Source organism: Onychostoma macrolepis, chromosome 08, assembly GCF_012432095.1.
Source record: "Onychostoma macrolepis isolate SWU-2019 chromosome 08, ASM1243209v1, whole genome shotgun sequence".
NCBI classification, from domain to species: domain Eukaryota; kingdom Metazoa; phylum Chordata; class Actinopteri; order Cypriniformes; family Cyprinidae; genus Onychostoma; species Onychostoma macrolepis.
Genome location: NC_081162.1, coordinates 16,418,563 through 16,662,355, shown reverse-complemented (window position 1 = coordinate 16,662,355; position 243,793 = coordinate 16,418,563). Strand labels below are relative to the sequence as shown.

The following is a 243,793-nucleotide window of genomic DNA, read 5'->3' as shown; positions in this document are numbered from 1 at the left end:
AAAATAGAGGGAGGAAGGATGAGGCACAGCAGCCTCTGTTCGCCCTCCCGTTTCATAGTTAACATGGTGTAGGGCATAGCGTATAATTAGTGAGAGCAATTAGAATAGAGAGAGAAGCCTTCTACTGTTATTCCCACAGGCCTGCTCATACTCTGAAGTGAAAAGTGTGATAATCAGTTTCAAATGTATTTTGATGAATGCTAGTATGTGCTTTTGGAGCAAGACTCAGGAGAGAGAAGAAAAATAACAATTTTCTTCCACTGAGTAATAAGCATGAAGGACTGATCTTTAATCACCTAAATTTATATTTGAATTAATAAACATTATATTTGAATTTTTTTTTTCAAAAACCTGGTGTGGTACCTATGTTTAGCATTTTACGACAACATAAGTATAAGACAAATATCCAAGATGGTGGACGACAGAAATGCTGGATATAAATACATAAGTATATTTTACTTAACATTATTATACACATATATATATATATATATATATATATATATATAGTTCCAACTAATAAAATGCATTATTTTTGTGATGTATGACGTTTTTTGCGCTTATTGAGTGATGTTAGCTTAGCAAGATGTGCTAATATCAAACTCTATTTGTGAAAGAAAAAAAAAATGTTGTTAAAAGTTGCTGTCTGTGTAATGTGTTCCAAATCAGAGTTTAATAGGATGTTATCAGAGGGGTCGTTTACACAAAACAAAACCATTGCGTTTAAAATTTGCAGCATCTTAGACACAGCGTTCTAAAAACATGCCACTCAAGTTAAAATCATTTAAACTAAAAAACTGCATTTGTTTTTTCATTCAACTGCCCGTCATCTTGCATTTTTAAATGCAAAAAATGTTTTTACATAACGTTTTTTGGCATTCCAAAAACATGGCGCTCTAGTTAAAATTTGTAAAAAAGGTATCTCGACCCTGAATTATTATTTTTTTTAATTCCACTACCCTGCATCATGTGTTTCATGGATTTAAATGAAAAAACGCATTCTGTGAACAGCTCCTTATAATGTACTATATTTGACTATGTAGAGTAAACACACAGTAGGCTATGTAGGTTTTGGAACAGAGCTTAGGCCTATGTTTGTGTATTGTAGGACCAAGTGTTGTGTGATATTGAGAGAATAGTTTGGTATTTTTCTTCTGCAGTAGATAGTGAATATGTAGGATGCTGGATATTGTATGTGTAGGAGTTTATTCCCAGGCTGTTCAGTGATGTGTGCGAGTACTCGCCTGTTGAAATGCAGAGCCTTGAAATTCTGAGGGCACACGCTTCCTAGATGATTAGCGTGGTTCACTAGCAATCTCCAACAAAAAGCTTGACAGCTTTTTTCAGAGAGAGGCACTTTCCATAGCAATTTAAAAGAAAAATGTACTGTAGATTAATGAGTAAAACCAACATGTTGGAACACTGCTGAGAATCTAAAAGATAATTATTGGGCACATAGCATTAAAATCAAATTAGTAGCCATACCTAATAATACTAATATTATATATATATATATATATATATATATAAATAACACTCATCTGCTTTGTTCTAAAACCTAATGAGCTGCTTAGAGAAGGAGATTTCTGAATTTTTCTGTGAAAAAAAAAAATCTAATCTGTGTTTTTATAGCTACTTATTATGAGCATCACTATTAGCTTAGCAACATGCTAACACAACAAAAATAAACTGTGGCCTATGTAGCTCACTAGGCTTTGGAACCAGGCTACTGAGAGTGGAAATGAGTGAACACAACATCTTTTTTCAGTTTTATTCAGTTTATTTCTGTAACTGCATGTCATTATTCATAATTCAAAACTCCCTGTTGATGCATTCAAAAACAATACAGTATCTTCATACATATCAAGAGCAACAATTAAAAACCTGTACATCTGTGTTCAAGGTGTCCCCTCACGGACTGCTATTTACACACTCAGCATCTTCCCTGCAGAGGACGCCACTAAAATAACGGCTACTCGAGGTCTCGCTTCAGACCCGGCAGGTAAAAATCTGCAACACACTGCTGCCTGCTTCCTCATTCTCTATACTTGAGAGTCTGGTCTATGCTAAGTCAAAATGAAGGAGAGGACGCTTATGCTATAAAGGAAGTACAACCTTTACACAGGAGCTGACAGAATGATTCTTTTAGCCCCATCTGAACACTTGAAACAGTTTTAACTGCTTTCCGCTGGCTTGTAAGTGGTGACCTCCGTATGCACTGAATGGGGGAAAGCGAAACAGTGACTGCAGCCAGCCAGTTAGAGGATCAGCACCAATAGAGAAAAAGAGATTGCAAGAATTCAGACCGGGCGGCTGCCTAAGAGAGGTTCTCTACTTCCTTTATACGACAGAATGTCCTCTGCTTTCATTATCGTGGGCCGAGCTGTCTAGCACACAGGGGTGTGAAAAGCATTGAGAAATTATACTGAAGTATGGGTACGGTGTCAAAGGTTTACCGTATCTAGTCAAAAACTTTCTCAAGTTAAAGTACAAAAGTTTGCACATTGTACTTAGTATTTAAAAGTAAACGTCTTAGTTTTAGAAATAGACGAGACATGAAAGCGAGATGAAATCACAAGACTGGAGATTTTCTCATTTAAGTTGTACGTGTTGTACGAACTACAAACAATCTAGAATTGAAAACTTGTTAGGAAAAAACAACAACTTTAAAACCAGTCTGAAATTGTGTCATTAAATTAATCGTTAAAATAAGCCTAATCTGATGATATAGTTGTTTGACACATGAGTATATTTGTTTATATCAGAGTTGTTTTGGAATTATTAATTATTATTTATATTTGTTTTAGTTTTAGTAAACTTATTATATTTTGGTTAGTTGCCAAGGCAACATTTCATCTAATTTTCATATTTTATTTTATCTCAGTTTTATTTCAATTAATAAAAACATTTTTAATAGTTTTAGTTAGTAATAACAACACTGGTTTATAAACTGATCACCAACTTCAGTCATATTAGTCTTCAACAATGCATAAAATACATTTTATATGACATATTTCAACTTTCAGGTTTTCGTCATGGTGGCCAGGGAAATATGCACTTTTTTTAAAAGATATAAATTAAATTTTACAAAGTAATAAAAAATAGATTTAGTACATTTTCAGTTTCAAATAATTCTAGTAATGAAGTACAATCGCTCAAGCACTTTACACCCCTGCTGCCTTCTATCCTATATTTCTAGAATATAGATATAAAAACATCTCCTTTTCTTTCCTCTTTACAAATAAAAGTGTTCTTGTTCTGTACAATGGCTGACTCCTTACAAGGCCAATATAGCAAATTCAAGTTGAAAATTCAAAGCTGAAACACTCCGTTTGTGATTTGAAAAGCGTCAAACTCAGAGGGCCAAACGCCCATCTGGATTTCTCTCGGGAGAGGGAAAGAGTATGACATCATTGATTAGCATTTAAATTGCACATTTGCACTGATAGGAACCTTGCAGACATTATTATAAAAAAAACATTGCATCACTGTATTCATATATCGGTTGGCTCAGAGTATGGCTCGTCCTTGAGACTACATCTCTGACTACTGAACACCTAAGGGTCTAAACTGTCTCCAGTACAAGGAAACCTATGGGGCTGGAAAATGTTGGGTGGGCATGCTAATTGTTATCTTTGTGGACTACATACTTGAGGTCTTTGTGTCTCTAAATCTTGCTTTTAATATGCTGTTGAAGACGTCATGAAGAGGCATATAAAAGAGGGCCACAGTGTGCAAAAACCACAGTGGGCACTAGGGGGCAATCAAGCTGTCAGATCAGATTCCACAATTTGAATAATTTGAAACTGGCAACAGATGTTCTATAAAACATTGCAATTGGCCTCCTGGGCTGTGGAATACAGTATCATGCCATGGGGACATTTAATTTCATTGTAAGGGCCAGTGCTATTAAAACTAGTATACTCACTACAGACATGCAAGATTGAATTCTAAGAATCATTTTATATATCAAGCTTCTCGACAAGCCAGTGGGCACCTCGGTTTAAAATGCTGCACGTCTCAGGATAACTCGACAGTGCTGTATATTTCTGATATGTGAGACATTTGGGGATTCGAGAATACAAAAAAAAAAAAAAAAAAAGATATTTCCAGGGTCTATAATTATGTACAATAAGCTTGTTTTCTCATAAGATCTGCTACAGTAAGGGAAATGCTACAGTTTTAATGTTTTGGGAAAAAAACTAAATCTTCCCCCTCACAAAAATAAACCCAAACTAAACATTTACAAGGCTCATCCCAGTTTCTGTACAGTACGTGCTGATGCCAATGGGATAATCAGGTACAAAGTGAACATCAATACCCAGGCTGGTTGAGGATTCTGAGAGCAGTGAACTTCAGATGACACCTCAGATGTACAGCTGAACGCTGTGTAATACTCATGTATAAGCCCTGATTTAAAGTGTTAACACTTAAGATCGATCAAACTGCAAATTGCTAAATGCTTACAGGCTGAGTATGGCAACGGAACTCGCATGTGATCTTCTATGTAAGCATTTATTGATATGTTACAGCACAGTAAAGAACTCCAGTGATAAATTAAAACACATTGGATTCTATTTTTAAAATCTTAAAAAAAAAAAAAATTCAAATGTACTTAAAATATTATATTATTTTTAGAAATCAAATGTATGTATATAGGGATGCATTTTATCCTAATTAATTTATCACAGATGATTTTACTGTGCATATTTCTATTACTCAGCTTTCCGATGAGCTTGCCTAGAGCTTTGCTTGGTATGACACAGAACAGAAAGAGATAGCACTTATTGCTCAGACAGTTCTGAGGTAAAGATCAATGCATAAGCTGGTGGTACAGCATGTCTGATTATCACCGGATCTCCTTGAAATTTTCGGTTTCGATTCTCCAACCTGCCTGTGTATTTTAACAGTACACAAAATTACGAATCTCATATCTTAGGTAGAAAAATCCTACCGCAATTTTTGATCAGTAAGTCTTACAAAATGCATAGAAGACCTGTATCAAAATGCCCTTTTTTCTTCTTCTTGTTTTTTTGTTTTTTTTTGTATCCTGAAATGAAGATTCCGCATGATGCTCGATGCTGATTGGTGGAGGGCTTGGGATGAGGACCAATCAGGCCTTCGTTTTCTCCTTTTTGCGATTTTTCAGAAATGTCGAGGGCAATGAAATGGGTCTGAAATATTGAATCGGAAAGCATACAAACGCAAAAAAGTATCACAATGGAAAAAAAATCAAAACTTTGGGTCCTGATTTTGAGCTTGAGGGAAGTCTATGTCTCGTATAAAGGAATATCGCATGAGGCACTTGTAATGGCTCTCTTTCACTTTGACTCACTTAGCTGAAGTTTCGCAGAGCGTGTGCAGTATATTTTCCCCAACTTGTGAACCAAGTCTTGCAAAGATATAGATGTTAAAGAGGCAGAACAGTATTGTGTTGCACACTTTCTACTATGCTACGTCTTATGTTCTTTTACTTGTATTTGTTTCTTTTTTTTTGGTAAACACTGGCTAAAGAAGCAGAAGGCACCTGGAGAGGTTTGATACGGCTCACTGGCCTTATAATAAAACTTTAGTTCTGTTATCGTCCTTCCCCCCTCTTTCAACAGCAAGACCACCGCGCACACAGCAGGGGAGGGGTTACAGTCCAGTCACAAACAGCAAGCAGCTAATAAAATCTCTTTAATCGCTTAGTCCTTCTCCTGAAGATGTTTTCGATCTAGTTTACTTTTAGAAATGTAGCTCTTCAGGGGCACGACTGAGCGACCGTGTCTTAAATAAATCTTCCTTTTTATAATAGAATTTTTGTTGCATTCTTATGAAAATAAATGGAAAATATGCTAAATAAAAATGTCAATGATATGAAAAAGACACATGCTATGAAGGACATCATGAAGCATAGACGCATATTAACTGACCTTGCAGTTACTATCATGCTAGCCACATCATAATGGCAGCATTTGCTCATTTTCTCTCCTTGGCCACTGGATGGCAATAAAATCAAGGATTGATTGGCCTGGATGGGAGACTTATGTGGTATCTGGATGATACCAATACCACAACTCTAGTACTATATAGATATGGATTTGAGACGGAAGAGATGCAGATGGGATGGTGGTGGTGTACTGAAAACCACACATATAGAGACAGAGCTGGAGAGGCTGGATGAGAGAGACCGTGTGTGTATGTGTGTGTGTGTGTGTGTGTGTGTGTGTGTATGTGTGTGTGTGTGTGTGTATACTTGTTTTTCTATTCAGGTGGGGATTTAAACCTGAATACACACAGACTCATGGGGACTCGTGTCACGGTGGGGACCTAAATTGAGGTCCTCATGGGCAAAAAAGCTAATAAATCACACAGAATTAAGTTTTTTGAAAATCTAAAAATGCAGAAAGTCTCCTGTAAGGGGTAGGTTTAGGTGTAGGGTTGGTGTAGGGCAATAGCACATACAGTAAGTACAGTATAAAAACCATTACGCCTATGAATGTCCCCACAAGGATAGCGAAACAAGTGTGTGTGTGTGTGTGTGTGTGTGTGTGTGAGTGAGTGAGTGAGTGAAAGAGACAAGAGAAGAGAAAGTTAAAGGGATAGTTAACCCCCAAAAAAAGAAAAAAAATTGTCATCATTTAGAAACACTCAAGTCGTTCCAAACCTGTATGACTATTTTCTTCCATGAAGCACAAAAGGAGAAATTTTGAAGACAAGCTTCAAAAAGGACGCAAAAGCAGGATCATCGAAGTGATTGTGAATCATAAAAGTGGTTAATTTGAATTGAGAGCTAAATTACATTAAATGTTACATTAAAAAGTCAATATGACACGTGATAGAACAGACCGAGATCTAAGTTGTTAGGGATAATCCACTCAAAAATGAAAATTGTCATCATTTACTCACCCTTGAGTCATTCCAAACCTTTCTTTCTTCGGCTTGTAACCCAAACATTTCAGGTCCTATTCCCTTTTGTAGTCATTTTTGTTTATACAATGGAAGTAAAGAAAGTCAGATTTGGAATGACATGGGGGGTGGGCTAACCTATGGACTATCCTTTTAAGGTGCATTCACATAATAACATTAGTGAAAATTTTGCATGCAAAAAAAGGTCTATTGTATATTTCAATAGTGTAGCTTTGTATAAACCACAGCTCACAAAATTCACGTTCAAACCAAGCAGATTTCTGTTGGTCAACGCTGCAAATTTGCCTGACCAACTGAAGTCGATGCAAAATACACATAGGGAAATCTTTCAGCCTCCCATTAAATTCCAGATAGTGTGGATTTCTATTAAAATAACAATTTCAACAGTGAAAATTTGCTGAAAAGTGGCGAATAGGACAGCACCTTTATTCACTGAAATCTGCTCTAGCTCTCTTTGCAGTGTTCATGATAAAAGTAGCAAAGATCCATAAATCATTATTTTTTTAATCAATTGATTGGATTCACAAAAATTGAATAGGCCTGAACCAGTTTGTGTGTTTCTCACACACAGCTATAATATGACTTCACAAGACTTGGAATATAATATAAACCATTTTTGGTGCGTTTGCATCTTGTTTGAATCTTAAAAGCTTCAGTAACCATTCACACAAGTGAAAAAGTGCAACTAGCACAATTAAGTAAATTCCTAAAAAAATAGTCATACTGAATTGGAACGTCATGAGGTTGAGTTTTTAGGTGAACTATCCCTTTAAGGAAATAGCATTAGGACCACAGTCCTCCCTTGTTCTGGCTCAGCCTTTTCCCCTCTAAAACCTGAGAGAGTTTGTGAGGGCTGGGGACTAGCCAGGGTCCCGGGGGTGTTGTCGGAGATCCAGGAGCCTGTAGAGGGCTGATGGCATCCAGGGGCCACTGAGTCCCCGAGAATGCGATGCTGGCTGCAGACACACTGACTTCGGAGAAGCTGTGAGCCGATTCTGCATCATCGTCATTGTCCAAAGGCATGAGGAAGGAGAAAGGTGTGCGCTGTGTGACCTCCGTTGTGCTGGTTCTGTTGTGATCCCTCTTTTCTCTTCTGACACTCCCTCTCTCATTCTCTCGGTCTGTTAGGAGACCGTTCTCTCTCTCTGAACTAGCATCCTTCACTTTTCGTCTTCTCTCTCCAATGCTATTACTTTTTTGCCTTCCTCGTTGTCGTTCCTCTTCTCCCTTTCTTTCTCCCCATGTGTCGTCCACTTTCTTTTCTCTCCGTGGCCCCTCTCGGCTCCTCAGCGTGCCGGGTAAACTCTGTGAACGCATCTGTTGCTCTCTCCTTCTTCCTGCCGACCGGGAGCTGCCTTCCTCCGCTCCTTTTCCTCTGCTCCTTCCCGCTGATTCCCCCCTCCTCTCCCTCTTCTCTCGTCCACTGTCATCCACCCATCTGCTGCTCCTTGAAGGGGAGCGATCCACTGTAGCCATACGCGGCTCCTCGGAAAAGAGGGAGGAGGGGGAAATGGCTCCAGCTTCATGGTCTGAGAAGGAGAGAGAGAGCTGAATGATAAAACATTATCTACAAAAAAAATGACAAAAGAAGGTGTCGGATAAGGGTTGGATGATGGAGAAGTGGGGGGATGAATGACAGCACAACCATGTGATGTACCAATGACTGTTCTGAGATCAGTATGGGGTTATTCCCTGCAATCTCAGCCTGAGTGAAGGTTTGTGATGGAGGCGGTGGGCTAGAAATGTGTCTGAATGCTTGAGTACACTACACTGTCAGTAAAACAATGGCATTAGCGTTTGTTGCATTAAGAAAAACCCTTATTATTATGGTAGGTAATTCCTGGTACCTGTTCTTTATGGTTATTTTGGACCTAAAGTACATCTCAAATCAATATTTGGATGACTTTGGGAATCTCTGCAATGATAGTTCTTTATGAAAGGCTATAATTATATAAAAATGGGCAGCAGTTACAACAAAAGCATCATGCCCTTTCAAAGTGAAATGAAAACAGCAGATTCAGTTAAGAGAATATTACACAAAATCTGTTGTGAATTTTGTCACTTTATTTTAAAGGTCCAATTCTCGCCATTAACTATGACTTTTGCCTCAATAAACTCCTAATTTGCTGCTTATTAATAGTTAGTATTAGGTAAGTTTAGGTATTGGGTAGGGTTAGCGATGTAGAATATGATCATGCAGAGTATGTGCTTTATAAGTACTAATAAACAGCCAATATGTTAATAATAGACATGTTAATAAGCAACTAGTTAATAGTGAGAATTGGTCCTATACTCAAGTGTTGCCGTGAATTTTTTATAAACTTAAAAAATAAATAAATAATTATTATTTTTATTATGATTATTATTATTATTATTATTATTATTATATACACTACTGTAAGTGTGGGGTCAGTAAGATTTTTTCTTATTCAGCAAAAAGAATGCATTAAATTCTTCAAGTGAAAAAAAAAAATAATAATTTTCAGGATTCATCACAGAATCCTGAAAATATGCATCACCGTTTCAAAAAAATATTAAGTATTAAATTAAATTAAATTAAATAATTCCACAAACAACCTGCCATTATAAGAATAAATTACATTAAAATAGAAAAGCTATTTTAAAACTATAAAAATATTTCGCAACATTATTGTTATACTGTATTATTGATTACATAAATGCAAAATTGGTGAGCATAAAATACTTTAACATTTAAAAAATTTTGACCATAAGATTTTAAATGGTATATACATAAAATAACATGACACCCTTAGTTACAGGAAACAGAAAAAGCAGGATGTAGAAGGGAGTATGAGGACTGTGAGATCACAAAGTGAACATTAAGAAAGACAAAATGACAACCAACAGGAACGAGGAACGGTTACCAACCGCGTGTTTTCTGTCCGGCCGATGACATAGAAGCAAGGCTCGCCCTGCTTCGAGTTAGTCATACAAAGAGATAAGCTGGAAAGCTCCACTGGAGGAGAGTTCAAGAGAGCGAAAGTATGAAGTTGTGAAAGACAGGAAGAGAAAGAAGTAAATCAAGGAGAAAAATCCAATGCAGAGTTGCAAAAAGTACAGGTAAGAAGCTAGAGGATTGAATTTATATCCTGAATGCTTTTGAAAAAGTCCTGAATGTCTGTCATCACCTTGTTTTTCTACCAAGTTTTTATGGACAAACGTATCATTTCAACATATGAGCTCCAAATCTTACCTCTTACCTGCCTATGGCCCTCACTACACTGCAAAAAATGCTTTTCTCACTTAGATTTTTTGTCTTGTTTCCAGACAAAATATCTAAAAATTCTTACATCAAGAAGGATTTTCTAGACAAGCAAAAATTATTGTCTTGTTTTCAGAAAAAAACAAGTCAAAATTAAGTGTGCTTTTGCTTAGAACAAGCAAAATAATATGTCACTGGGGTAAGCAAAATAATCTTATTTCAAACAGAAAACAAGGATTATTTTGCTTAGCCCATTAGCAGATTATTTTGCTTGTTTCAAGCAATAACTCACTTAATTTTGACTTGTTTTTTTCTGAAAACAAGACAATCATTTTTACTTGTCTAGAAAATCCTTCTTGATTTAAGAATTGTTTGATATTTTGGCTGGAAACAAGACAAACAAATTAAGTAAGAAAAGCATTTTTTGCAATGTAGAGGAATCTGATCTACAGATGTAAATCTGGTAACTCTCAGAGGGAAGCAAAACTTTTGTAAAATATTTTGGCTATCGGTCGATCATTACTCTTGCATGAACCTAAATTTCTCAAACCCTCTATTCCTATACATTACTCTTTCTCCCCTCACCATAATCTGGTACGTATCCATTGCCTTTCTTCAGTATGAGATGTATCCAGGCTCCTCCCTTTCGGATCTGCTCCACGGCCTGGCTGTGTGTCATCCCAGCTGTGCTGTCTCCGTTAATCTCCACGAGCTGATCACTCACCTGCAATATGAGTCAGCAAAACCCTCTGTGACTCAGCGTAATGTCAACAACAGAACCTAATCCCAGCATGCCTCAGCATAATCTTCACAACATGACTCAGTGCTGCTCCAAGTGCTTGAGTCACACTTTCAAACATCCCTGACAGAATCAAGTGAAAGGTTAATTTATTGGTGTCCCAATAAAATTTGCTGCGTGTAAACTAACCTGCATTTTCTGACTGCGTGAGGCCGGTCCACCCTCCATTAGACCGAGCACATACAGACCCATGTTATACTCGCTTCCACCTCGCAAACTAAAACCAAACCCTGTTGGCCCCCTTTCAAGATCAACGTTGTAATACTGGGAATCCTGGAGAGAGAGGGAGGGAGAGAGAGAGAGAGAGAGAGACACATTTTCATAAGCAGATTTATGTGGTGTAGGGTATGAAATAATGGAAAGTTGCAGATAACATGCTAACTAGTTTAAAGAGCATGCTAATTCTTCTATGATTACTATACATTACTATCACACTGTAGAAGCGTCTAAAATAAATAAGGCATTCAGAAATGGTGGCCAGTTATAGAGATGCACTTTCCCTACACATTCATATGAATTTTAACTAAAAGTTTTGAAGATTATATTAAAAAAAAAAAAAGTATACGGAAAAAATTCCTCTACAACCCATATGTGTATGCGTGTATGTAGTCTAACCTTTTGCTTAGCCCGATGCCCTTTTCTTAACCGACTCTCAGCATCAAAGTCAGGGTACTCAGGTAGATTATTGTCTGATGAAAAAATAGACACTTATGAGTCTAGACACGCAGCTTATTAACACTTATTTACAGTCTTTACACTAGTACCCTCTTGTGGAAATTGTTGAAAATACGGGTCTAAATAAAATAAGGTCTAGCAGAAACAACATTATTTCAGAATAATAAATAAAACATAACATAAAAAATATTTAATTTAACTATTTAATAATTACTATATAAATATGCATGAATAAATTGTTAATTAATAAATAATATTATTATTAACAAACTTTTTTTGTTTTTATCTAAACAGCAAGTTTCTCAAGGCACTTTACTAAACAAATACCAAAATGTAAGCTATAAACAATAGATGTTTATGCATATTTGAATCATATTAAGCAGCACAACTGTTTTCAACATTGATTTTCAACAATGATTTCTGAAAGGGTCATGTGACACTGAAGACTGGAGTAATGGCTGCTGAAAAATCCAGCTTTACCATCACAGGAATTAATTGCATTTAAAAATGTAAAAATTTAAAATGTTAAAATTAAAATAAAAAAACATCAGTTATTTTAAATTGTAATACTGCACAATGTTATCGCTTTTACTGTATTTTTGATCAAATGATTTCAGCCTTGATGAGCAGAAGAGATTTCTTTCAAAGAAATCTTACTAACCCCAAACTTTTGAACAGCAGTGTATGAACAAACATCACAATATATTTTTGAAAAAGTGAAATTAGGAACATTATACGAATGTGGTGTGCTTACTAGTGTGAGAGCGTGGTATAATGGTGAGTCTGAGTGTGTTGCCCGCTCTGCGCAGTATCTGTGCGAGGTCTCTGTGAGGCAGCGTGACCACTGATCTGCCCTCCACCGCCTCCAGCTGATCCCCCGGCTGGATCTGACCACTGCGTGCTGCTGGGCTCCCCCGTCGCACCGTCACAAACCTGTGAGACACTAGAGACGAGGCTAGAGACAGAAAAAAAGACAGAAAGAAAGATATTCATCCTCTCTTCCATGTAAATGAAACTAAATTCTTTCCATTTTATAATGGGCCACTAGGTTTTTTTGTTTCCATTTGGTAAAGCATGATGTGACGATACACATTTCTAAATGAACTGCATGAATCACTGAATCAAAAGAAGATTATACAGCCGACAGAACACTGAACAAATTCCGCTCTTAAACTTTCACGGTTACGTAACCATGGGACATTCTGGACCACAGAAGTTCTGTGACCTTACTGCCAATCCTAGAGACAGCCACATGATGATTCATTTCATTATTTAATAAATTATGTGCGAAGATACGCAAATCTCAAAGCTTCAGGAGTTACATTACAGCACAACTCATAGTTCACGCTCACAGTTCACCCAAAAATCTCAGTTAATCAGTTTTAAAAGTTAAAAGGATGAGTAATTTTTTACTTTTCTTTGTTTGTTTGTTTCTTGATTTAACTATTTCTTTCAACTATGATCCCACTCAAAAATGAACATTTTGACTACTTAGTTTCATCTGTTCCTTAAAGCTACCACATTCCTAAAAAAAAAAAAAATAAATAAAAAATAAAAAAGTTCCAGAGAAAATAAATATTTAAAATGACATAAGAACAAGTGACATTAGTTTTAATTATTTTGGTGAACTCTCTCTTTAAACACAAATATATTTATATATATTTTTTTTAAAACAAAATTTGTTTTGTAACTAAAATCCATAGGAAAGAATGTTAGATTCCAACAGGGATTGGAATCCACATCTAACTAGGACTCACCCCTCTGCATAAAAATAATAAACATTGTGTGTGCCAGCATTGTTCATCTAAAAGTGTGTATTTTGACATGTTCTCCATCACACTAAAGGAAAAAAGCATTGTTCCACAGGTTCACATTCTACAAAGGAGTTTCCAAAACAAAAATCATCTCAGAAAGAACAAACCTGCTATAACTCACTAGAATAAACTGTTCCACCTGCTAGTTACAAGGTGGAGCCGTCTTGACATTGAAACTGTGCATCAATCATGTTTATTGTACACCTGTGTTTGTTTAATTATTGCCTTCTCTTCAGTGTGTCCCAAGTTTCACTGTTGTTGTCCTTTGAAGGGTCTGTACTCACCCTGTGTAGCCTATTGTTTTCAAAGACGCTTTGAGTATGATGTGTTTTGTTCCACTCCAACCTCGTCTGTCCACATTATTCAGCCTTTCACTCTTGGCCAAACAAGAGGTTGGTTGCCAAGATTGTAATCTCAAAGACCTGCGTACAATTACCCTGAGCGCTCGCCATCATGTTACACAGAGACAGTCAATTAAAGAAAGAAGTGCGAGACATAAAACATCAGACAGCAGACTGAAATACTGCTCTGTTGCCTTAAGCATTCTGCTCCATATACATCTTTGTTGAGAGACGTTTCTGCAAGTGATGTGCGAATGAAAGGCACACAAATACACCAAATTTAGACTGGCATGCAAGTTTTCATGAAAGAGAAAAGCAACCACCCCAAAAAAGAGAAAGACAGAAAGAGGCTAAAAGGATAGAATTAAGAATAGAAGAACAGGAGCATGTTTTTCCACAGACAAGGGCCGTTAGTTATCAAACATGAGCAAACAAATATTCCTTAAATTATCCTATCAAATTATGATTCGTACTGAATGTGACCATTTATGTAAGATTTAAACAAAATGTTTTGCTAGTGTTTCACGAATAAGGCCCAAGATTATTAAATAAATAAGTGAAAGTAACAGACAAGTACTAATATTAAATTGAGAGAACTGTGATGAACTTACGATGTACAAAAGATTAATACTACAAACAAATGCTGTTCTTATGAACTTTCTATTCAGCAAAGAGCCCTGAAAAATGTATCATGGCTTCCACAAAAATATTAAGCGGCAAAAATATTAAACAGCAGTTTTCAACATTGATAGAAGTAAGAAGAAATTTTTCTTGAGTAGCAAACGTAGGCTACAAATTACAATTATTTCTGAAGGATTATGTGACACTGAAGACTGGAGTAATAGCTCTTGAAAATTCGGTTTTGCCATTTAGGAATATATTACATTTAAAACTGTTTTTAGTGTTTTTACTATATTTTTGATCAAATAAACATAGCCATTGCGTACCTGGCTCACAGTTTTATTTGTCAGCATTTCCTAATCTAATGGCTCCTCAGCTCCTGTGGCATACAGTTTAGCAAGGAAGTTGGCATCTTTAGATACAGAGACATTCCCAAACACGCTCTTAGCACTGCCACTGGGCAGTATTGGCCAGTAAATCGACCTGTTTGTATTGATCGTGCACTTGTGTGGGGAAACAGCCAACAGCGCAGAACATGTAAAAAACAACAACAGGCCTGAAACAGTTTCTGTTAGCCCTTTAAATGCTCCCATAAGCAATCTAGGTCAAAGGTGTCAGCAACCTTGTAGAGCAACATTTTAAGTGTACACAAGCTTGAAACTATGTACAAACATTTTGTACTTCGACATATGTGAATTGTTTCAGCCTCCGTTGAGGGAACTGCAGATCCACAAAAGTGTTCAAACTCTGACTGTATATTAATAGGAAATGAATGATACAAACAAAGGAAACCGGGTTGCACTGACACAGTGGGCAGCAGATCTGAATAAACATGTCATAAAAGAACAAACATATGTTAGAATTGCTCTCCTAATTTACACTCTGCTGCGTCTTTTGAGCAAGAGCCAAGAAACATTTCCTTACAACATGAAAGTAGCTTTTAGATCTGTACAAGGAGTCCTGAAGCTTCCTCAGCTGTGAATCTGAGAACACCTGTATGATCTTATGGAACTCTTTGATAAAGATAATAGGACTGCAAAACTTACAAACTAGTGTAATCAGCACTTTAGTTCAACTACTAACAGAGTTTCTGATCTGTATGCACTTTCCCCAGAGAGAAATCACCACACGACAAGATCAAACATACAGAGAGAGATGAAATATAAAAAAAGCTACTCGGAAACCTTTTCATGTACAATATGTGTGATGTGGTGTTTAACAGTCGACATGAAATGGAAATGTACCCCATTTTTAAAATGGAAATCCACACATTATAAACAGTACATTCATACATATGCACTGTAAAAAGTGATAAGCTGACTTAACTTAAAAAAATTGAGGAAACCCGTTGCCTTAAAATTTTTAAGTAAATGATCATTAAAAAAATAAGTTATTTGAATTGTCAAGTTCACTTAACTTTAAAAAAATAAATTATGTACTTAATTTTAAGGCAACAGGTTTCCTCAATTTTTTTTTAAGTTAAGTCAACTTACACTTTTTACAGTGCGTTTTCATTTTTTTAATGCATATTATTTTTCTTTTTTGCACCCTTTAATTTTTAAATCAAAATGCAATTACTCTGTCTTCCAGTGAAACAACAGATTTGGAGAAATGTAGATCTTTTCCATGCAATAACAATAAATGGGGACTAGAGCTTTCAAGCTTCAAAAAGGACACAACACCATAAAATATCATGAAAGCATAGTAAAAAATAGTATTAAGTAATAAGTATGAAAGTATAGTCTATATGGCTCAAGTGCTTTGTTTGATGAACAGACAAAATTTTAAGTTACTGCAGTGATTTTCAATGAATAACTGAAATGTTGGCCTTTCCTTTCACAAAGCTATTTTATGACTTTGAATTTAGTGCATGAGTCACTTTTATGGGGCTTTTTAGAATGGGTCATTTTAGAATTTTATTATATTGAAAAGATTCATATTGTACATTCTCCAAAAACTCCCCTTTTGTGTTTCACAGAAGAAAGTCACTCATATGTACACATGGCTGAACTATTCATTTAAGGCAAGTCAGTTCACTTGAAAACGTCCTTGGGCAGCTACAGTATTTTCAATGTTAAAATTTCTCCTTTATTTTTCTACAAGTGGTCTGTCTCTGGCCACGATCACAGTAACAGATCCACAAAGTGGAAAATGAGAATATTCTTTGCTGAATAAATTGTGATCTTTTGTCTAATGAGATAAACCTATGTGTGTAGAGCCCAGGTGAGAGTGTGTTCAGTGTCATGTGAAGCGTGTTGTGCTGGACGAGAATGTTCTCCCACGTACCACATCGTTAAGTGCTGCCAATTATTACCAAACCTACATTATTCATGAGTCTGTCTATTATTCATAACACATTCATGCATTATTCATAGCATGTAAAACATCTTTGTTAATGAGCATATTGTTCTCTGGGTTATTTATAGAAGTGGACATACAGAGCCAAAACATTAAAACGGTTATTGTGTTTATAGGGGGGGTGCATTTAATAAACACGGCACGAGGGGTTTATGTAATTTCATAAAAGTCTCCCTCATGATAAAGAGAAAAATAAAAGGGATGAATAGAGGGGTACAGCTGTTTCTGACCCAGCTGTCTGAAAGAAAGAGAAATGCTCTTTGGGATTTGTAGTTACTGAACATCATAGTATTATGGCTTCATGAAGGTATATGGTGTTTGTTACATAAGTGTTATCAAACACTTTCCATAATCCTATAATTCCACACTGTTATGAATGACACAGAGAAAGACATGCATGCCTTCTAAAGCTTATAACACAGTATAGTACTGAAAGAGGCATTTTGTATATAAATGCCTCTTATATACACACACACGCATACATATATAGTGGGCAAACGTACACACACATATATATATATATATACACACACACATACACATACACACACAGTGGGAAAAAAATTCTTTGATCCCCTGCTGATTTTGTACGTTTGCCCACTACTGACAAACAAATGATCAGTCTATAATTTGAATGGAAGGTTTATTTGAACAGTGAGAGACAGAATAACAACAACAAAAAAATCCATAAAAATGCATTTCAAGAAAATTGATTTGCATTTTAATGAGTGAAAAAAGTATTTGATCTCCTATCAATCAGCAAGATTTCTGGATCCCAGGTGTCTTTTATACAGGTAAGGAGCTGAGATTAGGAGCACTTTCTCAGTTTGTTACCTGTATAAAAGACACCTGTCCACAGAAGCAATCAATCAGTCAGATTCCAAACTCTCCACCATGCCCAAGACCAAAGAGCTGTCCAAGGATGTCAGGGACAAGATCGTAGACCTACACAAGGCTGGAATGGGCTACAAAACCATTGCCAAGCAGCTTGGTGAGAAGGTGACAACAGTTAGTGTGATTATTCGCAAATGGAAGAAACACAAAATACCTGTCAATACCTAGGTCTGGGGCTCCATGCAAAATCTCACCTCGTGGAGTTTCAATGATCATGAGAACGGTGAGGAATCAGCCCAGAACTACCCGGGAGGATCTTGTCAATGATCTCAAGGCAGCAGGGACCATAGTCACCAAGAAAACAATTAGTAACACACTACACCGTGAAGGACTGAAATCCTGCAGTGCCCGCAAGGTCCCCCTGCTCAAGAAAGCACATGTACAGGCCCGTCTGAATGATTCAGAGGAGAACTGGGTGAAAGTGTTGTGGTCAGATGAGACCAAATTCCAGCTCTTTGGCATCAACTCAACTCGCCGTGTTTGGAGGAGGAGGAATGCTGCCTATGACCCCCAAGAACACCATCCCCACTGTCAAACATGGAGGTGGAAACATTATGCTTTGGGGTGTTTTTCTGCTAAGGGGACAGGACAACTGCACCGCATCATGTACCGTCAGGGCCAGGGCATTGAAAATGAGTCGTGGATGGGTATTCCAGCATGACAATGACCCAAAACACATGGCCAAGGCAACAAAGGAGCGGCTCAAGAAGAAGCACATTAAGGTCCTGGAGTGGCCTAGCGAGTCTCCAGACCTTAATCCCATAGAAAATCTGTGGAGGGAGCTGAAGGTTCGAGTTGCCAAATGTCAGCCTCGAAACCTTAATGACTCGGAGAGGATCTGCAAAGAGGAGTGGGACAAAATCCCTCCTGAGATGTGTGCAAACCTGGTGGCCAACTACAACAAATGTCTGACCTCTGTGATTGCCAACAAGGGTTTCTGCACCAAGTACTAAGTCATGTTTTGCGAAGGGGTCAAATACTTTTTTCACTCATTAAAATGCAAATCAATTTATAACTTTTTTGAAATTCGTTTTTCTGGATTTTTTTTTGTTGTTATTCTGTCTCTCACTGTTAAAATAAACCTACCATTAAAATTATAGACTGATCATTTATTTTCAGCAGGGGATCAAATAACTTTTTCCCCACTGTATGTGTATGTATATGTATATGGTATATAAGACTTTCAGTAATTCTAATACATCAGCAATTCAACTCTGACAAACAGGAACACAACAAAAGCACGGGTGAAACTTTAACTACTCTTTAAATGTGTGGAATAACTGGGTCACGCTTCAGAACTTTTACACAACACCTTGTTTCTGTTCAGCTCCACTATTCATGAGCCTCTGTTATTTCACGTCTGGGCAGATTTCCCCTAAACTGCGAGCCAATGAGCCGTATGAGAGCCTAGTTTTTGCACACACCACAGGGTTCAGCGGGAAGAACAGAGGTTTTGCGTGTTGTGGAAGCTGAGTTCAATCAGGGGTCGAGAGTGGATGGCTGCAGCGCTCTAACAAAACTCCTCATGCAGAGTAGAGAACAGAAGGACTCATGCTGAGATTATGACCTTTTGTCACATGTCAGGAAAACACACGCACTCATGTATACCTGAACTCCTATGGGCTTCTATTGTTATTGTTATTATTAAAGCTGAAGAGTGTTTATGTTAATATACTTTCTCCTATTCCAGTTTCTTATGCAGATGCATATACAGAAGAATCCTTTCAAAACATTGTTTTGCTTATGTAGACGAAATACTTCAAAGGCACTCACGTGGTAGGATAAAAAGCCATGTAGTTAATATACTGGGCTTAAATCGTTACAAATAGTTAAAAGTAGATCTACGCGTTTCGGCAAAACAACCTTCTTCAGGACACTGTTTTGCTTGTTTGAACATTCCAACCAGCCTGACAACAGTTCAACCAATAGCGTAGGTTTGGCGTGAGCCTATCTAATGAGCCAGCCAGTGCCAGAGAGGGGAAGTATTTGAGGAAATCAAAAACGGTATTTTTGCAATTCCATTTGAAATGACACACTTCAGCTTCAAGTAAATTTACTACAGAATAACTACAAGCAATTATTAGGTTGATTTCCCAAAATGTATTTCAAAACAATGTTCCAACCAGTCTGACCTTTCGACCAATAATGTAAGTTGGGGGCATGGCTATCTGATCAGCCAGCCAATGGCAAAGAGGGGGAGTATATGAGGAAATGTTTAAAAAGAGTGTACTTTTTTTGTCATTCCATTTGAAATGACACACTTCAGCTTTAGTTATAATTGTAACAAAATATCCCCGACATTAAGCAGTTCAGAAATGAAAAATGTATGAATCTTTGTCCAGTTTATGGAACCACTGTTTAACAAACCAAGGTCCTTAACTTCAAAACTACGATTACTCCCTCGTTTTCTAACATTTGTACTTAATGCACTAACAACGCCCTTCAGCGATCAGCGAGTAAATTATTCAGTGATCTGATTCTGCAGTGAAACTTTGTTGCAGACACAGACTTAGAGTGTCCAGCATTGAACAAATTGATTTCACACATTTTGTCTAAAGAGATCCACAACATGTCCAACAAAACAAAATGCATCATAAACATTCAAACATACATATACAAGCATGCTTGCATCCCTTTGGGGATAAAGATGCAAATCCAACCATCTGTTTAATATTTAATCTTATCCAGTTTATTAGTCCTTGCATTTAAATATGCGCTAAAATGAACAATGCAAAACCTCACACGACATTGAGAAAATATGCTCAACCAATAATCCAGAACTTGCAATGTCTGTTAACACGGCTAAGCTTCACGAAACAGCATCAGCTGACCCTAGAACAACTCGTTCCTCTGAAAAATGGAAACGGGCAAAAGACAACACCTTAAGATTATTGCACATAGAGAGGATACAGATAAGACACAGACAATCTTATATTGAGCACAACTGGAACGAGCATGCAGTGTTTCTCACTTTCTCTGTTCCACACACACACACACACACACACACACACACACACACACACTGCACATTCCCTACAAATGACCTCATGTAGATGATCTCACACACTCGATAAGATATTCAGGGTGAGCAGCTCATAATAATTTAACTGAGACACAGAAAATACAAGAAAATATAGAGATACCATATTCATGTGGTCTGGTATGATACTCCAACAGATTTCAAAGAATACCATGGTAGACGAAAACAAAAAATATGGTACCATGGCCAAACAATACTAAAAACTAGTAATACCATGGTGCAATGGGCTTTTTTTTTTGGATTTGTGCCATGGCAGTACCATGTAAATACTATGGTAAATGAATTGGGTAACACTTTATTTTAAGGTCTCCTTGTTACAGTGTAATTATGAATTTAAGTACCGAGTAATATTAATTAATTACATTACTTACTACATGGTTAGGTTTAGGATTAGGGTTTGGTTTAGGGTTACTTGCATGTAATTATGCATAATTTATTGTTATTATAATAGTAAGTACATGTAACGTGTTACAAGGATACCTTAAAGTGTCACCATGAATTGTAGTACCTTGGTAAATTTCAGAATACTATAGTTTTACCATATGATATCATCACTGTACCATAGTACTACTACAGTGCTTTTTTGTAATGAATAAACCATGCACAAAAATATGGTAATACCATATCCAAGGAATATCAAGGCACCATATCTAAAACTTTAAAAACAGTCCCAAAAAGTACCATGGCACTACCACAGTATTTTGAACATACCATGAACTGTAGGGACTTGTTTGACTTTGTAGTTTCATATAAATATTATAGAGTACATTATGCTTCAAGGTTTTTTTTCTGTTCATTGCTATTGAAGTCTGTAAGCAGAAATTTGGACCCTTCTACAGTGTGGATGATTCTTTGTTCACTGGTCCAACAAATCACAGAAGAATTAAGCCTTTCATTGGCACTGCCAGTGGAAATATTTCAGGCATGTGAGAGTCCAGGTGAACCCCATCTCCAGGACGCTCTGAAGTATGAAAAGTACCGAGATGTAATCAGAAGGGGAGCACTTCAGAAGAACTATCCTGGAGAGCTCAAAGACTATGGATACAATGCAACACACGCATCCTGTTCTCTCTCACATGAACAAACTGTTACCTGAATACACCCCATCTCAGTTCAAACAAACAAATCACAAAGCTTTAGGAAACACACGGAAATGGTTTAAAATCCACTAAACTTGATACAGCTGCGGATAATTCATTTGTTTGTAAAGTAAACAGTACCAATGTCAATAATTAAGCAGAATACAGATATTATAAGAGTCCATAAGAGGTAAGATAGTATTTACGTTTCGCGTCCTTCACCGTTTTCAGGGCAGACTGAAGCCTTTCCAGCATGTTGTCCTGATAGAGTTTCTAAATCCAGCTTCAAATCCAGAGAATTCCTGACACTGACACTTTAATCTACATATAATATTACAAAACAGCGAGGAAACTGAGAAAAGAAGGACTGTTCAGGTGTTTTTTCCCTTAGAGCAGAGACACTGAGGACGCATGCACTGACAAAACTGAACTGAGGAAAATAGAGAGGGGGAGAGGGTGAAAAAGTGCAGACAGAGAGAGAGAGAGGGGGGATGGAGGGAGGGAGGGATGGCGAGTGAAAGCAAATAAGAGTGATTTAATACTACACTGAATCCTCTCTCAAAAGAAGCATCATGAGAAGGGAAGTGTGTGATATTTAAAACCCTATATTGTGATGTCTAACAATGCACACGCACGCACACACACACGCACACGCGCACACACACGCACACACACACACACAACAATACTGTTAAAAAGTTTGGGCTAATATTTTTTTCATATAGAAATTAATACTTGTATTCAGCAAGAATGCATTTAATTGATTTAAAGTGACAGTAAAGTCAAAACAAAATATAATGTTACAAACGATTTCTGTTTCAAATAAATGCCCAAACCTTTTACCATTATTTATTATGGGTGTACATATTTGATTAAATTCCAGATCTTTAATAAATTATATCATCCCTCATAGAAATTTGTCTGATACTACTTTGGTCTATTGCAAAATTATAAAAAAATATATATCATTGCACTGAACGCACAAATGTTTCCACAACTCAAGTACATTGGACATTTGGATGTTACAACTGAAAATATGAAGGGTATTTAAGTAATAAAGTAATAAAGTAATATAACAGGATTATACTAAATATCATCAATTACAAAATTACATATTCAGTGTATTGAATTATGTCAGATGCACTGTCTAGTTACCAGAAACTTTTATGTAAACATTTGGCTCTATGAAGTACTGTAGCTACATAAACTTTTAGAAAATGTAACAAAACCATAAACGTCCAAAACAGACATATGTCAATGGTTATTTCTTGCAAATCTCTGTGTTACAGAAGAAACAATATAAGATGCGATTAACAGTGAACAAGTACTGAACTACTGAACAACTGTACAAAGGACAATGCACAAGAAAAAAACAAAGAAAACAGGAAAAACTGTGCACTCAGGAAACGGTTCCATTTTTGTCGACTGCTGGACACAAACCTTGACCTCATTTGGACTTTAACTAAACCTACATTTATATTTAACTTTCACCTTCAACATTTAGAGCATTGAGGTACAAATCATAAATGTACATTTATGACTAATTAAAAACAACTGTAAAGAGCAAAAGCTTCAAATCAGCAAAGCCTCAAATCAAGTGAAAGAAATCATAATTAGTCTGCTAATTAGGGATTTTTGTGCACATGCTTATTGCATAATGGAATGACTTAGATGACCAACATGTTTAGAGGGGTAAAATGCCCTTTTTCTTGAAAATATTTTTTTTTTCACAATTTACCTGGCCTCCAAACATGGAGCAAAGCAGGATTGTGATAATTACTTTATGGAGACAGAAAGTAGGATATATTTCCAGAACCCTAGTTTTGATTTAACATTGTATTAATGTATTAAATGTTCTCTTATTGCTTTCAAATACCTCAATAACCAGAGATCAAACAAAGGTCACAAGGTCACATAAATGCAGATCCTGCTGCAACCCAGCTTGTACTTACTTCCATTCATTACGTCCTGGGATGCGATGACAAACCCGAATCCTTCTCCTGGTCTCCGTCTCAACTCCACCTCCATCGCTCTGGAAGAGATCGCTCCCCTCGTGTCTACATGGCCTTTGGATACTGCGCCGAGATTAGAGGGAGCAGTACGGCTCCACTGAGCAGGTCCGTCCTCGACTCCTATCCAGTCCCGGGGCTCTAGGGTCAGGGTCACGGGCACTGAGTCCAGGAAGCTGGTGCTTTGGACCAAGTTGGGGAGGTCACCGCAAGGTGAGGAGGGAGAGAGGGTGCTCTGGCTGGGCACAGCACCATCGGAGGAGGGCGAGGTCAGATCAGGGGTGCCCAGGGAGGGAGGAGGTCTCTTATAGGCATTTGGGGAGCCTGGGGAACAAAGAGAACCTGAGAGAGAACAGGATACTGATGGGTGATAGAGGCAGGATGTATGGTGTTCTGTGTAATGGTATGAAAATGTCATAAAGATTTTTCTTGATATGATGTTTTTCTATTATATTATATTGGTTATCGGACAATATTATTATTTTTTTTTAATTTAATATTATTTTTTAATTTAATGGTATCAGCCAGTATTTGATATTTAAATGCTAATTTCTCTTTTTTTTTTACATTTAGATTACCTTTGATATAAAGCTAAATTAAATTAAATCTTTTAAAACAATAATTTTACACACCCTACTTTTGACTATATGTATTAGTTATATAATTTATATTAGACAGTTGTTTGTACTTCATTGTTTTCCTCCATAGTGTTATAGTTAACATATTGCACAGCCAATAAATAAATAAACAAAAACAAATCTGTTTTTTTAAACTACGGTTTGTATTCCGTTGCACAATTATTCTTAATTGACATTGTTAAAATAACAATGAAACATTAATAAATAATAACAAATGTTAAACAAATTTATCTTTCACATCTCCCACTGAATATTTATTTTTCATACTAAACAAAAAGTTTTCAGTAATTTATTTGTAATTTATTTAGATTAAATAATATAACATTTTAAAGTGATCATGAAATCAAAATGGACAGTTCTTATGTTTTTTTATGGAATATTATAAGCGATATATTCATAGACGATGTGGAGGACACTCACCTCCTCTGTAAACCAGTAAGACCACCTCACCCTGTTTGGTATGTTCTTGCAGCACTCGCTGCACCTATTCATATGAAAAAATTATCATTTGCGAGGATTCAAAGTATGTAAGGTTGATGAGCGAAAGGGCTTCAGAAACAGACCCGAAGAGTTAATGAATTACCTGTGCGAAGCTGAGGCTCTGCACATCAGCGCCGTTGATTTTAATAATGGCGTCCCCTGGCTGTAGGGAGTGGCATTGTCGTCTGTCCCAAACTCTCTTCACCACCGCCAGCTGCCCTCCCTGCCCCCCAGCAGTCACACTGAAACCCATACCCCCTCCCTCACTCCTGCCCAAGGCCACAGGTACCAGCTCACCCCCTCCCCCGCAGCCTACCCCACCTGGGGCTCCGGGGGACCCTAGGCCACCCGGAAGAGGTCGCGGGGGATTGTTGGCTGGACACCCGTTGAAACCACAGGGTGGGTGCTCGGTCGGGGGTGCAACAGCAAGAGATGTTTGGGGCATTGGAGCCCGCTGGGTGCTGGGTGCTCCTGGCGGGGCGGTAGGACCCACCTCAGGCTGGGGTAGTGGGAGCGCAGCAGAGGAGAGATCACTCTTGGAAGACTTAGAACTGTGATGGACGTGAGAAAGAGCTGGAAGAGTGTTGTTGTTGTAGCTTCGGACGAGGGAAGCTCTAGATGGAGAGTGGAAGAAATAAATGCTTGTGCAAAAAGAACAGCATCAATAACAATAAAATAATTATAATAGTATTGTAATAATAATCATTAACGAACATGGTCATGATATTATTATTATTATTATTATTATTACAATGTTTATTAATTTTATTTTGAAATAACTATTTATTATTACTAATATTAACCATGTTCATTAATAATAATAATCATGAATAAACACGGTTATAATAATAATAATAATAATAATAATAATAATAATAATATCACAAACAGGTTCATTAATGATAATTATTAATAAATCATTAACAAACAGTTATATATTAATGTTATTATTATTCAATATTATTACCACCATGTTCATTAATGATAATTATTATCATGAACAAAACAACAACAATAATAATAATAATAATAATAATAATAATAATTATTATTATTATTATTATTATTATTATAATAATATCAAGATCACAACCATGACCATAATCATGAATTAACATGGTTATTTATTAATAATAATGATAATAACTGAACTAGTCTGAAATGTCATTCTGGTTACCTGCGCGTGACAACAGAGCAGACCTCCGTATCGCTATGGCTGGAGCTCATCCGCTCTGATGGAGGAGGGGCATTTGAAGAAGTCACCGCCCCCATCCCTATAGTCCCTCCCACTCCATTTCCATTGGCCATTGCGTATGAAAGCTGGGGTGCTGTGTTTCCATTAGCATCCAATGACTCTTTCTGCATGCGGGGGTAGAAGTTGTTGTGGTGAGACATGGAGCGGTTGAGGTTCACCAAGCCAGGCTGGTGTCCATCGGGATGTTGGACCTGGGATTGAGCAGACCCAGGGGCTGTAGGGTTGGCGCTGGTTGGGTCAGAAGGGGAGGAAAGGCTGGTTTTGGGGCAGCCATCAGGGTTGTAAAGCATTGGGTAACCTCGACGGAGAACCACGTCCACGCTGTGACCCATGGGGACAGATTTCAGCATCTCTACAACCTCTTTATGGGACAGACCCAGCACACATGAGTCATTGATGAACACTAGGATGTCCGCTGAGAGAGAGACAGAGCGAGAAACATTTTGCATTTACACATGTGGGAAATCAAAACCAATCAGATTCTCAAGTATTAAAGTGGTCATATAATAAGGCATCAAAATGTCCTTAATTTTGTAAGTTTAAGAAATTCAGTGTACAATATAAACACGCTGTAACTTTCAAAATTTTATACCAGTCGAAAACGACAATTTACTGAAACTAATGTTTGAACGGGGAGGATGAAGGCTGTTTTAACAAGGTCCCTGATCTTTACAGTCTGACCTTTGTCTCAGTTTTGTGAACTAAGGGTCAAAGATGGTTGAAAATGGTCATGATAAATTCTTTTTTATTGATTTTTAGTTATTCCTTATTTTATCAACTAAACTAAAATAAAAAAAAATGTTTTGGAACAAAAAAAAAGAGACAAATCTCAAAGGATTTTTAAGGTACCATGTGACCCCTTTAAGGATAAGTGAGTGAGAGTGTGTGTGTGTGTTTGGTTTTGTTAGTACACGTGAGTGGACAGTGTTGTGTGTAAGAGACAAGCAGATTAAAACCTACAGGCCCATCTGGATTAAGAACAGATGAGCAGATTCAAACCATGAGACCCTCCAAATCACCAAATACACACACACATGCACACACACACACACACACTAATCTAATCCAGAGAGAGAAAGAATGTCAAGGGATTTCCTGCCTAAAATAAAAGTGAGGATTGAAGGGGTAGATTAAAGGATAGGGAGAGCAGAAAAGCAAACAGCTCATACTCTCGTGGTAAAATCTATCTTTTATCCATCCGATCCTTTTCTTTCCCCTGGTTTTTCTGCCATCTATAAATGATCTGACTTAAATCCTGATCTATAGGCTTTTTGTCTTCTAAGCATAAAAAGAGGATGTTAAAAGTCAGCAGTACCATTACGTCACATATGATTCACAATGTCCTTAAGAGCCCCCTGCACAAATCTGTGTGTGTTATTAAATTATTATATCTGTCATAAATCTATAAATATTTAAAAGAACTGACCGTTGAAGTGCCATCTCCTCTACTGCAGATTTACACAGAAGCAGCAAAAAGCAGAAGCCATAGCAGCTTCCAAAAGAGAATACTCGTGTTGCCAAGGTAATATGAATGATGCAGGAAAATCCTTGATTCTTTTTTTTTTATTATTTGACCAAATTTATATTTAAAATTTTAATTATTCTCATTGTGAAATTAGAATAAAAGTAGCCAGATGAAACCATTAAACATTACAGCTGATGCCTCCACGAATATGTTTGTGCAAAGTGTCATATTGAGGAAAAACAAGTAACTTAACATTAAAAAAAGACTGCTTCATGCCATTTTTTCCTATTAAGTAAAAAAACATCTAAACTGAAAAATAATAAATCATCATCATCATAATTATTCCTGAATATGCTTGTGCAAAGCGTCATAGGAAAGACGTGAGCAATTTAACATAAAATGACTGCTTTGTCCTTTTTGTTTTAAATAACAAAAACAGCTTTACTGAATAATAATAATAATAATAATAATAATAATAATAAAAACACAGTAGTAATTTTACATGACTATTAAGAAATATTTATGCCTCAGTTCACCCACCGTTGGAACATCGTGCCATTTATATTTTAGGTCCCTATAATTTGTTTTTAGTTTCTTGTGTGGTATTGCTTGCAATACAGTGCCAGCTGCATCAGTGTTATTTTTTATTTTTTTAAAGGACACGACACAGGGTTAAAACTCACCTGTTTTGAGTGCAGACGGGCCTCCAGGGGTGACGCTGTACACCTGCAGGAACTCTCGAGGTCTACTGCCACCCACAATGTTAAAGCCAAACCCACGAGGCCCTTTCGACAGGCGGGTGTGTATGGAATAGCCCTTCAGTTCAGATGGTTGGTCTGTGAATGCAGGTACTAATTCACACACACATACACAACAAACAAACATAAGTAAGTAAGTAAGTAAGTATCTATACATGGGATGCAAAGTCCACAGAGTTTTAACAATGTCTTTAAGCCAAACCGCCTAAACACTACAGTGTTTCAAAATGGAGTTGACTGCTAAACAACAGTGCCATCTGCTGGGATATGGGCTGTACTGGTTATCCTCTGTATAAAATGTTCAGTCGCACACTTTTTCTATTCTACAGTAAAATGTGCAGTAGTGGCAAAATGTGCAGCATACAACAGTGCCCTTTAACCTTTTTCTTTCATTTTGTTTCATTCATTATTTGAACAGACTACATTATTAACATTACTACATTTGCAACAGACATTAGATTATTTTTACTCAAAATTGCATCTAAAAATTCAAAGTAACCACATTTGTTTCCAGCATGATAACTGTACTCCAACCGCTGAATTAATCATGCAATCTGAAACCTGCGAAATGTATATTGTTTCACAACAGTAGGCAGTATACCATATATACTATTACACTATTTATTATACACACCATTTGTTTTTCAAACTTCTAAAACTTTTTCCTCATGGTTAAATTAGATTTTACATATGTATGCACATAAATGTATTTGCACACATGGGCTTCTTACACATATGTGCATAGTAACAGACATGATGACTTCTGAAGATCACTCAGCTCAGAAGTGATAGTAGACATGACCTTCTCAAATGTAAGAGAGCATACTTTGAGTGATAGATAACTTTAAAGGAAAAAGAGAGATGAGAGGAGAAAGGGAGTGGGGAGAGACGAGGGGCTCGTGGATAAGGTTTGAAAGGCAAAGGAAACAAGGGATAAGATGAAGGCGTGAGAGAAAGACTAAATGGCTCCAGGAAGGTTTGTCATTAATCTTTGTGTGAAGACTGCAGAGAGAGTGAGAGTATGTTTGGGGCAAAAGTGGAGCCAAGCTCACACACACATGCACACATATACACTCACACTCTGTCTTGCTGAAAATCTCTTTGCCCTGAGTCCTTGGGTCCAGCCAGCTTGTGGTCTTTGAGTTATGGCTGAAAAATTAGAGAAATGAGAGAGACTTTGTTTCATCAGCAACTTTAAGATGAAATACAACTTCCGTTCTGAGAGCAATAAACATTAAGAGGACTTAATTTTCATAGATAAAGGCAAAGATTATGCATTTTTCACTGATGTGCATCTTAAAGTTCAAATGTCGCCCTTATTTTACACAAAATTGCATCAAAAATCCAGAATAACCACATTAAGCTGACTTAATTTTCATAGATGAAGGCAAAGATTATGCATTTTTTGACGTGCATTTTGAAGTTCAAATGTCACCCTTTTTTTTTTTTTTTACACAAAATTGCATCAAAAATACAAAATAACCCCATTAAGTGAACATAATTTTCATAGGGTAAGGCAAAGATTCTGCGTTTTTCATTGACGTGCATTTTAGAGTTCAAATGTCACCCTTTTTTGCATAAAAAATACAAAATAATCACATTTACTTCCAACATGATAACTGTACGCCATCCACTGAATTAAACATTTCTCATTGACGCACATCTTAAAGTTCAAGTGTCGCCCTCACATGTCAAAAATCCAATGTGACATACAAAGGCATCATGTCAACTTTGAATATAATCTTTGATTACTGGAGGAAGCAAATGACCTTCTGTCTCTATTCTTGCCCACTCTATTTCTCACTATACCATCTTATATTTTCCTTCTCCCCCTGCTGACTCACTTGATGTAATAGGGTTCGCCCGTGTCACTGAATGCCAGCTCCCAGTTTTCAGGCAATGCCCCTCCACGTGCTCCATTCTCCATGGCAACCCCTCCATCCCGCCCACCGCCTAAATCCCAAGTCTGATTAGGTGAGACAATGGTGGTGGGAGGGGCACTGCTGGCTCCTGCAGACCCCGCTGGGAAACAAAGTACAGTGAACATGACATGAGATGCAGCCGTCTTGTATAATCTTAGGCAAACTCAGGCCAGCGAGAGGTTACGCTGTTCATGTTACTCTCCTCTTGCCAGCTCTAATATGAGAAAGGCATCAATCCTTAATACAATTCCATAGTTTTTAATGTCAAAAACATAAAAATGTAAGCATGTCCTGGTTGAGTGTTCAAAAACTGTGAAGTTTTTAACCATTTTGCATTTGAAACCCAGTCAAATCCAGAGATGCTGGAAGATTCAGCATGCCACACAAAACTCAACATACTGTATATTACACACAATATTTAAGCAACTTCTCATTGGCTTTTGCTTTATGTTAGGCTTTAACTTTTATGTTAGTTTTAACAATGGATTTTGGAAGATAAATGTATTGTCTGTGCAACAGTGGAAGGAGATACTAAGTTTTGGAAAAAAATTTACCTAAAGGGAGCACATATAGAGGAAAAATTAAAAGGACCCAAATTTGTGCCTTGGGGTACACCATAAGTTATAGATCCTGATAAAAAAAATAATAATAATAAAAAAAGAGAAGTTCCCAGTCTCAACAGAAAATGTTTCCTAAATATATTACTGTACCATGAGATAGGAAGTTGCTTGCATTTAAAAATACTTGTTCAAGAAATAAAAACAACTAATTTCAAAATAAAGGTGGACCCAACAGCTGAATACCTGAAAGACCAGAGTCTTCCTCGCTGTTGTCCCCTTCCTCCACTGCCTTTTCCAGGTTGCTGAGCGATTTGCTACGGGTACGGAAGTTCCTCAGGAGATTTCGATGTTCCTGGTATGTAATGGGGGGGCTGTCAGGACCGATGTGGACTGGCCGAGGTGTGCCATAATAGTTCCCTGTGATGATGGAGATTTTTTAGAAATGGCCTCTATGAAGCCACAATCGAAAAAAATTTCCGATCAGCAAAATTCAAAAACAATGGCCTTTAGACACATGCGCTAACTGAAACAGTCCTTGACAAGATCATCCATTTTCAACCTAAATACTATTGTTCCTTGAGTTTTCTTGAGGCAGCCAAAGAGCCATTTCTAGAATTGTGGAACAGAATAGGAGACTCAAAACAGCTTGAGACAGAAGGCTTTGGATCTCAATTTTCAAAAACAAAAAGGTATTAATCCAGCAAAATACAAACCCTATGAGCACACCATTAACATTGAAAAGAAAAATAAATCCGAAAAAAACATTCAAATTTACATTTAGGCTACCTGACATACAAACAAACATCTAAAACCACTAGTAAATTTATGTCTAATATAATACAACATTCTTCATTACATATTTCCAGCATAACAATTGTGAAATATTCAAATTAACATGAACCCCTTATTCCTGTAGTAACAACATGTACTCAAACAGGCATGAACTCCACAAATCTGGCAAGAGCTCCACAAAATCTGATGATCCATGTTATCCTGCATGATTTGAGTGGATGTTCCAAAAGATCACCTTGTGCTTCAATGGAAGCAAGAAAATCTGACCTTTTGTAACAAGGACTTCATATGATCAGTGTCATAAATTTGCTTACTTGATTAGTGAAATTTTATATCATAATATTTCTTCATTTCAAAGTGTAAAAAATCCTAAACTTTCCTCCTTTAAAATAATCTTAAATTTAAAAGCCATTTCCAATGGTTCATGTGACCCCAATGTATCTTTCAAAACACCAGTTTTAATTATATAGTTCTAGTTGTACATTTTATCAAAAGAGGATTTTTTCCTGCTCCTGGCTGCCACTGCCCTAGATCACACTCTCTTTAAAACCCTTAATCACTGCAGCTGTTATGAAACTAATAAACTGACAGGATGTTCCAGAGCTCTTTTAGCATCCAGATCAATGGCAAAAACATGAGATTAATCCACCTCTGAATATCTACCTCTAAAAAACGCTAAAGTAAAAGCATACAACATATAAATGGTCAGGTGAAAAAAACCCCACAATTTACACTATAGGACCACTAGGGGCGCACAATCCTTCGCAGCTAAGAGTTTACATGTTTGGCACTTTCAGTGATACTTAACCGCAGCATAACTCCCTCACTGCAGCTTATTTACAACTGGAGAAAAAAATAAACAGAGAGAGAGAAAGAGAGAGAGGGAATGGGGGTGGAGGGGTGATCGGAGACAGAGAAACTGAAATAGGGATTACAGAGAAAAGCTTCTTTTCTCCTGTACAGAGTGATAGAAAAGTAGGAGTGTGGTGTGGTTTCTGGCTGGAGAGATGACTCATGAGCTGCAGGGCATCACTGCTCAGGTGTTAAAAACACTTTTGTTATTAATTATAGACATATTAAAACATACCTAATCTCACCTTTCTAGAGTTCCTAGGGTCATTAAGGTTTTATTAAGAAATTAGTACTTTTATTCAGCAAGGATGAATTAAATTTACCAGAAGTGACAGTAAAGGCAATTATATTGTTAGAAGTAATATTTCCATTTCTATTTCAAATGCTGTTCTTTTGAAGTTTTTATTCGTCAAAGAATCCTGGGAAAAATGCATCACGTTTTCAACAAAAATATTAAGTAGCACAACTGATTTCAATATTGATAATAACGAGAAATCTTTCTTGATCACTAAATCAGCATATTAGAATGAAGGATCATGTGACACTGGAGTAACAACTGCTAATTCAGCTTTGCCATCACAAGAATAAATTACATTTTATAATATATCCAAATAGAGAAAAGTTATTTAAAATTTCACAATATTCTTGTTTTTGTATTGTATCTTTGATCAAATAAAGCCTTGGTGAGCATAAAAGACTTTCAAAAGCCCCATTCGTTTGAACAGTCGTGTATATAGAGTGAAGATTTCGGCAGGATAAGTAAAAATCTAAAAGGTCTAAATCTAAAAAAAAAAACTAAATTAAACAAAAAGAAGTCCCTATCATTGATATTGACATTGACATGGTCAGTGATTGGACCACGAGTCATCAGTCCATTTTTATGTGGGATTGAGATGGACCTAATAAGTGAACAATATCTTTCTTACTTTTCAAAGACAAAGGAAAGTGGCGCAGCGGCATCAAAAACACGAGTCAGCGGAAACATATTCATAAATCCAAGAGCTGCAACTTTAAAGGATGTCATAGTGTGAATCTGCAGCTGTGTGTGAGACCCTTAACAAAGACATCAGCAGGCTCAGACATCAGTCTGCGTTACACGCTTGTTCTCTCTCCATTATGGCTCTTTTTCAGCTCTTTCTGCTGATAATGTTGGAGGACAGAACTGAGCCTGCACGGCACTTTTCTCCGCAGTCTGGAGGGTGCTTCTCTTGATTCTGATTGGCTTGAGCATTTGAAGCTCTGGCGTGACGCCCTGACCCTCACCATGTGTTGACGAGCACACACAAACTCAAATGCATGAGAGCACAAACTCAGTAGAACAGTAAATAACTCTTATATCTAAAACAAGGCATGTCTGTTCCATACGTTTACATATGAATTTGTCTGAATATGAATTTGAGTTAAATCTGTGGAATAGAATGGATTTTAACAAGGTAAAATGTGTAAAACACACATACTGGTAGCTGAAAAATACGATCAAATCAGCCTAAATATTTAATAAACAAATATGAAAAACTTAGTGAATGGTGGTCTGAGTTCTGCAGTTGCAGTTTTTGTGTAAGTTTGCTCATAAGCATTTTTTTATTTTTTAGCATTTGATATTTTAATTTGTTATTTGAGAGAAAATATAATTGCTTGATAAGCAATGAAATAACTGTCTAGATCAGTGCTTCTCAATAATTTTGACTCAAAAGCCCTCCACTGTCCACAACAATTTTAAAGGCTGTCCACAACAATTTTAAAGGCCCCCCAAACCTTAGTTTTGCTTTAAAAACGTATTTTATTTCATGGGCACACATAGTTTTTGAAAAGAAAAAAACAATAACAAAACAAAAATAAGTATAAATCGCAAATAAATAAATAAATTGCTCGGCATAACTAGACAAATTTATATTTATTACACAAATGCCCATGGCACTTTATTTTATTCATTTATTTTATTATATAATTTCCAGGTCTAGAAATCTTACTTGTTTTTATAGAGGTTTTACAAGACCATGGGAATCCTGAAATTAAAATAAGAAATATCTTGCTGTTAATTTGTTTTAGCTCATTTTTGTCTTATTTTGAATCATTTTAAGTCATGCTGAGCCCCCCATGGAACCCCCTAGTTAAGAAACAACGGTTTGGCAATACTGACACTGACCTTTAAACTTCCCACTTTCCAGCAGGGCTCCAGACTCTTCCAGTGAGAAGAATTCCTCAATGGACACAAAGTTATAATCCACCCCTGAGATCTCTCCATCCCGTGGTTGCCTGGTCGTACCTGGGTCAAAGCAGGGGGAGCAAACATAAGAATGTAATTAGTAAAAAATACAATGTTTTTGCTTTTTGCTTAACTTAGCAAAAAAGACGTATGAATTTGTTATAAGCAGACAACAAGCCATTTAAATGGAAAATGTAAAAATAGAAAGGCCAGTAGTGCTACAAACACACAGGACATTTTAAAAGATCATTATTTTTTCATAAAGTTGCATCTTCCCTTTGCTAAAAATCTGATGCATTTAAAAAAAAACATCCTGATGACATCACCAGGAGGCAAGTCTGCTTTGATGCATTTGATGTTTGGATCTACAGAACCTCAGAAAACAGAGACGCAGCTGTCTCACTCACACACATACTTGTAGCAAGTTGATTGGCATTGATATGGAAAACAGGCAGAGTTTAATATCTGATGTGAGTGTCAAATGAAGTTAAAATCAGTTACATAACAGCGTTTACATTCTAACTATATATTAAACAAACTGTCTGTGTGTCTGTTTGCATATGACTTTGGCGGTGTGAGGCGACACCTGATTATGATTTCAAACACTTCAGCCTTGCTCTATAATCCCACAGTGATGAGATTATACAACTCCCTCTCAGTTTTCCATCTCAAATGAAAGTTGAGAAAAGTGGATTTTCCTGAGGTAGATTAGCAGTGCATCCCGATTTAGGCTAAATTGATCACTGCAACTCTCCAGTGTTGCGGAAGAGATACAGTAGGGAACCTGCACACTTTGATCAATCGACCTTGCCAACATAACAAATGGCTCTGAAGCAAAAGTCTTCAGGTAGAGAAAAGGTACGTGGTTTATGAGGTAGCGCACATATTGCATGGATACAACGCATAGTTACTCAACATCAAGCAGGACTGTAATGACTTAAAAGCCTTCAGCCACTATATACAATAAATCATCCATTAATAACAAAACACTGCATTGTCCCAAGCCTATATGAGACATCACAGTGCCTGTATTGCATTAATCCTACTGACAGCCCATGCAAAAAGCATATGAGAGTGTTTTTTTCTTTTGAAATAATGACATTTTAATGCAACAAACTTGAACCTATACATTCACTCTGAAATGAATGCCTAATGAATGTGTAGAATGAGACATTAAGGATTTTGGCATTGAAGGTTTTTTACATTCGTAACATGACATTTCTGAGTCTGGATATTTAACAGGGAAAAAACGTATCCATCAGAAACTGATTGGATTGTGAAAAGCAAGCGTAAATTTTCAGAACGGAGCCAGGTGGTTGGGGTTGAAATATAGCGATCTGTGATGTCCGCTGGAAAGGACAGTTGAGCAAGTTATTACATCTTGATGAAAGATTACGAGGAAAATTTTTTTTTTTTCTTTGGGAATAACATGTACTGATGAATTACACAAAATAAGACCAGGAACGAGTTTTAGAAAAATAAATAATGCTAACTTCATGTTGATTCTAAAAGCCCCAATGCAACCCCATGTTAACTATTTAGCATGACAATCAGCACCTGGTTAAACATAGCTATGTACATTTATACTGACACACCTGTGCTATTTCATTCTAAAAGAACAGATAAGAGGAGCATCTTACAGTCTTCTAATTGCCTGCAATCTATTCAGAGAAGTGACAGTAAAATGAGCTGCTTTATGGTGTCAAAATAATGATGTGATGAATAAATGTGTTATTTGGGAAAGCCTTTTTTTTTCAAGTAGACAGGCTATTTAACTGAACCGACAGATAAAACGTTATGTGAATGGATGCACAAATATGAGTGTGCTTATGTGTACATTCGCAAGCATGCGTGAATGGGTCTGTGTTTGGGTGCTGACGCGTTTATGCGTATATGCATGCACAGGAGCGCTGAAAGGCACAGCAGGGTACCTCAGGCTGGAGACAAAGACAAATGTGCAGCTTTGGGATTCAAGAGCAGGAAATAGGTGAAATTTGAATAATGTGGGACAGATTAAATACATCAGCTGTTATGGTGAATGGGTGCCTAATGTTTTAAAGGAGCAGGCAGGAGCTATACATTAATAAATGCATGCAATCATTTCTGAAAATAGTTGCAGTTTTGTTGCCAAGGCCAAATATGGAACAGTTCCATTCAAAATGAGCACACTGCTGTGACATTTGATGACAGTTGCCATGGCAATGGTTAAAGTGCATTGCCTCAAAGTGACTGAACCTTTGACTCCGCATGAGGTTTGACATGATTGTAAACTGGATTTGTTTACAGTCTCTGAGAGCATCAAAGCATGAGATTGCATGCATGCTTTTGCTGGCTGATGTATTTCAGTATCTTTCTCGTTTGTGTTTTCAATGTGGTTGTTTTACTGCAGGGTCTTCAACCTTTTTCAGGCCAAGAAGCCCTTGGTGGACAGAGAGAAGCAGCAAGGAGTCATTTTACATATTGTATAATCTTCTCGTGTAGCCAGACCTATGACTAAAAAGCATGAGGTCTGGTCCATATGCATTTTGTTAAAGGGTTAGTTCAGTGTTTCCCAACCTTTTTTCTGCCACGGCACAGTTTTGATATGTAAAAAAATCCAACAGCACACCACAAAGCATTAAAAAAAAAGAAAAAGAAAAGATAGAAAGGGTAAATGTATTTTTATTTATTTATTTTTTTTCCCAATAATTAAACATTGTGTCATCAGAGTTGGTATTTTGGCTTTATATATAATCAGACACTTGCATTTAATTTCTGAAAATCATACTCAAATGGAGTTAATGAGGTTTTTAACGAGCGAGTGACAGATCTGTGTTTCGTCCATCATTAGAACGGCCGCCTCTGACGCAGTAAATTAATAGCATCACGTTTTCACCAGTTTGCAGGTTATAAAGTTTATTGTAGCTATATGGGCACTCAGTTTCTCTTGCTGTTAATATATTTGGCCAAAATCTCACAATATAAAAGACGAACAGCTAAGATATTTAAAATGTACAAAAGTGTATTGGCTACAACTAGACAGCAAATGCTAAGACTCTTCTCTTGAGTAAAGAAAACGCTGTACTTATTCAAACATCAGTTCTTTATTTACCCTTGCATTGCAAAGAAGTAGACTGCACGTCGGCGGCACTTCATTCTGAATGGAGGTGACTGACAATTTGAGGATCCAATGCCGTTACAAGGTTTAGTCACAAGCTCTTTTGAATGCTTTTCATTGGTTAAATATTTGTAAAACCCACAAACCGACATAATAATGACCAATAGCACCGATTTAAAATAATAACAAAATATAATAGAGATAAGAAAGTTTTTGATCATTTCAGCAATAATGTGCAATAATCATGCTGTCTAATCAGCATCTTGATATGCCACACCTGTGAGGTGGATGGATTATCTTGGCAAAGGAGAAGTGCTCACTAACACAGATTTAGACAGATTTGTGAACAATATTTGAGAGAAATAGGCCTTTTGTGTACATAGAAAAAGTTTTAGATCTTTGAGTTCAGCTCATGAAAAATGGGGGCAAAAACAAAACTGTTGCGTTTATAATTTTGTTCAGTGTATGTGAATGCTGGCAAATGACCATGGCATAAAAGGGATAATCAACGGCTAGCTGTGCATTTAACAATTTGAATGCACTGCTGCGCGTCGGGTGGTTCTTCGCCTCCACATCGTTCAACGATTCAAATCGTTTAATGCACAGCTAGCCGCTGATTATCCCTTACATATATGCCGCCACAAATAGAGTAACTATGTGGGACTATGGTATTAATAAATTCAGCTGTATAACAGTTTCACTGCAATTCATGTTAGAATTAAAGAACAATAAACATAATACATATTACCGTTGCACTTATCTGTACATAGTAAATGCAGTTATTTTTAAGCTGTAGTTGACATCCTATCTAAAACATGATTTAGCAAAAAACAACAACAACAATAACGTTGCCACTTTAATATGTCTTTAAGTAAAGTAAAGTAAAGTAATATGTCTTGCAATATTTGTGTATGCAAAGGTTCTGCGCGATCCTCTTGTTCAATATTCTCGGGGTCTGAATTGATAGGCTAATATTGACGAACTTGCTGTTTTGGCAAGGAGCGGGGCAGTACTGAAACGCCGTCTAAGCTGTTCGCCAATCACAACACACTGGGACAGCTAACCAATCACAACACATTTCGTTTTTTGGAAGGCGGGCCTTCATCAAACCCGGAACTAATCGAGCCGTTTGTGTTAGGCTGGGGAGAAAGATATTGTAATAACGTAAATTATGTGAAAAATAATGCGATTTTCATGAGAGCATGTTCTAGTACACCCCCAAAACAAAATCAAGACTTTGTAAAAGAGCATAATAGGACCCCTTTAAAACAAATCTCGCCCATTCATTTCACTTTTTTATTTCCTGAACTGGAAGACGAAACACAAAAAACTCAAATGAAATTTGTATAAACCTAATCCAAACCACTTATGTAGTCAGATTCAATTTATTTATTTTTATGCAGTTGTCTGTGACAAATATGTCCAGATTTGAATAGTGCTAAACTTAATATATATCTACTGTTTCTCTAAAGTCTCATGCATGGTGAACCGACAGTACTTAAGTCAGCAAAATCTGGCTACATGTAACTTACAGTTTAAAAAGACAGTATAAAACAGATTTAACAAAAGAAAAAGAATCAGATTTTCCCTGAAGCCTGAATAAAGCCATTGTGCACCTATAAATGACAAACATGGACAAATCCAGCAATAATATTATCCTCAAAAGCACTTGTTGTGCCAATCTGGTATCTTGTAAGCATGACTTTGTTTTTAGACACACTGATTAAAAAAAATGTTTGCCTTTATTCCCAAAAGTTGTGTAAACTCAGTCAGATTAGAGTTTACCAGATGAAGGGAGTACTTTTGTCTTGACAGTCAGCAAATGAGCATAATACATTTTACTACTGGACATTTAATGCACATTTTCATCTTTTTTCTCCAAAATTAGTTTGACATCCTGCGTTAAAGGCCCCTGTATTACTGAATAACGTAGGTGTGTGTCACTCACAGGGCACGGCGCGCAGGTAGAGGTTCTCTCGTATGACCTGTTGGAGTTGGCTGTCCATGGATCCGGGTGTAAAACACTTGCTCAGGTAAAGTCTCAGATCCTTACAGAGAGTCGAGCCTATAGATTACAAACAGAACACATGAGCAAGAATGAGATGGAGAGATCTGAAACCACTTTTTAATAACAGCACTGTTGCCAAACTCACAAATAGAACACTGCTGTCACCATGGAAATATGAGAAAAAAGGTGAACTGGCAAAGTGAAATTGTCAAAGACGCTGTTCTGAAAATAAACAAACTGAAATACACCTTAAAAAGTGATAAGGGTAAAACGGTCTCTCACCCTGATTTCAATCCTAATACCACACACCCCGGGTTACCACAGTAGCACCTCAGACCTCACATGCACACTGAGACTGCACTGCAACTGCAGGAGTCTCTAAGGTCAGTGTGCTGTTGTCACAAACAAGCACTGCGGAGCACCTAACGAGGACCTATCCTCCCCACTTGGCTTCTCTGTATTGATTTTTGCACTTAATATAATCCGGTGGTCCTTTCCGCACACAATCTCAACACATGGACTCCTCAAGGACTCATAGGAAAGGTAGGATGAGTCATTTCCCGCTGATCTATTCATTTTTCAAAGTGCGTTATGACCTTAGATGACAGCCAGCTTCCTTTCACGCTGGATATTGATGGTCTTTATACATTGTGGACGGGGATTGCCCGCCCCGTCACTTGCCGAAACCAGGCTCCACCCCCCCTCCACGCTGACAGCGATCAATCGGGCTGACCAGGGCAGAGTTCCGGAGAGGTTAAGTAATAGAGTGCAGGATATCAAATCCACTTAATGTCTGACACTGAACTGTGGGAAGGTGGAGACCTGGCCTAGATATTGCATATCAGGATCTTTTACATGATGTTATTAAGAAAAATACTGTGTAATTCAAGAGAGTAAGAGTAATCGGAGTTTCTGTCTGAACTAATCACAACAGCGACAAGCAATACTACATTTTGTCAGTAATTTTTATGTCATCAAAGACTCACTGGATCAAAAGCCAATGAGTTAAACATTTTACAGGTTCCGAAACATTGGATAGATCCCTGAAGTTCTATGAGGAAAGATAAAAGGATGCCAACTGAAGTAACAAAACAGATGTTATAAAAATACATTATGTGGTATGCGTTTTATGCTTCTTATTCATAAACATTTCTGATTGGCTGAGATATGTTACATCACACAGCATTTCCGCTTCTAAGTGGTGGACAGATAATAAATAAATAAATAATTGCTTAGTTGGAAATTTGTTGCATTGCACCTGGTTGTAATGTGTAAATGTGTGTGTAAACATGGTGTAAATGTAAAATTTTTTCCAAAGCTTGGGGTCAGAAAAACATTTCATGTCTCTATGCTCTCCAAGGCTGCAATTATTTGATCAAAATCAGTAATATTGTAAAAACAGTAATATTGTGAATTATTACAATTTAAAATAATAGTTTTAATGTATATTAAAATTTAGTTTTTTATGTGATGCAAAGCTGAATTAGCAGCCATTACTACAGTCTTCAGTGTCACATGATCCCTTAGAATTAATGTCTAATATGCTGCACTGGTGCACTTATCAATAATAAAAACAAGATTTTGATTAATATAAGGCTCAAAAGAACATTTATTAGAAATCCTTTGTAACCTTATAAATTTATTTACTATAAAATAAATTCTTACTGACCTCAAACCGTTGAACAGTAGTGTATCATTAATTCAGCAGGATTTAAAAAGGTGTATTTTATTTAAAAAAAGAAAAGAAAAAAGTATTCTTTTTCAGTCAGTTTCTACTTTTGTTATTTCCATAAATAACTATTCTGCTTCCAAAAATTCTAGTTACTAAACCAAGCAGCAAGGTTGCTATGCTCAACCATTCGGTCCTTAAAACATCTAAAACCGTCAGTGATACAGTATTTTTTGTTGTGTAATTTAATTAAAACAAAAGCTTTTAGCTTTTTTCCTCACATAAGAAAGCATTATTTGACATTCTTGTTACAGTAGTTCACAACAGTGTTGACAAATCTGAGAGACTGAAATGCTTAAGCATTCATTTATGGTGTCAAGAGCAACTAAAAATTCTTAACATTTCCTTGTGTAGAAGCTAGACATGAATATAGTAAATCAAATCCCCATGGAGCATCTTGAACTGACGTATTCAGGCAGGTTAGATTAGGATAATACAATCCTCAGGCAGAATGACACTAGCTGGTGACATGTCAACACTGTGACCTACTCAGGGCTATATATTGTCAGTAGGTATAAAGCTCTCACACAACCCATGTATTTAATTTAATAAGTGCAACAAAATGCAGATAAAACCTCCCAAAATAACATGATAGGATGTGCAGCAGCTTTGTCAGGAAAAACCTGGGCTAGAAACTAAAAGGTCACAGGTTTAAACCCAGACAGAGGTGACCCTTGAACCGGAAAATTACTGATATCCCCCATCTTCAGAATGCTCACAGTGGGTCACAGGGTCTCCAAGGACATAGCATATTTCACCTAAAAAGAACATACTGTCAATATTTACTCGCGTTCAAACTTTGTTTTCTTTCTTCCGTGGACAACAAAAAATGAACTTCTGAAGAATATCCTGACCACTCTTTCCAGTATAATGAATGGAAATAGAGACTGAGGCCAAAATTGTTGTCCAAAATGACAAAAATGCACCATAAAAATAGCATAAAAGTAGTCCATACTAATTTTGTAAGTGTTCTGGACCAATAAAAAAGCTTTATGATAGAAATTAAAATCAATATTGAATGATACCTTGACGCCAGTCCTAGCACTCCTTGTTCAATAGAGAAATACCAAAGTTCGATTAATGAATTAATTGTTCTTTTCATTGAATGGATGATGAGGAAATGATGACAATTTCCATTTAAAATTTAGTCAATCTAATTCTACTCTGCAAACTGTATCTTGTTCAAAAGAATATTCAGGAATTCTTCTCTTTGCATGGACCTTCTCTTATCTAATGCAAAGTAGGAGTTGGATCAGTGCACAAGGCTGTTATTCTCCAACTTACAGTGCCTAATCATACACCAGTCAATTTGTTCTAATTGATAAATACAGTACCTGGTGATACGGTTTTGATCCGAATTGGATGTGGACATGAGTTCAGAACCCCTCTCACATCTCCTAAGGTCAATCCCAGGACAGGTGTACCGCCGATCTCTAGGATGATGTCACCAACAGTGGCTCCACCCCCAGGTGCTGCTGTAACAAATGGGAACTCTCCATAATCTGCACCACCTCCAATGGCCACACCAAGCTCTCCCGAGGCTCCGCCCAGCGGGACGAAGCTCTCCTGCACTTTCGAGCGCCAGTGCAGCTTCTTTACAGTGGCCTTAGACATGTTGACCGCGCTGAAAGAAAAAGAAAGAGGAAAACATGTTCAGTTTGTGTCTGCAAAAATTAAAAGGACATTTCCCTGCTGAATAAAAAAAACACCTTAAACAAGCCTAAGATGGTTTATTGGACTTCGCTGATTTCCCAGCTTGGTCAGGATGGTCAGTTGATTTGAGACACTTTTCAGCTGACCACCCAGTTTAACCAACTGAAGACCACCCTGGACAGGTCAGAAGACTACCTTAAACTAGGGATTTTTTTCTACAGGGTTGCCTACAAATCAGGGTCTTTGCACAAAAAACATTCAGGGTAACCAACCTATTTTGGTTTTCAAAATAGGTTAATTGAATATGAATAATTTCGGATCATTTTGAAGCCTTAAACACTTTTACTGTGTGTCATAATATTGGTTTATTGGTTATAGTGACAGACAGTCTTGAGTAACAGAAAATTTACAAAATATGCAATTAAACTACACTACTGACGGTATGTATCCATTTCAAATAAATACTGTTCTTTTGAACATTCTATTCATTAAAGAATGCTGAAAAATGTTTCCATGAATTTCTAAAGGATCATGTGACACTGAAGACTAGAGTAATGGCTGCTAAAAATTCAGCTTTGCTATCACAGTAATAAAAAAATACATTTTAAAATATTGAAAACTTCAATTGCAATAATGTTTTACAATATTTCTGTTTTTACTGTATTTTTGATCAAATAAATGCAGACTTGATGGGCATAAGAGACTTCTTTTAAAAATCAAACCAACCCCAAACATTTCAACAGTAGTGTACTGTACATTAACTGAATGTGTAAATTTGAAGACATATTCTACTTTAACCAAAACAAAAACGATAAAACATAGCACAAAGTCGAATACATACAGAATGAGAATATATGTCCCATAACTCTTCTAACAGGCACAAAATGAGTGGCAAGGGCCTTCACAAACACATTTATGTGAGTCCCAGTGGTATTCCACAAGCTAAACACATGATACGAGTCCCCAAATTGAAACAAAACAAGCAAACAGATGGTCAAAACGCAGTGGGGGGTGATTCCATCCACAAACACAATTTACACAGGCTCATTAAAAATGCATAGATCTATTTCAGGTGTCAACGATTCTGCTACCGCAAATTTACACGTTTTCACCAGCAAAATCATCTGGGGCTTTCCACTAAAGATGGTAAAGTAGAAAAATACATAACGAATCAGTATCTCCGAGGATCTGCCAAATTACGCATCAGGGTTGGCTGCAGAAGGCCTTCTCTCTCTTTCTCCGCATGTGTGTCCCTGTAGCTTAGCCATATAGCGACTCATATAGTCTCTATAGACGTGAATCAGAAGCTAAGGACACAAAAATACAAGCAATAATAAAACAAAAATCATCTGAAAATTACATAACACTTCAGAGTTTCTGATTACAAGCCTCCAGTGCAAAGATCACACATTAGTTAATGCATCATCTGATATACATCAGTGAGGGTGGGGGGTGGCTGAGTCTTTAAATGGACAATACTAACAGAGTTACATAGTTACAGCAACACCATTGCAGTAAACTCAGGGAGGGGAAGAGAGGAGACCGTGCATTCCGCCGCTGCGGGTCTTTTCCATTACCTCACAAAGAGAGAGAAAGTTATAACTCCAGGTTGTACAGACTCTGCCTGGAGCTGTGGAGAAATAGCAAAGCGAGTCACCTTAAAAACTAAAAGCAAACAGTGGCGTGAGCACTTCAAATGCCCGGTATCAAAGTCCATCCAACCTGCCGCAGTGTGATCGCACCTCACTTGAGCACACACACAGTACAGTGTGAATGTGATATGAGAGAGTGTACAGTTCGCTGGAAAACCACTCATGCAGGTAAAATAAGACTCAGCACTAAGGATACAAGATTAATATATAACTTAGCTTTAAATATGCATCTGAATCTTGTCTACCACTTTGTTCGCTATGTTTCTGGCATCCCTCTGGGATGATGTTTTACGTTTCACAGACATACACTCCCATACAAGGCAAGTTTCTTCAAGTATATCGCTGTTGTGTGACATCTGTGAATTTTATCACGATCTAAAGCCCTTTCCCTCTCTGATTAAATCCCGCTTGCATCCTCCGCATTACATATGCATGCTGAGTCTTCATGGGCTGCTGAGATGTTGAGAATAATGGATTAAGTACTTTGGAAAGGTGCCCAAAACTGCCACCCCATGCTACTTAAGAATAAAAACTCATAACCCCAAACAAAAATACTCTTGAACGGTATGAAAAGTACAAACAGTTCTTAAGACAGAATTGCATAGAAATAATTCTTCTAATGCAACGGATGCATTTTAAAGTCATTCGAATGGCCAGCTACATTTGCATGAACAGTATCAGGAAATATTTACATTTTACAACTCTGCAACATGACTATTTTACATTTCTTCATTTAGCAGATACTTTAATCCAAAGCAACTTAACTGCCAGTTAAAAGTCTCTTACATTCGCAGAGACTGCACTTATTTGATCAAAAGATGTTTCAAAAACAAAAGTATTAAGCAGCATAAACATTTTTCAACATTTTAAACAATAAGAAATGTTTTTTGAGCACTAAATCAGCATATTAGAATGATTTCTGAGTGATTATGTGATGCTGAAGTTTCCATCACAGGAATGAAATATATTCAAATAGAAAAGTTTTACTGATTTTTAAATAAATGCAGTCTTGGTGAGCATAAGAGACTTCTTTAGAAAACACACAAAATTGTAGTCATTGCAAACTTTTGACTAGTAGTGTAAGTGAACAACAGTATACAGCAGGTAAAAATAAGTATTGAACACGTCACCATTTTTCTCAGTAAATATATTTCTAAAGGTGCTGTTGAGATGAAATTTTCACCAGATGCTGGTAACAATCCAAGTAATCCATACATACAAAGAAAGCAAAACAAATAAGTTCAGAAATTAAGTTCTGTGTAATAAAATGGACTGACCCAGGGAAAACGTATTGAACACGTTGGTAATGACAGCTTCAAGACGCCTCCTGTATGGAGTCATATGCATTGCTCAGGTGTGATTTTGGCCCATTCTTCCACACAAACATTCTTCAAATGTTCAAGGTTCTGTGGGCCTCTTCTATGAACTCTGATCTTTAGTTATTTCCATAGATTTTGTATTGGATTTAAGTCAGGTGATTGGCTGACCATTCTAGCAGCTTTACTTTCTTTCTCTGAAACCAATTGAGAGTTTCCTTGGCTGTGTGTTTGGGATCATTGTCTCGCTGAAATGTCCACCCTCATTTCATCTTCATCATCCTGGTAGATGGCAGCAGATTTTTATCAAGAATTTCTTGGTACATTTTTCCTTCCTTTTCATCCTTCCTTCAATATAGAAACCCTTCTATAACCAATGCCATCAGTATATTTTGCAACAATAAGGTTGCATGTCTTGAGAAAGCTCTTTGCTTTTACCCATCATGAAATCTTTCTTGTGACACGTTGGTCACGAGACACCTTTTTATAGGCCATCAATTGGGACTGAACTAGCTAATATTAATTTCCACTGACAAGGGGCAGGATTGCCTTCTAATTACTGATAGATTTCAGCTGGTGTCTTGGCTTTCCATGCCTTTTTGCACCTCCCTTTCTTCATGTGTTAAATACTCTTTCCCTGTGTCATTCCACAGAACTTAATTTTTGAACTTATTTGTTTTGCTTTCTTTGCATGTATGGATTACTTGGATTGTTACCGGTGTCTGGTGAAAATTTAATGTCAACAGCACCTTTACAAATATATTTACTGAGAAAAATGGTGACGTGTTCAATACTTATTTTACCCGCTGTATGTAGTACATAATGCCAAGTTTTAAGTAAAAGCTGGATTAATGCACAAGTGGAGCAAAATGTAGAAAACTTCTCACTTACAGTTTTCAAAATGTGACTTCAAACCTAAGGTCAAGGCTCGAACCCTGCCTGAACACATTGGATTTTCTCATTAACTCTGAGGGAGTCTGTGCCTCCAAAGATGAAGTGCAGAGAGAAGATAAATCCTGCTGGATCTTCAGGTGAGTCGAAGAACATGCTCAAATCGAGAACAGGTTTCATTGAAAACTAAAGGTCCAGACGTCACTGGGCCAAGGAGAGAGATGTAGATCAAAGATTTGTGGAAGGCGCACGGATCCGCTGCTGTTTGAGATTTTGTCGACATCTAATGCAGCAACTCTTAATGTCAATTATTGTTCATGCTGTGGAACAAGGCTGAAGATCAGAGAAGAATGAACCCTGTCAGGGAACCCTGTGTTCCCTCTCTGAAGCAAATGATTATGGGATGTCTTGATCTCATTGTACTGTAGAAATGAACATTAACTTGAGCTCCCAAATTAGAGAAACACAAGACTACACATCATCACCCACTTCTACTCTGGAAAAAAGCCTTACTTGGTTTGCTCATCTTATTTAGTCTTCTAGGCTGCTCTGTTGCCTGGTTTCATATGGGTTTGCAGCACTTTACATCTGGTCGGGCCATCTTAAGCTAAAACCAGCAAATCAGTTTAGGCTGGTTTAAGCAGGATTCCTATAGAAAGACCTTCTACAGAAGTTCTTTTAGATGGAAAATGCAGCTAAATAAAACTCTAACTTCTGCGAATCAGACCCAACTAATATCAAATCACTCAGAGACATGTTTAAAATCTCTCTGCGGCATCACACTGCGGCTCGCTCCTGTGTAAAGGGCCTCCGGTACATCAGTCTGCTGTTATGTGCTGATCCATTAAAGCGTCCTGGGCGATGAAGAGCCATGGGGTTTGTTATTTCTCCACATCAGCAGTCAAGGTTTCTCCTCAATAAAAACAAACAATCTGGAACTCAGAACAAACCTCTTCAGTTAAAAGAGGTCACACTAGACATAATTCCAACATGATTCGAGTCACATTAGTTTAGGACTACAAATCCCAAGATCAATTGGAACAATTTCAGCTCGTCACTTTTACGCCACTGAAAATGTCTTTTCACTGCAAATTGAAATGTTACAAGGCAACTATGTATTCTAGAGATGAAACTTTACAGCACTTGCACACATGCTCATACATATGAATTCCCACAATGCACACCTGCACAGGCTCATTTGCATAACGACACTATTGGCTGTTGATTTAAGTCCATAACCTTCATGCTAGCAGCTTTTACGAGAGTAACAAGAAAATGTAACAGGGAGAGCAGAGGACAGGAGAGGAGAGGTATGAAACTGTGTAGCCTGGGGGAAAGATAGAGTGAGATACAGAAGAGTGACAGAGGGAGGCAGTTCTGCAGCAGTAGCATGGCAAAGTGATCAGTGATTGTCATTTTTAGCTTAATGTGTGTGATAATTTAAATATAATGTGTACTAACTCTTTTATCAATGTAAACCTTGGGCTGTCATGCCATTCCCCTTTAAGTATAAGCATATGATGACTAGCCTATGATCCGTGGACCAAGTTATTTTCTGCAACATTTACTAACATACACTCTTAAAAATAAAGGTGCTTAAAAGGTTCTTCACAGCGATTTTTGGTCTTGGTTTTAATTTTTTTGGTTCCACAAAGAACCATTCAGTCAAAGGTTCTTTAAAGAACCATCTTTTTATAATCAGAAGAACCTTCTTTTGCCACAAAGAACCTTTTGTGAAACAGAAAGTTTCTTCAGATGTTAAAGGTTCTTAATGGAACCATTTAGATAAAAAGGTTCTTCTATGGCATCATGAAGCACCTTTATTTTTAAGAGTGTATAGTTACTATTATAGTTTGACAGTAGTTTTTAAACACATTTGCCATTTTCATTGTAATTTCTGTTTTGTGTGTTTGTCATTTTAATGTCTATATAGTTTTTATTCATTTTATTTTTAGTTATTTTAGTACATCAAATATTTAGTACATACTAAATAAAAAAATATTACTCTTTTTTTTCAGTTAATGTTTATTTTATTTCAAGTAAAAAATATTTTTACGGTTTTAATCATCAAGACACCGATGTGCAATCCTTTTAAATAATTATATTCTGTTCCTTTCTTATTCACATTCTCTTGCATAATTGTATCTCAATATACAGTACTATTGTCAACATAGCCTAAGTTATTTGACTCCTCGTATTTTATTTTATTTTTTCTGTGTACTGGAAGCTTCAAGACCATTTTTGTGTGTGTGTGTGCCTGTGTGTAAACATACTTGGCAATAATTCTCCTTCTAATTCTGTTTAACATTGGATTGTTTACTGAATGACACATGCCCTGCCAAATTCCCTCACAGATGCTCAGCGGACAAACACATGTAACCACCATTCCTCCTCATAACACGCCTGAGCTCTCACAACCCTAATAAAACACACTGATATGCTTATGAGTGTGGCCATAAACGCCGTGGAGGGTTATGATGGTGCCGAGAGGGGCTGCATGCTGCTAGCCAATGACTGCAATGGTCATTATTTACCAGCAGAGTGGACTATGAATCCCACATCTCATCTCACATCACTGCAAACCCACAGCACGGCGAGTCGCAACTGGTCTGACACATTTTCTCAGCACCTGCTCGCTCTCGCATTACACACTCAACACTTTCCGTGTCTCTCACACACATAGAGAAAAACACCCATATTCATTTAGACCTGACAGGGTTACGTTGCCTCCAAACAGGAGTGCGTGAGGCCGCTGTTCTACTACGTGGACCAACAGTTCACTCACGCGTTCGCGCTAATGTACTGCTATTGTTGTCTGAGAGGCGCTTTCACGCGAACATCTTTTGCTAAAGACAGGAACGAGTAGCACATGCAGACTTAAAATGAATCGCGGTGGAAGATGTGATGGAGATAGTTGACACAAACAAAGCTGCTGACAAGGAGAGCGCGCACGGCGGTAAATGCTGCAAAGGCAAAGTGGCTCCCTTGGCACCAGTCGCCACGCAAGGACATAATGGAATTCGCGCGGTACACCTACAGAAATGAATGGACAAAAGCATATGGCAGTAGTATCGGATGGTCAGCCAAGCAATAATGCGGCGGTCTGTGACATACCTTCATAATTCCAGCCTTCCCCCCCGCGACGTATTGCCTTATGGCTGTAATCCTTAACAATACTCTATCAATATTGATTGCCTATTGGAGTCGCAGGTGACTGCAGATACGCTGTGTTGGAAGAGCACTACGGTTTCAGGTCCATAGCTCTGCGCTGCTGAGGATGAACTGGCCGGAGAGGGAGGACAGTGTAGCATTACAGTCCCGCGCGGAAGCCTCGTGCCCTCAGGGCCGCTCAGCTAATGGAACATGGGTCAAAATTACGCTGCATTCAGTACAGCCCTGTCTTTGCAGGTTTGGCAATAAGGAAGCGATGATAAGGCAGCCAAGCGGAGGGGAGGAGAGGAGGAGGAGGCAGGGACTGGGAGGGAACGCTGTGTGAAACAGGGACGGATCGGACCGCCTATGGATGGAGGTGATTGGACAGCGCCGCGCTAGACTGGGAATACATGAACGCGCCGTGACTCCTTACCCAAATACTTCAATCAAGAAGATGTATTTGAATTGATAATGAATAGGACTGCGTGCCTCTCATTACGCATGCGAACGTTCTGATCAAAGACACAAGGCGAGTATGGGATATAAAATGTATTTATTTTGGTGACACTTTGAAAATCTCTGAACGCTCATCTACTGTCAACAAGTGCAAAGGAAATTCACGGACGAAGTAAGTGTTAAATAATAAACACTATAATTGTGCATTTTCATTCTTGGTCACAGGGTCATTCTCGAAACAAGAAAACGTTTACTTGACTTTATTTTATTTTTTAACCTTTGGCCAGTTAAAGGCAAAAAAATTCATTTCTGTTTTTTTATTTTATTTTTTTTGTATTAGTTTTTTGTTTATTCATTTATTTATTGTTTAAAACGTAGCAACGTAAATGCATGCTATAAACATGAACTAAATATCATAACTCATTTTTTAAAATAAGAATCTGTGGTTCCCACAGGGAATTCTGGGAATGCCCTAAAAGTAGCTGCGCCGAATGAATATTAGCTACATTGATAAACAGCCTATAGGCTAATATAGCCTACACTATCCATAAAGATATTTACAACTTTTTAATAAAAAAAATATATATATATATATATATATATATATTATATATATATATATATACACACAATGTACTATTCAGTTTATCAATTATTTGGCATATTTACTTCATTTTTACAGTTAAGAATATGTTCTGATTAAAAAGAAATTGTAGTGCAGAAAGCCTTCAAACAATGTAAACGGAATTTTACTGCCGGAAAATGACTGCCGTTTGTGTAGCTGCATTTATAAAAGTGCCGTATTTGTAGCTATTCTATTCTATAGCCTGTAGGTGGGTGACACTCTCGGTGGTCTGCGTGCTGCAGCAGCGTCTCGTTGATCTAATGGTTCCGTTTCAGCTGACATCAGCGGAATACGTTCACAGTTTACGGTTCGCTGTATGACGTCGGCGCAAACTCTTACTAAAGAAGCAACTCTCTGGTCCATGACGTTACATATGTGTGACGTGCGTGTTGTAAAACCCTGCATAAACACTACTGTAATCTCAAAAATCCGTCCGCTATTATTACACCACTGTTTTGGATAAAAAAAGAAAAAAGTGTCGTAAGCGTCATTAACTAATGCGCACACTTTATCCACGTGCTCTCTCCGGTTACCAAGGAAACTGTGTGGGTATCTTGGATACAGTGCCAGTAGCGCATGCAACCTGCAAGCACCACCCACCCCAAGCAAGCAAGACATCATCTTTGGCTAGATCATTTTCCAATACGTACAATTGCCTCATAAAAAAACATTATAAGATATTAACGAGAGTTAACGGACGATTGCATCGAGCTGCTTGCGAAGAAACAACCGAGTATTTCCTCAATAATGCATACAGCCTTTCGGTATCATAAATAACAAGGGGCAATTAATAAGACATTCTCTTCATTACAGAGGGGATGATGGAATGCCTGTTGCAGTGCCACAGTTGTGTGGAAGCGTGTATGTGTTAAAGTCAATGAAGCACCTAAGAAAGTGCTGACTATGACTCAGTTTTAGTACAGAAGCGCCTGCTTACTGCAATCCCAGTGCACCCCTTTGTATAGACTGTACATGGGAATAAACAAACAAACAAACAAAAAAAAAACACATTCATACACTCAGAAACACATCACTCAGATTTAAACAGTCAATTAAGTCACATATACTTTCTGTTAGCACTTGTATTAGGTTCAATATCTAGATATACAACCCAGTTATGTTCAGTGTCAAACTGACCCTTACTGGATTCAATAAAATCTACCAAAAAAATACACTTTAAAAGACCAAAATCTACCAAAATAAAAACACTTTAATGCTTCTCACACAATACACAGTAAACAAGAGAACGTATGATTTAACAATTGTTTATATATATAAACTGTGAATATTATAAAGAGTTTTGTAAGTAAAAAAATAAAATTACATTTTAAAAAGAAGTAGTTTGCATTTTTCTGAAGATTAAACAGTGTTTGCAGTGCCAAGACCATGGGCTCAAATTACCAGCGGACTGAGCATGAGCTGAAAAATTCAATGCACCTTCACCTTCAATGCAGTGTCAGTTTCTCTGGATACAAGTGTCTGCCAAAAGCATAAATGTAAATGTATAAATGAAGAGTTCAGATGCTAAAGCCTCTAAATGCCGTCTGAAATTTTCACCTAAAATGAGCATTTTTATCAGGCCCCTCTATTTACGTTCAGTTATTTCACTTTAATTGCATAGAAAAGGACCTATACATTGCCATTAGAGTAAAATTACTGAATCGAAACATAGAAGCCTGATAAAAATGCTGATTTTAGATGAAAATTTCAGATGGCACTTAGAGGCTTTTGCATCTGAACTCTTCAAATACTCTTATAGCGTAGTTAAGAAACAAAATATGACATAACAAAATATATTTTAAAAAGTTTAAACATCAGGTCAAATTGACCTGCAAACATCATAATTTTGAATGCACTTTCCACAGCATCGCAAAGGCATGTTCATGACCCTAAATGAAAAAGGATCACATTTCAAGAAAAGTACCATAGGTTAACCAGTATTTAAAAAACAAAAAAACAAAAATGAAATAAAAAATTAAGTAGTGAATCTAACATGTTAAAATTAGCAGGTGAAATCACTGACATTAAAATGCAAAAACTTGCTTTTATACCGTGTTACGCACATTCATCTCCACTAAGCTCTAATCTAACAGAGCACACCATGGCACTCACTGAAGAGAGAAAAAGAAACCGAGGGAGAAATAAAAAAAGAGAAAGCAAGAGAGAGGGAGGCTGAGTGAAGACAGTGAGATAAATCAAAGTAATTCATCTCTTCAGAACACGATAGCAGATAAATAGGCGAGAGCATGTGAAGGAGGGTTTCAAATGAGAGAGATGAGGAAAATAAAGATTTATCATTTTCTTCAGTGTTATCATGTGTTATATGATATCACATGAGAATAAAAATCAGGAAAGATCTAAACATTATTAAAACAAGGTGATTTAAGGGAATGTTTTGTGAAAGCTGAAACCATATTAGTTAAGAAAGCTGAACACATGTGAGTTTAAACCGTGTAAGACAATTATTTATTTATGTAAAATGGCATTTGACATATTATCAGATTATGAGGTAATCTTTCAAATGCCACATGCACTTTGTTTCATTAACAGATTTTATGATGTCATCCTGCTGAGAGCTGAGAGTGTAACCACTAGAGGGCAATAACTGTCCATTTTTATGTGTCCATTTTAACAAGAATTTGTTTAATTAATTCACCACAGCAGTGTATAGCAGTCTATAGTAGCCTGGTCTATATCTCTGTTTGTTTCTGTAAAGAAAGTATACATTTAGTAGGATCATTAAAAAAATTATGAATAAATAAATAAATAAACAAAGCACTTTCTCTCCCCTAATCAAACGCAGATAAAGTCCTCTGTTTGTTTTGCTTTCACTGTTCAGATGTATAGTATGTTGTTAGTGTTTTTGAAAGAGTGACCTTAACTTGAGGAATAAGATAATTTGCACTTGGACATCAATAGTAGTGAAGCAAAAAGGACATCATGGTGTGTTCAAACGGGGGCATTGCCCTTGAGCAGTGCACTTAACCCGCTGTTACTCCAGGGAGACTGTCTCTGCAATTAGTGTACTGTCTGAGAGACCATCATAAGATGGAACATATTAAAAACCATTGTAATTTTAAACTGCATTATGGTTGTTTGTATGTTACATATATTAAGATCCACCATTAAAAAGGAGAGTTAGATGACACAACTGTGTTGGGAGTGATGCAAAATTAGGTAAGAGTTACCCCAGCATTTTGAGTTCATTTTAACATGCAAATAATGTGTTTTGACAAATAAGGTGCCTGAACTTGCACTGAAACAAACATGTTTGCAGCAGTATGTGTGCAGGGATTACAGCGACTTAGACTTTGAGTGTGTCATGGGAATGTCAGGAGGAATTCATTTGCAGACAGAAGCTTCAAGCTGATTTTAATGTACGACAAGTGCAGGTTAACCTCTTCCCCAGGGATAGGCTTGATAAACTGACCTCTGTTTCCACTTGTCTTTGAAAGACATACAGAAAGGTCTAGGTTTTTTCACAGGTCCAGTTTAGCCAGGTTTAGGGAATGCATGTCATTCGAGAATTCAGATTTGTTTGAATTTTAGTAATTTTCTTTTTTTTTCTCTCTCATTTAAGTTATCAGTAATGTACATTGCAGTGTCTATTTTAATAGCTTACAAAGGTTGGTACATAAGCACATGTCATTTCATGACATATATTGCACAATCAGGAACAGTATTTTTTTCCAATGTGGCAACAGCTCATTTCTCTCCTTTTATGATCAAGGTTCTTGTTTTCTGTGAACCTTTAAATTAAAATAAAGATAAAACTAGTAGGCTACGTCCTACATGCAACCGCGCGCAAGAGCGCGCGAAGACGCGTAGACACAGCGCGAGTGCGCTCACGCGCTCGTCTGTGTATGTGTGTGAGTGTACACTGATCCGTTGCGTTAGAAAATGAGCAAAGACTCGCCCACATTTTCTGTCGACGCTCCATAAAATCGTTTGCCCAATATCCTTCCCTTTAATAAGTTTCTAGGCTGCCTGTCCCTTTAAACGAGTCATTTTTTCTTTAATCCTGAATTGATGGCTTAAATGCGGAGATAGATAGAGAACAGAGGGTGCGCTTTATTTATCAACGTCTAGAATTTTTTTATTTTTGTCTCCAACACCCTCAAAGTTATTTTTTAGATGACGGGAAATAAATGAACGCTTCTGTGTTTTTTTGTGTTTTTTTTTGTTTTTTTAAACCAACTGAATACAACTCATTTGATTCAGAATGAAAAGCCTTTAGGAGGTGACTGACAGCATTTGGATACAGGTCCAGGACTGCACAACTGGAAAACTTAACGCTTTCATAGAAAAAGCTCATTTTGGAAATATGCCTCAAAAATGTGAGTGAAGAAATTGTCGTGAGGATCATGCATTCTGCTCCAATGAGGTCAAAGTGACAATCTCCGACATGTATGAGGAGAACCGAAAAAGTAAGTTTTATTTGATCATTTAATTCAAATTTTTAGGTTTAGTTTTTATAAATACACATAGCCTAGGCTACGTTGTGTAGGCTATCCGCCGTTAAGTTGTCAAATACAAGCGTAAACTTGTGTCCGTGTCTACATAGTAATTTTATTTCAGTTTAATTTTGTTGTTGAACTACTCTTCAACATCTTTCAAATCTTTGGTGTATGAAGATTGTGTGTTTTAATCGCACAAAAATAAAACACCTGACATGACGCAACAACAATGTACTAAACGTTAACTAAATAACAGAAAATAATATAAAACACCCAATGAACATAACTAAACAAAAATTTTTTAAAAATAAAACGCAACACTGATATCATGGTTTATGCAGGAATTTTGGGAATACCTCTTCTTAATTCATTTTAAACAGTATGTTAACTTTTGGAAAGATTATTTAAAAACTGAATTTTAATAGCAGTTTGCTGTAAAATTGTATAAATGTGCATATTGCTTTGATGTATATTATATTTTTTTATTATTTCACTTAACGTATTTCACATTTATATATAAAGGCAACTTATGGTTTACCTATCCTATTAACAGGTTTTTTACTGAAGCATTTTTTGTTATAATAAACATTTAAACCATGTGAAATAGTAGTTGAAACTGCACCTCATCTGTCAAAATAATTGACAGTTGTACTAATTACAGGAACACAAAATGTTACACATGTTAATTATAATAAGAGATGAAGGTTTCGAGCCTTGAGCTCTGTTGAGATCAAATTATGAATTTATTTTTCCAATTTATTTTTTCTTGTTCACAGCACCAGATGTTTTGCCGCCACAGGGTCATTTTCAGAGTGCAACCTGCACATGCGCTTTAATGATGACTTTCTGATTGCAGGCAACCTGCAATTACAGATATCATTTGACTTCCATCATAGCCAAGTAACCCCAGCACTGCAGGTTAATGCACATAGTAGAGTGTAATGCAGGGCCTCTGGAGATGGCAAATGAATATTCTGCTGGTAGTAAGTTTGATTAAATGGGCCTCTAATCTTTGATCCCTAACTAGCTCAAGAACCAAATCCTTCTGCTTTAGAAACAAGTCTGCACATGAGAGTTGCTGTATGTGTCTCTTTGCACATGTTTCTACACCATTTAGGTCACTCCATTAAGATAAATAAAATATAGATAACGTACAAAAGCAAATGTAGCAATACGCAGAGCACTTAAATTGGTGTTGTTGCCTTCAACTGAAAAATAATGGCACGCTGCAATGTAATAATTATTTATTTATTTATCATTTTTTGGGTTAAGTCCATACAAACGGTCTCGCCAAAGAAACAAAGCTTCATGCTTGTTTAATCTTCAATGAGAATCATAAAATTGCCTCAGTATCCACAGCCACACAACTACAGGAGTTGCAACTCACTGTCGTGATATTAAATTACGGATGAAAATTAAGTGACAGGTTCATGTTTTTGAGGTCAGTTTTGTTTATTCATTATGTTCAGAAATAGACATAGATAAAAACTTATGTAAATTTCATAACTTCAAATTTCAAACTCACCCCTGTGTGAAATTATGGACACACAGCAAATATAATACCATGATTGAAGAAGAGAAGAGAGCCTGTTGGTTTATGTTAGCCGTCATAGTAAGGGTTACACAGAGCTGCCGCCAAAACAAAAACTCATTTTTCATAATACCTTCTTTTAATGATGTGCTAAATTGGCCCCTCAATTTCCGTTTGGTTCGTGTCTTTATCAGCGTAGCGCAGCAGTCACGATAGCTCACTTTACAGACCTCACACAGGAGTTTATTTCTCTCTCCTGCCTGCCCATTTTAAATGTTCAATGAAAGTACTGACTGCTGTTATCTCTGGCTGATAGGATTCCCTTCGGTCTCACTGAGGTCTTATGCATATAATGAAGTTATAATTCGCTATCTGCACAGTGTCCTCACGATTTCTCTCTTGCACCTCCCCCTACCCATGACTCTCTCTGTTAGCTGTCAGATAGCTGTGCTAGAGGCTAACATCATGAATCCACAGGTACTCACATATGAAACCGCTGGCCCAGAATCCTGCTCTGCACCCCCTCTCACAGTGGGAAGTAGGTCACAGCTGTTACTGTGTGGTTCTCCTCACCTAGTGCAGAGGCCTCCTGTTCATCAGAGACTGTGGCAGATTAGAAAGCTTTGTCTTCTTTATCTCGCTCACCCTCTTTAATATGACCAGAGTCATTCGAGTTTTATAGTTTTTAGTTACTTCGCTCTCTATCACTCCTTTCCTGTGTCCAGATGATGAGGAACACTTGTTGTAGCAACTTTTGATAAGATTGTAGCAACTATTGATTAGACAATGCCATGGAAAATATAGTAAAACTGAGTGACTCTTTCTAACCAATACTTGTTACTGTTTACGTTGCATCCTAAACAGGTGTGATGTAGACCCATGGCTCAACAATAAGTTTTGGTGAGAGTTTCAGGGCAGTTGAACTGACAATTGAACTGTCACCTCCCCTGTTGAGCCAGTTCTATATCTCAAGCTTGATTAAAAATTTCATAAATGAGTCGATGCTCCCACCCCCTCTATCCCTCCCACTTCACCTCCTCATAATAAAGGCAAAAAAAAAAAAAAAAAAAGTAAAAAAGAAAATTACATGAATGAAAAAAATATATTTTTTAAATTGTAAAAAAATTATTAAAATGTAAATATTATACATTTAAGATGATACATTTCAAATTATACATGTAAATATAAAATTATATAAATTCATAACATTTTAAATATAGTTTGTAGAAATTACTTTTTTGTTGTTATTTTAGGGCAAATAAGCAAAAAGGAATCTAATTACTGTTTGACCAAGTGAGCAGAAAAAAATCCTTATTGTTAAGCTCTGGTGATAACTAAGTAATTTCTGTCGACACTCAAAGAAGAATTCACACAATACCAGCCAATCTGGATTGATGTAATGTGAAGCAGTATTTTGTACGAATGAGATTTTATTTAAAGTAAGATTAAGCTTGCTATCTTGGGGGGAAAACGATTAATATAGGAGAGAAGTTTTTTTTTTTTTATGCTTTATCACATCTCAGGACAAGGCAGGCAACAGGACATTTTTTGGAGGGTTTCACTTTTATAGGAAACTCTACTGACAGTACTAAAATAGCACATTTTTGCTATATGTATGTTCTTATTGGTGCTTTAAAGTGAACTTTAAAGTTCAAAAGTTTGGGGTTGGTAAGAATTTGTAGTGTTTCTGAAGTCTCTAATGCTCGCCAAGTTGTATATATTTGATCAAAACTACAGTAAAAACAGTAATATAATACAATTTAATATAACTGTTTCTATTTTAATGTATTTTAAATGTAATTCCTGTGATAGCGAAGCTAAATTTCCTCCAGGGTTCACTATCACATGATCCTTCAGAACTCATTCTAATATGCTGATTTCTTATCATTATCAACGTTGAAAACAATTGTGCTGCTTAATATTTTGTGAAAACCATGATTTTTATGGCAAACCTGATTTTTTTTTAGGGTTCTTTAATGAGTACAAAGTTCAAAAGTTCAGCATTTGATTGAAACAAATCTTTTGTAACATTGCAAATGTTTTTACTGTTACGTTTGATCAGTTTAATGCATCCTTGTCACACATTGACAATGTGTTAGTTAATTTTAGTTTAGAGACTGTTGTTTCCTGTGTCATCCAGACATATGACCCTTCATTAAGTGACTAAACCTCTGTCTTTAGGGAATGGGTACTCCAATGAGGAAGAGGAGGGTGGTGACGAAGCGGAAGAGGAGGAGGAGGAGGAGGAGGAGGGAGGTGGAGGAGGAGAGGGCAATGAGGGCGACGAGGAAGAAAAAGACGAGTGGGAGGAAAATGAACGGCCGAAGATGAACCGTACGGAAACGCTCAACTCCACCACGAGCTCCACTGGAACACAGAAGAAGAAGAGTCAGCATGTGAAGAAGCAGGTCCAGGGCTCCAACCAAGTCCAACGTGCGCCCAGAGCTCTTTTCTGCCTTAAATTAAATAACCCCATCCGCAGGGCCGCCCTTCACCTTGTGGAGTGGAAGTATCCATTACAACTCAGTCAATGACAGAGAACAAAGCTTAAATACTTCTTTCAAGCTTTCAAACAGTTTACCTCTGTCTGTTGTAAAAAACCTGTTGTAAGTAACTAGCTAAATAATGCCTGTTGAATGTAATGGCACTCTAATAAGATCACGTTTGCCTTAACATGTGACTCCAGACCATTTGATATCTTTATTCTTCTGGCCATTTTCGCTAACTGTGTTGCTCTGGGGGTCTCCAAGCCTTTTCCCGAAGACGACTCGAATGCCACCAACCATGACCTGGTAAGTATTGCTCTCTCTATCTCTCACAGAGACTGTGAAATTGGGTCTAGGTTTTTGTGCAAAGTTCCTTCTATATAGTTCCTTTAGTGTATTTTATTGAACCTTGTGGAAACGCTCAGCTTCAACCCCGGCTCCACCATGAGATATGGTTTGTAAAATTGTATGTTCAAAGTTCACAACGCAGGTTCGGGAGGAGCCTAAACATCCAGTGCTGTCAATCATCGTTACGACCGTATAAGCAAAAGTCATTGTTCCCTCCACCGGCATCCCTCCACCACCACAAATCCCTTCTCTTTCATCCACACCATATCATCATAAGGGGGGTTTCTTACTCGGAGCTCAAGCCAAGCCTCGGGTTTCGAGCCTCCTTCACGGACAGCAAGCCAAGTTTGTTTTTCCATTACCTGGCAGGGCTGAATGGGCAGGTGAACTCATGAAATATAAGGTAAAAGTGTGCAATAGCCACCAGAGAGAGCGAAAAGGTGTTTCCCTTCCCAGGTGTTGTTTCATAATCAGATATATTGGGATGGTGCCCGGAACAGAGCGCTGACCGAATTCCTGCTGACCCATTTGGGAGGTGTGTTATGGATCTCAGGTGCAGTCAGAAGCATGTGCGTTTATGTATTATGTAATATACATATCTTTTCTAATGGTTTGTCTTATCTGGTCTTTTCTGGTCTTATTCTGCTGTGTCTTTTGGTAGCTCTCTGGGTGGTTGTTTCCTGTTTCAGATGTGTTGGATTTGAGCTTTGCTCTTTTTCTCAAAAACTTTTGTTAATTTCTTAGCAAGGTCTATTCTGACTGTAGTTTTACAGTATGTCTGAACGGAAGAACAGTGTCTTTAATTTTGTGTAATATTGCAACTACATGTTCAGAATGGACACAATATTTGTATTTTTTACAAATGCTGGTGTGATTGCAATATTTATTTATTTAAAAAAGGTATTAAAACAGAGAAGATAACAGTGGAGTCATTTCAAAGAAAGACATTTGTTGGTGCTTGGACAGAAAGACATGAGAACTCAAATTAAGAATGTATGGAACTTTACATTTTATGTAGAATGTAAGCTACTATTGTATACTATTAGTAATAATGTATACTTTTTGGGGGTCAGTAGTTTTTTTGTTTTGTTTTGTTTTTGAAAGAAGTCGATTTTGCTCCCCAATGCATGCATTTAATGAAAAATACAATAAAAACATCAATATTGTGACAATTTAGTAATAAGTACTAAAGTTGGTAAAGTTTAGTGTGCATTTTGTTGTCCCTCTGAAAATACTAACAAATGCACAGAGAAAAACACACGTGTCACACACACACATAGGGGCATTGGCCTCAAGCAAGAGCGTTTTGTCATGTGACTCACTTTAGCCACACTATTTTGAGTCCTACTGCTGTCCCAGTGTCAGAAATTTCTAGAAGCTTTGTACTTTGAATATAACAATTTGAAAATCAGGTGCCATTTTGAGGTAAAAATCCTTATTTTTTTGCCGTTTGATGATGTGGTATTACTCTGTAATCCCCCTCATCTCACAACCTCTCATTGTATCCCATCAGAGACCGTCACATTTGATCCACTCAGCAGCCATTCTTAAAGGGACAGTTCACCCAAAAATTGAAAATTCAGTCATTGTTTACTCACCCTCATGTTCTTCCAAACCTGCATGACTTTATTTCTTCTGTGAAACACAAAAGACATTTTGAACATTTGTCTCCACCGACTTTCATTGTATGGGCAAAAAAAGAGACATTTTTGACATGAGGATGAGTAAGTGGTGACATAATTTTCATTTTTTTGGCTTAAATCTCCCTTTGCTACTGTGATGTTGGCACCTGTATCTGAGACTGCAAGGCTTTAATTTGCTTGCACGTTTGTGGCATCGAGGAAACAAAGTGCCTTTTTTTTCTCCACGGCTGCAGTGAGGCATGCAACAATGCGAGGCTGCATGAGCTTGTGCACACTACAGCTTCACTTCGGCATGCAAAGGTCACTGAGATGAGAGAGAAATCGTAAACGAAAGAGAAGCGCCCCTAGCTATTGTTTCTCAGTAGGGGTCGGACCAAATGAAACACCTTTCGCTTAAGTCCAGAAATCCTTTCTCCACATCTCGGCACACTAGCACTTTCACTGGACTTTGCCAAATCAGCCATGTGAGCCTCAGAGTTTGTCCCGCTGTCATCTCGAGTGTACAGGCGCGTGTGACTGCGCCCCATTCGTACTGAAATGCTCGACGTGTTGTGAAGTTCTGTAGTGGAGGGGATCTTCCCTAAGGCTTGTGTGAGAGAAACAGGAAGAGAAAGAGAGGAAATAAGAGAGAGGAGACCAATCGAGTTGCATGCGATCAGGACCCTGAACACGACCCCCCTCTGGCATTGCCTCATGCCTGTCCCATCAGAGCACCACTTTCTTTTTATAGAAGAAGAATTTGCATTCAAATGTAAGAGAAGTGACACTGCAGTGACAAAAGAGCCACAACAGGGCATAATGTGCAACCCAGATGAAAGATCACAGTGTAGCATGAACTAATGAACGAATGAGTGTTTTCTTCCAGAGTCAGCTTTTTTTGTGGGGTTGTAATATTCACTCGCTGAATAGCATACAGACCACATTTACATTTCAAGAGAAAAACTCCAATGCTTTCTAGGAAGCAGAATAATAGCGTTGATGTTTAAAGTAAGCATATAGGATTTGGTTTTAATTAAATGCAGTTAGCCTTTGTGTCAGCCACTTTGGAACGATTTTTTTTTTTTTTTTAAATCATGAATTTTCTAAGAAGGGAACCTAAAGGTATCATACATTTTTATGATAAAACATAGCTAAAATATCTTTTAATTATAAAAGCAAAATTAAAAACATACTTACCAGTCCCCCTGCTTTGACCAAACAAACATAACAAAATTATTCAAGTGCAAGGGCTTATGGGTATTCCTGCAGTCACAGTGCTTTTCAGTAACTGTGACTAATGCTAATGCTCAGAAGCAGATGTTTATTGCAGTTTTTATATTTAATGTTTTCGTTTCATTATTACATTTCAGTATGTACACACACACAGGTCAAAGTCTGATTTAATTTTTTTAATCATTTTTTAAATACAACTTTTTTTCATGTTTTTGAAATAAATCTCTTATGCTTATCAAAGTTGCATTTATTTGATCAAATATAAAGTAAAAAATTGCAATATTGTGAAAAATTATTAAAATGTAAAATAACTAATTTATTTCTAATAATTTAAACTCATTCAAATAACTAATGTATCCCTGTGATGGCAAAGCTAAATTTTTAGCATCCATTACTCCAGTCTTCAGTGTCACACAATCCTTCTAAAATCATTCTTGATGGTTCAAGGAAAAAATTACAGATCTCTTTGTGATACAATATAAGTATGTTAACTGTTGGACATTGTTATTGGACTTCTTAAATTAATTATTGAGTTGAAAGGGGAAAAGTGTGTCCAAATTGAATTTAAAGGGATAGATCTCCCAAAAATGAATTTACTCATCTTCATTTTGTTCCAAACCTGTTTGATCTGCTTCTGTGGAACATGAAAGAAGATACTTTGAAGAACGACATTGAGGCCCTCTGATGAGACATTTCTCAAAATATCATCTTTTATGTTCCACAGTAGAAAGAAAGTCATATAGTTTTTAAATGACTCACGGAGGTGAGTAAATGATGACATTATTTTCATATTTGAATGGACTGTCCCTTCAGTTAAAGTCCACAGTAACAATAATACCCACAGAACAAACAAGTTTATATTGAAATCGGAAAACAGAATAATGCTTGATGTGAGTTAAATATTTAAAGATGTGCTCACAGTGCAAGCTCAGTCACATTCACCTGCACTGTCTTCCTCTGCGCTTTTGTGGGATAACAGGACACTCAAATGATGTAAAAGAGAAAGAGACAGGGAGGGTTATCAAGACAGTGAGAGCACAGAGAGTGGTGGTCAGGGGAGATTGTACGAACTGCCTGTTCGTTTGGCTGCTCTAAATGCTCTTGGTCCTGATAAGCAGCTTACTCTTCCTCCCCTGTCTCTCATCACCCTTCCCCCATCACCCCATCCCTCTCTCTCTCTCTCTCTCTCTCTCTCTCTCTCTCTCTCTCCATCTTTGTTCTGATGCTTAAAGCCACATCCTGGATTCCAGGTGCAAAGGAGGGGGCATGTATTTAATGAGTGTGTGTTTGCTGTCAGTCTCTCCTCTTACAGAGCCCTCTGCCATATTGTTTGTTATATTTTACTGTCCATCATTTTGGTTTCAGTTGTCTTCGGGTCATTACTCAAAGGCATTCAGCACTCTAAGCTTGTACGTCTAATTACTAGGGCTGTCAATCGACTGCAAGTTTTAATTGAAATAATTACATGATTTGCAGATTAATTAATTGAAATAATTGCGATTAATTGCATATATCAATATGTGCTGAGAAAAGCCCCCAAAATAAGATCATTCAAAGACATTTCACTGTTGTGGCAAACAAAAAAGCGCTGAATAGTGACTTTTAGAAGTCAAAATATTGCCTACTACCATTTAATTTCCCTAGCCTGCAGATATATAAAACCTATTAAAAATACATTATTATTATCATCATTATCATCATCACTGGCATACAGCGGTCCAAAAATGATTTCACTTGTTTTGAAAAATAAAATAAATATTCTTATTATTATTTAAATGTATATTATTTTTTATGCTGTCACGGTCTGTCTGCTGATCTAATGAAGGGAATATGCAGTTGAGAGCCTCAGAAATAGTTCATGGACGTTCTGTTCCTGTCGGTTTGCTTAAAGCTTCTGCATACTTTAGACAGAGACATACGGTCCAGCAAATGGAAGTTTATGCTGTATGCCACTTTACATTAAATCAAGGACAGCAGTGTGTGTGAGTATGGTCATTACTGTCCAGATGGTATTGTCCTCTGTCTTATACAGATGGTGTGGGTTTTTTTGTGGTTAATTTGCTGTTTCTGTCTATATGTTTGTTTATATGGAGGGAGTATGTGTGTGCACACAAGTGTGCCGTCACAGTGGACAGGCTGCCTTCGTACGCCAGCAGTGGCAAATGAGAGGGAGGGAGAGAAAGGAGAGGATGACAGATTAGTAATCCTTTGAAACGCTCACAGATTTCCCATTTTGAAGTCCAGCTCTGCTCGGGACCGGCCCTCTTTTGTCTCTCTAACTCACTGTGTTGTGAACAGGTCATGGGGTCATACCAGTGCAGACACTTACCTTAAATGTACAGCCTAATTTTTTTACTGTTAACAATTAATATGCTAAATATGCTATTTTATTTTTATTGCATCTGCTTTTGAATATTGATTTGATGGTATGATTTGTGTGCCTCAAGCCATATTAATTGAGCAACTACATGGAATATTGTACTTTTAAAACTTTATTTGTCATTTAATTAATTTAAAATGAACTAAAGAGGGCAAAACTTATTAAAACCTTTTATATAATTGGGTATAAGGTTGTATAATTATGAAGTTATCATTATTACAATTAATGGCAAAATTAATGTTTGGAGATATAAACTGATATTTCCTGCTGCTGACACACTATGGCAAAAGATAGAAATAACTGACTTAAAACCATTTTTAGCTGTTGAAAATACTAGTGTTCTAATCATTTTGGCCACCACTGTAACAACCTTTTACAATCATTTTTAAAATTTCAATCTGATGTGTGTATGTGTGTGTTTGACCTTTTCTTTTTTTCTTTGTGTCTCTCCAGGAACAAGTTGAATATGTGTTTTTGATCATCTTCACCATCGAGACGTTTATGAAGATCCTTGCGTACGGCCTCGTCATGCACCCGAGCTCCTACATCCGTAACGGCTGGAATTTACTGGACTTTGTCATCGTCATCGTAGGGTATGACACCATCTTCACCACTCTAGCCATCCATCCCCGCTTGTTTATTTACTGTCTTTTTCATTTGAAAATGAGTCATAATAACCCAGAGTGACATCACAGCCTTTCCTCCCATGATTCACTTGCATATAAATTATCGTAGATGATTTTTATTCAGGTTGCGTAATGGCCAGCAGCAGCTCTCTTATTCACAATTCTCCTCTTGTCCTGCTGTTCTCTTTACCCTCTTTTTTTCCTCATTTCTCCCTTTTCTCAACCTCTCCATCTCGGATTATCTGGTCAGATCTGGCAGTCAATCCTCGCTCTCTCACTCTCTCATTGTGTCTTAATCTGACCTACAGAGATAGGCGCTACCCTTAATTTTACACACCAGGCTTTACAGCCCTGTGGTAAATGTGTGTGTATGTGAGAAGTGTGCCAATACATGTTTCAGCCACTAAAAAAAGAATCAGTCTTTCATAGTATGTCGCTATTTAAACTCATTTTCTTCCTGCGCACACCATAGAGTGTATTTAAAGAGCGACAATCCCCAGAGCTCGGTCTGTCCTGCTAAAATGGGCCTAAACAGCTGTTCTGAGGTCATTAATGGCCAGTTGGTCAGAGTGATGGTTAATTATCTAAAGGAAGATGACTGTGCCAGGCATTTAGCGCCTTTTTGAGTATAATTTTGAGAGCTTTTTTTGGTATTGATTAGAGATTTCATTAAGCTCACAGACAGAACCGCTAATGGGCAGGTGGATCTGTTCCAAACACATGGTATTACACATCATATTACTGCTGCTTATAATACTGATGCCATCCTAAGAGTATTTGTGCATGCATGTGTATGCATGAAAGCACAAAGATAGCTGGGATAGGTGCCACAAATATTGTTGCCCAGCCAGCTTCCAAAACACTTCAGTACGTTCATTTGGGGATAGAATTTTGCTAGTCACGCTGTATGTTTTCAAACCACTGAAAAGAACCAGTTCATAAGAGTCATTTGTTTGGGAATCTGGCTACACTGGTCACGCTGTATGTTACTGGTGTCCTAAAAAGTATTGGCTCATAAGAGTCATTTGTTTGGGAATCAGGGGACACTGGTCAAGCTGTATGTTTTTGACTTCCTAAAAAGAACCGGCTCATGAGCACCATTTGTTCCGGAATCAGACTAGTCAAGTCAAGTCACCTTTATTTATATATCTCTTTTAACAATACAGATTGTGTCAAAGCAGCTTCACAGTATTAAATAGGACAATAGTGTGTCAGTAATGCAAAAGAGCAATAGTAAACACTCAATTTTCAGTTAAAGGCAGTTCATCATTGAATTCAGTTATCAGTCATCATCCAGCTTAGTTCATTTTAAATAGTATCTGTGCAATCAAGTCGACGATATCGCTGGAAACTACACCAGTTACGCTGTATTTTATGGATTCACTGAAAAGGATCTAGCTTGTATAAGAGTCATCCATATTGGATTGGACTGGTTTTTTGTTTTATATTCACCTTTGTCGTCTCATATTCATTAGTTTTAGTCAGTTTTTTTATATAAGAAAGTAAGTGTGAAATGAAACCAAATATTCAAACACTCTAAATATTATTAAATATTATTATAAGATTTAACATATGAAAACTTTGTTGTAAAACCTGATCTCCTGCATTCAAATGTTTTTAATCTTTCATTTGATGAATATTTGAAGTTCAGATTGTAATGTAAGAAGATCATAATTTTACCTTTAATATTACATTATACATTTTATTATTTAATACATATTTCTTGAACGATATTTATATATATTTGTTTTTGTTTTTTGTATTTTGCAGGTTGTTCAGTGTGGTATTAGAGACTGCTACTCATAAATCCGGTGAAACAACATCCCACATGCCGGGGAAACCGGGAGGTCTGGATGTCAAAGCTCTCCGAGCCTTCAGAGTCTTACGACCCCTCAGACTGGTTTCAGGAGTGCCCAGTGAGTTTGTGTTTGTAACCAAGCCCCCACCCCCACCCCCCCCGGTCCGCGATTGTAATGCCATTTCGCCCCTGCCCCTCCGGAGGTCAGTGCACGCCACTGCCTGATTTAATCTGGTTTACATTGCTATGAACTATTCAATGGTATTTTACCCCCACAAGATTGCTATTGTGCTCCTAAGAAGGTATTCTGAGATGTTTTGTATGGAGTGATGTGCTTGTGTGATGCACCATTGTTTTGAACAGTTATAATATTTGTGCAGTGATCAGAGAGGCTGGTGTAGCCTGACCTCTCTATCGTCATACTTAGGCCTATAGATTCCTTCAGCATCCTCACTAATGAGCTTGACTTATGGTTGCAGCCAGCGGCTGTGCTGTTTTGCAGTCATTTCAAAATCAGGCCCACTGACACACACTCCTGAATCATTAGCCCCTTTCACACAGTAATACCAGTAAATTGCCATAAAATTACCGGAACAACTTTACCAATAAATAAAAAAATGTGCTGTTCACACAGGCAACGACGTTTCCTGTTTTTACCAGTGAAGCACCGTTCACACATCGTTTTCAAATTACCGGTAAATTCTGTGACATCATTAACCAGAAATGACCTTTAAACGGTTGCGCCTCCTGGTGTTTGTAGACATGGAAGGGTATACACGGTCAGTGTTTTATTGATGTTTTCATTTTTGTGTCAAACTTTCACATTCATGCAGCTGCTTTTGGCCCAGAGCCATCATTAGGCGACTTCTAACTGAACTACACAGTGCGGAGTAAATGCGTCATCAGGGTCAGAATGTTATGATTGGCCCAGAGTAGATGTCTTACGTTCACGCGTTCTGAACTTGTACCTGCTCATACCGGTAATCTACATTCTGCGTTCACGCATAGCATCATTCCGGCAATTTACTGGTAATGTTACAACTTCTCATACCGGTAAATTGCCGGAACGAATTTACTGGTATTTTTACAAAGGTCTTGTTCACACCTGATCTCTTAACGGTAATTTACCGGTAATTTACCAGTAAAGTCTGTATGTGTAAAAGGGGCTATTGACCAACTAACCAAAAAGCCATTTGTTGCTTGTATCTTTACAATACTAAGGTGATGATTTCAAAGAGTGCTGTCCATGGTGCTGAAAACACAATTACATTAGCTACTGTACAATAGAGCTCTGGCGAAGCTGGTCAAGATGGCAGAAAACAGGATCATGTAAACCATTGACTTATTCCACCACAGTACATTTAGAAGCTGTGATGTGGATCTTTCCTGCCTACTGGCATGTATGATGGTATCTCTCCCTCATGTGCTCACCTGCACGTTAATCCTGGCACTTCTCCCAGTAAGGCAAGGTGACATTGAACGAGGACACTTTTTGTTCAAATACCCATTACTTTTGCCAAAAACACACATTAAAAAATCCTCACTATGTACATCTGTAGTGCTATTAATGTTCTGGCTGCCATTGTCTTGATTAAGGTAAATTGATGTTGGTGTCAGTCAATCAATCTATCAACCACTCAGTCAGTCAGTCAGTCAAGTCATTTATCTAAAATGTTTGAAAAAATACAGATTTTTAATTTTATTTTGACTATAGCAAAGATGAGACAAAAAAGATTCTTCATGGTGAATTAAGTGACAAGTCACACACATTTTGTCATGATAAAATTACACTTCCTTTCAAATGTTTGGAGTCAGTAAGATTTTTTCAAAAGAGAAATTAATACTTTTAAAATAATGCTGCATTAAATTTCTCAAAAGGGACAACAGCACATTATATTGTTACAAAAATGCCTGTGATTGCTGTCACAGGAATAATTTACATTTTAAAATATATTAAAATAGAAAACTGTCATTTTAAATTGTAATAATATTTCACAACATTACTGTATTTGTGATCAAATTCATGCACGTCTGGGTAAACTAAGGGACATAAAAATATCCTACTGACCCCAAACATTTGAACATTTGTGTACAGGTGCATCTCAATAAATTAGAATGTCGTGGAAAAGTTCATTTATTTCAGTAATTCAACTCAAATTGTGAAACTCGTGTATTAAATAAATTCAGTGCACACAGACTGAAGTAGTTTAAGTCTTTGGTTCTTTTAATTGTGATGATTTTGCCTCACTTTTAACAAAAACCCACCAATTCACTATCTCAACAAATTAGAATACTTCATAAGACCAATAAAAAAAACATTTTTAGTGAATTGTTGGCCTTCTGGAAAGTATGTTCATTCACTGTATATGCACTTGGTAGGGGCTACTTTTGCTTTAATTACTGCCTCAATTCGGCGTGGCATGGAAGTGATCAGTTTGTGGCACTGCTGAGGTGGTATGGAAGCCCAGGTTTCTTTGACAGTGGCCTTCAGCTCATCTGCATTTTTTGGTCTCTTGTTTCTCATTTTCCTCTTGACAATACCCCATAGATTTTCTATGGGGTTCAGGTCTGGTGAGTTTGCTGGCCAGTCAAGCACACCAACACCATGGTCATTTAGCCAACTTTTGGTGCTTTTGGCAGTGTGGGCAGGTGCCAAATCCTGCTGGAAAATGAAATCAGCATCTTTAAAAAGTTGGTCAGCAGAAGGAAGCATGAAGTGCTCCAAACATTTTTGGTAAACGGGTGCAGTGACTTTGGTTTTCGAAAAACACAATGGACCAACACCAGCAGATGACATTGCACCCCAAATCATCACAGACTGTGGAAACTTAACACTGGACTTCAAGCAACTTGGGCTATGAGCTTCTCCACCCTTCCTCCAGACTCTAGGACCGTGGTTTCCAAATAAAATACAAAACTTGCTCTCATCTGAAAAGAGGACTTTGGACCACTGGGCAACAGTCCAGTTCTTCTTCTCCTTAGCCCAGGTAACTGATGTTGTCTGTGGTTCAGGAGTGGCTTAACAAGAGGAATATGACAACTGTAGCCAAATTCCTTGACACGTTTGTGTGTGGTGGCTCTTGATGCCTTGACCCCAGCCTCAGTCCATTCCTTGTGAAGTTCACCCAAATTCTTGAATCGATTTTGCTTGACAATCCTCATAAGGCTGCGGTTCTCTCGGTTGGTTGTGCATCTTTTTCTTCCACACTTTTTCCTTCCACTCAACTTTCTGTTAACATGCTTGGATACAGCACTCTGTGAACAGCCAGCTTCTTTGGCAATGAATGTTTGTGGCTTACCCTCCTTGTGAAGGGTGTCAATGATTGTCTTCTGGACAACTGTCAGATCAGCAGTCTTCCCCATGATTGTGTAGCCTAGTGAACCAAACTGAGAGACCATTTTGAAGGCTCAGGAAACCTTTGCAGGTGTTTTGAGTTGATTAGCTGATTGGCATGTCACTATATTCTAATTTGTTGAGATAGTGAATTGGTGGGTTTTTGTTAAATGTGAGCCAAAATCATCACAATTAAAAGAACCATAGACTTAAACTACTTCAGTCTGTGTGCATTGAATTGATTTAATACACGAGTTTCACAATTTGAGTTGAATTACTGAAATAAATGACTTTTCCACGACATTCTGATTTATTGAGATGCACCTGTATATGCCATGTTAGTAATTGAAAAATTGGCCTAAAATAAATAAACATGTCTTAACGAAATGCTGACTATTTTAAAATACATTATTTGCAAAAATAATAAAATACTTAACTGATATAATGGACATAAACAGTCAGAATGGGAATGTTTTTTCTTATGCAAAAATACAGGTTTTGGTTTACAGGTTGTGCTCCATTATGATGATTTCTCTGCTCTGTGTGTGTGCAGGCCTGCAGATTGTGTTAAACTCCATCATGAAGGCAATGGTTCCCCTGCTGCACATCTCTCTGCTTGTCCTCTTTGTCATCATCATCTACGCCATCATCGGACTGGAGCTCTTCATCGGACGAATGCATCGCACCTGCTATTTTACAGGCACAGGTAACTACACACACTCACATAAAATATTTATGTGCATTTTCTGTCACTTTCTGTCTTACTCCATCTGTCTGTCTTTTATATTACCCAGATAATTATGCAGACGATGATCCAGTCCCGTGTGCGTTTGCGGGTCATGGTCGCCAGTGCTATGTCAATGGCTCTGAGTGCAGGGGAAAGTGGGATGGACCAAACGGCGGCATCACTAACTTTGATAACTTCTTCTTTGCCATGTTAACAGTGTTCCAGTGCATCACAATGGAAGGCTGGACAGACGTCTTGTACTGGGTAACTACGTAAACTGTGTCTTCAGATTGACTGTAATGGGGCATAATTATCTTTTAAGGAAGTGATTGTGTATGACACTGATACAGTTGCCTTTGCCTGTTGTATTCTTCTCTGTAGATGAATGATGCAATTGGTTTTGAGCTACCCTGGGTTTACTTTGTAAGCCTGGTCATCTTTGGATCCTTCTTTGTTCTCAACCTTGTGTTGGGTGTGTTGAGCGGGTGAGTTTATTGGATTGATGTGGTTATGGGCAAGTGTGTACGGTTGTCATCACTTTTTGTGGCTGACTTTGTCCCTAACACTTTTTTAAATATCCACAGTGTTGTATTCAGAATATACATTTTATCAGTTCAAGCATTTTCTGGGAATCGAACCCATGACCTTCTGGGAAAGTCTGGGATCGTTGATATGTTTTTGAAAGAAGTCTTTTATGCTCCCCAATGATCAAAAATACAGAGAAAAACAGTAATATTGTAAAATATTATTACAATTTAAATGTTTTTAATATTTTAATATATTTTAAATTATAATGTATTCTTTTTATGGCAAAGCTTATTTTTTCAGCAGCCATTATTCAATCTTAAATATTTTTGTTAAATGTTTTAAGCTTTTAAAAAAAATTTTTTTTGGTGAAAATTGTTTTCAGGATTGTGTGATGAATAGAAAGTTCAAAAGAACAGCATTTATTTTAATAATTTTTTAACATAAATATCTTTCCTGTCACTTTTGTTCAGTTTAATCCATCCTTGCTGAATAAAAGTACTCATTTCTTACTGACTCCAAACTTTTGAATGGTAGTGTACTTATTTATTAATACCTGTTTATGATCCACACATTTTTCTACTGACAAATGTAAAAATATGCAAAACAAATAGCAACTCAGTGTGCAGTTGATTTTGTTGATTTTTGCCTATTTCTAACCATAATGTTATCGTTTATGTTTCAGTTTTTACTTTGAAAGCATGAATACCAAGATAGATACAACACATGCGACAATTTATGTATTAAAACAGCTAGTCCATAATATTTATGAGCTAAGACTTCTGCATTTCATGACATCATGAACTGTGCGTTGTAACTTGTTTGCATGTCTGTGATCGTTTAACAGAGGACAGCAGTAGATGAGCAGATATCAGATGTTTTTACTCACCTGAATAAAACAATCCCCAGATGCTGAGAGTAGCAGATTTGCAGAGTTTGATTTCCTGCAGACAACAGAATTCCCCAAAGATTCTGCCTTGTGCTGCTTACCTCTCTGTTAAACAGAGTGTGAAAGTCCACAGTGTGTATTGTGCGTGTGTGCATTTGTTTTGCTTGTCTAACAGGCCATACTTGTGTGTAGAGAATTCTCTAAGGAGAGAGAGAAGGCAAAAGCTCGTGGAGATTTCCAGAAGCTTCGTGAGAAACAGCAGATGGAGGAGGATCTGTGTGGATATATGGACTGGATCACTCAGGCTGAGGACATTGATGAGTTTGATGAGGATGGGAACAGACGTGAGATCTCCTTCTCTCTTTAACCACCTATACCCCTTTGTCCTCGATATCACTTGTTCATTTTTGATCACCTGTTTCTCCTATACGAGTTTACCATACAGAGACATTTAAGTAAAACAGGGTTTTTGATCCCAAGAGCCCCAAATATACCTTCTTGAGGGCCACCTACCTAGAATGTAATGGCAGCTATATATAATTTAATGTATAAAGACTCATTCACATCATATAAGAAAAGTATTAAGCATCATATTATAAAGACTAAGACCAAAGGACGTAATTAAAATATTATCTGTAAAATATATTTTGTTAATAGAAATAATTTAAAATAAATATAAATATTAAATGAAAAAATAACTATTAAAAATGACAAAAGCATAAAATGAAACTTAAAGTAAAATTAAAATGAAAACTCAAATGATGTAAAATAAAATCTATTTAAAATAATTATAAATACTATACTATTATATAAATAACACCACAATAATTCTGCTCTGGAACCCAAAAGATGAATCATTATTTTTACATCTCAGTTTGTAGTGGCAGAAATGACACATTTTACCTTTAACTGAGTACCCAATATACCTCGCTACCGATGTTTGAAGTAAAGATTTCCCCACCCACCACACTTTTGTGTGATATAAGATGATATAAGATATAAGACATCTACAAACATCTTCAGGCAAAACCGTAGCCATTTTTCTCCCCCTAAACTGCTTTTCCATCTGTTCCATTTCTCATTTTGTTCTATTCCATGTCTCTCACTCTTTTTCTCTCTCTGGATCTTTCAATCTCCCCTCAGGTGTGACCTTGCGTGACCTAGCTGATAAGAAGAGGGGGAAATTCGGCTGGTTCAGCCACTCAAACGAAACCCACGGTACGGCCAATCAGAACGAGACGCATGACCCCTTCACTCCCCCGCTGTTCTATATATAGCCCCCCTCAACTTTGTCTGGTCTAATTGTGTAATTTACATCTGGGGCTAGAAATCACATCTCTCGGTTGGACCCATATTAAGTGCTTTGACCCTATTTCAGAGAGATTGCTTTTCTCCAAAACTGTGTCAATGTGTGGCCGACATTATTCTTTCTCTTTGTCTCTCATATACTTATCCTTTTCTGTGTATCTTTCACTCTCTTCCTGTTTTTCACATGCTATAGCAAGTCTTCCAGCCAGTGAAACGGCCTCTGAGAACACTGAAAACATAGATGAGGAGCACACAGATTGTTGTGCTGCTTGCTGGTAATAATATACGCACACATACATACCCACTATAATTAGAAACAGCATAACACACAACATTTGTCATTGCGTTGTCCTGCCGGCTTACTAATGGAAGTTGTTATCAGCCATAATGGAGTGTCATCCCTTAATTTCTCAGTTGCGGCTCATTATGTTCTCTTTTCTTTGTATTCTTTGTGCTCTTGCAAGTCAGTTCATTACTCTGGGTTTCTTTGGCTGTCTTTGTTTCAGTATCTGAACTGAATCTTTGTTAAGTGCAATGCATCAGAGTGCACATTTTGCCAATTGCTCTGTGTTGTGCTTGTCTTTGAGCTCATTGTCGTTTTGTTTTGTTTTGTTTTGTTTTGTTCACTGTCCTTTGACTTCAGCGCTCGCATTATGAAGATCCCGTGCTGGTGAGTCATTGTGAGGAAAAACTAGCAGTTCAGGGTTCGTCTACTGGATATATAAACTTTACTTTAGAAAATACACTGTGTTTTTTCTTGTTTAATGCATAAATCTAGCTACATTTAGTTTATGCTTAGAAGTTCATGCTCAAAACAATGCAAAAATGTTCAACTTAAAAGATTAGTTTACCTAAAAATGAAAATTTTGCTAATAAGTTACTTACCCTCAGGCCATCCGAGATGTAGATAAGTTTATTTCTTCATCAGAACAGATTTGGAGAAATTTAGCATTGCATCACTTGCTCACCAAGTGAGAATTCTCTGCAGTGAATGGGTGCCGTCGGAATGAGAGTTCAAACATATATATATATATATATAAGATACAGTATATCCATTGGTGAGCTTGTGACATTACATTAACCTTCTCAGAATCTGTTCTGATAAAGAAACAAAATCTACATCTTGGATGGCCTGAAGGTGAGTAACATTTCAGCAAATTTTAATTTTTGGGTGAACTATTCCTTTAATAAACTTAAAGGGATAGTTCACCCAAAAATTAAAATTTTGTCATCATTTACTTACCTTATTAAGTTATTCCAAAATTGTATGAGTTTCTTTTCCTGTTAAACTCAAAAGAAGACATTTTGGAGAATATGGTTAATCAAAAAGTTGATGGTCCCCATTGACTTCCATAGTAAGTCAATGGGGAGCATCAACTTTTTTTTAAACTTATACAAGAATGAATCAACTTGAGGGTGAGTAAATGATGACAGGATTTTCATTTTTGGGTGAACTCTCCCTTTGAGATATACCCTCTGAAAACTAGTCTTATGTTATGCACTTTTGTTTTTAAAGTGCATTTCTATTGTTTTAAAGATATTTAGATATTTTATTCTGGCAAAAAGGACAAAAATATAGATTATGTAAATTATTTTTTGCAATACATGCCCTCTAAATATATATTTTGTTTGTCTGTTTGTTTATATAATATTATATTACATTACATTATATATAATGTAATTTTTCATATGAATGTAAAAACAATCTATACAGTGATTCATATTTTTTTGTTTGTGTGTGTGTTTGCTTAGTCGTGCCCTGCGCCGCTGGAACCGTTGCGTTCGTAGAAATTGTCGTACAGCAGTGAAATCTGTGACGTTCTATTGGTTGGTGTTGATCTTAGTCTTCCTCAACACTGCTCTCAGTGCCTCCGAACATTATAACCAACCAGACTGGCTCACTGACGTTCAAGGTATGTGGGTGCTTCCAAACATCACCTTACTGACATGGCATGTGCACTGTCCCACAGCATCGGCCACACATTTATTTATAGAACGCTATTAGCTGTTATTTTCTTACTGATGTGTCTTTCATAAGATTTAAAGGAGTCCATCATGGTGTTACCAATAACCTACATGTTGACAAAAAAGTTGGACTGTAATTGCATCTGTTGGTCTGCCTCTCTTTCTTTTTCTGTCTCTCTCATAGACATTGCCAATAAGGTTCTCCTCTCACTGTTCACAGTGGAGATGTTGTTGAAAATGTACAGTCTGGGATTTCAGGCATATTTTGTGGCATTTTTCAACCGGTTTGACTGTTTTGTCGTGTGCGGTGGGATTCTGGAGACAGTTCTAGTGGAGATGGAGATCATGCCACCTCTTGGCATCTCAGTGTTGCGCTGCGTCCGCCTGCTTCGGATCTTCAAAGTCACGCGGTACTCAGGCCTCTTAAACGATTTTTAAACTCTTTAAAAGTCATTGTTTCTTAAGAAACTGAATATTATTTAGATTATTAATATTATTATTATTGTTTTATCTTCTCTTAATTTTTTTAGGTTTCTAATGTCTCCAACCCTGTCTAATTTAGAGCATGTCTAAAAACAATGTGTGATTTTCTTATTTTCTAGAAGAAAACATTTATTCCCTCTTTCCTCTGGTGCCTTTGTCTCGTTCCTGTTGTTTCTCTCTTTCCTCATCACTTTTCCGCCCTGCTAATTCTTGCCCCACTTGTCCTTCTCAGCCATTGGACGGCTTTGTCCAATCTGGTGGCCTCTCTACTGAATTCAATGAAGTCCATTGCCTCCCTGCTGCTGTTGCTCTTCCTCTTCCTCATCATCTTCGCTCTGCTTGGCATGCAGTTATTTGGAGGGAAGTTCAACTTTGATGAGACGCAGACCAAGAGAAGCACCTTTGATTCCTTCCCTCAGGCCCTGCTAACCTGCTTTCAGGTAAACTCCTCTACAACAGTGAAAACATTATATTCTGTTATTTAATAAGCAGAAATTCATATTATCATAATCATATTATTCTGTAATAAAGAAAAATAGAAATGATTATAATAGAAATAATCTTTTTCAAAGAATCGTAATGCTTTTAAAGTATTAAGTTCGTTAAGAAAGGTTAAGAAAGTTAAGAATCCTAAGAAAGTCAATGTTTGCTATTAGCTATTAATGTAGGTCTTTTTTTTCTCTACAGATCTTAACAGGTGAAGACTGGAATGTAGTAATGTATGATGGTATCATGGCATATGGAGGCCCAGTTTTCCCTGGAATGATCGTCTGTCTTTACTTTGTGATTTTGTTCATTTGTGGTAACTGTATCCTTTTCTGTCTGAAACCAATTTTGTATCTGATATCATCAACAAAACACCAACAGTTTTATGCATTTATATTTATTACATTTATTAACAAAGCAACACTCCATTCTAGGTATACATTTGATTGATTAATGCATTCCCCAGGCATCGAACCCACAGCTTTGCGTTGTTAGTGTTGTGCTTTACTGTTTGAGATACGTCAATGCAGTTGTATACTACTGTAGTTCGCAACTTAACACTATTTCAGCAACTGGAGTCATTGTTCACTGATTAAAGTACATACAATCATTTATACAATCCCTACTGCAAATCCTGATTTCTGGGTTGTCGTTGATATTTTTTGTGGTTTGTTATCTTTCTGTTTGTGTGTTTGTTGGGTCTTAACCTCTGCTCTCTAAGATATCCTGCTGAACGTCTTCTTGGCCATCGCTGTCGACAACTTAGCTGGAGGGGATGGAGACAATAAGAAGAATGAGTGTGTTTTTAAATAATTCCAGATCATATTAACAAATCTCAACTCTTCTTTTTTTCTAAATATGACAGCATACACATTTACTATTCTTACACAGTGGAGTCCGAAAGATCACACTGAAAATCTGAGATTCAAAATCCCACTTAAACCTAGAAAAAGAAAAAAGAAAAGATTTAAAAGAAAAAAAAATCTATAATAGACACCATATGAACTAATAAGAATTAAGATTCTTTCATTAAAGCAAAAGGGAGATCAACCAAATATTAAAACGTTCTGACATTCATGTTTATTTTTCATTTTAACATATTACTGAAACATTTACAAATGTTTACTGAACTTTTTGCTGAAAGTGATTTATTTTATAAAAATGAAAAATAGAAGCATTTTCACCCAATGGTCTGTATATTCAAAAACAACCAAAAATTCTGACATGTCGATCTGTTGATCCTGACAGAGAAAAAAAGAGGGAGAGGGAGAGGGAGAGGGAGAGGTGAAGGTGAAGGTGAAGGTGAAGGTGAAGGTGAAGGTGAAGTTGAAGGTGAAGGTGAAGGTGAAGATGAAGGAGAGAACGGAGAGGTGAAGGTATGGAAATCAAACTCCTCTGTCTTTGTTTTTGTTGAATAATTATCACATTGAGGTCTTTCATTTTGTTTTCAACAGGTGGACATGGATGATGAGTATGAGGAAGAGGAGGAGCCTGAAGAGGGAGATGATGAAGGTAAAGTGCACAAACATTAAGACAGCATATTGCTTTGGAACAGTTTGTTTATTGTGAAAAGTTTTGTAGTGATTTAGAAGACATTTGTGACCATAATTACTCATCTTACAGCACACACTCATTGCACTAACAGTCCCTCTTGCTAAGTGTCCTGAGGTTTAGTGGTGGCTACTCAAGGCCACAGTGGTGATAGAGCTAGATTGTGATCTCATTAACTCAGTTTCTCTCTGTCTATCTCTCCCTCTCTCTTTCTTTCTGTTCTTCTCTGCTGGAAGAAGGGAAAGCTCAGCTCAATGTTGCTGACTTCGCTCCTCCTAAAGAGAAAGTTCTACCAATCCCAGAGGGCAGTGCATTCTTCTGTCTCAGCAAGACCAACCCGTGAGTGTGCACTTTTAACCACTCACACACTATTACAAGACAGTGTTTGACCATTTAAAGAGATAGTTTACCCCCCCAAAATTAAATTCTTTTATAATTTACCTGTGTCATTCCAAACCTGTTTGACTTACTTTCTTCTCTGGAATACAAAAAAAATATTTGGAGAATTTTTTTCTCTGTGTTTTTTTAATCCATACAATAGAAGTCAATGGTCATCAAAACTGTTCTTCAAAATATCTTCTTTTGTGTAGAAGAAAGTAGGTCATACAGGTTCTTGAGGGTGAGTAAATGTTGACAAAATACAATTTTGGGTGAACTATTCGATTAAATCTTTGTTACTATGATTATATATATTTGTGTAAATATATATGTAGTTTTTTAAATAAAATTAGCATTTTATTTTAATGACTTAAGAACAGGAATGTGTCAGAACATGGTTCTGGAGTTATTCATTAATAAAATAAAACTTTTGGCTTCCTAAATAAACTCATTATGGTATATTTCCTCAGAGGTATCTGAAGAACATGTGAGTTCTCTTTATGTCTCCCTCCAGAATAAGAGTGGGCTGCCATACCCTGATCCACCACCATATCTTCACTAATCTCATCCTGGTCTTCATCATTCTCAGCAGCATTTCTCTGGCTGCAGAGGATCCTATCAGAGCTCACTCCTTCAGGAACAATGTGAGTTTCCTGCTCACACACAAGCAGCATCATAAATAGTTATTTACTGCAGCTGTCCTGATTGGCATGTTGGAGGAGCTCTTCAGTGCCAGCTGGGGAATGCCATCCTTCAATCAGCTGGCCGTCAAAAAACACACACACACACACACACACACACACACACACACACACACACACACACACACACACACACACACACACACATAAACATATAGCTTAACATGATTTACCTTTAAGTAGGACATGTTTTTGGAGCAGCATCCTTGTTAGTACTGGAACAACATTGGGATCAACCAATCAGAATTGAGATTTGGGGTCAGAACTGGGATCAGACCTGGGATCAAGGGCCTGAACAACATGGTTATCAATCTATTATTTCCCTGAAGGTTTAGGAAGACATAATAGTGAGGCTTCAGATATCAGTTTGGTACACATCTTAAATAACAATGGATGCTCCAGGAACGTGTCCTACTTGTCTAACTCATATATACACAAACAAATCTGTCACCAAACATCAATCATACCAGTGAAACATCATTTTTCATATCAGGGACATTGATTTTTTTCTCTCTACAGGTGTTGGGTTATGCTGATTATGCTTTCACCTCTATATTTACTGTGGAGATCTTACTGAAGGTACCAATCAATCAAAGGCTTTTGTGAACAGCTTAAATGTTGCTACACTGAAATGTCTTTACATTTATTCAAATTTCCCTTCCTTTTTCTCTGTAGATGACAGTGCATGGCGCATTCCTCCATGCGGGTTCCTTCTGTAGAAACTGGTTTAATTTGCTGGATCTTTTGGTGGTCAGTGTGTCTCTGGTCTCCTTCTTCTTACAGTAAGTCAACTACACTCAAATGGATATCAAAAGATCCCTGTTCATAATTTCTGTGAATCTGTGAGATATCTGATGTATGGATCAGTGTATGTAAGTGTATGCATCGCCCTCTGGTGGATAAATGGAGATTGTTCCCATATCCCGCTTTAAATGCAATGCAAATGTGAAAATCAGTAAATAAATAAAAATCTGATGCCCAAATGCTTTCAACTATTCATTTACATATTGATAGTATTTACTTTTGTGCATAATTGTATGAAAAAAGTGGAATACCTGCATTCACTCTGATGATGTGAAAGGGATAATATATGACTTGACTGCTTATGAAACCATATAAATCACACTGTTAAGAGACATTGAAGAAGAAATTAAGATCAGTCTATGCTTTTTGAGTCCACATATACAAAGTCAAACCTCTCTTGCTTTTTTTCTCTCTCTTAGTTCAAGTGCCATCTCTGTAGTGAAGATCCTAAGGGTGCTCAGAGTTCTGAGGCCTCTTCGAGCGATCAACAGAGCCAAAGGACTCAAGGTACAGCTTTTAGTGTGTTTGTGCCTGCGCTTTATTTTGTAAAAGTTTTAAAGGCATGTATATATGCAATTAGACAATTATGACAATATTTCTGTCAATTATAACTTACCTCTTTTCTTTTCTTTTCTTTGCCCGAAAAACCTCCTTTCTCTTCATATTTACATACTCTAATCTTCAGTAAATGCAAAAGTTTGGGCTCTGCAAGTTTTTTTTAATGTTTTTGAAAGAAGTCCCTTATGTTCACTAAGGCTGCATTTATTTGATTAAAAATACAGTGAAATGTAGTAGTATAAAATACAGTACTATTATAATATTATTACAGTTTAAAAAAAGGGTAACACTTTACAATAAGGTTTATTAGTTAACATTAGTTAACAACATTAGTAAACATGAACTAAGAATGAACAATACTTCTACAGCATTTATTAATCTTAGTTCATGTTAATTTTAGCATTTACTAATGCATTATTAAAATCACAAGTTGTGTTTGTTAACATTAGTTAATGCACTGTGAACTAACATGAACTATCAATGAACAACTGTATTTTCATTAACTAACATTAACAAAGATTAATAAATAGTGTAATAAATGCATTGTTCATTGTTTGTTCATGTTAGTTAATACATTAACTAATGTTAATAAATGACACCTTATTGTAAAGTGTTACCAAAAAAAGTAATTGCTCAGCACCCACTAATCTAGTATTTAGTGTCATATGATCCTCCAGAAGTCATTCTAAATTGCTGATTTGGTGCTCAAGAAGCTTTTGTACTGATTCATGATATTGTTGTGAAAACCATTATACATTTTTCAGGATTATTTGATAAATAGAAAATTCAAAAGAACAAAATGTATTTGAAATAGAAGTATTTTGTAATATATGTCTTTACTGTCACTTTTGATCAATTTAATGCATCCTTACTAAATTGAAATAAATAAATAAAACAACAGTCTTACTGAATGCATGCTTTTGAATGGTAGTGTAATTCATATTTGCAGAATTGAGTGCTTCTCTGTCATTGTTATTATGGAAACTCCATTAATCTCTCTCTCTGTGTGTGTAGCATGTGGTACAGTGTGTGTTTGTGGCTATAAGGACCATCGGGAACATCATGATCGTCACAACTCTACTTCAGTTCATGTTTGCCTGCATCGGTGTTCAGCTTTTCAAGGTTAAACACACACACACACACACACACACACAAAGTCTGTCTACATCTTGTGCTCTCACAAGTTTAACATTAGCATGTGTATACTAATGTGTACTAATGTACTTTTTATTGCATCATTACTGTTGTATTTTGTAGGGTAAATTTTATCGTTGCACAGATGAAGCTAAAAACACTCCAGAACAGTGCAAGTATGTCATATTTCTGTATCTGTCATTCCTGTTTAATTCTGTTCTTACATTAACCACATGCGTGTGCCTTTGGGCAACATGTGTGCTTATGTGTCATGAGTGTTCGTGGTTTATGTGTATATCCATTTGTGCCTACAAATTGTTTGTGTGTGTGTTTGTTTGTGTGACACAGGGGCACATTTGTGGTGTATAAAGACGGAGATGTGAGTCATCCAATGGTGAGAGAGAGGATCTGGATCAACAGCGACTTCAACTTTGATAATGTACTGATGGGAATGATGGCCCTGTTTACAGTCTCCACTTTTGAGGGCTGGCCAGCGTGAGTCTGCTCCTCTGACATCTTCCTCCATATGTCACTGAAGGTCACCATGACCATGTTTACACAATATGCTCCACATCCTGTTTTTCCTCATTCAGGCTGCTCTACAAAGCCATTGATGCCAATGCAGAGAATCATGGCCCCATTTACAACTACCGCGTGGAGATCTCTATATTCTTCATCGTCTACATCATCATCATCGCCTTCTTCATGATGAACATCTTTGTGGGTTTTGTCATCATCACTTTTCGTGAACAAGGAGAGGCTGAGTTCAAGAACTGTGAGCTGGACAAAAATCAGGTTGGTCGAAAGGCTATTTTAAGAATATTTTACATGTTTCAGTGTTTTATATTTTACATTTAAGTTCGCAACCAGTTTTAACTCTGTAATGTGACATGCTATCATTCAAACGTTTGGGGTCAGTATGATTTATTGATTTATTTAGCAAGGATGCATGAATTTGGTTAAATATGACAGTATAATGTTACAAAAGATTTCTATTTCAAATACATACTGTTCTTATGAACTTTCCATTTCTCAAAGCATCCAAAACATGTATCATAGTTTCCACAAAAATATCAAGCAGCATAACTGTTTTCAACATTAATAATAGTAAATGTTTTTTGAGTATCAAATTAGCACATTAGAAAGATTTCTGAAGGATTATGTGACACTGACACTTATATTCAATAAGAATTTTTTGATTGGATGGTGTAAAGTGGGTGTTTCAGACCAGAATGTAGTCAAAACAAATACATGTTTGAATTGCAGCTTAAGTGTAATCAGCAAAAAAAAAAAAAAAAAAAAAAAAAAAGGAGAAAGAACAAGTTAGATCTCAGTGTTGCCAAGATTTGGGCTACTTTACCACTGTTGCCGTGAGTTGTTTTTCATGTCCGCGTGTTGAAGCGACACCAATAATGTGATATTTAGCCCCTGAAATGCTAATTTTACCAGGGAACCCTGCCAAAAAAACATGTATTTTCCCCCCCGGAACGGATTAGTTTTGGGATAGTTTTGAGTAGCAATTGGGCACGTTTTGTTGTGAAAACCTGGCAACCCTGATCTTGATTGAAGATTACAAAGATACACATTTCCTCTTTTGAATAACATGCACAGATAAATCTTTCATAATAAGAACTGAAACGTGTATTAACAATACTTATATAAGATTTCATGTTAACTTTTCATTTTAAATAACACCCAAGTGTGCATTTTTTCACATTACGTCTCCTTCTTTTTGTTACTTACAGAGACAGTGTGTGGAATACGCCCTAAAGGCCCAGCCACTGAAGCTGTACATCCCCAAAAACCCAGTGCAGTACAAGTTCTGGTCTATAATCAACTCCACAGGGTTTGAGTACATCATGTTTGTGCTGATTCTCCTCAACACTGTTACTCTGGCTGTGCAGGTAAACAGCTGAGTCTGACAAGCCTTACAAAAGCTGTATAATCAGCATGTAGAACCACAGACAAAGACATTTTAGTCTATTTTTGGTATTGTGAATCTGAGCTTATATGAGCATACTTAAAAATCCAACATGAACCTTGAGGCCAGTGCAATAGTATTGAGTAGCACCATTTTAGAGAGAAGACAGTTGCACTGATACATTTGAAGAAGGCCTCTATAAATTGACATAAGACTAAACATATTTAAGTCTATGAAGTAGAAAGATCAAAACCAAATGATTTGAGGTTGATATTGAGTTAAATTCTGAATGTAGAATCACACTCTTTCTGGATTCTTCCACAGCACTATGACCAGTCAAAACTTTTCAGTTACGTGATGGACATCCTCAATATGGTTTTCACCGGCCTTTTCACTGTGGAGATGATCATTAAACTGATGGCTCTCAGACTCAGGGTCAGTCCTTTCACTTGATGTGATATGAGTTTGCTTGCTATGAAGTATCCTGTCGATAAAGTTACTGATATGTTGTTTTAAAATCATTTAAACCCTTCTCAAACCATTCATTCTGAAACTTTATTTCATCTTGAACTTTTCAAGTATGTTGTTCTTAATATCTGGTTGTTTTTTAATGATTTTTTCCATTCTGCAGCATTACTTTATTGATGCATGGAATTCCTTTGATGCTCTGATTGTGGTGGGAAGTGTGGTGGACATTGTGGTTACAGAGTTCAGTGTGAGTTCCTCTTTTACTTATGCAGCCAACACGATTGAAATAGATACGGTTCTATAAGATATGCTAAACTAGCACACATGTTTTTGGCATGTTGTGCGGTTCAAGTTAAATTCATTGGTAATTTGTTTAATATTATTTTTTTCTGTCACAAATATCCCTTTAGTCTTATTAGATTCTAGTAATGATTATATTAGTGTTTAATGCAGACATTAGCTCACTAATATTTCATGTACAAATCAGAATCGCATTGTATGTGCCCTTATGAAAGAAAAATTCTCCTTTATTTTCTTCTTAGAGCTCAGAGGACAGCTCTCGTGTATCCATAACTTTCTTCCGTCTGTTTCGTGTAATGCGATTGGTTAAGTTGCTCAGCAAAGGAGAGGGCATTCGTACCCTGCTCTGGACTTTTGTGAAATCACTCCAGGTCAGAAGACTACGATTACTAAAACATTTTTTATATTTTGAGCAAATGTTGTGGTCTAACCGTTCTTGTTGTCCCTCAGGCCCTGCCGTATGTTGCTCTTCTGATCGCTATGATCTTCTTCATCTATGCTGTAATTGGAATGCAGGTAACTGGAAGCTGGGGAATATATATATATTATCTGGAAGCTGGGAAAAATATATCTTTTATCTTTTGATCATTATTTTTTATATTTTATATTTTGGTTTTGCTATATTTTTAGTCTATACTACATCTATTATTTTTTTAAAGAAACAGACTGTTTTTATGAACACAACTGATCAGTAAAAAAAAATCATTAATGTTCTATTCATCAGACATTTGGAAAGATCGCCATGCAGGACCACACACAAATCAACAGGAACAACAATTTTCAGACTTTTCCGCAGGCTGTGCTGCTTCTTTTCAGGTGAGAGAGTGTGTTTTTCTGTTGCTCACAGAAGAGTGACAGCAACATCAAGTTCATGGATTTGATTCTCAGGAACTGCATACCTTGAATGCAATATAAGTTGTTTTGGATAAAAGCGTCTGCCAAATGCATAAATGTTATGTATGTGCTCTTCATGTGCAGGTGTGCAACGGGTGAAGCGTGGCAGGAGATCATGTTGGCCAGTCTTCCAGGAAAGCGCTGTGACCCAGAGTCGGACTATGAGCCCGGGGAAGAATTCACGTGCGGCAGCAACTTTGCCATTATCTACTTTATCAGTTTCTTTATGCTCTGCGCCTTCCTGGTAAATGTTGTTGTTTATTAAATTTGCTCTATTCTTCATAACATTTCCTTGATAGCTTTAGTCATGCAGTTAGATTGTGGCTGTATAATTTCCCAACTTTTATTAAGAATAAAAAACCTAATGATTTTTTGTTTTGTTTTTTTCTTAACTTGTGTATTTTTTTTTTTTAAGAAAACCTTTACATTTTAACATAAAAATGTTTCTTCTGACAAATGAAACTATAAATAAATATCTGTACAGTGATTATTATGCAGGGCATGCTAGTCTTATGTTGGCTGAAATGTTTTCAGTGATTTGCATAGTGAAAAGCAACTGTTGTGCTTTTTCAGATTATTAATCTGTTTGTTGCTGTCATTATGGACAATTTTGACTATCTGACCCGTGATTGGTCTATTCTTGGACCACATCACCTGGATGAGTTTAAAAGAATCTGGTCAGAGTATGACCCTGAAGCCAAGTAAGATTATCAGTCTCTCTAATGCTTTTTTTATTTAAACAAAAAATGCTTCAAGTCTAATTAAATGTGTGTTTGTTTTCCAGGGGTCGTATAAAGCATTTGGATGTAGTGGCGTTGCTTAGGAGAATCCAGCCACCACTTGGATTTGGGAAGCTCTGTCCCCATCGTGTGGCTTGCAAGGTACAGACTCACACAAAATCCATTTGGTCTGTTCTTCTTCCATTTCTTTCTCTCTTACTATATCTCTCTATTTTTTTTGTCAGAGGCTGGTTGCCATGAACATGCCCCTGAACAGTGATGGTACGGTGACCTTCAACGCCACCCTGTTCGCCCTGGTCAGAACTGCTCTGAAAATTAAAACTGAGGGTCAGTATGGGCGTCCACACAAACACATACACCCTCTGCATACTCATCTGCTTCACCTCTATATTTGAGCTACAGATGATTCATATGAAAGTGTGCTTTGCATACAAATACTTGAGCTCTTCTTTCATTGTCATTTTTTTTCTTTTTCAAATGAAACTTCACTGCATTCAACCACATACAACCATGCAGAAAAATAATATGCAGTTAAGCTTTTTGAGAATCAATAAGGCAATATGTGTGTAAAAGGACATGGTCTTAGGTAGCTGTGTAAGCTGATGTGGCTGCAATGTGTTGTTCTCAGGGAACCCTGATCAAGAGAACGAAGAGTTGAGAATCATCATTAAGAAGATCTGGAAGAGAATAAAACCCAAAATATTGGATGAGGTTATTCCACCCCCTGCTGGTGAGTTCTTTCTGGATCATATTTATATAGTTCTTTAAAGGTGCTGTATGTAGGATTTTGACTCTACTAAAGCATAAAAATACCATAATACGTTTGCAGATATTTAAGAAACATGCTAAATTAACATGCTTGTTTATCTGAAAAACAATGCTACAGTCAGTTATTCTCCTTTGAAAATGTGTATTCCGGCCCGGAATGTCTGTGTTTGTTATGGTTTGTGAAACCCGCCCACTGACAGTTTACCCAATTGTATTTCGGCACCGCGGGTTGCCAGTTCCTGGAAAACACAGTGTATTTAATTGTATTCATCGTCATGTGCGCTCCTTCCTGTTGATGTCGTTAATCTGGCAACCTGCGTGTGCTGAGGAGGAGGGGCCGGGTGAAAATAACCGTCTCCAATATTTTGAATTTGGACTGCAATACCTAGTTCAAACACTCGGTGTCAATCCTACATACAGCACCTTTAAATCTGTAAAATTACCACAATGCACCAGGGTTGGGCAAAATTTCAAAATTTATGAATTGGCTCCCTTTTAATTCACAAGTGTGAATTTGAACAGAACTGTGAATTTTAATCAGAATCACAGGAATATCAATTTACTGAATTGCAAAATGATCACATATCACCAAATTACACAAGAATAGATAGTTTAGGTAGTCTTTATAAGGTATCTGTCTTGTAAATCTTCCTTTTGAATGAAATGTTCTTCCGTCATGGTCTATAAAATGAAAATGTATTTATTATATATAATGACCTATATATATAGGTATATGAAATGTTCGGTTTTTTTGGCATTTCATACAGTGAATATTAATATCCAGTGTTTCTGTAAATGTAAATATGTTGTGCATGTGAAAACATTTGAATGAGTAACTTATACTGACAAATGAAATAAATAAGTAAATTTAAATTTAATTATAATTTAATATTTTTGTATTTAGTTCTGCCTCAATTCATATTTAACTGGCATTTAAAAAATCCTCAATTCAGTTCTGGGTGCTGCAAAACCCAAACAAATACAGTCACACAAATCAGAAACATCTTTCAACTTTTTGTGCTGTTTTATTTGCAACATTCTATGTTGGTTCTTTTACAGAGGAAGAAGTGACTGTGGGTAAATTCTATGCCACATTCTTGATCCAGGACTATTTTAGGAAGTTCCGGAGAAGGAAAGAGAAAGTGGGTCTGGGAGATTCAGAGAACGATAACCCTTCAGCTCTACAGGTAGATCTCTATCCCAGCTTCTGCATTTTATTTCTGTTGAGTCGTTTCCAATATATCTGGACAAAATAATAGCATTGAATTGGCTAAATCACACATTTTATGCAAAATGTCCCACACTTGTACTAAATTAAATCACAAAAACAGATGACTTGACAATCATCTAATGGATTCGTACAAATCCCACATTGATCCACTGAAGCAGAATAAACTAACAAAAGTCTTCACCATAGAGCTTCACCACTCGGCTGTCTTCATGCCGAGTATCACCTTACACAGTCTCTTTTTATCATTCTCTGTGGGTGTGCTGTCATTGGTAGGTTGAGGTTACATGTGTGGGTTTGTGTCCATGCTGCATGCATTTCATCATTCTCGCAGGTTGTTTTTTCACAAACTGTCAGAAAGTTTCACAATACATTTCATCCTAGACAAAGGAGCTATTTCTCATGACCCAGGTGGGACTTGAACCTACAATCCCCAGCTCCAGAGGCTGATACCTTATCCATTAGGCCACTAGGCCTAATTTTAGTCTTAGCCATATAGTCTCAGTCAATAATTCTAAGTATTTGTTGAGCTGCATATATACTGTGGTACCTGTCTCTTTCCGCGTGCATCTGTGTCAGGCGGGGCTGCGAACTCTGCAGGACCTGGGGCCAGAAATGAGACTGGCCTTGAACGAAGATCTGGAGGAGGAAGAGGAGGGTCTGGAGGAGGAGCAAGAGGAGGATGATGCTCGTTATAAGGTGCCTATCACTTGGACCATCAATATTATTTTGGAGGACAATTTAATTACTCTATTTTTCAATCAATTAACTGAATCACACTGAATTCATCTTATAAATTTGCTGAATAGAAAATAGTCCATTATATCCAAATAGTCAGAGACAGAAGGATTAAATGATTATTCAGAGTAATGAGGCCCTCGGTCTATTGAGACAAATGGTAATTTGAGTACCAGGCAGGAGCAGATATTAGGTAATGAATGGAAGTTTAGGCTGAGGGTTTTGTGGTGTAGGTGTAGATGTTGTGGTTTGGTTGGTTACATGAAATGAGTATATAAACTATCGCATTCCCTTCCCTTAGCATTCATCATATATCTAGGTGCATAATTTGTTCACACGTCAATCATAGTGTGCATGATTGCTAATAGTTGCTTTCCTTACTTAAAGTGCACCACCTGTAGTGCAAGTTGAGTAATTATTAGTAATTATTTTTGCATCACACTTTTAAAGTGTTGTGAGTACTTGCATTGTTAGCAACATGACCAAAAGGCTCACGACCCAGGTGGGACTTGAACCCACAATCCCCAGCTCCGGAGGCGCATGCCTTATCTATTATAGGCCATCGGGCCTCTTCTTGCTTTAGTTTTGGTATAGGTTTAGCCACAAGCAAATTCTTACATAGTCTTCAGTGTCACATGATCCATCATAAATCATTCTAATATGCTGATTTGGTGCCCAAGTAACATTTCTTATTATTATGTTGCAAATAGAATGTTTAAAAGAACAGCTTTTATTTGAAATAGAAATCTTTTGTAACATTATAAATGCCTTTGCTGTCACTTCTGACTAATTTAATGTGATTTTTTTCAAACTGTAATTGTAAATATATATATTTTTTAAATATATGAATAATTTAAAAAATGGCTATGATTTGTAATGATTTGTTGTTGCATTGCATATATTTTAATACAATATTCTGTTTTTTTTTTTTTCTCTCTCTCTCATATTGCTGTCCTCTTAGAACGAAAATGGCTATGCAGGTCACGCTGAGCCCTCAAGCAAAAGCCGGCGTTCCTCTTTGGCCACTACTCCCAGCGGTGCTCCTGTTCCTGTCTCAGGAGAAGGCATCTTGAACGGGGGACTGGGACGTAGGAGCTCCTTAGCAAAAACACAGACCGGGAACGGCGCTCTGGAACACGAGAATTTCAGAAGAAGAGACAGCATGCGTTCCTCCCTTCATTACCAACACAAGAATGGTGTGATTGACCAGCTGCCTAGGAGGTAAATCTACTTGTTTCCACTGCATTTATTTATATTATACCTCATATTAATTATGTAATTTATTGGTCATTTATTTTACATACTGTTTTTTTTTTTTTTTTGATAGATCATCATACTACAAATACCCAAGGTAAGCATTCAGCATAGTCTGCAGCACCACCCTTACCCTTCTCTGTAAATGTCTGCTGTTCTCTCAGTCTCCCACTGACTGCATGTTTCCTCTTTTCTCCCTCAGGAGGGACTCCAGGGACAGATTCTCCTCTCCACTATCTCGGAGAGAGGAAGGCGGTGAGTACCCTGGAGAACAGCGCTTCTATGGAAAAGATGAGGACAGCGAGAGCGTCATCTCTAGAGAAAGGTACTCATAAAGTTTACCTGTGCCTGAATAAATGAATTCTTATTTGGAAGCTGATTAACTTTATGGATTATAATACACAAAATCTTTTTTGTGCTTAGGCATGGTTATCCAGAGGACAGCACAATGTTCCTGGGACATAGAGACATGTATGATGGACACTCTATGAGACACCCTGTCTACGGTAATCATTATGGAAACAGTTATGGTGAAGGCAGGAGGACAGCACGGAGACGCCTGCTGCCTGCAACACCAACTGGTAAAATCATCAATTATGGTATATTTATTTAGTAATTATTATTTATAGTATTGTGTGTATGTAATAAAGGGTTGTACTTAACCTGTGTAAGTTAATCTGTATATTTCACTGCTTTGCATTATTTTTTGTCCGTTTCTCAGGGAGAAAGGCTTCATTTAACATACAGTGTTTAAGAAGGCAAGGTAGCAGCGATGATCTGCCCATCCCGGGAACGTACCATCAGAACTCCCCACCCTGCAGAGCGCGTTCACAGGTAATGTTACAATATATCATTTTTTGTCCATGACACACTATCAAATGTGTTGTTTTTGTCCATGACACACTATCAAATGGGTTAGTTACACTTTATTTTAAGGTGTCCTTGTTACAGTGTAATTATGAATTTAAGTAGTGAGTAATATTAATTAACTACATGTACTTACTATATGGTTAGGGTCAGAATTATGGTTTGGCTTAGGGTTACTTGCATGTAATTATGTGTAACAAGGACACCTTAAAATAAAGTGTTACCAATGTGTTTTTTTTTTTTTACATCTTCTTCAATGTTACAGTTACATCATTTTCATAAAATGCACATACTAGAGTATTTAAGTACACAGATTGTATTTATTATATTGTATTTATATTTTATTCACTGAATGAGGTGGCATGGATTATAAAATAAAACATTAAAAAAAAAATTGGTCGCACTTTATTTTACATAAAGATCACATTAAAACTTTTTCTGCTTTTGTAATGCATTTGATTTTATAGTTGTACCCTTTTCCTAGACCCAGGCTTTCAATTAAAATATTAATTAAATATTAATTATTTTAACAACTATGAAAACAAACAAATTGCAAAATAAACATATATATCTTAATATGCATTGTGTAAAAATTTGTTTTATATATTATGTCTTGCATATCAGTCTCAAGTATGTGCTTCGCTAGCATTGCTCAGTAAATACATTTTTGAAAAAGTTTATTCAGAGCTAAATTGTTGTAATATATGACCATATGTGAAATATGTTTGTGTGAAAATATTTTATTTCTATGAATTTAGGATGCATGAAATGTTAATTGTGAAATTAGTCTTAGCAGACAAATTAAACAAGCTTGAAAAGGATTTTATTTTCCAAAAGGCCTAAACTTGCAACTTGCCTGTAGTTGAAGAAACACCTTATCTTCACACAGTTCACAGTTCCTGATTGTCAACTGCTTTTTATAACTGAACTGACTCCCTTGAATATTAAGTCACAACATTATGAAAGTGAATTTGATTCTGTTTCTTTCTCTCCCTCTTAGGGATACGGCAGCTACGATTCACGTCGCAGCAGCGCTAGATCGTCCACGGGTTCAACAGCATCCTGGGCAAACACTGGCCCTCGACGGGGTCATCTTCTCTACGCTCCCCTTATCCTGGTAGAGGAGGAGGGAGCAGGAGGGGCTGGAAGTGTAGGCATCTGGGACAAAAAGGCTGGTGCCATTGGAGTGCCTGCGTCTGTTCGGCATCCCAGTTCGGGATGGTACTCGGGACCCTCTACGGGCGGAGGGGGGCAGCCGTATAGAGCCTACACCACCCTCAGAGTCCCCACCCAACTCAGTCCTCACTACAGCGAGAAGAGAGGCAGCGCTGACAGTCTGGTAGAAGCGGTATGAGCAGAGAAACACTAGAGCATGAGAGCAGCATTGCAATAATAACAAAATAACATTACGGACACATTACAGCCTGACTACATCAATATTACAGTAACATTATAACATGTTACAACTAAAACAACATTAAGGCAACATCAAGGGAACATTACAGAAACAGTAACTTAACAACATCTAAGACAGGGGTCTCCAACCTTATTTCATTCGGGAGCTACTTTTTGAAAATGAAATCAGCTGAGAGCTACCCATGTTATTTGAATAAAATGAAAACTAAAAGACTTTCAAATCACATGAGCAAATATTTTATTCACAATAGAACACAGGAACATAACAATTGTTTAAACTGAGAAATTTTACAATTTTATCCACTAAATGAGCTCATTTCAAATTTGATGCCTGCTACAGGTCTCAAAAAAGTTGGCACGGGGGCAACAAAGGGCTGAAAAAGCAAGACATTTTCAGATTCAGCTGGGAGAACATCTAGCAATTAATTAAGTTAATTGACATCAGGTCTGTAACATGATTAGCTATAAAATGGACATCTTAGAGAGGCAGAGTCTCTCAGAAGTAAAGATGGGCAGAGGCTCTCCAATCTGTGAAAGAGTGCGTAAAAAGATTGTGGAATACTTTAAAAACAACATTCCTCAACGTCAAATTGCAAAGGCTTTGCATATCTCATCATCTACAGTGCATAACATCATCAAAAGATTCAGAGAAACTGGAGAAATCTCTGTGCGTAAGGGACAAGGCTGAAGACCTTTGCTGGATGCCCGCTTGTCTTTGGGCCCTCAGACGACACTGCAGCACTCATCGGCATTACTAAATGGGCCCAGGAATACTTCCAGAAACCACTGTTGGTAAACACAATCTGCCATGCCATCTGCAGATGCCAACTAAAGCTCTATCATGCAAAAAGGAAGCCATATGTGAACATGGTCCAGAAGCGCCGTCGTGTCCTGTGGGCCAAGGCTCATTTAAAACGGACTGTTTCAAAATGGAAAAGTGTTCTATGGTCAGACGAGTCCAAATTTGACATTCTTGTTGGAAATCACGGACACCGTGTCCTCCGGGCTAAAGAGGAGGGAGACCTTCCAGCATGTCATCAGCGTTCAGTTCAAAAGCCAGCATCTCTGATGGTATGGGGGTGCATAAGTGCATACGGTATGGGCAGCTTGCATGTTTTGGAAGGCACTATGAATGCTGAAAGGTATATAAAGGTTTTAGAGCAACATATGCTCCCCTCCAGACAACGTCTATTTCAGGGAAGGCCTTGTGTATTTCAGCAGGACAATGCAAAACCACATACTGCAGCTATTACAACAGCATGGCCTCGCAGTAGAAGAGTCTAGGTGCTGAATTGGCCCGCCTGCAGTCCAGATCTTTTACCTATAGAAAACATTTGGCGCATCATTAAACGAAAAATATTTCAAAGATGACCACAAACTTTTCAGCAGCTGGAAACCTATATCAGGCAAGAATGGGACCAAATGCCAACACCAAAACTCCAGAAACTCATAACCTCGATGTCCAGAAGTCTTCAAACTGTTTTGAAAAGAAGAGGAGATGCTACATCATGGTAAACATGCCCCCGTCCCAACTATTTTGAGACCTGTAGCAGGCATCAAATTTGAAATGAGCTCATTTTGTGCATAAAATTGTAAAATTTCTCAGTTTAAACATTTGTTATCTTATCTATGTTCTATTGTGAGTAAAATATTGGCTCATGTGATTTGAAATTCTTTTAGTTTTAGTTTTATTCCAATTTTAAAAACGTCCCAACATTTTCAGAATTCGGGTTGTATATCTGAGTCTGACATGTATAATGCCATCAGTCACTCTAGATATCTCTCTTTTTGCCTTGCTCAGGTCTTGATCTCTGAGGGTTTGGGATTGTATGCCAAGGACCCAAAATTTGTAGCCTTTGCCAAGCGTGAGATTGCAGATGCCTGTCACATGACCATAGATGAGATGGAAAGTGCTGCAAGTGATCTCCTGAGTCGTGGGGGCTCTGGGGAGAGTCAAGGCTTCCTGAACCACACAGACATGGGACCCACATACAGTGACGAGGAGCCCATCAGGAGCCACGAGGAAGAGGAGCTGGCTGATGAGATGACTTGTGTTACATCTTTTTGAATAACAGAAAAAGAGCTGATCAGGATGTCAGTAGGTGGAGCAACAGAATCCTGACCAATCATATTGTTCATGCTTCTCTGCGTCACAGAAAGACTGAGAATTGAGGTTTAGTTCTGAAATACTGTGACCGGTTCTTACTCAATTTGTGAAAGAGACCAGCTCCAGTTTACCCTGTCAACATGGCAGTTTTAAATTCTTTAAATTCAGATCTCTGAAAGGACTCGTTTTATAAACAGCTTATCTTGTTGAACGTTTTATATATGTAAATGTGTTTTTACTCCATTCTTATGTTTGTGTTTATTTTGAAATGTCATTTACAGAGGGATTCTCCTACCTAAAATATATATAAAGTATTTTAAATTATTCAAATAAATCAATTAAGAACTTTATAAATAAATAATTGAAATATTAACACTTTTAATCATTTTACAGGTCTGTCTCACATTTTGTGTATATGTATGTATTTTAGTTTTCCATGATAGGCTTCAGTATTGCTTAATCGTCTTTGAACATGGGTTCAGTCTTTAAGTGGTCTTTACTCCAATTCCAGCTTCAAGTTCAATTTTAAAATAAAACATGATATTGGAACAAAAAGCACACTGTTAAGGAGAAACAAATGACTTGTGTTGAGTTGCACGGAGCCTGGCTGGAATTTCAAGGACACTTTTTTAGGACAATAAAATAAAAAAACAAGTCTCTTTTTGGAAAAGTTGTTTAATTTTGTATTTTGTTATTATTATTTAATTGTTTGTTTTCATTTTTTATTCCAGTTTTATACATGTGGTTGATTTTGAAATGTTGTTGATATGCCTAGCCACTTTAGTCTTGTCAGATTCCTTTTACTGATAATACCCAGAACAGCCACAGAAACCGTCATCTATTCAGAAGGAGGACACTGTGCCCCATTCATGGGTCTCATACAGTAAAAATAAAAATTACTGAACATTTTCTAAAAATAAATGCCCACAGATTGCAGATGTGAACTTGTCTGTCATACCACCATCTCTATGTAATCCCCAGGATTTGCTCCCTTCCCTAACAATTTTACTTCATTAGTGTAAATACAGAACAATATTAATATAACCACTTCACATGGAATATTATAATAACTAAAGATTTATATGTGAGAATGAATGAGAGTTTATTAAATTCTGAATTATGTTTGTAAACAAATATAAAGTTGAAATGTTTCCACTCATTGCAATCTGTCATTTTTATATCTGGAGAATAATGGCCATTTTTAATTGTGAAAACCTATAGCCAACTTAGCCATTTTGTGGGAAAGCTTTTTGCAAAGCCATTTTGTAATACAGAATGCAGCAAATCATGTCAAGGCCCAGTAGCCTAATAAGGCATCAACTTCTGGAGCTGGGGATTGTGGGTTCAAGTTACTTTACCTGGGTTACTTTATATGTGTTTATTAGGTATGTGCCCAAATTGTTTGGCCAGAGGAAAGATATATGCTTATTATTTAGTATTCTCTATCAAGGGAATTTAGAAAAGGTTTAAGACAGCCAGATGACCTCAAACTATCGAAGGTGTATATATATAAAGACTATTTACAGTATGATTATCATTCATAATCTACAGTTTACACACCACCAGGGGTGCCTTAAGGTAACCAGAGGCCCCGCGGCTACAGCATTACGGTAGGCCCCCTACCCCAGAAAACCTTCCTGGAAATTATCTATGTCAAATTTAGATTTTTTTTTTTTTTTTTTGAATGCCAGTTAACATTCACAACGCTGTTCTGCATTCAAATTCACTTTTGCCAGAAGTGTGTGAGTTTATTTACAGCTGTTGTCACTGATGCAAACTCCCATATGATTATTCGAAAATTATAATTTCCCTGCAGTGTAGGCCCCTGGGCTTCAGCCCCTTGAAGCCTGTGCATTGTGTGCCCCTATTCTGGCTTATGGGGGACAGTCCATGTAACAAGAAGTTTTTGGGGTTTTTGCATTGAATTTGAGACCAGACCACTTTGCAGGCTGCTGGCTTTAATTATGGTGGTGCATTGTGGGGGAGGACACTTTCTTTAGTCCTACTGGCCTTCAAGCGCAACTGTCCCCTTCTTCCAGACATCTGGATCTATGAAAAATGCTCTGTATCATTACTTCCTTATCAAAATGAAGCATTTCTCAGCCTCATTTACAATAGTCAAGCCAGGGATATTGAAGCACATGAGTTTTGCTATTGAGACACTTTCATAACATACATAGAGAACCTCTAATTAGTGTTTTTATTAGCAATGAGAAGAACAGCTGCAGGGCTTTGGGCTTCAAAAGGAGGAAGTAGGGAGTGAGGAAAAAATATACTTTATCGTGATTCTGCCTTTTGTGCTTTTATTTCTGAGTGAATATTTATCACACCAAAAGCTCTAGATATTATACATGTTGTTATATTACAAAATTGTATATATGAGAATTAAATGTTATTTAATGAATAATATTATTAAATATAGCTAAAATATAAAATTAAACATATAAAATACATTATGGGTATTTAAATATATAAATATATTTAATTCTCACAATAGCAAAGCCTATAATATGCTGCAAGTGCTCTTTTTCTTTTCAAGATTTTTTAGCTGAGATTTCAGAAATATTTTCATGTTTTAGCATTTCTTTATTAAACAGGGGTGTTTATTTTTTTCCATCTCTAAAAATAGTGTATGAGTCATCATTGTCAGTCCAAATCTGTATGGTTACTTCCCACAAGGAGAACATTCTATTCACACCTTCCTTAGTCTGTGAAAGATCTTAATAAATATAGTATGGGTTCATTATGAAATTTTAACAAGACTGAACTAGACAATATGAAGTGCGATACAGGCCTCCAGCATGCCATCTTCTTTAGCCCGGTGAAATCCCGAGTTAGCAACTGTCGCTCCAGAATATCCGCACAGTCCTACATGTAGATCTAAAGTTATTCATAACTGTGATGTTTTTGATGTTGTTGTTGAAGACTCTTATTAATAGTGATTATTTCCCAAATGGCATCTTAACGTTCCACCGAACCACTGCAAAATGAAACGATCTAATTCAATCTCAGCACTTAGCGGCCGCCGGATCTGGTGTTCAGTGATCAATCACATTCATAATTTACTGCTTCTGCAGCGCGAGCAGCCTGCCATCGAAACAACAACTCATTAGAAGGGGAAATATCATATTTGAGAGCATCACTGAAGATACGGATAGAAGAAGCACGTACATTGTGACAGGTTAACGATCTCATTGCTCTAGTGCGATCAGCGTCGGTCGGTCGGTTCATCCCGCTCAGTTTGCGCACCATAAACGCCTTCTCGTTCTCGAAGCGCGTGCGTGACGCAACTGAAGCCGCTGTTCTGTCGATTTTCCCTCCCCCTCCGTGGGCTGTTCCGCTTCCATCGCTCTCCTCCCCCTGATTATAGCTGTTTCTCCTATCTACGAGAAGGCGACTAACATGGATATTGCAAATCAGGTAGGGCATTTGGGTTCAAAATGATTTTAGCATATTATTGCTGTGTTAATATGTATATGTTTTTTGTTTGTCTTTCAGTCAGGCATTCATTGTAACTTATACGATAAAGATGCGCTTAGAAAAGATGGTGGAAAATTATTATAGGGAGAGGTACCCTGCTGATGCTGTCCGTCTGTTCACTGATACAGTATTTCAAGGAGCTTTCTTTCGTGACATCCTATATTTTCGTTTTTAACACAAGCTTGGCGTTATGGTTTCTATATAACGTTAGTATTTTAAACAGATCTGACGAAGCGCTCGATTTGCTAGACGTATAGACGTATTTGTAGAGGGTTGTGATACATGCAATTATACATTTACTAAATGCACGTTTATTGGTATGATATGAAATTATATTTTGTAATTTTACATTTACGTTTAGTGCAAAAGCGTAACATCAAACCAAAGCGAATGCACGAGGCCCTTTATCACATGCAGATGCGCTCGTAGATACGCTTTTAAAATGGCAGCTGACTTCCATCCCAATACTGTGACTATGTGACTTTCAGCTATAAGCCCAGGCCCTGCTGTCTTATTGTTATTATTATTATTAATATTAGGCAATATAGGCAGGGATCGAGAAATCGGTGTCTACTGAATATGACACACAATCATATATTATTTATTGATGCTTATTTACAGAACACTGTCTGATGCACATTTTTGCAAGGGGATGCAAACTGTATTCGTGTGTAGGCCAGTATTATATATTGCAATGAATAATTAAATCGCGTAAAGAGGAGATCTAAATCGTTGTAGGCTATTGATGGATTGGTTATTTATTTATTTGCTTGGTGTTTAAAGGAGGACCATCCTCACGGGCAAACAATGGTGTCGTGTAAAACCGCACCTTCCTACGTCACTATGTCCGAATAAAATCAGTTTCACATACCACAGGTCTGATGATAATAATCATTGATAATTATGATCATAATAATGCCATCATGTATGAAGCAGAAAAACGGTCACATTTAAGGGCCACATTTAATATATTTGTCCTCCATTAAGGGCCTTGCATTTTTCCAGATTTTTCTAGAGTCATCGTTTTTAGATTTTGTCGTGCAAAATGGTTTCAGAAATCTCCGTCGCGTGCTGCTCAGAAGCTCTGGGGCTCGGAGATGGCGGTGACGCGCGCGCAGGCGATCTGGCCATGGTTCAAGGTCCTCGAGACTCACCTTCTCTTCCCTTGCTTTCAGCTTCAGAGATATAAAGAATTTATGACTTGAAATAATGTTTTTCGTTTCCTCCCCTGTTACTGCTCTGATATAGGTTTGTGCTTTGTTTTTTCGTCGAGTAGCAGCAGATGCGTAGGTTTCACAATGGCTTCAAAATAAATTGGCTCTTATATGAGCAAAGGGGCCTGTTTGTGTTATGAGTCATCGTGGTGAAGACACAGCATCCATAACACTTTCATCTATCTATCTATCTGTCTGTCTGTCTGTCTAACGTTTTTCAAATGTTTTTTTTTTTTTACAGTTGGTTGCCAATGGGCAGTTCAGGGTGCTGAAAGTCCCATTGGGCTTCATCAAAGCCTTAGAATGGGTAAGTTCTAATTTATATGTGTGTGTGTATATATATATATATATGGGCTATATTAGATGGTGTGTTAATCATTTTAGTCTATATATGAATTTCAGACATTAATTTATTTACTCAGAAGAACTGGAAAGCACAGATGTCCCTCATATATAGCTGAAAGGGACATGTCCTATATCCAAAAATGGTGAAATGATAGGCTACTGTCACTTTTCATATAATAGCTGCCACATTATATCCATATATACAGTATATAAAACTTCAACTTGTTAATCAAACATGCATACATATGGAAGCATTCAACACCAGTAGACTTAACACTTCCTGCACAATACGCAGTCTGTTGCAGCTCGAATGATTTTCTTTTTTGGTTTGTATATGGCCAGTAATTTCCTCAGCTTGGTTTAGGAGCTGGATTCTTAGAAGCTGTGACTGGTTACCATTTTACCATATGCTTACTACTTTACACACACAGTATACATCCCAGAGGAGATTCAGTTTAATATGTAACATATAAACAAATTGATTTGTTCGTTTGAAATCTAAATTACTTGTAAATTAACTGGCAGCAGTAATACATGACATTTAAGTACGACATATGCTAGTTACATAATAGCTCACTTTAAATAATACAAATAATGATTATTTTAATCAGTTACAGTTTTTCTCAGTCACTTTGGTGCATTTCTCAGATCAGAAATGAAATTTTCAAAACAACTTGTTCAACCTCCACATCATCTAGTCATTTGTGCACATCATAAAAGCAGTTTCTCATTCTTTTGAACAAATTGCGATTGCTTTGGTACATTCATGCAAATGATTATGTACATTTGTATGCGGTTTCCTACACTTTCAGTTGTTAATATCATGTTGCTCAAAATATATTATATAGTTCTCTGTGCTATAGTCTTACCCCTCAAAACATCCAGTCATTAGTTCATCGAATAAGTCATTAAATGCAAAATGGTTCATCTAGTTGTCATAAACTGTCAAACATATTTTCTACACATTTCTATTAGACTTTTTGTAAATTTGCCATGAATTTTGCAAGTGAATCTTGACTTTCACTAATGAAGAGAATATAGATCAACCAATGACAAACTAGTTCTCTGAAATAGCTCAAAGGTGCATCTCATGAATCTTCAACTGGAAAGCATATATAGACAGAGAACAACACAAGAGTTACAAATTCTGACAGTGGATGAACATCCAGAAAACGATCAGGGTCTACAGCCGAGAGGAAGAAGAGGAGTAAAGATGCTTGGTGGAAGGGTACAGAGGAAGAGGCCAAGAACAGAGGTGCATATCAGATGAAATAAGGGCCACTGTTGTGGACTATGCTGTCAATCATGGCCTTACAATGGCTGAAGGGTGCAGCTAAATATTGGGAGATCGACCATATCCTCAATTATTCAAACATTTTGAAACAGTCTCTTTCAATCAATATCCCACATACAGTAATGTGTAAATTTGTACTTTTGAAATGGATATATGGCATACATAAGAAGCGCAGCCTTCTGCATTTTAGTACAGTAACTGTCATCCAAACTGTTGCCATAGTTTATATCAGGTAATACTAACAGAGTGCACTTTTATATTGACAACATGACTAAGCATTTTGACTGTCTTGTTTATGAGCAATGACACAAGGACTTTTCATTCTGATGGCACTGATATGTTCATTGACATAAATACTTACTTTTGAGAGATGAACTAAAGATTTTGAGTAAGTTACAGGCTTTTGCAGGCAATCCATTGTGTGGTGCTGTTTGTATGAATTGTTTTGAGAAATGCATATACTTCTTTGCAAATATTAAGGATGATTCAAGAAATGCACCAAAGCGTAAATAGCACTGCAGTTTCCATTCCACTTTTGAAGCAACCTAGTAGAAAAATATAGATTTTTTTAAATCATATATTCTGTTCCTGTACTGTAATTTGACATTTGAACATTATGTATTATATTAGTTTATTTAAAAGTGCAATATGATTTTGTAGCTGTTGTGTACTGGGCCAGTACATGGCCAATATAATTAACGTATATAGCCTACACACAATTACAGTTGGAAAGATGCTTTGTTTCTGAACGACCACAGTAGAGATAACTGGTATCATTTTAATAAACATTTAAATCTGCGCCAGGGTAAACACACCGTGGCACCGTTACCTATCATGCACGTGGGACAACACGCTCAATAATTGCAGAGTATTAGTGCCCTCTATTGGTCACACAGTGCTTCTTCACTTTGTACAAAGTGAAAATGGCATCAAATAACAGATTTTGTAGTAAAGTGTTGAACAAGACCACATTTGTGTCCTGTCTGTACTCTCTCTTGCACTAGAACAAGCATCATTCTAATAATTCAAGATAATGTCTCTCTTTATTTAAGTAATACAGAACTGTTTAGACATACAAGGCATTTATAATTCTCCAAATCGCCTTTTGTGTATAATAACCCTGCTGAAAAAAAACAATAGAACCCTGCCCAAAACACAATAGAAAATGTAATGGTTTTAATGGTATTTTAATGGAAACCATTGGAATTTCTGTGATGATTTCTATTGGGCTTCTATTGTTTTGTTTTTTTTTAGCAGGGAACTTAGCTCTCTTTTGATACATTTGCTCAATTTAATTGATTCACTGAACCACGGAACTCGGTTTAGTTCATTTGGGTTGGTTTCCGCCTGGGATCAGTCTTTTCTGGGCTTGGTAATGTGAGCTGATCTGATTTAGTTTGATTTGATCAGATTTGAGTTGTTTGGTCTGTCTTGTGTAGTGTGTAGCATGACTAATTATTTAATTGTCTCTCTTGGACCTTGTCTGGTCTGGTGGGTAGGCTATGTGATTTGTTTTTTCAAACACGAGTTGTTAAAGCTTTTTGCTTTGTTTTTATAATAATTGCATTCGTATGTATTGTTATGGTTAAGTTACTCAGTTGGTAATCAATCTTTGTTGAGATGTTTTTGTTCTCTTGGCCTCATTTGACTTGTTTGTTCTGCCTTTGTTTAGCATGGTTTTAGCATGTGGCTTGATGTTTGCCTATTGTTTTAGTCTCCTGTGATGTTTCCTGGGTTCATAACAGAGCCCAGCTCAGCTATATGACAGATGGCAGAGTATCTCAGTGAAATTTAATAGCTTCATTCTCCATTCAGTCCCTCCACCAGGCAAAGTCCATAAGTAATCTCTATGACTCTAAATCCTGAAAGGAAAAATAATGTGCTTATGTCCATGTCAGGATACTGGTGTAACATGGTGAAAGATGCTTTCATTTGGTTTATTTAGTCTGTATTTTATTGCATTCATACACACCTCCTACAGTAATTGGCAAGGTCATGGGCTTGTTTCTTAAATGCATGAACTGATAAAATGTATACCTTGAATGCATCTGAATAAAAACATCTCCCAAATGCATAAATATAAACCTCTTTTCCAGGTGTTTGCCATCTTTGCATTCTCCACCTGTGGGAGTTACTCCGGCTCCTTCAGGATGAGCGTGGAGTGCAGAAACAGATCAGACAGTGACCTGAAAATAGACGTGGATTTTGAGTATCCCTTCAGGTACCTCTGTCTTTTTAGACCCATGTGACCATATCGAAGTTGTACTTGTTCATCAGTATGCATTTACTTTTTCAGGAACAGCTTTCAATGCAGTACAAAGTCAGTCCCTCTGATGTTTTACTTGGCAGGGTTTTCAAATTATCAAATGATCCCCTGATCATTTGGGTTTTTTGATGCATTTAACTACGCATCAAATAATTAAAATGATCAAGATCCCCTGATGAGAGTCCCACTTCTTAAAATATACAGGTGCATCTCAATAAATTAGAATGTCATGGAAAAGTTCATTTATTTCAGTAATTCAACTCAAATGTATAAATTAAATAAATTCAATGCACACAGGCTGAAGTAGTTTAAGTCTTTGGTTCTTTTAATTTTGATGATTGAGGCTCACATTTAACAAAAACCAACCAATTCACTATCTCAACAAATTAGAATACTTCATAAGACCAATAAAAAAAACAACATTTTTAACATTTTAGTGAATTGTTGGCCTTCTGGAAAGTACTCAATACTTGGTAGGGGCTCCTTTTGCTTTAATTACTGCCTCAATTCGGCGTGGCATGGAGGTGATCAGTTTGTGGCACTGCTGAGGTGTTATGGAAGCCCAGGTTTCTTTGATAGCTGCCTTCAGCTCATCTGCATTGTTGGGTCTGGTGTCTCTCATCTTCCTCTTGACAATACCCCATAGATTCTCTATAGGGTTCAGGTCTGGTGAGTTTGCTGGCCAATCAAGCACAGTACCACCATGGTCATTTAACCAGCTTTTGGTACCTTTGGCAGTGTGGGCAGGTGCCAAGTCCTGCTGGAAAATGAAATTAGTATCTCCATAAAGCTTGTCAGCAGAAGGAAGCATGAAGTGCTCTAAAATCTCCTGGTAGATGGCTGTGTTGACTGTGGACTTCAGAAAACACAGTGGACCAACACCAGCAGATGACATGGCAGCCCAAATCATCACAGACTGTGGAAACTTCACATTGGACTTCAAGCAACATGGATTCTGTGCCTCTCCACTCTTCCTCCAGACTCTGGGACCTTGATTTCCAAATGAAATGCAAAATTTACTTTCATCTGAAAAGAGGACTTTGGACCACTGAGCAACAATCAGTTCTTTTTCTCCACAGCCCAGGTAAGACGCTTCTGACGTTGTCTCTGTTTCAGAAGTGGCTTGGTAGCCCTTTTCCTGAAGACGTCTGTGCGTGGTGACTCTTGATGCACTGACTCCAGCTGCAGTCCACTCCTTGTGAAGCTCTCCCAAGTGTTTGAATCAGCTTTGCTTGACAGTATTCTCAAGCTTGTGGTCATCCCTGTTGCTTGTGCACCTTTTCCTACCCAAATTCTTCCTTCCAGTCAACTTTGCATTTAATATGCTTTGATACAGCACTCTGTAAACAACCACACCTTTCAGTAATGACCCTCTGTGACTTACCCTCTTTGTGGAGGGCATCGATGTTCATCTTCTGGATCATTTCCAAGTCAGCAGTCTTCCCATTATTGTGGTTTCAAAGAACAAGAGATACCCAGAATTTATACTGTAGGGATGGTCATTAATTGAAACTCAAATGTAAATATTCTAATATTTTGAGAGACTGATTTTTGACTTTCATGAGCTGTAAGCTCTAATCATCAAAATTAAAACAAATAAACTTTTGAAATGTTTTACTTTACATGCAATGAATCTAAAATATATGAAAGTTTCACTTTTTGAAATAACTTACAAGAAAAAATAAACTTTTTCCTGACATTCTAATTAATTGAGATGCACCTGTAAACACAACTATATGCAGTTAGATCCTTTTATATTTTGTGGGAAAATTAGTAAAAAAATGTATTACTGTTATGTAAAATATAATATTTTATTGCATCATGATATATATTATTCATATTATGAAGACCTTGATTAAATTCTGTAAATGTTAACATTTATTTGTTTAGTTATTTCACTGTTGAAAAAAAACAACATATGCTGCTTATGTTTTGAAGCATGGCAGCTGGTTTGAGCTGGTTTAAGATGGTCCTTAGTTGGTCATGAGCTGGTTATGAGCTGGTTTAAGATGGTCATGTGCTGGTCCTAAGCTGGTCCCAAGTAACTAGCTCCTGCTCAGAACAAGGTCATAACCAGTTTATAACCAGCTCAGGATCAGCTTAAACCAGTTCATGACCAACTAAGGACCAGCTCAAACCAGCTGTCATGCTTCAAAACATACCTAACCAGCACATGCTGTTTATTTTCAACAAGGAAATAACTAAACAAATAAATGTTATCTATCTAACTATCTATCTATCTATCTATCTATCTATCTATCTGTTTTTGTTTTTAATATACAGTATTTATCTCTGAACCCCCTTTTGAAACCTGTTTTATTCAATTCTAGTGCTTCTGAGCACGTAGTGTTAAGCATTTAAGTAGTGTTGTTTGCAGTGTTGGGGAGTAACTAGTTACGTGTAACGGAATTACGTAATTTAATTACAATATAAATGTAACTGTAATCTGTTACAATTACTAAATGTGTAATTAAATTACAGTTACTTCTGAAAATGTTAATGATTACAAAGGGGGTTACATCTGATATTTTTTACACACATAAAGATATGATTGATTTCTTTCCCAAATTGCATTGACTGCTTTAAAATATGAGACACCAATGTTTCAGGAGTTCAGGACACATGCTTATTCCATAACTGTTTTATTTTGTATTTGGGTAAATGTATATGCTTTATTTTTGAAGATTAACTGTTTTTCCAAGGCATTGTTAGATGCCAGTGTTTCCTGATTTGATTTCAAAAACAGCATCATAGCTATTTCTTGTTTTAAATTTCCTGTAGCTCAAATAGTAGAGCATGGCGCTAGCAACGCCAAGATCATGGGTTCGATTCCCAGGGAAAGCAAGAGCTGATAAAATGTAAAAACTGTAACTTGAATGCAATGTAAGTCGCTTTGGATAAAAGCGTCTGCCAAATGCGTAAATGTAAATGTTGTTATGATTTTAAATCTGTATTTAACCTCAGAATGACCTCAAAGTAAAAAAAGAGGTGCTTAAGTCTGATTTTGTGATGACAGTGCTTTAAATTAAATTGTTACAATCTTAATTCAAGTGAAGAAGGAGTGAAGAAAGAGCACTACTGTAAGGTTAACCCTGCCTGCTTTAAATGTTTGAAAATGATTGACAGTTGAATACACTCATTAGAAATTTAGAAAAGTAATGAAAGAGTAATCAAATGTAATCAGTTACATTACTTTAATAAAGTAATTGAAATAGTTACACTACTTATTACATTTTAAATAGGGTAACTTGTAATCTGTAACCTATTACATTTCCAAAGTAACCTTCCCAACACTGGTTGTTTGTAATCCCAAGTACACTAAAAATGTAATTTTTTTGCTTTTCTTCATGGTTCATAATCCAAGCTGAACTGTTTCTCCAGCCCATTGAGATTTGGTATAGTAACTCTAAATTAGGCTAAGCTGTAAATGTGCTGTGATGCCCAATTTTGAAGATACATGTATTATGGTTCTCTCAGTAACCCTGTCCCGCTGTATCTCCTTCAGGCTTCATCAAGTGTATTTTGATGCCCCTGCCTGCAAGAATGGCCAGACTGAGCGTTTCTTCCTGGTTGGGGATTACTCATCCTCAGCAGAGTTCTTCGTCACCATAGCCGTTTTTGCATTCCTGTATTCCATGGCAGCTCTCAGCATCTATGTCTTTGCCTTTGAGAAATACCGCGAGAACAATAAAGGACCACTGATTGTAAGTTTTCTTCTATGATACATAAGCACTAAGGTAGCAGTTTGTTAAAAGCTTGGTTTATCCAAAAATATAAAAAATCTGCTATTATTTACTCACCTTAGACCACCGTAGACATCGAAGGGGACAAGTATAATTAGAAATGGCCAAATTGTTCCCCCAGATATTTGAAATTCTTGCACTCTTTGCTGCACTCCATTAGGTAGCGCTTTTAAAAAATTATAGTGCTGTCAAACGATTAATCGTGATTAATCGCATCCAAAATAAAAAAAGTTTTTGTTTACATAATATATGTATGTGTATATTTATTATGTATACAGGTATATAAATACACACACATGCATGTATATATTTCAGGGTTTTTTTTATATATTAAATATGTTTATTTATAATATAAATTATATGAATATATATATATAGACATGTAAATAATTATAGACATGTAAATATTTTCAAAATATATACTGTATGTGTGTGTATTTATATATACATAATAAATCTACATAGAACACACACATACAGTGGGGAAAATTATTATTTGATCCCCTGCTGATTTTGTAAGTTTGCCCATTTAAAAAAAAAAAAAAGAAGGGTTTATCATTTTCATTGTAAGTTTATTTTAACTGATAGAGACAGAATATCAAACAAAAAATACAAATGTTAAAAAAGATTTACATTTTAGTAAGTCAGATAAGTATTTGACCCCTTCGCAAAACATGACTTAGTACTTGGTGCAGAAACCCAATCACAGAGGTCAGACGTGTCTTGTAGTTTGTCTCAGGAGGGATTTTGGTCCACTCCTCTTTACAGATCCTCTCTAAATCATTAAGGTTTCTTGGCTGTCTCTTGGAAACTCGAAGGTTCAGCTCCCTCCACAGATATTCTAAGGGATTAAGGTCTGGAGACTGGCTAGGCCACTCCAGGACCTTAATGTGCTTCTTATTGAGCCACTCCTTTGTTGCCTTGGCGGTATGTTTCGGGTCACTGTCATGCTGGAAGACCCATCCATGACCCATCTTCAGTGTTCTGGCTGAGGTTCTCGTCCAAGATTTTACAGTACATGGCCCCCTCCATTTGCCCCTCAATGTGGTAAAGTCATCCTGTACCCTTAGCAGAAAAACAGCCGCAAAGCATGATGTTTCCACCTCCGTGCTTGACTGTAGGGATGGTGTTCTTGGGGTGATAGTCAGCATTTCTCTTCCTTTGGTCTCATCTGACCACAGCACATTCTCCCAAGTCTTCTCTGAATCATTTAGATATTCATTGGCAAAATTCAGACGGGCCTGTACATGTGACTTCTTGAGCAGAGGGACTTTGCGGGCACTGTAGGATTTCAATCCATTGTGGCGTAGTGTGTTACCAATGATTTGCTTGGTGATTGTGGTCCGACTCCCAACTGCCTTGAGATCATTAACAAGCTCCTCCCTTGTAGTTCGGGGCTGATTCCCTCACCTTTCTCATGATCATCCTTACCCCATGAGGCAAGATCTTGCACAGAGCTCCAGACCAAGGCCGATTGATGGTTGTTTTGTATTTCTTTTGTTCTTTTGTATTTGTTTTTTATTTTTTGTTTGATATTCTGTCTCTATCAGATGAAATAAACCTTGCATAAAAATGATAAACCCTTCTTTTTTTTAAGTGGGCAAACTTACAAAATCCAAGGGCCAAAAAAATGTCTGTAGTTCATAGTAACCAGTAAGGGCCAAACCCCCAAAAAAAGGGGTTTGGCCCTTACTGGTCACTATGAACTACAGAATTTTTTTTAGCATTGACTTTATAATGACATGACGGTGTGTAAGCAAAGGTAGAATTTAGAATTTTGGGTAAATTATTGATGTAGCCCAGTGTTTCACATACTAGCCTATATATTTACGTATAATTCTATATAAATAATATGATTGTAGGATTTTGGTGTGACGTGTGTATTCACCTTCATGTGGCTGGTGAGCTCGGCAGCATGGGCGAAGGGCTTGTCTGATGTCAAGACAGCTACAGACCCAGAGAAGGTTCTAGATCTGGTCCCCGCTTGTGAACAGGAAGGCAACCGCTGCCGTGAAGTTTACGACCCCATCATGTCTGGTCTTAATACTTCTGTGGTGAGTCACTTCTGCTTGGACATACAGGAAATTATTGATAAAAATGAATTTTTATGCAGTTCTTCTAATGTCTTTCATTATATAATTTAAAATGAATTATAAACCTTATTTTTATGTTTTTCTCTCCAGGTCTTTGGCTTCCTCAACCTGATCTTGTGGACGGGTAACCTGTGGTTTGTATTCAAGGAGACCGGGATCATCGCACCATTTATGCGCCAACAGCCCGCCCAGGAGAAGCAGCCCGCCCCTGATTCCTACGGGCAGGGAGGTTATGGGCAGCAGGACCCATACGCCGGCTCCCAGGGAGGCTACCAGCCCGATTACAGCCAGCAAGGCTACAATCAAGGTGCAGACTACGGACAGGGTGGATATGAGCAGCAGGGGGCACCCACCTCCTTTTCCAACCAGATGTGAGCGAAGAAATATCTGAGGAAGCAGGAGATGGCTGGTGAGCTTTGATATTGATGGTTTAGTATTGGCTGATATTTAATCATGCCTGACCACCTTTTTTAGATTGTTTTTGGCATCCCTTTTAGCTCACGTAAAGTGAATCTTTAAAACTTAAATTCACTTGTTTACTGCTTAATTTATTTAGACAAAATAGAATGGAATTGATCGGTTATTGACCAGAATTTTAATATCAGCATAATCTTAAATAGCGTGTCTCACTGTCTCTCCACAGAAAGAAGTTGATCGTGTGACTCTAGCAGCGTGGTGCCTGAACCCTACCCACAACCCCACACTTCTCCCTGTTTGTGCGTCTGTGCTTACGTCTGTGAAAGATAAGAGGGGTGGGTGGGAGGGAGGGAGGGAGGGAGGGAGGGGAAGGGGTCTAATCCAAAATCATATATAGATGGGAGGGGGATAGAGCGGAGGTATTTTAATGTGCTGTTTATTATTGTGATGTATACAACTAAAAAAGTTTGATCAAATTTCAAAACACTTGAATACTGTACCAAAATATGAAAAAGTATATGAATCCTATTGCTATATGAATTTTGAATTGATGATGTTGACAATAGTAATGCTAAACTTGAGAGAATGTATTTGTCTGTGCTGTATAGATATCATTATAAACGAATATATATAAATATAAATATTTCCTAAAGATATGTATGGGATTATTCCACTGTAGTCTAGTTCAATTTAGAGACCCTAAATAAATATAATAATAATAATAATTCACAAAGCCCCACAGAATTTGTTCCTTGAAAATGTTTACCTCTGGTGGGTCGTGGTTTGGTACAATTTGTTCCATTTTTATGTTGACCTTTTTTGTTGGGTTTTATTTCTTCATGGGTGGGATGGAGCACTGATGTGACTGAGACTGAGGCGGTGGGGGGTGTCCAGGGCTACTGTGGGCAGAATCATTCCCAAACTCATGGAGGGACCACATTATTTCAACCAGCAAGCAAAACGGTCAAGGGTATCTTAAAGCATTTCTCATTTCCTGACTGAAAATGTTGACTTTGTTTAGTTCTCTCTCTTTCAAATCTTTGTCTTATGAAAAGCACCTGCGTTCTCAGTGCAGAATTAGCGTGGTTGTTCATGACACAATGCATCTGAGTGCTGTGTTGATGTAGTGCTGTTTAAGTTAGAGGATGCTAAAAATAGAAATATAAATATATATATGGACTGGGGTTTTGTTTGTGTTGTGTGAGCACCGGATAGAGAGAATCAATCCTGTGTGTTGAGATGTCAGTAATGTAGATATACGTGCCAGTTTCAATTTCATCAATATTTTCTTGTTTCCCTCTCTCAAAAGCATATGCAATATCACAGGATTTAAGCCTGTGATATTGAGGTATATTTTCAGATGTACATATAAAAATATATATAAAGTACCTGCTCATTCTTTAACTGATATCATGAACTGCTATAGTGTGAAATTTCCATGATTTGCATCAAAACATCACCGGAATGCCAGTTTAGATTATTTTTCTGCTTGATCAATCATTCGAAATGCAGATGATCAGAAATATCTGGTGTATATGATAGCTCGACCTCTCGGCTGGAATCAAGGGGGTCATTTAAATTAGCTACGAAATGTATCATTTGAACCATGTTTATGGCAGGTTAACTGATGCAATAAAGTCTTTAAAGTTATTGTTTTGTATAGTAGTCAAACAGTATATATTAAAGTCTAGCACTTTCAGATGCAAGGATGCTGAGTAAACATTTTATTAATCTAGTAAATGCACCAGATTAGTTTTTGCCCAGAGTTGATCATTGTTTTATTTAGGGCTGATGCAGCAGACGTTGTTATGATGAGATCCTTTATATTATTGCATGATCAGATGCTCATAATGCAAGCTTACCCAGACTTATAACTATCTATTTGATATTTTTTCAGACTATTTAATTTGCCTGCGACATTGAGGAAAACCAGGTTTCGCTTTTGGGTAGAAGGCCGTCGGCCTGCTAAATGTATTAGCGTGTCTCTCCCTCCCTCATTCTCTCTCTCTTTCTCTCTCTTTCTCTTCCATTCTCTGCTCTGGCCCACTCTTCCTCTCTTCCAAATGAATATGCTACTCAACTTCTCCGTTGTTAGTGGTGTTTGATGTCTTGTGAAACTCTCGATGCCTTTGGGTTGTGCTGTATTTAATGTGTATGATATATTCTTAGCGTTTATGAAGATATTGATGAAAATGGTTATGACCATGCTGAAAACTCAATCACCAAAATTATCCAGAAATTCTGTTGTATTGTTCTATGGAATCCATGAAGGAAATTCAATAAAGAATAAGTTATCCTGTTGAAAAAAAAAAAAAAAAAAAGTTTTTGTTGTTTCTGTGATTCAATGATTGTTATTTTTCTTGCTTCTATGATTCAATAATTACAATAAAATAGGATTTTATTGATTTTTTTTTAAACTGAAAGTCAGTTATCTGCTTAATGAATAAATGTTTATTTCATCCTTATATAAATAACAATGCAAAATGTTTAATGTTATGACTTTATAGTAAACGAAGACGGTCTTAACCCGTTTGCTTACGAGAAACCTGTTATAAATAACACTTTTCAATTATTTAGTAATAAATAATTTCGCTACAATTTCATCTGGACATATACATGGATATTCAGAAACATGCATTGAAAACCGTGTCATACATTCAAATTTTAGATGTTAATGATCGTCAATCTTGCTCATGATATATTTTGCTTCATATACAAACATTTTTCATATTCAACATTTTTGTGGGGTTGTATGAATAGCATACGGTCTCAGGAAGGAACACTTTAAGTTTCACTTACTTGTAGGGTTGCCAGGTCTGCGTATCAAAAGCAGCCCAAGTCCTAACGAAAACACGTGTAAGCACACACACACACACACCATGATCATATATGGGGGGTGGCATATAATAATTACAATGAGTTCCAAGGGGCGACTTGACTCCCACCCCGCAGCAACAGAGTGAAATTAGGCCAAAGCTGCTGGAAAATCGCGCACTTGGCAACAAGCAACAGCAGCAGAGATAACGATAACGGGGAATTTTAAATGCGTCGTTCACTGTTACTCTTATATGTTGTGCAATAGATGTATGTGACTAATTTCGTCTCTACAAAAGCATTGTGAAAGCATCCCATCCAAGCGATTTATTCAACAGCTTCTATTCAGGTATTTAATGCATCAAACATATCACAGGTTAGATTAGGTTTTTAAATAATTTATAGCCCACTATAAATACTATAGTAGGCTATATTTCGTTTTATACATTGGTTAAGTGTATATTTAGTTAGTTTTATGTGGAGAATAGTTTTATGCTTAAGTTAGCTATAAAGTTTGTGGCAACTAAGTTACCTGAGGACACACTCAAAAGGTAGCCTATTGGTTTCTTACCTCGTGTTCACGTGTTCTTCGCGTTAAAGACGAAATATGTAACCTTTATGGTCTTCTTAACTCTTTTTGACTGCTCTGTAAAATTACATGTAAAATGCAAAAAAAAATATTGCATTAGTTTATAGAGAGGGAGAGAGAGATATATATAGGTTCATTATCAAACAGTAACATGTAAAAATTGTAACAACCTCATTTTTATATGGTGAAATGTAATTATTTTGACTATTTGGGTTTTATTAAAATTAACCATTGTTCTTCCATTAGCATACATTTAGATCATGGTAACCACTGTTAAAACCACACTTAACACCTCAATACCATGATAAAAATTGAACTAGGCAATATTGTTTCCAGGTATTTGTATGAAAAACAGTGACTGCCACATGAGAGTGGGTTCTAGGTTCTAGGGTTTCCGCAAAGTTTGTTTTTAGACTTGTTATAATCAGGTAAACACGTAGTAGTGTCATAGTTCATTTCTCAAGTCGGTGGAAAGGTGCGACCGGTTTGTGACAGGCTCCAGTTTGCCTGGACAAGAACTGACAGAGAATAAGCTCTGGCTCTATAAATGCACAAATGCTATAGCTTAATATACATATAGACAAATTAGAGGTTTTTGCATCTGAACTCTTAATATTATTGATGATATGTTATGAACTTATGCAATGTCAAAGTGCATTTTTTTATACATGTTATTTAATATTGTATCTTATTGTATATATATATATATATATATATATATATATTTTTTTTTTTTTTGAGCGTTATGCACACATTGTTTGTTACTGTACCTGCTTCTTTATTATTTTTAATCAAGTTACAGGATCAAGATGGTAGACACAAAAGAAGATAACCAGCCACTTTATGCCACTGAGCAAAACACAAAATTCATCTGGTCACCAAAGGGGATAATTTTAGCTCTTGAAATTGTAAGTCTACCCAGAGTTAGAAATGTAGCTAATCAAGATTCATGCTGATTTAAAATTAATCGGATTGGTTTAAAGTAGTATTAACATAATACTTTTATTTGATACATTTATTACAAGCATAGGTGATTCATCTCGAACAATTTTGAGTGTGTGTGTGTCATGGGTCAGAGAAATGCATATATGTATAAAGTACTTTTTTTAAATTATTTTTTTACTGTTTGTTTTAATAGGCTCTGTGTGCCATTGTGACTATATGTAAAACAGTTTCCTCTGAATGCTACTTTTGGGACTGCATTACAGAGCTGGTCTGGGCCATTCTCATATTCATCGTTTATGTCATCGACCTACCTACCTACCCGCACCTATCGCTGATGTATTTCCAATGGCTGGTAAAAATATTTGTGTACTCGATATTGGATTATCTTTATTTATTTATTAATTTTTTTTTGACCCAATTACTTGCCCACCATGTAAGTGCAGCTTACTCAATACCTTTTATTCTCAACCTCTTCCTTTAAATTTTTTTTACTCAAAAATACATTTTAAAAAGTCATATGTTCTCCTTCGTATTGTAGGACTTATTCAGAGCAATCACAGGATCTCTCCTCCTTCTTGTTACTTCTCTTATCGGTCTTAGCCGGGGATGGCAAAGTTCCGGGGAAGTTGCTGGTTCGGTGAGTAAGTCAGCAAAGACTACATTTGTGGCTGAAAGGATAATCTTAAAAGACAAAGTAATAAAAGTTATCGGTTACTCTGCCCCGAAATGGATATCTAATGGTGTTGCTGTCAAACTCTCTTAACACATTTTACAAATGAGATCCTAATGTACTTTTTAGTGATAAGATGTGGTATCTATACGAACGATTGATTTTCTTATTTTCTGTTTTGCATTTTGTGACCCTTTTGCTTTCACTATTGTTTCTTTCACACTTTTTTCATGCTTGCTCTTTCTTTAAGATTTCCGGTTTGCTGGCAGCAGCAGTGATTGGATATGATGCCTTTGGCATAATCAAATGCATAAAAAATCTGAAACAGAAGGGGAGACTGTTAGTAAGTATCAGCTCCAACATACCTAAATAATCACTATAAAGTTATATGCGATGTTTTTAAGTATCCTTTCCAAATGTTAGAAACCCTTAAATAAAGAAAACATCTTAGAACTTGGATGTTGGTTTCACAAATACACAGAAGTACAGGTCCAAAAACAATTTCATTTTTCTGTGTGGAGTTTTGGCCAGGCTTTAATGATACAACAGCTCGACTAATTGTATTACATGTTCTGTTTTCCTTCCCAGATGTTGTTGTGGTCCAAAATGTGGTTCACTGAAGGTTTTCACATACTGTATGTTTACAGTTGATAATTTGTATATTCATGTAATTTCTTGTTAACATAATATACAAACCTAATAAACTAAAAAAAATTAAGTGAGATTTTAACATTTTATTAAAAACCAGCTTTCACAAAACCATATATAATGGTACAAACACAAAAAAGAGTTCAAAAAGTTGTATTCCCAAAATGCTGATTCACCTATATGAACACAACAGTCTCTCTCATTTAAAAAGCCCTACAATAAAAAAAAACAAAATGGCAAAGACAGACATCCAATTCATATAAAAATATGCACAATAACAAAGACATTTAATACACTTAACCCTAAAGATGAATAAAAGATTTTAAAAAATGAATCATAATAGACAAATGTATTAAAAAACAAAAACAAATACAAAACAGCTGCACCACAGACTGAGAAGATTGATTTTCAACATTGATCATACCATAGATGTTGGTAAGAAAACAGTCTCCTGAGAAAGATACTATATAATAGTATCTGTGAGTAAAGACTGTCTGCACGTTATAAAGTGCACTTGAATTACTGGTCACCTCTGTACTGTGTGGGGACTGCAAACTGGTCTCCTCTAGGATGAGCCGGTTCTGTTGTGTGTTGTTCTGCCATTTGGTGTGTTGCAGCTAAATTGTCCCCAGCTATCCTAGTAGACCCAGATGGTCCAGTGCAGTTTTGGATGCTATCTCTGAGCTCAGACAGCTGATGAGAATGGTTAACAAGGGTGCTATTTACATGAGACAGATACCCATCAGAGTGTCTCTCCAGCTCTCCTCGAATTCTTTCTAGGTCGTCAGCCAGATGTGCCAGACCTCCACACTGACCCTCCACTCGAGCAACACGACCCCCAACTTCAGTCACCTCCTTCTGGACACCCAGAGCAGTGGAACGGCAACCCTGGAGCTCTCCGGCCACTCTGCGCCGCAGATCCTGGAGTTCCCCTTTCAGACGGGTCAACTTTCGCTCCCCAGTACCCAGCATAGATGCCTGTCGTCCCACCAGCTGAACCACACCCTTCACCTGCTGCGCAAGCCTTTCTTCTCTTTCTTGCCAGGTGAGGTTGGTTTGGCCGACCTCTCTGATCACAGAGCCGAGAGACTCTTGCAAGCCACAGAGAGACCTGTTAACGGAGTTCACGCTAACTTTCAGCAGGGTCACCTCACCCTGAAGACCTGCCTCCTCCTGTTTCTCTGCCAACTTTATAAGAAGATTATGCAGAGTGGCGTTGAGGTAGTTCAATCTCTCTACTTGTAAATCAAGTTTCCCATTCATTTCCTTGTGGTTGTCCTCACTTGCCTCATCCTCAGTTCCCAAAGGAGCGACATATCCTGTAAGAACAGGCTGTGGAACACAAGATGACGTGCACATGACCTCTATGGATTTTTGTTGTTTCTGTAAGCGGTCCAAATCATCCTCAACTCTTCTTCTGAGCGATTCTACTTCTGTCTCCAGTGTGGGCACAGCCTGACCCTCAAGTAAAGTTGGTGCTGTGACATTACCTAGCTCCTCCACTGCAGCCAAAAGATGACTTTCAAGAGCTTTAAGCCTCCATTCCAATTGCACCTCCAGGTTGCTTGGCCCTCTTTTGTTAATGCTTGCTTCCTCTTGATTTAATGCAATGTTCATCTTGGATTCCACATAGCCCAGTCGGCCCTCCAAGATGCCCTCTATATGGTCCTTGTGTCCACCAAGTTCAGCACGTAAATTCATTTGGGACTCATTCAAGCCACCCACTGACTGCTCCACATGAATTAGCCTTTCAGTTAGACCTGATATGGCAATGCAGCAACCCTCTTCAGGCTCCAGATCTCGAAGCTGAGCCTGCAGTTTTTGGAGTTCTGTCCTCAATCCTACGGCCCTTATGTCTAGGACTTGCTCAATTTGCTCTTGTCCATCCAAACGTTCCTCCTTGCACTGGAGGCGCACCTCTGCCATACGTCCCTCGCATCGCTCCTCAGCACTCTCCACACGCTTTTCAAAGCCATCTAAGATGGCCACCCGAGCTTCACTCATTTTGGACTCCACCATTGTCTCCAGGGCCTTTTGAAAGTGAGTTTGTGTAAGGTTTACTGACCCATTTGACAGTCTTTGAAGGGTCTTGTTGTGACCCACGACTACTCCTCTCAACTCTTCAAGCTCAGATGCCTTTGCCACAAGCTCTGCTCGTAGCTCTGAAACCTTTTCAGCCAAATCGACCAAATTTGGGAACTGCCCCACCACATCTGAACCCTCAATATCTGGTGCACCTCCAGGCAGATCTCCGAAACCCACGGAAGTGTCCCTGGACAGGGAAGGAGCGGCAATAGGGCTGGGTCCTGCAGAAATGAGTGCAGTCAACATTCGGTTGGCGTCTTCACGGAGGGAAGCACGCAAGCTGTCCTCCAGGCCTGTCACTGTACCACGGAGAGTCTCTAGACCAAGAGAGAGTCGCTGCACATCCTCTTCTATCCTATCCAACCGCTCATCTTCGATACTGTTGTCATCATGATCTGTGAATGCATTATATTTAATTAGTTAGTCTGAACACACTTGCAGCTTTATTTTGTACAAAGAAATGACGACTCTAAAAAACTGTATATACTAGAGTGTGTTAACTGTAAAATATAGCTCATTTACCTTGGTTTGTTTCACTGCCACCAGAGGGCGCCTGTGCATTGGGAACAGGCTCTGTCTCACTATGTTCTGGTATGGAACTATAGTGATCTGGCTGTGGATTCTGGTAGTCTGTGATTGGCTCATTCTCTTCTGGGATTAAATCATGGCCAAGATCTTGAGGCTCTGGCATGGGTTCAGGATAATCTACTTCCGGTTCCTGGTGGTCTGGAGAAGCTTCAGTTGAGGTATCTCGGGAAGAGTGACCAGTATTAGGGCCTAGGTATTCATTCATGCCATTAGGTGGTGTTTGAGGTTGATTCCAGGGGTTTCCATTGAAACTGGGATGGGGAAATTGGCCTTTAAATGAAGGCACTGGACCCTTTTGAGAGGGATTGGGACCTTTAAATGAAGGCATTGGACCCTTCTGCATAGGCCTGGGACCCTTCTGTGCAGTCATAGGCCCTTTAAAAGAAGGCAAAGGGCCCTTCTGTGCAGGCATGGGCCCTTTAAAAGAAGGCATAGGACCCTTCAGTGCAGGCATGGGCCCTTTAAAAGGAGGCATAGGACCTTTCTGCATTGGCATAGGTCTTTTAAAAGAAGGCGTAGGACCCTTCTGCATTGGCATGGGCCGTTTAAAAGGAGGCATAGGGCCCTTCTGCATTGGCATGGGCCCTTTAAAAGGAGGCATAGGACCCTTCTGCATTGGCATGGGCGCTTTAAAACGAGGCATAGGGCCCTTCTGTGCGGGCAGTGGTCCTTTGAATAGGGGCCTTGCTTTCATTGCATATACCGCAGTACAACCAACACCTGCATATCCAGGACAGCATTTCCACTCCAGCTCTGTCAGAGTCTTATATGCAACTTTATACATGGGTTTGTAGTACATGCGATACCTGTAAGAACAGAAAGGGTGTCAAAATGAGCTAAATATAACAAATGCATTTTTTATACAAACATTAATTGTATGACAGTTAAATAGTTATTAATAGCTTACTTTATAGTTGGGCATTTCTGACCCCAAGCACACTTGTTGTACTCTGGCTTCATGAAGGGAGTTGCTCCATCCTGAATAGTGAACGAGACAGTCTTCTCCACAACATATGCACAGTGGTTCCTGAAAAGAGACAATTATATAACTCTCAATAATTGAAGTTGTCAATGGCAAGAAAAACAAATATTCCCTCTCTCTCAACACCGAATGAATCAGCTATTTGCTGTTCTGTGCTCAGTATGCTATGTTACCTAAATAAATGTTACCTAAACCTACCTTTATATATTAACATTAGCCAACCAGTAGTTAATACAAACTAACAATCAACAACAGAATTTCAACATTTATTTATCTTAGTTAACATTTATTTGTACATATATTTTAACATTAAAAATTACATACACTAACATTGTTTTATAGTTCTACTAACAATTACAGAATATATAATCACATTAAGCAAAATGAATAAATTCGATATAAATTATCATTCGTTGTTGGTGATGATACCTAATGCATTTACTAATGTTAATGTAAAGATCTCATTGTAAAAAATTTTATTCTTTATGAATTCAACAAATTTGAGGAAATTTATGATAGCACCTCAATACCAAAACCAAACATATTGCACCCAACAGTAATACCAAACTGGAAAATGTTAACTCAACAAGTATTTAGTGTCTACAGGAAGAGTCTTATGTCATATTTTCTTAACTACAACCTTAAACAGCATCTCACACGATGTTGGAATGGAAGATTCCTTTCTATTGCTTCCCAGATGTGTCTGAAATCGTTTAGTAACATCCAACAGCTATTTCACCACCTGTGCCATCAATTAAGAGAATGAATATTTCGCTCATGGATACTCACTTATGCCTGGCTGTTGGTTTTGCTGAGATGTACTGTGGATGGGGTCCAGAGTAGAGGCTGTATCGGTTTGGTGCAGGTTGAAATGCTGCCACAGTCAGAAAAGAACTCCAAAAAAGGAGAAAACAGTGCAAATTTATCTCCAATAACATGATGTTTGTATATTATCAATGCTGGGGAAAAACTAAGAAACTACAGAGGGAAATCCCTCTATTCCGCCAGAACAGCAGCTAAAAAATTCTTCACCAAAAATTGAGCATAGACCTAAAAATTGACATATGCCTTGTGTTATGTAAATAAACGTGTGACACTAGCTAGTGTCACATCTGTCCATGTTGGTCTTAGTCAATACTAAAAAAAAATCTCAGTGTCTAAAAAGGACACTATTTGCTCCAGTTGTGGTGGTGATGCTGAGATTCCTGCAGACTGTTGGGACTGAGAGTTCTGGTCACCTCATAAAACACCGGACCACCTCATTTACATAGATCCACCTACTATGCCACCTAACACAATTTACACAAAGGTGCTATTTTTGAGACCTGATCCACACAGTACAACAGTGATATTCAGAGGTTTGTAGGAAAGACTGAAAGATGGATAAATAATAGTCATAATTGTGAGTACGAATTAAATAATTACAAAACAACTCAGGGTCAATTAATAGTAATTATCATCGACTGGTATCAGTTTAAAAGTGAGATCTTGCCTTCTGAAATGTATAGGTGTATGTCTGGTGTCATGATGGTACATTTGATTGCGCTGATAATCTAGTTATGGGAATGTGTCTTAAAAACCCTTGTTCTGATGTAAAGTGTCTGATTATTGGCCACTTTCTGAACACTAAATGATACAGGAGCATATGGCTTTGCACATAATCTAAAAAAGCATATGGACTTACTAGCTGCAGGCTGAAGTCACATGCTCACACACACAAACACAGACACAGCCATATGGAACAAATACAGTTTTACTCAGATAAACACTGGGAGCCGGACTGTAAATACTAACGATTACTTGGCAATAGCAAAATAGCTAATGAAAAATATACAATGTGTAAGAGAATCTTTCCTGTTGACTGTGCTTGTCCCATAGAGGATTAATTGCAAAGCTGAACAAACGAACAATCATTGAAGTAACCGCTCTTTTCTCTTTATTGCTTTGACATCCGTCCACAGTATCCACTCAGTGTATCCATGGCTGTTACTATGGTAGTGGCCAAGGTCTGTGGTGGTGTTGCAAACTTTGAATAGGTCTGGGGATAAAGTGAGAATTCCAAACACTCTTTACTACTCATAGACCTTAATTGTGCACAGCCCAAAAAAAGTCACCTATAACACACCACTAGCAAACACACACAGTACCTCAAACCTCCCCTCTAAAAAACCACAAGGGCAAAACACACCATTCCTTTGTTTAGTTGCAGTGGCTAATTAGCCAACAATGTTTACTCTGTTTCCAAGGGCAGTGTTGCTCTAATGTGGAGGGTCAGGAATCTGTATAAACAGGCTCACATTTTCACCTTTCTATATTTGCAAAAGCTCTGCTGATGTAGTCATGCAGGTCTGAAATAAAGAAATCTGTACATCACTGTTAGTATGACTTAAAAACTGACATGACAATTCTGCCTGATTGATTAAAATGAAGTTTGGAAGTGATGTTACATTAATTTCCTCTTTATAAACATTATTTATTTATTTACATCCATACTCAAAAATGATTTGATGATGATGCTTGGTCAGTTTACTCAATTAAAATGAGACAATGCAACTTTATTCTTGTACATTTTGTGACATTTCATTTCATGGTGTGTAATCCCCTAAACTTTCTAAAACAAAATCGCTATTTATCGCTGTTGTGTTGGGATTGCATGAATTATTTTTGTTGGGATTAATAGAAACAGGGCTGGGAATTTCTAGTTCCCAGCATGCTTTGCATGGGACTGGATAGGGAGATTAAATTTTTAAATGAAGTCTTATTTAATGTATTATTTATCAAAATGATAAAATTGTCACTGTTTAATTTTCTGTAAGATTCAAAGTCTGTAAGATTCAAAGTCAAGGTCTGGGAGAAGTTACTTAGAAGGTTACTAATGTGATGTTTGTATAAAAAATAACGTAATTTTAAATCTGTTAATTTTAAGGTAAAGAAACACCAGTTAAAAATTCAGAAATGCTCATATCATTCCACTCTCTCTTTTTTTCATCTCAAATCACAATTTCATGTCCATGTCATTAACAAAGCAAAGACCTTGAGGATGATTCAAACCTCTGCTTCACGTTGGTGTCCTGATCGCCCTGTCTTGGTTTATTGTGTGTGTCTGACTGCTCAATATCCTTTAAAAATTTAAAACTTTGTACGTGAGGTCTCTTTAAAAGACCACATGCCATAGGTCTGGCTTGTTTCAAATGGCTTTCTAAAGAAATGACTCCCGAATGTTAAGCATGTTTATCTGTGTGACACCACCCTCATATTATTCACCAACTGTTTGACAAAACATGCACAGTATGTCGTTGGCACTGGCTTTCCACTACCACACCAGGCACACATACAGCATTCTTCACAACCACCTCCACCCAGGAAGTCCACAGGACATGACATCACAATGAACCAGCTGTTCAGGCCTCAAACTCTCATAATGCTGTTCTGTATTCAGTAGTGGGCAGAACCCACGTTCATCAGGTGTAATGAGGTGTTACACCTCAAGCAGGGTGGAGCCCTTTTTCATTTCATTCACAATTTGCACATTGTAGAAGCCAAAACTAGTGAATGATTTAAGGAGCGCAAAACATGGTAAATAGGCTATGGGGTGTGTGCGGGGTCAAATGCTCATTTTAAGGGGACAGAAACCGTGAGTAAAAGTTTTAGTAAGGCCTTTGACATGGATAAAGATGTATTATGTCTCTTTAATTCTCTAGCATTTTTTCCGTTGTCTTTGTCTGTTAAAAAAAATTAGCACCAACCATCCACATTCAACTCCTAGAGGTGAAATCAGTCAAGTCAACTGTGTGTTTGTCTGCTCAAGACTGTTATGTTTGGTGTGAAGTGTGGCTGATGCCTGGCACCTTTCCACCACACTGAAACTTACAGAAACAAGACTGAGAATGTTTGTTCTCTGTCCAGAACCAAGAGTGACCATCAGTTTCTTTTCTTTTCACCAAAAACTGCAAGACAAATGAATAGAACTCAGTACAGAGTTTGGAGTAAAACTTTCTTGGATTCGCTATCATCTCAACATCTCATCAAAAGATTAAAGTTTACAGATATTATATCAAAGGTTTACAGATATGATACTGAAATTTAAATCATAAGCCTGTAGGCAACTCAACGACAGAATTTCTCAATTACAGAAATTCAGAAAGATGAAAAGAAAATATCTCAGCACAACAGAGAAGCAAAACAGAGAGAATACTTTAGTAAGAGGGCTAATTTGCCCTCAGATTCTGCGATGCTACTTCACTTTCATATATAACATCACTACTTGGGTCATAGAGGGGACAATTTTATAGTCTGCCCTTTCCCACCCCCCACAAAATATAAATTCAATATTCGATGATATGCTGTCACTATTATCATTTTAACTGATGACAGAAGGCTAAGATTTCTAAAGTGCTGTTCAGGGCCATCACTTGAACTCTCAGGGCCCAGGACAAGCCTTTATAGATGGAACCCCATGGGACCAACAAGTAGACTACTATAACGTGCAATCACACAAACATAACATTTCAAGTTTCCCACTGTTTTAGTCAGTTATCTTTATTAAATACACTTCAGACGTGTTTATTTCATACGACTAACATTTATTAATTTAGAAGACGATTTCTATTTAAAGCAAATGATCTCTCGATCTGTGTAAATTCAGGTTTGCCCGCATATGAACGACTGACTAATTGCATCTTTGTTAGTTTTAAAAGTATTTTGTGAGAGTCTGGTTTAAGCCTATGTTTTGGAATTTTAACTGTAAGGTGTTTTAAAGTAGTGCCTTTGTATAGGCAGCAAACAACACACTGATGTCTAAAAGTGCCTGAATAGTTTGAGGACTGTATATAGTATTCGGTAAAGTTTCTCGAAACTGAGTGTTTAAGTCCTTTCTTCTGACCCGGATGTTGACCGATAACGACGTTAGCTGTATTACCTGCACTTAAAAAGAGCCCTCTGTCCCATTTCTTATATTTTTAAGCTTTTCAAATCTGACAGTCCTTAGCTCCAAGATCTCACTGGATAGAAGATTATCCACCGGCTGAACACTTAAAGAATCTCAGGGCATGCAGCTGGTTATTACGTGGGTGCTGTTTACTTTATTAATGCATATTCCGATGTATAGGCCTGATACTCACAGGAGGACTGTTTTTGCAAACTAGTAGCAAACTTAACGAGTTTAGGCGAGTCTCTTGTTGAAGATTTGCTGAGAGAATTGAGGTGAAATGCCTCCCTCTAGTGTTTATAGTGCAAGAAAAAGGTTTTCAATCGTTTTATAAACATTAGTGTAGGATATAATGCAGGCATTCGTGCATAATTCTAGTCAATTAGTCAATAAAGCTAACAATATAATGATTTTATATTATTTTCCGAATTTTGATGAAATATTTGAAGGGTCACATAAATACATCCCCTTAATATGCATGTTGCAGTTCACAGACTAATTACAGGCTTTGCGTTCTCCCACTGGGACGTGAGAGAGCATCAGACGACCGTTTCTCACGAAACACCCCTTTGGTGACAAATATAACGATTGAAATAACCTAAAACACAATGCTAGCGAGCATATTTAAAAAATTGCATATTTTAATTACTTTTTAAAAATGTGTAGATTTAAGATTCAATTTAGCAAAGCCCATGTTATATAGGCTAGGTTGCGTGCGATAACATGATATTTATTTATGATATAGCCTAATATAGCCTACTTAGATGTATGTTTCATTTATTTTATTTAAGAGATCGTACATTTGAACTATATTAAATAAATTATGTAGGCTAATAAAGAGGCGTTTCTTCACAAAATATGAAAAGCTTCATAACAGAGCTGGTTGAAGTGATCAGTGTGCGTGGGGAGGCGTCAGTGTGAGAATGAGCTGCGCGCGATGTGTGTACTTTCATATTTTACACTGTGAAGCGCGTGAGTCGATCACTACACTCTGGATGTACCTGCTAAAGAAACACCTTTCAAGGCGCCCATGGCGGAAAACGGGACACCTTAGTTCCCAACTTTTAATCTAACAGGAGTATTGTTGCTTGTTGCAGAGTCTGGATTGTTGACATGGCAGTAGACGGTAATTATATTATTTCATTTTATTCATAAAGATGATCGTAGTAGTTGGCACGTTACAAGCTAGAGATGATTCGATGTATCCGCTGTCTCAGAATAATATTCTCTTTTTAATTTCCTGATTATATAATTTTGAATATATCATATATAATTTGAATTAAATATTAATGTTAAAATTGCACTCAGGTAGGCACTTTCTCGTATTTTTAAGCACATATTGTTTTCCAGTAAAAGGCATATCTACTCAGGATAAAATAGCCTGTACCCAGTTGGTTTTTAAAGAATTTAGCATGTTGACAGTCTGCTAAGTAACGTGTGTATGATGGCTCATTAATTTTGGGGTTTCAGTGTGTTCAGGGTCACAGCCTTGTATTTTGAATCAGTTCAAATTAATTTTGAATCGAGTTAGTTGCTGTTAATGAATCTACACGCGCTGCATATGTTTAACGAAAGCTCTAACTTTAATAAGCAAGCAATAATGTTTTTTTTCCCCTCAGGCTCTCCATTATGAGTATAAAATGCCAAAATAACTGGTTTAGTGATATGTCGTGAAGTTTGAGTAAAGAATTAGCCTATCTGTTTCTTTGAACATTGTGATTTTTGTGTGTGTGTGTGTAAATTGAAAGGTGTTGACTTGTAATAATAGCTTCTCATTGACAAAACCCTGCACACCATTCCACAACGTCCTTGAAAACCTCAAAAAACTCTCTCCTTCTCCCTCACACATTCAAACAACTGAATGAAATCACAGAACACAATGGAACTGTCTTCAATCTCTGTAGTTACCTCAGTTAGTCAGTTACCTGCTGAGCGGTTTGTGTCACTACACCACTTTAATGAAGGCTTGCATATTCATTTTTGCATTCATCAGCATAGATAATGAGGCCAAATAGATCTGAAGCAGCTACAGCTCCACATTTCTCACTCTCTTTCAGTCTGTAGTAGCTCATTACTCCACACAGATGTTGTGTTTCTCTCCCTTCCTGAAGTTCAAACCCCTCATGCTGTTCGGAGATCTCTGGCACACTTGCTTGGTTTCTCACAAGAGACCGCCTCGTTAGTTCAGTCCAGTGGGTACAGCAGGTGAGAAAACACCTTGGCCTGGATTTAATTATGGCAATGAAGAGCTGTCATGGATGATGGATCTCTAGATAAAATATGGATTTAGATTCATTTTTTTGATTGACGCATACAATGAAATGGGTCACATGTGCTTGGCCATGAAGCCTGGCTGCAACCACATATTCACGAAATTCAAATGTAATAGTTTAAAGGAATAGTTTAACCTAAAAATGAAAGTTGTGTCATCATGTGCTCACACTCAGGTCATTCTGAACTCATACCATTTTATTTCTTCTGTAGACAACAAATGGAGATGGCGATGCTGCTTTTTTCCATACAGTGAATGAAAATGACACCAAAAAATTGCTATTGGTCAAGTCTGGAGATGGACAACATCTGGTCACCATTTAGTTTTATTGTATGGAATAGAGCAACATGAACATTTTGCCAGATTGCTCATTTAGCAGTTTAGTTTGTGTTTTACAGAATAAAAAAATTGTGCAGGTTCGAGCTACATGATTGTATCAATAAATAAATTACTCTTTTTACAAATCAACCACTGGACAGCCTGTACTGGTATACCACTATGAATATTCATCTAAGAATAATTTAAGATGGTTACAGCCTTGAACATAGATTAGATTTTTAATACAAGAACCACATGCACGTTTATTCAAAGGTTTGGGGTCAGTAAGATTTTTGAAATAAATTAAGACCATTATTCAGCAAGGACAGTAAAGACATTCATGATGTTGCAAAATATTTCTATTTCAAATAAATGCAGTTCTTCTGAACAATAATAGGTAATGTTTCTTAAAGCAGCATATTACAATGATTTCTGAAGGATCATGTGACACTGAAGACTGGAGAAATGGCTGCTGAAAAATCAGTGTTGTCAGCACAGCAGTAAATTATGTTTTAAAATATATTCAAATAGAAAACAGTTTTTTTTAAATAGTAAAAGCACATTACTAAATTTACTGTTTTACAGCATTTTTGCTCAAATAAATCTCTTTTTAAAACCATTTTAAAAATCTTACAGACCTGAACGCAAATGTACACATTCTGCTATCTATAAACTTTTTCATTTTCCCTTTAGTGGGTCAAGAATAAGGTTTCAGGAAGGTATACTGTGTCTAGATTTAGGAGCACATCTTTTTGTGCACAAATAAATAGAAAATAAGGGCAACATCTGTCCAGGACTAACAGGCCTTGACGTGTTTTCACCCTCCAGCCACAGTTGTGCGACATCTCTCTAATGTCTGCTTCAGAGGCACTGTGATGAAAGACTGTGTTCATCTGTGACTCCATCCCAAATGCATTCACACAGGCAGGCATCCCCCATGCACTCTTGATGAGGACGGCCTTTGTAGCCGCCTGTGAGGCTGCAGGGAACGAGAGCAAAAGACATCCCTTTTATCTCATCCAGGCCTCCACCTTCCAACACACACACACAAACTTATAGTCTCCCTCTCATCAACTCGTGCTTATGCATACACACACACATATGGAGATATATTACCGTCACACACTGTCATGCACAGAGATGACTGATTGTACTTATTTGTGTTAAGACTAAGGTGGTGATTGAAAGTCTGAGGTTTTAATGAGCGCATACGCACACCGTCTCTGTCTTTGTTTGCTAATGCACTGGCCTCTCGCAGCGTCTTGAAGAAAATCTGCTTATGCTGCCCACTGACTCATTTACAGTCACCAGTCGAGCGAAACTGTGCTGTGCTGGTCTGCTGTATTGCTTTTAGAAATTTGCTAATTTTTTCACAGTTTTACTCTCACAGTTAAATGTATGTACACTGTCTTTATTGTGTGTTAAAGGGATAGTTCACCTAAAACTGAAAATTCTTCATTTACTCATGTTGTTCCAAACCTGCATCACTCGTTCTTATATGAGATATTTTGAAGAATTTTTTAGTTGCTTTGTTCATACAATGACATACAATGTCAGTGGGGTCCAAAAACTAGTGTTATTTTTTATTCATTTTTATTCCATTTTAGTTATTTTACTGCATCAACTTAAACTAAAATGAGGGTTTTTGCCTTAGCAACAACCTGCAATAAAACATTTAATAAAACATTTATTTTATTAGATTTTTTTTATTTTTATGGTTTTACTATAATAACCCTGCCAAAAACAACACTGAAACATTTTTCAAAAGATCTCCTTTGGTTTTTCACAAAAGAACTAAAGTCTACTTTTCCTTTAAAGCATATTTTGTGCCAGGAAGATCCTAGCGGATGTCTTTATTAATAATATTTTCTGTTAACTGTTTCGTGAATTACAAATGCTAGTTTTATCTAGCTCAGCAAGAACCAGTGTTTCCGAGGCGTTTGGTATTTAGCAGCACTTAAAGTTTTCCTTCCTGGAAATCTGGTGCCACATATGCTTTTCATTAGATTACCCCACGGGCTACCAATGCTCTGCTTTTTTATCACCCTCTGACACGCTAATGCATAATTTTCCCATTAACTTTGCTGACTAGCATCTTTAGGTATTATTCTGGGAAGAATCCAAGCCACCCAGTCAGCCGCAGGAGATATGGGTCATTCAAACATTTCTTATTTGCTTTTACTTAAGCCTATAAACCTTAAACCCTTCTCTTAACCACCAAAACCCTAATGACAAACAAAGTCCTCAAACTGACCTGTAACAACAGCTTTTTTGATGGACATAAACACTAAATCGCCTACAAGGCACTAGTCATCCTGATGCAGGTTGCTGACTGAAAACAAACAGTGCTGCTGCACATCTCTGTGTCTTTCTATAGAGTGAAGTGACAATTTAAGAAAGAATGATGGAATGTGTGTTTAAATGCAGAATCTCTCCTTTTCTGTTGCAGCGGCCTCCAGTTTTACTTTCTGTCGTCCTGCGGTGGAGTACAGGGCTCTTCCAGAGGACTTTAAGTACCAACTGAGTCGTTGTGCAGGTGGAAACCTTACCTGGCATGAAGGGCACAGCCGCAAAACAGCCGGCGGCCGAACGGTCAAATTACTCCAACAGCCTGGAACCGAAGGACTGCAGGTGAGGACAAGAAGGAAATCTTTAATAAACAGCTCAGTCTATCTGAATGTGAGCATACATAAACCCTTTTCACATGATAGTTGGGTCAGCTTCTATATTGGTGAACGGGAGTGTAACAAATAAATAATTTTTTTAATTCCCCAAAAAAATCATGATAGTGTTTCCACAACTTTCCTAAAGAGAAAAAAAATATAGAAATTGATTATGGAAGTCTGAACAGAGAAAGATGTCTAATTTGCCGGCAGTATTTCATGGTGTTAGATAACTATTTTCTTTTGTAATTTGATGGTAATATAGCGTAATATAGTGTTATTAAATTTAAAAAAAATGAAAATATAAAAAAACTCGGCTACATTTATGACGTTAATAACTGTGGAAAAACGTCATCGCAATCTGTGATAAAGATTCTATTGTCTTATTATCAGAGCTGGTGGTTTAAAAGTCTCATTGAGCATGAGAAAGACAGACATTCCTATTCTTCAGATTAAATAATAAAGATAAGCGCAAAGCCAAGTGGTTTTTATTCTCTGTATCTGCTTCAAATGATCATCATTTTGTACCATCTCATTAACATGACTTGAGTATCAAAACTAAATCTTTTTCAAGCTCTTTCTAGTGCACTTTCACATGATCTTGAAATTCATCTCAAGAAGACCAGTGTTGGCCAAGCTACTCAAAAATGTAGCTAGTTGATTACCATATTCATATATCATATGAAAGAATAAGTAGATAAACTATTAACTTCACTATTTGCAGTGCAAATTTATGTGACCGATATGAAAAACTGCAAAGTATAGGCTTTAGAAACTATAGTTATTATACAGCAGAGCTAATGCCATGGCAGCTTTCAGTTATTCCATACTTTAGCTATTAAAAGCTATCATTAGAGAATTTGTGTGCTGATATAATGTATGTATGGCTGTCTGTTGCTGCATTATTAATACTGGGAAATAATGTCTCGCCTTTCAGAAATGCACTTGTATGAAAACCTGTGCATTAAAAAAGGTGGAGGAGGGGGGGTCTGGCAACAAAACGCTTCCTTTCTCTCTCCATCTTTCCATCCATCTAAAAGCGTGTTTAGTTTGTAGAGAATGAGTAAGATGCCGTTAGGCCAGCGGGTAGAGAAGAGACCACTCTCCACAGAATGGCTTTAAAAAGCCTTGTGGGCCTCAGGTCACATGGGCACTGCTGATTTGAGCACTGCGAGCAAAGATATGGGTCGTAATGTGTGTTTTTAACTTCATTTGATCTTCTGAATTAGCATATTAACGAAGCAAGTACCTCAAGTCGGGTCTGCAGAGCTTTGTGGGTCAAAGTCAGTCTCTCCCACGCAATTAGACTCCTCTTAGAATTTACGACAGGTTTGAACATACTAATTAGACCCAAACCTGATTTTGTTAAACTGAGATAGATAATATTATCTGTTCTGCCTTAATTAATAGTATTCAAAAGTAATTACTTGAGGCAAATCCAGTGTTCTGTGGTCATTTCCATTTTCTTTTCCATTTGTCTTTTTGTAGTGCTAAATTAGTATTTTTTATCTCCTCAGTGAAATTCTCAAAGGTGCTGTTCATTTGGAAATTTTGTTTAGTGGATTAAATATGAAGGTTTAAACAATTTTGCAAAATTAAAATGTTACTAACACATTAGATAGGAGCTGCCTTTCTCTGAAAATAATTTATATATATATATATATATATATATATATATATATATATATATATATATATATATATATATATATATATATATATATTATAATACATATATACTTTGGGGTCACTAAGTTTTTAAAATATTTTTGAAAGAAGTCTCCCAGAAAGCATTTTAATATGCTGATGGTGCTCAAGTAACAGTTCTTATTACTATCAATATTGAAAACAGTTGTGCTGCTTAATATTTTTGTGGAAAATATGATACAAAGATCAAAAGAACATCTATATATTATGTTTTATTATATTTAATGGATAAAAAATGTTTCATCTGTTTTTATCTAATTTATTACAAGTCTCAAACAACGTTCACAAATCTTGCTTTTTGCCAGAGTAATTGGAAGAGGAACACCAGACTTAATGTGAATCTTCTGAACTTGGGTTTAAATTTGTTGCATTTTGCTGAACCGAGTGCGAAGGTTCAGACTGTTTGCCTTTGATTTTCCAAAAAGTGAATTTATGATCAAAAGCTTGGCGTGATCAGACGTCTATGTTAATTTATTCCTCATAAAAAGCCCAAACAGGAGCTGATGAGATCCTAACTAACCTCTGCACTTTTTGGGCCTTAATTTAAACCATCGTTAATGAATGGTGAACCTTGTTAGCCTCTTGCTACAGTGACAGCAGAGATAAACAGCTCTGTTTTATCTCTTCCCCTAATGGCTTCATACACAAATCCTTTGTTCAGCCCAGCTACACTTGTTAGTATTTTTCTCAACAATGCAGGTTTGTGTATCTCAGTACATGAAAGACTCACTGACATCTCACCACACAGTGTGCTCTTCCCAGAAAAAAAAAAAAAAAGAGTGAACAAAGAAGAAAAGAAAATAGAAGACGTCACTTTTATCACAAATCTTTTCTCACTTTCATCAGCGCTGTTGTGATTGTCTATAAACTTTTGCCAAGACACGCCACTTTCCTTAGACATGTCATCGCAGAACGATCAAAGAAGAAATAAGAAACTCAAGTGCCTGTTGACTATTTGTAGTCTAAAATGTGACTTATGTATGCATTTGTGTACCGGGGGCCATTTTTGATGGTTAGGGTTTGTATCTTGTTGAATTGTGCTCGCACTGATCCTCTGGGGTCTGTGTGAATGGAACTCATACTGTAAATAATTAATGTTTTACATTTAAGTGGAGTGAATTCCTCTCTCACTGACAAATTTTGTAATGTGTAGACTCTCTCTATAGCATTGCCTATAGGGACATTGCAGAGTAAGAAGGATTGCATCAGCTTGTCTCCATTGCATGTCAGACTGCAGTTCAAGGGAGCATCACGAATAATGGGCATTAAATTAGGGAAAGTTTGAAAGCTGCTTAATCAGATCTATTTATAAGCCACAAACAAGTGTTACGACCCGGCTCAAAGTCACAACATAAAGAGGACACTTCACAGAATTAGTTTCAACAAAAAGAATATAAGTTTATTTAAATTTAACAAATGATGTCTAGGGTCAAGATAATAAAGAATAATCTAAAAAGAACAACAAATCAAATAACTGTTGGAAATGGGGTTTGTGGAGCTTGTGGAAAAATATGGGAACACACAATCTCAAGAACCCACTCTTCAAATAAGAACACAAAATAAAAATGAGAGAGCGAGCCAGAATCCATGAGCCTCTTAAATAGTGTGTCACAGGTGTGGCCCATGATCAGCTCTAGAGTCCCGCCCATCAGGGAGGAGCCTCTGTTCCTACAAGCTCACAACAAAAAAACAAATGAAAGAAAAGGGCAGGGCTGTAACAAAGGTACTTAAAAAGATGTAAATGCACTCACTGATGTGCCTGATAATCTCATCTACAAGGGCTTAAAGGAATAGTTTTTCCAAAAATTAAATCTGCTGAAAATTTACTGACCCTAAGGCCATCCAAGATGTTGATGAGTTTGTTTCTTTATCGGGACAGATTTGGAGAAATTTAGCATTACATCACATGCTCACCAAGTTGTAGTGAATGGGTGCCGTCAGAATGAGAGTCCAAACAGTTGATGAAAACATCAATAATAATCCAAGTAGTCAACATGACTCCAGCCCATCAATTAATTTCTTGTGAAGCACACAGCTGTGTGTTTGTAATAAACAGATCCATCATTAAGCACTTTAACTCTCATTCTGACGGCACCCATTCACTGCAGAGGATCCATTGGTGAGCATGTAATGTAATCTGCTCTGAAAAAGAAACAAACTCATCTACATCTTGGATTTCCAAAGGGTGAGTACATTTTCATTTTTGCCCGAACTATTATTTTAAGAGGGGTTCTACAGCCATGGAGGAACTGCGGTGCTCTTATGCCCTACAGAGACAGTTGCTTTAGAGATGTGCATCCAGCCCAGGACCAGCTGAGTGGAACAGTCACTTATTCAGCCCAAATGTGTGCATGCATGCATGTATACATGTATGTGCACGTGCAAGAATGTATGTGTGCGATTTCCTGCAGTCGCAGATGAAAGAATTCCCCACTGCCCTCAAGGGCAAACACAGCAAAGGCATAAAGTAGAAAGTTGCCTGAGGGAGAAAGATAGAGAGAGAGCAGTAGAGATGGGGCAAAAACTGTGAAGGAGAAAGAAAATTGAAGATGAACTTGAGGGATGGGGTACAGATGGCGGCAAATGACTTAGAAAAACAAAACAAATAGAGGGAGAAGAGGGAAAATGGAAGACTGTGATTTTCTGAGGATAAATGACTGTTAATGAAATGGAACACTAAGGAATGAGAAGAAAATATGCAAAGCACAGGGAATGAAACTGTTTGTTTTTACGGCAACCTAGCACATTAGAAAATAGTCAAATATAATATACAAATAATATATAATACTAAAACTAGTAGAGTTTGATTGGATACACAGTCTTCAACACCAAGGGACAAGGGCACATAATACTTATTAGTTGCACATTGCATTGTTTTTCATTTTCTGCTATGCATGAGCCCACCACACTCCATTTTTTGGATCACTTTGGAGGTTTTATGATATTAAAGTTTGGGGTCGATCAGATTTTTATGTAATGTTTTATTTTTTTGAAAAAAGTCTCTGTTGACACTCCAAATGAAAACCATGATACCTTTTTTAGGATTCCTATTTGAAATAAATATCTTCTGTAACTTATAAATGTCTTCTGAATTGTAGTGTGAATATTAGCAATGCTTTTTTTGGTGTCACAGTAAACAAACATCATAATATTGTATGTCACAGATGCGTTAAACTCAGTTTCATTAGCCCTCATAAACACTCAATGGCTCCAAATGTGGATGATTTGCTGGAATTATCTTTGCGGGATGATTTTGTATAATTAGTCTGTGATCATATGGAAGTGTGTGATGAAGGTCAAGCGAGTGTTATTGTGGCTCATGTCACTAGCGCAGCCATTGTAACGAATGCTAATCATTCTAGAATGGCCTTCATTTATACAGCTCAATGTGCAGAATCATGGCCGTGTCCGTTAGGCAACCAATCAGATGGCTGTGTAAGATGAAAACATCCATCTCAATCACTGCTAGTGCGTGACATGGAACACAGTTATTAAAAAAAAAATAATAATTCTATTTCCCAGAGGTCTTAGCAGAAGGGAGAGCTGTTTATCTGTTTATATTCTTTTTTTATTATTATTATTATTATTCTGCTAGAGATTGATTTCAGATTAGTAGTGCTATAAAAAGTTGGGCATTCATGCGTGGTAGGACTCCAGAAGGACGCATACAATTCAGTCACATTTTTGAGATTGGTTTTTTAATGCTGCTTTTCTGTGAAATGCATATTTAAATTAGTCTCCCTGTCTCTCTCTTCCCCATGCTCTATTTCTTTGTATTTCAGTTACATTCAGGTGACTCATACTCTGTTTACCACACCAGCCCAACCTTGCCGTGTCTCTCCAGGCCAGTGGTTTTGTGGTCTCAGCAGGATGTGTGCAGATGGCTGAAGAAACACTGTCCACACAACTACTTGACCTACGTTGAAGCCTTCTCCCACCACGCCATTACAGGTGTGTTATCCAGCATAAAACAAGAAAACTATTATTGTATATAATTTAATATATTCCTATGTGATTTTAACACGTTAGCCATTATTCATATGGAAATTGCATTCGGTGTAAAAACTCTCAGTGACCCTGCACAAAATCACCTTTTAAAAGGTATCGCATACTCAGCAGTTACAGACCAATCCCTTGACACCAGCACATCTACTATATCTCATATGGTATGACAGAAGCATTACCCTTTTAGCTGAAGGTCAGCCAACCTGTGCTCATCTAGTTTTCCAAAAATACGTCTCTTGTCAAAGAACTGGTTAAATTTCATTCTCAACCCCCGGAATTTTCTAGTGTTTTAGTCTTTCATGCTCCATTTGGAATATTCTAGAATAATGTATGTTTTTTAGCACTAAGCACTTGCACAGAATCCTCAAAAGTATGAGATTAAACATCTGCCATCTATGCTTATGGATGTTTTTTTTTTTTTTTTTTTTAGCCATTTATCTGAGACATGTATCATTTTCCTTCATGATTCATGAACACGTACAGTCCCAAAGCCTTCATTAGCTACTTGCCTGAGCTATGAAAGACAAGAAGAAAAAAAAAAAACAATTTCAAGCTTTTAAGTGCCTCCAAAAAGGATCAGGCACTGAAAAACATATCTACTGTTGTATATAATGTCATATATTACCATTAGCAATAGCTGCAGCACTGTTCAAAAGTTTAGGGTCAGTATATTTAAAACAAAATAAAAATATATATATATATATATATATATATATATATATATATATATATATATATATATATATATATATATATATATACACATACATATATATACTTTTATTCAGCAAGGTGAATTAATTTAATCAAAAGTGGCAGTAAAGTCTTGCATTGTAACTTGCTATTCATTAAATAATCCTGGAAAAAAGTATTATGGCTTCCACAAAAATATTAGGCAGCACAATTTTGATAATAATGATTAATGAATATAATAATGAAATGTTTCTTGAGCACCAAATCAGCATATTAGAATGATGTCTGAAGGATCACATAACACTGAAAACATAAGAAATGACTAAAATTGTAGTAATATTTTACTATACACATTATAATTTCAGAAACATAAAATTTTACTGACCACAAACTTTTGAATGGTAGTGTATATTTTTTTGCCAAAAAATGAAGTTGAAATAAATGAGTAGTTTTTTGGCCATCAATGGGGAAAGCTGCAGCCAGTTGGATTTTTTGAAGCTAGGACTCACTGGCCATAGTGCTATCCTTCATTATTATTTTACCATGTTTTTCTTGGGTTTGAAGCATTATGGTGTGAATATGCGACTCATGTCTGAGCATATCACGGGGTCCCGCTCACACACTGGCACTTAGACCGCTGCTTCTCCCACTCACTCCTCGAGTGCACCCATGCTCACTAGGGACCCGTGTGGCTTCCCGGCCTCCACAAATCCTCACTTTTCTCTCAGTGGACACAAAGCATCAAGATCACAGACACGCTGGGTGAGATCCATAGAAAAGGAAATTGAGAAAAAAGGAATATAGGGAGTTAAAAAACAGGCGCAGTGTTTTTTTCTACAAGGCTGTGGACTGAAGTGTTTAGAGTCACAGCACGAGAGGCTCAGTTGGAAATAAAGTGGGAAATGAACCCGGGGCGGCCTGTGCCCTCAGGCAGCGGTTCCACACAGCATGTTACCATAGTCACACATGCAAAGATCACTGGGAACACGGAGATAATAACCTTAGGGTGATTTGCAATGCTGTAACTTGTTTATAGCTGCCAGCAAAACTGTGCATACATAATGCAGAGGCTGCAGAGCTTGTGTGTTTCCAAAGAGCTCATGTCTAGTGAAACTGTCTTTCTCTGTGTCACTTTGTCTTTGTCAGGTCGTGCTCTCCTGAGATTGAATGGCGAGAAGTTAGAACGGATGGGTTTGGTTCAGGAGACTCTGAGACAAGAGCTTCTCCAGCAGGTTCTGCAACTACAAGTACAAGAGGAAGGGCGCAACTTACAGCTGCTGAGCAGAGGTGTGTGTGTGTGTGCGTGTGTGTGTGAATAAAGAGAAAAATGAGGAAGAAATATTCTGCAGCAGGTGGCATGACCTAAAAGCGATAATGTGATCATAATGGAAAATGAGAGTTATGGCGGATTGGTAAATTTGTGCCTATATTTATCTCTCCCTAGCAGCTTTATTTTATGCTTTAGTGCAGGGGTTTTTACATTTTTTGATGGCATAGACGCCCAAATATGTTGATCATCTTGCAAGGGACACCTTTTCCAACAACATAAGCCAAAAAAGTGATTAAAATAATATTTAGGAAACATTTACATTGTGTTTAGCTGACTACATCTTTTTTCTACTTACTATTGGAGTTATGTCAGATGAATAAACCTGAAGAAAAATCTAAAACTAGGGCAGTCATTTGAACAAAATAACCAGTGTGCTCACAGAATGAAATAAATCAAGAAATTAATTAACGTTTGTGAATTTTATGAACAGTCAGTACTAGTGACAAATAAAAATTCTAAGATAATGGCTACTTGTTGATAGTCCCACATTTGTGGTTGATAAGATTTTTTTTTTATGTTTTTGAGAGAAGTCTATTATGCTTATTATGTCTAAAGGCCTGTTCACACCAAGGACGATAACCGTAAAGATAACAATAAAGATATAGTTCTAAAAATCGTTCTCAATATTAAAGAATAGCAGAGTCCACAACACAGCAACTGGCCTTAAGATGCTGAATTTGTGCTCAAGGAACATTTCATATTATTACCAATGTTGAAAACAGTTGTGCTGCTTTATATTTTTTGTAAAAACGTTGATAGATTTTTTGATGAATAGAAAGCTCAAAACAACAGCATTTATATCAGCATTTATTTTGAGCTAATTTGTAACATTATAAATGTCTATATTGTCACTTCTGATCAATTTAATGCATCCTTAAAGTATACATAAAAAAAAAATCTTATTGACCCCAGATGTTTTGTGTGTATTAAAAACCCAAATCCATAAAACTGCCCAAAAATTGCCTCCTCAATTTTGAAGTCCAGCATATAGCACTGATATATGTGTGTAGGTTGCATATTGCAGGTTGTGTGTATGTGACATTTTAGATTCATTCACTCATTCATGCTTTTTCTCCTCTCTCTATCCCTCACTTTCCCTCTTTTTTTTCCAGGGCTATCTGGAAACCTGTCATAGCTTCAACCATGCATGGGGCAGTTCTACCAGACTGGCTGCACTCTGAAGGGACATAAATGTGTCTGGTCAGACTTAGGCCAGAGACATTTGACTGGAGCTGTCATGGACTGGGACATGGGGACAGGTTTCAGTTATATAGCTCAACCCCCACATTCTCACTATGCTTAAAGAAAACTCATACCAGATGAGAGCTTTCATGTGCACTCATGATTTATCTACCCTAAATCTGCTTCGAAATGCATACATAAAATGCAGAGGAATCTCGAATCTTCATATCTGATAAAGGAGGACCCAGCTGGCTGTACCAAAGAACTCCGATCCACTTTAAAGACCTTCTACAATGATGTCTGGTAATACTTGTCATGAACTTTGCCACAGAAACAGGCTTGCTAACTATTTTCTGCTGGAATGTGACCTTGCCAGACGTGCCCTCAAACGTGCCCGTCAAGACTGTGGTAGTACGTAAGAAAAATGCGTCCGGTTCCTGCAGTGTGCTGGGAATCATTTGACATTAGAGATGAACCTAAATAATTCAAACCTGTATTTGTACTGTGAACCCAACTGGACAGCCTGTTTTAGTGGGTTGTACTTTTTCTTCTGAAAACTTAGTTTCTTTTTATCTTCAGATGATTCTGTTCTAGGAATGAAAAGATAAAAAACTAGTTCCCCATGTGACAATGACGGCAGCATTTACAGTGAAATGACAAGTATCTTTGGTCACAAAAGGCTGTTTATGTTGTGTAAATTACAAAGCTCTGTAAGTGTCTGAGAATTGCAGATGACAGATGTAAAAAAAACAAAAACAATGATGTGCTGCATTGTAGCCTAAAAAAGACTCAAGTGTGGACCTGCCCAAAAGACCATTCAAAAAACCCACATCAAAACATCAAGATGATACAGTGTGACAACCTGAAAGTGTTTTTGGACACGCAAAACGGCGTAAATGTGTTATTTTGTGAAGACTTTGATTTCAAGTAATGATAGGATTCTGAGTTCTAGTGTTGTGACACCATGACTCAGCTTGTGATATATTAGATTTGATTATAAATTTCCTGTCAAGGTTAGGCAGAAACATTCTTCTAATACTGTGTGTAGTGCATTGGCATTTAAGTTACTTTACAGGCAACATTTTCTACTGAAAGAGGCTAAACTAGTTTGCGAAAAGCAAACTGATTTGTCATTTAAAAAATAGGGATTTTTTTGTTTTTCAGTCAGTCACAATGTGCTTTTACCTGAGGACAGTGCTGTTCATGTTAAATCTGCATTGTACATTCCAGAATGCACTGTTGCATTTTTACATGACATACCCTTTACCGAAAGAAACATTTGCATTTTGTCATATATTTGTATGGTTTCCAGACCTACAGTTAAGGACTGTTCTAACTGATCATAAAAGTTATATATTAAATTGATTTGTGATTTTACGATTTAAATTAATCGTGCATATTTGTGTATTTGACATTGCATCCAGGTAATTTTGCTTCTTACAATGATTATTTTCGAACATATTATACATGACACGTTGTTTATGATTGTTATGAAGCAACATTTTTTCCATTTCCTTTTATACTTTTTGTTTGTGTGTATGAGTTTGTGTGTGATATGGGAATTAGTTCAGAGATAATACTCCCAGCTCAAGCTGTTTTGTGAACTTTTTATTTAAAAATAAAGTAAGCCTGCACAATTTGCATAAATGTTTAGAGAGAATTTTTAAAGAGATTTCTTTCTCTGTAATTATTTGTTTTATTTGGGTCATTCCTACAATTCGGTGCCTTTTGAGTTTTGAAACTAAAAAGAAAAACTAGTTTTTTAAAAGTGTGTTTGTTTCATCACAAATTAGCCTACAGTTTTATACAGTTCTTGCACTTAGCCTACTTAAGTATTATTTACAAAACAAACTTCTAAACTTGTGAAACTCGGACTACAACAGTTTTGGAGACCTTACATAGGCTGAAAAATCAGTCAGCTTCGAGTAATGTTGACCACATGAATTACTAAATCTATAAGGGTTTCCTGAGGCAACCCGTTGTGAATTAGCCTTCCAGGTTGGCCTACTAAGTGATGATATACAGGTACAATTTAAGACTAACACAATAAAACATATTAACTCTTTTCAACGTGCCCCTTAAAACACACATTTAAGCCTTTTTTATTCAGTGTAAAATTAAAACGATAAATGTTAAGGCACTGAATTGTAAGAATGAGACGCAGAGCGTGCTGAAACTACATTTCCCACAATGCTTTTCGCGAGGTATTAACAGCTGACTGTCGAGTCCAGCTTCATGGCGAGTCGGACCTGAGTGGAGAGTTAGGCTATGTGTGTGAGATGGAGTGCAGGAGGAAACACTCAAGCCGATCGAACAGGTATCACAATACAGCTGTCTGCGATACACCCTTTACTCTACAAACATATAGAGATAAATGATAGGGAAAGTGTCGATGCGTTTTTACGCAGGTGCATCTCTCTCTTACGTTGCTATCTGCTGATCCACATCGAGCCAAATAATTATTTTTTGGCATGGTATGGAACGATTAGGTTATCCATACTGTGGAATACAACGTTTCATCGTTCTGATGATGAAATAAAATGAATCATCATAAGAACATAAATCAGCATTTGCGTTAGTTAACCCCCTTCCTTCCCTCCTGCCCCAGATTCAGCAGGCTGCTGCTGCGCGCTAATGACGCGTTATTATTATAATGAACTATAGACTGAGGTCTCCCTCCTGACACGACATGTGTTCCCATTAGTGCACCATGGAGAGATCACATCCTAACTGATCCCCAACCGAGATTCGACCTTTGAGATGTCGATTTAATAGACTATTGTGGTGTATAATGATTCTTTAGTACCAGGTGTTATGACCTAGGCTATATTTTACTTTCTGTAAAACGTATAGCCTACATTATTATAGTTATATTTTACGTTTATAGAAGTTTTAGAGTGTAGATGTGCTGGCCAGCTCAGAATAAGAATAGGCTACTTGGAAAACAACGAAGTCAACTTTTAGTGTAACACACTACAACCTTTGATGTACAATATTTACTTGAAGTAGGCTGTGAGATTTTAAGTTCTCTATTTCAGTAATTTAACAACACATTTGCATTGCAGTAATTTAACAGCATATTTCTCTGATGTTAATTAATGGCCACATGGCATGTAATTAAAATGAAATGTTTGATCATTTTTATTAAACGTTTTATTTTGATTGTTTTCATTTTAAAATGTATTTTACATTATTACCGTATTATTATTATTATGTAGTTCCCTCATGAAGCCCAAGATTTTGTGATCCCCAGTTTGGGAACCCTATAGCATAGCATATAAAAAGCTATTTTGTATATTTTTTGTTCTGAGTAAAACAAGTCTGCAATCTCGCTTGTCTCCTCAAGAATTCAGGGGGAAAAAAAGTGCGGGAGATTGTGTCTCTCACTGTAGCGAAATATGATTATTGCTATCCATTGGGTTTTCGTTCTATTTTTTTGTTTTTGTTTAATTGTAACTATTTTCAACTGAGGTATTTAAAAAGAAATATCTGATACAAAAGTAGTTAAGTCGTTAAGCTTTCCTTTAGGCTCTCTGTGTCTCTTGGTTCTATTAATACTTCCATCCATGTCACCTGTAGAGCTGATCCTCTTATTCAATCAAGCCCACACACTGTGAGCGAGTTTTTTTTTTCTATTTATTAAAAGGTTTCTCAAATACATTAGTCAGTGGTCAGCTAACGTTCAAACTTCAGGGTTACTCTGATAAAACAAAGGCAGATCCCAGGGTTTTTCTACAGATCTGGTGCTTTCTTAGGGAAGGCGTGTGTTTTCCCAGTGCGTTCAGAGTGCTATGATGTCCGCCCTCTCTGTGACCCAGGCTTTGTGCTTCAGCTGTGATTATTAGCTGGTTTATCTGTGTTGGGCCGTTTGAGCTTCGATGAGAATGTGACCTTTATTGCTCATATGGAAGACAGCCGTCAGACTGTTTTAGCTGATATGAGCACGCTGCCTGGATACACAGGGGCCAGAATATCAGGCTGCTGGGCACTCCGTACAGATGGAGGGTAAGTTATTAAATGTACTGTTTAGTATTTAAAAGGTTAATTAAATGCCATTTTATCCACTCGTTTGAGTATAATCTGAACAGAGTGACATATGCAATTAAAGAGTAAATCATTAAAATGGCTAAAGTGCTGCAGCTGCTGTTTCCTTTAACCTTTTCGCTTTATAGTCTAGATTTTGAGTCTGCTTTTTTATTTCAGGGCCCTATACATTTTTAAGACGTTATGTCTTTTGACTATTACATTACCATAATAGTATCAGCACTTTTCTCTTTTGCTCTGTGTTGTTGAGCTGTTTTGAATGTGCTGTGACTGGTGGCCTGATTTAGTCACTCACTCATGTTGATGTTGATACAAAGAGTGAGAGAGACGCGATGCAGGTGGAAAGATCTCTTGGCTGCTGTTTTAAACCTGTTAAATTATTTCAGTTGGATTTTTATGATTGAAAGCTTGTTCATTTCAGTTTTAGGTTAAATCGGTTGATCGTGTAAAAGAAAATAGTTTAGACATTCATTCACACACGCGCGCGCACACACACACACGCCCACCATTGTTATTTTAGTAATTTTTACTGTATGTATTATAATAGTGTTTATACATTTGTATTAATTTTTAGAGTTTAAGTGATTTGCTTTGTCATTTATTTATTTTTATTTTGGTTTTAGTTGTATTAATTTTAGTACTTAAAACAAAACATATTTCATTTCATTTGTGAAGGCAACGTCTCTAATATGTGTAATATTCAATTTTATTTTTATTTGTTTTATTTCATAACAAAGATTGGTAACACTTAAAGCCTTTATGTATAATGCATTATAAAAGTAGTTTTAATTAGTGCTGGGCAACGATTAATCATGATTAATCGCATCCAAAATAAATGTTTTTGTGTACATAATATATGTATTTGTACTGTGTATAATTATTATGTATATATGAATACACACCCATGCATGTATATATTTAAGAAAAATATGTTATATTTATATATAATATAAATTATAATGTTTTTGTACCCTTTAATGACACTTTAAGTGAAGTGTTACCAAAAGATTTTTAATGGTTTTAGTTTTACTTTTTGTAGTATATCAATGACACCTGCTACTCACTGCCAGTTCATTTTGTAAGGCATTTACAATTGCATTTGCTATTTATATCCTATAAACATCAAACAAGTTATAAAATATATGTTCATAATTATAATAAACTACACAAAAAGAACACTTTGGATTTTTGTTAAAAGCAACTTATTTAGTTCTGTGGTACATGCTTTGTTTCTGTTTTTTTTTTTTTTTTTTAGTAAGTATTTGTTTTGCATGAAACATTATGGAATAATAAGGTTAAGTGTGTAATTTACATAGCTCTAGTGGCACCAAATAAAAAGTAAAAATAACTGTTGTCAATAAGGTTTCCCAAACACTCCACCTGTATTCGATTGGTTGGACATATAGATTGCCCCACCCCAAACACATCTCATTGGTTGAGCTGCTGTTGCTATGTTGGGCTGGTCAAACAGAGAACTGTTTTGCTAGAAACAGTAAAAAAGTGTTCACAATTTTTGGGAAAATCAACCTACACATGTCTTGGTAACACTTTACAATAAGGTACTAATAGTTAATGTTAACTAACTGCATCAACTAACAATGAGTAATACATTTAGCTCAGGTCCATTACATAATATTAACAATAATGTATTAAAAAATATTGAAATTAAGATGAACCAAGATTAGTGAAAACCTAAACTAAGATTAAAACAATTCTCTTTTTTGTTCCAGTGGAAGTGGTGAAGACTCTCTGGACAGACTCCTCCCTGCGGTCAGCACCTCTCGCAGGAAAAGCAGCACTCTGGGTAAAACAGAACCTCCACTGCTCCGCACCGGCACACGTACCATCTACACAGCCGGCAGACCGCCCTGGTACAATGAGCATGGAGCCCAGTTTAAAGAGGCCTTTGTTATTGGTACGAGTAGACGAAAACATACTGAATTCATGCTGAACAGAAAAATATCATTCAAATAAGATACTTTCGATACTGGCTCAGTTTGTTCCCTGTTAGGTTTTATTGTAGATTTGAGTTTAAATACTAAACCTGAATGAAGTAATCATGTTATTATAGGTCTGTGTGGTGGCAGTGCCTCTGGAAAAACTACTGTAGCCAATAAAATCATTGAAGCTTTGGATGTTCCTTGGGTGGTTTTGCTGTCTATGGACTCATTCTATAAGGTAAGATGTTTGTGAGTGTTTGTGCTTGTGAGAAGTTGAGTGTTTGTATCGCGTGTGAGAGCTGAATGAGTGATTGCTCCACCATGTGAGGTTAACCTGTTTAGTCAAGTGCTTCTGAAAATCTTTGTATTTTTGCTAATACTCATAATGTGTATCTTTAACTAGTATTACAGGTTGTGCTATGAAGAACCAGTCAGAAACTACACTTCTGTATTTGTGCTGATCTACTAAAAAGAACTGGATCTTAAGATCTTAAGTTGGACTGCCTTAGCTGTATACAGTATGGTTTTGAGTCACCACAAAGAATCATTCAGGATTTGGACTACACTGGTCGTGCTGTATGTTTTATTTCACTTTTGTGTTCCTCAGAAAAATAACAACATTTCATATTGAGACAAACTATGACTTTTTTTAATTTTATGTAGTTCTTAACATGTTTTCGCTAGTACTAATATATTAACAACAGCCCCAGATGCCATGGTTTATGTGATCAGAATATAATAGCATCCCTTGCATTGCTGTTAAAGCACATATGGTGGTAGGGCAGGATTGTGATCTTTCCAGTGTTTGTGTCGCCCCCACCTGTGATCAAACACGAAACCTTTATGTTACCCATCTGCAGGTTCTGTCTCCAGAGGAACAAGCTCTGGCTGCCCATAACGACTATAACTTTGACCATCCTGGAGCTTTCGACTTTGAGCTGCTTGTGACCACGCTGCGGAAACTTAAACAGGGAAAAAGTGTAAAAATCCCAGTCTATGACTTCACTACACATGGACGCCAGAAAGACTGGGTGAGTGTGTGTGGCAGATGTTTCTCATATTTTCCAGAAGTATATTAAAAATATATACCACAGATACAGTCATTATTTATTATAGTGATGGCTTGGAAAAGATTTCAGTTTGTTTGATGGTCTTTGCGTTTTCATTTCATACTCTTTCAGAAAAATGTTTATGGTGCCAGCGTTGTTATCTTTGAAGGCATCTTGTCCTTTGCAGACAAAGAGCTCTTGCAGGTATGATGAAATGTTTCGGTTTCTGAATGTTTAGTAAATACAGATAAAAATTCATAGCAAAGAAAGTGATAAAAATATTTTGGTGATGAAGTAAGGGAGATGTTGAAGGACCATTATCACAGATCCATCTTAATAACCTTGCATGAAATCAAAATTTGACTTTTGTGGCTTTTAACCCATATCGAATAGAATAGGATCTGTATGTGAATGTGCTCCTAGAAGTTGACAAAATAAATGCATTTAAAATGTAAAGTTTTTCTATTTAGTTTATATTGATTAGTAAAGTAATTACTAATATTGTTTACGTAAATGTTGATCTTGGTTTGAGTGTAAAAATATCTATGTCACTATATCCTACAACTGAAAGCATAATATTTCTTTTTTTTTTTTTTTCAGCTGATGGACATGAAGATTTTTGTAGATACAGATTCAGATATCCGGCTGGTACGGCGGCTGAGGAGGGACTTCACAGAGAGAGGCCGGGACATTGAGGGGGTCATTAAACAATATAATAAATTTGTAAAACCAGCCTTTGAGCAGTACATCGAACCCACCATGAGACTTGCAGACATTGTAGTGCCACGTGGTGAGTTCAACACACATGCATTGGTGCAGTGAATAATGGCAGTTTGCAGATATTACCATTATTTATTTCTCTCCTTCACACACAGGTGGAGGTAACATGGTGGCCATTGACCTGATCGTTCAGCATGTTCACAGCCAGCTAGAAGAGGTGAGTGAAAAAGGACATTATGATAGTGTCCTGTGAACTAATCTTATCCATTCTTCCAGACCAGGAGAAGTCGTTCACCTATTTTTTGTGGTCACATTGGTAGTCTGCCCTAGACAAGACATGTCAAAACTCTTTTTAACAGCTTAGTTCATTATGTAAACCTGAGTATCATCTCCAAAATCTAAGGGGCATATGGTGTCAGGGTTGCCAGGTCACCAAAACAAAACTAGCTCATTGACCAATCAAAAATAACCCAATAGCTCTTTTCCAAATTTCAAAACTCAAAATATGCCACTCCCATACCTAAAATACATATTTTACTGTCACTGTTTTGTGTTACACACAATTTCAACTTAAAAATCACTGTATAGTAATCATAAACAGTTTGTTTTCATAAAGGAGCTCACAGTGCCTTACCTTACAAAACTCATATAGCACCTTATCATTGGTAGAATATACATTAGGTAAAATATTACAAAACAAGCATTCCAGTCAATCTCTGTGCGGCATGTTGAATAGATTTGAAGATTCTTCTTCAGTTTCAGCTTTCTCCACATTTCCACACAAAACAAACAGAAACGGCGCCCTCTGCCTGTGAATCTAGGGAAAATGAGGTAAACAGTTGTCCTAGTGGTACTTACTCAAGAGAAAGACGACTTCTCTCACACTCTCAGCCTCATTCTTTCTCTTTCACTGTTTTTCACTGATCTTTCATCTCTGTTCTATTGCATGCATTCTCTCGGCAGCGTGAGATTAGTGTGAGGTAGAGAAGTTTTCCTCTTTCTCACACACCTTCATACATATAAACAAATTTTTTTAAAATATAGAAAAATTATATAGCTATATATATATATATATAGTTGGTCTTGTTGTGTATGTTTGTGCATTTAAACAGGACTATAACCCATAACTATGATTTCAAATTAAGGCAAACTGCCCACATAGATCCTTTAGTGACAGTGTTAGAAATGTCATGGACCGGTGTACATGCAGCTTTCATTTGTATTTGAATTGTCTTTTTCTCTTTGACGGTGCGGATGTGCTTTATGTCTCTGCTCTTTCATATGCACACACACACAGGGCGCTCCTGGCCACGGCCCATCAGTCCCAGCCGCTTCCTCAGACTCTCAGTGTGTTGGAAAGCACACCACAGGTCCGCGGTCTCCACACCATCATCAGGTGAGTGTCATATGAATCAATTCTCTGAAGAACATCAAAAGAAACCCTGCTTTTAAATGTTAATGCTTGTTGTTGAAATGTGTTTTGGAATCCATTCATCTGTTCCGGCTGCCATTCAGAATTCCTCACATGTGTGAATCAGGCTAATGACTCACTGGCCTGCTTTACCCTATTCTTTGCGTCTTTTATGTACTCCTCCTCAATTTTTCTGTTTGTTTTTAGGAACAAAGACACCAGCCGTGACGAGTTCATCTTCTACTCAAAGAGACTGGTGCGGTTGCTTATTGAACATGCGCTGTCTTTCTTGCCCTCCAAGGTGTGTGGGTGTTTTTCTGTGTGTATGTGTGCCACTCAGTGTCTTTTTTGCCAAAGTTTGATATTATTGTGCGATCAAAGCTGAATTTGAGATTTAAACTATAACTAAGGCTTGATTAAAATTTTAATGGAATGAATTATATGAGCTGTCAGTTACTAATCAAATTAATTGCTAATAATCACACATATAGCAATAAAATTTTTAATTGAGTTAAGTATATATGCCAGTTAATTAATCAAATGAGTAGCAATTAGCCACACATATTAATAAAATGTCATTTGAATTAATTACATTAAATGGCAGTTAATTAATCAAATACATTTCTAATAATCACATATATCAATAAAAATTTGAATTGACTTAATTATGCCTGTTGATTAATCAAGTGAATAGCAATAATTACACACACTACAGTATGCAACTACAGTTTCTTAATTAATCAAAAATTGCAATGAATAGCACTTCTATGATTATAAAATTTCATGGAATTAATTACATTAAATGCCAGCTAATTAATTAATTGGCACATTTAATCACTTTATTTTAAATTATTTATAATTAATTTGCCTGTTACTTTGAAAGTACTTTATAAAATAAATATTATTAATAAATGGTTTATACTGAGGTATTAATGTAAATATGACTGCCTTAATATACATATTTTAATGTCATCCCTTTTAATGAATACAGAATGAAACATTTTCTTCTCAGCTTTACTGTATGTATTATCACACAAATATCTGTCCTTTTTACAGGCCTGTTTCGTCCAGACACTACAAGGCCAAGAGTATGAGGGCTGCAGATTTAGTGGGAAAGGGGTACATTTGTGTGTCTGTTCATTTCCAGTATTTAAACATTCATTTCCACAATTAGGAATATTTTTCATCAAATATTTGATTTAAATCATATTGGTTTTGAAGCAGCACCTGTCCTTCTGTCACCTAGATCACAGGTGTGTCCGTTCTTCGGGCCGGGGAGACCATGGAACCTGCTCTGAGAGCAGTGTGCAAAGACGTCCGTATTGGCAAGATTCTGATCCAGACTAATCTAGATTCAGGAGAACCAGAGGTAACACAGGCCTCAAATCACTGCACACAATATCAGTAACGGATTGAAAATGCAATGAAGCCTTCTTGCTTGTCTTAGCTACTGTAAGAAAGATCTTACTAATAAATCCCAGTTTGACTAATTCTAGGAACTTTCTAGCTAAAAAAAAAAATGTATCTGTTATTTTCTTGGCTCTTCTCAAACCTGTTTTGCCTGTTAGTCTCTGTCTCCGTGGTAACAGATCTCCTGACTCCTCAGTTTCATTCTTTTTGGTGGCTGTGGTTCCCTCTTTCTCACTTCGTTTCCGTGGTAACTAAGACTCCCCCCCTCCATTTAGCTGCACTACCTGCGACTGCCCAGAGACATCAGTGAGGACCATGTGATATTGATGGACAGCACCGTTTCCACAGGAGCGGCAGCCATGATGGCAGTGAGGGTGTTGCTGGTATGTGGCTATCGACCCCATTCATTCCATAGTGTACATTCCCTGAATGGCTGTACAGACTGTACTCTGGCAATAAAATAATTAGGTGCCACAATTCATTGTGAAAATTATATATTTGTTGAATGTGAGTGTGTGTGTGTGTGTGTGTGTGTGTATATGTATACACAGGACCATGATGTCCAGGAAGACAAGATTGTGTTGGTGTCTCTGCTGATGGCGGAGTTGGGTGTTCACTCAGTGGCTTACGCCTTCCCTCGTGTCAAAATCATCACCACTGCTGTGGACAAGAGTCTAGATGACCTCCTTCATGTCATTCCAGGCATAGGTGAGTTTTCCTGACATAGATAAACTACCAATCAAAAATTTGTGGCCAGTAAGTTTTTTTTTTTTTTTTTTTTTTTAAATAAAGAATTAAATACTTTTATTTAGCAAGGATATAAAAGTGGAAATAAATACATTTACAATTTATTGTAAATTTCAAATCAAGCCAAGTCACTATTATTTGTATAGCGCTTTTAACAATGGAAATTGTGTCAAAGCAGCTTTACATCAGCTTGATATAATGCTGGGTGGCTTTATATCAGCTTTACAGTGTTTAGACGGGGAAATAAATTCTTTTTTTTAAACTGTTTTCAAAATTTATGATAAAAAGATGTTTATTGAGCAGCAAATTAGATTAATATCTGAAAGATCACGTGACATTGAAGAAAATTCAGCTTTGTTATTACAGAGACAACTTACATTTTATAATATATTAAATAGAAACTTATTTTAAATTGTAATAAATATTTTTGTTTTACTGTGTTTTTGATCAAATAAATTCAGCATGTGTAAGCATAAGAGACATTTTTCTCTGAAAGACATCTTTCAAAAACATCTACATTCATTAACACAAACTAACAATGAAAAATACTTCTATAGTCTTTATTAATCTTAATTAATAATGTTATGTTAAAGGGACAGTTCACCCAAAAAATGAAAATTCTGTCATTAAATACTCACCCTCATGTCGTTCCAAACCTGTAAGACCTTCGTTCATCTTCGGAACACAAATTAAGATATTATTGATGAAATTCAAGAGCTTTCTGACCCTGCATAGACAGCAACACAACTACCATGTTCAAGGTCCAGAAACGTAGATCAAAGCACGCATATACGTGCTAACACCGCTATACACCTCCAAAATGGTGCTAGGGTGACGTGAAGGAGAAGAATTGTTGAATAAAGTTGCTATTTTAGTTTTTTGCACACAAAAAGTATTTTTGTAGGTTCATAAAATTGCTGTTGAACCACTGATGTCACATGGACTATTTTGTCGATGTCCTTGGTACGTTTCTGGACCTTAATCGTGGTAGGACCCTTGCTGTCTATGCAGGGTCAGAAAGCTCTCGGATTTCATCAAAAATATCTTAATTTGTGTTCCGAAGATTAATGAAGGTCTTACGGGTTTGGAACGACATGAGGGTGAGTAATTAATGACAGAATTTTCCTTTTTGAGTGAACAGTCCCTTTAATTTCAGCATTTACTAATACATTATTAAAAGTTATATCTGTCCATATTTAATGAACTAATATATTTAATGAGCCAATATAAACTAACAATTAACAGTTGTATTTTATTAACTGATGTTAAGAAAGATTAATAAATATTGTAATCAAATGTATTGCTCATTGTTAGTTAATGTTAGTAAATGCATGAACTAATGTTAACTAATAGGACCTTATTATCAAATAACAAATGTCTTACTGACCTCAAATCTTTAAATGGTAGTGTATCTAAATATTATAAAGAAACGAACCCTACACTGTGTACTGAAATCTTGTGGGTGTGTATTTGCTGTCATTGAAGGAGACTTTGGTGACCGTTACTTTGGGACAGATGGGTCTTCATCATGGAGTGGTGAAGAACAGCAAGAACCACATAGCTGCTCATCAGAGGTTTGACCCGTTGTTCAAGCGATTCAGGCAGCTGTGACTAGCGAGGATCAACACTTACTGTAATTTCATAAAACCAGCCAGGAACAAAAATAGATTTGCTAGCACACTCATGAGGTGCAGTATTTTGTAGCACTTCATTTTATGACCATATGTTCATGATAGGATCTAAAACAGTAAACTGATTTAGCAGTAAACATATACATGTTACATTTGATATCTTATTCTGGAGTACTGTTTGTTCCTTAAACACTGTCACGATAGTTCAAAATGTTCAAACTAGACATTTTTATATATTTCTAAATATTAGTTTTTACATTTGTATAAATATACAAATGAATGGATGGCTGGACCCATTTGGCTGTTTATTAGTTTTACACATTCAACACATAATAATTTTTTTAAACACATTGTTTATTTCCCTCAATTCTACAATTTCAAGAGAAGTTTCTGTTTGATCATTCTTGAGGCAACTCCAAGAGAGCAGGTTGGAAGGGTTTTTTCCCCACATGTGCTGCTGCAGCATTAACACCAGGGGGCAGTACTTCACTCGTCCTGTCTCATTGTGATTTTGCAGGTTCAGTAAGGACATTAAAAATCCAACTACGGAACTAAAATGCATTTGTGGAAAATTTGTTGTTCACTCAAGAGTTTAGAGACAATTGAGCTAAAATGTTTCTACAATCTTAAAACATCAGAAGAAGACCTTGACCAAACCATGACCTTAATAGCTGAATAGAATAATGATTAGAGTGAACTCGAGGTGTTTTTGTTAAGAAACCCTGAGAGGAAACAATTGCACATATACTAGATACTGCTGGGTGAAGGTGAAGGGGTCTTCACTAAGAGGAACTGAAAAAATTTCTATTGCAATGGAATAATGAACGACCAAGTACAGGATAATTGTAGAGATGGTTATAAGTTGTTACAAGGAAAAAGCTATAGAAGGTTAGAAAAGATAGATGGGACATCTCTTTCAACAAAATGGAGGAAACTTGGCATAAACAAGTCATTTTTAAGATCAGACTGTTTTACCAAATAAGGCAACTGGAAACAAAGGGCAGCTGTCAAAGAATTAACCTTGAATGTCTTCAATCTCTTAATTTAACATTTTACAGGTTTGACTTATTTGGCTTGATGGAAGAGACATTTTTAAAGGACAGAATCTGCATTTAGGACAAAAAATATACATATATATTTTCCAGTAAACTCACAGCTATGAAATTCCAGGTCTGTAACTGTTCAGTATCACTTTGCTAAATTATTTCAGTTATTTTGATGTTTGTGTCGTGGTGCTCTCCTGAATGCGTGACGGATAGGCCTACTGACACGGAAGAGAAGAAATTGTTGAATAAAGTTGTTATTTTTGTTTTTTTTTGCACACAAAAAGTATTCTCGTAGCTTTATAAAATTATGGTCGAACCACTGATGTCACTTGGACTAATTTATCGATGTCCTTCTGGGACTTGAATGTTTAAGTTGCGTTGCTGTCTATGCAGGGTCAGAAACAATGACAAACAATAGGATAAATAAGACAATCAATTAACATGTTTTCCATTATTACATTTTATTAGCTATAGCTTCTTTTCTAACACTCTCTCTCTCTCAGTGTTGCCAGACATACGTTAATTATAGAATAGCCTATACGATCATTTTAACCTCTGTACGGAGGTGGAGTTTGGACCTTCCCACTAAGGTATGCTTAGTTATTTATCTTTAGTGGTAATTTGCAGTTCGTGTCAAAATGTTGTTGGTAGATAACTGTATTCTGTACGTTTGACTCGTGTACGATCATTTTCTTCCAAATATGATCATTTTTGGTAATTCACACGAGCGACTTATTTTTAATAATTCAACAAATAATTTCCTGATATATTTGTAAATATCTGGCATAATATATACCTAAAATAATAAAATAACCTAATGTACCATTCCACCAAAAATATTTAATAATGTGAATACTTTTTTGCAGGCACTGTACACGGCTGACATTGTAGACTCCTATAGAGACTGCGTTGCACTCTCACTAAGTTGCCACAACATGCAGACCCTTTCTCCAGTGCTCTGAAACATGGGTGACATCTTGACTTAGCAGAGCTCCTCATACATGCTGGATTCGCCTAGACAACAAACTGGTCTGCTACTGCAGCCTCAAGGTTAACCTGTTACTATGGAAACAAGTCAGCCAATAAAAAAACAGCAGACGGTTGCTATGTTGACTGCACCCTTTTTGTTTTAAGGATGACCTATTTTTTTTTTCCAGAGCAAGTCAGATGCAAGCTTGTGACACTCTCACACATAAACACACACAGGGACACACAGTAAGAGAGGTAGGAAAACAGGTTACACTTTTACAAACGCAAGTTCATGTTGTGGTAGAGGATTTGAATGGGAAAAAAAAAAATCCTATGACCTCCTCTATCTGTTTGAAATGTAATCTTACTGTGAAATGCGATGAGATTTTGTCTCAATGGAGGGGAATTCTTAAATACCATACCATGACAGTGAGGCAGTTGTCATAGGAACAGCATGTACCACAGTGAAAGGCTGATGTGACTGCAGCTTCAATGGCTAATTAGGGTAAACAAAGAACTCTAATACAATCCCTCATCTACCTGAGTGTATAAACTAATCAAAGCCGGTTTAATCAGAGCCTAATCACATCCAGATTTAGAATGAGAAATGTCCTCTGGAATATTTGCAGAACCTACAGACATCACAAAATGCAAATCTAACACAGGCGCACATTGGTTTCTTTTCTAAGTCAGTAAGTCAGAGGAGCAAGACTTGCCTATGTGTGATCTCACGTCTGTGAACGTCTTTGTTGCTGTAAAAATCCATTGTTCTTTTTAAATAACCTTCTTAATACTGAACTAAGAAATATTTAGTTCAGGTTTAGTTCCTCTTTTGCCATTCATTTGTCCCCAGAGACATAAATATTTACTGTAAACAAATCTGGTCTGATCGTTTAATTTTTTTTTTTTTTTTTGAACAAGCAAAACATCTGAAATCTGATTAAAATGAGAATTTAAATTCCTTATACAAAAAAAAATAAAAATCTCACATTCTTCACCTTTGCATTTTCATAGCCCTCACTTAGCTGTGGTACTTGCAAATAAATATTGCATATTCCACCCTTTCTGATTTTTAAAGCTGTTGTCTGCGACAATTATGTTCAGATGTGGGTACTGCACTCATGAAAAAGCCTTAGAGAAACATCCATTACTGAAATCTTATGCATGGGTTTTGTGGTGTTACTCTGACAACCAGTGTGGATGCACAATTATCATATAAATCATATAAATACTTTGCTAGTGCTTGCTGTAGCAATTGCAGCTTGCTTCAAAAACCCTCCACCTTCCCCAGCTCCACCTGTATAGATCTGCTATGGGGTAAATCATGTATGCTATATATGGGGGTTATTTCATACATTTTATATGTGCCGCAGCAGTATTTCTTACATGGTCACAGCAGCATGTTGTGGCTGTATTGGCAGTAGCAAGTCTCGGTACCTGCTCTGCTGCAGCAGCGTATCAGATCTATTCCACCAAGACCAAAAACATTAACATTGTCATGTACATTACCATGCCAAACCCTCTGAGAGTCATCATGATAGAACTACAGTTAGCACTACAAGTATGTTTACCTGTAAGTGTCCACCACAATCTCAAGACAATTCGTAAGTATTTCAAACTATAATTCATATGAATTCTTACAATCTCATTCTTAAATTTTCATACCATCTGCTTACATGTACTTGATAATTAGGTTTAGAGGTTGGGGGCAAACATTCATGCTTACTTTTTTCAAAAGTGTACGTTTTCGTACAGATCGCATCATACAAATTCATATGTAATTGTCACCTTGTCAAATTGTTACATTTTGTGAGATCGGATTGTCTGAGCACTTAGTGGTACGTCTCTTTAGAGAATTAATAAATGGCTTATTGCGAGCGAGAAAACACTATGTAAATGCTATATGCTTTGTGTTTTTTGAAGTGCTACTTTATTTAAAAAAGTATAAACTTGACCCGACATTTTATGAATAGTCATTTTGATATAAAAACATTACAATCTTTTGCACATTAGTACTTAATTACACAGCTTTAATACACACCACCCTGTTGTTTGATAAGCAAACGCACAACATTAGCTGCCACACTAAACTCAACTGGTCTTTGAGATACACAGTATAGCTAAAATGATGTGGAAAACAAAAAAATCCCAAAGCACATAATCAAAACTCACAGAGATACTGCTGAGATAATTTTTCACCAGAGAAAAATCATTCCAAAAGGACAACCAGAAAGAAACAAATACTTTCAGGAACACCAAGAGCAAATTCCCTCCCCCCATTTTCTTCTGTAATTCTTCTTGTAACATATTTACAACATTGCACCAACATTTGATAGCAACGAGGGCTTAGACAAGCGGTTTGATTATATTTAGTTGACCTGAGGCCCTTTTTGTGTGCTCCAGCCATTTGGGATAATTTAATCCAGATCACATTAGCATCAGATTCAAAGACACCAAGAGACAGCGGCTAGTCCACATTTCATAGATATTTTGACATTGTCCACTATCTGGCCCATAAAACCCCAAACCCCCCTCCCACAGACTTACAGGGCAACATACACTAATTTTAAATCGCTTAGTCATTGTACCTTTTTTTTTCTTTTTTTTTTTTCTTTTTTAATCTCCTGTTATTTTCATATTACATACAGGAGATTTTTGCAACAATCTAATGTATGTGATTCCATTCAATCTGATCTGGACATACATGGACATCCTGACTGCTTCTGAAATGATGGGGGAAAGGGATTGTCTATGATACATTTCTTCTGACCAATTGTGTTATATTCCTAACTGTCCAGTTTTTTATTTAGAGAGTCCTCCTCGAGTCCTCATTGGTCTCCCTCAGTCCTGAAGCGATTCACTTTGTGCTCTTTCTCAGATGAAGAAAAAGGCATATAAATCAAACAATCCACCGACAACAGCAAGAAATAAACCATTCTCTGATACCACAGGACAGTGCTAGTTTCACTTTTCTTTCTTTTCTTTTTTTTATCCCTTTACAAGGGTATTTTTTCTTGAAAGCATGCATCTTTTTAATCAGGCAAAGTGCATAAACAGTATTGACAAAGAAAAACACTTACTTTACCGCATTGAAGTGCTGTGGTGACTTATGTGACAGTTGGAATTGATGTATGACCAAAAACAAGAAAATAACATGAAAAGACATTGGGGGTCTCTTGCGAGATATGTCATAACATTTTGTGTGCAATTATTTAATATTTTTGTTCACTGTCCCTGAGCTTTTGCTAATTATCTCCATGATCTTGCTTTATTGACAATTGCAATTTACCATCTATTAATTTTAACAGATTTTAAATCTAGTACTCTTCAATTTCAGAAGGGCACTGTCTCAGACAGACGACATGCTAAGCATGAGATATTTGTGCTTAATAAGAAAATACTTTCTTGGCGTACAGGATCTGTTTGACCAATCGAATTAGAATCTTTATTTTAGCTCTAAAATTATGATTAATTTTTTACATAAATAGAGGCTTTGACTTTACAAAAATAGGGCCGTGTGTTTCCTAAAGCTTTTAGGCAATAGATAGCTTTTAGCCTTTTTAAAATAGGATCAACTCTTCTATGAACAGATTAAATAAAGGCTTTTGTCAATATATGATATTTTGCTTGGCAATAGCTTTTGATTGGCTTTCTAATAATGTTCAGTTTCTGTGTATTCATTTTTGTCTTTTTTAAATCGGTACTTTGCTGAGGGCATCTACCAAATTATTATTTTTTTCTTCTTTTCAGAGGGCCACGGGGACACAATTACACTGTGCTTCTCAAGTTACTTTTGTAATAGACTTGTGCTCTATTTTTTCTACTTTGGGATTTTCTAGGCATCAAATTCAAGTTTGACCCGCAATTCCGATGGTCACTTTGTCCTTAACTACAGCATGTAATGACAAAAAACAAGAATTTCCTCTACAGGAATGCTACTGTCGGGTGTGATATGTCGTGGCTGGTGACTATTTTTCTTCTTCGTTATGGAGGCATGTGACTAGGCGAAATCATTTCGTTTGGATTTTCACGTAAGCATTCTATCGTTTTGTGCTGCGAGAATACTGACCTTTAACTAGACTTACAAAACTCAATTAATGCTCAACTAATACTTGGAACCCATGTAAAATATATAGCAGTGGCACAATGCGCGTATCCCATTGGGTTACGACACGCTCACATGTCCCCATTCAAGATTCAAGCCCCAAGAGAGGAAAGTTCCCTTCCCCAGAGCACTCCCTACAGGCCAGTGACATACATCTCCATGCCATCATTAAAAGTAAAGATGGTGGTTGTGCTGGAGGTGGCCGAGCCCTGCTTCAGGTCAGGGATGCTCTCGTACAGGCTCTCCCCGGGAATCAGCATTGTTTTGGCTGGGAGATGCTGCAGTTTGGGGGTCTGCTGGGGGGGTGGAGGGGGTGGCGGTGGTTGTTGCAAGGGTTGCTGGGGCCGCTTCCGCTTGGGCCGCAAGGTGGCACTGGCATTGGGTGGAGGCCTGTCACGCCTCCAGCCTCCCCCACCCTCCATGGTCTCGTAAGCCAGGTCTGTTTCCTCAGTGCTGATGGCTTCGTAGCAGTGGTCCTCCATACAACCAGGTGGCGCTCTCGTGCCTTTGCCCTCCTGTGGGGCCCACGTTTGGGGTTTGACTACCACGCTGAAACCCCCGTCACGCTCACCGCGGTCACCTCGAGCCAAGGTCCTATAGCCGCTGATGTCCCTTGTGGCAGTGGGCGAGCCAGGCATGCCTCGCTTCTTTTTGCCCGGTTTGCAGACTTTCGAATACATCTCAGTGATCTACATGATAATATAGAGACAAACCATCTGAAACATATATTCATGAGTGGAAAATCTGTGTATACCTGTATATATTATACTCCAAAAGTTTGCTTTTCCAGTTCCCGCTGTCTGATATGCAACAAAAACAATCCAGCCTATTAAGAATACACATTTGTGGGTTTACAGCTGCTTCTGGTTAACTCCGAAATAGTGTTTATGGGTGAGGAAGTGGGATCTGGGATCATTCACAAACAATGTTTCAAGAATCTATAATACCTAGAAGACATTTTGGCTGCATAGAATGAGAAATAGAGGATGTGTCTCAGGACTGTGGAAAACTAAATGCACACTCACCCCTGCTGCAGATGCTGCCATATTCTCTCCCGCATGAGAGCTCAGAATACCCATCTGCTTGTGCTGGAAGATGAGCTCATCGTCTTCCGGAGGTTTCCATATGTACTGTTCTCCATTTCCAATAAACACTGCCTCCTGATATATTAAAAAAAATTGACTAGAATAAATATTATATTACCTTTTAAGGGGCCATCTTAAACAATATACACTGGAGAATAGAGCTGAGTAGAACAGCATCATGAAACGGCATCAACAATGCCCTCCAAGGGCAGTTCAGAGGTATAAAGCAATAAATTTAAAAGAATGGTTCACCCATGAAATGAATTCTGTCATCATTTACTCACCCTTGTTTAAAATCAGTATGAGTCTAAAGGGGCTTTCAAAATGGAAGCTTCAAAAGGTGCAAAAGCAGCATGAAAATACCATACAATTGTCCATACAACCTGTGTGCCATATTTAGTCTTCCTGATGTCTTTGTGTGAGAAACAAATTGAAGCATCATAAAAGTCACATCCAAGAACTGGATGAGTCCAATTTGTGAACAAAGCATTCAGACTGGTTTTGTAAACCAAATCAACTGATTCAATCATTTATTTCTATTATATTGAAAAAAGCCAGGATATTGTTTAAAAATTCACCTTTGCTGATAGATTAATAGAACGTTAGATATAGTTTCACAGTCATACATTTAACCAGTTGAGGAGTCAGTTAAAAACTCTTCTCCCTGAAAATAAGCGTAGCATAATCAGGCTACCGTCCCCCTCTTAATGCCTGCCCTCATGTCTAACCATTTTCTGCATCTAATGATATTGAGCTTAATGTGTTTCCTGTACTCGGGCGTAAGGGAACAGGCTGATGCTTGCTGTGCATTTTCTTCTCATTGTTATGCAGGAGAAACGGAAGGTGGGCAATGGGGTGTGTCACAGTGCCATTTTTAAGGCAGGGATTAGCATGTTGTTGTGGCTTCTTTCGTTCACCAAAGCAATTCACTTTGCCTTCCATTAGGACTGGCCCATTTTCTGGGTCTGGCTGTTTGCCTGGGTTTCGGTGATTGAGAGGTTTCACTCCGCGTTTCCGCTGGTTGCATCATCCCCATAGTGAAGTGCCTGTGAGCGTGCAACACCCCGAATGCTGTGGACGGACCACTAAACGCTCGCAAGTATCATTGATTTGGACAATGTTCTCACAGAGAAAATAATGAAGTACACTTGCAGTGTACTTAATTGCAGATCCACTTTAGTCGCAAGTCCACACTAGTGCTGAGGCACACAAAAATAGAGGAAGCCATTTCCAGCATGCTTCTATTTATAATATGTTCCATTTTAAGACACAATTTACAGCACAATCGGAAATTACAGCGAGTCGAAGGCTTTTAGTAGCCATGAAAGGACAAATAGTTTCCATCAGCAACAATGCTCTCAAGCACCACAGTAGTGCTTTTTACATTTGTAGCCTCAGCTAAATCCCTGCTATTGCAGTACTATGAAATACTGAATTACCAGTACACGAGTGCTGAATGTATGTGAAGAAGTGCGCCATTCAGAATGGAATTGAAAATACCCTTTGAATTACTGTTTTTGAATTGCAGAATTTGAATTCAATTTGAATTGAGTATTGGGAATTGACAGTAGCTAGACTGGAAGCAAAGTGAGAGAGAGACAGGGGGACGGGATCGGGAAAGGTCTGCAAGCAGGGACTCGAACTCGGGATGCCCAAAGCACAACTGTGCTTTAAGTCAGTGCACTGCCCATGAGGCTATCGACACTGACTATATGATTGTAATTTTTTTAAATTGTTTGAAATGGTAAACTGTGAACGTTAATCTTGTTTGAAGGTTTTGAAAAAAGTTTATGAAGCTTTATAGGTCTTACAGATAGATAGATAGATAGATAGATAGATAGATAGATAGATAGATAGATAGAAAGAACAATACCTTCGGGAAAGGTGGAAGATTGAAGGCCTCCAAGTTTTTCCGAGGAATCTTCTGACTGTGTGGGTGTGTTGGAGGCGGGGCTGGGTGAGTGGGCGGGGCATGTCGAATATCCCCACTGCTGTGTCGTTGTTGTTGTTGTCCGAGCCCCTCCTCAGTCTCCGTCCCATTGTCCCTCTTCTGGGCTGCTTTGTCCACTCTCCGGACCTTTCTGATGCAGGCGTACTCCACTGTTTCCTGCGGTTGAGGGGGCGTGTTTACCACTTGGGGAAGGGTCTCTGGCTCTGGAATCCCACCCTCCAAGCAGTCCCCATCAGGATCAGGTGGAGCTGGGGTATTAGCAGGGACCGCCGGTGGGGCGGGTGTGTCTGTCTCTCCAGCTCGACCTCCAACACCATAGCGGGCATCCTCAGAACCGCGTGTGGGAGAAGAGCGGCGGCCCACCTCGGCATACGTGTGTTCCCCATCCTCACCAGAGGGGATCTGAGGCAGCTGGCGGCCCTGAGAACGCAGGTCGGAGTTTGAGCGACGGCTAGGAAGTAGGAGCAGATCCATGCTGGCGGGACGGTTCTTCTTAGAAGATTCTACAGAGAACAGCATGATATAAAGTAAAATCTGAGAAGCAGAACCATTGTTTTTTCAAAGAGACAATAAAAGACTTGCTCGAAACTGCAGAGGCAAAGGGCAGCAGACACATGCCAATCACTATAGATATAGATAGATATCTACTAATAGCCCCTATGGAAACTCCTGGAACATAGCTGGTACCATGCTCAGACCTTCCCCCCGAACTGCAGGTGTATGTGAGGAACTAGAGACTATCAAGCTTTAAGAGATGTGATTGTACAGTACATACTCTTGCCATTGCAGTTGAGTCTGTTCATCTCATGAAGCTTGGTGTCTGACTTACTGATGGAGGTCAGCTTGGACTGTCGCAGTATACTCTGAAAACAGATGCACAGATAAACTGCTTAAAACGTATTCAAATAAAACAGCATAACCAATACAACAACTAAAAATTCAATTTTCCTATTCAGCCTACATTGGGCACATTGTTGGGTCAAGAAAGTATATGGCAATATTAATAGATTCACGTTTGAAATTATTACTTCTTACTGTTGTATGTTATTTATATTATTGTGTACTGTGCTGGGTCACCATCACTGCTTGATATCCAAGGTAAAATCAGGGTAAAACAGTTGAGGAATGTTCTGGGTGACAAAAAAATGCATCTAAGTTAGGGTGTCAAACAACGTAGTGAAATGGGCCAAATTATTTTGTTTTAGATTCAAAGCTTAAGAGATCCATTGAAAGTTTAGGTCAGATCTATTTCCACTGAGCCGATTAAGAAGATTAATTAAATTCAGGAGGAGCCTTCAATTTGTTACTTGAAAACTAGTGTGAGGGAAGAATTTAAATCCTGAAACAAAACCATGAACTGCTTGAACTGACATGGAACTGAGCCCAGACCTGGGTTCCTTAGAAAATACAGAGAAAAAGAGGGAAATGATTTAGAAGAAGAAAAATGGGTTTCATTCACGTAATTGTGCATAAAAACCTATGTGTGCATGTTTTCATGCAGAAATTGTGATTTATCAATAAGGTTTCTCTCTGAAGATTACTTTAGGTTATCCTTTTTCTCTGCTTATATAAATACAAAAGTTTGGGTTCAGTAGGATTTTGTTTTTTAAAGAAATTAATACTTTTAGTCAGCAAGGACATGTTAAATTGCTCAAAAGTGACACAGTAAGGAAATTTATAATGTTACAGAAGAGTTCTTTTAAAATAAATGTTGTACTTTCCATTCTATTCAAAGAATCCTGAAAAATAAAAAAGACGTGGCACATCTGTTTTCAACATTGATAATAAGAAATTTTCCAGTGCACCAAATCAGCATCTTAGAATGATTTTTGAAGGATCATGTGGCACTGAAGACTGCAATAATGGCTGCTGAAAATTTGGATTTAAATAAATCTCGTTGAGAATGAGAGGCATTTTTTCAAAAACACCAACTGACCCCAAACTGAACAGAAATAGGCTATATATAGTGTGTGTATATGCTAATAAATAACTTAATGGATGAAGATATGTTTGAGAAATGGCTGTACAAGCTGTGTGCAATTATTAGTGAATGACACCCAATGAGAAAATGGGGGAAAAAAGGCAGCAGAAGAAAACAGACTTCAAAATGCTCACCATGTCCATGAGCCTATGCTTCCTCTCCTCTCCAGGGCCATTGTGCGTCTTCCCCTTCCTGCAAGACACAATCAGCGAGATGTAAACCACGCTGTTCCAAATAAAAATTTTTAGAACATTAGGTTCAAACTTCAAATACTCCGTTTATCCAGTGATTTATGGAGACTGAATGCGCTGACTCATTTGAGCCCCTGATTCAATTTACTTTAGTAGCTCCAACTGTTTATCTTGTGCAGAAAGAAAATGCACATTTCAATTCAATTAGGCTACTCGAAGGATTCAAGGCAGTTGTTTTTATAAACTGTTTGAGTGAAGTCATTTGATCAGAAGCAACAGTGCAAGTGCTTTCAAGATGCCCTGTCCTCGAAATGAGTCCAGATTGGCATTTGAAACAACAGAAGGCTTTCACTGGATGATTAACAGGCCTCTGAGTAACTGCAGCGCAACGGTGTTCAGGCCAAAACTCAGCCACAAAGAAAATCAATCAAATAATCAACATAATACAATTCAAACATCACTAAAAAAGCTAAATGGATGCTGATGATTATTTTCTTCATGAGAAGACAAGAAGTACACAGTCATGTCTGTCAGTGACTCAAGAATCTAAACTTTCCTCTCTCACACATACACAGGGCCCCGATCCAGACACATTGCCCGGAATGTTCGGCCAAATTTGACCAGACCAGTTTATTCTTGAAAAAAACATGTCAGTCGTTCCCTTCTGATTGCTTGCATTGCTTTGATAAGATTACAGGAACAGTGTAGGTATCTGAAATCTGCTGACCAGCACAGCGAAATGGATACAAAGTAGATTTTGTAAAGTACTAAAGCTATTACTGAGATTCCCATAAATCACTGATATTTGTTTTTTAAGACATAACCGAATAAAAAACATTAGTATAATATCACACAAGAATATCTAGCCTTCTCAAAAACTTTTTGAAATAAATATATAGTATACAAGTACAGCTTCTTAAACCCATTAGTAAATATACTATGCTGAATATTTCAGATCTAATTAATGTGGTAAATGATGTGGAAGGTCAGTGAGGAAGAGTACTGTATAAGCTTGAATTTGGCCTGGAAAGGGACAGTTCACCCAAATAAAAATTCCGATTTACCATGTAGTTACAATAAATGGGAGATTTCAAGCTTCAGAAATGATGCAAAAGCATCATAAAATTGGCCCATACTACTAACGCACTATATTTCATTGCTTTGTATGACAAATAGGCCAAAATTTTATAATCTTCCCCATCAGCGGTCTGTTAACCACTACAAAAGAATCACTGAATAAGTGAGTCTCTGCTGGTGCCGATAGCCTCGTGGGTAGCTTGCCAACATATGGCGCAGTTGCGCTTCAGATGTCCCAAGTTCAAATCCCATCTTTTGGACCTTTCCCGATCCCGTCCCTCTCTTTCTCTCCCACCTGCTTCCTGGTACAATAGATTGCCACTGTCCTATCAAGAAAAATGCAAGAATGCCAAAGAACAGAATTCTCTAGCTGCATTTTCATTACCCTTCAAATTGCACAAATTGAAATTGTGAATTGAAAATACGCCCAAACATGTCAATTTCGCCAAAAAAAAGTTTTCGGGTTCGCATAAGTTGGGCTTTTCAGGCAATAGAAACAGTTTTTTTTTTTCGCATTTACAGGTCACCTGGCGTACGTAAAAATCACATGATCATTTAACCTCCAAGAAACACCTCATATGTGGCCACTCCTTGCCATTAATGCTTGGATAACCCCTTATTTCTGCTGCACAGGTCTGCAGCGCATTATAGCGGAGCTGATTGTGGCCACTCTAGTCAATGCTTGTGTTTATACCAGCCGTTCCGCTGCACATTTCAGAAGCGGCTCTCCACACTGCTTCGCTAAAGATACACACCTACGTCTCCTTTTATTACAGATAATGGCTAGTGCAGTGGCTGCAGTAAATGTAAACCTACCAACATCCGTAACTATGACTTATCACAAGAAGAAAAAATTTTTTCATCGGTTAATGGAAATGCCATCATTTCATAAGTTTAGCGACATGTCGCAAAAGTTTGTAATCTCTAATGGAAACGCACCTACTGAGAACTAGATCAGCCTGATTTGTCAACAAATCATTCCAACTGATTTTGTGAAGTGTTATCAGCTTTATTAATTTTTAGTGAACTATTGAGTTTACTTTTGACTGTAGTGTTCAGTATTCATTTGCAAGCTATGAATATTTTCCAGCAAGTTTGACCTCAAGAAGCTATCTTTATTAGTATTAATATCCCGTAGGAAAACTGACAATACCTCCAACATCTTCTATAATTTTCTCATTTACTTTTTCCCTGCAATGTCTTTCTTATATGTATTTCCTTCAACCCTTGTTCTTGTCTTTCTCACTTCTTTTCCTCCATCTCTCATTCCTCTAATACTTTTTCTTTGTCCTCCCACTACCAGATGCATCATGTGCTTTGACAAAATGAGACATTAGCATTCACACAGCGTGCTCTGTGCTATCATTGGTGGAACAAGAGAGACAGAGATCGAAAAGAAAAGAAAAAAAAAAAACAGCCACTTCCTGTTTAAACATCACTGCCATGTCAAAATGACATCCCCACCATTACGCAGTGAGCATGAAAGAGGCGTGGGTGAACTTCAATGACATTTTTGAATAAGCGCTATTAAAGGCCTTAGTGACAGTGACGGGTGAAGACAGGTGATCTCTGGCTTTCATCCTGGAACACACGCACAGCAGCAGTGGAATATGTAGCTTCATATAACAGGAGCATTTTCTGCGATGTTGACAATATGAAGATTTCCAGTGCAAAGCACACTGTTACAAGTATGAGAATTCGAGCTCGGTGTGAACATGCTGATCAAAATCTCTGCCATTAGGTGTCATTTTTTCTTCATTCAGAAATACTGTACTAAAGTAAAGCCTGGCTCAGAGGTTAAGAGCTACCAGTCTTATAATTTATTTAATGTAATGGGCTGGGATAAAAAAAAATGGCTCTAGCACAGAATGAAAATACATAAAATATTGTCAACTGTATACAGAATTCCAAGACTGATTTTTATTAGTGGAAAAACTCAGTGGTGTTTGCCTGTGCAAAACTCATCGCCATGACAATACAGTGTTGTGGGAGTTTTCCAGGGTGCTGCTATACATTTGCGATGGTGTTTTTTTAGCACTTTTTTGGTGCAGTTGCTATAGTGTTCTGAGAGAATGCTTACTAAAAGAGACTGTTAGTCTGCATATTGAATTAATATATTGTTAAAATATATTTCATATTTTATCCTGGGTATTATCCTCAATTTGAGTGTTATTTGTGTATGTACACTACTAAAAGTTTGAGGTCAGTAAGATTTTTTAATAAGAGAAACTACATTCGTTTTTCAAATCAGTGCTGTTCTTTTGAATTTCTTTCATCAAATAATCCTGAAAAACACAGTATCTAAACATTGATAATAAGAACTGTTCCTTAAGCTCCAAATCAGCATATTAGAATGGTTTCTGAAGGATCATTATTGAATACTGGAGTAATGCTTTGTCAAGATTCAGCTTTGCCATATAGATAATAAATTACATTATAAAATACATTAAAATGTAATAATATTTCACAATATAACTTACTGTACTGTACAGTGAGCATAAGAGACTTCTTTCAGAAACATTCCAAAAAACAGACCCTAAACTTTTGAACGGTAGTGTATGAAAGAGCCAAATTATCAATATCATATTTATGAGTTTACTATAAACAAATATTTGAATGTTGCTATATGGTTGATTTCTTTGGTGTTCTGGGTGGTTGCTAAATCATTTCTAGATGATTGCTATTATGATTGGGGTTAATCCTTCAGGGTAAGTCTATGGAAGTCTTTCGCCAATTTGGCTTGGTTTTTTTTTGTACACCAGGAAATATCGTAAGCCTCTCATCAATGAGCTGCATGATTTAAGGTATTATGTCTGCAACACAAAAGCAGGATGAGTTATGCATTTTTGTTTTGGGGTTTAAACAAGCAGAATATGAATCTAAACAAATAAACCACTAAAGAAACTCCAACCAACCAAAGAGGGCAAGCAGTCAGAGCATATTTTATATATGAGTATATGTGTTTGTGTGTGCAACTCACCTCTGGCAGCCCACACATAGCACGACGATGAGGATGGTGACAACGAAGGCTGAGGCGGCGGCGATGGCCCCCAGCAGCAGTACTTTGCCGTAGGGATGAGCAGAGAAGTTCACCCCGTCCTGCATGGAGGCCATGTGGAAGTGCTAACACACACACTTTCACGCTCTCCCTCACACACGCACACACATATGCACACACACTCTCAAACACTGTCCACAAGATCTGAAAGAAAAAAGTGAAGGTGCTAGAATCAGTTCCTTTGCTTTGTAAAACGAGCCTTTTTCACCCATCAGAGGGATAACAAAAATGAATCATACTGTCTCATTCCTCCCTGCAGCCATTCTCTAGAGTGTGAATGAATGACAGAGAGTGAATCTCCCCCACACTTTGTCTTGTTCTCTCTCTGTCTCACTCTTGTACTTTTATTTTGTCTTTCTCCTCGTGTGTGTCTCCTGCAGGTCTCTCTCTCTTCAGTGTGTCATTTTCTGCCCACTGACTGTCACTCAGCGTTTGCGTGGAATCATTTGTCTCAGACTGGGGGGCACTTTTCATGCAAAGATTCATGAGCATCAGGTACCTCACCTGTCTGTTGCCATGAACAAAGCGACAGTAAATGCAGTTGCTGAAAGGCTGAGCTTTTACACTTCACTTTAAAGCCCCTTTCTAAACAGTTACAGTGCTAGAAAAAAACACTATATTTTGCTCTCTGTTGTATATGACAGTACACTCATGGTCTTGCCCCTTGCTCTGCCAACTGCTAAATGACATTGTTTTTAAGAACACTTGATTTAGTAGAATAACATTAGATCACAAAAATAGTAGCAGAGTCCCATCATAGTAAGCTCATACTGAAAGTGTCGCGGGGTTCGGGGGTCCAAGTGTTCAGCTACTGCTAAATGCGCCATGGGTCCCAGGGGCCAGTGTGGTCAGCTTGTGCTGTATTCGCCAGGAGCCCAAGTGTTAAACTTCATTTGACAGTGTCAGGACACACAGCTTGAGGCTTTGGAGACCCCTGGCAATCCGTGATGAACATGTAGAAACTAATGGCAACCATGTCCAACCTGCTACCGTGCATCTTAATGCGCCAAGTTTGAATTGGCACAGAAATTAATATGATCCCACATTGGTGTATTGCAATACACTATTATGCATTACAATCTGAAATTCTATAAATGTTTTACGCATTACATATACAAACATTTTATATATATATATATATATATATATATATATATATACATACACACACATGCACACTATGTACCTTTAATACTGAATAAATTAGAATAAATCATTTAGAAATTATGTTTTATATATATATATATATATATACGTACTATGTATATTATATACTGAATAGATTATTATAATTTTTCAACATTTTTTTCATTTTATATATATATATTTTTTCAGTTTCAATTAGTTTTACTTAATGTACTAAAATAAGTAAAACTTAAAATTGACTGAAATAAAAATGACAAAAACTTTAAATGAAATTATATATATAGATGTATATGTATATATATATATATATATATATATATATAGATGCTCTTCTTGTTTCTATAAGGGACATCGCAGATGACTGTGCAGGAGAACAGCTGCATATTATTGAACCCATGTGAGGCAGATGTATAGTACAGTCTACACACTTGATTGCATTATTGCGTACACTTCTCCAATTGTCCAATGTTCTCCATTACATCAGAAATCTTCTGAATGGGCCAGTGCTTTTCAATGGAGAGCGGGTCCTGAATCGTTAAGTCACCTTTTGTTTGCACACACAATCCAGTCTTTATTTTTCAACGTGAAGACTTGTACTGCTGGTGGCGGTACAAGGGATTCTATGGCTATTTCTGACTTACACCTTACAGGCATCATGCATGAGATGATGAAGTATGTGTATTTTGTCAGATAAGGAATTAGCCCAGTTTTAATTATTTTGGCTCTTGGTTTAGTACTATCAAAGGGAAGTGAGTCATGATAAGAGCTAAAAATACCTCACAAACACAAGCAAATAACAGCGTGTCGAAACACTAGGACAATGCTAGGGAAAAAAATCTCTTTCATTGTGTCTTGCTCTTTGTCAGCATGAAAAAGGCCTTTTTATTAAAATGCAGTTGTCAGAAGTCTAGTACGCATGCATACTTGCCCTGAGTTGCACCTGAATTCCCAGTGACCCCTTTTAAACTGTACACGGGTCCCTTGAGTATGCATCAATGAAAGAACATGCTTGAAGATTAATGAGTGGATCCATCATGCACTGACTCCCTGTTTATACACAGAAAACAGAGACTGTGTTTGTCAAAGGGTGCCAGCTTAGTAAGGAAAACTGCTGTGCTAGGCTAAAGCATGCATCCAGACTCTCACATTCCAGATATTTATGAATATTACAATAGGATCACCACTGGAGCCAAATAAAAACCTAATTTACTCACTCTGACCAGAACAAACTAGTCATGATCTGCACTTATCGCGGTTTGGACAAATGGAACAAGGTAAAACCTGCAGCCTCTCTGGAACAAAAGCCTGGAGCTGGAGCTATAAACTAATATATAAACCAACAACTAACCATGGTGGCAGTAAATGATTGCAGCAAGACTAGGCACTGCAAGAGAATACGACCTATTTACATAGTAATCAGAGATTTTAGTAAAATGCAAAGGTATACACATCTTTCGTCTTTTTACATTTATATTTAGCTTTTATATTTTTTATCTAATATTTATATTTTATTTTAGAAAATGATTTTAGTTAACAGATTTAATTGACAATAACACTTACACGTATGCGTGTGTGCTTATTTATTTATTGCAAAATTAAATACATATACACTAACACAACCTCCAAAAATGTGCGGTTATGCTTAGAGTAACCTGATGTAGTGTTGTTGGTATAGGCTAGCACCATATCTCCCACCATCTCTGTGTTTTTGTGTTAATGAAGCTGTCGCTGTCTCTCACCTTCACTTTCTCAATCCTTCCATCCAGACTCTTGTGGTGCATCATGGTTTTAATGATCTGTTTTAACAGGATCTCCTCAGTGGGTGAGCAGGGACACTGGGTTTCTGAACAGCTCGAGTCCTTTATGTGGTTCCAAGCACATTTTAACCAACTAAAAGTGTGATCACGTTTACCGATTAATTCAGTCTTTTCAACAAACTTTAGTCAGGGTAGTGCCGTATTTAATTTTTGACAGGAATGAAAACAAGGCTGTGAGGGATAGAAGTGCAATATTTTCAGTGGATTGTACTGTTGCAAATTGTTTAGCTGATGAAGCATCCTTCCAAAAAACTCCATAAACAGTATTGACAATTATTTTTACATGATCTAGGACACAGTGCAAGAAAGTCTGCAAGCCTCAGCCTTGTTTTCATCTGTTTTCAATGAAATATGGTGTCTTCCCTGATTTTATGTATGTAAGAATCCACACAGTGTGCAATTTCTCGTGAGGACAAAGATTTCCCAATGCAGATTTGGCAAATTCGCTACATTGGGCTGTAGAATTCTGCTTGGTTTGAAAGTGACTTCTTTGAGAGCTGTGCTTCATACATCACTTCACTATTGACAATAATGGATCTTTTTTGCCAGCAGTTTTGCTGAAACTTCGTTAATGTGACTGTGCTTTAAATGATTAGTTGGTTGGTTCAAAGGGTCAAGGTTTGGCATTTCAAAGTAACAATAGGTATTCTGACTTAATGCAGTTTTGCAAGGAACTATTGCTAATATTCAATCATAGTATAAGAGATGTTTTACTCAAAATTTGTCTGGAGTGCCCATGGCATATTTCAAATCTCATTATTGGCAATGAAATTCTTCTCATATCTTTAATGCCTACAGACAAATGAAATGCAAAATGACTGAAAGCTTCTCTCTTTCTCTAGATTGCCTGTTTTTAGCACAATTTGAGTTACTCAAAATAAACAGACGCGGATATTGAAACACTGATGACCATAATAAATCCCATTGTGATTTTAACTGGAGGTGAATCAAAATTTTGCTCATGAGCTGCTTATCCAGGTTGCAGCGGTATGACAGAATTTGCTGGTGGCAGCTTATGAATTCAACTTTTTTGGTTCTAGTTTCCCAATCACATGTGAAAGTACCTGATGAACTGCACAGATACAAAAGTCATCATCTTCATAATGCCCTTCAGCCATATAGCACTGTGTCCTAACTAGGTCTGATGCAACAAATTTCCACTGTCAAGAAGTGTGTCTGTCCACATTAAACATGAAACTCCTGTTCATTGTGAGACAATCACAATCAATCAGAATAACTGATGTGCAGTGGAGTGCAACAGTGAGCTTAATTTTCTCCATATGCGAATTATTTTTTTAACGATAATGTATAAACCTTTAGCAGACCTGTTGTGAGCTCTGAGGTTGTTAATTGGTGGCATATGCTTTTGTTGAAGCCATCTGTTTGCATTATTTGGACTTATTTTGAAAATAATTGTGTTTAACAGTGGAATATGTGTTGAAAAATTACATTACCCATGATTCTGTGCAAAACAATCCCACCAATCAATCAGAGAGTTGCAGCCAGCAAACTGACAAAATTCCTACGCTCTCAGAATACTTTTTGTATATTTTTGCATATTTAGTATTAAACTTAAAATGTACTGTTTCCATATAATTAACTTCAAATGAATAGTTTTATATTTCACATACAGTATTTTTCATTTAACTATGTTATTCGCAATGCTTCATGGGATTGTAGTTCTTTCCTTCACTAAACCTGCATACAGTTTAGTACATTTTGGCCAGTTTTCAAAAACATTTTTGCTCCAAATGTAAGTTTGTATTGTTGTGATTCACCTTAGTTCATGGCTTATAATGCTATAATGAAGACTTTTTAAAAAATCCCTATGGCAAAAATGAATGAAAAAAATACTTCTACAGTACCAACCAACGTCGCTTAAAAGTGTGCTGGCACTAAAGAACTCTGTATGAGCAGGAAGAATTTGGACCAATGAGATGTCACAGTGGGCGGGGCTTCCTAGCTTGATGCAGCAAATATTGACATCAAACACTCATCAAAATATCCATGTTTGTAGCTAGGACAAAAATGTTTTGTCATGATTCAGATATAAAGTATTTGCTAAATGACGACTATTTAAACAAAAGCAAAACAATCCTTCATATTGCAAACTTGTACTAGTATGTGTTGTGTTTCTGGAAAGAAAGCGGCGAGGACAATGCAGAAACCGAGCACTCCATCAGAGATTGTTCTGTCATGAGCACATCATTAGTCTGAGGCCAGATGGAGCTTGGTGTGACTGCGTTTCACCCCACCGAATGGCCAAATCACATGTTAGTCCTATTGATTTGTGAAGTCATTCCCTATAATGATGTTTTTCATGTAGAGACCTAAGCAAGCATGAGCTGGGTGAATAAAATAGTCGCAGTCACTGACAACAGGTGCTGTTTAGCACATGTGAGCTGTTACATAAACCCAATCAAAGGTATTATAGATGCTGATCTTTCTGACATATTGCCATATCCTGCATCTACAGAACATAAGCTGCATTTCAGAGTGATTTATGGTTTCCTACATTGAGTCTTTCCATTAATAACAGCCATAAATTATAAAACTGTTATTGTTTTCTAGTCTGCAACTAGACGGCACAATTATTGTAGAATAATCTATACATGTTGGTCTGCTCCTGTTTTAAGTGGGTGGTTCTTGGCCAGAATAAGCTGCAATGTGGACCGGACCGTATGTTGTTTATGAGACTCTGGCTCTTTTAGTCATCACACACACATATATATGCACACACATATGTGTTCTGTCAAAGTTCAAATTCAGCTATCTCTCAAAAATAGCACAGTTAAACTCCCATCACACTTTCTGGACCGAGTCGAACTTGGCAAGTGTGAGGAGTTTGTGGCTAAATCTACATCTTGTCTTTGCTGGGCTAATTAAACAGTAAAGAGCTTGTTTCCTGTGTAATTACACAGATACTGTTTGGGAAGAAGCAGAGCCTGTCTCTGATACTGAGTCCCTGTCTTTATTCTCAGACTGATTAATTTGCCTTTCTGAAAACCAACTCATTAGAGCAAGACAAAATCCTATTTAATTGGTAAAATCAGCTAATGCTGCGCTATTATTTAGGATACCCAGGAAAATCCCCTTAAAATTATTACCATTTCATATTTGATTAATGTGACCAAGCAAAACGAAAACATCCTGTTTGCGCTTAATTGGAGACTTTCAGTCCACCACACAATTTTAAATGAAACACAAATGAAACAACGCCTCTAGACTTGAAAGCTACAAACAGAAGTCTTGGTCTATTATACAAGAAATTATTACATAGAACTTCATGACTACAGTATAAAATAATTTAGCCAGTAAAAATGTGTAACGTTGTTAAAAGGTGATAATGATTACAGATTATATATATATATATATATATATATATATATATATACAGTGGGGGAAAAAAAATATTTGATCGCCTGTTGATTTTGTACGTTTGCCCACTGACAAAGAAATGATCAGTCTATAATTTTAATGGTAGGTTTATTTTAACAGTGAGAGACAGAATAACAACAAAAAAAATGCATTTAAAAAAAGTTATAAATTTGCATTTTAATGAGTCAAATAAATATTTGACCCCTTCCCAAACCTGACTTAGTACTTGGTGCAGAAACCCTTGTTGGCAATCACAGAGGTCAGACATTTGTTGTAGTTGGCCACCAGGTTTGCACACATCTCAGGAGGGATTTTGTCCCACTCCTCTTTGCAGATCCTCTCCGAGTCATTAAGGTTTCGAGGCTGACGTTTGGCAACTCAAACCTTCAGCTCCCTCCACAGATTTTCTATGGGTTAAGGTCTGGAGACTGGCTAGGCCACTCCAGGACCTTAATGTGCTTCTTCTTGAGCCGCTCCTTTGTTGCCTTGGCCGTGTGTTTTGGGTCATTGTCATGCTGGAATACCCATCCACGACTCATTTTCAATGCCCTGGCTGGCTTCAATGCCCTGACGGTACATGGCCCCGTCCATCGTCGCTTTGATGTGGTGCAGTTGTCCTGTCCTCTTAGCAGAAAAACACCCCCAAAGCATAATGTTTCCACCTCCATGTTTGACAGTGGAGATGGTGTTCTTGGGGGTCATAGGCAGCATTCCTCCTCCTCCAAACACGGCGAGTTGAGTTGATGCCAAAGAGCTGGAATTGGTCTCATCTGACCACAACACTTTCACCCAGTTCTCCTCTGAATCATTCAGACGGGCCTGTACATGTGCTTTCTTGAGCAGGGGGACCTTGCGGGCACTGCAGGATTTCAGTCCTTCACGGCGTAGTGTGTTATTAATTGTTTTCTTGGTGGCTATGGTCCCTGCTGCCTTGAGATCATTGACAAGATCCTCCTTTTAAGAGAGTGCTCCTAATCTCAGCTCCTTACCTGTATAAAAGACACCTGGGAGCCAGAAATCTTGCTGATTGATGGGGGATCAAATACTTTTTTGACTCATTAAAATGCAAATCAATTTATAACTTTTTTGAAATGCGTTTTTCTGGATTTTTTTTGTTGTTATTCTGTCTCTCACTGTTCAAATAAACCTACCATTAAAATTATAGACTGATCATTTCTTTGTCAGTGGGCAAACGTACAAAATCAGCAGGGGATCAAATAATTTTTTCCCCACTGTATAGGTATATAATTAGGTAGAGATGCAGAAATATTAACATTCTGGCTGATACTGACCTGTGTAACTTTCAAATCATAAATATTTATTAATTATAGTAGGCCTACATAATACTTTTCATGATATGGCAGACAACTATTGCAGATATACGATGTTGGATTGTGTCTCAACGCCTGGAAATTGGATCCAGTCTCTTTACTATATCCCAAGATATCAGTTTTGTCTGGTATCCAAAACCAGCTTGCAGAGTTTTGTCTGAGACCAAAACCAGCTCACTAAAAGTCTTCTATCAGACTGAGAGGTTCACAGAGGAAGCCGTGAATCCACAGAATGCAGGAGATGAAATTATGATAAAAAGTGAGCAAGGTTTATTGAATAAAGTATCAACTTCGGAATTTAGCAGACAGCAACTGTATATTATTTTGTCTAAATGAATAAAAATAAAATATCAAAAACTATTTGATAACTAAAAAAATGGGTGTTCAAACAATTTTCACTCAGAAATTAGGCCTACTAGTAAATTTAAATATATATACAATCATCAATAAATAAATAAAAAAATTATATTGGCGAATGTAAAAAAATCTATAATGTAATGAATTATTAACAGTATATATGTTGAGGAAATATCCTTATTGAGACTAGTTTAGTTATGATATATAACAGCAGGGGCTGTTCACAATAAAATGAAATTTATGTCATAATTTACTCACCCTCATGTCATTCCCAACCTGTACAAGCTTTTTTTTTTCTTATGTTGAACATAAAAGAAGATATTTTGAAGAATGCTGGTAATCAAACAGTTGATGGTCCCTATTGACTTTCATAGTATTGATTTCCCAACAACTGTTTGGTTCTTAAAAAAATCTTCTTTTGTGTTTAACATAAGGAAAAAACTTACACAGGTTTGGAACGGCATGAGAGTAATAATGACAAAATTATTTTGGGTGAACTATTCCTTTAATACATCTCTACAAATCCAATGCTTAAATTACTGCTCCCTAGCGGTTGTTTTATGCAATTGCAGAGATGCAATATCAAACAACAAAAGCTTACAGGTCTCTCAAGTCCTTCATGAAGCCTCAGCATGATTAATATTTTTTATTTGAGGTTCTCTGTATTTCATTTCTTTACCATTTTGGGTTGCATGTGTGAGAAATGAATCTTGTTTCTTTAACAAAAACGAAATCAGATCACGTAACAATGGCAGGTCTCCATCTCTATGTCAGATACCAGCTTCTATTTTCCAGTCAATTACTTCCCCAGAGAAATAAAGAGAAAGAGTGTGTCAGTTTGTAAGGAGCTCAGGAACAGGGAAGAAGAAAGAGAAACAGAGAGAGATTGGGGAATGGCATGTTTTAATTACTGTGAAGCTCTAGATTTCAGTCAGAGAGAAACTGGCACGTCCCCCCAAACCCCCGAGACATGACTCTCTCGCCTCCTCCCCCTCTCGTTTTTCCCCTTTTCACTCTTTTCCTTCTCTTTCTGTCCATACTACATCAACAGAAAGAATGGGGGAATGGATATAAGATGAGATGTAAACTACAAAAATTATCACGACAAATGAATATATGAAACAAAAACACATTTTTAGTAGCTGTTCTGTATCTGTAACTGTAGTGGGCAAATTACTATCTGCTCTTTCATTGGTAGTCGTAACCGCATCGCCGACGTTTGTGTCGTCAGAAATCACCAACTCTCATCGAAAATGAATGACTTCCTGCTGCTTTGTTTCTGTAAATCTCTGTGTATGTGAAGTCTCCTCTGAGCAGCATGTTAGCATGAGGGACGTTAAATGATTTATTCGCAAGCAAGCGGTAAAACAGGGTGTCCTCTGTCATCTTGTCTTGAGTTTAAAACAAACACATCCTTAAAGACAAACTCCTCAGCGCTACCTTTACATAACTGCTTTGTTCTAAGATTATAACTTGTTCCAGAAGTAAGAATAATTGACTGATGAAACTATTGGTTACAGCTGTACTGCTGCTACTATTTCCATCCTACATCTAATGCTACTAGAACTCACTTCAAGTACAGCTGCAGTGTGTGTTCATATTTACAGCTACAGTGTCCACTGGACTGCCTGTAGTTGTATTTGTCTGTTACATGTTTTGTTATCTGTTCTGCACTGTGGCTCCAGGGGTCATGTATTTCGTTTTGTCTCCTACCAAGTTGAAGAGAAATAACACTTACTTTTGCTTAGTAATGATGAAAAATATCCTATTGAAGGAGCCATATGATCAAACTTAAGGGTCAGCTGTTTTGACCCTTTTAGCCATATAGCAATCGAATACAAAAAAAACTCATAACACATTAGCAACACCCAGTTTTGCACTAGCAAACATCACTCAGATTTTATTCAGAAAATGTAATGTAAATTCATCAATGTAAAAAACGTAAACAAAACACCCATTAACTGTAGCTTAGAGCAACATACTGTAACTCTACTCATGAAATTTCCCTAAATGGGTTACAGGAAACAACCGTCTCGGCTCAATTAAGTTGCTGGAGTGAATTCACTTGTGTATCTGACACTTTCCACGAACAGGGTAAAAAATAGGGTCTGAAACTCTTTCTTTTGTTTTAAGCAAATGATTGGTGAGAGGATGTGTGTAACCTTGAGATTTATTTGTCATTTTATACCCTGTTACCAAAAAAAACGCATACTTAAATATAGTTGAAAACCCAATTGGAGTGATTTTGCTATATTCTAGCAATAAACATTAAAGGATTAGTTCAATTCCAGAATAAAAATTTCCTCACCCCCATGTCATATGTTCATGTCTTTCTTTCTTCAGTCAAAAAGAAATTAAGGTTTTTGAGGAAAACATTCCAGGATTTTTCTCCATATATTGGACTTCAATGTTGGCCAATGGGTTGAAGGTCCAAATTGCATTTTTACAGCTTCAAATGGCTCTACATGATCCCAGCTGAGGAATAAGGGTGTTATGTAGCAAAATAATCTATCATTTTCGAAAAAAAAAATTGTAAATTTGTATACTTTTTAATCACTAATGCTCATCTTGCACTAACTCTGCAATGCGCAGGTGCGTCTTCACGCATTACGCAAGCGCGTTGGAAAAGTCACATACGGTTAGTTCGTCTGTGTACTTCGGTTCAAAAAGGTATGGTGGGGGTGAAAATTATTTCTCATGTTCTCCTCCAACTTCAAAATCAACCGATATCATTGTTTTACCTTTCATTGTAAAGTGCGTTTGACTTTCTTTGCACTTTCACTTTGTAAACACTGGATCGGTACTTCTGCCTACGTCACACACGTGTGAATACGTAATGCGTGAAGTCGAGCTAGTGCAAGACGAGCATTTGTGGTTAAAAAGTATATAATTTTTTATTTATTTTTTTTTAGAAAATGACAGATCCTTTCGCAAGATAAGACCCTTATTCCTCAGCTGGGATCATGTAGAGCCCTTTCGGACTGCACTGAAACGGCAATTCGGACCTTCAACCCATTGGCCACCATTGAAGTCCACTATATGGAGAAAAATCCTGGAATGTTTTCCTCAAAAACCTTCATTTTTTTTCGACTGAAAAAAGAAAGATATGAACATCTTGGATGACATAAGGGTGGACAAATTACTGGTGTCATGAACAGCCTCTGAACTGTACGAGTACCTAAACAATGACTCAAAATACCACATTTTAAGGTCACCAGAGATTCCTGGCCTCATGACCTTTGTTTGGAGGAGACAAAGACCTCTTGACCTCTCACTAAGAGAAGAGACTGTTGAAATGTAGTTTTGCTAGTAGCTGAATCATACTGGTTTGATCAGAAAAGGTCTCTTCAAGAGCCAAGTCAGCCAACATTCACCCTCACAATCTGTAATTTCCTAATTGGGGAAAATAATTAGGATTTGGTTTCAAATGCACTTCTGGCAGATATTGCAGGTCTAAAAGCCCTGCAAACACAGACGCACGCATATGCACACACGCATATGTTCAAGGACAGATATAGGCTGTATGTTTCCTCCTGTGAGGAGCTATGACCACTCATCTGCTCCACGATAAGGCTGAGAGAAGGAACTCCTCTGCAGTTCACAGCAGAGCCTCAAGTTTAATGGATGTCTGCCTGCAGGGCCTTATCACACCGTCACAGACCTACAGCAAATCTCTGACGCTTCTCTCAAAATCTGAAGGCTCTGTTCACTTTGTAGGCCACCCCAGGATAAACAAGAGGTTCAGGAAATTGAGTACAGCGGAAACACCTTTCAGATGTGACAAAACAAGGTATGTGTGATTCATGTAAGAGGTTTCCAGAACAGAAGAACTGAACATAATGCTTTTCTAAAAGATTAAATTTGACAGTTGTCAATTTCAAGATGAACTTATATATTATAACCTGTAATAACAGGGATTCCAACCAGTGCAGCCTTCTTGCCTCTTTGGACAAAAAAACTAAAAAAACAACTGTAAATAGAAAACAGTTCTTTACCCCTCCCAACACCAGACATTACACTGAATCACATGTGAGCCAATGTGGGATTTCTCTTTCATTGAATGGACATTACAGAACATTCTGCTTGCATTTTCTGATGCTCATGGTTGGGGACATAATTTCTGTTCCAGTCTCCACCAATCAACAGGAAGCTTATATGACTGAGCAGTTTGGCCACGATGGTCTGATTCACTGCACTCTCACAGACTCACATACTTGACACACTCAGAACCTTCATCTGTCTTGTATGACAGGTACATTGACAAGCCTTCCCTCTACGTAAGTGTTGGTGATTTAACTAATTCCAGTGAATAAATTAAATTACCAACACTAAATCACTGGATTTTTCTGAATCTGAATTTTTCTGAATCTGGATTTTTCTGAATTCATTCAGATTCGTAGCCAGTAGGTGTCAACCAGTGCTTTGTGCTATGAGTCAGGCCCAGTTCTATGGGGATGCTAGAGCACCCTCAAATGAAATCAATAGCACCCTCAGTTAAAGCTGTAATAATGGCAACTATCCAGTGTATTATGGTTTACGCTCTGGAGACCAATTTCTGTTTCATAGTGTTTTTGCTGTGTTGAGCAATGTAGTCAATCACAGACATATCTGTTGATTTCTTGAATCAGAGGCGTTTAAGTTAGAATCCACTCACCACTCAAATCCTTGGAGTTTTTGTTGAGGTATTGTGTTCAGCACGAATCATCTCATTATAACAAAGCGTAGATGCAATAGGCTATCTTTGTGAGATCGCTATGAACTGAAGATGGCTTTGCCCCCCCACGGACATCCCTGTGCCACCCCTTCGGACCGAGGGGGACGGTCGGACTTGAGTTTAGCGTGTATAATAGTCTTACTCATACAACTGCCTGCTGTTGCTTCTGATTGCTTTTAGATGGAAAAACTGCTGTTCTAGGATCTATTTTCTTCGTAATAATAGCATAACAAAATAGATTTGGCAAACAATTCAGTGTATCTGTCCTTCTGCTTCAGAAAGCGTTTTACAATGCATTTTCGCAGAGGTGAGAAATGTAGCCAATCACAGACATGTTTGTTGATTTCTAAAATGCAATGGCCAATCAGAGGTGTTTAGGTTGGAATCCACGCACTCACCGCTCCAGTCAGTTTTTGTCAAGTGCTGAGTTCTATGCTTGTAACTTCTTTCAAAACAAAGACATTAATTAAAAAAAAGTTTCATCGTGTAGTCACGTTCATTGGAACTTTGTGAGATTGTGATGAATGAGTGACAGTTTTTAATAAATTTAAAGGGAACACTCTTTGCATGCTGTATATGATAACATATTCAGAATTTAAATAGGCTTAAACTTGTGTTTTTACAACACAGAGATAGCTAACTACTACAATATAGAAGAAGATAATAATTTCAGAAGCCTGGTCCAAACGCAAGATTTAAGGAAACGGTTATTGTTTGTATTGGTTGCTACGCCAAATCATGCACAGCTGCTTGCTTTTCTGTTTAATTTAACTGTGTTTAATGAACATATATATGCTTTAATAACAAATAATTGTAACACTTTACAATAAGGTTTGATTAGTTAATGTTAGCTAATGTATTAACGTGTTAGTTAATTATTGTAAAGTGTTACCTAAATAATGTATTTCCAGCGTTCACTTGAAAATATTAAATATTTATTTATTAAATAAATATTATTATATTTGAATCATTATACGCCTTATCTGAACGAGAATGACTCACATTAACTCATTTACGAAAAAAATCAGCTCTGAGTAGATCCGATTCAAAACGGCGAATCGTTCAGTAGCCTATAGGAGGCGTGTTCGTTCAGTAAATTCGACCAATGATATGCTCTTTCACAAGCCGCACTCGAATGCTATTGGCTAGTATTGTAGTCAGTCAGGAAAGCAGTCACGCACTGAACGACGTTAACAAAATTAGTCAGTGGATGGATATAAGGGTTAACAAACAGTTCAGTCACTTAGAATATTCATGAATGAAATACAGACTATATGGAATAATTCAAAGTCATTTGTGCTCTGTTCAGACTTTTACATTTTATCTGGCAAGAGCGACAATAAATCACTGCGTGAGCCGCCCTAACCTGTTCAGTGCGTTTATTGACTCGTCTCGTGCCCAAATTATACATCATCATTGAAGTACTGCGCCTTTTTTGCAGACAGGAGCTCAGTCTGCTTTTACTGCGGCGGTTTAATCAGACAACAGGTTAACAGAATAAATTTTGATTCGGCCTGGCCGGTATGAATTTTAAAACGTGAGCTGTTAGAACTGAAATAATAGACTATCGTTACTGTATTTGTCAAGTATGCCAGTATGCAACACTATTGTTTTCCCGGCTCGCATATGTGATGTGTAGCGCGGATGCATGATATGTTATGGCCCGCAGCGGTCGACCTCTTATTCAGCAGGAGTAATTCGTTGCTCCCGTGGGTATTGTCCCGCCAATCACCGATGCACTCTGGAAATAATCTCGCAAGATCAAAGTGGAAATGCACGCGCAGTGCAGGCGCGTCCTCGAGGCCAGCTCCCACAGCAGACGGCAAGAGGTTTCCATCGAAATCCCTTTTAATTGAGGGGAAACAAATAAACGAGCGGCTATGTTGCTATTCTCTTAATTAATTCCATAATTCTCGGTATTAAATGTGATATCTAGCAGTGCTGGTTTCCCCTGAGTGAGAGAGTGTGCCACAACCTGCTTATAAATCGTTTAATTTAGCGTCGAATCACAAAGGGTAATGCGGCTACACTGAAGCTGTTGCACACGTGTCGTCTGATTTATATGATGCGAGTCATTAATCTCATATAAACCGGACGCGTGATGCTCCAACGTCCAACAGCAAACGATCATGCTATACATTCTGCTATGCGTTTAATTCAGGACAGGAGTCCGTTGTGTGGTCAGCACGTAGGCAGAAGTGCATGCCAACGAGACGCGTAGTTATACAGATGCTGCTGAAGATACTCACTCAGTTTAGGGATTCAGGGGGCGCGTCGCCGCGCAGCATCCACCTCGTTGCACTCTCTCTGCTGCTGCTGAAACGTCTGGCTCCCGGTCGGACCCCGCAAGCATAATCAATAACCTGCGTTGAGCCTGGATTCGTATGTTAGGGAGGACATGTGTGCGGTATGGCATCTGGCGTCCTCAGCGCAACCTCTGACCATCCCCATTGTTCCTGTGCATGCCGCGTCGCTCACAAGGCGAAAGGTGCAAACGCACAGCTGGGTTATTCCAAGTCTAGGCTCGGTTGTGATATCAAGACCACGTAACGACTGCCTCCGTTGAGCCTCAAAGCCTCCTCAAGCCTCAAACCTGTCTCGAGCATCGGCGACAGTACCATATGACAGCGCGGTGCCCACTCCATTGGCATCTGGAGCTCGCGTTTTGCGCCACTGCGCGGACAGTTTGGGAATCACAGCCAGTGGGTGAACAGTACAGAAAGTACTGGTAGAACCATGATACGTCCTACTTTGATTGTATATATGCCCTGGCGGCCAAAAGTTTGGAATGATTAAGATTTTTAATGTTTTTGAAAGTCTCACCAAGTCTCAATTAAGTGAAGTCTCTCTTACTCACCAAGGCATTTATCTAATCAAAAATACTGTAAAAACAGTAATATTCATATCACAGCTTGCACAAAAAAGCACAGCTGTTTTCAGAACTGATAATAAAAAGAAATGTTTCTTGAGCACCAAATTCATGATTATTAATGATTTTGAAGGATCATGTGACACTGAAGACCGGTTATGGCTTAATATCCAGCTTTGCCATCACAAGAATACATTACAAATTAAAATAGAAAACAGTTTTTTATTTGTTAAAATATTTTACAATATTACTGTTTATACTGTATTTTTTAATCAAATAATGAGCATTAGAAAACATTTTAAAAACCTGAATTATTCCAAACTTTTTGCCATCAGTGTATAACGATATCTCATGATTACCATACTACTACCATTTAAAAGTACTTCATATGAGCTGTTTGTTTTATTTTTTAATGGATATAAAATTAATTATAAAACAAATAAAAATTAGTTTCTAGACAACATTTATACTAAAATATAAAAAGGTATATAGGCATTTCTGAACATGTTTCATTAATGACAGATTTTTTTACTGTAGTAACCTGGGTAACAGGGTTGAATGGTTGAATGATCTTGAACAATATTTGGCCAACATAATCAACATTAAAATTAAAGGTTCCAAAAGGGGGTTTTCGCAGCAGGAACACATTTTTGTATCCCCCAAAGAGCCTTTCAGTGTCTAAGTGTAAAAAACATTTGAATAATCTAGAGAACCCTTCTCCATTATGAAAAAATCATTTATACAATCCAAAAATGTACATGCGTGTTAAAGACTCTTAATGGAAGCATCAATATAAAGAATATCTATTGTTAGGTAGTTTGTGTCTTCCCAACATGCTGTATAAATGGTTAATTTAATGTTATATAGTTTAATTTGCACAACAGGAACGGTTCATTTCATGTCATAATAGTATGTTTTGCATTGTACATTTAATCAACCTACAAACTTTGCTACAAGATAAAAATAATCTATATAGGCTATACAAACACAGAGAGACATATGGGCTCAAAAGGAGAGCAAAGATTCACAAACATGTTCTAGATGCCAACCCATCAAACCTACAGCTCTCTCTAAAGATAGAAAATTTGTTTATCAGCACATACTGAGACTCACAGACCTAAACCCCTGCACCCTGCTGTTAATCACCCATCTGTGGGACTACGGACCGTGCCAGCAAGCGTATACTCACTACAGCAGGCAGCTGTGTTCAGGTGGGTGATGTGTGCTGAACATGGCTGGGCACTGCAGGGGCTAGTCAAGTAGGGGGGCATCCAAATGATGAAAAATGCAACCTCAAGGCTGACATCTAAAAAAGTTCACACACAAAAACATATACACACAAATCCTAAGGAAACCCAGTGTGTAGATAACTGCTTATGGTGCAATTTTGCATAGGCCTATATGATGTATACTGATGTTTGTGTTCGCGTTGAGTTTTCAGTGTTTGCTCAGGTAAGTAAATGGAGTAGGCTACAAAGAAATGATTTCAACAGTGTTGTTCCAAACCCATGTGACTTTATTATTTTGTTCTGTGGAATACTGAAGAAGACGGAGTCCCCCAAGGTTGTGTGTTATCACCTGCATTGTTTTCTGTGTACATAAATGAAACGCAGATTTGTGAAAGTAATTTTAGATTGTTCAAGTATGCCAATCACATGGCTATGGTTGGTCTTATGGTCAGAGGAAAGGGGGAGTTAGAAAGGGCCTACTTTGAGCATATAGACCGCCTGGTGGCATGGTGTGAGGAGAGTGCTCTGTCACTAAATGCTTCTAAAACCAAGGAACTTGTTGTCAGTATTAAGAAAGGGCAACCTACATGTCAGCCAATCATAGGGGGCCGACATGTTGAGATTGTAAATAGTTTTAAATATCTAGGGATTATCCTAGATTGTAGCTTAAATTTTATTGAGCACACAGACTATATTTATAAGAAGGCAAGCCAAAGATTGTTTCTTTTGAGGAAACTAAATAGTTTTAATGTGAGTAAGGGACTCCTGAGGATGGTTTACACCAGTTTGCTGGAAAGCATTATTTCTTATAACATCACCTGCTGGTATGGGAATCTGGGGGCTAGAAGTAAAAGTAAGATCACAAAGATTATTAATATAGCCAGTAAAATTATATTAGACCCCCAGAGGCAGCTGGTGGAACTGTATACAAACCAGACCAGGAGGAAAGCCTCACAAATAGTTCAGGACTCCACCCATCCTCTCCAACATGAATTTGAAAAACTTCCTTCAGGCAGACAATACAGGGTACCCATAGCAACAAGAAATATTTTCAAGAAATCTTTTATACCATTTGCTGTTACTTTATTAAATAAATTATATATAATCAGGTTTATGTATATGTAATTAATTGCTGTTGTTTGTTTGTTAATATTATTGAGTTATTTATTATTATCTATATGAGGTTTTAGTGTTATTGTCATAATTTCTATATACCTATCTTGTGTTTCATGTGTCTGTGATTCTTGGGGTAGGACGTTCTTGTATGTTCTGTGTGTTTGTTGTATTGGACTGTGAAGTTAAGTGTGTTTGCGGTATATGTTTTTGTGGGGCTGAAGATGAATTTCCACATGTGTGGACAATAAAGATTTCTAATCTAATCTAGCCTACAGAAGCAGAATGTCCAAACTACTCTCTTCCATACAATCAAAGTGGATGGGGACTAGTGGTTGGGAAACCCTAAAAAGGCACCAAGAACTAGACTTGTGCATTTAAAGTCTTTTGAACTTACATAACAATTAGGCCTAGCCTATGGTTTAAATTTAAGGCACTGCACACAGAAAAATCTTAGTTTCCAGCCGTACCATTCCTTTATGGTGAATGAAAATGAGCAGCTCGGACGTTATGCAATAAATAACTACTAACCATAACCTTACTGAGTTTTACCCCCCTTGTAATTAACTACTATGCGGTAAGCTTGGGTTTCTACAAAATCATTCACCTTAAACTTGCCTCTGAAAATATTCTGTATAGGCTAAAATAACAAACAAAGTGTATGTGAAGGCTGAATCTTCAATATTAGTTAGCCCCCTACTTTATAACAATCCAGTAGTGTTAATGATAGTCAGATCTGGATTTCTATGGAAGGTAAATCTAATCATTTACCAACTCTTCCAGCCGCTAGTGCTCCACCTGCCGCTCCTCCTCGACAGCGCACCGGGAGGCGGTGGCTGTATTTAAAGGACCCACCCCATTTTATTTACCCCCGATCTCACCCTCTTTACCCCCGCCTACCGCTTCATATTGTTCTTAACCCTATGTGCTATAGTACAGCTATGATCACAGCCCATTGTAAAGGAAGCATAGCCTACTGAAAAATACCGCTAAAAACAGGATAGCCTACCTCAAAAATGAATCTGTTTTATTTACCATTTTGAGTTTTACGTTTATACCGAAGAGAATAGTGAAGATGGGCTGCTGCTCGGGGAGGTGCATGTTGATGTTCTTCTGCGCTCTTCAGCTGGTAAGTGCGTTATAGAGTTGTAGTAAAAACAAGGGTCTACTCGCTGCAATTTTGTATCTAATTTATTAATCTGTCATTGTATATGAAATTTTACGTTGTGATATTAACTTCGAGACGAGTTTCTGAACATCTCAAGTCTTAAAGTCTGCAGTCTTTTAAATAGTACATTGTTTGAGAGAAGAAAGGTTTTGTGCCAATAACCGTAGTTTTTCATATATAATTATTACATACATAGACTATAATTGTAGGCTACGCATAGGCCTACTTTTGATTGCTATAACGTTATATTGGAAGCGTTTGTTTACCTCGTCAGAATATGGCTGCACATAAACACTTTTGGACAGTTATCTACTATAAAAAGTAATTATTGTAAAGGAGAACACACAAAACTAGACCACTTTTTTTTTTTGCAATATAAGACTACAATGAGAACTGAAGTGCAAATAATAGGCCTACATTATTTTATAGTGTATTATGTATAGCTGTGTTTGTTGTGCACGTAGTGTATAGCTTTCCTTATATGTAAACATGCTTAAATGTGACCCTGGACCACAAAACCAGTCATAAGTGTCAATTTTTCAAAATTGAGATTTCTACATCATCTGAAAGCTGAATAAATAAGCTTTCCATTGATGTATGGTTTGTTATGGTAGGGCAACTACTTGAAAATCTGGAATCTGAGGGTGCAAAAAAATCTACATACTGAGAAAATCACCTTTAAATTTGTCTAAATGAAGTTCTTAGCAATGCATATTACTGATCACAAATTAAGTTTTGACATGTTTACAGTAGAAAATGCACTAAATATCTTCATGGAACATGATCTTTACTTAATATCCTAATGATTTTTGGCATAAAATAATAATTTTGACCCATACAATGTATTTTTGGCTATTGCTAAAAATATACTCCAGCGACTTAAGACTGGTTTTGTGGTCCAGGGTCACAAATGTTTATTTTAATGTGTGTTTAATGCATATTTAGCTCATTGATTGCACATGGTATTTCAGTGGTGTGAGATCCTTTTCTCCTCTCACAAAGTGATATATTGGGTTCATCTGGTCATCTCAGTTCAGTAGTTGCACTTGTGTTCTCCACAGGAGGAAACCCTCTTGTTTCTGTGCTGAACACCAACAGAGACAGTGACCTACATCCCTGCTGTTATTCTGCTTAACATTTGTATAGCTTTTAACTTTGGTCTAACCTTAGCTTTTCTGTCTTTCCTTTCTTTCTATTGCCTGTGTAAATGTGCATGAAAGAAAGAGTGGAGATGCTTATTCAGTTATATATTTTTAAGTCAGCATTATGTATTAGCAATCTGATATGACACCACATTTGGACTATAATCTCATTGGATTAACTCAGCCTTGACCTTTTTTTAAAAAAAATACTGTCACCTACTAAATAAATGATGAAGATTGAGTAAGACAGTGCAGAACAGACACATGCAGTTATTAGTCTTTACAGTTGTGTACATTTGATCTCAGGATGGCTCAAAAAGAAAATATAGCTGTATGGTTTAACTGGTTTAACAAATTCAATTTATCATTTCACACCTTTTACTGCCAGTGAATAGAAAAAGAGAGGTCTGCTGCATGTCTGCTATACCATGTCCAAGTTTGTGTAACATTTGGCATCTATAAATCTTGGCAGAACATTCATCCGTCATGTCAGCTATCTCAACAGGTTCAGCCACTGTTGCTCTGTGCAATGGTGGTTTCATATTTCCTTTAAATATTTCAAATGAGTTGGAGACTGTCCACATTTATGAATTAGATTTACCAAGATGGATATATATTGTATAATCTGAGTTTGCAATGCAGATGTCTGTTACCAAAAGCAGATAGCTCATCTGTATCTGTGAAAAATCTCACTGTTTTATGTTTGGCTGGTTAAAGTCAAGCACCTCATGCTGGAACACAGTGGATGGGGACTGTGGCAAAGACATGCTACGAATGGTTGATTTGAGGTGGAACCTCTGGGAACAGCTGGTACACAGCAGCATTATGGCATACAGAGTGAGATTGTATGGGGGATGGGTGTTTAGTGGCAGAGAGAGGGTTTATGACTGCTGCAGTGAAGCTTTATGAGAGGAGCAGCATCCCCCACACCCAGCACCTCCCCTCTGAATCATACATCTCCTCTCACTGAGCCTCTGACCTCTAAGGAGGTCCCTCATCTCCTCTCGCTCACCCTTTCTCCCTCCCGCCCTCCTTTTCTTTTTCTCCACCTCTCACTCTCTGTTTCTCTGTCACACGCTTTATACCCCATTGGCTCTGTTACCCTGGCAACCCTGAGTAAAAAGCCAGCATGTGGAAAAACAGAGGTGGGGGTTTTGATTGTGTGTCTCTGGGAAAGAGAGATGGGGTCTCCATCATTATTGTGTTTGGGGCAGCATGAGGGTGTTTTTTTTGGTTGTGTAGATGCAAAGTAGCTGGTGGTTTTACTGTTTTAGCAAGGTGTAGAGATCTTGATCAGATCATGCTTTCTGTCTTTTTTTTCTAGATCACTGCTGTGGAGAGACAGGTGTTCGACTTTCTAGGTTACCAGTGGGCACCCATCCTTGTCAACTTCCTGCATGTCATTGTGGTGATATTGGGCTTGTTTGGGACAGTCCAGTATAAGCCCCGCTATGTAGTTTTGGTGTGTACTGTATTTACCTCATGACATTTTTTGTAACTTTTGAAATTTCATTGGTATGTTAAATAATATAGTATTTAATAAAACTTGTTTTATTACAACAACAATGTAAAATAACTATTATTATTAACAATTATTCATAAAATACATTATTTATACTTATTATTTATAAAATACTGGTACTAACTATAAAAAGATTACAAAAATACCTAAATGAACAAATTCATTAAAAAAATTATTAAATTCAATAATACATTTTAATTGATTGATATTATATGTTTTAATTTCTTTAACAAGAAACTAATAAATAAATTCCATTCAAAAGGTTGGGTTTAGTAAGTTTTTTTTTTTTTAATGCTTTTATTTAGCAAGAATGCATTCAACTGATCAAATATGACAGTAAATATGTTTATAATCTTACAACAGATTATTACAAATGCTGTTGGAACTTTCTGTTCATCAAAAGAATTCTGAAAAAAATATATCACAGTTTCCAGAAAAATATAAATCAGCACAACTATTTTCAAAAATGATAATAATAAATGTTTCCTGAGCATAAAATCAGCATGATTTCTGAAGGATCATGTGACACTGAAGAAAATTCAGCTTTGCCATCACAGAAATAAATTACATTTTAAAATATATAGAAAGCAAAATTCAGATATTTTAAATTGTAATAAAATTTCACAATATTGCTGTTTATTGTATTTTAGATCAAATAAATGCAGCGCTGGTGAGCATAGGAGATATCTTTAAAAATACATCACCCACCCCAAACTATAGCTAATACAGTAATTTGGTTGTTTACATATGGATTTTTGTTTAATGAAGTTAACGAGAAGTGGTTCCGATTGAATTTTTAAAAACTCTGATGTCCATATGTTCTTTCCTTTTCTTTTAGTATATAGTCTGGACCATGTTTTGGGTGACTTGGAATGTCTTTATCTGTTGCCTTTATCTAGACCTTGGAGGACTTTCAAAGGTAAAGAGCCCCATTACTCATATGGGTCAGTCTAGTGCTAGACCAAGTTCACATACATAAGTGCCATTGGTATGAAATGATATCATCACTGTGGTATAAGCTTACAAATCACAGATGAACAGGATTAAACAACATTTTAAACTTGCACCGCATGTTTCCTCAGTACCGAAACTGAAATTCAGAATGCTGTGCTCTTGCAGGACAGCAATTACCTGTCATTGGGACTTTCGTCTTACCGTTCATGGTGGAAGGACAACGGTCCAGGCTGTGAGAACAGAAACCTCCCAACCACTAGATGGCAGCATCTGGAAAGTCCTGCTCTGGTCTCTGAGCTGGGCTGTGTGTTGGAGTATCAGTACATTGAAGTTATGCACAGCGCCCTGCAACTGTTCATTTCTGTAAGACCCTAAAACTGAAGACGTTTAAAGCTGAAGTGTGCAGAAATAATGACTGTTTTCAAACAGGTTTCCTGAACATTTCTCACAACAATGCTGCTGTGTCAGGCATAGCAACTTTGCTACCTACAATTGAACATTTTTTCTTAATTTTTGCTTAAAGTTTTCTGTGATTCATCCATATACACCAATATAGAAATAGATTTTAAAAAGTGCCTTGTGTGTGACTTTACTGATGCTTTGTTTGTTTGCATGTAGGCCCTGGGATTTGTATTTGCCTGCTATGTTGTCAACATCTTCAATGAAGAGGAAGACACATGTTTGTAAAATAATTTTCATCTTATACCTTTTAAAAGTGGCTTTAGTAATTTTTGTGTGTTTTGCTGGTTCTTATTCAGCTTCCTAAACAACTGATATTACTTCATGTGAATCTAATTTTGTATCTGCATTCTGTTACTTTTCAGATTTGTATAAGTGACAGTGTCCAGATCTCATCAACATCTCAAGAGAGAGAAGGAACATTGAGAAGGGAAAGAGATGAAAGAAAAGGACATTAACCATTCTCAGAATGGACCAGATTGGATGGATTCCACATGATTTATACATGTATAAACATAGCAATACACACAAATTAAGAAAATAAGAGTGATGTGAATATAAACATGAAAATTATGTGTATGTGTGTTTTATTATTATTATTTTGCCTAATGACACATTGAACTCCACAAGTGAACAAGAAGCAAGTCGCAAGGCATCTGTGTAACTATTCATCCAAAGCCAAAGGATACAGCAATAGACCTCACTTTTATGTGCTTTTATGAATATATATTTATTTTCCTTTCATGATATGATTTTTTTTGTGAAACAGTTTTGCATACATAAGTATGTGGCTTCTAATTTTACAGTTAAAATGGTAGCCTATATTTTGTACATTTTAAACATATTGTAAAAATCTCTTTCAGTTTAATAGTGGAGATTAAATGAAGAAGAATGGATTGCTTTACATGCACTTGTGTCATTACACAGCAAAATGCTGTTAAATGTTTAATGATCAACATCTGTCTCTTTTACTATCGGTAACACAAGCCATATTTGTGAGAGCAAGTATAGGAGAGAGCAATTACAATACTTGCATGTGTTGGTCTGTGTCTTACGAGCAAAACAGAAACATTGTAAATTAACACATGCGGAACATCAAACCTCATTTTGTAAATGTAAATAATACAGCATTTACTGACATTATTTTGAACGCTGACTGTAGTGAGTCATATAATCTTTTATTTTGTTACATTATACCTGTAGTGCATATCTTAATAAAAATTTGTTTGGAAAACACCACAGTTTATAGGGAAAAGGCACTTTATTTCGTTAAGGTTTCTGTGTCAACGAGTTTTGATATGTCGAGGAAGTTCATTACACTGACACCTAGTGGATACAATGAGAAAACCGCAAGTTGAATAAGTGTTGGGGACAACGGTTTGTAGCCTACATACTACAAATTAACCATAAAATCATTAGGATACCAACAATCTTGATTAATAAACCGGATTATTATGTATGTCATCACTATGTGCAATGTGATGCAATATTTTATTATCCTAGGACAACGTAAGATATCAGAATCCAAATCCGACATGTATCACTTTCTAACTGAAAACATATATTTAAACTTTAGGAAATTCAGCAGAAGCATCTCATCAGTAAAGCTTTTGCATTATCTGTGAAATGGGTGTTATGTTGAAACAGAGCTGCTCCCTACAGGGTTCCAGTCTCCTATAGTTTCTGCAAACTTATTAAGCAGTAAGACCCCCATCCCACCCATCCATCTCTGACTAAGATCAATAGCTAGATCTAAATATCAATTAGCTACCCTGAATGCCCTTTATCAGCATGAGGTTGAGCTGACACAAGAGTGCTCAGTGCTTGTTAATGACATTCTTTTAACAGTGAAAATGTAAATGATAAAAGTATGTGGTGGCATGGCTTAGGCTTATAATAAAATTAAATTACTAGCTTTTAAAAAAAGAAGTACATTTTTCCATGTTCCCAGGCAAATGGTTTAATAAAGCTTGAAGAAAATGACAAGTAATCAAGCTTGTCAACAACATCTGGTGTGAAAGGTATGTATGTGTCTAATTTTTTAGGAAATTTTGCACATATTTATGAATATGTTAACAGGAACCAGAGGAAAGGACCAAATGAAACTCCATTATAGTATTCAATAAAAAAGTATAATGTTTTTAATATTTTATTATCTATACAGGATGGTTTGTGATAGTCAATTCTTTTTGTCTGAATTAAACACAAACCCATTCAATATAGGCAAATAAACTAATGTAACGTCCTCTGACAAACATGTCATACTAGGAGCTGTGGTGAATGATGAATGAATGAATGAATGTGATGTAATATTTCTAAGATCAAGTGGAGGAAACAGCTAGTTTTCATTTCTACATAAAAGCATCATCTATATATTTTTATGTTTTACTTTAATTTTAAATAATTTATTATGGACATTTATGCTATTAACATAAATGTGTAATTATAGGTAAAATAGCAATGCCAAAATGTAGCCTACAGCACTTCTCATTTAGTAACTTATTATACTGCGCTTTAAATGTCTTTAGGCAATTATTAGAAATGTAGAACAAATATGAAATAGTTTATTCGCTAAGAGAAAGAAGACATTTATTGAGTAAGAATTTTTTTTCCCAATTTTCTTAGGTTGATCACCTCTGCATGGCCACCCGGTCCATGTGGCGTCAGTCCCTCCGCGCAGATCCCGGATGGAGCGGCCATTGGGCGGAAGTGAACAGAGGTGCACAATAACTGCGGGCTGGGAGGAGGAAAAAATATATATACACTTTGAAATAAATTTACACTCGGAGTGTGACAGTATTGGATTAAACCCCAAAACCGCAGAGCCTCTGATACTCTCGGAAACATCCTCAGGCTGGACTTTTAGTGCGCTCGCGAGGACCGGATCCCCGGAATCAAGTCGTGGAAGTTGCTGAAAAAAGCGCAGTTCAGCCTGCACGGAGCCGAGAGGAACCCACGGGCTTCGGGTTACGCCGAGCACCCTCGCTGCTGCTTCTTTTTTCTTTGCAAGACTCTTGCTGAATCTAAAGAGGCCCTCTTGATGAATTATGTCTACCACCAGTATTGACCCACAGGTAGGTTGGAGTGGCACGGCGTCGCTAAGGCCTGTAGGAGGAGCAGGGAATGCGCGTGCAGCCTCCGCCGCTTCTGCGGAGACATTACGGGCTTCTGCCTCTGCTTGCTTCACACAAGCGCGATGGCTAACGAGTTAGCATTTTTCCCACTCGTTTTATTGAATACTACATCGCGTTTCTTCGGTCCAAACAGTCATTTCCGTTCGACGCATCACAAAATGCGTCTTGGTCCAGTGTAGCATCAGGATAAAACTTAATTTAGTACACATTCTCTCTCATCTGCTTCCGAGAGTTATAACCAGTTTTCTCTGGACTTGGTCTGATCTGCATGGTCGACGAAATTTTTAGCTATCCGGGTGGACGTGTAATTCCTTGATTGACTAAATAAATGTCAACATAAGCCCCCGTTTCTCTTTAATAACGAATGGCGAGCGACTCCTGATAGTGCATTGATTTATTGCTGATGCTCTGATGGAGTCGATGTGGATTAAGAGCATGAACCGTTTTGTAGTATTTACATGTTAAACACGAAGACCTTGTGTTTAAAACTACAATTCAAAGGTGTTAATGTTTTATCTTGTTGTTTTTATCCATCTCCAATCACCTACTGAATGGGAAGACATCCAAAGGGCAAGACGCTAAAGGTGAGTTTGCTGAATAATATATATGTCTATACAGATTTAGAAATGAAACATCCAGGATAGGCTCATTTCTTCACATTAAGTCCAGTTTTACCATTATTAATGCTCTCGGCTGTGGCTGTAAAGTCAAATCCGGGCATTCATTCTCTGTCAAATCCTGGTTGCTGTGTTGCTCACATATCATTCAAATAATGTTGTTTGAGAGCTTAATCAATCATCTGATGGAGCCATATACCTCCTTGGAGGCCAGAACTGCTCCTGTTGGATTAACACTACTCTGACACATCAATTGGCAATGGGAGCTTGGCGTTTGAGCGTATTAAATAGATTATGCTTCATAATTCTGTAGAGTTAACTACTGTAGTTTGAATTTTTGGCTTGGGTAATTTTTAGATGGTCCTTTTCATCTATGACTCTGTCTGTAGTATCGTGGTAGTCAGACAGAACATGTGGTGAATGACTCACCGAGATCAGTGTGGTGAAGTAAACATTACTGTAGTCGTTTATTATTTGTTGAAGATCTAAGATGTGAATGGCGTAGCATTGGTCAAGTGATGTCTTCCAAGGGATAGAGAAGACTGTTGGATTTAGCATGTGCTTTGAGTTTGGTAGCAGATGTAGTGATTTGAGAAGTAAACCTGATGTTTAACATCGTTCTTTATTTCAGTGCAAAATGGCTCTCTTCATCAGAAGGAAACGGTCCATGACAATGACTTTGAACCATACCTCACCGGCCAGTCTAATCCGGTGAGAAATAGAGAAAAACTTTTAAATCAACATGTATTCTCTGAAAGCATATCTAATGTTTTTACAGTTTTGCTTCTCAGCGTAAGCATGTTTTTGATATTTTTAAGAAAACAAAATACTGAATATAATTTTAAGTGCATTATCCTCATAGGCTTGTGCATGTGTAAAAAAACAAAAAAAAAACAGTATTTTTAACCAAAGTATTATTACTTTATCTGGCTCTGAAAGAACGGTTCTGCTGTTTTTGCTGAGGAAGAGAAGAATAATAATAACTAATTAGTTTTACAGTGGGAAATTTGTCTGTACAGTTTTAAAAATCTGAAGTAATTTTTCTGCTGTTGCAATGGTGGCAGGGGGGAAAACCTAACCAGCTAGGTTTTCCTCTGGGAAATTTGACTGTAGTTTTTTATTATTATTATTACCAGTACATTACCACATCCACAGTACATTACTAAAAGGAAATGGTTGTACAATACATCATTGTCTATAATCATTGTTCTGGAGTTTAAAATAATTTCCTTTTGAATATGGAGTCTCTGCTAAGATTCTGGTCTGATCTGTTTTATGCTGTTTGAAATTAGTATATGTGACCCTGGAGCACAAAACCAGCCATAAGGGTCAATTTATTAAAATTGAAATTTATACATAATCTGAAAGCTGAATAAATAAGCGTTCCATTAATGCATGGTTTGTTAGGATCAGACAATATTTGGCCGAGATACGACTATTTGAAAATCTGCAATCTCAGGGTGCAAAAAAAAATCAAAACATTGAGAAAGTCACCTATAAATTTGTCCAAATTAAGTTCTTAGCAATGCATATTACTAATCAAAAGTTAAGTTTACGGTAGGAAATTTACTAAATATCTTCATGGAACATGATCTTTTAATATCCTAATGATTTTTGGCATAAAAGAAAAATCAATAATTTTGACCCATACAATGTATTGCTGGCTATTGCTACAAATATACCCCAGCGACTTAAGACTGGTTTTGTGCTCGAGGGTCACATATTTGGTTTGCATTTTGTCTTTAATTCTAACAACTCTATTTCTGATTATCCCTCAGAATAACAGTTACCAATCAATGACCGACCCATACCTGTCTAGCTACTATGCCCCCTCGATTGGGTTCCCGTACCCCCTCAGCGAGGCCCCCTGGTCCACCGGCGGAGACCCGCCGATCCCGTACCTCACTCCGTACGCCCCCCTCAGCAATGGAGACCATCACTTCATGCATGACACTGTGTTCGGACAGCCAGGGGGTCTGGGTAGTAGCATCTATCCACACCGCTTTAACTTTTTCCCTGAAAACCCAGCGTTTTCCGCCTGGGGTACGAGCGGCTCCCAGGGCCAGCAGACTCAGAGTTCTGCATACGGGGGCAGTTACAGTTACCCACCCAGTTCTTTAGGTGGCACCCTGGTACCCGACGGGCAAACGGGCTTCCCAAGCGACACCCTGAATAAGGCGCCAGGTATGAACAGCTTAGAGCAGGGCATGGTGGGGTTGAAGATCGGCGGCGATGTGACCGGAGGTGGTTCCGGAGTGAAGACGGTGGGCTCGGTGATTGGTGGAGGGCCGGTGGCAGCAGCTGTGGCCACGGGTAACGGCGGGACTCCACTAGGGCTACCGCCTCCCAAACCCACATCCTGGGCGGCCATCGCCAGCAAACCGGCCAAGCCTCAGCAGCTGAAGGTGAAGAGCAAGCCGGGGATGCCCATGGCTGGAGGCACCCTGCCCCCACCGCCCATCAAACACAACATGGACATTGGAACCTGGGATAACAAGGGGCCTGTGACTAAAGTGGCCTCGCCACTGCCGCCCCACCACCAGCAGCAGCCTCCGCTCCACTCCCAGGGTCACCTACCGCCTCACCCTCACGGGCTCCCGCCCCCGCCTCAGCCCCCTATGCCGTCTGCCCAATCACTTGCCCAGCAGATGGCGATGCAGGGTCCACCCCCTCCACAGCCTTACCAGAACCACACCCCTGCTCCTCCCCCTCAAACCCGGTGGGTTGCCCCACGTAACCGCAACCCTGGTTACGGTGGTGGCGGCAGCGTGGACAGCAGCGGCTCGTCGAGCGGCGGAGGGGTCGGCAACGGTGGTGGCGGCGGACCTCCGGGGTCCGGTGCTGTGGAATCCCACCCGGTCCTTGAAAAGCTGCGTGCGGCGCACAGCTACAATCCCAAGGACTTTGATTGGAACCTGAAAAATGGCCGGGTTTTCATCATTAAGAGCTACTCGGAGGACGACATCCACCGCTCCATCAAGTACTCCATCTGGTGCAGCACGGAACACGGTAACAAGCGGCTGGATTCGGCCTTTCGTGCCATCAACGGCAAGGGTCCTGTCTATCTGCTCTTCAGCGTCAACGGCAGCGGACACTTCTGCGGCGTGGCGGAGATGCGCTCGCCCGTAGACTACGGCACCAGCGCCGGCGTTTGGGCGCAGGACAAGTGGAAGGGCAAATTCGACGTGGACTGGCTGTTTGTTAAAGACGTGCCCAACAGCCAGCTCAGGCACATCCGCCTGGAGAACAATGACAACAAGCCCGTGACCAACTCCCGTGACACGCAGGAGGTGCCTCTGGAGAAGGCCAAGCAGGTGCTGAAGATCATCGCCACCTACAAACACACCACCTCCATCTTCGATGACTTCTCACACTACGAGAAACGACAGGAGGAGGAAGAGGTGGTAAGAAAGGTAATGTGCTTTTTCTAATCTTTGTTTGCTTAACAATAGCTGCATTGTTTAGCTAATGATTGGGATATTGTTTTTTATATGAGATTATTAGCTATCTTGAGGTTTAGAGATGCATATACTGAAGGAAAATATTTCTGTTTAGAGGTGAATGACCATAAGCAGCGATTAACCAAAGAACTTTGAACAGCATGTGAAGGGTTCAGGCTACTGTTCATGTCACTGAAACTGCCTATGTAAAGGTTACAGCTGTTTTTAAGTGCCATAGATCAGTGCACGTCTACCTGGTTGTTTTAGAATGGTTGATGCTCGTTGCTTTTGCTGTGGATGCTTCAGTTATTTCATTATTCTGTCTTTAATATTTCATCCATTGGTGGTTTTTAGCTCCAAGTATCAAACTGCTAATAAAATTGTATTGTATCAGATTTCTGGTGACAGCAAGCAAAAATACATGTCTTACTGGCTATACTTTGCTCATTTTAAATGTGGTTTTATGATTATGTATAAATTTGGCAGTTTTATGTTGAATTTTGTTATTGGCATTTTTATGCAACAAAAATTTAAGACAGTGCTGACGTTTTTGATTTGAGTCCAAGGATTATTGATTTTAATCTCTTTCTTTTATCTCCACTGACAGAACCTAGAGCCTGCTCCTCTCCAGAACCGATCCCGACTGGATCAAGTAAGCTTTTCTTTTTTTATTGTTTTTCAGGGCTAACATGGTTATAGAAGATTTGGAAATATCAGAGAATTTTGAAAATTGTTATTTCCAGATTAAGTTTGGAATGTCTTGCATTTATGCTCAAATCTAAAATATTTCATTGGTTATGAATTACGCTTTTTATTGAAGATCGCTGTTATCTTGCTGCTCCTGTAACACTCATTTGACTTTAAAATATATTCTGTTAAACTGTACTGTTTAATCACATATAACAGTTTTACTTAGAAAATTCCCTGAGGACTGTGTTTAGTAAAATGTCTAGAGGAAATCTTTTAGAATTTAGTTTGACAATGCACCTAAAATCTTGTATAGATTTTCTCTTTCTGTATGTAAATTATCAATATGCTTATTAAAGGATTTACACTTTTTTTTTTTTTTTTTTATGATATACTGAAAAAATGATAGTGAAACAGTTTTCACTCAGAAATTGCTATTAAATTTAACAAATAATTACAAAAAATAGCAAGTAACTTATTGAATTAAACATGAAATTTAGAAGTAGATGGAATGAAATGTATATTTTTTTGTTAAAGGAACACTCCACTTTTTAAAAAAAAATAGGCTAATTTTCCAACTCCCCAAGAGTTAAACGGTTGAGTTTTACCGTTTTCAAATCCATTCAGCCGATCTCCGGGTCTGGCGGTAGCACTTTTATCGTAGCTTAGCATAGATCATTGAATCTGATTAGACCATTAGCATCTTGCTCAAAAATGACCAAAGAGTTTCGATATTTTTCCTATTTAAAGGGTTAGTTCACCCCAAAATGAAAATTATGTCATTAATTACTCACCTTCATGTCGTTCCAAACCCTTAAGACCTTTGTTCATCTTCGGAACAAAAATTAAGATATTTTTGATGAAATCAGAGAGCTATCTGACCCTCCATAGACAGCAATGCAACTGAAATGTTCCCAGGTCCAGAAACGTAGTAAATACATCAGTAAAACAGTCCATGTGACATCAGTGGCTCAACTTCAGTTTTGCGACGTTATGAGAATTTTTTGCACAAAGAAAACAAAAATAACAATTTACTCAAGTATTCTTCTCCCTCGAGTTACGTCATCTGCCATTTTAGAGAGTATCACAATGCATATGCACGCTTTCACCTAAGCGTAAACAACGCTTATTACGCAGCTTTCGTTCATGCGTGGGCTTTCCCCCCGATCGTAAACAACGCTGATTACGTCAAATACGTTCTTGGGTACTCTCCAAAATGGCAGAAGACATAACTCAGGGGAGAAGAATACTTGAGTAAATTGTTGTTTTTGTTTTCAAAAAAAAAAAAAAAAAGCATACTCGTAGCGTCGCAAAACTGAGGTTGAGCCACTGATGTCACATGGACTGTTTTACTGATGTATTTACTACGTTTCTGGACCAACATTTCAGTTGTGTTGCTGTCTATGGAGGGTCAGATAGCTCTCCGATTTCATCAAAAATATCTTAATTTGTGTTCCGAAGATGAACGAAGGTCTTACAGGTTTGGAATGACATGAAGGTGAGTAATTAATGGCATAATTAATTAATGGCATAACTGGTAGTCGTGGCCTAATGGTTAGGGAGTCGGGCTTGTAACCTGAAGGTTGCTGGTTGCTGGTTCGATTCTCGCGCCGGCAGGAATTAAAGGTGGGGATTGTGAATGAACAGCACTCTCTCCACCTTCGATACCATGACTAAGGTGCCCTTGAGCAAGGCACCGAACCCCTAATTGCTCCCCGGGCGCTGGAGCAAGGCTGCCCACTGCTCCGGGTGTACGTGTGTGTGTGTGTGTGTGCGTGTGTGTGTGTGTGTACGTGTGTGTGCGCACGTGTGTGCATTTGTTCACTACTCACTGTTGTGTGTGTGCACTTGGATGGGTTAAATGCAGAGCACCATTTCGAGTATGGGTCACCATACTTGACAATACGTCACGACTTAACTTAACTTTCATTTTGGGGTGAACTAACCCTTTAAATAGGAAACCTATCGAAACTCTTTGGTCATTTTTGAGCGAGATGCTAACGATCTAATCAGATTCAGTGATCTATGCTAAGCTGCAGCTAAAAGTGCTACCGCCAGACCCGGAGATCGGCTGAATGGTTTCGAAAACGGTAAAACTCAACCGTTTAACTCTTGGGGAGTTGGAAAATTAGCCTTTTTTTTTTTTTTTAAATGGAGTGTTCCTTTAACAAGAAAATATAAATGTCATTCCATCTACTGCAAAATTTCATGTTTAATTCAGTAAGTTACTTGCTATTTTTTGTAATTATTTGTTAAATTTAATAGCAATTTCTGAGTGAGAACTGTTTCACTATCATTTTTTTCAGTATATTATAAAAAGTGTAAATCCATTAATAAGCATATTGATAATTTACATACAGAAAGAGAAAATCTGTACAAGATTTTAGGTGCATTGTCAAACAAAATTCTAAAAGATTTCCTCTAGACATTTTACTAAACACAGTCCTCAGGGAATTTTCTAAGTAAAACTTATATGTGATTAAACAGTACAGTTTCACAGAATATATATACAGGAGTGTAACAGTGTTCCTTTAAACACTCCACTTTAAACGATCATGTACTACCCTGTTCTAGGCATGAATATTGCTTTAGAAGCTGACGTGACATGAAACAACTGACTAAATCAGTCACTCCTTATGAGTGTAAATGGTTTTAAAGATCCAAATGATGAATAACTGTTTAAGTCAAGGAAATTCAAGGGTGAAAAGTTGCGGTAACCCCGGCTTGTGAGAATTTAAAAGTAGTACAAAATTATGCCTTTTTATTGTTGGAATGGTAGTTTGTTTTTTTTTCAAATGAAAACCATTTTTGATTTTTCTGTACATCAAAATAAACTTCCCTCCATTTCTCTCTCTTTGTTTCTCTCGCAGGAACGCCAGAACCGAAATAAACAATAGAAGGCTGCCCCCTACATATGATGAGCAGTTGTTTTAGGACTGACCATTTGAAAATAAAATTTAAAGAGGACACAAGATGAAATTTAAAAATAAACAATCATTATGTTTTTCTATTTAATTCTGGTGACTTCAGCCAGCGTCAGACTCGAGCCTCTGCGCCTCCGGCTTCACCTGTGGGGGCTGAAGTCGATTAGCACCTCTCAACGTCGCGTCATCATTTTGATTTCTTTTTTTTTTTTTTTTTTTTTTTTCTTTCTTTTCTATCGTTTGGTATTGTTTTCATACACCTCCCTCCCCCCTTTGACCAACCGATATCTGCACAAGTCTTTTATTTCATCCTATATTTTTGTTTCTTCAGCCCCACTGCTCCTCATCATGCCCTTCAGAGTTGGTTAAATGAGTGGGTAGTGACTTCTGTTATGTATGTATGTATGTATGTATGTATGTATGTATGTATGTATGTATGTATGTATGTATGTATGTATGTATGTATGTATGTATGTATGTATGTGTGTGTGTGTGTATCAGGGAAGGTGGTGGAGTGTATGTCAGTCATGTGATATGGCAGAGGTGAGGGAGGGGGATGTGTTCAGACTCCGCTCTGGTTGGGGTTTGGGGGGGGGGTCATCTCCAGCATCAGTAACTGTAACGGGCCAGTTTTAAGTTCTGTAGATCCAGATTTGTGGAGAATCGTGCAACTGCGTAGAAGGGACAATGACATGTGTCTTGACATGAGATGATGTTATAAAAAACTATATTTTTGAATTATGTAACACTTGACTTTTTTTTTTGTTCAGTGACGAGCCACTTATGTCACAGGTTTTGTTTTTTCTTTTCTGTTTTTCCTGCTTGGAGCCTTAACATTTTAAAGCTACGGAAACCGTTTAATAATGGCTGTTCTATACCTCAAATGAAACAGCATTATCAGGGAGACGACATCCCATGCATCCTTAACCAAGGGAAGTCAACATTGTCACTGGCTGGACTAAAAAAAAAACAAAACAAAAAAAAAGTAAAACTAATGTTTTTGTTGCGGTTCAGAGCCCAGTGCTCAGACTCTGTTCCCATACACGCTTAATGTTTAAAGAGCAGAAATGTAACTACTTACTGTTCCAACCCCGCCCAGCAGAGGTCGCTGTTTCTTTAAGCCAATCTGAGAGATGTAGCAATTCACTGCTTTTAATTTGAAATCACTTTAGATGCATCACCTCTTTTTTTGTTTTGTTCTTTGTCCTTTCTTAACAGATTTCATTTTATCGCTTTTTTCCCTCCCCATGTCCTCAGTATATTGCTAAGCTTTAACGTAGGATCATATAATTATAACAATAACGAAGAACGCCTCAAATGTGTAACCTGAAAATTAATGTTACTGATTTACTGTTAAAAGTAAGAAAAACAAACAAACAAAAAAAAGAGTATATGGTTTCTGTGCGTGATTTTTTTAGGACCTGCTTGCTGTTCTGTGTGTTTGTGTGTGGGAGAGCGGAATTGAACCGTGTGAGGGTTTCAGATTTCTATAGTCATATAACAAAAGATTCATGAAAATATATGAAATACTAAAAATATTAAAAAAGAGTTACAAGACAAACATTTAAGTCACCCCTGAAATGAATATGCATTGTATTGGAAGGTCACTATCTATCACGTTCTTAGATTTGATCATGCTCATTATTAAAATAATACTATATGGTGTAATTGGTGTTTGAAGGTGTTCTTTTTACTGCCTTGCTTTGTTGGAAAAACTGTCTGTGTTGTTACTATGCTAATTGTTTCTGCACCAAGATGCCTAAAACACAGTCCTGTATCACTTTTTAACCTACTCACATGCACTCACCTAACGGTTTCGATTTTAAGAAATCTCCTTTGATGAACACATAGGATAAATATGCTTAATTGTTAGACATGATGGACGTATATTTGTTATTTGTGGGGGTGGGGGGGATTGAGTCTCATAAAAATACAGGATACATATTTATGTCACTGTCACTTCTGAAATCTGTCAAATAAGCTTCCTGTAATACTGTAATTCCCTCATCTCCGTATACTCACCAATGCTTCATAAATGTCCCTTTTGGCTAAGTTTTGAAAGGGTTAAATAGTTCATCTGTAAACAAATTTCTAAAGTTGTGTTATTGGTCATTTTTAGATGTGCAGGTACTAGTGCAAAGAATATTTTATGCACTCCTTAACCATTCATTGTTGAGTTAAAGACAACGAGCAGTGTTTATCTACAAGCATTGTGCTATAAGCCTTATACAGTAAAGGCTGAATAGTGTAAAGGTGGTAGCCCGCTTTATTTATTATGTGCACACCTGCCAATTTCTTAGACTGCTGAGATGGAACATCATTAATTAAAATAAACAGCCAATGAGAGCTACATCAGCACACTGTGGTCAAACGCAGAGGTCATATAAATAGCAATATGATTTCCTAAAGGTCATATAAAAATATTAAAATAGGTGTTGTATTTATTACTGAAATAGCTGAAAATATAATGTTATCGCTCTTGTATGAGAGTTTAATATCTAGATAACTGAGTACAGGGCCATCTGTATTGATTGGCTGCCATCTTGTTCTACTCATCTAGATAACAGTAAGTAGAGTTCTGGCTAGAAATAAAAAGCAAGATTTCTAGACAGGCAACAGATTTGCATGAAATAAGGGTTTATTGACAGGTAAACAAAGAAAGTGTGGAAGGAAATGACAGGTCTTGGCAGAGGATGCTCTATGCGGATTAAAAGATTGAACAGTTTTGATATTTGAAAATTCTGTTATACAATAATGTCCTCCTGAGTATTTTTTTTCTTCTAAACATATTCATATATTTCAGTTGAATGCAGTATTTATAAGTATATGCTCAATAAACATTACAAATCAAAGACCAAAGAATGATCACAGAACATGATAATGCAGGTAACGTTTGATTAGCCATTCTCTTCAGGATATACCATTGACCTTCTGTTTTCAGTTTTGCAATAGGAACCAGATTTCTTTTGTACACAAAAACTAGAGATTCCTTCAAGCAGTGCAGTCTATATTAGCAAATGCCTATCATATTCTTTATGTTGTTTACACTGCATGGCATGATTAAATCATGGGATATAAGCATCTATTAAATAGTCTTAAATTTATTTTATTATTATTACTAGGCTATATGAAAATGACCTCATATACGAGTAGAAATAGATTTAGTGATATTCAAAATAAAATAATAATATATTTTGAATTAGAAGAGGAATTTCACATTCCTGTCAGCTCCCGAAATTAATATTCCTATCATGCGCCTGCAAACCAAGCGGCCTCGGTTCCTGTTCAGCTCTTTGGCATTACTAGCCGTCACTTCTCATCTGCGCATCTCTGCTGCTCATTTTCCTAAACGATACAGGTTCGCCGTTTTAAGGCCCCTCTCTTGGCATTCACCGCGTGCCTTAATTGTATGGATATTAAATCAAGGTCCGCCGTGAACACGCAGAGCGGCGGGCCCGTGTCACCACCCTCCATGACGCGCGCACGCCAGAGCAGGCTGCTCTTCAAAGAGTACCGCAAGGAGGGATGTCGTAATGCGTTTTGACAACACGCCGACGACAAAACGACAAAATTACAATCACAATAGTGTCTTCTATTTCAATTTAGCGTGAAACACAGTCAAATACCAACGCATATATTGCGCAGAGCAGGCCAACCAGTGGCCTATATTCACTCCCTTGAAGAGCTGCTCTGCAGCTTCAATTCAAGCAGCCATGGCTATTGTCCTCCTCCTTTTGGGTCTCTGGGATTTGTGTGCCTCAGTGGCAGTACGGTTAGGAATTCAAAAAGAATGTCAATGCCCAAATATAGCATAACATGAATTAATCGCTGTCGTATAGACCAAGGAATTGCATTGCAGGCGACAGAATGAAAGCAATGAAGAAGGTAGCATCCGTCCGAAGGGCGCGCATTGTTATGATTCTCACTCATTTTGCTGACCTCTGCAGTAGTGCATCCCTTAGACTACATCAAGTGTAAACAAAACACTATTAAAATCTCAAAATACACAATCAACTATTTTACAAAAAGCTGTCGACCAACCTTATTCAAAATAAAATCACCGCCAAAACAAGCAAAATGACTGAAACACCACTATAGTCCCCCGTAAACACGATGCTCCATTTTCTCCGTCGAGCATCTTTTGAGCTGCCGCCGTATCCCTCCTGCATCCCGCAACGAGCAAAGAGGTCACGCCTGTCGTTTACCGTCGAAACACACCGATTGTATCCCGCTTTTAATCGTAATCGTCTTCTGCTGCAGTGTTAAATGGCCTCGTTTGCGTCTTGGTTGCGCTGATCCCTTCTGGAGAGATTAGTGCTTCCTCGCGTCCCCGCGCGCTCGCCCTCCTCTGCTGATAGGACTCAAGCGCGAGAGGATTACATCGGGACACGGTGACGTCATGAGCCGCACCGAAGGCCCCCTCCCCTCCCGTTAACAAAATCCCCATCAGTACGGTGCCCTTGAAAACCAGTGAGGCTGACATTCGGAGGACTGAGAGCCATTAGCGCCCTTTACATTCAGTTGAGTTGCTGTAGTAGCTACCCAAAATTGTTCATAACCACAGCTGCTGTTAGAAATGTCCCCGAGCACTCTAAACGTTGTCTGTCACGGTCAGTTCATGGTTTACCACTTGCTTCACATACTTTTGGCTAATTTATTTCCAGACTTTAGAGAGGGCTCGACAATTCTATTCAATCCCCCCGTCTCAAACCTGCACTGCATGCAGATTCTGAGCTTTTATGGAAAGATGTAGTATAGGCTACATTTAGTCTAAAATGTAGGTCTAATAGCTAAAAATTAATCTGAAATACGTCAGCTAAATATTAAAATCAAAGAAATGCGAGATAAGTAGTCAGAGTCCATGCGCGAATTATTCAATGATTTTAATTCAGTGACACTATAATTTTCGGGGAAGATCTCTGGCAAGTTTTGTGGCGCGCCTAGCGATAAGCTAACCGCCAATTATCTTAAATTTAAAAAAAATAAAATAATAATAAGAGATGAGTTAATCTATAAAATAGTGATAATTAAAATGGACCGCTTTTATGGATTTTATGTTCGATGTTTTTGTAGCAAAATACGCTAGTGTCGCCGTTGCTGAAAGAGATTTGTGAGCGTTTTGCGGCTTTGCACTTTGTGATCTTTCGTACTTTCGTAGTTAAACGTTTGCAATCGCTTTATAAAAGTATAAACTGTACATACCCTGCACATTCACTGAGGGTTCAAACCTTAATTCGAAAATGTATAATAGGCTACGCTACGTACCCTAGTTGCGGTCCAAATAGGCTACATTTGATGCGCACTACACTACCCCAGATTCTTTGGTTGCACGAGTTTCCATGAATTGTCCTAAACATTTGTGAATCGTAAACAAATAGGCCCATCTAATTTCTACAAATGAGAGGGAGGATGGGAAGTGAAGGATTTGAATATTTAGGAAGCCCATAACCCACGCGCGATTTCATGGACCTGACAGTTTGCTGCAGTAGCCTAGTCTATAATCCATCTACCATCCTGAATTCACCTCATTTCCAATCCCCCTCAGTTCGACTGTAAATGTGTAAAATCCCAGAATAGATGCTCATCCGGGAAAACGGTTATTTATTCTTCCCCTGAAGCGATATTTTGGGCCTACTTCCTTCTCCATTGAGCAAGGGAGGCGTTTTGTCTTTGCATTACAATACCGGCCGGACCATTCATCCCGTGCGTCCTTGCGTCCCTGCACTTCAGCGGCCCGTCCGCCCCACAGCGCGACAGGGGCCTCTCCATCACAAGACGACACCACTAATGTGAATCAGTGCAGGAGGGAGGCTTTGGTGATGCAGGAGCGCGATTTAGCTGCTTTGTCATTGACGAGGAGTCAAGATAATGTAAATGAATAAGAGCTGAGGAAGCCCTTTGAGTTTAAGTAACTGCCTGCACCTGCTTCTACTGTCATGTATAGGCTATCTAACCCTACTGTCGAGGTAAAAGAAGCCCCGTATTCTAAGGGATTATTAAAAGACGTTTAAACTTGCTCGTTTAAAAAAATGATTGCAATGAGTCAAATTTTGATGACAAAAAAAAAATTAATTAAAAAATTATAGCATAGGCTATAGCGAATATATGAAGAGTTCAGATGCAAAAGCCTCTAAGTACGTCTGCCGTTTTACTTTAAAATTAGCATTTCTTTCTGGCTACTATGTATAGGTAAGTACTGGTACTTCTGAATAGGTTGAGGCTGGGATTTAGCGCATTTGAAGTGAAAGTACTTGATGAACATATACTATGTGTGGAGAGCATTCACTCAGTATTGTAATCTCATTTTTGACCAAGATGGCTTTTAGAGGCTTTTGCATTGGAACTCTTCAAATACACGCTAAAGCAATAATGAAACAAAACAATTCACAAACAGAAAAAAAAAAGGAGGCTAAAAGGCAGCATACAAAAATATCAAACAACTGTTTTGGTCACATATCATAATTAATCAATTGCATAAATGTATAACATTATGAAAAATAATCAAATAGTTGTCGTGAGAACAGAGCAAACAATATATTTTAATAACATCGTATAGTTAAATGAAAGAGGGAAAAAATAAATAAATTAGGCAAAAATGAATTTATATAAAATACATTTAGTAGGCCTACATAAATATTTTGGACTATATATATATATATATATATATATATATATATATATATATTTTTTTTTTTTTTTTTTCAGCTTTTCCCCCCTCACTATCTATATCTTCCTTATTACTTGAAATATTCCTTATTTCATCCTGTTTGATCATTTTCTACAACTTCCCTCTCTTACAGTCTTCCTTTTCTGCACCCTCTTTTACTTCCACTCTCCCTCTCTCTCTTTCTCCCACCCTCCTTCTCTCTTCCTCTCTTCCTCCCACGTGTTTCTGCATCACTCTCTTCAGTATGAGATCCACTCTGCCCTACATGTCTCAGCTGATTGGACCAGCTGCTCAACTCAAGTTCACCATAGCAACTATGATTCAGTCGCCCAGCAACGGGTTTTACTTTCACCCCACTTCCTACTCAGGGACCCCCATCTCCCCACAGCCAACCGTCCAGTGGGTGAATCTGCTGATAAGTGATAAAGTGTGACTGTCTACCTGGCATCTGCGGTTTCACAGAGTTGATTACAGCAGTGGGTAGCTGAGATCCATTTAGATTTATTTGTGATTCTGATACTGTAATATTGAGGGTACATTGTGTATAAGTTTATATATATATATATATATATATATCAATATATATCATACTGTACACACATATATATATATATATATATATATATATATATATATATATATATATATATACAGTCATGGCCAAAAATATCGGCACCCTTGGTAAATATGATCAAAGAAGGCTGTGAAAATTAATATGCATTGTTAATCCTTTTGATCTTTTATTAAAAAAATTCACAAAAATCTAACCTTTCATTGGATAATAATAAGAATTTAAAATGGGGGGAGATATCATTATGAAATAAATGTTTTTCTCTAATATACATTGGCCACATTTAACGGCACCCTTTTATTCAATACTTTTTGAAACCTCCATTCGCCAGTTTAACAGCTCTAAACTTTCTCCTATAATACCTGAAGAGGTTAGAGAACACCTGACAAGAGATCAGAGACCATTCCTTCATTCAGAATCACTCCAGACCCTTTAGATTCCCAGCTCCATGTTGGTGCTTCTTCTCTTCAGTTCACCACTCATTTTCTATAGGGTTCAGGTCAGAGGACTGGAATGGCCAGCAGAAGCTTGGTTTTGTGCTCAGTGGCCCATTTTTGTGTTGTTTTTGAGGTTTGTGTTTGGATTATTGTACGGTTGGAAGATCCAAACATGGCCCATTATAAGATTTCTAACAGAGTCAGTCACTTATTGATTTTTTATCTGTTGGTATTTGACAGAATCAGTGATGCCGTGTGTCTAAACAAGACGTCCAGGACCTCCGGCAGGGATATAGGCCCATAACATCAAAAATACAGCAGTATATTTCATTGTACACATGGGGTACATTTTATCCCTGTGTGGACCAAACCCATCTTGAGTGTTTGCTGCTAAAAAGCTCATTTTTTAGTTTCATCTGACCATAGAAGCCAGTCCCATTTGAAGTTCCAGTTGTGTCTGATAACTGAATATGCTGGAGTTTGTTTTTGGATGAGCTAGGAGAATTCTTCTTGAAACCCTCCCAAACAACATGTGGTGATGTAGGTGCTGTTTGACTATTATTTTTTTAAGGTTTTCTGACCCCGAGATTTTCTGCAATTCTCCAGCTGTGGTCCTTGGAGAGTCTTTAGCCACTCAAACATGCCTTCTCACCGTGCATTAGGTCGATATAGACACACTTCCTCTTCCAGGCGGTTTCGTAACATTTTATGTTGATTGGAAATTCTTAATTATTGCCCTGATGGTGGAAATGGGAATTTTCACTGCTCTAGCTCTTTTCTTAAAGCCATTTCACTAATTTGTGAAGCTCAATTATCTTTTGCTGCACACCAGAAATATATTCTTTGTTTTTTCTCATTGTGATGGATGATTAAGGGAATGTGGGCTTTGTTTTCCCTCCCATTTATATTTCTGTGAAACAGGAAGCCATGGCTGGATAATTTCATGTTCATAATCACCCTGGAGTGCTCTTCAGAATATACTTCAGAGATATTTTATTCATAAGAATTACTAGGTGTACCAATAATTGTGTCCACCGTGTATTTGAGAAAAACATTTATTTCATAATGATATTTCCCCCGTTTTAAATTTTTATTATCCAATGAAAAGTTAGATTTTGGTGAATTTTTTAAACAAAAGATCAAAAGGATTTACAATGCAGATTAATTTTCACTGCCTTCTTTGATCATATTTACCAAGGGTGCTGATATTTTTGGCCATGATTATATATATATATATATATATATATATATATATATATATATATATAGCCTATATAAAACTGGGATAATTAAATATTATTTAATTTTAATATGGAAAAATTGCAGTCATTACAGCCATTATCATTACATTACAATATTATTTACCTAACTATGATCTTTATTTAATCAATCTAATCTAATTCAACTTAGGCTAATTCAATATAGAAACAGAATGAATAGAAATTGGCGGGCACCTTCAAGTCATCAGCAATATAGTGATGAGAGGGTGTGCTTTAATTTCCATACATTATTACATCAGTCACTGGGTGATCTCTGCATCTCCTTTGCTGTGTCCTCAATTCCTCCTCTCCTATTGTTTTATTATGTTAGTTTGACAGATAGAATGGGAGTCCTTAACTATGAGGTCATGTGATATACAGGTGCATCTCAATAAATTAGAATGTCATGGAAAAGTTCATTTATTTCAGTAATTCAACTCAAATTGTGAAACTCGTGTATTAAATCAATTCGATGCACACAGACTGAAGTAGTTTAAGTCTTTGGTTCTTTTAATTGTGATGATTTTGGCTCACATTTAACAAAAACCCACCAATTCACTATCTCAACCAATTAGAATATGGTGACATGCCAATCAGCTAATCAACTCAAAACACCTGCAAAGGTTTCCTGAGCCTTCAAAATGGTCTCTCAGTTTGGTTCACTAGGCTACACAATCATGGGGAAGACTGCTGATCTGACAGTTGTCCAGAAGACAATCATTGGCACCCTTCACAAGGAGGGTAGCCACAAACATTCATTGGCAATGAAGCTGGCTGTTCACAGAGTGCTGTATCCAAGCATGTTAACAGAAAGTTGAGTGGAAGAAAAAGTTGCACAACCAACCGAGAGAACCGCAGCCTTATGAGGATTGTCAAGCAAAATCGATTCAAGAATTTGGGTGAACTTCACAAGGAATGGACTGAGGCTGGGGTCAAGGCATCAAGAGCCACCACACACTCAAGGAATTTGGCTACAGTTGTTGTATTCCTCTTGTTAAGCCACTCTTGAACCACAGACAACGTCAGAGGCATCTTACCTGGGCTAAGGAGAAGAACCGGACTGTTGCTCAGTGGTCCAAAGTCCTCTTTTCAGATGAGAGCAAGTTTTGTTTCATTTGGAAACCAAGGTCCTAGAGTCTGGAGGAAGGGTGGAGAAGCTCATAGCCCAAGTTGCTTGAAGTCCAGTGTTAAGTTTCCACAGTCTGTGATGATTTGGGGTGCAATGTCGTCTGCTGGTGTTGGTCCATTGTGTTTTTTGAAAACCAAAGTCATTGCACACGTTTACCAAGAAATTTTGGAGCACTTCATGCTTCCTTCTGCTGACCAGCTTTTTAAAGATGCTGATTTCATTTTCCAGCAGGATTTGGCACCTGCCCACACTGCCAAAAGCACCAAAAGTTGGTTAAATGACCATGGTGTTGGTGTGCTTGACTGAAATAAATTAACTTTTCCATGACATTCTAATTTATTGAGATGCACCTGTATTTCTGGTCATGTGTCATTTACTGAAGTGAAGTCAAAGCTACACTATATGGCTAAAGGCCATCTGCTGAGCAACAGAACTACCACATTCAAGGCCCAGAAAAGTCCAAGCTTAATTTGATGTCGAATGTGTCGTGATACTGTTGTGAACACGCATTGAAGACTGACAAGGAAGAGAAGAAATTGTTGAATAAAGTCCTTATTTTTGCACACAAAAAGTAGCAACAACTGATGTCACATGGACTGATGTCCTTACTATGTTTCTGGGCCTTGAATGTGTCCGTTGAGTTGCTGTCTGTGCAGGGTCAGAAAGCTCTCGGATTTAATCAAAAACATCTTAATCTGTGTTCAGAAGATGAACAAAGGTCTTATGGGTTTGGAACGACCTGAGGGTGAGTAATTAATGACAGAATTTTCATTTTTGGGTGAACTGTCCCTTTAAGAGTAGTTTTATTTGATAAATTCACACAGAAAACATATTATGAACAATGTTTTTTGGTATGAACCTGAAAAGTGTCATTTGTTTATCCATCCAGCCATGAAAGTACATATCAATTTAAGTTTATGTTTCGATTTGGCATACTATTTATACGTAGAAATGAACTTTGGCGTGTATATGATACGCAATGGGTAGGATTGGAGTGTGGGGTAGATGCTTATCATATGTACGCGAAAACGGCGTATCATATGCACACCAAAGTCAATTTCTGATTTTCTGTTTGTATTTGGCGTACTATTTATACGCATTTTCATGAGACCGGGCTCATCCAGCACTGCTAATAATACATATTTTTTTCTTCTTCAAATATTTCATATTTTTCTTGAGTCTGTCATTAATGGCTAATAGAATCATGTTTGCATTTGAATGATTAGAATAAACCAATTAGGCCATCAACTCTCACTTATTGAACAGATGTATTTCTCCTTATCGCAAAATACTGGATTGCCTTCCATCAACCCCCTCCAGGATTTCTCCACTGCTGCAAGTCTAATTTTAATCATGCTCATTTGCATTAGTAAATGATGACTAATTAATCAGACTTGTTTGGGGCATTTCTCGGGTGTGGGAGGAATATTGTCATTTATTATATCGTTTTGACTGACATAAAATCTGTTTACACAATGGGGGCCAACTGTTTTCCTAAAATAAATCATGTGTAACATTAATTTTTTAGCATTTGCTATTACCATAGGCCTATTGTCTTTCAAAAACAGTGTTTGTGTGCAGCCCAGTTTCCTTCGGACTTTTTGAGGGAGATTTTTGAAAATGTCTCACTCAGTAGTAATTTGGCGTGATGACCCAGTTTCCAAAAGCAAAGCCAGTCTTTTCCATTCCTCACAAGTCAGTTTATAGCCTATGACAATATCAACAATATCAAATTCTCTGGAGCAGATATTTGACCAGTTGGCATACAAATGATAAATGACAATAAAAATATTATATAATTGATTAAAATAATTAAATAGCTTCTATATTATTATTATTATTATTGATTGTTTGCTTTCATTTAGGCTACAATTCCTTACTGACATTTGACATTTATCCCCAAAATATTCAGTTTGACAATTATGAACAGTTTTGGATGTCGACTAAATGTTTATAAAAGCAAAATGCCATCTTAACATCAAGTAAACATATTTTTAATATCACTGTTATTATGACTGTAAAACAATACGGTTCCTAATACATAAAAACAGCACCTGTTTGTTGTTTGTGTGACGGGACGCAGATTTGATTGGACAGACTGTTAATCCTTCAAAAGTTTCGACAGGTCAAATAGGCGTTTACTGCAGCAAACTCTAACGACAAGGGACGTGAACAAATAATAGGCTACAGTCATATTTGCAGACAGAATGAACATCAGGAGAATGAATCCACTGCCGGTTGGTGACCAAGACTGTGAACTGCGCTTCCACATCTCCGTGAGCAGCTCGCCCTACGGTCAGAGCCTCGGTGAAGGAGTTCCCACGCACCCCTCCGATGAATTAACCACGGGCTATCGCATAATCGAAGAGACAGCGTCGGAGATGGACAGAAAAAGTTTTCAGTGTCTGGAAAATGGATTTCACGGAGACTCGGTGCCGAGCAGCGAAACCCAAGAAGTCAAGAAGCCCAGAGCGCTGCGGCTGCTTATCAATGCGCGTGAACGGAGACGCATGCACGATCTTAACGACGCGCTGGATGACCTGCGAGCGGTCATACCGTACACACCGAATCAAAACCTGAAAAAACTCTCCAAGATAGCGACGCTGCTCCTGGCCAAAAACCACATCCTGATGCAAGCTCGGGCCTTGAGGGAGATGAGGAGGATAGTTGAGCAGAATGTGACACGGACTATTATTAATACACCACATATATTGTCAGATTGAGTCTTTAGCGTGTTATTTATTTTTTAATATGCAATTATGAACAATATGTGATCTATAATTACACACTAAAATGTAATTATAGAACCCCCACAAGTTCTTTATGTAAATATTGTAACATGAATATGGGATCTCTAATCCAACACTGTAAATAAACTGTGAAAAGGGATTCGTTTTTCTGAAGAATGTGAAATCTGAAACCTCATACTCACATTTTCTGTCACTTATGTTTTGGCTGTTGTGGAATTGTAATCAAAATAAAAAATGGACATTGCTGTCAAGACAAGTTTGTCTTGGGTTTTCAAAAGAAAGGAAAAGTAGCCTAAAGAGTTTTGTTTTTGAAAAGGAGGCCTGTTTATTCATTTTATGTATTTTGAAACATGGCAAATGGAGTTAGACTACTATTCAAAAACATGGTCAGAATGTAAGGTAAATAGTTTATACAAGCTTAAGCAGCTCATCATTAAAACAAAATGCAAAAATAGAGTATAGTTTTTAAATCATCATAAAACCACATTTCCACAAAAGACTTTTCTATAGTTCTTTGAAAGTATGGTGTTTTAAAAAAACAGAAACCATACACATATATAAAAAAGAACCAAGGAAACATGAAGATAATGAAAAATATAAAATCTGGGTCCAGTTGCATAAACCATTATGACTGTTTTGGTCTGACTAGCCGTTAGTCAAGGGGTAATAAGTCTTTTAATTTTTCAGATCCAAATTAGACCATTTTTATGTAAACAACTGGAAATGTTATGACCAGTCTTAAAGAAAAATATTTGTCTAAACCTTTTATGCAGCCACCCCAATATTTTTATCTTTATAACCTCTTCAATTGGGCACAAAGATACACTCGAGCACCTTTATGTTTTTTTTATTGTTTTTTTATGAAATGGAGGGTTTAAAAATAATATTCATACCCTCAAAATCACAGTTAGCCTGTTAGTTTACAGAATGTCAGACTTTGATACAATTGATTTTATTAACAAAATAAATATACGAAATAAAATCACACACAATACAAATATGTCACAGACAAAAGTTTTATTGCATCACCTGTTTTGTCTGATAAATAACATATGGTGTGGTTCAACCTCAAAGCACAAAAAAAAAAACACACACACATTTTCATTGGCTCCTCTGGTCATCATCATCACAACTTACCGGCTGTTGTCATTTTAATGTTATGAGGAGTGAAAGTAAACAAAAGATTTATTGTATTGTACTGTATTATGTAGACATGTTGCAACAAAAATCTCCCCCTCCTTCTCCCTCTCCACCAGGGGGATTTCTCATCTGGTCCACATAATAAAGGTGATAGTCTCATCTAATCTCTGAGACATCAATTATCTTTCTCGATCATATTTTGATGCCCGTTTTGCAATAACAGCATTGTGCTAGATAAGAGGATTAGGCAAATTCGAGCTTGTTTTGTGAAGGTTTACAATAACAAGGTAAACCATCAAAGGTTATTGTTATATTGTATCTCTTCATGAACAAAACACTGAAATTGCTGGAGAAGTTAAAGTCAATACTAAAAAGATATTAGGTCATTATTGCTAAAGTCCAATTATAAAATTTTGATTAGGTCAATTTAAAGAAAGAAAGAAAGAAAGATGCACTGGTTGATTAGTCATAATAAGATCTATAATAGCCTACATTAAAATATATATATATATATATATATATATATATATATATATATATATATATATATATATATATAGAGTGAATTTTCATTTCATGCCGACTGTAGGAAAAACACTTTTAACAGTAAAAAGAAGCTGACAGTTTTCGACTTCTAGGCAGGCGATAAACGCAATCTGCAATTTATATGAGTTTTCTTAAATATTTTCCAAGCAAATAAAATCGAATTAAAAAATAAATAAATACGTTTTCCAGATATTAACGTTCCGTAAATAAAACAAATCTGAATGATCAGTCCATTTTCACTGTGCACCTGATCTGGCAACCTTAAGCAGCTTTGCCACAGCAACCGTGACGTCATTATTCTGACCAATCACTTACTTCCCCTCAAGTCTCGTTAAGAGCTCTGTTATCGCGTGATCTTCGCTGAGGCCCACCGCTATTTATAAGCGTAAACAGTAAGTATTTTATCATCATTCTTCATATTTTGAGAAAAACAAACAAACAACATGAATAAACAACAGTTAAATTTAATATAACGGGCTATTATTTTGTTTTTATGCGTGGTCATTTGCAAATGTTATTGTTATAAAATAGCTGAACAAGCCCGTCTGTAAGTCTCACGCGCTGCTGTGGTTCATGCACTCGGAGCTTGTTTATTTTCATGCCTCCATAAAAGCAAAACTAATTAATGCGAATAATAATAATTTTAAACCTGTCAAGTGCATCAGTGTTACCGTTCCAAATTCGTTCGTCGCGTAAGTTACTCTGTTGACTGGCCAGTGAACCGCTGGCTGCTCTGTTGTGCTGTCTATGAGCAGAAACACCGCGAAAATATGAACGTGCACAGTGCAGTTCATTCATTTACCTTCAAACACCTACATCGCAACCTTAGACTACTTAAAAGCGAAAACGGGTTTCTTTTTTGATAACACGGACAGCCAGAAACGGACATAAAACTACTTCTCTGATAGTAGCATTTAAAAGTGAGTGCACATGCATTTTTATATTGGATGTGTGCAAAATGTTTTTTGTTGTTTTTACATGTTGTGTTTACCACAGTACATCCATGATGAGTTATTCAGAAAAGCCCGAGGATATTACAAAGGAGGAATGGATGGATAAACTGAATAATGTGCACATTCAGAGGGCAGATATGAACAGGCTCATCATGAACTATCTAGTAACAGGTATGTCAGTATTATTTTATAGTGATTGATTCAAGTCAAATGCACAGATATGTGTAAATTAAAAATATGAATAAAACTTCCCCTCTGATCATGATTGTAATCCACAGAGGGATTTAAAGAGGCTGCAGAGAAGTTTCGTATGGAATCTGGGATTGAGCCGAATGTGGATCTAGACTCTCTGGATGAGAGGATAAAGATCAGGGAAATGGTTTTGAAAGGTCAGATCCAGGAAGCCATTGCACTCATTAACAGCCTCCACCCAGAGCTCCTTGACACCAATCGATACCTCTACTTTCACCTTCAGGTAAACATCTGACCTTATATGGGTATGCTGGGAGGGAGGGAGATGTCTAATGTCAAGATCACAAGTATTAAAATGTGTTTCCCGCTTAGATTTTGTCTAGACGGTCCGTTCTTGTTTTGTCACACTTTACATCACTTTTGCAAGAGGCCTGAATGCGGCACACAAATACAAATATGAATACAAAGCATTCATGGTGACCGTTTGTCTTCTTTTTACTGGACATTTCCTGGCCTGGATTTATAAATTGCCTAAAATGTCTGGGTTTTGGCTTTGTTTTCCTGTTGTTTTCATACTTGCTGAAGGTAATTACTGAAAAGTAGTTTGACCAATAGCGTTTAGATTTTGTACAAATAATTGATCGATTGTGGCATGTAAGAAGGTGGGATTTGGAGAGAACAGTTAAAACAATGCAAATATACAGGTGCTGGTCATATAATTAGAATATCATCAAAAAGTTGATTTATTTCACTAATTCCATTCAAAAAGTGAAACTTGTATATTATATTCATTCATTACACACAGACTGATATATTTCAAATGTTTATTTCTTTTAATTTTGATGATTAGAGCTTACAGCTCATGAAAGTCAAAAATCAGTATCTCAAAATATTAGAATATTACTTAAGACCAATACAAAGAAAGGATTTTTAGAAATCTTGGCCAACTGAAAAGTATGAAAATGAAAAGTATGAGCATGTACAGCACTCAATACTTAGTTGGGGCTCCTTTTGCCTGAATTACTGCCTCAATGCGGCGTGGCATGGAGTCGATCAGTCTGTGGCACTGCTCAGGTGTTATGAGAGCCCAGGTTGCTCTGATAGTGGCCTTCAGCTCATCTGCATTGTTGGGTCTGGTGTCTCTCATCTTCCTCTTGACAATACCCCACAGATTCTCTATGGGGTTCAGGTCAGGCGAGTTTGCTGGCCAATCAAGCACAGTAACACTATGGTCATTGAACCAGCTTTTGGTACCTTTGGCAGTGTGGGCAGGTGCCAAGTCCTGCTGGAAAATGAAATCAGCATCTCCATAAAGCTTGTCAACAGAAGGAAGCATGAAGTGCTCTAAGATTTCCTGGTAGATGGCTGCGTTGACTGTGGACTTCAGAAAACACAGTGGACCAACACCAGCAGATGACATGGCAGCCCAAATCATCACAGACTGTGGAAACTTCACACTGGACTTCAAGCAACATGGATTCTGTGCCTCTCCACTCTTCCTTCAGACTCTGGGACCTTGATTTCCAAATGAAATGTAAAATTTACTTTCATCTGAAAAGAGGACTTTGGACCACTGAGCAACAGTCCAGTTCTTTTTCTCCACAGCCCAGTTAAGATGCTTCTGACGTTGTCTCTGGTTCAGAAGTGGCTTGGTAGCCCTTTTCCTGAAGACGTCTGAGCGTGGTGACTCTTGATGCACTGACTCCAGCTTCAGTTCTCTCCTTGTGAAGCTCTCCCAAGTGTTTGAATCAGCTTTGCTTGACAGTATTCTCAAGCTTGCGGTCATCCCTGTTGCTTGTGCACCTTTTCCTACCCAAATTCTTCCTTCCAGTCAACTTTGCATTTAAAATGCTTTGATACAGCACTCTGTAAACAGCCACACCTTTCAGTAATGACCTTCTATGACTTACCCTCTTTGTGGAGGGTGTCAATGTTCGTCTTCTGGATCATTGCCAAGTCAGCAGTCTTCCCCATTATTGTGGTTTCAAAGAACAAGAGATACCCAGAATTTATACTAGGGGTGACCCCGAATAGTCGACGATTCGATTCGAGGAGCCTGATTCGACTCCCAATCTCTCAGTCGAATATTCACGGGGTGTTATGGTCATGCCATTTTGGTTATATGGGGGTGCTCAATGTCTGATTTCACATGGAACTACCGGTTTTCTCCCAATAAATTAATATACAGCCTATTATGATAATGCTGTAAATAAGAATCTAAAGAGAAAAACAGCTTTTGATAAATATTTTTTTCGATCAGGTAGAATACAAGTGATTTCAAAACATTTCAGCCGGTTTATATATATCGTGTATATTATTTATCTCGTATAAGATGCATTTGGTTGAGTTATGCTGCAGTAAAGCGCTTCGTTGTACGGTGATTATCTCTTCAGCGCGAGCAGGACTAACAACTATGCAGAATATTAATGACTGGGACTGGGACTGTCATATACACATAACATAATGAGAACACTATTATGATAAAACACTGTGAATTTTTAGAGTTTAGTTCCCGTGTTTCTGCACGTTGTTGCGTGAAGAACGCGTCCACAAAAGGAGTTCATTCAGAGCCGCTCAGACGCAGACATGTTCATGCATTGGGGCGTTTTGTGCAGATAGCCTACAAGTTGTTATATTAACGTTATGTTGTATAAATAATGAAGCGTATTCTATATGAGATAAATGAGTTAAATCCCATTGATTAAAAACCTGCTATCAAATGCTTCATTCTACTGGTCCTTCAGCGCGCAGCTCAAAACAGAAATGCAGAACATTAATAACTGTCATATAGCCTACATAATGTTATAATGAGAGCACTATTGTAAAAAATGTTGTGAATTCTTAGGGTTTCGCTGACGTTTAATGTTAACTATCTTTTAATCAAAGCATAAAACATTATTCACTCCGTTTGTATCTGCGAGGCGTCCATTACACATTTTCCCTGCGTGTTAAAGTTAGTATTTATGACTGTCGAATGTCTGACTTGACTCTTAGTAATGTATTTTGCCCCGCCCCCAAAACATATGATTCGACTATCAGTCGACTGTCAGCAAGATTCGAAAATTCCGATTCGACTATGAAAATCCTTAGTCGGGGACACCCCTAATTTATACTGTAGGGATGGTAATTTATTCAAACTCAAATGTAAATATTCTAATATTTTGAGATACTGATTTTTGACTTTCATGAGCTGTAAGCTCTAATCATCAAAATGAAAAGAAATAAACATTTGAAATATATCAGTCTGTGTGTAATGAATGAATATAATATACAAGTTTCACTTTTTGAATGGAATTAGTGAAATAAATCAACTTTTTGATGATATTCTAATTATATGACCAGCACCTGTACATGCGTATAATGTATGAGAACTGTAGAGAGAATGTAAGTAGGAAAACATATAGGCAATTTAGAATATGTCTGGGACATATGGTCACCTTAAAGGGTTATAAAACCCTCCCTTTCAGCACTGGGGAGACTGACAACACAGACAGCTTCGGGTTCAGACCGCTTCATTTCGCTCCCTTCGAGTTAAAAACACAAATGCACAGCCATTTGCACTCTGCATCGAAAACATATATGAACGTGCTGTTGCATCTCTGTTAACTTTTAAGGCTTATTCTGCGGCGTTTATATAAGCCTTTTGATGAGCTGTAAAAAAGGTTACACTCAAGTGAATGAATCGCGTTTGTGCTGAACTCTTATTACAAAGCAAAAACAAACACTCCTTCAATCCATGAACGTTTCTCTCAGTTAATGTACACGATCTCACAGTCTGAAGCCTCTGTCATAGCAAATCAACTCATGCTGTTGTGAATAATTAAGCAAAGCGTCTTCTCATAGGATAAGAACACGCAGTCTCATGAATAATTTAATAGACACCGACGTGTCATCGATGTACTATAGTCCTTTGCCACGTCACAAATTGTGACGTCAACGCGATGTAGATTTTAAACCCGGAAGAAGAAAATAGCTCAAACAAGCTTAAAAATAACCAGTTTTCCCCAACAATTAAAATTAACGGATGCTAACATGGTCTTCTGTAATGTGCAACACAAACACCTCTGCTAAAATCTCTGAAAAAGTAGTCTGGGGTTTCATGTGCCTTTTAAGCTGGGCACGCACTGCACTGCACAAAGTTTTTGGATTGCTGCTCTTCTCACGCTGCATGGCTGTCTTGGGTACCATGTAGTTGCTGTTGTGCGCACACTATATGACAGATCGACGACAAGGGGTCACACATTACATAACTTTTCAGAAGGAAGAAATGCAGAGAATCACCGACAGCACTTTTCTCAAAAACCCTTCTTTGATAATGCACACTATGCACTTGTCACTCATTTCCACAAAACTTTCTGCGAGTGAAAACTATTAAAATCATGCAATGTGAAACCGGCATAAGGTAACTGCAATTTCAATCCAAATCTGTGTGGTTTGGCACAATGTAGCATAGTTTGAATTGATTGTTTTGTTGGGTTTTCTCAAAACCTGTCCAATTACTGTTACATGTTAGGGAAGTGGGTGGCAAGACGGTGGTCTTTTGTGGTTGCTTGAACGCATTTGACCACATTGACTACACTATGAAAGCAATCTGCTTTTAACTACCTCAGAAAGTGGTTGAAATTAGACAAGCTTGTTTACACCCTTTTTATTTAGTGTCGTTCACTTGTGTAAATACCAGGTGTTAACCAGGCCTTACAGAGCATTTTAGAGAGCCATTGTAAACCATAACAGAATCCATTGGCATGTTGTGTTCTACAATGCACATGCAAATGTAGTAATGAAGGCCTCTTGTTCCACCCCAGATGACAATTGAAAAGTACTGAAAAGAAAACAATCCTAATAGTAAAACTTGACCTGACCCTTACTGTGAAACTGTTGTTAACTTTTCTTGTAGCAGCAGCATCTGATTGAGCTCATCCGTCTGCGGGAGACTGAGGCGGCTCTGGAGTTTGCGCAGTCACAGCTGGCCGAACAGGGAGAGGAGAGCAGAGAATGCCTTACTGAGATGGAGCGAACCTTGGCACTGCTCGCCTTCGACAACCCTGAAGAATCGCCGTTTGGAGACCTGCTCAACATGATGCAGAGGCAGAAGGTATGTGTCTTTATTTGTGTAGGACATAACCATCATAACGGGTTAGTGAGCTTTATTTATATGACGGTTTATTCTCCTGTTAATATACAGTATAATAGGGGGCATTACTGTACCTGGTGTGAATTCTGGACTTGTTCCTCCCTCCTTAATGCTGGGTTCTGTCTCCCTCTATAGGTGTGGAGCGAGGTGAACCAGGCTGTTCTAGACTATGAGAACAGGGAATCTACTCCAAAGTTAGCAAAGCTGCTGAAGCTTTTACTGTGGGCTCAGAACGAACTGGACCAGAAAAAAGTGAAATACTCCAGAATGACAGACCTCAGCAAGGGCACCATTGAGGACCCCAAGTAGAGACTGTAATCCACATGGACACATTTGATTTTTTTTTTTGGTCTTATTTATGAACAGTCAGTGACTGGATGGCAAATATAAATCTATATATAATATTTTTTTTTCCCTTGATGCCTCTATAAAAAGTAACTTAAGCAACAGTATATGATTTTATTTCAAACAAAATTATACTGATTGAAAACTGTAAACCTAAATTTTTATTGTAATCTACCATTTACTATGCTGGTAGCCTATTTTCTGAAGAACATGGAATATTCCTATGGTACTGTTTGTGCTCATTTTCAGTCTGTCATATCTTATGGTTTTTGTGATTTTTAATTTTATTTAATTTTATATATTTTTTCAACTGCTTCACTGGTTTCACATACACATACAGTAATATGTCCTCATGCTTATATTAGGCTGTTTTTTAGGGAAATATTAGCTCCTGGATTGAAAGAAAAAGACTGATATAACCATCTTGATCATGGATCCAACAACTTCATATTTTATTAATGAGAAGCTACAGATGCTGATAATGTCCCATAAACAGTGTTGCGTTTTAGACCTTCATTGTATAAGCCATTTTAATTACAAAATAACAAACATTGTCCTTACAGACTTAAAGCCTTATGTTTATGATTTTTGTCTTTCATTTTTGTTCACATTTTGTACTGCTTGTTTGGGATAAAGTTGATTTCACAGTAGATTTTGTTTACTGGAGTTTTTCTTAATCAGATATTTTAAGTCCGAATCTCCAGATTCCATAGAGATGACCGAGAATTAATACAGAATGATGTTGTATGATTACACGTACAAGAATTACTACATTCCTAGATGATAATCATCACCTTAAAAATGCACGCAAACCAGGATGAGTTGCTCTTCAAACATTTAACGTAGGTGTGGCGGCGGTCGTTTCCGCCTCCTTTTTGTTACTGCGAGCTCTATAAATGCCGTAGTAAACTTTCCTGTTCGGCGCAGAACCGGCTCTAGTCCGGTTTTTACTCTGTTGGATTCAATGGCTGCGGAGCAAGAATCGGACCGCTTTCAGAAACCTGTGGACTCTGTGAAAACACCGCTCAGAAATGTGTGTGACACGTCCAGGCTAAAGATAACGCAAATGAACGACACGACAACAGTATGGCCAAGGTATGATAAAACCAGTTTATTAAAGGAAATTAGAAACAATGCCAAATTTCAGTGTATTTGTGCGTCAATTGCATCAACAATTTCTGTTGTGAACAACTCACTGGATCGCGTGAATCATTCTCGTATAATCAGCGGGAGTTGTCAATGGACAGTGAAATTCACATCGCTTTCCTCCATCCACCTTTCTTTAGTTTCGCTTCCTGGCAATAGTTCCATGGAAATAGTCGTCTTTGCCTATTCGGTCCACCTGTTTGGTGGACGAGTCCTAACTGTATGTGTGTGTATAGCCTACAGTAAGAGAGAGAGAGAGAGTTAGGACTATCAAGGACTGAACAGACAAAGTAGACGATTTGCACACTACACACAATATGTTTTATGTGTGTATATATATATATATGTATGTATACACATACACACACATTGCAGTGGTAATATGTTACTGTTACGTCTGTTAGTGTATTTACAGTTTGCTGACTGTAATCAAATTCTGAGGTTACAGGATGTCTGTTTGAAAACACTGTGCTCAGATACCATGATCCATGGTGAATATGGGCATTCAACAAACAGTTTTGCTTCCTGGCAATCATTGCAATACCTTGTCTACCTTGTCTCTGCAGTCCCCTGATAAAGTATTTGGTGGATGAATCCTGTCTGTCTGTCTGTCTGTCTGTCTGTCTGTCAGTCAGTCAGTCAAAATGTACCATGGTACAGTAATACCAGTGCAATAAGATAATTAAATTCTGAGGTTACAGAATGGTTGTTTGAAAACACTGTTGTGAAACTATGATACATAAATACAGGCTTTCAACAGCATAGAATCAAAAGCATGAAAAAACGAACAGTTTAAAAAAAAAAAAAAAAACCTTAATTATTGCTAATAGGTGGCTCTGAATGAGCATTATGAAGACAAAGTAAAAAAAAAAAATTCAGAAGTAAGAATCAGTGTTAATTTTTGTTTATAGGCTGGATGCTTTAGTGGTGAGTACAGTGGTGGCCAAGTTATTAGAACACTAATATTATCTCCAGCTAAAAAATGGGTTTAAGTCAGTTATTTCTATCCTTTGCTGAAGTGTGTCAGTAGGAAATATCAGTTTACCATTTTTCCATTAGTTGTAATAATCCAGCGAGATTTTTATTTGCACAAGGAGTCTGACAACAGCCAGTGCTCCACACAGAGATCTGATCTGATCTGATCTGATCATCATCCAGTCTGTCTGGAATGACGTGAAAAAACAGAACAAACTGAGACTAAATCCAGAAGAACTGTGGCAATGTCTCCAATATGCTTCAAGCTACAGTACTGTTAAAAGTTTTAGGCTCTTGTGTAAAAATGCTGTAAAATGAGGATGCTGTCAAAAATAATGTCATAAATAGATTTTCTTTATCAATTAACTTCTAACTAAATGTAATCAACATTTGGTGTGACCATCCTTTGCGTTTAAAGCAGCTTTTGCCCTAGATGCACTTGCAGCATAGTTTTCAGGTAGCTTTACAGGTAGGTTTCTTGAAGCATCTTGGAGACGTTGCCACAGTTCTTCTGGATTTAGATTCAACTAATGGCAAAATGGTAAACTGATATTTCCTACTGACGCACTTCAGCAAAAGATAGAAATAACTGACTTAAAACCATTTTTCAGCTGGTGAAAATACTAGTGTTCTAATCATTTTGGCCACCACTGTAGGTCTTTTGAAAGCTTACTGAAAATTTTGTATAAGTATCCTATGCCATCAATTGTATATCTGCCTAATTTATTTAACATTTGTAAGTGAGGCACCTAAAATGTGCTGTGCTCTGGGTCACCAGATTGATACACTGTTGTAATTATAATGTCCCACCTGCTGCAGGCCACTGGCCCGGACCTGGACCCTGATGCTTCTGTTAGTCACATGTCTTCTCTACTGGTCACGGATGGCCATGCCAATCTGTGCCGTCACCATGGCAAAAGAATTTGGATGGAGCAAGACCGAGACTGGCATAGTGCTGGGTGCTTTTTTCTGGGGTTACTGTTTTACTCAGGTACTTGGTGGCCATGCCAGTGATAGGTGAGTGTTTTGGTGAAGGGTACAGGTTGTAGATCAATTATGGAAAGTAGAATTTGATGATGGTGAGCATCGTTTTTACAGGATAGGAGGAGAGAGAGTACTGCTGCTGTCCACCTTCTCTTGGGCCGTGATGATGGCTATCACTCCACTTCTGGCCAACATTGGACTCCGACCTCTTGTTACCATGACAGTGGCCAGGTTTCTGTTGGGTGTAATGCAAGGTGAGAGCATTGTGAGAGACAGCTGGGGCGAAAATTGTAAGAAGAATGAGGGGAATTTAGAGAGAAAATCTCATTAACTCAAAAATGGACAGAAATATCTATCAACATGTTTGAACTAGAAATTTCCACCAGCAAGTCTGTAAAATTCGGTTGCTGGGGGCATTGGCTGTAATTACTAGGGTGGGTCTAAGTTAGTTTAATCAGAATCAGCTCACCCTGACTAATTTCAGATGTTCATATAAATTTTTTACATTTACTTATATTTTTTCTGCGCATTTCCACCACATGAGAACATTTCCACCTTTGGTACATGATAATTATGACATAATAAATTGAGATTATGAAAAACAGTTGAAATGAAATACAGTATATGACATAAAAGTACAAATTATAACAAGTCAAAATTAAGACAGAAATTCATAATTATGAGATTAAATAGTCAAAATGATCACAAAAATACATATGTATAATTTAATAATTTTGACTTTATATGACATGAATACAAATTTTATATAAAAACATCAACTTTCTATCTCAATTTTGACTTAGTATGTATTGGAATTTTTGGTCAAAAGTATCACTTTGTCATAAGGCATAATTTTGATTTCTGTGTCATAATTCTGTCTCACCCATATAAAATATAATTTATACTTATCACATAATTATGACTTAGTATGTCATAATTTAGTTTAGACTATCTCTTTATGTTTCATAATTATGACATTAATCTGATAATTTAGACTTTTTATCTCATAATTCTGAATTAGTATGTCATAAAATCAACCTTTATCTCATAATTATGGCTTAGTGTGTCATAATTTAGACTTTTTAATCTTATTTATATTATCTTATTATAGTATCTTACTGTGACTTAGTATTTTAGTACTTTAGTGTCATACTTATGACTTTTTTGTTACCATTTTTTCTTATGTGGCAGAAATGGGCTTCCATAGCCTCTTAAAGGTAAAATGTAATTCTCAGTAGGACATGATTCTGAGTTTATGCTATGCTCTCTTTGTTTTTAGGGGTTCACTACCCTTCTCTTGTCAGTATCTGTGCTCAGCGTGTGAAGGAGGGAGAAAGAGGTTTATTGATGAGCACTCTGGCCTGTGGGTGCTACCTAGGGTAAGATATAATAATGGTTTTCCCAATCATCCGTTAGTGTTCTTCTTCTTCCGTTTCTTCCGCTCTTGAGTCTATGGCAGCCCATAGAACCGCTTGCGGGAAAGTTGTAAAATTTGGCACACTGATAGAGGGTAGTGTCAATAGTAACCACAGCAAATTTGGATTCTCTAAGTCAAACTCTCTAGCGCCACCACTTGTCCAAAGTTTCAGTCATGTTTATGCTAATAACTTTTGAACCTTTTGAAATTATTTTTTCCTCTGAATCCTTGGCTATTTTCAATTGTTCATAAAACCTACTTTTTCGAACTCGTCCTAGACGGTTCGTCTGATTTTCACCAAAATTGGCTCAGATCATCTATAGACCATGCTGGCAAAAAGTTTTGGAATTCAAGTCGATTAGTCTAACCGTTAAGTGTGTCGACTTATTTTCACGGGAGTCACCTTTTTAGACTCCTGAATCCTTGCCGAGTCCAGCGGTATCAAACTTGCCAGGTTTCGCCTTATGGTTTGTGCAGAGTTGCACTTTAGCGCTTAAAAAACAGCTGGCAATATCTTAGAAACTGTTACTCCGATCGACTCGAAACCACCGTAGGAAATTCGGAATCATAGCGTGTTGACTATGTTAATACCCAATTGCCAAAATTTTGATAGTAAGTGGTACAAAAATGCAGTCAGTCGACAGTCAGTTGTTTTTTCTCATCTCATATATAAAAATGTCAATAACTCCAAAACAAAATGAGATATTTTCACCAAGTTTGACACATGTGTATGGGCACACTCTAAGGACACATTAAAAATTTGGTGGGATTGTGCCTCTTGGTGGCGCTATAATTGAACAAAACATGAAATTTCCATTGACTACAATACAATATTATGGTGTAAAATGCTATATTTTACGAATTACGAAACTTTGTATGTACCATCGAGACCATGATCTGAAGGTACTCAAAAAGGTTTGAGACAGTGCCACCTTGTGGCCAAAAGTTATAATGTAATTTCAAATAAATGCTAATAGCTTTCTGTGCACTTTACCTATTGTAATGAGACTGGTATTAATAGATTCCCTGGGCCATGCTGAGAACAGTGATAGCAATGGTGCCATAGTCAGCCAAACTTCCTGTCTACAATTTTGATTTATGTTGAAAACCTATTTTTTCAAACTCCTCAACCATTGTTCCGATTTTCACCAAAATCGAATCATATCATCTTCAGATCATGCTGACAAAAAGTTATGGATTTTGTGTTGATAGATAAAACCGTTTTTATATACCACAACAACGAATTTGAGTTATGATGCCAAAATGACACTTGAGGCTGTATCTGCAATGCTTTGGCATTTTGACACCAAACTTTGTGCGTGCCATAGTCACCTCACACAGAACACACCACATCGATTTGATAATGGTGCCACCTGTTGGTCAAAAGTGAAAAGTCATTCAGTCGGATTACTAGTAGTTTTAAATGATTTTTCAGGCATTTGGACTACAATAATCTTAAAATGCCTTCAATTAATCATTGCTGAAGTTGGTCTGATGCTACATGCTATGCTTAGCTCCTCATTTTGCCGCTGATGTGCTTGGCCCCATCATTGCTGCTTGCAGCTATATTTCTATTTGAATTCATAATTTGAAGTGTAAAATAAAACTGATTCTTGTATGCAAGCATCTCTTGAATTACGTACTGTAATTTAGTGTTCCAAACTAGGGGTGTGAATCCTCACTGGTTTCACAATTCGATTCCATTACGATTATCATGTCAACGATTCGATTCAATTAATATCACGATTCGTTGCATCCTCAGCTTTCAATATTACTGCACATGGCTACATTTTCATATAAATTTTATATCAGATTTATTTTGTGCATTTTTATTAAATTATATAAACAGGCTACTTTTTAAAATAATTACAAATCAAAAACAATTGTTATAGGCTACATTCATGCTACTGCGCAGATCTGTTTCGACATATCAGATGTTTTGTCCTGTTCTGAAAACATAACTGACTGTTTACATCAATTTCGTATCATAAACTTTTTCTATAAGAATCGATATTTCCTCCCACCCCTATTCCACACTATTCATGATTTTGTCATTGAGATGTCTGTCTCTCTTAGGATGCTGCTGGTTGGAGGTGTAGGTTCCCTGATGCTGGAATGGTTTGGATGGGGGAGTGTGTTTTATGGAGCTGGTCTCCTTGCTATTTGCTGGACCTGTTGTGTATGGAAATGTCTCCTGCAAGGTACTTAAATTGTGGTCCTTTACATGTTTAATTTAAGTAGCATTGTTCTTCAGATTTTGCACTCATTCTTGATTGAGTGCTATTTTATTCCTCTGAAGGTCAGAATTTATATAATGAAGTCTCTTAGAGAAGTCACAGTAAATCAGAGACAATCAGTGTTGGCTTCAGTATTTGTGTTTTCCATAGCAACTGTGTGGATAGAATAATTGGATCTTTTTTGCCAGTGTTATTTTACAACACCCTGTTTTTAAAAATCTGACTCACCACCATGCAGCACTATTGAATAAGACATTTCTGTACTGAGGTACCTGCTATATCTTAATATCATGTAGGTATTCAGAAATCGTGTTTATTATATGTTACCGTTTTAAATGTGTCCGTACAGAGTTTGTTTGGTTGTTTGTTACAGGTTCAGGTTTCTCTCTCGACTCACTGTGGATCAGCAGTAATTCTGCATCTGAATCCTCTAAAATCAAATGGCTGAATCTCCTTAGAGAGCCTAGTGTCTGGTGAGGTTCAAAACATCAACATATCCCTCAATGTTTTTTTCATTCCAAAGTTTTGTGTCATTATCCCTCACTATGACTAATTTTTAGGACACTCATTCTCATTTAAAATGTTAATTAAAACATCAGTCTTTTAAAAGATGTGCGAGTATTAATGCAGAAGTTTGCTCACTGCATGTGTATGTGTTTTAGGGCTATGATCATTGCTCATCTCTGCTTTAGTAGCACGTATTACACACTCATGTCATGGCTACCAACATTCTTCAAAGACATGTTTCCTTATGCCAAGGTATGCCAGCCATTGCACATTAGTTGATTTCAATGGTTGTTTCTCTTTTTATTAGTGTTTTCACTCCCAGTGTACTTACCAATAATGTTAATATGTAGTAGTGATAATATCTAACTATATTACTAAACAAAATGTTTAATCATAAGATGGCGTTTGAGTTTTTGTGCACTCAGGCAGGCTAGAGGAAGCACATGAGGATTTGATGGGTTTTTTCCCTACGACTGGTCGTTTGATGTTTTCATTTGTTAAAGCATTCTCTATTTTGTTTGATGACAGGATTGGGTGTTTAATATGATCCCTTGGTTTGTGGCGCTGCCCACTTCACTGTTTGGAGGCTCTATCTCTGATCATCTCATTAGGCAAGGTGAAAAAAACCAACACAATCTCATAGCAATTGAATTGGTGGCTAATTTGTATGGATTTCTGCATCTCATTTGTACATTTTCATACAATCTGCTTATTCCACACTGGCAATTAGGTTTAGGTGTGGACCTTCTTGCTTCCTTTTTTATTTTTCTTAAAAAAAAAAAGTTTTCGTTCAAATCAAATTGCATACAAAATCGCCACATTGCAAAATATTTTCATTTTCTCATTTCTATATGTCTTAGCCTGGCAGTTACCCTGTAACCCTATTGTTTCTGTCAGTAATTAGTCACATTAATGTATTTATGTCAGGCTGCCGGACTGTGACTGTAAGGAAACTGATGCAGGTAACACAACATCAGCTATGAGCTTTAATGTGACCTGATATACAGTAAAATTACATTAACAATTCATACATTGCATTATGTAATCTGTATTGTGTTTGTCTGTTTGAAACATGCTTGTGTAGTTCTTTGCAATGGGAGTAGCCAGTGTGTTCATCTTCCTTCTCTGTAAGACAGACAGCTTTATCCATGCTGTGGCATGTGTGTCTCTGGCTGTTGGACTGTCCACATTTAATAACAGGTTAGAATGAACTGCCATATCCAAAACATGATCATACAGCATTATCAGCCTATACAGGTGCATCTCAATAAATTAGAATGTCGTGGAAAAGTTAATTTATTTCAGTAATTCAACTCAAATTGTGAAACTCGTGTATTAAATAAATTCAATGCACACAGACTGAAGTAGTTTAAGTCTTTGGTTCTTTTAATTGTGATGATTTTGGCTCACATTTAACAAAAACCCACCAATTCACTTTCTCAACAAATTAGAATACTTCATAAGACCAATAAAAAAACATTTTTAGTGAATTGTTGGCCTTCTGGAAAGTATGTTCATTCACTGTACAAGTACTCAATACTTGGTAGGGGCTCCTTTTGCTTTAATTACTGCCTCAAAAACTTTTGGTGCTTTTGGCAGTGTGGGCAGGTGCCAAATCCTGCTGGAAAATGAAATCAGCATCTTTAAAAAGCTGGTCAGCAGAAGGAAGCATGAAGTGCTCCAAAATTTCCTGGTAAACGGGTGCAGTGACTTTGGTTTTCAAAAAACACAATGGACCAACACCAGCAGATGACATTGCACCCCAAACCATCACAGACTGTGGAAACTTAACATTGGACTTCAAGCAACTTGGGCTATGAGCTTCTCCACCCTTCCTCCAGACTCTAGGGCCTTGGTTTCCAAATGAAACACAAAACTTGCTCTCATCTGAAAAGAGGACTTTGGACCACTGGGCAACAGTCCAGTTCTTCTCCTTAGCCCAGGTAAGATGCCTCTGACGTTGTCTGTGGTTCAGGAGTGGCTTAACAAGAGGAATACAACAACTGTAGCCAAATTCCTTGACACGTCTGTGTGTGGTGGCTCTTGATGCCTTGACCCCAGCCTCAGTCCATTCCTTGTGAAGTTCACCCAAATTCTTGAATCGATTTTGCTTGACAATCCTCATAAGGCTGTGGTTCTCTCGGTTGGTTGTGCATCTTTTTCTTCCACACTTTTTCCTTCCACTCAACTTTCTGTTAACATGCTTGGATACAGCACTCTGTGAACAGCCAGCTTCATTGCCAATGAATGTTTGTGGCCTACCCTCCTTGTGAAGAGTGTCAATGATTGTCTTCTGGACAACTGTCAGATCAGCAGTCTTCCCCATGATTGTGTAGCCTAGTGAACCAAACTGAGAGACCATTTTGAAGGCTCAGGAAACCTTTGCAGGTGTTTTGTGTTGATTAGCTGATTGGCATGTCACCATATTCTAATTTGTTGAGATAGTGAATTGGTGGGTTTTTGTTAAATGTGAGCCAAAATCATCACAATTAAAAGAACCAAAGACTTAAACTACTTCAGTCTGTGTGCACTGAATTTATTTAATACACGAGTTTCACAATTTGTTGAATTACTGAAATAAATGAACTTTTCCACGACATTCTAATTTATTGAGATGCACCTGTAAATGTGTAGAAGATTTAGCCAATCAACAGCTGATTGTAGAGTGAAGAGGTAGTAAAACAGAGTAACCTGTGTGTGTGTATTTTCATGTGCAGTGGGGTGTCTGTGAATGTGCATGACCAGGCACCATCGTGTGCAGGAGCCCTGTTTGGTGAGTCCACCTCTGCTTGTAAAAAAAACAAAATATAAAAAAAAAAATTATTTTATATTTTATCACTTATAGCTTATCACAACATGTTTGAGGCATTGTTCTAAATATGGTGCTCTCTATCTTACAGGGGTTATGAACACATGTTCTGCTTTTACTGGTGGGTCATAATCCTTTTTCTGTAATGTAACCAATTACATGTATACAGTCCAATGTAATGCCCTCATATACTTGTGGAAGGAGTATTGAAATATTTTATTTAAAGTACCTTTTGATAGGTCAGTGTACACAATCTAAATTCTGTTTGACAATTAGAAAAACGTAAATAGTAATGTAATATTGAAGTAATCCTTAATCTGAAAATGTTGACATAACGTATAAAGTTTTTCTCATAATTTAAACTAATCTGAAAAATATTTTGTTCACTTTCAAGTCCTGTGCAATTACTTACATCTAATATCCTACCTCATTTGTACCGTTAATTGTAATACCTATTTTTCTATTGCTCCATATCTTATTCTCTTTGTACTATACTTCACAGGTTTGTTGTTGGTGTACATGTCTGGCTACATGATTGAGGTCACAGGTTCCTGGGTGAATGTGTTCTCAGTCCTGGCTGTGGTGAACGTCATTGGTATCACCATATTCATAGCGCTGGGTGAAGCAAAACGAGTTGATCAGCCTCAGATTATCTCAACATCATGCTGAAAACAAATTCTTCCCCTCAGAGACATATTGGTGTTTCCTTATTTGTCATTTGTAGCAAATGGATTGAAACTCCTCGACACTTGTGTTTTATATAATGTTTTATTAATTTAAATGTGTATTAAAATATTTGGCTGGGCTGGTTGAAAATGATGCAATGACACACGTTTTATATTTTGTATAACAAATATTTATCTAAAATAAAACAGGACAATTGCCATTCCACTAATATGATTAGAATAATTAATCTGTCTCGTTCTTAAGTGTTTCTTGTGTAGCCTACAAATGATTCGATGCAAGTCCTTTCACTCACCAGTAGATGGAGACAGAGGACAAATCAGAGCCGCATGATTCCATGAAAAATCATAAATCAATGAAACATTACGGGTCATTACAAACAGTACCAGCATTGGTTGTTTACCGCTCTTTAAAAACACATGGCATTAGGTAATATAAGGGTTACTGTTTTGTCTACTAATCTGCGCCATATCCTCTCGGTGACAGTGTAAGACCCCCTTCATCCAGTGAAACGGGCCTAGTTCTACAGGGGGTGATGCGCACGTCGTTGTGGTGATGTCACGGGTGGGCGGAGCCTGTCGAGATCTGCTGCATCTGGTACACTTACGTGATCGCGCGGTTCCCGGGGATGCAAACACAAATTTAACGTCGGTTTCTTTAACGCACAGAAATTAATCACGACGCCGGGGCCGACGAAACGGTAAGCTTTGCATGCGTTGAAACCACGTTACACCTAAAGAAAAAACACATTTTGCCTGCTCTCTTGATTTATAAGTGGGCTTGGGTGAATTGGTCTTGTGTGCTGTAACGGCAGCGCGAGCTAACAGGCCAGAGAATATGGATGCTGGAGAGCAAAGCAACGCACCGGGGCCCTTCCTGGTGATGCAGAAGCGAAGCGTGTCAGAGATTAACTATAAATCGTTTCCGCTTGGTGAAGTAATCTATTGCAGTAATCTATCAACACAGTAGATCGCAATCAGCATTTTGTTGAACAGAAAAAAAACGGTCTGCCGTTTGTTGCTCAGAATCGCATCAGCAAATCGCCCCTCCTCAGCTTTATAATATGAGTGAATGAATCGTATGTGTATTTTCTCTTGTTAACATTATATTTGAATAGAGATACCTTGATGCGGACACAAAGTGCGACATTTCTTGTTATAAAAACGAGCGCTCTTTCATGCAGACCGAATAGCGCAGTTGCGTGTGGGGATGGGAATCGTGCGGAATTTGATTCCGATTCCGGTTCTGTTGCCAAGTAATAAAACAATTTAAGATTTCGATACAACAGATAGGCTTATAATTAAACCAGAAATGAGACGTATTTACACATTTTTAATTACATTTAACTACGCATACTTTTAGAGGCAGAATATATGCAGTGGAATGATTTGTCCTAGTATTTTTTTTTAAATTGGTAACATATATAATTAAATTATTTATTTAATGTTATTTAACTACACGTTTCCATTTGAACAACCAGTTATTCAGATGTAAGTTTCAGTCTTTCGTTTGGGAATCACACTATACTGGTCTCGCTATAAATAATAATAATAATAATAATAATAATAAAAGAACCGACTCAAAATTCGTCCAGGTTGAGTCAATACATCGATTGAGTCGGTTCTTTTAAAGAATCCCTAACAATGCGCGTTCAAGAACCGCTAATGAAACAATACCTATAATTCCTGCTTTGCTTATTGGCTTTGTCACTAAATCTTGTGAGCTGTCAACACAGACACCATGTTGGGGATCATGGGTGGGTCTGTTTGAAAGTTTCATGTGAGGCTGAATGGAGCCAGGCCGTTTCTTCAGCTCCCGAATCCTCATGATGCTTCTGGAAAATGTACCATCATAACACATAACATTTGTAATACTAAGGATTTTAATCATAATTTTATCCTGTATGGATGGATGGTTATCATTAACATCTATATTAAACACTACTTGCAGTGAACAGCGTATAAATTTAAGACACATTAGCTATAGAACACATCAGAGTTCACAACAGAATTTGGTGTTTAGGGGTCTATTATAAACGATGCACCAAAGCTATTATTAGATTTTTCTACCTAATCTGACACACACAAGTGCCCAAATATCTTCTTTTAAGGAGTCTAACACTGTTCCTCAGGGGCCCTGAATGCTTGTCTGAATTATTAGTGTGTAGCAATGCTGAGTAAACTGTTGGACGTACTACAGTCAGCTGAGTAAAGCTTATTGTGGTGTACAAGATTGATTTGACACAAACCCAGGCCTCTCCAGACATGACGAGACAAGCAAGCACATGGAGGGACAGATTAACACTTTGCTTTATTGTTCTGCTGATATGAAACTGTGTCAGTCTTTGTGTTTCATGTCCTTTGGTAGCCTACACCATAATAAGGCTCAGGGCCCGGTTGCATGAAAGCCCTTAAACTAAGAAATCCTTTAGTAATAAAGTTAAGGGAACCCTTTGTGAAACTTGGGTTGCAAGAAAAATCCTAAGGGTCAACTTAAAGAACCTTAAGGCTGTCATTAAGTATTCCCCTTAATTATCTAAGTGTTCCCTTAAGTGTTGCTACAAAGTCCTTAGTAATTATTTCACCTTGATAAATTTAAGGGACCAAAACAGCTCCCTTAAGTCATCTTAAACTCAGTATTTTTAAGATTTTTAAGCTCAAATGTAAGACTTAAGGCATTTTTTAAGACCTACACAAATAAAATATCATATGAGCGTAGTAGGGCAATGACTATGGTAACATATTAAACTGTAAAATGACTGTAAAAAGCATGACTTACAGTTTTTCACAAAACAAAAAGTTTATATAATTTTTTAAGAAAATGGATGAGTTATCAATTATTATATTAATTGAAACAATTATTATTAATCAATTGTTACATTAATTAAATAACAATATAAATGTATGTCTTAATTGTTTAGATTTTTATAATGCATTATCTTCTTGTCGATCTACCTGTTCATATTTACAACATCAAAACATGGGTTAAAATTTCCGTCATTGGTCAGCAGGAGGCGCTTTCACTGCAGATACAAAGCGGTTTCTTCGGTAACGACTCTACACAAAACAGCGCTCGTTTATTTGTTCGTGTTTTAGTTGGTTAGGTTTGTATTTCGTTATGTTCTGTTTATTGTCAGAGATATACATATCTATGTTTATTGTGAGATGTAGTAACTATAGCAACCGCGGCGCCCATTGCCGTATGCTGCCAGGAAGAAACGTGAAACGCTTAGTTTAAACAAAGACTATAGAATACCCTTAAAGACTTTGGTATAAACACTTAAGTAAGGGTGACAGTTAAGATTTTTGTTGCAAAACTCTTAAAGAAATTACTTGCCTCAGGGATTTTTCCCCCCTCAGGGATACCCCTAAGTCAAATTACTTAAGGACTTTCATGCAACCTGCAGTCTACACATGACAATATGGATTTGATTGATTCACAAGGCAACACTTAGAAAAACCCGTCATCACCCTGCTAGGGTGTGAATATGACATATGCTGGAAACTGAACCCCGTGAAATCATGTGGTATCGATTTCTCTTTCTGGGGATCAACAGGAAAGAATTAGCTGACAGGAAAAGTGTGAGTCAGCTGATGAATCATCAGTAATGCTTATGATCACTAGAGTGCTAGTTAGGTCATCAGTACAGTAGTAAAGGATTTATTCAACGTTACTGTATTAGTGTGCAGTTAGGCAGGTTATGATTAGAAACATCTTTGTGATACTGTTATTGTGTCAATAGCCTGAACATCATGCTATGACATAAAGCAGCATGATATTTATTGTTGTTTGGGCCCTTTATGCTGTCTTTAAAAGATCCAGCTGATCTGTTTAGTCTCTAATGTTGAAGTATTGATCTGAAATCCATTTAAACTACTAATTATCTTGAGTGGTTTTAGTGTTTAAACCTCAAACTATGATCTGGAGAATATCGGACATGTCTTCTCTGCATGTCTGCTGTTCATCTGATAATGCGTTTTCTGTGTCCTCTTGGGTTTTAGAGGCAAATTTATAATCAGTACATATTTAGCAACTCAAGGGTTTATTAACAGTCGATAAACTTTGATGAGAGCAGACATCTGAATGAGATTTTGTTGGTTAGATCAGAACAGCAAACTACTTGGGGGTTGGAAGAGCTTTCTGCTCAAATCAGATCTGTGAAATTTGGTTCTATGTTATGTTTACTTAAATGTTTTATGAAATAAAACCTCACTTCATTTTGAGAATATTCCAATTTTATCCAAAAAGTTAAATAAACTTAATTAAAAAGAACTTAAGTAAACTCATCGTGATTAAAAATTAGTGCTGTCAAACGATTAATAAAAAGTTTTTGTTTACATAATATTTGTGTGTATACTGTATATTTATTCGGTATATATAAATACAAACACATGCATGTATATATTTTCTAGAAATATATTGTTTATATGTTAAATATATTTAGATAATAATATGAATGAATATATAAATGTATAAACGTAAATATTTTCTAAATATAAACTCTGTGTATTTATATATACATAACAAATATACACAGTACACATAGGCCTACATGTAAACAAAACCTTTTATTTTGGATGCGCTTAATCACGATTACTCGTTTGACAGCACTACTGAAAATGAAAGCCTGATGAAAAGAGAGAGTGCAAGAAAAGATCTATCGATGATGACCTTAGCAAACAATGAGGATTCATGATTATTTTGGATTTATAGTGATGATGAGAGAGTCATTTGTCATTAGCCCAGTATCCTCATTTGGAAATATTGCATTATGATGTTCCCAGTTGTTCAAATTAAATGCTTCAATATTCATGCTTTGTACTTTATAAGAGATTTGTAATATTAGCATGTTGTGTGTTTGTGTGTGTTCAGATTGTTGAGGACCTGATTTGCCATGGCTGAGCAGCAGAGGCAGCGCAGTCTCTCCACCTCTGGAGAATCACTCTATCATGTGCTGGGTGTTGACAAACTGGCCACTGTCGATGACATCAAGAAGTCATACAGGTGAGTCTGAGAAGCTCAGTGGTTTCCTCAGGGTCCCTGTACAGCGTTCTGCTCTTCTTTTCACTTTTACTGGCTGGAGTTTTCATCAGATGTTTATAGGCTAAATGCAGCACACAGCAATGTGGAAGCCTGCAGCTCAATAAAACTAAGTGCATTCAGGGACCGTTTGCCATGCACAGTTTTAGCCTACCCTAGGACTACACAAAAGTAATAGATCTCATTATGAAGTGTTTTTTAATGCGATATTACAGTGTGAAATTTTCATGGTACGATATCATTGTATTATGCATTAATGATATTTCATGATTCTGAATACCATTTTTTCATACCAAAAAAAGATACTAAACACATTTTACTGTACTATTAAAGTGTGATATTAATGAAAATACTGACTAATTTATCAAATGTAATTATTCTTTTTTTAAAAAGTCAGTTTATACTTAAACTTATATGTTTCAATTTATTTTATTTTTCTAATTTATTATAAAAACAAAATCTTTTTTTGTGATATTGACAGGTCTTTTTGGCTGCGCCCATATCAGATTTTAATTAAACACATTTTAATATTTTTGTTTCAGTGTTAAACCAAATTAATAATTTGTTTACGGTTAGTTTAGAATTGATATTGAAATTAAACAATACTATAAAATCTATTCCCATTTATTTTATTTTTTATTAATTATTATTTATTTTGTAACAGCCTATCAGACAACATTTTTTTCATTATGTCCAAGTGCCTAAATCTGAACGCATTTAATGTAGTTTATTTGCCCTTTTTTAAAATCTTTTAAAGGAAACTGGCATTGAAATATCACCCTGACAAGAATCCTGACAACCCTGAGGCATCTGATAAGTTTAAAGAGATAAACAATGCCCACGCCATCCTTAACGACCCGACAAAGAGAAACATCTATGATAAGTATGGCTCTCTGGGACTTTATGTGGCTGAACAGTTTGGAGAAGAGAACGTCAACACTTACTTTGTCCTATCCAGCTGGTGGGCCAAGGTAAGACTCTTGAGTTTTTTTGGCTGTATTTTATGTAAGGTTTAAAATAATTTGTTGCTGTATTGGCTCAGCTGAATTTTCAGCAGACATTTCTCCAGTCTTCAGTGTCACACGATCCTTGAGAAATCATTCTAATATACTGATTTGGTGCTTAAGAAACATTTGACACAGTCCTTTCAAATGGGTTTTTTTCACTCTAATTTGTTGTGTTGCTCTCTGTCTCCCCCTACAGGCTCTGTTTATTTTCTGTGGCCTGGCGACAGGCTGCTACTTCTGCTGTTGCCTGTGCTGTTGTTGTAACTGCTGCTGTGGGAAGTGTAAACCACGGCCACCTGAGGGACAGGAACAGGAATTCTATGTTTCCCCTGAAGACTTAGAGGCCCAACTGCAGTCCGATGAGAGAGGTTAGATGTGTGCTATATGCCCATAACGTGCCACCTTCAAACAGCTACTCTGACTATCCTCCAGATTCTTTATGTTCAAACCATTATGTCCTGTTGAAATCTTTCTGCAGAGGCAGGTGGAGGTGAGCCCATCGTGTTGCAGCCCTCGTCTGCCACAGAAACCACCCAGCTAACGTCTGACGGTTACCATACTACTTACCACACTGACACCGGCTTCAATTAAATGCCCCACTCTCTTCACCCTCATCCCCGTGGATTGTCTCTCACCACTCTGCGCCATGTCTCCGAGAGAAAAAAATGAATGGAAAGAATCCTTCAACAACAACTAAAAAAAGTCTGTTTTGAGAGGAGGAAATCCAGCGATGGAGCTGAATTCTTTAGCGTATCCTGTCCCTGATTCACGCACCACTTCCATCACCCACACAAGAGTGGCTCACATCCGCCTCACCGTAACATAGCTTAAAAAACGAGCTTAAGAAAAAAGATAATAAAGATCCTGTCGTTTACCCTGATCTCTTTGTTGCCTTTGACCTCCGATCTTGCCTTCCACTCGTTCCCTCACTCCTCCAGCCAGATTTGCTCGTCGTCCTGTGGCATGCACTGTTCCTTGACTTCGTTTAATGAATTTTCCGCAGTTTTTGCTATATTTATTGACATGAAATGTTTGTTCCCATTTATAAGTACTTGAGTGTGGTTTAAAGTTGACTCTGTGAACTTGCCATAGGTGTTCGAAGACTAGTGCGACTGCGCTGAGAAACAGCAGGAATATATTTCATTTTTAAAATCTTAAATATTCAGTTCGCTTACCTCGCCAGTCTTCCTGGTTTACCGCAGTTTGAATCTTACGTGTCCCTGTAGGCAACTTTATCTGCTTTGTGTCACTTAATTGAGTTTCAGTTTTAAAAAATTCACAGCCGCGTTCAACATTAATTGGATTCTTTGGATTGCTTCGCTTTGTTTATTCATACGTTATGTTGTTTTTTGTTTCAAGACAGCTTTTTTTCTGAGAGAGAGATACAAGTGATGCAATTGATAATATGCCATTTCTTCTTAGTATTTTGCTCATTTACATCTGGATGTTGGTGTTTCTGTCTTATTCTGAGAACCATTTGCAACAAGCTGAGCCAAACTTAGGACTCTTCTCTATATATGGAATGGATTTAACTGTCATCTCTGTGTAGTGTGTAGGTTGTTCGTTGATGTGCGATAACATGTTTGGGCTCTCAGCTTTGGTCTTAGTGTTAAGCTCAGTTTGTCACTTTTCTCTCGTCAAAAGGGAATCGTGAACACAATCTGACATAAACTTCCATAGTGTCATATCACAGTGAGTGTGTATGTAAGGTGGAAACTATAGCAGATGAGACATTTTTATATAGATGTACAATCTACACACATCACGTGTATGTACAATATATGTATATTTTGGTCATTTTTATATTTTAGTTGTTGCCGCATATAGTTAAGATAACTCTTCTTTGTGTCTGTTGTAATGGCCTCTTGTGGTCACTTGAGACTCCTTATGCCAAGATATACTGTCTGTTGTGAGATATGCTTGTATTTTGAAGACATTATTTCCTGAGAGGTAGCCATTTTTGATGTTTGTTCATCAGATTTATTTATTGGAGTGGCAAAGTTATTTTAACACTACAAGCATCTGGATACATGTTCAAAGTCCAATCTCCCAAAACCTGAAAGGACAATAATGAAAATTATTTTGTCTGGATTAAAAAAATAAATAAATTAATTAATTAAATAAATGAACATTTAATTTGCTAATTTACTTGATTAGTATCTAAGTAACATAACTTTTTAATTACAGTAGTGGTCAAGGGTTTGTTCTCTGCAGTAATAAGGATAGAGAGAAATATTCTTAATAGTCATGAAAATAATGCATAAAATCTTAAATGTCCTAAAAACAGGCTTTTTCACAATGCAAAACTATGTGTGAGATTAGTTTTTTTTACTTGGCAGTTGCGCTTTCCTTTATTTTTGATGTTTTGAAGATTATTTGATCAGCTAAGGCGTCATGCTGTAACACTAGCATTTATTTGATAGATTCTCCTCTGAGCTGCCTCAGAGATGTGGCATTGTCCCTCAAAAGATTCAACTAAACCATTAAACAATTTTTGTGTCATACAGCCTAGTTAAGTGATATGATCCTTAAACTTCATTGTGTTGCTCTTGATTATGTTTACACTTTGTTTTCAGTGAAATTGTGAAAAAGATGGTGTGTGTGGTGGTTCTGAGTCACCTCAATACACGCGGTCAGTTCCCTCTTCAAGTAAAACTGAAAGTGCTTTAATAACCTTATTATACCAAACCCGATTTTCTGAATCTGCAATTACAAACACTAAAATGACCATCAATGCCATATTAACTCATGCTTTTTACTCACTGCCTGTTTATGTGGGCAGGTCTGAATTTTGTTTGTCATCTGTCTGTTTTTATTTTCCATGTCAGCTCTGACTGGAGCCAAATACAAATGTCACCAGCCATGTTCATTCACTTTTCTAGTTACTCTTCAAAGGCCAATGATTTTTCATTGAATTGTTTACATTTCATTATGGAGTACAACGGTATCTTCAGTCACTGTCTGCTCTTTTTCTCCTCTCGCTCTTACTCTCTTTCTCATTTCCTCATTCCAGTGCTCTAGATGGTTTTTAATGGATGTTAGCCTTTGTGGTCTTTTTTCCTGTGCATTATCTGTATCGGAACTACACTCGTATAAAGAGTATGGCTTAGTCATTAAAATGTTGGATTTTACGTTGAATGAACCTTGCTTAATGGAGAATAAATAAAATATACTGGAGAAAAATGGTCAGGAAATTGTTGCATATTATGTCTTCAGAAAGAAGAGAAATTGTTTAGTGTAATTATAGTGAAATGGTAATTTTATGCATTTTTTATTTTATTGATGATCTTATTTTGTCATGTTTATAACTCCTTGTTTCAAATGGTATGTTACATGAATTTGACTCTGAAACTATGCTACTCATAGTTCTATAGTGAAGGTCTCTTGTACATACACTAAATTATTAAAAAGAATAATACTAGACCTTTATGTTGTAGCATGGTTATTGTATGACTAAAAGAAAAAACATTTATTTGCTGGTGTAAAATAAATGTTTATGAACATTTGATGTGGTCGAGTGTAGTCTTCTTAAAATAAAAACTACAAAAATAAGTGTGAGAGAACCCCATGCACTATATACAGACTGTATATAAACTATATTTATTTTTTTATTTTTTTTAATGTTTAGACCTTTGCTTAATTCCTTAATATTATCTGCATTGCTATATTTATAATAATAATAATATGTTTTATTTTTAATAGTGCCTTTCAAGAACCCAAGGTCACTTTACAAAGTAATACAAGCAATTGGCAAATATAATACACCAAACAATCATTTTATGAATGAAGTATTTACCTAAATTTTAATATTAGAAAGTGCAATGAAAAATTATCATTTCGAACTACCAGCAACTAAATCCCAAATATATATATTTGTAAAAGGTTTTGGTTAGTGGTACTTCTAAATAAATAAATAAATATATGGTACATGTTGTTTTAAATTTAAACGATGAATATTAACCATAAATAATAACGTAGTTCGAAGGATATTCACAGCGTAGGACGTGGTGACGTCATATCCGCGCTCCGGAAGCTCGAGCTCGTCGCTGGTTAAACCAGAGCCTGGTCGAGGAGGGTGAACTTTCTTTTTCCATCCATCCCAAAATATTCGCTGTGACATTTGTTTACACCTAGGTAAACATAATCGAAGATCGCATTTTATCCGAAATGGACTCCTCTGAGCACGGTAAGTGTCGTCTGTTGGTGAGTTTTCTGTGCTTTGAGCAGGTGCAGTCTAGTGGGTGGCGCTAATAAAAAGTGCAAAACAACTCCTATTTAAAGGGTTATAAAGAGAGTGCCCTATAGGAAAACCGTTAATAATATTGAGAAACTCCTTTCAATTATGTGTTTTGTGGGTTTAATTGTGGCTTTAACTGGGTGTGCTAAAACTGTCGGCACATTATATGCCAGGTTTATAATAGATCAATGCTGGTCGGCCTGACAGCTGAACATGTAGTGTTGACCTAGCTGGAGATCCTTAAAACTAGAATTAGAGTAACTACTCTATTTTTAAATAAAAGAAACACAGCTGTAATTCTTCTTGGCATCACTGTCTGAATAATGCCCCTCATGTACACCCCTGCTCCTGTGGCGCTGATGTGAAGACCCCCACAGTATCAGTATATCAACTCTTCTGCCCTGAATCCTTCATTTTTTATTTGTCTATAGACTCTTCAATGACATCTACAGGTGTAGCCAGTGGAGGGACACTACCACCAGGCCTGACAGAGGAGGAGGCAGAAGAGATACAGGTGGAGCTCACCAAGGTACCGCAGACTTCATCTTCCACCCTGAACCCCAGTCAGCCTTCACACTTATGGCCATATGCAGGGTTTTAGCATATGTTCATTCCCCTGATATGCATAGTGAAGATGCATTTG

The 243,793-nt window shown here is 37.3% G+C and overlaps 15 protein-coding genes and 1 long non-coding RNA gene across 37 annotated transcripts in view; 12 read left to right on the top strand and 4 right to left on the bottom strand.

The window, feature by feature from the left end:
- Positions 1 to 1,765: 1,765 nt before the first annotated feature.
- Positions 1,766 to 51,199, bottom strand: magixa (MAGI family member, X-linked a). 9 transcript variants are annotated; one of them, XM_058785799.1, is made up of 18 exons: positions 50,154 to 51,199; positions 42,862 to 43,151; positions 39,739 to 39,855; positions 34,634 to 34,753; positions 31,087 to 31,260; positions 30,206 to 30,383; positions 29,440 to 29,510; positions 28,287 to 28,454; positions 26,061 to 26,553; positions 24,987 to 25,497; positions 24,824 to 24,887; positions 23,709 to 24,107; positions 12,364 to 12,564; positions 11,550 to 11,623; positions 11,064 to 11,207; positions 10,721 to 10,859; positions 9,802 to 9,889; positions 8,303 to 8,441 (listed from the first exon to the last, which is right to left on the bottom strand). In XM_058785799.1, the coding sequence occupies exons 2-18, from the start codon at positions 43,139 to 43,141 to the stop codon at positions 8,435 to 8,437; spliced, it is 3,228 nt and encodes a 1,075-aa protein (XP_058641782.1). In that variant the 5' UTR covers positions 43,142 to 43,151; positions 50,154 to 51,199; the 3' UTR covers positions 8,303 to 8,434. The 9 variants fall into 9 exon arrangements, with proteins under 9 accessions (XP_058641775.1, XP_058641779.1, XP_058641778.1 ...); XM_058785800.1 differs by having other exon boundaries at positions 8,428 to 8,479; XM_058785792.1 differs by lacking the exon at positions 9,802 to 9,889 and having other exon boundaries at positions 1,766 to 8,441.
- Positions 51,200 to 55,312: 4,113 nt separating this feature from the next.
- Positions 55,313 to 98,476, top strand: cacna1fb (calcium channel, voltage-dependent, L type, alpha 1F subunit). Its single transcript, XM_058785803.1, has 48 exons — positions 55,313 to 55,700; positions 59,443 to 59,770; positions 59,948 to 60,053; positions 65,784 to 65,923; positions 67,727 to 67,872; positions 71,642 to 71,794; positions 71,883 to 72,079; positions 72,197 to 72,300; positions 73,422 to 73,573; positions 74,373 to 74,447; positions 74,731 to 74,812; positions 75,181 to 75,207; positions 76,290 to 76,450; positions 76,687 to 76,912; positions 77,218 to 77,425; positions 77,673 to 77,793; positions 78,193 to 78,270; positions 78,792 to 78,847; positions 78,926 to 78,983; positions 79,259 to 79,361; positions 79,915 to 80,044; positions 80,621 to 80,680; positions 80,777 to 80,883; positions 81,325 to 81,412; positions 82,478 to 82,585; positions 82,721 to 82,773; positions 82,946 to 83,092; positions 83,191 to 83,392; positions 84,343 to 84,501; positions 84,843 to 84,953; positions 85,150 to 85,233; positions 85,529 to 85,657; positions 85,737 to 85,802; positions 86,011 to 86,102; positions 86,265 to 86,424; positions 86,754 to 86,881; positions 86,965 to 87,061; positions 87,145 to 87,247; positions 87,549 to 87,650; positions 88,748 to 88,875; positions 89,496 to 89,615; positions 90,616 to 90,875; positions 90,982 to 91,005; positions 91,111 to 91,233; positions 91,332 to 91,489; positions 91,630 to 91,742; positions 92,776 to 93,123; positions 94,993 to 98,476. Exons 1-48 carry the CDS (start codon positions 55,679 to 55,681, stop codon positions 95,257 to 95,259), a joined length of 6,210 nt encoding a protein of 2,069 aa, XP_058641786.1. The 5' UTR covers positions 55,313 to 55,678; the 3' UTR covers positions 95,260 to 98,476.
- LOC131546304 (uncharacterized) lies at positions 88,756 to 91,135 on the bottom strand. The gene is made up of 3 exons (XR_009272642.1): positions 91,042 to 91,135; positions 89,467 to 89,576; positions 88,756 to 88,931 (listed from the first exon to the last, which is right to left on the bottom strand). It is a non-coding gene; the product is annotated as an uncharacterized LOC131546304 (long non-coding RNA).
- A 151-nt stretch (positions 98,477 to 98,627) lies between the features above and the next one.
- sypa (synaptophysin a) lies at positions 98,628 to 110,142 on the top strand. 2 transcript variants are annotated; one of them, XM_058785801.1, is made up of 6 exons: positions 98,628 to 98,718; positions 100,234 to 100,299; positions 103,728 to 103,852; positions 107,403 to 107,601; positions 109,503 to 109,694; positions 109,824 to 110,142. In XM_058785801.1, the coding sequence occupies exons 1-6, from the start codon at positions 98,701 to 98,703 to the stop codon at positions 110,106 to 110,108; spliced, it is 885 nt and encodes a 294-aa protein (XP_058641784.1). In that variant the 5' UTR covers positions 98,628 to 98,700; the 3' UTR covers positions 110,109 to 110,142. The 2 variants fall into 2 exon arrangements, with proteins under 2 accessions (XP_058641784.1, XP_058641785.1); XM_058785802.1 differs by lacking the exons at positions 98,628 to 98,718; positions 100,234 to 100,299; positions 103,728 to 103,852 and adding an exon at positions 106,166 to 107,292.
- Positions 110,143 to 113,089: 2,947 nt separating this feature from the next.
- On the top strand, positions 113,090 to 115,541 carry plp2a (proteolipid protein 2a). Its single transcript, XM_058783980.1, has 5 exons — positions 113,090 to 113,313; positions 114,350 to 114,461; positions 114,692 to 114,850; positions 115,037 to 115,135; positions 115,419 to 115,541. Exons 2-5 carry the CDS (start codon positions 114,363 to 114,365, stop codon positions 115,539 to 115,541), a joined length of 480 nt encoding a protein of 159 aa, XP_058639963.1. The 5' UTR covers positions 113,090 to 113,313; positions 114,350 to 114,362.
- Positions 115,542 to 116,258: 717 nt separating this feature from the next.
- On the bottom strand, positions 116,259 to 120,409 carry emilin3a (elastin microfibril interfacer 3a). Its single transcript, XM_058785520.1, has 4 exons — positions 120,261 to 120,409; positions 119,397 to 119,516; positions 118,424 to 119,295; positions 116,259 to 118,296 (listed from the first exon to the last, which is right to left on the bottom strand). Exons 1-4 carry the CDS (start codon positions 120,407 to 120,409, stop codon positions 116,336 to 116,338), a joined length of 3,102 nt encoding a protein of 1,033 aa, XP_058641503.1. The 3' UTR covers positions 116,259 to 116,335.
- Positions 120,410 to 125,148: 4,739 nt separating this feature from the next.
- On the top strand, positions 125,149 to 140,198 carry samd10a (sterile alpha motif domain containing 10a). Its single transcript, XM_058784928.1, has 5 exons — positions 125,149 to 125,524; positions 129,438 to 129,619; positions 135,141 to 135,309; positions 137,203 to 137,343; positions 138,499 to 140,198. Exons 1-5 carry the CDS (start codon positions 125,512 to 125,514, stop codon positions 138,519 to 138,521), a joined length of 528 nt encoding a protein of 175 aa, XP_058640911.1. The 5' UTR covers positions 125,149 to 125,511; the 3' UTR covers positions 138,522 to 140,198.
- Positions 140,199 to 140,786: 588 nt separating this feature from the next.
- On the top strand, positions 140,787 to 152,633 carry uckl1a (uridine-cytidine kinase 1-like 1a). 2 transcript variants are annotated; one of them, XM_058784878.1, is made up of 16 exons: positions 140,799 to 140,885; positions 142,387 to 142,573; positions 144,343 to 144,527; positions 144,684 to 144,790; positions 145,413 to 145,583; positions 145,734 to 145,805; positions 146,202 to 146,391; positions 146,477 to 146,538; positions 147,285 to 147,301; positions 147,619 to 147,717; positions 147,940 to 148,033; positions 148,789 to 148,851; positions 148,979 to 149,101; positions 149,418 to 149,525; positions 149,694 to 149,850; positions 151,375 to 152,633. In XM_058784878.1, exons 2-16 carry the CDS (start codon positions 142,473 to 142,475, stop codon positions 151,467 to 151,469), a joined length of 1,644 nt encoding a protein of 547 aa, XP_058640861.1. In that variant the 5' UTR covers positions 140,799 to 140,885; positions 142,387 to 142,472; the 3' UTR covers positions 151,470 to 152,633. The 2 variants fall into 2 exon arrangements, with proteins under 2 accessions (XP_058640862.1, XP_058640861.1); XM_058784879.1 differs by lacking the exon at positions 142,387 to 142,573 and having other exon boundaries at positions 140,787 to 140,885.
- A 2,491-nt stretch (positions 152,634 to 155,124) lies between these two features.
- On the bottom strand, positions 155,125 to 182,383 carry si:dkey-70p6.1 (uncharacterized protein LOC570575 homolog). 3 transcript variants are annotated; one of them, XM_058783866.1, is made up of 7 exons: positions 181,976 to 182,383; positions 166,906 to 167,127; positions 162,792 to 162,849; positions 161,452 to 161,539; positions 160,599 to 161,179; positions 158,666 to 158,800; positions 155,125 to 158,329 (listed from the first exon to the last, which is right to left on the bottom strand). In XM_058783866.1, the coding sequence occupies exons 2-7, from the start codon at positions 167,037 to 167,039 to the stop codon at positions 157,775 to 157,777; spliced, it is 1,551 nt and encodes a 516-aa protein (XP_058639849.1). In that variant the 5' UTR covers positions 167,040 to 167,127; positions 181,976 to 182,383; the 3' UTR covers positions 155,125 to 157,774. The 3 variants fall into 3 exon arrangements, with proteins under 3 accessions (XP_058639849.1, XP_058639851.1, XP_058639850.1); XM_058783868.1 differs by having other exon boundaries at positions 161,506 to 161,539; XM_058783867.1 differs by lacking the exon at positions 181,976 to 182,383 and adding an exon at positions 169,869 to 169,975.
- A 3,459-nt stretch (positions 182,384 to 185,842) lies between these two features.
- Positions 185,843 to 191,409, top strand: nkain5 (sodium/potassium transporting ATPase interacting 5). The gene is made up of 6 exons (XM_058785130.1): positions 185,843 to 186,066; positions 188,572 to 188,709; positions 189,608 to 189,688; positions 189,889 to 190,086; positions 190,342 to 190,402; positions 190,548 to 191,409. The coding sequence occupies exons 1-6, from the start codon at positions 186,013 to 186,015 to the stop codon at positions 190,559 to 190,561; spliced, it is 546 nt and encodes a 181-aa protein (XP_058641113.1). The 5' UTR covers positions 185,843 to 186,012; the 3' UTR covers positions 190,562 to 191,409.
- A 1,415-nt stretch (positions 191,410 to 192,824) lies between these two features.
- On the top strand, positions 192,825 to 201,549 carry ythdf1 (YTH N6-methyladenosine RNA binding protein F1). The gene is made up of 6 exons (XM_058785458.1): positions 192,825 to 193,256; positions 193,876 to 193,900; positions 194,565 to 194,644; positions 195,712 to 197,346; positions 197,981 to 198,025; positions 200,931 to 201,549. The coding sequence occupies exons 1-6, from the start codon at positions 193,230 to 193,232 to the stop codon at positions 200,955 to 200,957; spliced, it is 1,839 nt and encodes a 612-aa protein (XP_058641441.1). The 5' UTR covers positions 192,825 to 193,229; the 3' UTR covers positions 200,958 to 201,549.
- An 11,672-nt stretch (positions 201,550 to 213,221) lies between these two features.
- si:ch211-196c10.13 (neurogenic differentiation factor 6) lies at positions 213,222 to 213,928 on the top strand. Its single transcript, XM_058785791.1, has one exon. The coding sequence runs from the start codon at positions 213,255 to 213,257 to the stop codon at positions 213,768 to 213,770; it is 516 nt and encodes a 171-aa protein (XP_058641774.1). The 5' UTR covers positions 213,222 to 213,254; the 3' UTR covers positions 213,771 to 213,928.
- A 1,792-nt stretch (positions 213,929 to 215,720) lies between these two features.
- gid8a (GID complex subunit 8 homolog a (S. cerevisiae)) lies at positions 215,721 to 222,757 on the top strand. Of its 2 annotated transcripts, none has more exons than XM_058784045.1 (5): positions 215,721 to 215,875; positions 216,480 to 216,607; positions 216,715 to 216,911; positions 221,526 to 221,723; positions 221,898 to 222,757. In XM_058784045.1, the coding sequence occupies exons 2-5, from the start codon at positions 216,487 to 216,489 to the stop codon at positions 222,069 to 222,071; spliced, it is 690 nt and encodes a 229-aa protein (XP_058640028.1). In that variant the 5' UTR covers positions 215,721 to 215,875; positions 216,480 to 216,486; the 3' UTR covers positions 222,072 to 222,757. The 2 variants fall into 2 exon arrangements, with proteins under 2 accessions (XP_058640028.1, XP_058640029.1); XM_058784046.1 differs by lacking the exon at positions 215,721 to 215,875 and adding an exon at positions 215,917 to 216,403.
- Positions 222,758 to 222,858: 101 nt separating this feature from the next.
- On the top strand, positions 222,859 to 233,205 carry slc17a9a (solute carrier family 17 member 9a). Its single transcript, XM_058784044.1, has 13 exons — positions 222,859 to 223,202; positions 225,048 to 225,245; positions 225,327 to 225,466; positions 226,492 to 226,591; positions 228,706 to 228,830; positions 229,240 to 229,339; positions 229,529 to 229,625; positions 229,902 to 229,989; positions 230,301 to 230,335; positions 230,458 to 230,573; positions 232,091 to 232,146; positions 232,274 to 232,303; positions 232,685 to 233,205. The coding sequence occupies exons 1-13, from the start codon at positions 223,072 to 223,074 to the stop codon at positions 232,849 to 232,851; spliced, it is 1,383 nt and encodes a 460-aa protein (XP_058640027.1). The 5' UTR covers positions 222,859 to 223,071; the 3' UTR covers positions 232,852 to 233,205.
- Positions 233,206 to 233,414: 209 nt separating this feature from the next.
- On the top strand, positions 233,415 to 242,419 carry dnajc5aa (DnaJ (Hsp40) homolog, subfamily C, member 5aa). The gene is made up of 5 exons (XM_058784054.1): positions 233,415 to 233,566; positions 237,739 to 237,870; positions 238,664 to 238,877; positions 239,110 to 239,281; positions 239,392 to 242,419. The coding sequence occupies exons 2-5, from the start codon at positions 237,761 to 237,763 to the stop codon at positions 239,502 to 239,504; spliced, it is 609 nt and encodes a 202-aa protein (XP_058640037.1). The 5' UTR covers positions 233,415 to 233,566; positions 237,739 to 237,760; the 3' UTR covers positions 239,505 to 242,419.
- Positions 242,420 to 242,920: 501 nt separating this feature from the next.
- Positions 242,921 to 243,793, top strand: part of tpd52l2a (tpd52 like 2a) — a 9,353-nt gene continuing 8,480 nt past the window's right edge. For all 9 annotated transcript variants that reach the window (XR_009272416.1, XR_009272415.1, XM_058784053.1 and 6 more), the window contains exons 1-2: positions 242,921 to 243,099; positions 243,582 to 243,679. Coding sequence is in view for 7 of the 9 variants with exons in the window: in XM_058784053.1 (XP_058640036.1) it covers positions 243,081 to 243,099; positions 243,582 to 243,679 (117 nt within the window). In the remaining 2 variants the exon portion in view is untranslated. The remainder of the gene's footprint in view (positions 243,100 to 243,581; positions 243,680 to 243,793) is intronic.

What these genes read in the sequence shown, in the direction of transcription:
- si:ch211-196c10.13 (XM_058785791.1), top strand. Translation starts at nt 213,255, where the DNA reads ATGAACATCAGGAGAATGAATCCACTGCCGGTTGGTGACCAAGACTGT.
- plp2a (XM_058783980.1), top strand. Translation starts at nt 114,363, where the DNA reads ATGGTAGACACAAAAGAAGATAACCAGCCACTTTATGCCACTGAGCAA. An exon ending in TGATGTATTTCCAATGGCTG is followed by an intron (nt 114,851 to 115,036) that starts GTAAAAATATTT and finishes TTCGTATTGTAG; the next exon opens with GACTTATTCAGAGCAATCAC. An exon ending in CCGGGGAAGTTGCTGGTTCG is followed by an intron (nt 115,136 to 115,418) that starts GTGAGTAAGTCA and finishes TCTTTCTTTAAG; the next exon opens with ATTTCCGGTTTGCTGGCAGC.
- emilin3a (XM_058785520.1), bottom strand. Translation starts at nt 120,409, where the DNA reads ATGTTATTGGAGATAAATTTGCACTGTTTTCTCCTTTTTTGGAGTTCT. An exon ending in AAACCAACAGCCAGGCATAA is followed by an intron (nt 119,517 to 120,260) that starts GTGAGTATCCAT and finishes GTCTCTTTTCAG; the next exon opens with GAACCACTGTGCATATGTTG. An exon ending in CAGAAATGCCCAACTATAAA is followed by an intron (nt 119,296 to 119,396) that starts GTAAGCTATTAA and finishes CTGTTCTTACAG; the next exon opens with GTATCGCATGTACTACAAAC.
- slc17a9a (XM_058784044.1), top strand. Translation starts at nt 223,072, where the DNA reads ATGGCTGCGGAGCAAGAATCGGACCGCTTTCAGAAACCTGTGGACTCT. An exon ending in ACGACAACAGTATGGCCAAG is followed by an intron (nt 223,203 to 225,047) that starts GTATGATAAAAC and finishes CACCTGCTGCAG; the next exon opens with GCCACTGGCCCGGACCTGGA. An exon ending in GGTGGCCATGCCAGTGATAG is followed by an intron (nt 225,246 to 225,326) that starts GTGAGTGTTTTG and finishes TCGTTTTTACAG; the next exon opens with GATAGGAGGAGAGAGAGTAC.
- nkain5 (XM_058785130.1), top strand. Translation starts at nt 186,013, where the DNA reads ATGGGCTGCTGCTCGGGGAGGTGCATGTTGATGTTCTTCTGCGCTCTT. An exon ending in ACCTTGGAGGACTTTCAAAG is followed by an intron (nt 189,689 to 189,888) that starts GTAAAGAGCCCC and finishes GTGCTCTTGCAG; the next exon opens with GACAGCAATTACCTGTCATT. An exon ending in CCCTGCAACTGTTCATTTCT is followed by an intron (nt 190,087 to 190,341) that starts GTAAGACCCTAA and finishes GTTTGCATGTAG; the next exon opens with GCCCTGGGATTTGTATTTGC.
- cacna1fb (XM_058785803.1), top strand. Translation starts at nt 55,679, where the DNA reads ATGTATGAGGAGAACCGAAAAA. An exon ending in GTATGAGGAGAACCGAAAAA is followed by an intron (nt 55,701 to 59,442) that starts GTAAGTTTTATT and finishes CTCTGTCTTTAG; the next exon opens with GGAATGGGTACTCCAATGAG. An exon ending in TTTGTTCATTTGTGGTAACT is followed by an intron (nt 77,794 to 78,192) that starts GTATCCTTTTCT and finishes CTGCTCTCTAAG; the next exon opens with ATATCCTGCTGAACGTCTTC.
- ythdf1 (XM_058785458.1), top strand. Translation starts at nt 193,230, where the DNA reads ATGTCTACCACCAGTATTGACCCACAG. An exon ending in CCACCAGTATTGACCCACAG is followed by an intron (nt 193,257 to 193,875) that starts GTAGGTTGGAGT and finishes CTGAATGGGAAG; the next exon opens with ACATCCAAAGGGCAAGACGC. An exon ending in TCACCGGCCAGTCTAATCCG is followed by an intron (nt 194,645 to 195,711) that starts GTGAGAAATAGA and finishes ATTATCCCTCAG; the next exon opens with AATAACAGTTACCAATCAAT.
- dnajc5aa (XM_058784054.1), top strand. Translation starts at nt 237,761, where the DNA reads ATGGCTGAGCAGCAGAGGCAGCGCAGTCTCTCCACCTCTGGAGAATCA. An exon ending in GACATCAAGAAGTCATACAG is followed by an intron (nt 237,871 to 238,663) that starts GTGAGTCTGAGA and finishes AATCTTTTAAAG; the next exon opens with GAAACTGGCATTGAAATATC. An exon ending in ACTGCAGTCCGATGAGAGAG is followed by an intron (nt 239,282 to 239,391) that starts GTTAGATGTGTG and finishes ATCTTTCTGCAG; the next exon opens with AGGCAGGTGGAGGTGAGCCC.
- magixa (XM_058785792.1), bottom strand. Translation starts at nt 43,141, where the DNA reads ATGTCTAAGGCCACTGTAAAGAAGCTGCACTGGCGCTCGAAAGTGCAG. An exon ending in CTACCTGCGCGCCGTGCCCT is followed by an intron (nt 34,754 to 39,738) that starts GTGAGTGACACA and finishes GCTTTGACCCAG; the next exon opens with GTACGACCAGGCAACCACGG. An exon ending in TGCTCTGTTGTCACGCGCAG is followed by an intron (nt 25,498 to 26,060) that starts GTAACCAGAATG and finishes CTCTCCATCTAG; the next exon opens with AGCTTCCCTCGTCCGAAGCT.
- samd10a (XM_058784928.1), top strand. An exon ending in CTCCCACCACGCCATTACAG is followed by an intron (nt 135,310 to 137,202) that starts GTGTGTTATCCA and finishes TGTCTTTGTCAG; the next exon opens with GTCGTGCTCTCCTGAGATTG. An exon ending in CTTACAGCTGCTGAGCAGAG is followed by an intron (nt 137,344 to 138,498) that starts GTGTGTGTGTGT and finishes TTTTTTTTCCAG; the next exon opens with GGCTATCTGGAAACCTGTCA.
- gid8a (XM_058784045.1), top strand. Translation starts at nt 216,487, where the DNA reads ATGATGAGTTATTCAGAAAAGCCCGAGGATATTACAAAGGAGGAATGG. An exon ending in CATGAACTATCTAGTAACAG is followed by an intron (nt 216,608 to 216,714) that starts GTATGTCAGTAT and finishes TGTAATCCACAG; the next exon opens with AGGGATTTAAAGAGGCTGCA. An exon ending in ACATGATGCAGAGGCAGAAG is followed by an intron (nt 221,724 to 221,897) that starts GTATGTGTCTTT and finishes CTCCCTCTATAG; the next exon opens with GTGTGGAGCGAGGTGAACCA.
- uckl1a (XM_058784878.1), top strand. Translation starts at nt 142,473, where the DNA reads ATGGAAGACAGCCGTCAGACTGTTTTAGCTGATATGAGCACGCTGCCT. An exon ending in TAAAGAGGCCTTTGTTATTG is followed by an intron (nt 144,528 to 144,683) that starts GTACGAGTAGAC and finishes ATGTTATTATAG; the next exon opens with GTCTGTGTGGTGGCAGTGCC. An exon ending in TGGCAGTGAGGGTGTTGCTG is followed by an intron (nt 149,526 to 149,693) that starts GTATGTGGCTAT and finishes ATGTATACACAG; the next exon opens with GACCATGATGTCCAGGAAGA.
- sypa (XM_058785801.1), top strand. An exon ending in TCATCAAAGCCTTAGAATGG is followed by an intron (nt 100,300 to 103,727) that starts GTAAGTTCTAAT and finishes CCTCTTTTCCAG; the next exon opens with GTGTTTGCCATCTTTGCATT. An exon ending in ACAATAAAGGACCACTGATT is followed by an intron (nt 107,602 to 109,502) that starts GTAAGTTTTCTT and finishes ATATGATTGTAG; the next exon opens with GATTTTGGTGTGACGTGTGT.
- si:dkey-70p6.1 (XM_058783866.1), bottom strand. Translation starts at nt 167,039, where the DNA reads ATGGCCTCCATGCAGGACGGGGTGAACTTCTCTGCTCATCCCTACGGC. An exon ending in AGCATAGGCTCATGGACATG is followed by an intron (nt 161,540 to 162,791) that starts GTGAGCATTTTG and finishes ATCTGTTTTCAG; the next exon opens with AGTATACTGCGACAGTCCAA. An exon ending in TGGCAGCATCTGCAGCAGGG is followed by an intron (nt 158,330 to 158,665) that starts GTGAGTGTGCAT and finishes ATTATCATGTAG; the next exon opens with ATCACTGAGATGTATTCGAA.